The sequence below is a fragment of the Ambystoma mexicanum genome, chromosome 6p (assembly GCF_040938575.1).
Source record: "Ambystoma mexicanum isolate Mex_15411 chromosome 6p, UKY_AmexF1_1, whole genome shotgun sequence".
Lineage (NCBI taxonomy): Eukaryota > Metazoa > Chordata > Amphibia > Caudata > Ambystomatidae > Ambystoma > Ambystoma mexicanum.
The window spans coordinates 84,296,267-84,575,797 of NC_090935.1; the positions used below are offsets into that span (position 1 = coordinate 84,296,267).

Sequence of the window (279,531 nt, forward strand, 5' to 3'; positions counted from 1 at the left end):
CGCTCCAGCTATCATGTTTTCCTCTGCTCCCCCTTCTAAGGGTTTGGACACTTCTAAATGTTATAGTCAAGAAAAATAAAACCTACTTGGCTGTGTGTCTGGCTAACACAGCACTTTCCTAACGTTTTTAATTGAAGAATCATCATTCAGCAGCAGTCAGCAGCATTCCCGGCTCTCAGATACCTCACAGCAATGAAGAAGATTTAGAAAAAAGATAATGGCACTGTTGTCAACATAGAGAAAAGGGAGTGCTTTCTTTTAATATGATTTCATTTCTGGGAACGTACCCACCACATAGCGCCAACTCAGGTATGTTTATGAAGTCGTGCTTGTTTAACATATGCAGCTGCATGATTCCTCCCAGCAGGATGTCGCCCTCCTTGCAATAGATCGGCTTATTGCTACGTTGCAAGACACAGCCAGGTGCACTGTTTGCAGCATCCCAGGCAGTGCATTGGAAGGTCATAAAGAGCAATGTAAGACAATGCCACATCTTTAGAATACAGGATTTTTACTTTGTAACATTGAAGTCTTGCAGCTGTTTCTCGGCTGTTTCACTCAGCAAAGTAAAATGTAGCCCTGCAGGAAATGAAGAAAAGATAGATAAGATGATTTCTCTTGCATGTAAACAAATGTTCAAATGATATTACTGTAATATGTAGATATTACTCCATCCATCCTAAAATGGCTTCCCTGCCCCTTCGCCTGAGAACCAAAAGCATCTCCAACAATGAGGACGAACTAAACAGGGGCACAACATCTAAATGTCTCCTATATCCTACTCCAGCATGTCAGGTACACATATGTGATTGAATTGGGCCCACATCCACAGCTCCTCCCTGGGGCATTAGAGGGATGTCATGTCTTGGAATTGGACCCTTATCTCAGTGTAAATTCTCACAGGTCAAAAGAGATGGTTAAAAACAACTCACAAAACCCATTACCATTCCAAGCACCTTTGGAAAGAAACATTTTATTCAAATCTCCCATAAAGAGTGCTTATGCGTGTTTCCACTTCAGATTGGATTTTAAAGAATACCTGTGTATGGGTGTCATTGTGCTTAGTTCCAGAAATGACTGACAATTGACAAGCATGAGGAAAAGTTAGTCACCTAGAAAACGACAAAGGACAGCATTTTCTGAGAGTTTTTGCTAAACTTCACTTTCCACAGTGTCTTCAGTGGTGTCATGATTGGTAATGGATCCGCCTCTTCTCGCTTCACATGCGCAATATTAGGCACTGGGTGACCCAGGCAGAGGGCCTGCCAAGCACTAATGTGAAGAGCACTGGGAAGGAATGAGTCCTTCTCTAGCAGTGCTCAGCAACAAATATGCACAATAGTTACAAGATGCTTGATATTATTATTTTTTTCTACTGTCAATTTCTCAACAAATCTTACTTTTAACAATTTAATGAGCATTTCTCCTACACAAGTTTCCCTTGAATTTAGGAAACAGGAAGAGAGAAAGGTCAGCCAGGCCAGGGCCTGATCAGTGATATCAAGGTAAGCACAAAGCCAGTTGAGCCGACTGAGCAGGATGGCATGGTTGATAGTATCAAAAGCAGAAGAGAGATTGAGTAGGATGAGGACAGAAGGATGGTTGGTATCCAGGTTTGAGAGTAGGTCTTCATGGATGTTCAGGAGAGCAGTTTCCATGCTTCTGGCTGCTCTGAAGCCAGACTGATGGTCGTTGGGACAACTAATAGATTCAGTGTGATGGTTAAGCTGGGTGATGGCCAGCTTTTCCAAGAGTTTGCACAGAAAAGGAGTAATGGAGATGCACAGAGAGGTGGCTGGAGGAGGAGGCAACACATGAGAGACTCAACACCATACCAGGATGAAACACAAGACAGTAAGTTCAACATGATGCTTGGCATTGCATGTGGGCTCTGGCTTCTCATTCGCATTCAGGTTGCATTTGTCCATTTAAAAAATATAATTTTTTCAATGCTAAAGACTGATCTAGTAGGCTCAGTCCCTGATCAGCAAAACTATGCCAATGAAAGTGATTTTGAAGCAATCCTGACGTCTCAGGGACAGAAGTAGTTTTGTCATGGTCAGCCACTTTTATTTCAGAAAATATTTGATGTATGAATATAGTTCACCTTTACCGGTTTTATGCCAGTTTGTAATTCTGCTAAGGAGTTTTGCATTGGAGCCTGATGTGTGATCTGCATCTCCCAAAAGACAGACTATGTTGATTTGCATGGCAGAGCATACATAGAAGGCATCAAGATTCCAACATAAATACATGTGTCAAAACCAGCCCTGAGCACCAATTTCAGCTCAGAATTTCAACAGGAGCTTGGCCAAACTGTTTATCATTGAACTTTGCATAATGCATGTGTACGTGGACACACTACGTAAATGGGGAAATGTTTATTTGTTTAAAGGGAATACAAATATATATAAGTAAAGGAGAACCTGAATGTTAGCCCGGCTTCCTCCATCCTGGCTCCAACTGAAACTTCTCACCCACTCTCCTCCTCGTCACCCTCTTCTAGAATTCCATTGTGTCACTGCATTCTGCTGGCACGACACCACACATCCCCCTTATTTTCTTACACAAGCTCTCTGCTTCAGACTTCCACAACTGTGTATATTTATCCAGATATCTAGGTCTTCTGTAGCTTCTTCTGAATCTTGATGTTTCTGATGAAATGCATCACACATCTTATAAGGAAAATCCACCACAGTCTCCTTTGATCCCCCTCACAACCTTCCTTCCACTCATTACTTCATCATGCCTCAGCTTCTCACCCATCACCCTCTCCAGGTGCCATACCCTTCCATCCTTCGTCCTCACAGCATGTTTGAAAACTTATATCACTTCAATTGGTCTGGACCACCGACAACCATCTCCTCTTAAAACTACAGGCAATGTCATCCTGACCGGTCTCCCACTTGCAGGAACTTGAATTCTTTGAAGTGTCTATTATCTTGCAATGTTTTGTTTTCTATTTATTTTCTTTGATGTTACCCTTCACGTCATCTAATACCACTTCCATAACAGTCACAGCACCCATCCAACCTGGAAATAGTTTAGAACAGCCTTTCTCCCTCTGCTATGCTCAAAAGGATAAACTCCAGTTGTGCTGTGCAGTGTGAATCTATGGGCCATGACCATTCTCTTCACAGCCTCCTTCCAATCTCTTCCATTATAGAACGCCCATCTAATGGCCTCTTTGATCACCCTGCTATATCTCTCCACAGACCCATTTGTTTGGGGATGATGTATGGCACTGATCTTGAGAACAATGCCTCTCTCCTTAAGGTATTCTCGCATTTGCTTAGACTCAAATTGAGAAGCATTGTCAGTCAAAATTACTTCAGGATACCCCTCACACTCATACAATTCATCCAAAAACTCAATTACTTTCCTGGTCATAAAATGTGGAATCATCATCAGGTCCGCCCATCTAGTCAACACATCCACAACTACAATACAATATGTCTTACATGCACCACTCCATATCGGTCCAATCACATCAATCGTTTGTTTCTCCTATGGCCTCCCTGGTATACATCGGTTAGAGCCATTGGACATTTCTCACTCACACACACATTGCTACTGTTCATTCAAAGGATACAATTCCTGATGATCCTCTCAATTTGGGTGAAACACCCCAACCACCAAGAGTTGTTCCTTATTCTGAGCTTAGTCTTCACTATTCCCTGATGTCCTTCATGCCCATGATGTATCACTTTCCCTCTTATTCCCTCTGTCTGCACCAGCTTATCTCCTCTCATAAGATTGTCATCATGAACGCAGAGTTTATCTCTAATGTTCCAAAATCCTTCCATCCCTAATCTTTGTACAGTCTCTTGAATTCATCCGCCCCCATTAAATCCTTGATGATGATCCTCATATTATCATCTTTCTCCATTTCTTCACACCATTCCTGCTTAGAAATGGAAGGTTCTGATATTTCACATATCACATCCGGATTCTCATCAACATCTTTTGCCTCCACATTTGTTGTCATTCATAATTTCTAACTGCAGGAATGTTTGTCACTGTAAAATCAAATTCCTGTAAACTGAATCCCCATTTTCTTATGTTAGCAGACACTTTGTCCAAGCCCTTCATGGAAAACACTTCAACCAGAGGTTTGTGATAGTGTGCAACTCAAATCTGGCTCCCCAGACAAAGCTCCTGTATTTGTCTGCCACCCATCTGATAGCCAGAGCGTCCTTCTCTATGGTTGAATACACCTTCTCCAGACCCTACAGTAATCGTCATGTAAATGCTATTACATACTCCTTTCCTTCATCACTTTGTGTTAAGACTGTGCCCAAACCAACGTTACTTGCATCCGTCGTAATTATTGTACGTCTAACCTTCTTGTAGTTTTGTAAAACTAGTGCTGCTGCGCATGACCTTTTTATATATTGAAATTCATTTTCACAGCTGTCATTCCATTCAGACTTCCACAACTGTGTATATTTATCCAGATATCTAGGTCTTCTGTAGCTTCTTCTGAATCTTGATGTTTCTGATGAAATGCATCACACATCTTATAAGGAAAATCCACCACAGTCTCCTTTGATCCCCCTCACAACCTTCCTTCCACTCATTACTTCATCATGCCTCAGCTTCTCACCCATCACCCTCTCCAGGTGCCATACCCTTCCATCCTTCGTCCTCACAGCATGTTTGAAAACTTATATCACTTCAATTGGTCTGGACCACCGACAACCATCTCCTCTTAAAACTACAGGCAAGGTCATCCTGACCGGTCTCCCACTTGCAGGAACTTGAATTCTTTGAAGTGTCTATTATCTTGCAATGTTTTGTTTTCTATTTATTTTCTTTGATGTTACCCTTCACGTCATCTAATACCACTTCCATAACAGTCACAGCACCCATCCAACCTGGAAATAGTTTAGAACAGCCTTTCTCCCTCTGCTATGCTCAAAAGGATAAACTCCAGTTGTGCTGTGCAGTGTGAATCTATGGGCCATGACCATTCTCTTCACAGCCTCCTTCCAATCTCTTCCATTATAGAACGCCCATCTAATGGCCTCTTTGATCACCCTGCTATATCTCTCCACAGACCCATTTGTTTGGGGATGATGTATGGCACTGATCTTGAGAACAATGCCTCTCTCCTTAAGGTATTCTCGCATTTGCTTAGACTCAAATTGAGAAGCATTGTCAGTCAAAATTACTTCAGGATACCCCTCACACTCATACAATTCATCCAAAAACTCAATTACTTTCCTGGTCATAAAATGTGGAATCATCATCAGGTCCGCCCATCTAGTCAACACATCCACAACTACAATACAATATGTCTTACATGCACCACTCCATATCGGTCCAATCACATCAATCGTTTGTTTCTCCTATGGCCTCCCTGGTATACATCGGTTAGAGCCATTGGACATTTCTCACTCACACACACATTGCTACTGTTCATTCAAAGGATACAATTCCTGATGATCCTCTCAATTTGGGTGAAACACCCCAACCACCAAGAGTTGTTCCTAATTCTGAGCTTAGTCTTCACTATTCCCTGATGTCCTTCATGCCCATGATGTATCACTTTCCCTCTTATTCCCTCTGTCTGCACCAGCTTATCTCCTCTCATAAGATTGTCATCATGAACGCAGAGTTTATCTCTAATGTTCCAAAATCCTTCCATCCCTAATCTTTGTACAGTCTCTTGAATTCATCCGCCCCCCATTAAATCCTTGATGATGATCCTCATATTATCATCTTTCTCCATTTCTTCACACCATTCCTGCTTAGAAATGGAAGGTTCTGATATTTCACATATCACATCCGGATTCTCATCAACATCTTTTGTCTCCACATTTGTTGTCATTCATAATTTCTAACTGCAGGAATGTTTGTCACTGTAAAATCAAATTCCTGTAAACTGAACCCCCATTTTCTTATGTTAGCAGACACTTTGTCCAAGCCCTTCATGGAAAACACTTCAACCAGAGGTTTGTGATAGTGTGCAACTCAAATCTGGCTCCCCAGACAAAGCTCCTGTATTTGTCTGCCACCCATCTGATAGCCAGAGCGTCCTTCTCTATGGTTGAATACACCTTCTCCAGACCCTACAGTAATCGTCATGTAAATGCTATTACATACTCCTTTCCTTCATCACTTTGTGTTAAGACTGCGCCCAAACCAACGTTACTTGCATCCATCGTAATTATTGTACGTCTAACCTTCTTGTAGTTTTGTAAAACTAGTGCTGCTGCGCATGACCTTTTTATGTATTGAAATTCATTTTCACAGCTGTCATTCCATGCAAATTTCTTGTTCATCTTCATCATTCCTCTCAGGGAAACCATGTGGTTAGAAAATCCCCTAATAAACTTTGAATGTATTCTGACATACCTAAAACTTTCCTCATCTGTTCCTTGCAATTAGGTGTAACCATCTGTTCTATTACACCAATCAAATCCTTCTTAGGTGAAATGCCTTCCTTGCAAATCACATGTCCCAAGTAATCAATTTCCTTCCTGCTTATTTTTTATTTCTCCTTACTGAAATTCATTCTTACATCATTCAACTTCTTCAATACTTTCTCCAATATTCTGTCATCTTCTTCTTTATTTTCAGCATACAATAAAATATAATCTTGAAAAAAGATGACACCCTCATCTCCATTAAATATTCTGTATATGATCTTCTGAAACACCGAAGCCGCTGATATAAGGCCAAACGGCATCCTGTGATATTGGAATAATCCTTCTGCCATAATAAAAGCAGTGAGCAGCCTCGATGCCTTATGTAACTTTACTTGATGGTAGGCTGATGCAAGGTTGAGTGTCAAACACTTTAGCTTGACCCATTGAAGAAATCAATTATTGTATGTTTGGTAGAGGATGCCTTTCAGGAATCACACATTTGTTGAGTTCTCTTATGTCAATACAGACTCTGACTTTTCCTGAGCTTTTCCTCGCTACAACTAGAGGTGACACGCATTCAGATGCATCAATGCGTTCTATGAATACCTTCTCTTCCAGCCTTTTTAATTCCAGTTTTACTTCATCTCTCATTGATATTGGAATAGTGATTCATTTCTGCACTACCGGTTTACAGTCTTGTTTCATCATTATACGATGTGTGAATCCCTTCAAACAACCAAATTCATCTTTAAATACCTCTGTTTGTATTCATTCTTTACTGGATTCTCAATCATAAAAACTGCATTTGGATCCAGCCATACCTTCAGAAACCTCTGACGTGTCCAGTTCATGAGAGAATATGCCCCTTTCTTTGAGACATAGACATGTCCTTCAGCCTGGCTTTTTTTTAAACCAAAAGTTTCTTTGAACCAGCCAACAAGGTCAATATTTGTTCTGCCATAAGCTCTTGGATTAATGTCCACTTCATGTAAATCTTTTGGCTCAACTTTCTTCCATTCCTGGCTCCTGAATCCACCATCATCATCAGTGGTACTCCATTGACATAAATGATTGTTTTTGGGCTATCTAGATCTCCTTCTTCACTTCCTACTGCTGAAAGACACTCTACACCTTCATTGCTGTCTTAATTTCCAATCCAATTCCTGAATTTATTTTTGTTCCTACAACACCTAGCCAGATGCCCTCTTCCATTGCAAATCCTGCAAATTATCCTAAGGTAAAATACGGATAAATTACGCAAAGCCCAGGATATAATTAAGCAGGAAACCCTGACCTCTTCACTTCCTACAGTCAAGTCTGATGCAATCTGACACAAAATTGACGGACACGAAACAAGACTTCATGTCCAATACCGCCATTAAAACTGGATCCACCTCCGGCTTTATTTTTAAGGAAACCACTGGAGTGGAAATGATAAATATACTGAAATCTATGCATCCTACTAATTGTCCTGGTGAACCTGGTTATATATTTCAGGGTTACACTTTCTCCAGGCTTCAACATTATGTATAGGGTTCTTGCCTATAGGTGGGGTGTTGTGTTTGTGATGTTGTTCTGTCAGCCCTTCCACTGGCTTCCTGTATTAGTGATGTACTGTTGAAGAGTGTTTGAGTGACAGCTCAGGAGAATGTTGTGGCGTGACTGGGTATGAGAGTTCCATGGGTTGACTATTGGAGCCTGAGATGGAATGCATGTGGATGCTGGTGGTTGTGTTCCCTTCCCCCTATCTGTCCTGTCCTATTGTCCATATCCACAGGTTACTGTATATATGTACATATGTCAATAAAGGCAACCCTCTGAGTGTACAGCTGGTCTGTGACCCACCTCAACACCTTGGCCACACATCCTCATTACAACATGGGTTATGAACAAAAACTCCTCAAAATTAACTTTTAATGACATAATGCAGTGCAGCAAGGCCAAAGACTGGCAAGAGGTGTGTGACACGTGATGGTTAAACCAAGAGGTTGACGAGGAAAAGCCACAGAAGTGTAAAACTGCTCATAAAGCCAAGAGACCAACAACAAGGAATTTAGTGAAGGTGACTTGGTACACAGGGGCAAGTGCGGAAGAACCTGTGTGAGCTGTATAAAGGAAGAGAGAGCTGTATGAAGGAAGAGAGAAGGACAAGCAGTCAGTGTCAGTGCTAGCTCATCAATGACCCTCTGTCACAAAGGAAGAGATAAGGACAAGCAATCAGAGTCAGTGCTAGCCCATCAATGAACCGCTGTCACAAAGGAAGAGAGAAGGACAAGCAGTCAGAGTCAGAGTCAGTGCAAGCCCATCAATGACCTGCTGTCATAAAGGAAGAGAGAAGGGCAAGCAGTCAGAGTCAGTGCAATCCCATCAATGACCCGTTGTCACAAAGGAAGAGAGAAGGACAAGCAGTCAAAGTCAGTGCAAGCCCATCAATGACCTGCTGTCACGAAGGAAGAGAGAAGGACAAGCGGTAAGAGTCAGTGCTAGCCCATCAGTGACCTGCTGTCACAAAGGAAGAGAGAAGGACAAGCGGTCAGAGTCAGTGCAAGCCCATCAGTGACCTGCTGTCACAAAGGAAGAGAGAAGGACAAGCAATCAGAGTCAGTGCAAGCCCATCAATGACCTGCTGTCACAAAGGAAGAGAGAAGGACAAGCAGTCAGAGTCAGTGCACGCCCATCAATGACCCGCTGTCATAAAGGAAGAGAGAAGGACAAGCAGTCAGACCTGCTGTCATAAAGGAAGAGAGAAGGACAAGCAGTCAGAGTCAGTGCAAGCCCATCAATGACCCGCTGTCACAAAGGAAGAGAGAAGGACAAGCAATCAGAGTCAGTGCTAGCCCATCAATGACCTGCTCTCATGAAGGAAGAGAGAAGGACAAGCGGTCAGAGTCAGTGCAAGCCCATCAGTGACCTGCTGTCACAAAGGAAGAGAGAAGGACAAGCAATCAGAGTCAGTGCAAGCCCATCAGTGACCTGCTGTCACGAAGGAAGAGAGAAGGACAAGCAATCAGAGTCAGTGCTAGCCCATCAATGACCTGCTGTCATAAAGGAAGAGAGAAGGACAGGCAGTCAGTGCTAGCCCATAAATGACCTGCTGTCATAAAGGAAGAGAGAAGGACAAGCAGTCAGAGTCAGTGCAAGCCCATCAATGACCCGCTGTCACAAAGGAAGAGAGAAGGACAAGCAGTCAGAGTCAGTGCACGCCCATCAATGACCTGCTGTCATAAACGAAGAGAGAAGGACAAGCAGTCAGTGCTAGCCCATCAATGACCCGCTGTCATAAAGGAAGGGAGAAGGACAAGCAGTCAGAGTCAGTGCAAGCCCATCAATGACCCGCTGTCACAAAGGAAGAGAGAAGGACAAGCAGTCAGAGTCAGTGCACGCCCATCAATGACCTGCTGTCATAAAGGAAGAGAGAAGGACAAGCAGTCAGTGCTAGCCCATCAATGACCCGCTGTCATAAAGGAAGAGAGAAGGACAAGCAGTCAGAGTCAGTGCAAGCCCATCAATGACCCGCTGTCACAAAGGAAGAGAGAAGGACAAGCAGTCAGAGTCAGTGCACGCCCATCAATGACCTGCTGTCATAAAGGAAGAGAGAAGGACAAGCAGTCAGTGCTAGCCCATCAATGACCCGCTGTCATAAAGGAAGAGAGAAGGACAAGCAGTCAGAGTCAGTGCAAGCCCATCAATGACCTGCTGTCATGAAGGAAGAGAGAAAGACAAGCGGTCAGAGTCAGTGCAAGCCCATCAATGACCTGCTGTCATAAAGGAAGATAGAAGAACAAGTAGTCAGAGTCAGTGCTAGCCCATCAATGACCCGCTGTCACAAAGGAAGAGAGAAGCACAAGCAGTCAGAGTCAGTGCTAGCCCATCAATGACCTGCTGTCACAAAGGAAGAGAGAAGGACAAGCAATCAGAGTCAGTGCAAGCCCATCAATGACCTGCTGTCATAAAGGAAGAGAGAAGGACAAGCAGTCAGAGTCAGTGCTAGCCCATGTGCGGAACTCAGTATCACTGGAAATCTGCTGTCCAGAAAGAAAAGGTGGAGTGGCGGAAGGAGAAGAGATTTGCCTGTGTTCCTTGACTGCAGAGCCCAACTGGGAGGGTGTGGACTATTTATAAACAAATGCAACCTAATTATGCCATCTACTTTCCTCCCACTGTGCCCTAGATGCAGTCAAGGCTCTAATATAAAGAAAGACAATACTCAGAAATATAATCCCACACCCCATATTTAAAACAGACTAGTGACTCTGAAACCAACTCAGTGATCTCCAGCATTCCACAGACTGTGACTGTTAACTATACACAAGACCTGCACTGAGGGCTCTAATACCAGCAGCAGAGGAAGACCTGCAATTCCATAATATATAGGCCAGTGCTTTGAAGAGGGTTGAATTCTCCCCTGCATTCAGGTTTGTGTGTAGACCAGAGACTCCAAGCAGTAACAATAGGCCCATAGTCAGAAGACAATCCAAGAAAAGTAATGATGTGGATTTTGAGAGCGTTCAGCAGTCCACACCTGAGCCAGCCTGCTATACATATAGAACAACAAAAGAAGGAAGCAAAAGTGCAGCCTCAAAAGCCTGATTATGTCTACAGCACCTGCAGCTCCCCATGGAAGAAGCCATCATCTGGAAGTTGCATAACCCAGCTCCACTGGTTTTGTGAGCCCTGTTAAAGTAAATACGATAAATAGCATGACTGAATAATGCTTAAAATACTATATATGCAGGGGCAGAACATTAAGGTCCACATGGGACCACGGAATGCTGAGCCTAGGGAAACACTTGAAAGCAATGGAACAGAATAAAGAGAAAATAGAATATATGTAAATACAGTTAGGAAGCATAAACGTAGCGGACTGTGAAAATCCACAAAATGTTATATTCTCTCATTAACACTGACCATGTAGTTGTAATTGGCAGAGCAGCATTGCAGCCATGATGAGTGATAGGATTAGTAGAGCTGTAAATCAATGTGATTAGTTGTCAGGAAACCTTGACGCTAACCTCTGCCTGGGCCAACAGGCTGCCCACTGATGTTTAACACATCATACATGAGGGCTAGTACTTTTGCCCGTCAACATGAGAGATGGGTTACATCGATACCAGTCACCAGAGCATGGCTCACTATGTATGATGATTTGATCCGCTGCAGGCAGGGTTTATGTCAAGTGGATGAGATGAGCAGAATTGCATAGCATAGCATAGCATGCTGCTGTTAAGTCCATGCCTCAGGAATACTCTACAGCTGTTCCCCTTTCTTTCACTGCAGATGCATAGAAATCCATCGGTCTCTGTTGCTGCTGCTGCCGTGGTTTTATCATTGGATTCATTTGGCAATTTTCCACTATATGATCTCACTCTCCTCCTTAAATCAGGCTTCACTACTCCACAGGAATTCCTAAGCACGCCTGGAGCCCTTCACGCAAACATAAAGACCAGTACAAAGACTCCGTAATGAAGAAGACAATATATCAAATAACACTGGCCTATATTTGTTCCCCGCACCACCCTGCATAGAATCCTTCCCTCACTTCCAGCTGGTTTCCCCCATGTACCAATGCTTATTCCATCAATCCCTCCCGCTTACCGCTCCAGCTATCATGTTTTCCTCTGCTCCCCCTTCTAAGGGTTTGGACACTTCTAAATGTTATAGTCAAGAAAAATAAAACCTACTTGGCTGTGTGTCTGGCTAACACAGCACTTTCCTAACGTTTTTAATTGAAGAATCATCATTCAGCAGCAGTCAGCAGCATTCCCGGCTCTCAGATACCTCACAGCAATGAAGAAGATTTAGAAAAAAGATAATGGCACTGTTGTCAACATAGAGAAAAGGGGGTGCTTTCTTTTAATATGATTTCATTTCTGGGAACGTACCCACCACATAGCGCCAACTCAGGTATGTTTATGAAGTCGTGCTTGTTTAACATATCCAGCTGCATGATTCCTCCCAGCAGGATGTCGCCCTCCTTGCAATAGATCGGCTTATTGCTACGTTGCAAGACACAGCCAGGTGCACTGTTTGAAACATCCCAGGCGGTGCATTGGAAGGTCATAAAGAGCAATGTAAGACAATGCCACATCTTTAGAATACAGGATTTTTACTTTGTAACATTGAAGTCTTGCAGCTGTTTCTCAGCTGTTTCACTCAGCAAAGTAAAATGTAGCCCTGCAAGAAATGAAGAAAAGATAGATAAGATGATTTCTCTTGCATGTAAACAAATGTTCAAATGATATTACTGTAATATGTAGATATTACTCCATCCATCCTAAAATGGCTTCCCTGCCCCTTCGCCTGAGAACCAAAAGCATCTCCAACAATGAGGACGAACTAAACAGGGGCACAACATCTAAATGTCTCCTATATCCTACTCCAGCATGTCAGGTACACATATGTGATTGAATTGGGCCCACATCCACAGCTCCTCCCTGGGGCATTAGAGGGATGTCATGTCTTGGAATTGGACCCTTATCTCAGTGTAAATTCTCACAGGTCAAAAGAGATGGTTAAAAACAACTCACAAAACCCATTACCGTTCCAAGCACCTTTGGAAAGAAACATTTTATTCAAATCTCCCATAAAGAGTGCTTATACGTGTTTCCACTTCAGATTGGATTTTAAAGAATACCTGTGTATGGGTGTCATTGTGCTTAGTTCCAGAAATGACTGACAATTGACAAGCATGAGGAAAAGTTAGTCACCTAGAAAACGACAAAGGACAGCATTTTCTGAGAGTTTTTGCTAAACTTCACTTTCCACAGTGTCTTCAGTGGTGTCATGATTGGTAATGGATCCGCCTCTTCTCGCTTCACATGCGCAATATTAGGCACTGGGTGACCCAGGCAGAGGGCCTGCCAAGCACTAATGTGAAGAGCACTGGGAAGGAATGAGTCCTTCTCTAGCAGTGCTCAGCAACAAATATGCACAATAGTTACAAGATGCTTGATATTATTAGTTTTTTCTACTGTCAATTTCTCAACAAATCTTACTTTTAACAATTTAATGAGCATTTCTCCTACACAAGTTTCCCTTGAATTTAGGAAACAGGAAGAGAGAAAGGTCAGCCAGGCCAGGGCCTGATCAGTGATATCAAGGTAAGCACAAAGCCAGTTGAGCCGACTGAGCAGGATGGCATGGTTGATAGTATCAAAAGCAGAAGAGAGATTGAGTAGGATGAGGACAGAAGGATGGTTGGTATCCAGGTTTGAGAGTAGGTCTTCATGGATGTTCAGGAGAGCAGTTTCCATGCTTCTGGCTGCTCTGAAGCCAGACTGATGGTCGTTGGGACAACTAATTGATTCAGTGTGATGGTTAAGCTGGGTGATGGCCAGCTTTTCCAAGAGTTTGCACAGAAAAGGAGTAATGGAGATGCACAGAGAGGTGGCTGGAGGAGGAGGCAACACATGAGAGACTCAACACCATACCAGGATGAAACACAAGACAGTAAGTTCAACATGATGCTTGGCATTGCATGTGGGCTCTGGCTTCTCATTCGCATTCAGGTTGCATTTGTCCATTTAAAAAATATAATTTTTTCAATGCTAAAGACTGATCTAGTAGGCTCAGTCCCTGATCAGCAAAACTATGCCAATGAAAGTGATTTTGAAACAATCCTGACGTCTCAGGGACAGAAGTAGTTTTGTCATGGTCAGCCACTTTTATTTCAGAAAATATTTGATGTATGAATATAGTTCACCTTTACCGGTTTTTTGCCAGTTTGTAATTCTGCTAAGGAGTTTTGCATTGGAGCCTGATGTGTGATCTGCATCTCCCAAAAGACAGACTATGTTGATTTGCATGGCAGAGCATACATAGAAGGCATCAAGATTCCAACATAAATACATGTGTCAAAACCAGCCCTGAGCACCAATTTCAGCTCAGAATTTCAACAGGAGCTTGGCCAAACTGTTTATCATTGAACTTTGCATAATGCATGTGTACGTGGACACACTACGTAAATGGGGAAATGTTTATTTGTTTAAAGGGAATACAAATATATATAAGTAAAGGAGAACCTGAATGTTAGCCCGGCTTCCTCCATCCTGGCTCCAACTGAAACTTCTCACCCACTCTCCTCCTCGTCACCCTCTTCTAGAGTTCCATTGTGTCACTGCATTCTGCTGGCACGACACCACACATCCCCCTTATTTTGTTACACAAGCTCTCTGCTTCAGACTTCCACAACTGTGTATATTTATCCAGATATCTAGGTCTTCTGTAGCTTCTTCTGAATCTTGATGTTTCTGATGAAATGCATCACACATCTTATAAGGAAAATCCACCACAGTCTCCTTTGATCCCCCTCACAACCTTCCTTCCACTCATTACTTCATCATGCCTCAGCTTCTCACCCATCACCCTCTCCAGGTGCCATACCCTTCCATCCTTCGTCCTCACAGCATGTTTGAAAACTTATATCACTTCAATTGGTCTGGACCACCGACAACCATCTCCTCTTAAAACTACAGGCAAGGTCATCCTGACCGGTCTCCCACTTGCAGGAACTTGAATTCTTTGAAGTGTCTATTATCTTGCAATGTTTTGTTTTCTATTTATTTTCTTTGATGTTACCCTTCACGTCATCTAATACCACTTCCATAACAGTCACAGCACCCATCCAACCTGGAAATAGTTTAGAACAGCCTTTCTCCCTCTGCTATGCTCAAAAGGATAAACTCCAGTTGTGCTGTGCAGTGTGAATCTATGGGCCATGACCATTCTCTTCACAGCCTCCTTCCAATCTCTTCCATTATAGAACGCCCATCTAATGGCCTCTTTGATCACCCTGCTATATCTCTCCACAGACCCATTTGTTTGGGGATGATGTATGGCACTGATCTTGAGAACAATGCCTCTCTCCTTAAGGTATTCTCGCATTTGCTTAGACTCAAATTGAGAAGCATTGTCAGTCAAAATTACTTCAGGATACCCCTCACACTCATACAATTCATCCAAAAACTCAATTACTTTCCTGGTCATAAAATGTGGAATCATCATCAGGTCCGCCCATCTAGTCAACACATCCACAACTACAATACAATATGTCTTACATGCACCACTCCATATCGGTCCAATCACATCAATCGTTTGTTTCTCCTATGGCCTCCCTGGTATACATCGGTTAGAGCCATTGGACATTTCTCACTCACACACACATTGCTACTGTTCATTCAAAGGATACAATTGCTGATGATCCTCTCAATTTGGGTGAAACACCCCAACCACCAAGAGTTGTTCCTTATTCTGAGCTTAGTCTTCACTATTCCCTGATGTCCTTCATGCCCATGATGTATCACTTTCCCTCTTATTCCCTCTGTCTGCACCAGCTTATCTCCTCTCATAAGATTGTCATCATGAACGCAGAGTTTATCTCTAATGTTCCAAAATCCTTCCATCCCTAATCTTTGTACAGTCTCTTGAATTCATCCGCCCCCCATTAAATCCTTGATGATGATCCTCATATTATCATCTTTCTCCATTTCTTCACACCATTCCTGCTTAGAAATGGAAGGTTCTGATATTTCACATATCACATCCGGATTCTCATCAACATCTTTTGTCTCCACATTTGTTGTCATTCATAATTTCTAACTGCAGGAATGTTTGTCACTGTAAAATCAAATTCCTGTAAACTGAACCCCCATTTTCTTATGTTAGCAGACACTTTGTCCAAGCCTTTCATGGAAAACACTTCAACCAGAGGTTTGTGATAGTGTGCAACTCAAATCTGGCTCCCCAGACAAAGCTCCTGTATTTGTCTGCCACCCATCTGATAGCCAGAGTGTCCTTCTCTATGGTTGAATACACCTTCTCCAGACCCTACAGTAATCGTCATGTAAATGCTATTACATACTCCTTTCCTTCATCACTTTGTGTTAAGACTGCGCCCAAACCAACGTTACTTGCATCCGTCGTAATTATTGTACGTCTAACCTTCTTGTAGTTTTGTAAAACTAGTGCTGCTGCGCATGACCTTTTTATGTATTGAAATTCATTTTCACAGCTGTCATTCCATGCAAATTTCTTGTTCATATTCATCATTCCTCTCAGGGAAACCATGTGGTTAGAAAATCCCCTAATAAACTTTGAATATATTCTGACATACCTAAAACTTTCCTCATCTGTTCCTTGCAATTAGGTGTAACCATCTGTTCTATTACACCAATCAAATCCTTCTTAGGTGAAATGCCTTCCTTGCAAATCACATGTCCCAAGTAATCAATTTCCTTCCTGCTTATTTTTTATTTCTCCTTACTGAAATTCATTCTTACATCATTCAACTTCTTCAATACTTTCTCCAATATTCTGTCATCTTCTTCTTTATTTTCAGCATACAATAAAATATAATCTTGAAAAAAGATGACACCCTCATCTCCATTAAATATTCTGTATATGATCTTCTGAAACACAGAAGCCGCTGATATAAGGCCAAACGGCATCCTGTGATATTGGAATAATCCTTCTGCCATAATAAAAGCAGTGAGCAGCCTAGATGCCTTATGTAACTTTACTTGATGGTAGGCTGATGCAAGGTTGAGTGTCAAACACTTTAGCTTGACCCATTGAAGAAATCATTTATTGTATGTTTGGTAGAGGATGCCTTTCAGGAATCACACATTTGTTGAGTTCTCTTATGTCAATACAGACTCTGACTTTTCCTGAGCTTTTCCTCGCTACAACTAGAGGTGACACGCATTCAGATGCATCAATGCGTTCTATGAATACCTTCTCTTCCAGCCTTTTTAATTCCAGTTTTACTTCATCTCTCATTGATATTGGAATAGTGATTCATTTCTGCACTACCGGTTTACAGTCTTGTTTCATCATTATACGATGTGTGAATCCCTTCAAACAACCAAATTCATCTTTAAATACCTCTGTTTGTATTCATTCTTTACTGGATTCTCAATCATAAAAACTGCATTTGGATCCAGCCATACCTTCAGAAACCTCTGACGTGTCCAGTTCATGAGCGAATATGCCCCTTTCTTTGAGACATAGACATGTCCTTCAGCCTGGCTTTTTTTTAAACCAAAAGTTTCTTTGAACCAGCCAACAAGGTCAATATTTGTTCTGCCATAAGCTCTTGGATTAATGTCCAATACCGCCATTAAAACTGGATCCGCCTCCGGCTTTATTTTTAACGAAACCACTGGAGTGGAAATGATAAATATACTGAAATCTATGCATCCTACTAATTGTCCTGGTGAACCTCTCCCATCCAAAATTATTTTGGAGCACAAAGAGCTGTTTGCGCCTTTCCTATGTAGATTCGCCAATGCCTCTTTTCAGTTAGACAAAATTCCCCCGCCACTAAAAAATGTTGCGGTTTCGCCATTATTAAAAAAAGTCGGATTAGATACTTCTGATGCTGCAAACCTCAGGCCAATTACAAATACTTTGTTTCTACTCAAACTTATAGATAAGATAGCAATCATTCAACTGCAAGACCATGTACAAACGGCTGATATACTTCATACTAAGCATTCAGGTTTTAGAAGTTACCACGGCACTGAGAGTGCCCTTCTAGACCTACAGACCTTTATGCTTTCTAAGCTGGAAGAAAGTAGGTCGGGGCTGCTGATGTTGCTGGTTTTATCAGCAGCCTTCGACCTGCTTGATCATAACATCCTTCTTGTCAGGATGCAGTCGGTCGGAGGGCCTCTCTGCAAATGCCATAGCTTGGTTGAGATCTTTTCTAGAGGGTCGATGATCCAAGGTATATTGGGGGGACTGTGACTCTGAACCACAGATACTGACTTGTGGAGTCCCAGAGGGGGCATGTCTCTCCCCTTTATTGTTTAGTATTTATATCCCCCCCTGTAATGATTTGGAACTCTTTCAGATTTTCTTCTGTAACTATGCAGATGATGTTCAATTGGTCCTTGACATCACTGGCAATCATGATACTGACCAGAATTTGGTGGACATTGTGTATCAATTAATAAAAAAAGTGGATGTCTACCAATTGGCTCTGCCTAAAAGCATCAAAGACTGAGCTTATGCTTTTTGGACCCCGCCCCCCGCAAGCATTAACTAAACTGGACCAGGCGTACTCAGGCTTTAGGATTGATGGCAGTGATATAAAAGTCGTGCAGAAAGTTAAAACGCTAGGTACGTACATTGAGAGTAGTTTAGATTGTGATGCCCACGTTACAGCCATTTCAAAGAGCACCAATTACCATCTCAAAGTGCTCAGACAGGTTGCCACACTTGTTTCCATTGAAAACCTCACTAAACTCGTGAGAGCTGTCATTTTGCCACGTGTGGATTATTGTAATGCACTCTTATGTGGGGCAAGTAAAGCTGATCTTCATGAACTCCAGAAAGTACAAAATAAAGCCATCCGCATCATCTTTCAGATGAAAAGTTCTGAACCGATTACTGCCGCCAGAATAAAACTACACTGGCTCCCTGTTGAGGCTCGCATTCGGTTTATGTTACTTACCATCTGCCATAACTGTATTTATGGGACTGCATCAAGCTATCTGAAAGATGTTATAAATGTCTACCAACCCACAAGAAGACTCAGATCAACAGAAGATCTCTTATTAGCCCATCACCGCGTGAAACGAACCCGCGGGCTTGGCAGAGCGTTTCATATCCAAGGCGCCAAGGCCTAGAATGCCCTGCCAGCTACTCTGCGTAAAACCGAGGACTTGTTTGTGTTTCGGAAACTTTTGAAGACTTACCTCTTCTATTAGTACTTTTCTCTTCACTGGTAGCTCCCGTCTTCTGTCTCTCGGCGCCTAGATGCCTACGGGCTTTGGCGCGGTATAGGAAAAATAACATAACATAACATAAGAGAAGAACTGATTGGATTGTTAGCCCCATGGGAAGAGCTAACACACCTATAGGACGTTCTATAGCATATTCTCAATGAAGTTTGCCCCCTTCCTCTTTATCCGCCTTGTCCTTGTTGAAATTCCATAGTAGAACCCGTTCTGTTGTCTCTATTTGTTGTATCTCTGTTTTCACTGTTATATCTGGACTCCCTGTTATCACTTTTCCATCTCCTTCCATCTCGTTCTTGCACTCTGATTCAATACTACTGCAATTATTTCCCCACGGGGTAGTTTTAACTGTGATTTCCTTAACTCTGCCCTCTAGTGTCTTCACACATTTCTTGGTATGTTCAACCTCCTTAGCCATTCATAGGTCCATCTCCAGAGCTGGATCATTCTCTGTCCAAAGTTTTTCTCGCACCTTGCTGCTGCTGCATTCTAACATAAATTGATCTGTTAGTATCTTCTGCAGCTGTTGAATGTACTTACATGTCCTGTCCAACTTCCGCAGAGCTGTAATGTCCTGTTCTACACTTTCTCTTTCTTCCTGAATTTGTTTCCAAAACTTATATCGTTCTAGGATAGTGCTCAGTTTCTTTTCATAGTGTTTACTCATTTTCTTCATGGACTTCTCATATTCATTCATATCCCCACTTTCATCGGCCGTCAAGTCGGACAGGTCTTCAGATTTTTACTGGCCTGCTGGCCCCAGACAAGGTAAGAATAGATAATTCTTTCTCTGCACACTATAATTTGTGCCACACAATACATTGGCATAATTTTCAAATGGTTTAAGCCATCTTTTCCTGGGCAAAACGGGTTCACCAACTTCTGGTAGAAACATTGCTGGTGGGGGCACACTGTGAATAGCCATGTCTCCAGCACCCCTGTGGGTATCCATGGTGAGTGTATCCTAATACATTGGTTGCACTGTGCTTATACATTTTCACTGTGTAGATAGAATATATTATCAATTCTAAGAAAAAAAATGTTCCAATATTAATAGTGATAGTGATGGAACAACCTTGCCCTGGTAAATCTGTTAAAACTCGACGCTCTAAACAAGAAATATCAATTATTCATGGCATTTATCGACTTACAGCAAGCGTTCGACTCAATTCATCGAAATAAATTATGGGAGAAGTTGGAAAACCAAAACTGCCCAAACGCTCTGCTACAACCAATAAAGGCGCTACACTCTAATACAACAATCAGAGTAAGACTAAATGCAAGTGGAGACCTGTCTAAATCCATTATTACCACCAGAGGGGTGAAACAAGGATGCCCACTTGCTGCCACCTTGTTCAAATTATATATTGTTGACATCTCTATAGCATTGGCAAGCGTCAACTGTTTCCCCCCAAAAATCAATGGACAGCCTATAAGTTATGTGATATATGCAGATGATATAGTACTGTTTGACAGGACCCAGATAGGGCTGCAGCGCCTTTTGTCAAAGCTCGAAACCTACATGATTGATAACGATTTATCAATCAATGTGAAAAAAACAAAAATTATGAGATTTGGCAGCGACCGGGTCGCAAAAAAAAAGTCCTTCAAATGGCGAATTGACAACAATTTCCTTGAGGAAGTCACGGAAATTCGCTATTTAGGAATCCTAATGAACACCTCGATTCGTGAATGGAGCTGGACTCAAGATCTATTCCAGCGTACCAGAATCCTTGCCTTACAAGGAGCGCATTTGCATACCTTATATGGAAAATTTTCTGTACTACCAATACGCACGTTCTATATCCAAAAAGTCGTCCCTACATTATCATTTGGGGCAGAAGCAGGTTGGAACATAGACCTAAAAATCTGGTCTAATATAGAAGGCTTATTCTGGCGCCAAGTCCTGAGATTACCAAAATACCTATCAATGACCATATTACGTCACGAATTGGCACTAGAAAGCCTATACGGAACAGTTCTATGGAAATCCTTGTCACTGCTACGAAAGATGGAAATATCGAACCCTGAACCGGCCTACCAAATACTAACATCAGGAGAAAATCATCTTCACAAAGACCTGCTCTTAAGATGGTCAGAGAAAGTGAAAGCCATCATGTCGGGTGCAAATATTTCAATGGAAACATTGATTAATCGGCCTCAGATCGCTAGAACAAAATTGAAAGAATGGCTATGGATCGACAACCTGGACAAACTCGAAATAATGTCGACAGCATTAAATCTTGGGCCAACAAAGAATAAAGTAGACAAAATGCCAAATTATCTGTGCCAATTTCCGTCGAGGTATCATAGAGACAAATTCCTTAGACTCAGATTGAACCTTCTGAAAACTAACCAAATGTTGGTGACGAGAAAAATGAAGCCGGTTACCGAAGAAGCTTGTCGGCACTGTAAAATGTATGCTGAGTCATTAAAACACCTGATAATTGAATGTGTGGCAATAAACGAGCTGAGATCTACCCATCTGAACAAATTTAAACCAGCAAAGGATGAGATGGAAGATCTGTGGTTTCGGATACTGAGTGGAAGTTCAATACACCTAACCTGCTCAGTGATAAACTTTTTGGACATAGTCTTAAATTAAAAGGACACAAGTGTAAATCGACAAGGAAAAATGTCATTAATGACCAGAAGAAGAGTTGTAATAAAAGTTTGTAAAAACTAGATGTTACAAATAAAAAAAAAAAAAATAGTGATATTGCTCACTATGACATCTAATGACATGTACTGTGATGAGGAAGATGTCCTAGATCCAATGCAGATGCAGTGAAGGTGTATAAATGCTGAACGAACGCATGGGATTGTTCTATTGTGTACATTATGGCGAGCAGGCCTCTGACTTGGGAGGTAGGAGTGGCCACCTTACTGTGCTTGACTGCAGCAGCCATTCTGACTATTTGTTCTTATAATGGCATAATATATACAGTTACATGCTCTTTTTATTGGGCATAAAGCAAACAACATTTTTAATCCATTGCAATACTGGTTTACATTGCTACAGTCAATGTGGGTATTCCCTCTTACTGTGTGTGGCATGGCATTGTTTCTGGGAATCAATGGTAAATGTTATTATGTGGCTTGATCTTACCTGAATTGTTGCTGCCAGTCTAGTTAGTTACTTTTATGGTACCATTGCATTTGGTATTGAGCCTAAATGGATAAAGCAAGCATAAGTATTCTTACATTTCTAGACTGGTCTTCGTTGGCTCAGCCAGTCTGGTTATGGTTTCTTGCTGTGGCATGAAATATTTTAGTGGGCATCAATGGCAAAGCAAAGATACGTGTTGCAATGTGGCTAGTCAGGCCTACAATGGTGCAGTGAAAACTGTTAATTAAGTGTCTGAAAGTGATCTGAAGCCGGCACAAGGAGCTATAATGGACCTGCATGCTTGCTTACCATTCTCCTATCAGCAACTAGAGCTGCAGCATTGCACATTTCTAAACCAGTTCTTCACCACAAGGACTTTCACATTCTTTCCAGGAGATAAGTTAGGAAGATGGGATCATCAGAGACAAGTTTCCTGGGGGAGAGAACAGCACAACAGTTGGGGCTTGACATACACTAGGGCCAGACACTGCTTACCGGTCCGTGCCGTCTTCCCATAGGGCAGCAGTACAGTGCCTTATTTTGAGAATCCAGATGAAGATGGCTGTAAATCCTGCTCATGTCATATATACAGAAGCACACATCATGTCATTTAGGAGATTCTGATAACATGCTTCATTCCAACCTAGCACTGCTCAGCAAGATTGCAAAAAACACTACACAGGAGCATTAATGGTCGAATTGAATATCAGACACACTCAAAGGTAATTCTGCCAATAGGAATGGCTGTGAGATCAGTTAGATGGGGTACTAAAAGACATGTTGTTACAGTGCTTTGAACCAACAGATACCCAGCATTAAGCGTTGCTTAAGAACACCAGATGATATTATTATTATAACCATTTGAAGATCTTTTTTCCCCTGCATACACTTTCTAAATATTTTTCTTGCTACGAGATGTTGGAGAAGGCAACCTCCAGTCGGCCAATGCGTACACCAATCAGCCAGCTCTACAAAAGAACTTCAAACAGGTCTACCATGGCCTCATGCTTGCCTGGCTCACGTTGACGTTGACAAAAGACACATGTATGTATTATGAGATTTATAAAGCGATAAAGCGCAAGCCTGGATAGGAAACAAATGAACACTGTATGAGGGCAGCACACTCAGATGTTCCAAGTTTGGGGCCAATGTAGCAGATGAGCTTGGTTGTGTGGCGGGCAGAGAATCGGGGACACCAGAGAGGTATAGTGGGTTGAGTGGAGCGATCAGTGACTGTGAAATGTTCTTTGAAGAGTAAGGGCTTCAGGTCCCGCCTGAAGTTTGAATGTTAATGCCACCTATGTTTTTAATTAGTGTGCTTTTTTACTTGCCTGTAGGATAGTTAAATGTGCCCACCTGCTAATTCCACCTGTGTTTTTAAAAAGTGTACTCTCATACTTTCCTGTAGGATAGTTGAATCTGCCTACCTGTTAGTTCTGCTTTTGCAAAAAGTTGTCCCTTCAATCTTCTATGTGACTGTCAAATTGTCTCTTCCTGAAGTTGCATTGCCTTGCTGCTATCCTATTGTTGCTCTGCAGTGCCCGCCTTTCTCCACTCCCACCTTCTCCCCAGTCTCCACAATGGTTTTCTCAATCTCCCCATCTTCTCTAACTGCTTCTATATCACCTATCCTACCCCTCTGTCTAAGACTGGAATGAAAAAGGTTCAAGAAGTATCTCCTGGTTTCCAAACTTGGGCTGCCCATTGCTGACACCTATGTCAATGCTTCCTCTTTGGCAGACCCTCACTGATATCCTCTTTTTCATTCCATCCCTAGCCCTTTGGGTTGCTCACATATTCTATGTACTCTCCCCTTTGTCTTTGTCTTCCTCTCCCATTGATGATGTCACCCATTGGGAGGTACTCTTGGCATCCTTCCTCTCCTCCAGAGTCCTCATTAATGTCTATTAGAATGGCACTGTTATGGCCCAGGGCCCTCAGACCAACCTGCTCCTTCCTGATTGGTTGCCTCCTGTCTCTCACCAACTTCCTCCTCCTTCTCCCTCCTCTCATCTCTCTGTCATCCCTGTGGGTCCTCTGCCATCTCCAACGGGTGTTTACACTCCTGTGCCCCTCCTCGGAAGACCTTCAAAAGTGGCAACCTGCTCTACTTAGCTAGCCTCAATTTCGCTATGCAGTCAAACATTCCTTTGACATCTGCCATCTCCTTGAGGACCTTGACCTTGATGTCCTCGCTGTCACTGAGATACGGTTCAATGACGGCTCTGTCAAAAGTTTTGACAATCTCCTCTCTGAGGGTTACAAGATCCTCTCCAAACCCAGGTTTAACAGGCCTGGAGGTGGAGTGGCCCTCATTTTCCCTGAGTGGGTCCCTGCTACTATCATACCCACGCAGTCCTACTCATCTTTTGAATCCCTTATCTACAGGACTTTGTCTCCCCTGGCTGGTCTCTTATTCTAGCCATCATCTAGAGGCACCCTGGCCAGGCCCCCACTTCTTCTCTGAATGGGCTGACCTCACCTCCTCTTTTGTGACCTCCTCCTCCAAGCTTCTCTTCCTTGGTGACTTCACTGTTCACCTCGACTCCCACATTGTGGCCTCTGGATCTTTATGCAACCTTTATGATTCTCTCTCCCTCTCCAGTCTTCCCTCTGGTCTGCCTCACTCTGCTGGCCACACACTGGATTCTCTCATCTCCTCAGTCCTCCACATCCCAACTCTCTCTTTACCCGTCCTTCCTGGTCTTATCATTCTCTCCTTTCCTCTCACCATGAGATCCTTGGTCCACCGACTAAGCCTTTGCCTCCACTGCTAGCCTCCTCCTTGATTTGACCGGTGATGCGAAGTTTCAGCTGTCGCTTTAACAGCCCCCTCCGACTCCCACCACTGACTTTCACTCTGACTCAGTCCTCTCTAACCTTCAACTTTCCATCTCCAACACTATGGATATCTGTGCTCCTGTCATGAGGATTCACATGAAGCCTGCCGCCAAGTGCGATTCCTGGTACGACTCCGATCTGGTCGCAGCAGGCTTCGAGTACATCTCTGACAAACTGGCCTGCCTCACTCTCCTCATCACCTCGCCCTTCTCCCTCCCTCTCTCTCCCTCTTGCCCCATTCTCCCCTCATACACTCCTCCTTTGAGACTCGCTTGCAGGTTAAGATGAAGGGGCCGTGAATTGTTCCCACTATTCAAATGGGTCATGGTGCCTTTAAAGACCTCCTGGTGCGATCAAATGCAAAGGGGTCCTGCGGGACGTCAGTGGGCTCAGGGTGCCAAAACTTCCAGCGGGTCACCAGCGGTTCCTCGATTCGGCTTCTTAGTTTCAGGATACTTGAATCCTAGCCTAGGTACCGTGAGAACTCAAAAGATCAACCTGGTATGGGTAATTGGAGCCTTCTCTTATCTGGAATCTCCCCTGCGCCTAAACAAAGAGGACCCAATGTGAGATCTGCTCACATACAGGCACACCAGACGTGGACCAATCACGGACCACAGTGGTCCCAGTCATTCCCAGAAAACCAGACTCTCTGGCACCCAGGATGTGTATTGGAACTAGACAGTCCAGCCCACACCCTGGAGGCACACATACAAGGCGTGCAGAAGCCCGCGAAAGCTTGGCATTTCGCAGGATAATGCATGACAAAATAAGGACTGAAACAGGTCTGCCAGAGATGGGGAAGGCAAAGGTCATCTTCCTGTGCTAACCGTGGTAAATGCAGTTTGCATGGCGAGAAAGGGTTAAAATATGTGAAAGTAAAAGCTGCCACCAGCCCTGTCCAAGGCACATCTGCACCTCTACCAAAATATTCTTTGAGGGAGTCTAGGGCCTTTAGAAACGAAAAGAAGGCCCAAGTGCACTGTACTGTAAGGTATATTGTGCACTTGCTATATGTTGCAAAGAAATTGCAACATTGGAAAGGACTAAGGGAAACAAAGTCTCCCAGGTCTGACTGTCTTTAAGGGCATGTCAGTTTCCCCATGAAAAGTGAGCGAAAGCCCAGTGGAGTCCAGCAGAAGGATGTCCTCCACTTGAAAAAGTTACACTAGGCTTGTCAGACAACAGCAAAAAGTTGGGGGTACACAACTGGAAGGACATTACGCATAATTGGCAAACTTTCCTAACAAGGAGTGATGGAAACAAATAATATATTAGAAGGATGATAAATGATTGCTGGGAAAGTCTTCCACTGATGTCTAAAGGGAGTGGGGTCTTACTACGTGATGTATATAATTTGGCATTTGTATAGTGCCTTTTTCAATTGGTATGGCCTGAAAGCGCTGTAGGTAAATGCCCTTAGCGGACCAAAGACTGTGGTATGGGGTGATTTGTCAGAGGAGTTTAGAATGAGTGTGCACATTTTAGCCAATATGAAGGTAGGTAGAGGTGGCCAAGTCCCGGCTAGCGACCCATGTCAAGCTGGCTTGTGGATGGGTTCTGTGAGGTTGTCGGGAGAGTATGTGAGTGCAGGAGACTGATTATGTGTCCAGCTAGACCGCGTTTCTGTCATGGGACATAGCTGCATTCTAATGGCAGAGGTGTTGTGCAATGTGTCTTCAAGTATAGTATGATTGCAGATGTACGCGAGTGGATGACTGTGCCTGCAGCTATTTTTCATCGACATGGCGTGGGATACGTACCAGTGTGCCCTGGCTGGTTTCTTGTTTCGTTGACTTGGCGCATATCCTGTCCTGCTGTCTGCTGGAGTCTATTCTCTGCGTCGCTCAGTACGTTCATTGAGAGGCTCATTGCTCCCTTGGCCTATCTGAGAGGGGGTTAAAATAACCTGAGGGTGGCAGTGGGTTTGTCAGGATGCGGGGGGAAAACCCGGAAGGAAATGTGATAATCCTTGCGGCAGATGCTAAGGGGAATTGCATTCCATATTCTGGGAACTTGACGGAGAAGGAGGATACCTCTATTCTGGTTGATTTGAAGGGAGGGATGACAAGGAGGAATGTGGTACCTTATTGCAGGTTTCTGTAGCTTTTGTAAGGTGTGTGTTTGTTTTGTAGTTATTCTCGGCCTCACTTGTGCATGGCATGGTGGGTGATTCACATGATATCATATGATATGATATGATTATTTATTTATATAGCACCTATCCTTATATAGCACAATGGGCCTCATTACGAGTTTGGAGGTAGCCATACCCTTAATAAGTGAATGACTACCCCCAAACCCGGGTCCCGCAAAAGGGGATTTACCGGGCCATTCTGACCTTGGAGGGCTCGGTAAATCCCTTTAGCTCATAGGGCTTAATGGGAATGGGGATGACTACTGTACTAGGCCTGAAAACATTTCTGGTAGAGCCGGAGATTACAAGATGTGTAGGAGAGGGGAGGATACAGGAGAGAGAGAAACAAAACAAGCTACTCTCATACTAGGCCTGACGACATTTCAGATAGTGCAAGAGTTAAGACACAGATGGGTAGAAGATGGAAAACAGACAGGCGACTACTGTACTATGAGATTACAAGAGGTGATGAAGAAAGGGGAGGAGAAAGGAGGGAGAGGAACAAAACAAGCAACTATCATACCAGGCCTGACGACATTTCATATAGTGCTGAATGGGAGGGGTAGGAAAACAAGTTAGGGAGGGGGGTGGAGACAAACATTTGTTGCTATCATACTAGGTCCAGGGACAATTCTGATAGAGTAAGTGCATAAAGAAAAGTAAGGGAGGGTGGTAGGAAGAGGGAGAAGGGAGAGGAGGCGAGAACAGAGAATAAAACAGTGAAAAAGAGCAGAGAAGGAGAGGAGAGAGCGAATAGGGGAGGTCAATAAAACACAATGTTGCAGGGAACAGAAGATGTAGGCAAGGATTCAAGTTGAATGATGGGCATAGCATGAATCAGGGCCACCCTGGGTACGAGATCATGGGGAGGTCCAGCATGAGAGTTGAGAAGGTGAAGCATGAAGAATCAATGTGTCCGTAAAGTCAAATCAAAGCATTGGCAACATTTTGGTGATGATGAACCCATAGTGAAACAAGATAGGAGAATCTTCGACAAGCATTTGATGCCATCAACCGCAGCAAACAATGGGCAAAACTACACTCATGGCATTGTCCGGATCACCTGTTAGAACCCATTATCGCCCTGCACTCTAATACTTCCATTCAAATTAGAGTCAATTCACAAGGCGACCTTACTGATCCAATAAGAACATTCAAAGGCGTTAAACAATGGTGCCCTCTTGCAGCAGATCTCTTTAAACTCTTTATTGCTGATCTACCGGAGTGGCTAAAGTCTGTCCACTGTTTTCCTCCTAAGCTTAATGGATCCTTTGTTAACCACCTGGTTTATGCTGACGACATAGTGTTGGTTGACCAAACACAAATTTGCCTCCAACATCACCTTTCTCGCCTGCATGAGTTTTTAACTACTAACGAGTTACGTTTAAATGCAGAGAAAACTAAAATCATGTGCATCGGACAAACTATGTCAAAGAAAGACAAGTCCTTCCGATGGTACATAGAAAAAAAGGCTCTAAATGTTGTCAAGTCAATCCGTTATCTAGGTATAATGGTTAACGACTCCATTTGCGAAGCTCCCTGGATTAGCGACTTGATGGACAAAACAAAAATTCTGAGTATCCAAGCTGCTAAAATCAACATTGACTACGGGACATTTTCCATCACTCCCGTAGTAATGTTTTACCTTCAAAAAGTAATCCCAACACTCACCTTTGGTGGCGAAGCAGCCTTGAATGTCAATCATACCCTATGGCGCAGATTGGAGGGAAAGTTTTGGAGGCGTGTCTGGGCCTCCCTAATTATATCTCTATGTCAGCTTTGAGATATGAGCTAGCGCTGAACTCAATTTACATGACAATTGCCTGGAAATCTTTATCCATCTTACGTAAGATGCAACTTGGCTCTTCCATCCCGGCATATAACTTCTTCAAGAAGGGGAAAGAATCTGTCGACAATGCCCTCATTCATGTATGGAAGCTCAAACTAAATTCAATTATGGATGAAGCAGACATGTTGGAAGAAGAGCTCATCCAGCGCCCGCAACACGCTAAAAAGAAGCTAGCAATATGGAACTGGATTACAACTTATAACAGTCGTCTAGCTCTTAAATCTACCTTGCCCACTTCCAGAAGTTTTGTTAAACTACACTGTCAACCAAAATATCTCACGAATTGTCCATCTCGTCACCATAGGGCTCAATTTCTAAGGTTCCTGGTGGGAATATGCTGTAGCAGGTCATAACATTAAGCTTTCCTGTAACTTAGTCAATTTCTTTGATGAAGTCTTAAAGTCAGTTCCTAACTGAACCTTGTGAGTAACTGAAGGACATGTCATAACAGTCTAAGTTTTTCCATGTGACTTTGCATCATTATAGTCTAACCTTCTCTGTTGAATTTGACTTTGGCTATCTTACGGAGGAGATGAAATAATTTATTCTTTGAAATGTAACAAAAGCTTGATATAATATTTCAAGTTGAAGTTTTACAATAAAAAAAAAAAGAAACAAGATAATTCCAGCTGCAATTAGATGTTTGTGGGGCACAGAGACACATCACAGGGGGGCCAAGGGTGTGTGGGGGGCACAGAGAGACATCACAGGGTACAAAGGGTGGAGGGGTTGGAGGCACAGAGTGGCACGCCTCAGAGAACCTGGCGGCTTTGGAAGAAGTGGAAGCTGCGCCCGCCATAGCGGGTTCCATCACGTTTTTTGGGAAGCGCGCTGTGCAGGTCTAGCTGTCGTTGCGACGTTCCTTATTCTGTTGATTCTTGCTTCCTTCCTGTATTGTGCTTACCTCTCTGGGTCCTCTTCTTTTGCCCTCCTCTGTTCCTAATCTGCTTACATCTCCGTGTACCGACCATTGCCTGTCTTGTGGATTGCCTCGCCCAGCCCTCATCTGTTTATCCTGTATCGGAACTATTTCCTGTTGATATCCCGGTGTACCGACCTCAGCCTGTCTTGTGGATTGCCTCGCCAAGCCCTCTACTGTCTATCTGTACTGGAACTTTTCCCATTATCTGGTCTCATACCAGACTCTCATTGGAAATTCTTCTATTTCTGGACCGTGTTCACCAGATTCCTCTCCCTCTGCTGCTGCCTCCGGAGTGTGTTTACTACTACCTCTCTGCGTTTGAAGATCCAAATCTTCCAGGGTTTTTTGTGCCACTGGCTTTTTCCCCATTGACCAGCGACCGAGGAGGGTTGCCACAGATCACCCAAAGGGTGTCACTGTGGCATCCTACCTTGGTCATCCCTATCTTCAAAAAAAAGAGACTTCAAGGTGAGGAGGAAGGGGAGGAAAGCGAGTCTGGAGCATCTGAGGAGGAAGACGAGATTACAGACCTTCCTGACACAGAGAGACATCACAGGTGTAGAGACTGGAGGCGGGTATCTGCACTCCTGCTCTCTATATGGCAGAGTCGAAGCACAGAGTACCCGAGCCAAGATTCTCTATTCGGTAGCTATGGTCGAGCAATCAAGGCTTAAGCTCTCTGGAGGTGATGCAGGCTGTTTCTTAAGTGCAGTGTAATCCCCAAGCACCCACTAAGGAATGTCCACACACTAGGTTAGTGAAAATACAGTCTTTATATAAATAAGGTTCACGTTATGTACACAATCACAATAACACTTTGTGCTCTGACAATTCTAAAATAGTAAATATATACATTCTCTACGTGGTACCACTATTACTCAGATTCCATTAAAATGCATCAACTGTAGACAGTTCAAATAGCATACAAATCAATATCGCGAAAGCTATCAACCATAGACTTAGGAGGAAAACAGGTTGTTAGACAATTGGTAGAATGCTCTGTCCCGTTTACCTAGACACAGTTCTGTGTGACGTTCCCCCCACCTGGGCAACCTATAAATAAAGTTATAACACATGCCCAGTCCATATATTGTCTATTAGAGTCTTATCTCCTCCTATAAAAGTTCTACTGCCCCAAGGTACCTGGTGTATCAGAGTTTGAGGTTGGGTCGTTGATGGATCCTTCTTGAGCGACCCCCTTTAAAGCAGGAGTCACAGATCGTTGAAATCCCACCTAGAAAAGGTGAACAAAAGCGTTGAGGCAGCAGCTTTGGTCCTGGCGGTGCTTGTTAACGATCAGTAGTGGACGTCCTGCAGTGGGGCACCTCAACAGTGATAGATTGTTGGCGCAAAGAGTTACTGAAGAACTTTGGCCCAGCAAGTTTGTCGGGTCGCCGGCGTCTTTACAGTCTTCGGGTGGCAGGAAACCCACTGGCAGACTCTCCTCGGCACATCAGCGGCCTTTACTTTCTCCAGGGGGGACAAAGCGGTCATAGGTGATGAGCGAGGGAGTACTTTGTTCAAAGTGTTCTTAGGCAAAGGAGCACTGCGGCTCCGATCAGCAACGGCGGTCAGCGACAGTGATGTCCGGGCGCTTCACTTCGTGTTTCTGCGGCAGTCTCCATCTCCGGTCGGCAGCCTTTTGAAGGACTGACTTCGAGGACATTTTGGCAAAGGTTAGCTGGTGCACGATGGTCCCTCGTAGCTCGGGGAGAGGTCTCCTAGCAAGGTCCTCTCTTGGATCAGTTCCTTGAAGGCACAGCAGCTTTCAGATTGGCGAAGGACAGCAGCAGCAATTCTTCTTCTTCCAGTGGGCTTCAAGGTTAATCATCAAGTATCAACTTCAGCTTCTGAAAGGCAACCAATCATTCAGAAGGGCATTCGGGCAGTCAGGCAGCCAATCAGGCTCACAGGCCATTCTCCTCCCACAAGACACTCACACCAAGTAATGTGTATTGGGACACATACCCAGCCATTCAGCACTCGACACTGCATTCATACCAGTTTCGGGCAGGGCTGTCTCATTCATTGTATTACATACCAGAAACCAGACACCCATACCATGAAGTGCATATTGGTCACACACTCCATTCACCCAGGTCCCACCCACAGGGTGTAACCACATCATACAGTCACTGGGAAGGCTCCAGCCAGTCTGGCCTAGTCTTCCCCACAATACCATATATCGAACTTCCACCCAACAGCCAGTCAAGGCGAAGGGACAGAGTCAGGGTTTCCCAAGACTTTGGTAAAAATAAGGTAACGGACAATAGAAAGCAAGAGGCCACAGGGGCCTTCTCATCTCCTATCAGGAATCAACTGATTCCAATGGAAGAGCCTGGGTATCCCAAAATGGAGGATACTCAGAACACCTGTCAAATTCAGCATGGAGCTGCCACAAGCCTATACCCTGCTCTTTGGGTACCACACACAGGTGCCCAAATACATACACTAGGGGTACAGGATCGTACCCCCCCCACGGATATCTCAGGGGTCTGTACACCAAACCAAAAAGAGGAAGAGCTGCACTGCCAGGAGTCCCACATGGACTCCTGCGCAAAAAACAAGACAGAACATGCATGATAAGGCACAACGAACAAGGACAGGGAGACCCTGTCCCTCCAATGCATTCCCAGCATCACAACGGGGGACTAAGTGGGGGGCACAAAGAGACATCACGGGGCCCAAGGTGGGGTGGGTGCACAGAGAGACATCACGGTAGACCAAGGTGGGAAACAGAGAGACATCATGGGGGACCTTGTGAAAAATGATCAACGCAGAGTTTGCTTTAGCATCCACTGCCCATGTTAAAAGAGGGTATGCACTAGATTCACAGGGCCACAACTATACTACAGTTCAGATACCTTTAAATCTGCCTCTCCCTCCTCCCCCAACCCACTTTCCACCTTAACCTGGCTAGTCTGTAGTGCAACACCGGCTAGAAGCAGTTACACTGCACACAACCATCCAAAAGCTACATCATAGACCAGCAATACCCAACCCATTTCTGCTACAGACCAAGCCATCTGTACTTGCCTCTCCTACAACACCCCCACATTAGATACGTGAAATGCCCCGATAGTAAAATTTACTGTCAGAAACAAACTTTCCAAAACACACAAAGGACTTCAACAATGACTAAATAAATCCATTTAGACAATGTTTAACCATTTTTATTTTCTGGTATAACAGGTTATGTTGGGGTAGCACCAGGAACAGCAGCTGCCTGGGTGTTCTGCACAGACACTCTGGTGTGGGTCTTAGCCAAGTGTTCAGTGTACTCCTTGTATGGAGACTTGGTGAAAACTTCCAAAGATCCAGGGTCAGGTAGCTGTAAGCCTTTGAGATGGCATCAAAAGTAGCCTTTGCACAATTGCCCTGCGTGGCCGTGCAGCCCCTTGCTGAAGTGTAACAGTTGTCAATACCAGCCATCATCAAAGGTTTCTTGGGAACAGGTGCCGACACAATGCCAGTACCACAGGGTGCAGGAATCAGATGCACAAGAACTGAACCACAGCGACCATTCACCTTGCAAGGCACAGTGTGGGGCTTGCCAATTTTGTTACCCCAGTAACCTCACCTTACTGGCACAATGGACAACTTTGCCAGAATGATGGTGCCACGAATAGCGGTCCCACCCAGACCGTGAGCCCAACATGGCCGTTATAGTCCCCAATGGCAACAAAAGCCTTAAACCTTATACGTTATGGTCTGTTTCCGGGCAGGCATTATCTTCATCCTTTAGAAAGGAGGACAGGAAGAATTCAATTATCTCTGACTCCTTGATAGGAAGGGAAAAGAGAGAGATCTCCTCGAGAGACTTTATCTTCATGTCCTTGACAAGTCAACCAAGCTTTGCTACAGGAACCCACTCCTTCTCATCTTTTTTTTTTGCGGCCCCCACGGCCTCTTCTGTGGCCCTTTCCTCTCCCACGGCTGCCTCAGAAGCCTCCTCTGTTTTCACTGGCATTGTCCGCCATTTGGTGATCTTAATAATAAGATTTGGCTTTGAAGGTGGACCGTCACCCGACAGGGAGCCAGTGGAGGACACGGAGGGTGGTTGTGATGTGCTCTATTGGGCCAAGGGCTAGCATGAGACTAGCTGCAGTGTTTTGGACCCGTTGGAGCGTTCTGAGTTGAGATGCAGGGGCAACCAGGTACAAGGGGTTTACGTAGTCTAAGCGGGAGAGGACTATAGTCATGATAGCTCTGACTCTGTGAGAGTAGGAGAGGAAAGGGGAGATAAATCAGAGAATGCAAAGCTGTAGATAGCATGATTCAAACACAGAGTTTGGGCCTCATCACGTGTTGGGTGGTAACGCTGGCACTAAAAGCACTGGCGCTATCTGCCCTACCGCCAAACCCACCGGCGCTATTAGCGCCAGATCACGGGTTTGGCGGATTTGGAAATCCCCATTGCCGGAGGGATGAGCGTAATTTTTTGGTGGATTTCCCCCCAGCTCAGAGCTGGGGAGAAATCCACCGAAGCCCTGATTTGGCAGACCCTTAAATCCGGCAGCAATAGAGCTACCGCCGGATTTAAGGGTTACTGCCAAACTCGTGATGAGGCCCTTTGTGTTTTGAAAGTGTCAGATCTGCGTCCATGGTACATCCCAGGTTCTTTACTAAGTTGGATGTGGCAGGATGATGAACAAGGGAGGGCAGCCATGGGTTGGGTTGGGGAAAGAGGGAAACAGTTTTACCGCAGATCATGATTACAATTTTTCCAGGGTTGAGGAGGAAGTAATCAGCCATCATCCAGTGGTTGATTTCTGTGGGGCAAGAGGCCAGGGCCGGAGGGTTGCAAGAGGTCTTCAGGATTTTGAAGATGATCTGGGTGTCATCTGTGTAGCAGGTTAGGCCATGTGAGCTAATGGAAGCAGGCAGGGGGCTCAGGTAGAGCTTAAAGAGCAGGGGGGCAAGGAGACACCCTGTGGTACTCTGTTGATGACAGGGCATGGGGTTGAGGAGAAAGGAGGCACATGGATAATTTATGACTGGTTGGTGAGGAAGGAGGATATCAACATCAAAATTGTATCCCTGATGCTGAGTTTGTCAGCGATGGTGCAGTGGTCTATAGTGTCAAAGGCTGCCGAGAGGTCGAGGAGGATAAATGCTGTGCAGACATCTGAGTCTCTGGTTCTTTTGAGGTTATCCCAGATGGAAGGGATGATTCAGTTTCACATAGGGGTCTGAAACCAGACTGGATGGGGTTGAGGAGGAAGTAGGATTGTAATTGTCATTGGTTATTTATAATACCCAGAGGTTTCCAAGCGCGGACCCGAGGATCGAACCTGTGTTGCTGCACATCGTCTTGCTTCCAAGGGGAGTGCGTTGCCCCTGAGCTATGCTCCTGACTATTCCCGGGATTCGCTGAAAAGACAAAGCTGGGAGTAATCTGTTTGGGCAATTAGTATGGCTATGAAACATTTGTTAGAGATAAGTCTGTAGTTGGCTGGTAGGAAGTGGCCGATAGGAAGGAGTCTAGGGAGGTTTTTTTTCACAGTGGTTTGGTGTGGGATGTCTTGTGCCTGAAGTGAGAGAAGAGTTAATGATAGATCTTGTGATGCGACCTGCACAGGTTGAGCCCGACGGACGGATGCAGGATAGTCGCTTCTGGAATTCAGGTGTCGAGATGGGATAGAAGGAGGAGAAGAGAGGGTGTGTGGGGAAGGTCTGTGAGGTTGGATGTGTGAAAGGGATTGGGGTAGGAGTGCTGCTACTTTGGTGTTGATGGTGTTGTGTATTTCCACTGCTATGTTGTGGAAGTGGTCTGAGAGGGCGTTGCAGAGTGCTTGGGTGAGGGGGTAGGGGAGGAAGTGCATGGAGGGCCCTCAAATTATGAGATGTTCTTGTGGAGATCCCTGCTGTTGTTATGGGTGTTATATTGTGTTCCAGTGGAAGGATTGGCCTCTGGTTTTCTGCCTTGTAGGCTTGCATCCGACAGGTGTATGCAGCACTATTCTGGGGTGATGGGTTGGCCTGCCATCTGCATTCCAGGGTGTGGTTTTGTGATTTAAGTCATTTCAGAGATGCAGTGAACCATCTGGGGAAGGGCATTGTTTCTGGGAGGAGAATCTGAAAGGGGAGAGAGGTATGAGGGCCACTGGACAAAATGGCGGATGGAGGGCAAACCTCCCTGGAGAAGGAGATTGGGTACAGAGGCAAGCAGGGAGTTAGCCAAGTCTGGAGTTACTATGACCTAGTTAATCAAGAAGGAGAATTTGCAGTCGAAAACGTGAAGAAGATGGCTGTGTGCTCCGTCCTGATTAGTGGATGGGGGAGTGTGGAAATCAGATTGTATGAGCTGAATATTGCATCTAGAGTATGTGCTGCAGTAGTGTGTGGCACCAGATACTAGTTGAGCCATGTGGCAGGGTTCCAGGTGGACCAGGAGTGGTTGTGTCATGGGGTTATGTGGATCTTTGGTACATATGTTGAGATCTCCAAGTATGGTGAGGGAGAGCTGGGCAACTAGGATTAATGCTTGGGTTTGTTGTGGGTATCAGTGAAGGTTCTGTTGTAGTCGGGGGTTGCATATGAGTAAGAAGCTGTGAGTAAAAGAGGGGGTGATGAGAAGTTTCACTAGAAGTGATTTGCATTCTACATTGCAGGCCTGTACCTTGGAAAATGAGAGGGTGAGGTGTGATTTGTGGAGGATGGCGATCCCATCTGCGATGCTGTTTCTGTTGTGCACGATGAGAGTGCAGCCTGGGGAAAAGGCATTGTGTGCAATCGGTCCTTGGAGAAACAGGTTTCTGTGATGAAAATGATGCCAGAGACTTCAGAGGATATTAAGCTGTGTATGCTGTGGTGGTTTTTAGCAGCATATCTGGCATTGATAAGGATGCATGATAGTCTGGTTCTAGAAAGGTGATTTGCAGCGGGGAGGGGGTTAGATGGAGTCAGTGGTTGGGCAGGTGAGTGAGGGCAGAGGCAGAGGACACTGGGGGACCCAGCAGGAGGGGTCAGTTTGAATCAGAATCAGGATGGTTATGGAGGGCGGTGAGGGGATGTGAGGGGTAGAAGATGGAAAGAGTTGGTTAGTTAATGGAATGTGATGTGTATCTGTAGTGGGAGGAGGGGGATGATTCTGGGAGCATTACTGGTGTGTGTGAGAAGAGTGCTTGCAAGGTGTGAGCTATTGATGGGGTTGAGAGGGGATTGGGAATGGAGGGCAGGGAGGGGGTAGAGGGGGATGGGAGGGAGCTAGGAAAGGTTCAGGCTGGCTGGGATGGTTTGGATGGATGTCTGTGTAGGAAATGTCTAGAGAAGTGGGTGGGGGTGTTACTGGGGCTGTGACAATGTTAAAGGGGCGTGGGAAGGTGGAGTAGCAGGCTGTGGGAGGAGTTGTCCCGGTTTCTGGTGCAGCATAGTACCCCTCTAACCATGAAGCTGTGAGGCATATTGGCCCAATACCAGAGGCTAGATTCAGGGCCTATCCAGATTCTGAAGTGGGGTTAGGATCCAAACTTGTGGCTATAATCAAACCTGTAGGTAGATAAAAAAAATCTAGGTTCAAAACAGTGTCTAGGTTCAAGAACGCAACTAGATTTAAAACACTGCTAGATTCAAATTGTAGCTAGATTTAAAACTATGGCTATATCCAAAGCGCTGCTATATTCAAACAGTAGCTAGAGACAAAAGCAAAGCAAGATTTAAAAAGCAGCTAGTTGGAAAGCAGTGGTTAGATTCAAAAGTACAACTAGTTTCAAAATCCAGCAAGATGCAAACAATCAATAAAAGCTTTATTTCGGTTAAAAAACCATAAAAAATACAGAGCGATATACAATATTAATTAATACTAAAAACAATTAAAAAAACACTATTATGCAGGTATTATCTGCATATTATAAGGAGAGCATAGCGCAGTCTTAACAATCAGAGGAACTGAATTGGTCATACCTTGCGCCACCAGAAGAATATGACACAGTCTTGATTGTTTTCACCTATTATATACAGGAAGTGCTTTACACAACTAACTTTAACAACTAAACTCTGCATATATATATAAATATATATATATATATTCAGTAAAAAAATGTTGTTAAAGGGACCTTATAGTTCCAAGTAAAACCGAAAAAACCCTAATATTCGCCAGTTATGTTAAGCTAAGCAACCATAACTCATGCCACCAGTGGGCACTGCTAAGTCTAACACCCAGGACATTCGCAGCCAAGATGGACGTGTTCTTAGAACACACCCGGTGTCCGGGATGTCCGTAAATGAACAAAATGGGGGTGTCCTAAGGACACTATACCTGTCTGTACCGTTCGCAACCAAGATGGAACTGTTCTTGGAACACATCTGGTATCTGAGATGTCCATAAGTGAACACAATGGAGGACTCCTAAGGACACTATACCTGTCCGTACTGTCCACAACCAAGTTGAAACTGTCCTAAGAAGACGCACAGTGTCCGGGATGTCCATAGTCAAACAAAATAGAGGTATCCTAAGGACACATCGTGCCTGTCCGTAACTGTCCTTCTCACTTGTGTTGCCCTTTTAATTTGTTTGCGGACCCGAACACTATCCTTAGAACACACGCGCGCATGCGCACGACCGTTCCCGTGGATTTGGTGTCCATCATATGAATGCACCTATGCTGAGCATGTGTCCTAATTTGCGGACACTGTCCGGTTCCCCAGCATTTTAAAAGAATTTATTCAGACAATCCAAATTGTTTTACAGTAAAAATTCATCATTGTACATGTCCCAGACAATGACCCTGGCTTTCCACATATTTTTTGTAATTTTTTTTAACCTTTTTGGGTGTTCGATCTGTTCGCAAAGCACCCCCCTCCACCATTATAAAAGGCCATGCCCCAGAGATGATCTTCATTGTACTTCTGGCTATTGCAGATTGACTTTTGCTGCCTTTGCTGCTCTTACTGCGATTATCTCATCAACCCTGCTGGCATCCATACCTGCTGTTGCTACATCTGCCTCAGCACCACCCTCAAACCCTCCACCAGGACCACCTGCCCAAGGGCCTGCAGAGGCAAACATGCGTGAGGATGTAGAGAATGAGGATGAAGAAGAGGAAGAGAATGGGGTCGAGGAATTCCCTACTACCAGCACTCACCAGGAGACTTGGGTGTGGCGGTTGTTTACCGTTCATGGTAACATACCAAAAGCACGTGCGAACAAGGTCACCTGCAACCAGTGCAAAATGGTGCTGAGTTGTGGGAGACATGGTTCGTACAGCTTTGGTACAACATCCATGAAGCGACACCTGACGTTGTTCCACAGTGCGGACATTCGCAAGGTTGTGCCTTGTGATAAACGTGGCAGGTTGAGTTCCTCTACAGCATCCTCCGTTTCCGCTTCTCTCACCACAAGAGACACTCCTGTGGGAGAGCGCATCTCTCAGACTGCTTCACAGGCCATTCGCAATGCTGTTGACCCTTATCTTTCGAAGGTCACACTATTTTGTATGTACTGCAATGCAGTACTCTGCAGGGGGGAGGGTCTTCGAAGTGCTTTCGAGACTACGGTCACGGAGCACCAGAAGACCTGCTACCTACCTAAGTAAGGCCCACCCTACATCTTCCTCTCTTCCCCTGTCCTTTCTTATCCCCGTGATTGGTGTCCCTTCCTTACACTCCTTTCTACTCCTCTCCTAGTGTGTTGTGTGTAAAAAACCACAAATAATATAAAACAACAAAAATAAAAAAAGCTCTTTTCAGAACCGCCTTTCACAGTTTAAAAATAGAAGTGGCAAATAAACATTACGGGGCCCTGTACATTTTTTGGAAGTCCGCACACAGTCCTAGGACATGTAAAATTTTAGGGTGCTGCCCTAACAAAACCAATGCACTTTTCTCTGGTAGGAAGTAGTGGCTCTGAAAATAGCCTTTTTGTAGTGTTTTTGTGAGTTTGAAAAACTTGAAATCGTCAACATCTACTGCAAAATAGATGACTATAATTCCAGAAAAGGTTACAATGCATTTTGCACATTTCTCAGAAAAATCTGATTGCCAGCATATGTAAGATGGACTCTATCTCTGCAAAAAATGTATGTGGTATGAAACATAATATTTTCATTGTGAAAGAGGACTTGCCGACATATCTTAGAAAGGCACAAACAACCCTATTGACATTTCGCCTCGCTTTCTCCATTTGTGGACCGAATAAAGAAGAATGCAGCCACATTTGTCTATACGAGAAAAAAATACTTGGGAATTTGGAAACATGTCCATGACCTTCTTAAGTCCTTCTTTCATTGCAAATTGCAAAGAAATTCCAGACACATGTCCTAAACTGTTCCCTCCACAATGAATTATAATTATGTCTGGATGATGCTCTGTCTCTAAAGTAGCACAGAGAGGTACCAATTCCACGCACTCCATGCCAGTGCACTTCCACATGAGGAAATCCAAGATCTGCAGCTACTCCACAGTGTTCTGCATGCACCTCCAACCAATGTATCCATGAGTCTCCCAAAATCCAGATAATATGTTTTCGGAAACACACAGCCATAGCTATCTGTTCTTCTCTCAGGAAAAAGACGTTCTGACAAAATCTCTCCTTACACAACACACCCAGTAAACTTTACTGACCAATCAGTACCTCTGCTCATTCTCATTTGCATGCCTCTCCACCCCAGAATCCATGTGTGTAATACATGCTGTCCGCAGACTACCGCCATGTCCGCGGACATCTGGAAAATCTGAGCGTGGTGAATGTACATTTAAATAGTGTGCCCCATTTCCCCTTTGAGGTGGGCTCTGAAAAGAGCCATTTTTTTTGCAGATGCCTGACAGACACCTGTTATTTTGTATTTTTTGGGGTTTATTTTACAACTAAAATCTTCACATAACCTTCTCCAAAGCAACCCTTACATTCCAAAACAGCATGGCATTTCCCAAAAAAGATAAAGAAATGCATCTTCTTCTGAATAAACAGAATTACTCGAATCAATATTCTCATTATTACAGAAAAACATACCAGCTCTAAGCATGAAAGCACACATGCCTCAATTGATTGCACACCTAGCAATGTTTTGCTGAGGACAAAAAACAGAACTATTGTCCCATATTGCCCTAGTTCATTCCAAGTAATGAATTTGGAAGGATGTTCATTACTGCTTGAACCACCTGTTCCAAATCTGCCAACAAAGTAGGGGCACTAACGTAGCCCAAATGGAAAGCACCATAGTGCAATACTACCAAATCGGGACTGTTCATCCTGCGCAAATCTTCACAAACTTGCAGAATTCCCTCTACATTGCAAAACAGCGCTCCACACCACCTCCACTCCTTTAAAATCGAAATTGTTTGCCACATGCCTGCATTGAGCATACTGCTGTAAACCATAGACAAACATATCTCCGAGCACCAACACCCTGACTTTCTCCACCTTTGCCGTCTTCACTACACACACTCTCTTTCTACACAAATCCACAACGTCAACATCTGATTGGCTGATTCCTACAGTCCCCTTTCCATACTGGATTTGCTGGAAAACCCCCGATGTGGCACGCCCTACCCACGGACAGCTGCGGTTTCAGCACGGCACGTGACTCTTAGTCAGCCTTCTACCATTTCCACATCACTCTCGGTGCCATTCCCTCATTGGATACAGCTAAGCAGTCACACAACCATCTACCAATTACATCCAAGACCTCTACATCTAACTCCATCATCAGAGTTCCGCACTTCAAATGTACTGTAGATCACTCTGAGTACAAGTCTCATATCATTGGAAAGCACCTACTACAAAAACTACTCTACAAGTCTCCAAGATTTCTACTTACAGCTGCATTCATGTCCACATGCATGAATACAAAGTACAGGTATGCATATTTTGTTCACAGTACATGTGCAACTGTTATGAATCCATATAAACAGAGTAATGCCACTAAACCTGCATAGCCTATACATACAGGCCAACACTCCCGGTTTAAGCGCGAGACTCCTGATTTTTCATTGAAAAATCGCACTATTTTTTACTGTCTCCTGCATAACCTATACATACACTTCAACCCTCCCGATTTAGGCACAAGACTCCCTATTTTTCATTGAAAAATCACACCATTTTTTACAGTCCTCCGCCTAAATTAATGCTAATCCCAATGCAATCCTATGAGAAAAATAAATGTTCCCGATTGCTGTGGTGAAATCTTCCTCTCAGGTGCTCCCGATTGTTGGCATTTCTACCTACAAAATGATCTTATTGAAATGTTTCCCATCTACTATAATTAACTGTCACTTCCAAACCTGCCTGCTATCTACAACACACCTTTAGAAAACCAAGTGAATTTCATGCACTTATAATTCTAATCATTTGCAAAGCATGTTGCACTAACATATTGTAAATAAAATATAAAGGCTGCACATAGTCAATTGAAATGCATGCATACACTATGTTCAGATATCAAACAAGAATACTACCACAAAAACATAAAAATCAACGTCTACATTTACATCAGTGCTATAACACACGAAATTACTCACTTCTTTCTTTTACAATTGCAGTGAAGACCACTCTCCTGAAAATCAGCAGCATCTGAACTACAAAGAACATATCCGAAGAAACCTGCTCATTCCACAAAAAAAAGAGTAAGTACAATACTACCTTAATATTCTTACTGTTCCTCAAACATGCTGTGTGGTTCAGTCATGTAATTTGCGTACCAAAAAAATAACAGCGATTTCTGAACCATTCTGCCCACAAATCCCCATTTATTAAACAGAGATTAGCAGGCAGAATGGCACAAACATCCCTGTTTTTTTGGAACACAAATAACATACTCAACCCTTAGAATGTTAGTACTACAAAACAAAAACTCTTTTAATTTTATACCATTAGATTTACTATTAATGCTTCTGCTCACCACTAGCTCACTTTCTACTCTCATCTGAACCGCAGTTTAGTAACACACAAATAGAAGAATAGCCTTCCCAACGAATTGGAACTGCCCAATGCACAATCACCCACCACCACATACATTTTTCCCATCATACTCAGACACTCATTCACACAGCACACATACATTGCAGATCGGCCCATACCTTCTTTTTTTTTTTCAACAGACCCCAAAGAATGCCTACCAAAAAGCAAGTCCGTAGAAAGCAACGCAGAAATAGAGCAAATGAAAATAAAAGTGTCCAAAATAAGCATCCATCTCTACCAGAGTTTGTACAAAACATTCAAACAAAACAGCTAATACAGTCATTTTGCGAATCAAAACAAGGTTCCAGTACATAAACTTTGCCTCCTCTATCAAAATGTAAAACGAAACAAAAAATGCTTTACAAGAATTCGGCTACCACTACTGCTAAAACTGCTCCTATAAATCTTGATATACTAGCAAGTAACCATACCAAATCATGAACAACCGTTCAAACATACCGTAGAAAATGAATCTTAGAAGCTTTAATGGTATTACCCAAATTGTTCGAACACAATTGTTCGAATTACCTAATTGACTGAAAGTCGAGGGTCCGAATTGACCTTTGCACAATTGACCGTATATATATATATATATATATGGCCATGTAGTTATGGTTAAATTGCTGTTTCAATAGGAAGATCACTTTTTGGGTGGCTTATATCTTCGCTCTCCCTGGACGAATCCTCACCAAACTTTGCAAAAAAAGTATTTGGGTCACTGTGAATTTTGGTGAGGATTGGTCCAGGGGGGGCAAAGTTATAGGGGGTCCCAAAACTTTTTTTTTCCCATAGACTGAATGGGAAAAATGTTTTGCTCAAGTCTACAGCCCAAACCGCTGGATGGATTTTCACCAAATTTGAACCAGGAGCAGCGGCTTGGACCCAAAAGCGTGCTTTTGCAAATTTGGTGAAAATCCGTCCAGTAGTTTTTTTTAAAATGACCAAAAAGTAGGTCAAAAAAAAATTGTGATATCTGTTTTTCACTGACAGTGTCCTGATTGGCCAATCGGCTTGCGTGATGTTTGCGGACATGCAAGTGTTCGCTGATTGGACGGCGTGGAGCGTGAAGCGCGTCAGATTTTCAGTAGCGCCCGCCATCTTGGATTTGTGGTCGTCCGCGGACAGCGCGGTGAACCTTTGTTCAAAATTTGTATTTAGTAAAGTGTGTTGGTGTGTAGGAGTGTTTGGGGAGGGTGGGAGTGTATGAGATAGGATGAAAGTTGTGTTTTTTTATGTGTTAGATGTTCTTTTTGTGTTCGATTTGTCTGCGGACATCACGGGTGTTCTGAAATGTTCTAAATAAACTGGATGGGGGGTGTTCTGAGGACTCAATATGTGTCAGTTTAGTTCGCAAGCAAACAGAAACTGTTCTAAAAACACTCGCAGTGTCCTGAGATGTTTGCAAATAAACAAAATGGCAGTGTCCTGAGGACGCTGTCCGTATTGTTCGTTGTCAAGTTGAATATGTTCTAAGAACACTCGCGGTGTCCTGAAATGTTCCCAAATAAACAAGATGGTGGTGTTCTGAAGACGCTTCTAAGAACACTCGCGGTGTCTGGGGAATGTTCGTAGGGGGTGTCCTAAGGACGTTGTCCATATTGTTCGTTGTCAAGTTGAATGTGTTCTATGAACACTCGCAGTGTCCTGAAATGTTCGCAAATACACAAAAAGGGGGTGTTCTGAAGACCTTGTTGAACACTCGCTGTGTCCTGAAATGTTCGCAAATATGAATGGGGGGTTATGGCTGGCAAGTTGAATGTGTTCTAAAAACACTTGCGGTGTCCAAAAATGTTCGCAAATAAACAAAATGGGGGTGTCCTGAGGACGCTGTCCGTATTGTTCTATGTCAAGTTGAATGTGTTCTAAGAACACTCGCGGTGTCCTGAAATGTTCGCAAATAAACAAGATGGTGGTGTTCTGAAGACACTTCTAAGAACACTTGCGGTGTCCGGGGAATGTTCGTAGGGGGTATCCTGCGGACGCTGTCCGTATGGCCATTTGGCCATGCAACCAAGACTCTATGCCCTGGCAACAACCACCGCAGCATATCACATTCATATTTGCTTATAACTTTGGGTGAAAAACAAATGTATAAGGAACAAAGATATTAGACACTATGGATGTGATAAGCTGCCATGGTTCTCCTTATTTTTGTATACTTACTGTTTGGTCTAGTAACTGGAGTACATGTATTTCTTGTTAATTTCTGTGATAAAAGAAAATAGCATGTTAGTATTAGTATTTTGTAATGACTTATTACATTGTATAATCAATATAAATTTTTTTTTGGACCCTCATATTTAGTAGTTTACAAATCAGAGTACTGTGCAATTTGCTCAGTTTCTGTATTTGTTGCTAAAATCATTGGATTTATGGGAGAGAAAAAAAAAATCCATGTTGGATTAAAGAAAACCCTTTTTCTGTTATGCTACAGTTTATTTGTGTGTTTGTTTTCAGTGTTCACTTATTGTTTCTGGCTTGCCGTATTCTAACTGTCTATTTTGTTTGATATATTTTAGTGGTATTGATTTATCTATTTGGATATTGTTAAATTTTGGGACAGTTAGATACCAATTGGCGTACTCTAACTGTGTATTTTTTGGTCTAATTTAGTGGTAGTATCTGATTAGTTGTTGTAGAATCTTTGAGCAGTTAGATAGCTTTTGGAGTATTCTAACAGTTTATATTTGTTTAACACAAGTTTACTTAGGGTTTAAATACAGTTTAGTCATCAAATTTTGGTTTTAAGAACATTACATAAGCGTTTGTAAGATTTCCGGGTAATCTCTGCTTTAGTGTAATGGTACTATCATTACATTCAAACCATCCACATTTCTTTTTTATATATGCAGTGTAGTGCCCTCAATTGGATGTGGCTCCTGCGTGGTAGATTATACCTATTGTTGTGAAGGTTTTCTTACCAAGTGATATTTGACCATGTGTGAATCCAGTCAGCTTGCAGTTGTTTTTGGTACCATCTGCATTGTAACGTAGAAGCATTAGTATTATGTATTTACTATGTGTTTGTATTACTAACGTGGAGCGATTATGTGAATTGCAGGTAGAGCATAATCTACCATGGTTTGCATTTTGTACAAGTCGCTGAAATGGAATGGATTCACAATTTGGTATTGATATATATACGAAGCGTTCATTGGGGATTTCTTCTTGTGTCACATTGTTGCAGAGAGTGCATGTATGTTTCCACATGTATGAAATCTGAAAGATTTCATTTATTGGTATGTTTTTGTTTTCCAGTACTTACTAGTAAGTACATTAGACATTCTTGTGGATCTTCCTGTGAGTTTATAGTGAATTTCACCATTCCAGCACAGTAGTCCAATTGTTGTCTTATTCCATAAACACTATACGTGTTATCAGGATTGTTTGCTGCATTTCTGTGAAGTACTAACATTTGCAAACACAATGGGTGTGTACTGTGTAAGTAAATGTTGTCAACAATTGGTGGTAATTGAAATAGAATATTCATTGCTACATTTGCGTAGCAATTTACAGCAACTATATTTGAGAATTTAAATGGTCCAGGTAGTTCTGTATCTAACTGCTTTTTTTGGAATTTGACTTCCTTCTTTAAAGAAGTACCAGGTTTACTTTCCCTAATTGATTCTTTTTTGCTTGTGGTACTTGGTGAAGTATTAGTTTCTTTTACTCTCTTTGGAGGATTTGCAGTGACATCCTGTTGCATTTCTGTTTGATTTATTTTTCTTTTATAACGTTTTACTTTTTGTGGAACATAATATGTGTTTAGGTGGGGGGTGTATAGTGAGCAAAGTCTATTGTATTCTAAAATGCAAGGAATATCAGTGTTTATTTTACTTGCATCAGAGTTGATTAGAAATATACTGTCAAGTGTACGTAAGCGTGATAGTGCTACATAGCTCATGCCGTCTTTAAAGACTGTGTTACCAATATCTATCATTGCTTTGTCTAGGGTAAGACCTTGTGATTTATGAATCGTGACTGCGTATGCAAAAGTTAGAGAAAATTGTTCTCTGCGTACATACATATCTTTGAAGAGAAGGAATCTAGCTGTTGAGCGTCCTATCCTTTTTACTTCTGAAAGTTTGTCAAAGAGTATATTGACAAACTGAATTTTGTTGTTGCATGGGTATGTTTGAAAGCCAACAACTGTACCCAGTGCTCCATTAACTAGTCCTTGGTCCACGTCAAGGTTACGTTTAAGCATTACTCTGCAATTTAAGGATAATATTAATATCTTTTCTAAGCTTGCTGTGTTTCAGATTGATTTTTCTAAACTATTTAGTCTTGTTGTGGCTTGGTCAAACATGGGTAGTGTCATACCATGTACATCTAGTTTGTCTGTGGCGCTAATTTCCATGATTGGTTGCATTTCTTTAGTTAGCATGATTTCATTGAATTTGAAACAGCTTGGAAGAGTTGGCATTAAGGCCATACAATTGACATTTTTGTGGGCTAATTGTTCCATAACATCTGTAGCACATGCATTATCGCCATAAAGTGCATTAATGTGCCGGGTTTTCAATATTGCTTCTGCTCCTTTAGAAAGTATACCAACTCTGATATTTTTTAAAATGTTGGCATAAGTGAGATCTGCAGATTGCCGCATGTTTTCTGTTAATTCTCTGTATTGGAAATGTTGCCAAAGGTTGACATTTCCAATGCTGCCAACAGTTTTACGGCAGAATTTGTGTCCTAATGTTTTAAAAATAGACTCACCTTTTACTGGTGTTAATTGAAGCAGATCTCCAAAAACAATAATGTGTTTTTCTGCAAAGAGCTCTTCATAGTCTGTTTTGAGTACTTCTTGTAATCTTAGGTGAATCAAAGCTAAGATCAGGTTGGAGACCATGCTCACTTCATCTATTAGTAGCATTTTCATTTGTTTCAATACTCTGCGTAATTCCATTGCAGCTTCTGCAGAAAGTTTGTAATAGTCTAATTTGTTCTGGTGTTCTACTGGTAATAGTAGTAATCGGTGTAATGTAACACCACCTATGTTGTAGGCAGCTAATCCTCTGGGAGCAGTGACAACAGCTGACAGTTTGTTGTTTGTCAATTGTTGAAGGAACTTATTAATGATTTTGATTAGGAATGTTTTGCCAGAACCAGCTTCACCACTGACGTGCAGTAGTATAGGTTTATAATTATGGCAGGAACATTCTTTATTTTCATGTTTTACACAATGTGCAATTTGTTTTGCTACTTCTTGAAAAATGCTACTTTGCTCATTGTTTAATGTTGATTGTAGTATAGTTAAGTCTTCTTTATCTTCATCATAGTGATACATGGTGTTTTCTACTTCTATCATAGCTAATTCTGCCTCATTTATTATTAGTGGTTCTCCCAGTGGTTCTTGGCTTCCTGTTACAGAAGGTTGACTACTGTCAGGAGTGTCCTTATCTAGTTGGGCTTGGAGTTCTTCTTCGTGTTGCTGTTCATTGTGCAACATTGTTTTGTACTGTGTAAAGTTTACATCAGTTATAGTGCTTTCATTTGCTTTGAAAGCATCCTCATATGAGTCATAGTTATCTAGTAATTGTTCTTCTTTTCTCCATGGTTTGAAGAGTTGTAGCAGGGACATGTAATATACTTCTTTATGTTGAGGAGTCTTTAATGACAATTTGATATGATTAATTAAATTTGGTTTAGTGAGTTTAACTAAGCTGCCTTCCCAGTTTTTCAGTCTATATTTACCTTTTTTTTCATCAGGTTTCATATTATTTTTGTATGTGTAGTTTTGGGCTATGTGGTATAGACATATGTTTTCCAAAGTATTACTTCTGTTTGGGTAGTATGTGTCCAATACATTGTTTTTTAACCTGTCCTGGCTGTTGGGATCATGTTTGGCTATTGTTTCTATATCTTCATATGATTTTAGAACTCTTTTTCTAGATTTAGCTGGACCAAGATTTAGCCATACTATATTTTCATATTTACCATACAATGCAGTACCAGTTAAACAATCAGCTGCTTCATATGAACCACATTCTCTATGGGTGAGCATTTTTATGCCCAAGCTGTATAATTTCTGAGACACTGTTTTATCTGATGACAGGTCATTCCAGAGGTCTTGGAGCTCTGTCTTTTCTGCTTTAGTTAAGTATGCTGTGACATATCGTGCAACTGCAGTAGAATTGTCTGCAATGTACTGCACATCTATGTTTGCATTCCATAAGTGGGAAATGATTGCATTATAATCATTGATATATTTTTCTTCTTCTTTTCTTTTTATGTAATATGTATTTTTAGGTGACTTACCTTTAACACTATGTCTAACTGAAGACTTGAGGTTGTTCACTTGACCTGTATTTGAAACTGGTCTAGGGAAACCAAATCGGCATTTGGTGTAGTATTTCCCTTTTTTTTGTATTTGCGACGACAATATTTTCCACATTTGTTTCTTTGAAATTGTAAAATTTGTGCATGAACATCACTATTTGTGGCTTCTGATGGAATTTCACAAGTGACATATTTTTCAATAAACTGTAAAAAAGTGGCATCACTGTCTTGACCAAATTTAGGAGCATATTTAATCCATAAAAGCATGTGGATATGTGGTGCTCCTCTGGCTTGGTATTCTTTTCTCCAAAAGAAGTGTTGCACTTCTCCAAGGGGAGGAACAGTTTTATTACAAATAAAATGTAGCATAGCAATGAAGCGATGGTGAAAATATCTTGAAACATTAACAGGATCCAAAGAACAAAGTTTTCCAGGTGTTAGTATATCTATGTTTGTTTTGTTTTTATTTGGTATGCGTAGGAAATCATGTAAATCTTCCCATGCATATTCTGCACAACTTAATGTAACAAACCAAGTGGGTGGGCCAAGGTTTCTGATCATACAACGTACATCTCGATGACGTCGAAACCAGTACTCTTTAGTACCAAGCATATTTGCTAATAGATTTGTAATATATGATTGTAAAACCTCATCCTTTTGTTGCACTTTTTCTAATAATTGTGTAGCTGTCATATTTTGAAAGTGTGATCCTGATTTTAATATGTGTGCAACTCTGTAACATAAAGTTGCTAGTTCACTTTCAAAGAGTAGGTGGAATATGTATTCCACATTTTGTCTAAATCTTCAGAATACATCCGTAATGAGTGGTATTCTGAAGCTGATATTTGAATAGATCTATCATCATACCTTCCTCCTTTGCCAGTAGGAAAGAGTAGAGGAAAAGCACGTGCGTCTATACTTTTTTCCCATATGCTGATTGGCGATCCTTTTGTTTGACGCATTTGGTAAGTTTCCAGTACATCTTCTACGGTGTCATTACAGTGCAAAGGATGAATTGTATAATGGTCTAAAGTATTTGATATTGTAGCAGGATCTAGTAGCTCAAATTGACCAGCTTCTTGTGTTTCTTGAATTATTTCAGTTGTATCTTTCAAGTTTTCTTCAATATTTATTTCTTTGTAATATTCATTATTCTCTTTAAGATATTGGAAGGCTCGTCTAACTTTATATAAATCTACCAGCTGTTGGCATATTTTTTTGTCTTTTATAGGTACTCCATTTACTAAGATAATTAAAGATTGCTGCATTGGACGTTGCACTCCTAGAGTATGCACATTTTCTTTTAGATCTAATGGTAAATAAACTACTTTTCCACAAATGCCTTTTACCAATTCAGAGGGAGGTAATTTTGCTGTTTTTGGTTGAAGGCGTATTATTGCTCTAAATGGGTGTACTGTTTGAATTATGATGCTCTCATATAAATTAAGTTGTTGTAGGGGTTTTGGTACTGGGTATAGGGCTCAGTTATTTCGTATTTATTTTCTGCTACAAGGTAGACAGCCAATTCAAACCATTTAGAATCTTCATTGTCTTCTATTTTGTATGATAGGTCTACAGTTTTTGTGTTACTTTTATAAAAAGTTCTACAGCAAAATACACATACATGGTTTGGTACCTCAGCTGATGTACTTTTAAATTTTAGTATTTCTTTTTTGTATGTGTTAAGCAAAAGGTTGCCATGTGTAGAATTGTTGCTTAATTGGTTTAAAGCTATTTCATTCTGTAAATGGCTTTCACTTCCAAAAAGATTTTTTCTGGATATAGTGCATTTCTTCAAGTAGGTCTTTTGCTGTACCATGTAGAAGGATGTTATTTAACTTTGCTAGTGCTAAAGCAGGACTTTTAGCATAGTACAGTTTATAGACTAGATTTCTTATAGTTGAATGATGTGTTGATATCCTTTTGATATCATGGAAAGATGTTTTACAAGTAGGTCCTGTAATGCAGGCCAATGAATGTCCTTGTAGTGCTGTGTACTTGCGCACTGGACAGGTATCCATATTTTGCAGTAATTTAATTTTGATTTTGTCTTTGCCTTTCACATACTGTATGGCCATTTGTATACTGGACGTTCTGGTTCAGTCGAATGGAAAGTTTTCTGGGGATATTTTTGTAAGCAATATTTCTTGTTCCATTATGGTATTAGCAATGTTTTCATAACCGTGTCCACTGCTATGGATGGCAACTGTGTTTGTTTGGTTTTGTTTGTATGCTTCTTCATTAAAATATGGTTCTGTGCTCGTGGTGTGACTACATTCACCTCCACAGATATTTAAAAGGTTATTTTTGTTGACATTCCGTTTATTGAGAAGTTTATTTTGTAATTTAGTAGTTAGTTTTGTTTGTGCTTTCATTCTGTTTAACACTAAAATGAATAACTTTCTTTTGTGAAGGATTGCACTGTCTATTAAAGCGGTTGTATACGAATTGTTCGAACTACAATTGTTCGAATTACAATTGACCTTTGCACAATTGACCGAATTGTGAAGGTCAATTGTTACAAATTTGCAGGGGGAAACCCCCTGCAGCCCCCCATTATATATATAAATGTTCGCTGCATGTTGGTTTTAGTACTGTATTACCCTCCATGATAATTAGCTTACTGTCATCCATGCACTCGCATTTTAGCATTATGTTTCCTTTTTATAACAAAGGTTTTATTGTGGTTGTTGGCACCCGTCATATATTTTGTACAACTCTATGATTATGGATATGCCTTGCATGAGATGGGATGTTTTTTTAGTATCTAACATGTGCTTTTCCTCTACTCTTTCCTACTGGCAAAGGAGGAATGTACGATGATAGACCCAGTCAGATAACAGCATCAGAATACCGCTCATTACAAATGTATTCTGAAGATCCCAGATTTAGACAAAATGTGGAATACATATTCCACCTACTCTTTGAAAGTGAACTAGCAACTCTATGTTATGGAGTTGCACACATATTGAAATAAGGAACCCACTTTCAAAATATGTCAGCCACGCAATTAATACAAAAAGTGCAAGAAAAAGATGAGGTTTTACAATTAAGCATTACAAATCTGTTAGCAAACATGCGTGGTACGAAAGAGTACTGGTTCTGACGTCACAGAGATGTATGTTGTATGATAAGAAACCTTGGCCCACCCACTTGGTTTGTTACATTAAGTTGTGCAGAATATGCATGGGAAGATTTCCATGAATTCCTACATAAATCAAACAAAAACAAAACAAACATATATATACTAACACCTGGAGAACTTTGCTCTCTAGATCCTGTTAATGTTTCAAGATATTTCCATCATTGTTTCATTGCTATGCTACATTTGTAATAAAACTGTAATAAAACTGTTCCTCCCCTCTGAGAAGTGCAACACTTCTTTTCTTTTGGAGAAAAGAATACCAAGCCAGAGGAGCACCATATATCCACATGTTTTTTATGGATTAAAGATGCTCCTCAATTTGGTAAAGACAGTGATGACACTGTTTTACAGTTTGTCGAAAAATATGTCACTTGTGAAATTCCATCGAAAGCAACAGATAGCGATCTTCATGCACAAATTGTACAATTTCAAAGAGACAAATGTGGCAAATACTGTCATCACAAATACAAAAACAAAGGGAAATACTACACCAAATGCTGCTTTGGTTTGCCTAGACCAGTTACAGAAACATGTGAAGTGAACAACTTCATGTCTTCAGTGAGACATAGTGTTAAAGGTAAATCACCTAAGAACACGTGTTACATACAAAGAACAGAAGAATCAAAATATATCATTGCCCTCTTATGGAATGCAAACATAGATGTGCAGTATATTGCAAACAATTCTCATGCAGTTGCACGATATGTTACAGCCTACTTAACCAAAGCAGAAAAAACAGAGCTTCAAGACCTCTGGAATGACATATCATCAGACAAAACACTATCTCAGAAATTGTTCAGCTTAGGCATAAAAATGCTCTCTCATAGAGAATGTGGTTCCTATGAATCTGCAGATCGTTTAATCGGTACTTCATTGTATGGTAAATCTGAAAATATAGTATGGCTAAGTCTTGGTCCAGCTAAATCTAGAAAAAGCGTTCTAAAATCATATCAAGATATAGAAACAATAGCCAAACATGATCACAACAGCCAAGACATTTTAAAAAACAATGTATTGGACACATACTACCCAAACAGAAGTAATACTTTGGAAAACATGTGTCTATACCAAATAGCCCAAAACTACACATACAAAAATAATATGAAACCCGATGAAAAAAAAGGTAAATATAGAGTGACAGACTGTGAAGGCAGCTTAGTTAAACTCACTAAACCAAATTTAATTAATCATATCAAATTGTCATTGAAGACTCCTCAACATAAAGAAGTATACTACATGTCCCTGCTACAACTCTATAAACCATGAAGAAAAGAAGAAGAAATACTAGATAACTATGACTCATATGACGACACTTTCAAATCAAATGAAAACATTATAACTGATGTAAAATGTACACAGTACAAACCAATGTTGCACAATGAACAGCAACACCAAGAAGAACTCCAGCCCAACTAGATAAGGACACTTCCGACAGTAGTCAACCTTCTGTAACAGAAACACAAGAACCACTGGGACAGCCACTAATAGCAAATAAGGCAGAATTAGCTATGACAGAAGTAGAGAACACCATGTGTCACTATGAAGAAGATACAGAAGACTTAACTGTACTACAATCAAAACTGAACCAAGAGCAGCGCACCATTTTTCAAGAAGTAACAAAAGAAATTGCACATGGTGTACAACATGAAAAGAAAGAATGTACCTGCCAAAATTACAAACCTATACTACTTATACGTCAGTGGTGAAGCTGGTTCAGGCAAAACATTCTTAATCAAACTCATCAGCCAGTTCCTTCAACAACTGACAAACAACAAACTGTCAGCTGTTGTAACTGCCCCACAGGTTTAGCTGCCTACAACATAGGCGGTGTCACTTTACACCGATTACTACTCCTTCCAGTAGAACACCAAAACAAATTAGAATATTACAAATGTTCTACGGAAGCTACAATGGAACTACACAGAGTGTTAAAACAAATGAAAATGCTGCTAATAGATGAAGTGAGCATGGTCTCCAACCTAATGTTGGCTTTGATTCACCTCAGATTGCAAGAAGTAATTAAAACAAACTACGAAGAGCTCTTTGGAGGAAAACACATTATTGTTTTCGGAGATCTTCTTCAATTGACACCAGTGAAAGGTGAACCTATTTTTCATACCTTAGGACACAAACTCTGCCGTAAAACTGTTGGCAGCATTTCCAATACAGAGAATTAACAGAAAACATGCGCCAATCTGCAGACCTCACTTACGCCAACATTGTAAAAAGTATTAGAGTTTGTGTACTATCTTAAGAAGCACAATCAATATTAACAACCCGGCGCATCCATGCACTTCATGGCCATAACTCATGTGCTATTGATGTTATGGAACAATTAGCGCACAAAAATGTCAATTGTATGTATTTAATGCCAACTCTTGCAAGCTGTTCCAAATTCAATTAAACAATGTTGAAAAAAGAAATGCAACCAATAATTGAAATTTGCTCCATGGACAAACTGGACGTACATGGTATGACTACCCATGTGTCAACAAGCCACAACAAGACTAGGGGGGTAATTCATAGAATTCAGCGCACAAGTGGCGCACGCGGCTGGCGCACAGTGTGCGAATCCCTGCGCCAGCCGCGTGCGCTAAAATCCATTTCCGCGCACAGCGTATTCATGGATTCCAGCCACCAAAACCAGCCGTGGCGCACAGTGGCGCAGCGACCCTGCAGCAGCGCCAGTTACGCCTCCAAGAACGCCTCTCGCGCAGGGAAAAGCCATCAAAATCCCCAACCCAGCGCAAAGGGCAGCAGCAAACGCAGAGCTGGGAGCGTGTATTCCAGGGGTGTGCGGGTGTTTCCACACGCGATTGGCCTGGGTACGTGTATTTCAGGGGTGCGCGAGAAAGTCTACACGCGATTGGCCTGGGAACATGGATTTCAGGGGTGCGCGAGAAAGTCTACAAGCGATTGGCCTGGGTACGTGGATTTCAGGGGTGCGCGAGAAAGTCTCCACGCGATTGGCCTGGGTACGTGGATTCCAGAGGTGCGCGAGAAAGTCTACACACGATTGGCCTGGGTACGTGGATTTCAGGGGTGCGCGAGAAAGTCTACACGCGATTGGCCTGGGTACGTGGATTTCAGGGGTGCGCGAGAAAGTCAACACGCGATTGGCCTGGGTACGTGGATTTCAGGGGTGTGCGAGAAAGTCTACACGCGATTGGCCTGGGTACGTGGATTTTAGGGGTGCGCAAGAAAGTCTCCACGCGATTGGCCTGGGTACGTGGATTCCAGGGGTGCGCGAGAAAGTCTACACACGATTGGCCTGGGTACGTGGATTTCAGGGGTGCGCGAGAAAGTCTACACGCGATTGGCCTGGGTACGTGGATTTTAGGGGTGCGTGAGAAAGTCTACACGCGATTGGCCTGGGTACGTGGATTCCAGGGGTGCGCGAGAAAGTCTACACGCGATTGGCCTGGGTACGTGGATTTCAGGGGTGCGGGAGAAAGTCTACACGCGATTGGCCTGGGTACGTGGATTTTAGGGGTGCGCGAGAAAGTCTACACGCGATTGGTCTGGGTACGTGGATTTCAGGGGTGCGCGAGAAAGTCTACACGTGATTGGCCTGGGTACGTGGATTTCAGGGGTGCGCGAGAAAGTCTACACGCGATTGGCCTGGGTACGTGGATTTCAGGGGTGCGCGAGAAAGTCTACACGCGATTGGCCTGGGTACGTGGTTTTCAGGGGTGCGCGGGTAGTTCCACACGCGATCGGGCCTGGGGGAGCGGGGTGCGTGGATTTCAGGGGCTCGCGGGTGGTTCCACACGCGAAAGGGCCTGTGCGAGTGGGGTAGTGTATTACGTGGGTGTGCGGGAAGTTCAAGACGTGAATTGGCAGTGTGGGTCTCCCAGGTCTCCCCTCTACCCCCTCCATGACCTCTGCAGGCCTCCCACACCACAGGGGACTACCCTGCACCCCTGGTCATGTCCCGCAGGCAGCCCATCCACCATGGCCATGCCCCCCAGCCAAGCCACATGTCCCCTTGCACCCCCACCCCCCAGCACTGTGGGGCACCTGCCAGCAGGCCCCCACCCATGTCCAACTCATGTTCCCCACCACCCCCACCCCCCAGCAGTGCAGGGGCAGCCTCCACCAGGCCCCCACCCATGTCTCCCACCACCCCCACCCCCCAGCCACCAGGGGCAGCCTCCACCAGGCCCCCACCCATGTCTCCCAGCACCCCCACCCCACCAGTCACCAGGGGCAGCCTCCACAAGGCCCCCACCCATGTCTCCCACCACCCCACCCCCCAGCCATCAGGGGCAGCCTCCACAAGGCCCCCACCCATGTCTCCCACCACCCCCACCCCCCAGCCACCAGGGGCAGCCTCCACAAGGCCCCCACCCATGTCTCCCACCACCCCCACCCCCCAGCCACCAGGGGCACCCTCCACCAGGCCCCCACCCATGTCCAACGCATGTCTCCCACCACCCCCACCCCCCAGCAGTGCAGGGGCAGCCTCCACCAGGCCCCCACCCATGTCTCCCACCACCCCCACCCCCCAGTCACCAGGGGCAGCCTCCACCAGGCCCCCACCCATGTCTCCCACCACCCCCCCCCCAGCCACCAAAGGCAGCCTCCACAAGGCCCCCACCCATGTCTCCCACCACCCCCACCCCCCAGCCACCAGGGGCAGCCTCCACCAGGCCCCCACCCATGTCTCCCAGCACCCCCACCCCCCAGTCACCAGGGGCAGCCTCCACCAGGCCCCCACCCATGTCTCCCACCACCCCCACCCCCCAGCCACCAGGGGCAGCCTCCACCAGGCCCCCACCCATGTCTCCCACCACCCCCACCCCCCAGTCACCAGGGGCAGCCTCCACCAGGCCCCCACCCATGTCTCCCACCACCCCCACCCCCCAGCCACCAGGGGCAGCCTCCACAAGGCCCCCACCCATGTCTCCCACCACCCCCACCCCCCAGCCACCAGGGGCACCCTCCACCAGGCCCCCACCCATGTCCAACTCATGTCTCCCATCACCCCCACCCCCCAGCAGTGCAGGGGCACCCTCCACAAGGCCCCCATCCATGTCTCCCACCACCCCCACCCCCCAGCCACCAGGGGCAGCCTCCACAAGGCCCCACCCATGTCTCCCAGCACCCCCACCCCCCAGCCACCAGGGGCACCCTCCACCAGGCCCCCACCCATGTCTCCCACCACCCCCACCCCCAGCCACCAGGGGCAGCCTCCACAAGGCCCCCACCCATGTCTCCCACCACCCCCACCCCCCAGCCACCAGGGGCAGCCTCCACCAGGCCCCCACCCATGTCTCCCAGCACCCCCACCCCCCCAGTCACCAGGGGCAGCCTCCACAAGGCCCCCACCCATGTCTCCCAGCACCCCCACCCCCAGCAGTGCAGGGGCAGCCTCCACCAGGCCCCACCCATGTCTCCCAGCACCCCCACCCCCCCAGTCACCAGGGGCAGCCTCCACAAGGCCCCCACCCATGTCTCCCACCACCCCCACCCCCCAGCAGTGCAGGGGCAGCCTCCACCAGGCCCCCACCCATGTCTCCCACCACCCCCACTCCCCCAGTCACCAGGGGCAGCCTCCACCAGGCCCCCACCAATGTCTCCCAGCACCCCCACCCCCCCAGTCACCAGGGGCAGCCTCCACAAGGCCCCCACCCATGTCTCCCACCACCCCCACCCCCCCAGCCACCAGGGGCACCCTCCACCAGGCCCCCACCCATGTCCAACTCATGTCTCCCACCACCCCCACCCCCCAGCAGTGCAGGGGCACCCTCCACCAGGCCCCCACCCATGTGTCCCACCACCCCCACCCCCCAGCCACCAGGGGCAGCCTCCACAAGGCCCCCACCCATGTCTCCCAGCACCCCCACCCCCCAGCCACCAGGGGCACCCTCCACAAGGCCCCCACCCATGTCTCCCACCACCCCCACCCCCCAGCCACCAGGGGCAGCCTCCACCAGGCCCCAACCCATGTCTCCCAGCACCCCCACCCCCCCCAGTCACCAGGGGCAGCCTTCACAAGGCCCCCACCCATGTCTCCCACCACCCCCACCCCCCAGCAGTGCAGTGGCAGCCTCTACCAGGCCCCCACCCATGTCTCCCACCACCCCCACCCCCCCAGTCACCAGGGGCAGCCTCCACCAGGCCCCCACCCATGTCTCCCAGCACCACCACCCCCCCAGTCACCAGGGACAGCCTCCACAAGGCCCCCACCCATGTCTCCCACCACCCCCACACCCCAGCACTGTGGGGCACCTGCCAGCATGCCCCCACCCATGTCCAACTCATGTCTCCCAGCACCCCCACCCCCCAGCACTGTGGGGCACCTGCCAGCAGGCATGGGCCATTGGACGACGGAATTCCTGACCCGTTTGTTGGTGCCCACATGCACATGTGTGCACGAGCAGAGCCACAGTGATTGCAGACCCACATCCTAGAACTGCTGACATGTTCCAAGGAACTCCAGGCAAGGTGAGCATCACAGGGGGGCCACGAGACAGCAAAGCTTGCACCAGGCGAGTTGCACATGCAGGCTTAGTCACAGCACTGAGGGTGGGCTTAGACAAATATTGGTGTTGAAGCACACAATGCAGCTCAGATGTGTTTGTGGACTGATGGCTGTTGATAGTAGGGTTGTCTGGGACACATGCGGGGGCAGTGGCACATACCCTGCGGTACACCAAGGTTCATTGAGGCACTTGTATCAACCATGTAGCCTTCCAAGACATGGAAAGGGGCAGCTCACAGGGACATACAGCAAGGGACATACTCGAGTGCAGTGCATGTCTATTCCACGTACTTCATGATAAATGCACTGGCAACTTTGTTTTGGTCATGGTGGTACGCAACTTGCTCTGTAGTCATGGCTTGCCATATGGGTCTGTCTGCTTACCCAGGGAACATTGCATGTTGTGTGAATTGTGACACATTGGTGTTCCATTTGCCACGCACCCACCAGCGGCTGACTTACTGCATTGACTGTGAATGACCCGTCACAGGGGTGATGTTATATATGGGTACGAAGCATGGAGCACAGATTGTCTGTTTGTAGAGTAGTTTGTTGTTATGGGGCATGTTTTGTGTTGTGTTTTTGTGTAATTGGCACGTACAGGTTGTTGACTGTGTCTCTCTTTGCAGCATTGCAGTGCTCCTGTAACCGGACCTGAGAGTGCGCAGGCAGGAGGCCAGCACTCAAAACCAGAGCTAAGTGTCTTGTTGTTTTTCTTACAAACTGCCCTGCATAGGCTTGCTGGGGAGTGTACTGATGCATGGATGTATGTGTGGTCCTATTTGGTATGTTTTGTACCCTAATCACCCGTGATCCTATGCAATTTTGAAACCTGTACCCTCTACCCGGTGTTCCTGCTTCCTGTGCCTATCCAAGCAACGTTCCCTGACCCTCTTTCCCCACTGGGGTTGCGGATGCCTGTGTAAGCCCCGAACTTGCAGGCGCCAAAACCCTAGAGGGGGTGGTTGGTTCGTACCACTCCTGAGCCTGGACTACAGAAGGCCATGACAATGATGTCCAAGTTTGTTTGGATTGTGCATGTGTTCATGCAGGTTGTACATTTTCGTGCATTCCCTAGTTTCATGTGTCATTCCTACTCCCAACACCTGCCACGCATTCCAGTCATCCAGTGTGTCTACACCTGTCCCGACTGCATATCCCTGAACCTCATTCCCCACCAGGATCTCAGGGGCCTGTGTGAGTTTGACCTTGCAGGCACCCGGGACATGGTGTGGGTGGTTGTTTCATGAGACTCCGGCGCCTGTACAGGGGACCTGTGACAGTACACATCCATTCATGGTGCATCATCCTATGTCATGTACCACACATTTCTCACATCCTGTCGTGACATTGTTTTGCTGTGCTACCTTGGTTGTTGCATCATTGTGGTAGTACTTGGCCTTTGAGACGTACTGCTACGTCAAGTCATCTACTGGAGGGTGTTTGGGTTCCTTTTCATGCCTTGGATTATGTGATTTTGGAAATGAGTGTGGATTCTGAGGGTTCAGGCATCTCTTTACACACAAGGTGGGAGATGGACACGAAGGGTAAAGGTGATCCTGTGGCCAGGTGGGAATGAGGGTTGGAGGCTCCATGACCCAGGTGCAGTTGTTCAGTGGGTCATGGTCATTTGCGAGGGGCGGGGGTTGTTGTTGATAGTTGCGTTGCCCGGCAGTGTGATGGGAACTCTGACATTGTAATGTTGTTGTCCTATGTACATGTTGTGTTCTGCTGATCAATGCCTGTTCATGTGTTGTGTTTTCCTTTCAGGTGCGAGGGGATAGTAGTGGTTTGACATGCTGGGGTGTACACGTGGTGGATGTTCACATGTGATGTGTAGGGAACACTGATGGTCACTTGAGTGCACATGCATATGTGGAGTGCATGTCCTTGCAGAACCACACACTTGCACTCAGATGCACTCCATGTACTCCCACCCTTGCATATCCACGTGTACACTGTTTGCCTTCTGGTGCCCACTATGTCCCGGCAGCACATGTTCTGTGACCGATTATGGTTCCAGTACATGCCTAATTTGATGTTTGATGTAGGCTGTTCACTGTGCTGTGCGCTGAGCAGTGTGATGCAGGAGTAGGACACTGCACACATGAGCTGCAGTGTTGATTTTGCAATGCATAATGTGCATATAGACAGGCATTCATTGTGATGTTACGTCTACGACTGTTGTAATGCATTTGGAATCGACTTATTTTGGGTGGGACATTTTGTTGGTCTGTCATTTCATCGGATTCCGGGTCAGGCATCATTGTCCGATGCCACTGTACATTTAGGACATGGCAATGTGTACCTTATCGTTACTGGGTCGGTGTATGGGTATTGCTTGCCATGTCATGTTGATGTTTTGGAGGGTTTGACTGACATGACAGTGATGGCCATGGCCTGTTTTGCAGGTGTGTGTGATGCACACCTTGCATGTCCAGGTCATCCGCTTCTCAGAGCAACTAGCTGGGGGTAGGTTTCTCTCCGCAGCAGGGCCCTCCCCCTCGAACAGACTTCCTGCCTGACTTGAACTTGAGGGGAACCATCTCCAGTTCTGGAAGCACCTCAAGACCTTCCTCTTTGCTTCTGCTTACTCTCTGCCTCTCCCTTGCAGAATTCTTCACTGGAACTGCACAGGAGCTGCAACTGGGACACTCTCACCAACCTCGGTCCCTGGGCCAGCCACTGTCCACTTGCACTGCCACCCTGGCAACCCCTGCACTGCAGTACTGTCTCTCTATCCCTACAGCCCTCCCTTCCCAGCACTTGTCTGCACTTACCTTTGCAGTTGCCACCAGGTGACCTATGTATTATTTTTTTAGCCTACTTCCCCTGTACTGGACTCCCCCCCACCCTTCCCCTTGCACTTTTCCCTTCCCCCTATCCCTGCACTTGCACAATCTCAATGACACCTGGCCTAGTAGTACCGTTCTCTGTGTTCCCTTGATCCCCCCCCCTGCCTCATTGTGCCTTGGAATACTTGTGTATGGCTCATGTCATGTCACATGTCATATGTGTGCATTTTGGTTGCACAGGATAGCTTGTGTTTAAGTAGCTAGGGATGCAGACGATGTGGCACTTCCATGGCAACTATCTCAGGGTGGTAGGGTTGTGACAGTTGACTGTCACTTTGTCATCATCGATTGTCACCTGGTATGTGCCAGGCCTGTGTGCACTCCGCAGGGGTGGGAGTTTAGGTGAAAAATGTGGCCACAAGCTGGGTCCGGGCTTCCTCGCCATGTGTCCTGTCCCCTCCCATGGGCAGCGCCTGTGCCTGTGGTTGGGGATGTGGGGGCACCACCATGTCCACCGGGACGCCCTGCCGTGTTGCAACATTGTGCAGGACACATGCTGCCACAATGATCCTGCACACAACTGGTGGTGCATAGAGTAGTTGCCCACCAGAGCGGTCAAGGGAGCGGAAACGTGACTTGAGCACTCCGAATGTGCGCTCCACTATGCCCCTGATTGCAATATGGGCAGCGTTGTATCTTACCTGGGGTGGTGTGGTGGGGTTCCGGATTGGCGTCATCATGTGGTTGCTCAGAGGGTAGGCACTGTCCCCTGGGGAGGTGATAATTATTGAGATTATTAGGGTTGGTATATTTGTCTGTGTGTGACTTGCATGCATGTGCAAGGGCATTTGTACTGACCTAGGAGCCATGTGTCGCCATGCTGCCCAGCTTCCAGGGCCCGGCTCAGGGCGGACATTCTGTATATGAAACTGTCATGGGTGGAGCCAGGGTAGTTTGCATAGACAGAGGTGATGATTCCCTTTGCATCGCATACCACCTGTACATTGATGGAATGGCAGTGCTTGCGGCTTCGGTAGATGTGCTCAGTGGCCCTAGGTGGACGTAGGGCCACATGGGTGCAATCTATGGCACCGAGCACTTTGGGGAAGTGTGCCACCCTGAAAAAATCCAGGACAACGGCCTGCCTTTCTGCGGGTGTTCTGGGCATGTATATGTGCCTGCGGACTGAGGGGCGCGCTGTCATGATTGCCAGTACCTGGTGTAGGCAGCGTGACTGCGTGGCCTGTGAGACCCCCCCCACTATGGCAGTGGTCCGCTGAAACGACCCAGTGGCCAAAAAATGCAAGACATTGAGCAGCTTCTCCAAGGGGCTCAATGCTTGGGAGCAAAGGGTGGGGGATGTGAGGTCATCTTCCCACTCCCTGACCAGGTCTAGGATGATATGGGGTGGAAACCTATACCTGCCGTAGACCTGGTCGTCAGGCATCCCAAAAAGGCTTGTCCGTGGTGCAAAAATGCGTGCCCTGGCTATTCTCCTCCTCCTGCGGTGTCCCACAATCAGTGCAGCAACAAATGGGGCATTCATCGTCGCTGTATATACGCGTTTGTTGTTTGCGCGCACTTTTATGCTGTGCGCGGGCGCGGGACGCCTCCGTGTGGGCGGACTCGTTGGTTTCCCGTATTCGGGTGTCATCGCGTGTGATCGGAGGGGAGCGAGCGTACACGCGATTGGCCTGGGTACGTGTGTTTCGGGGTGCGCGGGTAGTTCCACACGCCATTGGCCTGGGTACGTGTGTTTCGCCATTGGCCTGGGTACGTGTGTTTCGGGGTGCGCGGGTAGTTCCACACGCCATTGGCCTGGGTACGTGTGTTTCGGGGTGCGCGGGTAGTTCCACACGCCATTGGCCTGGGTACGTGTGTTTCGGGGTGCACGGGTAGTTCCACACGCCATTGGCCTGGGTACGTGTGTTCCGGGGTGCCGTGAACTTTCACACGCGATTGGTTGAAATCCACGTGTGTTCTGTCATCACGTGCAATGAGGGATACTCCCTGCACGTCACGTCACAGACACGCTCACGCGCTTAGGGCCTTTGGTCCAATGAAAATGCGTATGCGTGCAGACGCGCTTACGTGCTAAGGGCCTTTCCTCGAATTACACGCTGACGTGCAGAATTTTCACGTGCCAAATCACTCCGTATCAAGCTGGCCACGCGTAAGCACACGGAAGACCACGCTCCTGCCCAGAAGGCCGAACTACTGCCCCCCAGAGCCCCGAGCACGCTCCCACCTGCCATCTGCTGCTGCCTGACTGCCTGCTGCCCACGTGCCCTGCCATTTGCTGCCTGCACATCAGCCAGGGGTGCTGTTGGAATGACCACCCCTGCTGGAACCAAAGACTCCCGACTGGGATTCCATCGCTCCACAGCCCAGCCCCAGGACCCAGTTGCCCACCCACTCCTGCCTCTGGGGTTGTCATGTCGGGGAAAACTCCATCTGTGACCACTGACAACCCCCGGCCAGAGAGGCAGAGGGGCACCAGCTTCAGTGCCACCGAAGTTGGTGTCCTGGTGGAGCAAGTCCTGGGGCAGTATGATGCCCTCTTCGGAAGTTCCCGCGCCGACAAGGAAGGACGGAATCGGATCTGGACTGACATCGTGACTGCCATCAACGCGGAGGGGGTGCGCAAGAAGCGCTGGGAGGACTTCAGGTCCAGGACCCTGAACAAGGCCCGGCGCCTCTTGAAGGCAGCGGATGCCAAGGGGCGCCGGGGCAACTTGTCGGAGGAACAGATGAGGGTCCTGGAACACATATCCCCAGCACTCCACGTCCAGGTCCTTGAGAGGCAGACCCGTCTGGAGTCGAGCGGTGAGTGTACATGCATCCTGATTGTGAGCAGTGTGTGTGGTGATTGTTCAGTAGTGTGCAGGTTGCACATCTGTTTGTATGGGGTCGAGTATGGGTGCGGGTGTACAGGGCCGTGGGGCTGACACATGCGAGGGCTGTAATGTGTGAGACATGGATGGTGCCTGTGTGTGTGGGCTTGCATGCCAAATGCAGTTGTGTGGGCACACAAGTTTGTATGAATGTGTATGTGAGTAGACATGTCCGTGATGTCACGCATGTATGTTGTTTTCAGCTGCATGTATCAGCGCTGTGTACATGTGCATGTGTGTGTATTTGACAAGGGTGCAACAGTGATGCAACATGGATGCATGTGACAGCGGTATGTGGAAGCCTGATGGGCAGATGTGACATGGATGCCCGTCTGAACACTGCGACACTTGCCAGAGGTGTACACATGCATGCAAGTGTGGTGGTGTGTGTACATGTGTGGTGCACTTCCTGTGTTGCATGTGATTTCTGGCTCACCTTTGGCTGCTCATGCTGTTGTATGTGTATGGATGGTGTTGGCAGTTGCGATATGGCTGTGGTATGGCTCGTGTGTGCGAGTTGTAATGACATGTGTGTTGGGGATCGTGATGACATGTCTGAGGTTTGCCAATGCCACTCATGTACAACTGTCATGTGTGTATGTGTCCATTGTACATTGCCCTGATGCGTGTGTTTTGTTTCTCCCTGTCTGCAGCGTCAACTGATGAAGAGGGCGGAGAAGGTGCTGTGGAGCACAGCAGCTGGGATCCCACCGCCAGCCGGAGACGCAAGGCCCGGCTCCCCTCCCATGTTGTCATCTCGTCGGGGAGTGAGGAGTCCGGTGCCGCGTCCCAGGCCGCAGCTGCCGGGGGGAGGTCCAAGAGGCGGAGGTTGCAGTTGGACTCCTCGGCAGCAGAAGGGGCAGCTGGGACCCCACAGGGCCCAACGGGGGAAGATGGCACAGAGTCATCCAGGTTGGTGGGGGGTTTGGTGGAGGAGGAGGCCATGCAAGCATCAGAGACGGGGTCTGGGGGTGGGGATCCCACTGGTGCTAGTGGTGCAGTGCAGGACCAGGGACAGGAGGCAGCACAGGCCGCCGCGGAGGTGCCTGTGTGCAATCCTGTCCCTGATCCTGTCCCTGCATCATCTTGCACCAGCAGGGATGCCTATGTCCAGACCAGTTTTCAGGCAGGGGATGAGCTGACGTCAACTGGCCTTCCTCTGCCTGCGGACGTGGCTATCCAGGCCCGGGTTGAGCCTGTCCTGGCTGGTGTGGCGTTGCGTCAACGGGCCATGCGAGGTGACCTGCAGTCTTTTCATGAAGAGACTGCACGTCATCTCGAATGGCTCGTTGACCAGGTCAGCCTGCTGGGACAGGTCACCCAGGCCGGATTCCTCCGTCTGATGGGGCTTGCCACGACCCCCTCCTCAGCTGGACCCCCTACGCGCCAGTCGTACTCTGTGCCATCTTCCCACCCATCAGTCACCTGGGTGCCCTGTGGAGCTGCCTCTGACGGTGCGGCCAGGCTGGTGGAGGAGGCATCCCTGCCACAGTCGGGAGTCGGACGTCCAGCAGGGGTGGCCACGTCAACGACTGCACCCCAGCCGGCGGAGGATGTGCAGGCAGCAGGAGGCAGTGCAGGGGCAGAGGCACAGCAGCAGCAGCACCATGGTGGGAGCCATGAAGGCTTGTGGCCTTCGACATCGGAGGGGCAGGCATCGGCCGGAGGGCAGGAGGACCCAGGACAAAAAGTGTCTTCCGTGTGGCAGCGGTTGGGCCACGCCATAGATGCGGAGCGGCAGCGGGCGGAAGAGGCACGGCTCTCAATGGTCAGGGCGGAGAACTCCATGCAGAGGGCCCTGAGGCGGGCCGAGTGCCTCGAGGCAATCCGCAGGGGTTTGGAGGTGGACACGTCGACGGCTCTGCGGACCCTCGGGGCCATGGAGGAGGACCGCCTCCGGGACATTGAGGAGGAGTTCGATGATGCCCTGGCCCGGCACATCCAGAAGTGAGCCGTGGAACTAGCCCGCTGCCCTTGTACATAGTTATGTAGGTAGTGTTAGGTTTCATTTTTGTTTTTGTTTCATTTGGACCTTTTGGACATTGGCCACATTTTTGTATATATTTTTTTTATTAGTTAGTGTAGTTAGATAGGTTTCCTTTATTTTGTTGGGATAATGGACCCTGGCTTCTTGCATTGTACATAGTTGTAGACTTGTACATACTTTCTTTTTTAACATTCTCCATGGATCAATGGCTTTTATTTTTATTTCCCATTGGATTTTGTTTTGTGGACATTGACTTTGTACAACATTACTTTGGATTTCAATATTCTTTTTTTTTTTTAATTTTGAACGGACATGCTTCTTTTCATTTTTTTACATTCACATTTCTGTTTCTTCATTTTTGATTCTATTCATGTTTCCTTTAATACATTATTTTTTTGTTGAACTTCAATGTGTGGTATCTCATTGTTTTCATGCATTTCATGTTATGTGTTTTGAGATTCACTGACACCCATTGGGTGTATGTGAGGGACATGTGTTTGTTTCGGAACTTGCAATTGGTGTTCTGTGATGTAATTGCAAATTATGAGTGGGTGGATGCAATACTCGGGTGGGTGTTTTGCATTTGGGGGCTGACCATAGAGACCAGGGTTCTGGATTGTGATGACATGTTGGGTGGGGAACATGAGTTAGACATGGGTGGGGGCCTGGTGGAGTCTGCCCCTGGTGGCTGGGGGGTGGGGGTGGTGGGAGACATGGGTGGGGGCCTTGTGGAGGCTGCCCCTGGTGGCTGGGGGGTGGGGGTGGTGGGAGACATGGGTGGGGGCCTGGTGGAGACTGCCCCTGGTGGCTGGGGGGTGGGGGTGCTGGGAGACATGAGTTGGGCATGGGTGGGGGCCTCCTGGCAGGTGCCCCACAGTGCTGGGGGGTGGGGGTGCTGGGAGACATGAGTTGGACATGGGTGGGGGCCTGCTGGCAGGTGCCCCACAGTGCTGGGGGGTGGGGGTGCTGGGAGACATGAGTTGGACATGGGTGGGGGCCTTGTGGAGGCTGCCCCTGGTGACTGGGGGAGGGTTGGGGGTGGTGGGAGACATGGGTGGGGGCCTGGTGGAGGGTGCCCCACAGTGCTGGGGGGTGGGGGTGGTGGGAGACATGAGTTGGACATGGGTGGGGGCCTTGTGGAGGCTGCCCCTGGTGACTGGGGGGGTGGGGGTGCTGGGAGACATGGGTGGGGGCCTGGTGGAGGCTGCCCCTGGTGACTGGGGGGTGGGGGTGGTGGGAGACATGGGTGGGGGCCTGGTGGAGGCTGCCCCTGCACTGCTGGGGGGTGGGGGTGCTGGGAGACATGGGTGGGGGCCTGGTGGAGGCTGCCCCTGCACTTACTGGGGGGTGGGGGTGCTGGGAGACATGGGTGGGGGCCTGGTGGAGGCTGCCCCTGCACTGCTGGGGGGTGGGGGTGGTGGGAGACATGGGTGGGGGCCTGGTGGAGGCTGCCCCTGCACTGCTGGGGGGTGGGGGTGGTGGGAGACATGGGTGGGGGCCTGGTGGAGGGTGCCCCTGGTGGCTGGGGGGTGGGGGTGCTGGGAGACATGAGTTGGACATGGGTGGGCGCCTGCTGGCAGGTGCCCCACAGTGCTGGGGGGTGGGGGTGCTGGGAGACATGAGTTGGACATGGGTGGGGGCCTTGTGGAGGCTGCCCCTGGTGACTGGGGGTGTGGGGGTGGTGGGAGACATGGGTGGGGGCCTGGTGGAGGCTGCCCCTGGTGACTGGGGGGTGGGGGTGGTTGGAGACATGGGTGGGGGCCTGGTGGAAGCTGCCCCTGGTGACTGGGGGGTGGGGGTGCTGGGAGACATGGGTGGGGGCCTGGTGGAGGCTGCCCCTGGTGACTGGGGGGTGGGGGTGGTGGGAGACATGGGTGGGGGCCTGGTGGAGGCTGCCCCTGCACTGCTGGGGGGTGGGGGTGCTGGGAGACATGGGTGGGGGCCTGGTGGAGGCTGCCCCTGCACTGCTGGGGGGTGGGGTGGTGGGAGACATGGGTGGGGGCCTGGTGGAGGCTGCCCCTGCACTGCTGGGGGGTGGGGGTGGTGGGAGACATGGGTGGGGGCCTGGTGGAGGCGGACCCTGCACTGCTGGGTGGTGGGGGTGGTGGGAGACATGGGTGGGGGCCTGGTGGAGGGTGCCCCTGGTGGCTGGGGGGTGGGGGTGCTGGGAGACATGAGTTGGACATGGGTGGGGGCCTGCTGGCAGGTGCCCCACAGTGCTGGGGGGTGGGGGTGCTGGGAGACATGAGTTGGACATGGGTGGGGGCCTTGTGGAGGCTGCCCCTGGTGACTGGGGGGGTGGGGGTGGTGGGAGACATGGGTGGGGGCCTGGTGGAGGCTGCCCCTGCACTGCTGGGGGGTGGGGGTGCTGGGAGACATGGGTTGGACATGGGTGGGGGCCTGCTGGCAGGTGCCCCACAGTGCTGGGGGGTGGGGGTGGTGGGAGACATGGGTGGGGGCCTGGTGGAGGCTGCCCCTGCACTGCTGGGGGGTGGGGGTGGTGGGAGACATGGGTGGGGGCCTGGTGGAGGCTGCCCCTGGTGGCTGGGGGGTGGGGGTGGTGGGAGACATGGGTGGGGGCCTGGTGGAGGCTGCCCCTGCACTGCTGGGGGGTGGGGGTGGTGGGAGACATGGGTGGGGGCCTGGTGGAGGCTGCCCCTGGTGACTGGGGGGTGGGGGTGGTGGGAGACATGGGTGGGGGCCTGGTGGAGGCTGCCCCTGCACTGCTGGGGGGTGGGGGTGCTGGGAGACATGGGTGGGGGCCTGGTGGAGGCTGCCCCTGGTGACTGGGGGGTGGGGGTGGTGGGAGACATGGGTGGGGGCCTGGTGGAGGCTGCCCCTGCACTGCTGGGGGGTGGGGGTGGTGGGAGACATGAGTTGGACATGGGTGGGGGCCTGGTGGAGGGTGCCCCTGGTGGCTGGGGGGTGGTGTTGGTGGGAGACATGGGTGGGGGCATTGTGGAGGCTGCCCCTGGTGGCTGGGGGGTGGGGGTGGTGGGAGACATGGGTGGGGGCATGGTGGAGGCTGCCCCTGGTGGCTGGGGGGTGGGGGTGGTGGGAGACATGAGTTGGACATGGGTGGGGGCCTGCTGGCAGGTGCCCCACAGTGCTGGGGGGTGGGGGTGCTGGGAGACATGAGTTGGACATGGGTGGGGGCCTTGTGGAGGCTGCCCCTGGTGACTGGTGGGGTGGGGGTGGTGGGAGACATGGGTGGGGGCCTGGTGGAGGCTGCCCCTGGTGACTGGGGGGTGGGAGTGGTGGGAGACATGGGTGGGGGCCTGGTGGAGGCTGCCCCTGCACTGCTGGGGGGTGGGGGTGCTGGGAGACATGGGTGGGGGCCTGGTGGAGGCTGCCCCTGGTGACTGGGGGGTGGGAGTGGTGGGAGACATGGGTGGGGGCCTGGTGGAGGCTGCCCCTGCACTGCTGGGGGGTGGGGGTGGTGGGAGACATGAGTTGGACATGGGTGGGGGCCTGGTGGAGGGTGCCCCTGGTGGCTGGGGGGTGGGGGTGGTGGGAGACATGGGTGGGGGCCTTGTGGAGGCTGCCCCTGGTGGCTGGGGGGTGGGGGTGGTGGGAGACATGAGTTGGACATGGGTGGGGGCCTGCTGGCAGGTGCCCCACAGTGCTGGGGGGTGGGGGTGCTGGGAAACATGAGTTGGACATGGGTGGGGGCCTGCTGGCAGGAGCCCCACAGTGCTGGGGGGTGGGGGTGCTGGGAGACATGAGTTGGACATGGGTGGGGGCCTTGTGGAGGCTGCCCCTGGTGACTGGGGGGGTGGGGGTGGTGCGAGACATAGGTGGGGGCCTGGTGGAGGGTGCCCCACAGTGCTGGGGGGTGGGGGTGGTGGGAGATATGAGTTGGACATGGGTGGGGGCCTTGTGGAGGCTGCCCCTGGTGACTTGGGGGGTGGGGGTGCTGGGAGACATGGGTGGGGGCCTGGTGGAGGCTGCCCCTGGTGACTGGGGGGTGGGGGTGGTGGGAGACATGGGTGGGGGCCTGGTGGAGGCTGCCCCTGCACTGCTGGGGGGTGGGGGTGCTGGGAGACATGGGTGGGGGCCTGGTGGAGGCTGCCCCTGCACTGCTGGGGGGTGGGGGTGGTGGGAGACATGGGTGGGGGCCTGGTGGAGGCTGTCCCTGCACTGCTGGGGAGTGGGGGTGGTGGGAGACATGGGTGGGGGCCTTGTGGAGGCTGCCCCTGGTGGCTGGGGGGTGGGGGTGGTGGGAGACATGGGTGGGGGCCTGGTGGAGGCTGCCCCTGGTGACTGGGGGGTGGGGGTGGTGGGAGACATGAGTTGGACATGGGTGGGGGCCTGCTGGCAGGTGCCCCACAGTGCTGGGGGGTGGGGGTGCTGGGAGACATGAGTTGGACATGGGTGGGGGCCTGCTGGCAGGTGCCCCACAGTGCTGTGGGGTGGGGGTGCTGGGAGACATGAGTTGGACATGGGTGGGGGCCTTGTGGAGGCTGCCCCTGGTGACTGGGGGGGTGGGGGTGGTGGGAGACATGGGTTGGGGCCTGGTGGAGGCTGTCCCTGGTGAATGGGGGGTGGGGGTGGTGGGAGACATGGGTGGGGGCCTGGTGGAGGCTGCCCCTGCACTGCTGGGGGGTGGGGGTGCTGGGAGACATGGGTGGGGGCCTGGTGGAGGCTGCCCCTGGTGACTGGGGGGTGGGGGTGGTGGGAGACATGGGTGGGGGCCTGGTGGAGGCTGCCCCTGCACTGCTGGGGGGTGGGGGTGCTGGGAGACATAGGTGGGGGCCTGGTGGAGGCTGCCCCTGCACTGCTAGGGGGTGGGGGTGCTGGGAGACATGGGTTGGACATGGGTGGGGGCCTGCTGGCAGGTGCCCCACAGTGCTGGGGGGTGGGGGTGGTGGGAGACATGGGTGGGGGCCTGGTGGAGGCTGCCCCTGCACTGCTGGGGGGTGGGGGTGGTGGGAGACATGGGTGGGGGCCTGGTGGAGGCTGCCCCTGGTGGCTGGGGGGTGGGGGTGGTGGGAGACATGGGTGGGGTCCTGGTGGAGGCTGCCCCTGCACTGCTGGGGGGTGGGGGTGGTGGGAGACATGGGTGGGGGCCTGGTGGAGGCTGCCCCTGGTGACTGGGGGGTGGGGGTGGTGGGAGACATGGGTGGGGGCCTGGTGGAGGCTGCCCCTGCACTGCTGGGGGGTGGGGGTGCTGGGAGACATGGGTGGGGGCCTGGTGGAGGCTGCCCCTGGTGACTGGGGGTGGGGGTGGTGGGAGACATGGGTGGGGGCCTGGTGGAGGCTGCCCCTGCACTGCTGGGGGGTGGGGGTGGTGGGAGACATGAGTTGGACATGGGTGGGGGACTGGTGGAGGGTGCCCCTGGTGGCTGGGGGGTGGGGGTGGTGGGAGACATGGGTGGGGGCCTTGTGGAGGCTGCCCCTGGTGGCTGGGGGGTGGGAGTGGTGGGAGACATGGGTGGGGGCCTGGTGGAGGCTGCCCCTGGTGGCTGGGGGGTGGGGGTGGTGGGAGACATGAGTTGGACATGGGTGGGGGCCTGCTGGCAGGTGCCCCACAGTGCTGGGGGGTGGGGGTGCTGGGAGACATGAGTTGGACATGGGTGGGGGCCTGCTGGCAGGTGCCCCACAGTGCTGGGGGGTGGGGGTGCTGGGAGACATGAGTTGGAAATGGGTGGGGGCCTTGTGGAGGCTGCCCCTGGTGACTGGGGGGGTGGGGGTGGTGGGAGACATGGGTGGGGGCCTGGTGGAGGGTGCCCCACAGTGCTGGGGGGTGGGGGTGGTGGGAGACATGAGTTGGACATGGGTGGGGGCCTTGTGGAGGCTGCCCCTGGTGACTGGGGGGGTGGGGGTGCTGGGAGACATGGGTTGGACATGGGTGGGGGCCTGCTGGCAGGTGCCCCACAGTGCTGGGGGGTGGGGGTGGTGGGAGACATGGGTGGGGGCCTGGTGGAGGCTGCCCCTGCACTGCTGGGGGGTGGGGGTGGTGGGAGACATGGGTGGGGGCCTGGTGGAGGCTGCCCCTGGTGGCTGGGGGGTGGGGGTGGTGGGAGACATGGGTGGGGGCCTGGTGGAGGCTGCCCCTGCACTGCTGGGGGGTGGGGTGGTGGGAGACATGGGTGGGGGCCTGGTGGAGGCTGCCCCTGGTGACTGGGGGGTGGGGGTGGTGGGAGACATGGGTGGGGGCCTGGTGGAGGCTGCCCCTGCACTGCTGGGGGGTGGGGGTGCTGGGAGACATGGGTGGGGGCCTGGTGGAGGCTGCCCCTGGTGACTGGGGGGTGGGGGTGGTGGGAGACATGGGTGGGGGCCTGTTTGAGGCTGCCCCTGCACTGCTGGGGGGTGGGGGTGGTGGGAGACATGAGTTGGACATGGGTGGGGGCCTGGTGGAGGGTGCCCCTGGTGGCTGGGGGGTGGGGGTGGTGGGAGACATGGGTGGGGGCCTTGTGGAGGCTGCCCCTGGTGGCTGGGGGGTGGGGGTGGTGGGAGACATGGGTGGGGGCCTGGTGGAGGCTGCCCCTGGTGGCTGGGGGGTGGGGGTGGTGGGAGACATGAGTTGGACATGGGTGGGGGCCTGCTGGCAGGTGCCCCACAGTGCTGGGGGGTGGGGGTGCTGGGAGACATGAGTTGGACATGGGTGGGGGCCTGCTGGCAGGTGCCCCACAGTGCTGGGGGGTGGGGGTGCTGGGAGACATGAGTTGGACATGGGTGGGGGCCTTGTGGAGGCTGCCCCTGGTGACTGGGGGGGTGGGGGTGGTGGGAGACATGGGTGGGGGCCTGGTGGAGGGTGCCCCACAGTGCTGGGGGGTGGGGGTGGTGGGAGACATGAGTTGGACATGGGTGGGGGCCTTGTGGAGGCTGCCCCTGGTGACTGGGGGGGTGGGGGTGCTGGGAGACTTGGGTGGGGACCTGGTGGAGGCTGCCCCTGCACTGCTGGGGGTGGGGGTGCTGGGAGACATGGGTTGGACATGGGTGGGGGCCTGCTGGCAGGTGCCCCACAGTGCTGGGGGGTGGGGGTGGTGGGAGACATGGGTGGGGGCCTGGTGGAGGCTGCCCCTGGTGGCTGGGGGCGCAAGGGGACATGCGTTGGTGGGCAGTAGTGCTAGTTGATATGTGGGTTGGCTGGTGGGCATGGCCAAGGTGGATGGGGTGCCTGCAGGACATGTGCTGGGTAGGCCCCTGTGGTGTGAGCCACCTGCAGGGGCCGTGGAGGGTGTAGAGGGTACACCTGGGAGGACCCACACGTGCAATTCACGTGTGCTGCTCCCCGCGCACCCCTGTAATACACATACCCTGATAATATCGCGTGTGTAACTTCCCGCGCACCCCCGAAATACACGTACCCCGCTCAATCGCATATTTGACTTCCCGCGCACCCCCGAAATACACTTACCCCGCTCAATCGCGTGTGGAACTTCCCGCGCACCCCTGAAATCCACGTACCCGGCCAAATCGTGTGTGGAACTTCCCGCGCACCCCTGAAATCCAGGTACCCGGCCAAATCGCGTGTGGAACTTCCCGCGCACCCCCGAAATACACGTACCCCGCTCATTCGCGTGTGTAACTTCCCGCGCACCCCCGGAATACACGTACCTCGCTCAATCGCATATTTGACTTCCCGCGCACCCCCGAAATACACGTACCCCGCTCAATCGCGTGTGTAACTTCCCGCGCACCCCCGGAATACACGTACCTCGCTCAATCGCGTGTGTAACTTCCCGCGCACTCCCGGAATACACGTACCCCGCTCAATCGCGTGTGGAACTTCCCGCGCACCCCTGAAATCCACGTACCCGGCCAAATCGCGTGTGGAACATCCCGCGCACCCCCGAAATACACGTACCCCGCTCATTTGCGTGTGTAACTTCCCGCGCACCCCCGGAATACACGTACCTCGCTCAATCGCATATTTGACTTCCCGCGCACCCCCGAAATACATGTACCCCGCTCAATCGCGTGTGTAACTTCCCGCGAACCCCCGGAATACACGTACCTCGCTCAATCGCGTGTGTAACTTCCCGCGCACTCCCGGAATACACGTACCCCGCTCAATCGCGTGTGGAACTTCCCGCGCACCCCTGAAATCCACGTACGCGGCCAAATCGCGTGTGGAACTTCCCGCGCACCCCTGAAATCCACGTACCCGGCCAAATCGCGTGTGGAACTTCCTGCGCACCCCCGAAATACACGTACCCCGCTCATTTGCGTGTGTAACTTCCCGCGCACCCCCGGAATACACGTACCTCGCTCAATCGCATATTTGACTTCCCGCGCACCCTCGAAATACACGTACCCCGCTCAATCGCGTGTGTAACTTCCCGCGCACTCCCGGAATACACGTACCCCGCTCAATTGCGTGTGGAACTTCCCGCGCACCCCTGAAATCCACGTACCCGGCCAAATCGCGTGTGGAACTTCCCGCGCACCCCTGAAATCCACGTACCCGGCCAAATCGCATATTTGACTTCCCGCGCACCCCCGAAATACACGTACCCCGCTCAATCGCGTGTGTAACTTCCCGCGCACCCCCGGAATACACGTACCTCGCTCAATCGCGTGTGTAACTTCCCGCGCACCCCCGGAATACACGTACCCCGCTCAATCGCGTGTGTAACTTCCCGCGCACCCCCGGAATACACGTACCCCACTCAATCGCGTATTTAACTTCATGCGGCGCCATTTTTTTGATGCGCTGGGACTCTACCGCCTGCCTTCGTGTGGCGGCCGTGTTTTAGCTTGTGCGTGGCTTTGGCTGTGCGTGGCTTTGCCCTATTCCATTCCATGAATACGTGTGGTTCGAGTGCGTGTGGGCGTTCCCTCTGCTTCCGTGCAGTACATCCCCAGTTACGCCCTTATTTTCGCGTGTTGTTCCCCATTCCGCGCGTTACGCCCCATGTCCCGCCCACTTTCTGGTGTGTGCGCTGAGGTTGTGCGCTTTCACTGTGCGCGTCGCGCACGCCTTTCGCGATGTTGCAGTGACTTGTGCGCCATGCTGCTCCCCGCGCACCCCTGTAATACACATACCCTGATAATATCGCGTGTGTAACTTCCCGCGCACCCCCGAAATACACGTACCCCGCTCAATCGCATATTTGACTTCCCGCGCACCCCCGAAATACACTTACCCCGCTCAATCGCGTGTGGAACTTCCCGCGCACCCCCGGAATACACGTACCTCGCTCAATCGCGTGTGTAACTTCCCGCGCACCCCCGGAATACACGTACCCCGCTCAATCGCGTGTGTAACTTCCCGCGCACCCCCGGAATACACGTACCCCACTCAATCGCGTATTTAACTTCATGCGGCGCCATTTTTTTGATGCGCTGGGACTCTACCGCCTGCCTTCGTGTGGCGGCCGTGTTTTAGCTTGTGCGTGGCTTTGGCTGTGCGTGGCTTTGCCCTATTCCATTCCATGAATACGTGTGGTTCGAGTGCGTGTGGGCGTTCCCTCTGCTTCCGTGCAGTACATCCCCAGTTACGCCCTTATTTTCGCGTGTTGTTCCCCATTCCGCGCGTTACGCCCCATGTCCCGCCCACTTTCTGGTGTGTGCGCTGAGGTTGTGCGCTTTCACTGTGCGCGTCGCGCACGCCTTTCGCGATGTTGCAGTGACTTGTGCGCCATGCACGGGTTTGGCGCACATCCCGCGGTGAACACGCGCAGGGACTTCCATGAATCGCACGCGTGCGTGTGCGCCTGTTTTTTTCCGCTTGCGCATGCTTGCGCATGCTTGCGCCTAGATTTTCGGCGCACGTTTGTTCCATGAATCGGCCCCTAAATAACTTAGAAAATTCTATCTCCAACAAAACTGGTTTGGAGAAAATATTAAAATTATCCTTAAACTGTAGAGTAATGCCTAAATGTACCCTTGACGTGGAGCAAGGACTAGTTAATGGAGCACTGTGTACAGTTGTTGGCTTTCAAACGTACCCACGTGACAACAACATTCAGTTTGTCAATATTCTCTTTGATAAACATTCAGAAGTAAAAAGGATAGGGCGCTCAACAGCTCGATTCCTTATCTTCAAATACATGTATGTATGCAGCGAAAAATTTTCTCTAACTCTAGCATATGCAGTCACCATTCATAAATCACAAGGTTTTACAAGGTCTTACCCTAGACAAAGCATTGATAGATATCGGTAACACAGTCTTTAAAGAAGGCATGAGCTACGTAGCACTATCACGCTTACGTACACTTGACGATCTAATCAACTTTGATGAAAGTAAAGTAAATGCTGATATTTCTTGAATTTTAGACTATGTTCACTATACACCCCCCATCTAAAAACATATCCTGTTCCACAAAAGAAAAACGTTGTAAAAGAAAGCTAATTCAAACAGAAATGCAACAGGATCTGACTGCAAATCCCCAAAGAGAGTAAAAGAAGCTAATACTTCATAAATTACCACAACCAAAGAAGAACCTATCAATCAAAGTAACTAAGGTACTTCTTCAAAGAAGCAACACACACTCCGAAAAAATGACTTGGACAACGAACTATCTGGTCCATTCAAATATTCAAATATAACTGGTGTAAATTGCTACGCAAATGTAGCAATGAATATTCTATTTCAATTGCCACCAATTGTTGACAACATTTACTTACACAGCACAGACCAATTGTGTTTGCAAATGTTAGTACATCATAGAAACGAAACAAACAATCCTGACAACACGTATAGTGTTCATGGAAAAAGACACAAATTGAACTACTGTGCTGGAATGGTGAAATTCACTATAAACTCACAAGAAGATCCACAATAATTTCTAATGTACTTACTACAAGTACTGGAAAACAAAAACATACCTACAAATGAAATCTTCCAGATTTCATACATGTGGAAACATACATGCAATCTCTGCAACATTGTGACACAGGAACAAATCCCTAATGAGCGCTTCGTGTATGTATCCATACCTAATTGTGAATCTGTTCCATTTCAGCAACTTGTACAAAATGCAAACCATGGTAGATTATGTACTACCTGTAATTCAGATAATCGCTCCACCTTACTAATACAAACACATAGTAAATACGTAATACTAATGCTTCTACGTTACAATGCAGATGGTACCAAAAACAACTGCAAGTTGACTGGATTCACACATGGTCAAGTATCACTTGGTAAGAAAACCTTCACAACAATAGGTATAATCTACCATGCAGGAGCCACAACCAATGCAGGTCACTACACTGCACATATAAAAAAGAAATGTGGATAGTATAGTTCAAATGCAATGATAGTACCAGTAGTATAAAGCAGAGATTACCAGCAAATCTTACAAATGCGTATTTAATCTTCTTAAAACCAAAATTTAATAAATAATCTGTACTTAAACATTTACAAAACTTCAATTAAAAATCTATAAACTGTTAGAATACGCCAACAGGTATCTAACTGCCCCAAGATTTTGCAACAACCAAACAGATAAATCAATACCACTAAATTATAACAAAAAATACACAGTTAGAGTACGCCAACAGGTATCTAACTGCTCCAAAAATCTGCAACAAGCCAACAGATAGAACATTAGCCAGAAACAACGAGGGAACACTGAAAACAAACAAACAGACTGTAGCATAACAAAAAAAGTTTTCTTTAATCCGACATGGATTTTTTCCCCCACAGACCCAATGATTTGAAAAAAACATACACAGTATCTGACCAAATTGCACAGTACACTGGTTTGTAAACTACTAAATATAAGGGTCGATAAAAAGCTGAAATGTCTATCATGCAATGTAATAAGTCTTTATAAAATACATACACTAACATGCTCTTTTCTTTTATCACAGAAATTGAAAAAGAATATGTGCTACAGTTACCCAACTCATGAAAAAAATATATCCAATCTCAAAAAATCAAACAGTAAGTATATTCTAATAGAACGCATAAATACTGCTGCATAACAGAACCATTGAAGCAAACATCTAACCATACACTACAATACACCAAAATACAAAATGTTCACTTCCATTGATATGTTATACTACAGTGCTCGTTACCAAACTCTGTGTCTTAATGACATGACGTAGCCAAAACTTCACATACAAACTATACAAATCAAACAGTACACAAACTGTAGATTTGCAAACATTTGATAGATATTCAATTCTATGGGTTTGATCTATGGGTGCGATATGCCTTGTTGATTGTGGCCAGGGCCTAGAGTCTTGGGTGGATGGCCGCAACCACATCAGCATATCACACCCACAACCACCACAGCATATCACACCCATGGTGGCTTATAACTTCCGTACTTATAACTTCGGTCTTGGGTGCATGGCCTTTGGCCTTTGGCCATGCAACCAAGACTCTAGGCGCTGCCCACAACCACCGCAGCATATAACACCCATGGTGACTTATAACTTTGGTGCTTATAACTTCGGTCTTGGGTGCATGCCCCTAGGCCCTGGCCACACCCACCGCAGCATATCACACCCATAGAATCAAACATTTTAACTGAGGCATATGGTCAATTTTTATGTCCGCTGATACCGCGCGTGTCCTTAGAACAGTTTCAACATGCCTGCGGACAGCACGGAAGGGAATACTATCCTTAGGACATCCCTCATTTTCACTAATTACGAAAATCCCGGAAAGCGCGAGCATGGTGATTACATCAGTAGCACCTGCCACCTAAACAATTATTAATAACAATAATAATAATAATAATAATAATAATAATAATAATAATAATAATAATAATAATAATATTACAGTATTTGACCCTTCTCTTACTCCCCAAACCTCCCCAAGCACTCTTGCACACCAAAACACTCCCCAAAACTGCATTTCGTCTGTTCGCCGCCGCGTTGTCGGCGGATCCAAGATGGCGGGCGCATTGGAACAATCTGACGCACATCACACCTCACTCCAGCCAATCGGCGGACACGTTGCATGTTCGCGGACATGATGCGAGCCAATTAGCAAATCGGTGTCCTGTCCGCGGAGTGAACAGGGAAGTTTGTCCACGGAGCGGACATAGATATCACTCATTTTTTGAGACCTACTTTTTGATTGTTAGGGAGAATTCTCTGTAAAGTCTAATTTCCCAAACCTAGTGAGTCCCCCAGCAGCTTTGCTGGATTTTTGGGGTTTTTTATTTTCTCCTGCTAGGAGTGAGACTCTTTTTCTCCCACTCTTAGACATGATTTGAGGTGTTCCTTTGACTTTGTATGTGTTTTATGGGCTGTGGGGTCCTTTACCTCATATGGCTTCATGTGTTTTTGGTATGTGGGTTACACAGCACCCTCCGTGCAGTAACCCAGGGGTGTTGTAGCGACCCCCAAACAGGGCGTGTAAAGTCACCATTGGCTTTACTAGTCTTAAATTGTGAACAGAACCAGTGCAAACCATCATATTGTGGACGTACTGGTCAGGGCAATTCGATTGCCCCGGGGTCTGTTGTTCGAGGGGGCACTGTCCAGTCCCCCGACCGAGTTTTGGCTGGTGGCAGTGGATACTATCTTTTATATTTGACCGCGAATATATTCCTATGGGATTTTCCCATTGTTCGAGGCTACCACTTTTTAATATAGCCTCGAACATACCGCCGGTTTATTAAATTAATATAAATTCACCGGTTGGTATTTTTTGCCACAACTCGGTTCCAAAATGACATTTGTGTTCACTTCTTTGACTCCAACCCAAGTCAGGGCTTTGTTCCACTTTTTGGCGGGCTTCTCCACAGAAGCCTCCAAAAGTGGTGCCACTCTGTTTGGGTACCACAGGGAGTGTGGGAGGGAGTCTAGGCACCCTGTACTGAGTTGCCTCAGCAACTCAAGTCGCACTCTTGTGTGATTGGCCTGGTGGTGAGCCGCCCGGCTCACCACTTAGCATGTTTGAGTGACAGCTAGGACTGATGAATGTGGGTTTTCTGCATAAAAGCAGGGCTTTGGGGACAGGAACTTCAGAAGTCGCCACAGGACCAAAGAATCCGAAGAGGGAGAAGCTGAGCCGACCTGCAACGACGACACCACCGGTGGAGCCCTGCTGAACCGTCTCACCACTTCTTCCGATGACAGAGGAGATCTTCATCCCGAAGAGTCTTCTTCCTTTGAGATAACCAGTTTGTCCGCCTTTTCGCCTTCCCAGATCATCTCGTTGCTGCCTTGCCTGTGCTAAGCACCCCGGCAACCGGGATACCACGTTTTCTCCACTACCGCAAATAAAAGGGTAGTACCTTTTAACCGGAGAACTCTGTGGCTCGTTTCTTCCCTGGCAGTGCAACAACCTTCAGCTTCCCTCCACATCGAGATCTACTCTTCCTCTGGACGACGCCGTCACTTGCACCCGCTGCCAGGAACAACTGCCCCTGCTGGAGGATCCTCTCCACTTTAAAGGTACTCTGTCCGCCTGGCCTCCCTCACAATGGTCTGTGTGGGGTGACTCTTAAAGCCTCAACTTACCTCTTGGGTTGGCCCTAGGCTGGCTAACTGAACTTTTCTAAAGCTGAACTAATTCCTTTCTGAAACTCCCTGCAAGACTTTTCAAGACTTTTAAACTTTGTGATCTTGGGCACAGTGGTGTTCTACCCTCTCCAAGAGGGAGCCTGGCCTCTGAACTTTTTGCTCATTAGTAGACTTTGACTTTCCTGCCTTGCTGGATGCTTCTAAAGTATTGGGTTGTGTGCTTTTCCTAATTTCTGCCTTTTCCCTCCCTTTTTCTTAAACTTAATGGAGTGCCATCTTTAGTTAAGCGCTCACCTCTGCCTGGAAATAAGTGGTGTTAACTAGGACTTGTCTAATAAGGAAATAGGGATGAATATATACTAATAGTGACTGTGTGTTTCAACTTGCTTATAATAATAGTGCTGGAGTGTTTCTAAGTGTGTCTTTAAATAAATAATTATATACTTTGTTACCAAAGCTCTGGTCAGTGTTTGCTTGTGCTACTGTGTTTTGGGTACCTATCTTGAATACTCTATATACTGACTAACTCTTCTTGAGAGAAGTCTGGCTCCTCAGCCACAGCTACCAGGTAAATCTGGGTGGTACAGACTGCTACCAATTGGGTTTACTGCCAACACCTGTAGTCATAAGCCTTTTGCAGTGGTCCCTAAGGGAACTGCACAAGTTTCTGCCTAACATTGATCATTTAAAAAGAACTACTGGACAGATTTTCACAAAATTTACAAAAGCACGCTTTCGGGACTTAGCCGCTGCTCCTGCCGCAAATGTGGTGAAAATCCATGCAGCAGTTTGGGCTGTAGGCGTGTGCAAAGTTTCTTCCCCATTCACTCTATGGGAAAAAAAAAATAATTTGGATCCCTTATAACTTTGCCCCCCCCGGACCAAACCTCACCAAACTTTGCAAGAAAATTCAGAGTGGGCCAAGTTTGGTGTGGATTCGTCCAGGAGGGGTCAAAGTTATAAGCCGCCCTACAAGTGCTCTTCCTATGGGTTTAGCAACTTAACAATAACTATTATATTCACACAAAAAAAAATTGTTAAGAGAGAATTAAGATATAACGAATCGCAACAAAACCCATGAAATTTGGTGGGTGTGGGAAGTCAGCACAATCTTAACTCAGAGTTACTGCTGTCAATGATAGCCATGATTGCATTTAAGATGGCATTGATGGTCCCTGCTGTGTTGCAGACTGGCTTAGCCTTAATAGTGTATGTTTGCTACTGCGGTGGCCCATATTTCCTTGCCTAGTAACTTACCACATCCCACTGGCCTTTGCCATCTACAGATGGATGGATGGGAAGCAATTGGCTGGAATCGACAGGAGAGAAGACAGAGGTCTTGGTGTTTGGTTCTTCTTCCGTTCCTTCTTCTCTGTCTCATTCTGGCCTCTGGAACTGGGCACACTACGCTCGCCTGTTTCAGTGGTGAAAAATCTTGGGTTTAAGTTTTCTTCCTTTCTATCTAACGAGGCTCAGGTCAGAGCAGTCTTTCTAACTGTCAACCCTCAATTAAGAATCGAGAGAAAGTAATCCTGTTTCTTCTTCGGGTGCCGGTAATTGCAGCTCTAGTTCTGAGCCGCTGTGACTACAGTAACTCCCTCTACTTAACCCAACCACTTGAAGTGGGAGAATGGGAGAACAAGCTCCCCCCAATCTCCTCGCGGCCATGGCCTAGAGGATCGAAGCCAGGCATCCACCACGAGATGAGTTCGCCTATCTACCAGATGACAAAATACCCTGGTTCAAGAACATAAGGATATGCCCACCAGCCTGACCCACTCAAGCCAACACCTGCGGCATGGATGAACTCGACTAAGACATTAACAACGAGCACCCACATCGTTAGAGATGCCACAACGACCTAGCCAACTGCCAAGAACACACGTGCCACCATGTACACTGGTCACTCACGCACCAGCCTACACAAAAAAATATTCAGTGCTATGACGTAGGTGACGGATACACCCAATGACGCGCATCTTTATTATTTTTCACATAGGCCCCTTTATAGTAATGCAGAAACGCAAGACACCTGAAGCACTCGCGTATACGCTTGCTGACGCTTCTCCCACCTCTCGCATCCTGATGAGAATATAATGAAGACATAATATTGCTTATGAGGCCATGTCAAACCGCACATAGGTGCCGTGCATTATGCATCCCCACCCATGAACTAGGCCCAAGTAGGCCGCAAGCAAGAACCGCCATGAACTCTGCATGAGCAAGAGTACAAGTGCTGATCACGCAGAACGAGCCCAACGAGAGCTCATAGCCAAGGGCGTGATGTTGCAACTCGTATGCTACCAGCCGGCGGCAAGGTCACACCTGTAAGCAAATCCAAGCACACAGAAGCAAAATACAACTTTAAATGTGCAGAATTCCGCCCCAGCTACGGTCTCTCCACACGTGACCAAGCCGACCTGGCAAGGTGCCAGACCCACGAGAAAGAAGTCACCTGGGTCCTACGTCTGAGACACAGGCTGCAACAGTGAAATGACAAGATGGACACCTACAGCGATGGGAATGGCCTGCTCTCAGGCCTATGAGCAAACCCGCACATTGTCTGCACAAACACATAGTTACACATTGTTGCTAGTGACAGGTACACCGCGAGCTGGGAACGACGATGGTCCCAGACTTGGGGGCTCGCGGGAGGACCAATCAGAACATGATTTCACTCATCACTGACGCCACTAAAATTAGCCAATCATTAGGGGTCTTCATGTAACAATTGTCAAGTATCTAATAGAAGGGACAGCCCAAGTATACCACCTGACTTATCCTTAACCACTAATATGGTTCTTTACTTGTATACTATACTAACCCTACCACTCGAGGAACCAATCCGAAGTGGCAATAGGTTTTTTCGCTAACTTTCCCAGGTGACGCAAGTAGCGCGTCATACTGCGGTAAAAGGGCCTGCGAGCCCCACGAATTTTGAGAGTCTGGACGGACGCATACAATCCTAGACCCATCTCTGCCGTTGTTATAATAAACAGCAGAACCGCCTTGCTCCTTGTGTGGGTCTCATACTCATTTTTGGGAAGCATGGGAGGAGTTGGGGCCTCCCAGCCCGGAGGTCCGCGAATGGCTCAGCCGACCCCGGGATAACCACCCCGACACACACCACCTCACCAAGTGTCTCCAGCTCCTGCAGAACCTGGCAGATAGGGCAGCTACTGGTACCCCTTATGGGTCTCATACCTCGCCCATCCTCTGTTCACTTCACCCGGTGACAGTATCCAAGCGTATCTCCTTCAAATCTCTCTGCATCGTGCACCTGGCCTTCTATGGAGTAGGTGCAGAGTTCCTTTGGGACAGGTTTCCACCTTACCACCCCACTCATGCTCTGTGTTCCCAGAACGCCCGGTTTGGTCTTTGATTTCCGTACGCTTCATAAATTTACTTAACATAGCATATAGTACTGCACAGAGGTTTTGGGGCTGTGTGTGCTCAATGGAAGCAACTTTTTGTCTATAGGAAAATGAAAGGTTGGTGTCTGTGCCTGAGCCCTTGCGTATATGTGTTGCTCATACATTGCAGTTTGGCTTAGATGTAACCTTTTTTTGTGATTCTAAAGAGATACAAGCACTAGAAGGAATATTACTGGGAAGTGATGCTTGTCTTCTGGAACGTCTGAATGCAGAGACTACTGAGCAATGTCATTATTGTGGCTGTTGGTGTCAATGAGATGCTTGGTCTGAGGTGCTGAGGTTCACTCCATGGGGTTCTATATACTCTTCATTAACTATTGTGTACACCCCATAATGCTCCATGTACACACCCTGGAGTCCTATGTACTCACCATGTGGTTCTATGTACATCACATGGGGTTCTATGTACACCCCATAATGTTCCATGCACACACTATGTGTTTCTATGAACATGGGTTTCTGCTCATAGTGTTTCTGCTAAAATAACACGTATGTTGTAATTTAAGATTAAATAGCTCCAGGTGGCTGCTAAACCTGGTAATTGGTGTTGCCACAATTCATTTTTTCTTTCTCGGTTTCTTTCATGTTCTTAGGTGGGTCTGATAATCCGTACTTCATTTCCCAGCATGCAACGGTTCTCTTATCAGCCTCTTTATCAACTGTAGTGGGAATTTGGACATTCAGTCCAAGCACTTAGTGTTTTCCCTGCACTATTCATATTAGTGTTGTCCAGGAATGTCAGGGTTCTTTGCTCAGCATACAATGATTCTACCACATCTCACCACTCACCACTCGTACCAGAAAGGTGCACACAAATTCACAAAAGACATCTTAGTGTGGGCATATTAGATGCGCCACATTCATATTCACCTTTTCACTCCCTTTGCGGGTTTGGCATTTCTTTATTCACAATGGGACGTGTCCTGAAGTGCGCAGACATCTTCCCCAGCGCCTGTTGGAACTAGTGGCGTGGGGAGGTGCAATGCATGGGGAGGTGCAGTGCATGGGAAGTGTATTCCTGAACCCTTCATTCATTGTTTCTGAAGAGGGAGAGTAGATGTGTGCACCACTGCTCTTCTACTTGCATGTCATCCTTAACACGTGGATAGAAAGACATGTTTCATTAATTACCGCATTTCACAGTAACATACCCTTTAAGAACATGCCACCGTGAAGTGTGCTACCAGCACCCATCTGTAGGGAGCATACTCATTATTTAAGGGGGCTGGGCAGAGCCCTACTGTTCAGCAGCCACCACCCCCTAAAATACGCAGGTCAACTTTGAGAATAAGGCGGCTTGTGCATTTCTAAAAGTAGCGCAAATGAAACGAGTGCCTCCTCTGCATTACTTCTGTGAATCCTATGTACGGACCCAATAATCGTAGGCGCATACATGCAAGCATGCAATGGTGACCACTCTCTCTTTCTCTTTCTTTCTTTTTTTATTTTTTTTATTTACTTGTTTATAATCAAAAAAATTTGATTTTTACAAGATGTTGATACGCAAAGCAGAGAAAAGCACGTTTTGTAAAAAATAGATATCATGGATGCAGATAAAAAAGATAAAGATAGAACAAAAAGTGGATAACAAGAAACAGAGGAATAATTGGAACCAGAAAACTAGGCACTTCACTGCATAAACTTTGTGTCTCAACATAAAAGAAAGTCACTTGCGGTCATTACGACCCAGACGGTAAGTACACCAACTTTACCACTATGTTTACACCATGGTGGATGGCGGATTTACCACCCCATTCCAAGGTGAATGGGGCGGTAAATCCCCATTTCCCATTTACCCTTCCCCATTCCCATTTTTGCCCCATAGGGCATAATGGGAGTGGGGAAGGCGCTAATTACGGCACCGTAAATTACGGTGCCGTAATTAGCACCAAGGCGGTTTAGCGCCATGGATTTTAACGGCTGCTAAAAGCAGCCGTTAAAATTGGAATCAGGCGTTAAGGGTTAACGACGGCGTTAACCCTTAACGCCTGAGTTGTAATGAGGCCCATTGTTCTTTAAATTGCACTTGACTAGTTTGTAGGTTCTGGTTTAGACTCAATGCCGCTTCTAAAATCTTTACTGTCGCTGTCGACCACTTAGTTCTGTCTCCAGCAATCAGACGACACCACCATGTGTTTTCGTCTCGGAGTGGTATGTCATACATCAAAGGGAGCAGATAGGCTTCCCGCAAAAATAAGGTTCTAGTGCAAGTCATAAGTAAGTGTCTCAGAGTTTCCACTTTTCCTGGGTCCAGACAGAATCTGCAAGTACGAGCGTCGGTGTTCGTACGGATTGCTATGATTTCCTGCGTTGGTAATTGATTGAATCTTATTTTCCTAAAAGGTTTCTGCATTTTTTTGTTGGGAATTTTATGCAGTAGCTCATAGGTTGGTTGAGTTTATTTGTTGTTGCTGGTAAATGAGCCAGGAGTTTGTTTCCTATTGTTTTTTCACCGGTTTGGATCCCATCTGCTTGCGCTATTTTTGTCTTGATTCTATTGGGGTTCGTGATCAGATCGTCTGCCGAACAGGCCAAATCTGCTAGTTGTTTTGTAAGTTTTTGAACCCAGTTATTTAGTGCTCTGCAACGTCCTTGGTTAAGCTCTATCTGGACCAACTTGTAAATTGGAATGGTATCTGGAAGAATAATTTTCTGAAAAAGACGCATCTTGCTTTGGTTTACTGATGCTTGTAATGATAGTAAGCCCAGTTCACGTCTTACAGCAGCAATTGCAGAGGATTTAGGCAGCCCTAACACGGCTTTCCATAGGTAGCCTTCCAGTTTGGTCCATATGGTGTTATCGATGTTCAACGCAGCATCCATGCCGTGGATTATAGACGGAACTACCTTTTGTTTGTAGCATTGGATCGCTGGAAGAAGCGAGAATTTACCAAATTTCCGATCTACTAATTTCATTTGGATTGTCAGAGTTTTGGTCTTTGTCCATAGCGCTGAAATGGTCGCACTTTCTGACCTTTTTGAATCTATCATGATTCCCAAGTATTTTATAGTAGACACGGATTCACGTTTTGTGTTGTTTAAATACCAGTGGTCTTGATGGATCGTTACTGGATGACTTTTCCCCATCGTCAAAATGTTTGACTTATGGATGTTTATCTCTAAGTCATTGTCGCTGATGTAACTTGCCAGGTTCGTAAATTGGCGTTGGAGACCTATTTGGGTTTGATCTATCAGGATCAAGTCGTCAGCATAGAACAATCTTGAGATTTCAGTATTGCCCAATTTAGGTGGAAAGGCTCTGACCGCTGGTTGTGTATGCTGGAAGTCTCCCATGAAGGCGATGAATAGGGCCGGAGCGAGCGGGCAGCCCTGTTTAACACCACGCTCTGATGAAAATTATTAAAATGCCACTGGAATTGCTGCTGTGAAAAACGCTGTTTCCTTATGCCCAGGGGTGCACCTCACTGATTCCCTGCAGGAATCCTGTAAGGTGCCATTGGGAGTGCTGCTGTGGAAAATGCTCAGTTTCCTTATGCCAAGGGGTGCACCTCATAAGTTGGCAGGAATCCTGTGTGGTGCCACTGGAAGTGCCGCTGTGGAAAATGCTCAGTCTCCTTATGCCAAGTGGTGCACCTCATAAGCCTGCAGGAATCCTGTGCCACTGGAAGTGCTGCTGTGGAAAATGCTCAGTTTCCTTTTTCAAGGGGTGCACCTCATAAGCCTACAGGAATTATGTGAGGTGCCACTGGAAGCGCTGCTGTGTAAAATACACAGTTTCCTTATGCCAAGGGATGCACCTCATAAGCCTGCAGGAATCCTGTGCCACTGGAAGTGCTGTTGTGGAAAATGCTCAGTTTCCTTATGCCAAGATGTGCACCTCACAAGCCTGCAGGAATCCTGTAAGGTGCCACTGGGAGTGCTCCTGTGGAAAATGCTCAGTTTCCTTATGCCAAGGGGTGCACCTCATAGGTCTGCAGGAATCCTGTGAGGTGCCACTGGAAGTGACACTCTGGAAAATGTTCAGTCTCCTTATGCCAAAGGGTGCACCTCATAAGCCTGCAGGAATCCTGTGCCACTGGAAGTGCTGCTGTGGCAAATGCTCAGTTTCCTTTGCCAAGGGGTGCACCTCATAAGCCTACAGGAATTCTGTGAGCTGCCACTGGAAGTGCTGCTGTGTAAAATACACAGTTTCCTTATGCCAAGGGATGCACCTCATAAGCCTGCAGGAATCCTGTGCCACTGGAAGTGCTGTTGTGGAAAATGCTCAGTTTCCTTATGCCAAGGGGTGCACCTCATAAACCTGCATGAATCCTGTGAGGAGATAGCTTCCATTGAGCTAATAGTTGTAATTCTGTAAAGCTACTTAATATCAAACACACTAAAAGTCTCAAAACCATAAAATAGTGCCTTTCATTGAGTGATTTATCAGTTGTTAGGCATTTAAGTGTAAAGAGCAGTAGGCCAGGGGCACCAATAGGAATGCTAGGAGTAGAAGCCGCTACCTCTGGTTAGCCCCAAATGACATCCATGGGTCACATTGCTGGGGGCACAGAACAAAGAAGCACTCCTATCACCAGTCCATGGGACATTTTTGCACACAACCTACTTCCCCTATGATGTCCGCCCCGGCTCAAAGTGCTCCAGCAAGGTTGCAGTAGGCAGGTCCAAATGGACCTCTCTCACCAGAAAGCAGGCTTGTTTGCCTCAGCCCTTTCCTATGCACCCATCTGAGCACCTGGGACCAGTGCATGGCTGTGAGTGACAAGTCGGGTGCACAGGTTGCAGTTCAATCATCAGTGGTGGTACAAAAGCGAGTTAAACCTGTGCAAGATTGCATATGCAATACTGGTGTTGGGGGAGAAGTGGTAATTTTGCACCCCCTCGCCATTCCTACAGTGAATATGAACTAATATCAGCAATCAAATGAATAAATAACTGAGTGTTCACCGATGCCAAGCGACTCCATCTTGTGACACACCAGACGCCATCTTTTAAAATGACTGAGAAATGATTTTTAATCATGGCTCTCCCATCAGAAGCGCCTCAAACAGACAGCCTAAGCCACCTCCACCTCCTGCCAGCTCCACACGAGCCTTGTTCTCACGGAAGTCCAGCCATTTATTGTTGCAACGTTTAGTATCCCTCTATGACTGATGAGCTCATTGCCCTGTGTGAGACCGGAGCAGGCCCCAGCTTAAGTGCCCATCCATCTCCACTAACCTGCCCATGCTCTCTCGACCCCCACAAAGCCAGACCATGATCCACCAGTCCCTCGCCCCCAGACTCTCTTAGATGAAGATAAACTTTTGACACCCTCTCAGTGACCATTCCAGGACACCCACCCTAACCCAAATCCTATGTGCCAATATATCCTCTCCAAGACTAACAGATGTCCATCTGTATCATGAGGCATCAGGTAGATCAAAACGACACCTGCATCTGGGATACTGTGTTTAGTGGATCCCTGAGTGCAAGGGTTGGAATGCCAATATATCTGTCACTGCTTTCTGAAAGTACCCCTATTCATGCAATGACTTTCATGTTTGCCATTTGTCTCACGCAACTAGTTCCTGTTGTTTTAGCCTAGATAGATAGCATTGTAAGGCCTCTCTCGCCTGGCCTTCACACAGAAGAGATGAGCCCAGCAGACCCACGTGTGCCTGGAGTGACTGGAATCAACGACCAATCAGAATCTCGCCTCCCGTATAGTTTCCATTATGCCTCTCCCCAATACAATGCTAATATTTGAACCCTACATGAAACGTCATCACTGACGCTGTGTATCTTCTTATTGTGCTGCCTGTTTATTGTTTGGCAGGGTTCTTTGCTTGCATGTATCTTATATACATTTGTTTCATCTCCTGGTCTCATTCCCTGGTGGGGTGTGTCCATTATTTGGTCAACTGGATATTGCATGTTTGAAAAGGTGTATGCCTTCCAGTTGACCAAATAATGGGTGTGTCCATTATTTGGTCAACTGGATATTGCATGTTTGACAAGGTGTATGCCTTCACTGTACAAGTACGTACAAAAGCGAGCAATGGCAAACATGAAATAAAAGAAGGACAGTAACCTAAATGTTTGCCTGTGCAATGTTTCAAGCAGGCAGCACATCTTCATTGTAGTCCCTTGCTCAAGGACCAGCGATGCCAGTGGTCTCCTCCTCTGCAGATAATGGCAAGCATGAGTGGTTAAATAAATGAAAGAGCAGTTCCTATAGGTAGGTGCAATACTATATGTACAAGGAAAGAACATCAGAAAAACAAATAAAAAAGTGCAAAGGAAAATGTGCTGGCAGGTACCTTTTGTACACAATAACTGCAGTAAGGAAAAATTGACAGCTTTGGAAGACCTGTCCCATAACAACAAGATTACCATAAAACCAGCCAATAAGGGTGGAGCTACAGTCCTAATGGACACAACAGACTATACCAATATGGTACATCAGCTGATTGATGATACCAACAGCTACAGGCAATTACCTACAGACCCCACACCATCGATCAGATATATGATTGCACCCATTATTGAAGAAGCTCTTGCTGAAGGGTATATCAGTGAGAGTGAAGGAGCTTTTTTGACACCAAACACACCAAGACTACCAGCCTTCTATGCACTCCCTAAGGTGCATAAAGGAGTAGTGCCCCCTTACTCCCCGGGAAGGCCAACAGTTTCAGTCATCAACTCAATCCTAGAGCCTTTGTCCCAATATGTGGATTGTTTTTTACCGGATGAAGTACCAAAAATGAAATCTAATGTGAAAGACTCCACGTCTATCCTGAACCTCCTGAGGACCCTACCCTTCAATACAGAAACACAGTGGCTGGTCACTATGGATGTGAAAGCTTTATATACCAGCATCCCAAAACCAGAGACAGTGCAGATGGTGCGACGACGCCTGGACAATGACACAAGACTGACAAGAGGACATGCTGCCTGCATCACTCAACTAGCTGAAATCGCATTAACTTGAAACTACTTTCTGTGTGACAACTACTATCAACACATCTCGGGAACTGCAATGGGAGCCATCTAAAATACAGCATTGATGCAAATAAGAAAGAGACTCCTTTCTTGGACCTGTTGATAACAGCTCAAGATGGGACACTGCTCTCTAAGGTGTACAAGAAGGAAACAGATCGCAATTCCCTCCGGAAATACCCCAGTTACCACCCACGAGCCCTAAGGGATAATTTACCATTTGGATAGTTCTTTAGGTACAGACGGACATGCACATTGACCCAAGATTACAATACACAAGCAGGTCGCCTTAAAAAACAACTGACCCAGAGAGGTTACCCAAAGAAAATCATCAATAACACCTACAAAAGAGTGAGGAATATACCAAGAGACATAACGCTGCAACAACATCAGAAATCCAATACACAGGAAAATATTACAGCAGTTCAAAACTACTCGGCCATTTTCAACTCTCTAAAGAAAAGGGTCAAAAAGCTGTGGCTGATCCTCAATGCATGCCCAAGGAATCTCGAAGTACTGGCTTTCACGATCAAAAGGAGACACAATCTCTGAGACCACTTGGTACATACCCTTAAGGAAACCGATGAGGAAGATATGGAACCAACAATCTGGGGAATGAGCAAATCTACACGTCATACGCCCTGTGGGGGATGCACAATGTGTGTACAGACAGCATGAAGCACAAGCATTAACATCGGGTGGAAAACCCCCCAGGAACAAAGTAAACTGACAAATTGCAATAGTAAAGGAATGGTCTACCTTATTACATGGCCCTGTGGGCTCGATATGTAGGGATGACAGCCAGAGAAACTCATAGAACATAAGTCCTGTATCATAACACAGGACTGGGAATTGGTAATCAATGTTAACACATTACAACAGAAGAAGAAATATCAGGATTTAGCCTGACAATGTGGGCAAAGATATAAGCCTTTTAGTTATTTGATAAAGTTTCCAACCTTTGTCGCCAATGAAGAATAGTCCTTCACAGTTTCCAGTGAGAGAAAATAACCTTTATTACAGGTCATGAAGCACAGACCCCCAGCTCAACCTTACACCTGGCTGGCTAGTGCAAACAGTAATAGAAGCAACATTAAGAGTAAACATTCTCTGGCCCCAGACAGGCTATGACACCCTGCTCGGAACTATATTACACTGTGACATTCCAAATAGAACTATACTACATCATACACAATCAGGCAAGCTGATTGCACCCTACTCAGAACTATATTACACTGTGGCATTCCACATAGAACTATACTACATCATACACAATGAAAACACTGCTCTCTATGAATAGCCAGCACGGCCATAACTAGTTACATAGGGAGACAACTTCATAACAACCAGCATGGAGCATAAGTGCTTCATTTTACATCTGAGAATGAACATATTGCAGACAAGCGAATTTACAGGAGAGTGGATGGATGTACCATATATAGAAAGGCTATGCAGACATTGTAATGTAGCGGTAGAAACTTGACACATCTTGACCCAATGTAAATCCTTGCAATCTAGGTATGTTAGGGGTTATGGGAGACTCTTGAGTCGGCCGGAACATTGAGCAGGGGATCAATTCCGGTCAACTGTATATGGGGCCACTTCAGTGGTCGTAACCTCAACAACATATGACATATGGAAAAAGATCAAAATCGAGTAATAAAAGTATTACGTCAGTGAGAATGATGCAGAAAATGTACTTAACTTTATTTTACAAGTAAGGGAATTTAATGATTTCATATTTGGACTGTAATTAGGGGACATTTTATATAAGTTGTATTAATTCTGTTGAAGATGACATATTTGATTTTTTTATATGAAATTTGCTTTAAGTTTTAATGAATTAAACTAATTGCACAATAAAAATAAAATAAGTCCTGTATCAGAACAAAAAGACCCACAGCCCCCCTCGTAGTCCATTTTCAAGCTTGTGGACACACCTCGGAACAATTCAGATGGACCATACTGGAAAAGATCAGACCGCCACGAAAAGGTGGCAACTTTGCAAACTTGCTTCTGCGATGGGAACAACATTGGATCTTCCGAATCAATACCGTCAAGAATGGCCTGAACGAAGAAATCCAATGGCATGAACTGACCATAAGGAAATAATGGTAGAATCCTCTCCAGCAATCGCAACAACGACCGCATGTCCCAGTAAGTCATGACCACAGGTCCTAGTGCAATCATATGTAATTGAGTATGGTCCCTTTAATTCTGAGTCTATAATATCTAGACACTGAATTCCTTGTACCTATTAGTGGAAGTGTTGTGAATTGAAAAGATGCAATTCTGGCCTGGACAGAGAGAGTGAACGGAACTGTCTACATAGCGCAACCCCGTGGACAATATATAATATATATTAATAAGCAGTTATCCAGCAAGCAAAGGGTATAATTGACCCCAAAATAATACGTTTGAATATCACGAGAGTGGTTAGAGAGTGATGCGCATTCAAAAAAGAAGAACAGATGTTGTTAAGATCTTGTCCTATACCAGGTCCTGGTTCAGAACCAGGACTGAATGCATAGCTCTCAACCATTTATGTTGCAAAGGCGGGTGAAAACACCCGATTTTATTTTGGGCGGGTGAGAGGCCCATTGAAACGAATGGGCGTGCATGAGGCTTGGAGGGTGAGTCAGCTGTTTACAAGGCGGGTGACACCCGCCAAAAGCGTGTGAGTTGAGAGCTATGTGAATGTAATATGGTCTAGACACACTGACACTTAACCTACATACAAAGCCAAACTGCCCCAGTGCCCAATAGCCAAATCGCTGTTGCACCTGGTGGCAGAATCATAAGCGACTATTGCCTTCTAATACGATACATGACAGACATGCCAGACATCGCTTACACATGATAGAATGATCAGGACTCGACTATCCTTGCATGCAACAGTAATTGTGCAAAGGATACGAAGAAAAAAGAAAAAAGTACTTAAGAAAATAGAATAATAGTGCACATTCACACATGATGTAATCAAATGTGGTTACTTCTGTTACGTGGGACCCGCCTGGGTGTGTTGCCCCTTTAAGGGGATGTGTTTGTCCTCACGTGTATTGCCCCTTTAAGATGGGCCATGACTGCGTCATGGCCCAAGCTAATAAAAGGAGCCCCTGCAGGCACGTGAGACAGAACGGCTGCAGACTCCGTGGAAGGATGGTCTGAGTCCGTGTCTCATTAATGCTGTAGGCGGTACAGGCCTGCAGGCCCTGGTGCCATGGGACCCTCGTGCCAGGATGGCGGCCGGGGTCCGCATGGTCAGGACCCTGGCAGGCTGTGCCCCTACCCCGATGGCGCTGGTGTCCCATAGCGCCACGGGGCCTGCCGGATGGACATGGCAGGCCCCAAACTCCCACAGGCGCTGGGCCTGTTTGGTGCTGTGTGGAAGCAGCACCCCCGGGGCGCCTGCCGGATGGACATGGCAGGCGACCCCCAACAATGTGCTGTGAGGAAGCAGCACCCCTGTGTCGCCTGCCATATGGACCTGGCAGGCGACCCCCAACAATGGCGACGAAGAGAGGGGCCCTGCGTGCCCGAAGGAATTATCGTGCGGGCCCATCTCCACCTGGGCCCGCAAAGGAGGTAGCGTGTCTGCATCTACTGGGGGCCGCCGAACAGCTGAGGCGGCCCCGACTCGTGGGCGGCGTCGGCCGCATGAAGAGGAGCAGCAGGAAAACAAAGGATGGCGGGCCCGACTCCAACGGGGCCCGCGAAGGAGTTGCCGGCTGCTGCCCCACCCATGTGGGGGAGGTGAGATCTGCGGCGCGGCCGCGTGCATGCCCCCCCACCTGAGGGGAGAAAGCTGTCCCCGCGGGGAGCAGAAGTGCCCGCGGCGTCGGCCGCGATGGGGAGGCGCTGCCCCTCCCCCGTCCGGGATCGGGAGAGGTGCGGCTCCCAAGAGGAAGAGCAGCATCCGCCGCAATGGGTGGATGTGCCCTGCATGCGTCAGCCCGGCCGCGGCCCACAGCAAGACGAACGGGTGTCGGAGCTCGCGATGGGGAGGAGGTGCGCCCCCCCCCCCAATGTTCGAAAAAAAAAAAAAGAAGGAAAAAAAAAAGTGCAAAACGGAACTTTTGCCGGTGGCGGCCCATCCAGAATCTGGGCCGGCCGCGGCGAAGTGGTGGAAAAAAAAAAAAAAAAAAAAAAAAAAAAGGCGGGGCCCAGCAACAACGGGGCCCGCAAGGACAAAGGACGGCGAGCTGCCGGCCCGTCTCCCGAGGGAGACGGGGAGACGCAACGCTGTCCCGTAACCGTGAGAGGTGGCCCTGGGAGGAGGAGCTGCCGCCTTCACCCCATGTGGAGGGGGGTGTGCGGCGGTGGCCGCGTGAGCTGCCCCACCTCACAGTCCCGAAAAAGAGAAGAGGCGGCCCCGAACCGCGAGCGGCGTCAGCCGCATTAAGATGCCGGGCGGACCCCCTGGCCGTGGCAGGGAGACGCTGCCCCCCCCGCACAAAGCTGCGGCATCTCCCGCGTACAAAACAGCTGAGGCGGGCCCAACATCAACCGGGCCCAGAGGAAAAAAAAAGTCGGCAACAAAGGAAAGTGGCATCAGCCGCACGAGCTGATGCTGGGCCCGCCGTAAGGGGGAAGAAGATCCCTGATGGTGGGTCCTCCCTGGCTGCGGCCCTCTGTATGGGGGTCCTCGTGTGGCCAGGGGGCAGCCTGCCCGCAAACCCTGCTGTGGAAATAGTGCAGCTGCGGGCAGGGAACAAACATCCGCCCGTGAGGAGAGACGCATTGCCCCGCCAAAGGCCGCGGCGCTCTGAAAGGAGGGTGCTCGTGCGGTCAAAAAGGGGGGGGATCTAGCCCATGCCCCGTCCTGCGGCGCTATGCCAAGAGAAAAAGAAGGGAAAGAAATAAGAACGCCCAGTGGGAAATATAGACTGCCCCCAGCCGAAGCAGTGAGACCGAGTGCCGCTGTGGAGCGCCCACCTGTCCCACCTCAGCCAGCCTGACGCGAGGTGCCCTGGGCAGAGTAGCCGCCCCCAACAGTTCCAGGCAGTGAGACATAAAAAAGAAGCAAACACTGGCGGTTCACTAAACGTTCAGGCTGCTGGCAGGGCGATTCCACGCCGCCCAGAGGTACAGTTTGATGCGCTCTATGTCAGAACTGAAAGGTGCCTGATACTCCGTGTCAGCCCGGGTCAGTCTGGAGGGGAGAAAGCTCTGGATCCGAGCGGCACAAGAAAGAACCCGCTCCCGTCAAGATCCGGGGCCACAGATAGATGTAAATCCCAGCAGCTCTACAGGGTCGGGGAGGCGAAAGTGCGAACATGGCCCCCGCAGTGATTGGCGAGGAGAACAACCAAGCAATCGTGTGTTGGAGCTGTGCCATCAGAGGCCCCCAGTGGGATCCCAGGCCCGGAGGCAGTGACATGCTGTGAGATTAGTAGCCCAGAGTTATCCTCTCCACGTCAGCAATGTTCCTGCGCTGCCCAGGCGGGGGTGTGTGCCTCCCTTATGGTCGGAGCACACCTACAAAGATCGGCTACAGCAGTACCCGTGCCTCTGTCCACTGCCAGACACACACGAGAGGCAATACCCGGAAAGGGCCACGTTGCCCAACGTGCCTCAATGAAGATTCTGGGCTGCTGCTGTCGAGAAGCCACGGTGCTCTGGAAGGAGCAGGAGAGAAGAGAATGCATGCTTCCCGTTGGAGCTCTTTGCATCGAAAGGGCGCTCCATTGGAAAAAAATCCCAGGCGGTGAGTGCACCAGACACAAAGCAGAGCGACAGCACCAGCCCCCATGGGGTCCACACCACCGTCATAGCGGGGCGTCCACCCTTGTATACTAAGGCCCCAGCCACGACGTTGGACATTGTGTGCACTGTACACCGCACTGACGGCACCGTCCATGAGGTGCTGCAGGGGATGCAGCGTTGGCAGCAGAACAAGACCCGGTACCCTGCTACATCGGTCGGAAGGGATGCCCGACAACATGGAGGTGATCATACCCCCCGAACAGTGCCGTCGGAACATAATCCACCCTGCCGATCATATTAGTGGCACTGACTGACTGCCACGGAGGACAATCTGGCTGCCTGTCATTAATGACACCCTGCATGCTATGCCATCGAAGGGACAAGCTCGACAGGCTGTGGGGAGGATACCTGCTGGACCCCTGAGTTCAGTCGACACCTTGGGTGTGACCAAGTGACCAGGCAGCCTTGGACCATAAAACTAAGAATCAGGGCATTAGTCGAGAAATGGGTTGCAGCTCATGACGAGTGCTTGTGCGCCCTTCTGTGCCCCTGGAGGAAAGAGGTGTGCCAGATCGGGGGAGCATCGCCGACAAAAAAGGGGTGAGTGATGCCATGTCGCTCCGTAACAAATCAACAGCACACGGAGCAGCCTGGATGCCCTGTGACCCGCGGCGCGCTACTCTGCTCTGAACATCAAGTGACTATGCCGATGTGGCCCCTGGTACCCGCTAGGTGCGGCTTTGCCGGCTGTGAACTACACCATCGATGGACCTGAACTTGGGAAGTGACTCCTGAACGGACACTGATGGGAGAGGACTCAGTAATCTTGTGTTTGATGCTGTGAACCTGCATAGTAACTTCATGCTTTAAGGGGTCTCAGGCGAGAATAATCGGGTGAGGCTGTGCTCCCACAGTTGCGAGGTGTGCATGCAATACCGGTAGACAACCATGGTGTTTGTTTGTGTAGGTTATCGTTTCGAGCCCCAGGTTAATAAAGGGTTTTGTAAACTGTGGTAGAACTGCCGATGTTCCTCTAGCAGCTTACCTGCAACGAATGTCACCTGTGGAGTGTGTTTAGAAATGGGTTAATATGTTAGGTCTTTAGTGGTGTGAGCAAGCTGAGTATGTGGCGGTGGCAAATCTCATCATTTGCCCACTCCCCAAGTTCTAAACCAACCCGCATGTTAGTGTTATAACAGGCGGGATGCCTGGATGTTTCAGCACTGTTTGTTTGTTCATTATGAAAAAGGAGGAGTGTTACGTGGGACCCGCCTGGGTGTGTTGCCCCTTTAAGGGGATGTGTTTGTCCTCACGTGTATTGCCCCTTTAAGATGGGCCATGACTGCGTCATGGCCCAAGCTAATAAAAGGAGCCCCTGCAGGCACGTGAGACAGAACGGCTGCAGACTCCGTGGAAGGATGGTCTGAGTCCGTGTCTCATTAATGCTGTAGGCGGTACAGGCCTGCAGGCCCTGGTGCCATGGGACCCTCGTGCCAGGATGGCGGCCGGGGTCCGCATGGTCAGGACCCTGGCAGGCTGTGCCCCTACCCCGATGGCGCTGGTGTCCCATAGCGCCACGGGGCCTGCCGGATGGACATGGCAGGCCCCAAACTCCCACAGGCGCTGGGCCTGTTTGGTGCTGTGTGGAAGCAGCACCCCCGGGGCGCCTGCCGGATGGACATGGCAGGCGACCCCCAACAATGTGCTGTGAGGAAGCAGCACCCCTGTGTCGCCTGCCATATGGACCTGGCAGGCGACCCCCAACAACTTCTGGGGCCGTCTCGTATGCCCATTTGGCAAAAAAGCCCATGGTTTGGGCAGTAGAAAAACATTACAAAATGGCCGACTGCATATCCCGGGAGTTTCTTCCACCTAGAGAGGTCATGACAAGTGAAGACGCCACGCAAGAACACGTCACTTAGCAACTATTCTGTTGTGCCTGCAGCGCGATTCGAACCACAGTAGGAATCCTTGTTGGACCACCACCCCGTTTTTACAGGTGGGAAGGCGTCTGCAGATACTCGCTGAATTAGTGCATGGTGACTAACAAGAGGCTGCACTGTGCCGGTAATATTAAGGAAGTGTATACCATGAAGTGCTGCTCCTGGTATAACACTGTTTGGCCACGTACGCAGTTAATTCTTAAGTCTTTTAAAGTCCTATATTTCAAATATGCCAATACCTAGCTCCGCTAATCATGTACTGATGGTGGCAGCAATATATGGATGTATAAATACATATATACAAAAAGAAATAAAAAACAGAGAATACATGCTAAGTGATTTTTTCGAACTGTGCCGTAGTATTCCGAACAAACAATGAAGCACGGCTCAGTGAAGTCATACTGACAGATGCACACTGAGCTGCTCGTTTAATAATATATATTATATAATATTTGGTATAATATCATGGAAACAGTGATAGGAATACAGCATGGCTTTACAAATGTGAAGTGAATACATGATATTATGCTCCTTGAATGACGATAGAACACTTGCAAGTTTTTAGGGAATCCCATCTAGTTACACCGCACCTGAAGCCTATTACAGGGAGAGGAAAATAAGACGAGAAATAAGAACAAATAAGACAAGGGACTGTGGCCAGATGGAGTTGCATCACATTTGGGCTTGAGGTAAAAACCCTAATACATAATATTGTTATCATTAATTTGAATGTGAGAACGATTTGTTGTGGAGAATATTAAGGAGAATAGACAGAAAATAAGCCCTTTAGTATCTGTGGGTGTGGGGGCCTCTGTGGCAGTAGAGAGATCATTACCAGATCCACATGATCTTACATAATTGTTGTGGCATTCACATGAAAAGAAATGGATGCTCAGTGCACCGAGGTCAAAAATGTTTTTTTGAAACTTTCCCCTAGGTCGTATGTGGAGGCACCACCATATCTGATGAACAAGGCGATCTTACAGACGCATCTAAATGACAGGTCCTGAAGAAGATGACTATAATCACCATGTCATCGAAACCGGTCAACCATGCACAATACGGGATACAGGATTTAATCAAAACCTAATTGGCGGGAGCACCAACTTTTTCCTCTTGTTTGGTTTCATTTACCAGACTTATATGGTGTAAATTAAAGAAAAATACCGATATTAGAATAAATCACCTGTCCCGTAATACCAATATCCACTCATTTTTATTTTCATTGATTTTTACTAGATATTTTTATAAACCTGAGTTGGACCATACATTACCGTGTTGCAAAGTGGGCCTCCCTCTGTCAGGGTCACTACGGCCTTCTTTAACACATGCAATTTCAACATAGTTCATGATTTGCTCATTTTAATCAGAAAGTGTAGGTACACTTCTCCTAGCTTTCTTTCGGCATCCCTCTGTTGGGTTCACACTTGCCTTTTACCACAGTTCACAATCTTTTCAGAAAGCAGGGTTCCCCTTCCCCCAGCTTTCTCTCCGCCGTGAGTCAGAGACTTTTTATTGTACAAAGGATTTGATGTGACCTTTGTAGTAAGACTCTGACATCTCACGTCGCCCTTTCCAAGGGCTTTCTGGTACTTGCAGTTTTTAACACAAAAGGGGACAGCACTCCTACGGCGCCTGACCACTTTGCAGCTAGGTCTTCTCTAGGCTTTCACATAAAGTTCAAACACACGCATGTTCTTTGTTCAGGTTCTTTTGTTCATCTAATGTTGCCACCTACAACATTGTGCTCAACACACAGCGGTTTGCTATCAGCTTTCTCCGACTCACTGGCTGTGTTGAACCCATTGGCTTATCTTGTCTCTGGAGTCAAGGACCATACCACAGTAGCCAGCATTCCTCCCTGCCTGTGCTATCAATGTGGCAGGCCACCGTGCACCATTGCTATCTGTTACTGCGCATGCCAACTCTCTGTCTTATGATTTCCCTTTTGGAGGCTTAACGGGTCTAAGTTGAAAAGGGCAAGGACAGTTCCCCCTGTGTCGCCCTTCCATGTCTCACTGCCTTTCTCCTCCGTTTGAACTGCTGCTTCGGTAATACTAACATGATGAAACTAAGTGAAAAACGTATTAAATCACACAACATTTTCTGGGTTTTAGAAATTAAATAAATGTAGTGAAAAGCTGTAGTCACATATGCACTGCCTCTTCCAGGGGGGAGTGGGGTGGCAGGGAGGTTTGGAAACATCATTCATTATAGGGATAATGAGGGCAGAAAAACAAGGCAACATGTTCCAACTATCACAAACAGAAACATCTGGTAACCAGCATCTGGAGGATGGACTGGGCAGCAAAGTTAGAGCACTGGACCATTCCAGCCCATGGAAGATAATGCAGCTATAGAACAGAATGAAGGCCCATAGGAGATATGGCTGTCTTCAGGGAATCAGTGCAATTTAAAAGTTAATTTTACACAAAAGGTTTCATTTCAAATCAAAGCAGTTCTATGGTGCCTATTGGATACGTCATTTATGTTAAGAGACTCTACATGTCCATGGGAAAGTCTTTGTCTATCTAGATGTTACATAGTGCAAATGGGCGACAGATGAAAAATCCACTTTCACAGAGCCTGTCTGCACTGAGCCTTGGAGCAGGGACATGGAAAGGTTAAAAATAAACCCTTGGAGGCACTTAAAATAGGGCTAGTTCCTAGAGTCACCCAGCTAGAGGGACCTCCTCTGAGCCCTCTGCAACTGTGATAAATACTCAGGCCTGTTACTGATGGAAGAAGAGGTGAATTCCTAGAGTCACCCTGCTTGAGGGACCTCCTCTGAGGCCCCTGCTACTGTGATAAGCACTCAGGCCTGTTACTGATGGAAGAGGAGGTGAGTTCCTAGAGTCGCCCAACTTGAGGGACCTCCTCTGAGGTATCTGGTACTGTGATAAACACTCAGGCATGTTACTGATGGAAGAGGAGGCGAGTTCCTATTGTCTTCCTGCTTGAGGGATCTCCTCTGAGGCATCTCATACTGCAATAAACACCTAGGCCTGTTTTGATGGAAGTGGAGGTGAATTTCTGGAGTCGCCCTGCTTGAGGGACCTCCTCTGAGGCCTCTGCTATTGTGATAAGCACTCAGGCCTGTTATTGATGGAAGAGGAGGTGAGTTGCTACTGTCCTCCTGCTTGAGGGATCTCCTCTGAGGCATCTGCTACTGCGATAAACCCTCAAGCCTGTTATTGATGGAAGAGGAGCTGAGTTCCTAGAGTCCTCCTGCTTGAGGGTGGCGCTGCTTTGGCTTCCAGGCGCAGGAGTGGCACGAACCAACCACCCCATCTGCGGTCTGGGTGCTTGCAAGTCAAAGCTTACAAAAGCCTCCGAGATCCCAACGGGGAAAGAGGGTTAGGGACTTGTTGGTTGGATAGGTACTGGTACTGAGGGTAACCAGAGAGAGGGTTAGGAAAGGGATGGTAGATGTTAAGAGGGACAAAGGGTAAACACAGTTAAACAACAGTATAAATCACACTGATCCGTATATCCATAGATTGTACATGCACACCATACACACAACAAGGCTTAATAGCCAGAAAGAGACTTATCTCTGGGGTGAGTGCTGGCCTCCTGCCTGCGCACTCTCAGGTCCGGTGTCTGGAGCAGTTCAAATGCTGAAAAGGAGTGGGAATTACTATCCTGCGTGTTTCTTCACACACATAGTTTCACAGGAAAGCATGCTCATGCAGCTTGGTTAGTGACACTCGTCCAGAATGAACTATGGGCTCATGCAAGCCTAAAGGTCTATGCGGTCTCTGTGTTATTTTCATGGAGCCGTCAGCGGCTAAATACTACCATTGCATTCCACCTATTGTATCGCCCACCTGGATCCTCCAACGACTTCCAGGAAGCCCTCATCCACTCACTCTCAGACAACCTGAAAAAAACCTCGAAAGTAATACTGCTGGGTGACATGAACCTAGGGCTCAACGACACCAAGGACTTCAACGCCCAATCCCTACAAAAGGCATTAGCCAACCTAGGCTTTGACCAAGCTATCACCAAGCCTACACACATCAAAGGACGCACTCTAGATTGGGTGACTCAACATAACTGCCCCATTCTCCGCCACACCATATCTCCCATTCCCTGGTCTGACCATTTCTGCGTCAACTTCCACATTGACACTTCACCAGGACCTGCAAGACCCTCCATCCCCCTTCCTGGAGGGCTCTCAAGGAGCTCTAAAAAACTGACAAAGGAGGCACTCCTCCCGCATTTGCTCATCCCAGCTCTGCTACCCCCTTTCCCCAATGATCCCACCATCCTAGCCAACACATTCAGCCAAGCTATAACCACAGTAGTAGATGCCATTGCACCCCTCACCGCAAAAAAAGCAAAAAAACTAAACACTCCAATGCATGGTTCTCACAAGAACTTGCTGATCTCCGCGCCAAAAAAAGAGCGCTTCTGGCAATATGGAAAAAACACCCCTCCGAGTCCAACAAAACTGCCTTCAAATCTTTATCCAGAGACTACAAAACAGCCATCACACAGGCTATGGCAGACTCCTACAACACCAGGATCAGCAATGGGAACTCTGATACTAAGGAAATCTTTGCCATTTTCAGGGAACTTGAGACACCCTCCACTCCCCCATCCACCATTACCCAGGATGAGACCTGGTGCAACCAAATTCAAGCAGCCATGATACACAAATTAGATACCCTACACTCTAAAATTCTATCCCACCAAAAAGCACTATCCGCTCTCCTTGAGCGCACAACGGCTCCTCCAGCCCAACCGCCTAACGCTCCCAGTCAAATTCCAAAATTTGAATTCTCGAACATGACGGAATCTGAGGTCATTGGCCTCATGAAATCTATTAAACCATCCAACTGCAAGGGAGACACATGCCCTTCCCACATTATCAGAGACTATGCCCCTGCCCTGGCACCCATTATTACAGCCTTCATCAACTCTTCATTTCAATAATCACATGTACCAACTTCCTTAAAAGAAGCCTGGGTCAAACCTCTCCTAAAAAAAACATCTCTCAACACTTCTATCCCAGGGAACTACCGTCCCATCACAACAGTCCCCTTTCTGTTAAAGATTCTGGACAAAGCAGCCTACCTGCAGGTTCAAAAATGTATTGAAGACAACCATCTCCTTGGCCTTCGCCAGGCTGGCTTCTGCCCTCGACACGGCACCGAGACGGCACTACTGGACCTAAAAAATCAAATAGATGACCTTAGAGATGAGGGCAAACCAGCTCTCCTCCTGCTCCTAGACCTCTCTGCGGCCTTCGACCTGGTCGAGCACAAAACGCTATGCCACCATCTAACGACCTCGCCCCACTTCTCTACCAAGGCTTGTGACTGGATCTCCTTGTTCCTTCAGGAGAGGGTAATGAAGGTCTTCTCTGACACCGCCAACGCAACATCCAGCCCTATCAAAGAGTCCCACAGGGCTCCTGCATAGCCCCTACATTCTACAACCTTTTCACGAGACCTCTCTTCAGAATACTTGATGCCCTAGGCATATCATATACAATCTATGCAGATGATACACAGGTTCTCATCCCCCTGTCAGGTGACTACACCAAGGACCTGGACACACTCAACAGCATCAACGCCACCATTCAATCTTGGATGGCTGAGAACTGGCTTTGTCTAAACAGTGATAAGACTGAACTCCTGCTTGTTGGCTCTCCATCCACATTGGGCAAACTTCATACCAAATACCAATCCTTCACCGTAGACAGTATTCCCATCAAAGTCTCTCAAACTATCAAGACACTGGGTGTGTATCTCGAGTCCAGCCTCACTATGGACAGACAGGTAAATGCCATCGCCTCTTCCGCAGCATATCACTCCAAACTCATCAATGCCATCAGGCCCTTCTTATCACGCCAAAACTGCATCTCAATTGCAAGAGCCATCATCGTCTCCAGACTGGACGATTGCAATGCTCTGTTCATTGGAACCTCCCAAAAAAACCTCACCAAGCTCCAGATTGCCCAAAATAATGCCTTAAGAGCTGCTACAGGCACCTCTCGCAAGGAACACATCTCAGGGATCAGAAGGCAGGTACACTGGCGTCCCATCAAGGAAAGGGTGGTTTTGAAAACCCTGGCCCTTACACATAGGTGTCTTCACAACCTAGCCCCTCCCTATCTGACTCAAAGGAAATCTAGACAAACAGTCACCAGACCTTCAAGGGCAGCCTATGCCAACACGCAGAGTGCGCGCATGAGGCACCAGCTTCCCTACTATGGCAGCAACCTTATGGAATAGTCTCCCAGCTCAGATCAGGTCAATCGACTCACACTCGACCTTCCGCAAGGCCTTAAAAACGAACCTCTTCACCTAAAGCCCCCGTCTTTCTAGGTATGCATGTCTATTGTATCACCCTGTGTAGGGGAAGATCTGCCTTGCCACTTGTTACCTATACTAGAGTATTAGTAACCAACTGTAACAACCTATGTGCATTCTCTGTAACATGCTAATGCACCTAAGCGAATGTATTTAAATACACCTTTTAGGGCCGCTTACTGTAACCCTCAAGCAAGCCTTCTTAAATTTCTTTATAGCGCCTCGTTGCCTGTGGGCTGTAGTGCGCTCTACAAATGCAAAAATAAAATAAAATGAAAAAATAAATAAGGCACATGCAGAATTCTGGCCGCACGGGGCTCCGCAGGGCAGCAGGTACTGTTCGCCACACGTGGTTGCAGGTAGGTGTGTCCCAAGCTGCCCGCTGCACGTGGCAAAATGATTTGTGCAATATGCCGCACATGGCTTTGTTGCGGCTTCCCTTTGAGCCGCAAGTGGCTAATTAGCATGCAAAATGTATTCACTGCTCTTGCGAGCCTACAATGCCCCCAAATAGTTTGGCACGTGAGATAAGGTCACTGCTATTGAGTGCTGCGGCGCAGTCACTTAGCTTCTCTGGAGCATGGGGGCGTAAGGACCTTAGGCTGTGTCCCCTGCATGTTCCCCTTGCTTTGTTGCAAGCCCTCTGCGTGCTTGCCCTTCCCCGTTGCTCTACTGCGTTGCACGTGGTTCCCCTGCACATGCTTGGGCTCCCCAATGGTGGCTGTACTTTGCTTTTGCAGGCGAGGGGCCTGGAAGGAGGTTCTCTGGGGCGTGGCCCCTCATGCTGATCCCCTTGCTCGGAGCTCTGGAAAACATGTCTGCCTCAGTCAGACGTTTGAGCCCAAGCCCCGTGCTTGTGTTCTTGAGCGCATGTGTGCACATGCCCCACCCAACGTGGGTGTAGTTAAGTAGTTCTTGGCCAGGTGGTTGCTGGGAAGTGTAGTTTGTAGGCCTTTTCTCCTGCAGAAGACATAAAAGCCTTTTATAAGGCAGGAATCTTTCTTCTTGCTTTGGTTTGCCTTTTTGTTTATGGTCTTGTGCTTGTGGCCCATTGGAGGGTCCTTCATGCTGAGTACCAGGCCCTGCAACAGGTCCTGCACGCTGACAGAGGGGCCTCCTCTTAGGCCTCTGATACTGTAATAAACACTCAGGCCTGTAATTGATGGAAGAGGAGGTGAGTTCCTAGAGTCCTCCTGCTTGAGGGACCTCCTCTGAGGCCTATCATACTGCGATAATCACTCAGGCCTATTATTGACAGAAGAGAAGGTGAGTTCCTAGAGTCCTCCTGCTTGAGGGATTTCCTCTGAGGCCTCTTCTACCACAATAAACACTCAGACCTGTTATTGATGGAAGAGGAGGTGAGTTCCTAGAGTCCTCCTGCTTGAGGGACCTCCTCTGAGGCCTCTTCTACCACAATAAACACTCAGGCCTGTTATTGATGGAAGAGGAGTTGAGTTCCTAGAGTCCTCCTGCTTCAGGGACCTCCTCTGAGGCCTCTTCTACTGCAATAAACACTCAGGCCTGATATTGATGGAAGAGGACGTGAGTTCCCAGAGTTCCCCTGCCTGAGAAATTTCCTCTGAGGCCTTCTGCTACTGCAATACACACTCAGACCTGTTATTGATGGAAGAGGAGATGGGCTCCTAGAGTCCTCCTGCTTGAGGGGCCTCCTCTGAGGCCTCTTCTACCCTGATAAACACTCAGGCCTGTTATTGATGAAAGAGCAGGTGAGTTTCCCAGAAGCCTCCTGTTTGAGGGGTATCCGCTGATTCCTTCTTGTTCTACGATAAACACTCAGGCCTGCTATTGATGGAAGACGCTTTCAGGCTTGAAAGTATGGTGGCTTTCTCTGACCTGGGAGATTCTAAGAGCTGTTACTGTGCACAAATTGGGGACAGAGAACAAATACAGTTTAAAAATTGCATTGTAGATGGCAGTTAATAGTTTGAAAATGTAGGGAAAGATTTGAAAAAAGCCCACAGCAGCAAAGGTAAGATTAGTGGGACACTCTAACGCCTGTTGCAGCTGTGAGTGTTTCTGCTGCCACTGTGAAGTGCTTGCAGCCTTCTCCTGTAGTCTGAGAAAGGGCTGCTGCATGACTGCCCTGGACACAAGCTGTGCGCAGAGTGGTAGGCTGAGAGCGGCTGCATTATGTGCAGAGCATGCACTACATTGCTCCGCTCTCAATCCTCTCACAGGAACCACCTATCGGAGGCGTACACCTTCAAAACCTTTTGACGAAAAGGTACAAATCCCTGTGGTAAACAGCTGCTATTGATCTTGCTGATAGGGGCCAGGTAAACATCGGGAGGCCTGCTTGATTCACGTTTTAAGCTACTGATAGGGTGCCATTCCTGTCTGTCGTGAAGCAAAATAATTGGAAAGTGTGTATGGGTTTGCAAATATATCTTTAAAAGGGATGATAACAATAATATGTTGTTTTCTGAAACAGCAGTTCATGCCAGATTTCTGATGTTTCTAAGCACTGTAACAATATATGTTTTAGCACCCAGTCTAGTCGTTCCCATTGCAATGTCCACTTGCAGCATCATGTGTATGTGAGTATTGCAAGCTTACCATGAATGCCCCTGTCCTGTTTTTATAACTATGGTTTAAAGACACTGAACTGGAATGCCCCAGAATACTTGCTTTTGGCAGCTTCAGAGCATGTTCAGACACTGTAGGTATGCAGGTACAGTTTTCAATAAGATCAAATTACAGAAAAGCCATCACTGCCACCTGCAGAATGTTCAGTTCCAGGTGGCAAAGACATAGGTTTTAGATGCTGCACCCCTAATGCGCTCCAAAAAAGCACATATAACCCACACTGGGCTAAATCCAAAGGGACTTCAGCACTGCACCTATTCTTGTACATGAGTCCACGGATGGATAGCTGCTGTAGGCACCCACCTTGATTCTGAGAAAGGTCCGGACCGGATGTGCCAGGTCCCTCTTCTCAGTCACTATGCATTTCAAACCTTGCTGTTGCGATAAGTCTCACTTATATATTTCTCAAGTGAATTACATGCAGCACTGCCAGCCCAGCTCAGCTGACCCCTCCCACCGCTTGTAATTTTCTTCTATTGAGAGTAGGAAAGGACACATGCTGGCAGAGCAAGGAGTAGGCTTGGCTATGTGTGTAGAACATCCATGCTCTCTGTTTTTCCGCTCTGGCTGCCGTGGTAACAGGTGGACACAATATTATCACAACATTGCTTGCCTCCAGGCTGCACAGATCTTATTATCGCAGTCCTTAGGCATCAAACCTAGACCTCTGCAAGATTGCTTCATTTCCATAGCATTTATTCTTAATCACAGTATTTTCATAGCAGTGTGATTTTAATCTTATCTCTGGCTCCTTGATCTTTCTGGGAGTAGCAAGGAATGGTCTATACCAGGGGTCTCCAACCTTTAGATTAGCAAGAGCTACTTGTAGTTAATGTCCAGTAGGCAGGAGCTACTTGGTGATGTCGATAAGTATGGAAATTTGTACTGAGATGTTCTTGGGTGGTTAATCTACTCTTTATATAGAAATGCAATTACAATGATAATATTAACTTAAAAAAAAAATTGTCATTAGCATCTATCTCTAAAAATGTCAAACATTTCAGAATGTAGGGCTCCAATGAGGACATTCAGCATAAAGGCTGACATTGCATGCTATCCCCCAGTGTTTGTAATTTGGTGGGTATCTTGAAAAAGCAAAAGTTAAGGTGTTGATTTCTAGATGTTTGTCTGAAAAAGGTAGATTCACTGAGGTATGTAATCACATCTACCTTGCTATATTGTTTGCACCTAACTGCACACCTGGCAGGGCAGACATAGTTTCAGGAAAGTTTTTAAAATCTCTTGCAACAGACTTAGCCATGAGAGTCACTGCTCCCTTCACAATTGCATCATCTGTAAAAGTACATTTGTTTTTCATGTAATAATTAGCAACTTTGAAGGATACCCCTGCTGCAGCTTTTGCTTTCTGTGCTAAATGGACTAAAAAAAATGGTTTCACCTGCAGTGCAGTGTTTATTTTAACTATTTTTTAGGATCACAGATAGCTTTATTTGACAACATTATTTTCATAATTTGTGTGCATTTTTGTAAAATGCCTCTCAACGTTACTAAAAAAAATTCCACTGTAACTTTGACACTTTAGAATAAAGACGCACACTTTCCATTTGCGCTTGAAGAAACAAATTGGTCTCCTACTCTGGATGCAAATGGGTCATATTTTCCCATTTGTTTGATTGTGTGCCTGATTCTGCATCCATGAATTTCAACAAGGGTAGTTTATACATTTCCTCTGGGACTGCACATGCAAAAACAATCTGAGGAGGAGTTCAACCAATATGTTATGATTTTAAAAACATTCTTTGATTTTAGTGCACTATCCAAGAAAGTTAAACATAGAAAGATCCAAGCCCTACTCAGGGAGATCTTTTGTGACTTTATGATATGGTATGATATTTTAAATGTATTGCGCCGATACACAAGTGTTTCAGAGCGCTGCAAGGCAAGGGATGGGAACAAGGGAAGACAAAACAACGATATTACTAGGCCCAGTGACATTGAGAACCTGCAAGTGCAGGGGAGAGGCAAGGGGGAAAGTGTGAGGGACAAGGGGGGAGTGGAAAGTGCTGAACATGTGATAGAACAACAACAGGCAGTGCGTCCAGTAAGTGGTAAGTGCGAGAATAAGGTTTAGACAACAGGTGTCTGATACGTGCTGGAGGGGACTGTAGGGTTGAAGATACAGACCCATGTGCAGGGGTTGCCAGGAGACAGCGCAGGTGTGTGGCTGGGAGGGCAGGGATCTGGGCCTGAAATCAGAGGGTAACCAGGTGCCCGGTGCCAAAGCAGACAGATTAGCAGGGGAGAGGAAGAACGATGGCAGAAGCAAAGAGGAAGGTCTTGAGGTGTTTCTGAAACGAAGATGATTCTCCTCAATTTTCAGAGAGGCAGTGAGGCTGTTCCAAAGGGAGGCCCAGGCTGAGGAAAGTGATCTACCCCCAACTCGTTGCTTGGAGAAGCGACTGACCCCGAGGGAGTTGTAGGTGAAGGAGCTAATAAGTCGAGTAGGAAAGTATTTACAGAGAGAGAGTTGAAGATATTGTGGACCCAGGCCGCAGAAAGCTTTGTGGACAATGCAACAGGTCTTGAATTTAATCCTTGCAGACAATGGGAGCCAATGATGAGATTTCAGGGCTGGAAAGATACGATCCCAGGGCTTGAGGCCAAGGACAAGTCTTGCAGTCCTGTTCTAGATGAGCTGCAGATGACAGAGAGTGGTTGCAGGCAGATTGCAGTAGTCCTGCATAGAGAGAATCAGAGCTCTGGAGACAGTGAGCTTCTGGGGGAAGGAGAGGAAAGGAAGAATACGTCTGAGGAGGTGCAGTTGATAGTTATACTTTTTTTTTTGAGACGTCAGAGATGTGAGGAGAAAAGGAAAGCATGGAGTCAAAGATGACCCTGAGGTGCTTAGCCTCACAAGTGGGAACAGAGAGAGGACCAAGGGAGGCCGGCCAGAGAGTGACAGGAAAGCAATGTGCAGGTGTGCCGATGGGGAGGATCTATGTCTTATGTCAAGGCAGAGGTTGTCAGTGGCGCACCACTCCTGGATGCAGTCAAACAGTTGGAGATGAGAGAGGGAGAAGAGGTGGCAGAGGGGAGCCTGAAAAGAAGTTGGGTGTCATCCGCATACCATTGGAAGTTTGAGCAGAGTGCAGCAATGCAGTGGGTGAGTGGTGCCAGGTATTGGTTGAAGAGCCAGGAAGAGAGGTTAGACACCTGGGGGACACCACAGGTAGAAAGTGAGATAGAGGAAAGGAAGGACTCAAGTTGGACCTGGGAGGGTCAGTTGGAGAGGAAGGAGGTCAGCCAGGCCAGGGCCTGATCGGTGATACCAAGATTATCACAGAGGTGATTGAGCAGAATGACATGGTTGACCGTGTCAAAGACATAAGATGGATCAAGTAGGATGAGGACAGATGGGATATTAGAATTAAGGTTGGAGAGCAGGTCTTCACGGATGTTCAGGAGAGCAGTTGCCATGCTTCTACCAGCTCTGAAGCCTGACTGATGGTCAAGGAGACAACCAACAGAATTATTGTAAAGATTAAGCTAGAGATGGCCAGCTTTTCCAGGAGATTGCCCAGGAAAGGAGTGATGGAGATCGGTTGATAGTAAGCCGGGCAAGAGGTGACAGCTGTGGGCTTTTTAAGAAGAGAGTGCTTCAGAGAGGAGGGGAAGACTCTGGAGGTGAATGAGTGGTTGCAGAAGCCGTCCAGAGCTGGAGCAATGGTGTCAATGTGGTCCTTGATGGTTTTGGAGAAAGATGGAAGAACCTGTTTTGACGAGACTTTCATAGATCGGACTTGTCTGGAAATCTCATCAGGGGAGAGCAGAGGAAAAGATGAGAAAGAGGGAGGAGAGGCAGCTGCAGGGGGGCCAGAGGTATCAGTGAGAGAAGGGGGATGAGAGGGGGAGGACGAGATGTTGGACAGGATGTTCTGTGTTTTTGAGATGAAATGAGAGGCAAGGGCCCTCTTTAAACTTTAAGTTTAAAGAGGATTGTGAGAAACCCAAAGGTGTCTCACCCACTAGTACCCAGAGTTCTGTCGTCCAGGGGGCCAGTACACGGGCATCAATATTGGATCCAGTTCCTGGGGGTGGACCAGTGGGGGAGGATCACCTGGGCGAGGGGTCTTCGGGGAGTGGAAGTGGGACACCTATGGGGGAGACTCGGCCCCACACCCTGCAACACCTTTTCCCCATACTACCATGTATGATATTTAGAAGCTCTACACTCTTCCCCCTTTCCCACACAAACACTTTCTTACACCGTAAAAGAGAACAAACTAACACCAGAGACGTTTACCTGACATATCACAACACACAGGTCAAGCAGAGTCAGGCAATTGACAATAATCACGCACACCTCATGGCCCTTTACCTTCCTCACAGGGATAAAAGGCAGAGCACACAATGAGCAAAGCTGAACGCATGAGGACACCGATATATACTGGACCGGCAGTTCAAACGGAGGAGAAAGGCGGTGAGACCTGGAAGGACAACAAAGGGGAAACTGCTCTTGCCCTTTTCAACTCAGACACTTGACTCCAGATGCAAGACCAGCCAACGGGTTCAACACAGCTGGTGAGTCGGAGGAAGCTGATAGCAAACCGACGTGTATTGAGCCCAAGTTTGCAAGTGGCAACATTAGATGAATGCAGGAACCTGAAACAAAGAACTTGTGTGTATTTAAACTTTTGTGAACGCCCAGCGATGGGCCTGCTGCAGAGTGGTGAGGCGCTGTCAGAGTGCTCAGTTAAATGACTCTCGCTGGCCCCTTTTGCGTTGAAAACTGCAAATACCAGAAAGCCCTAGGAAAGGGCGACATGAGATGTCAGAGTAGTCCTACAAAGGTCACGTCAAATCCATTGTACCATGGAAAGTCTCTGACTCATGGTTGAGAGAAAGCTACGGGAAGGGAACCCTGCTTTCTGAAAAGATTGTGAACTGTGAAACAAGGCAAGATTGAATTATTTGATGGTCATATCTTGCTCCCATTTTAGCTTTATGTTTAGATTAGGCATTTTTCTCACACCTGCATACAGTTTTATAAACACCCTTGAACTGTGATCATTTGTGTCTGTCTTTACTGTTGCCAGTTCCTGGACATCTCTCATCCCTGTTCTCTTCCCGGTCTTAACAACGGAAGGCCTGGGCAAAGAACAGGCATATCCACCTCGAATAGGGGAAGACATGTGAGAAACCTGAAGGTGTCTCACCCACTAGTCCCCAGAGATCTGTCATCCAGGTGGCCACAACAAGGCCATTGCTATTGGATTCAGCTTCTGGGAGTGGTCCCGTGGGGGAGGATAACCCGGGAGAGGCGTCTTCGGGGAGTTGAAGTGGGACACCGACGGGCGAGACACAGTACCCCATGCCATGTAACACCTTTTCCCCTTCCTGCCCTGTAGGATATTTAGAAGCTCTAACCCCCTTTTCTGACACAAACACTTTCTTACACTGTAACAGACAATGAACTAACACCAGAGCTGCTTACCTGACATGTCCGAACACACAGGTCAGGCAGAGTCAGGCAATTGACAATAACCATGCACACCTGACAGTCCTTTTCCTTCCCCACAAGGATAAAATGCGGAGCACGAAAGCACACAATGATCAAGGACAAACTCATGAGGACACAGCCATACTGGACCGGCAGTTCAAACTGAAGAGAAAGGCAGCGAGACCTGGAAGGACGACGAAGGGGGAACTGCCCTTGCCCTTTTCAACTCAGACCCGTGAAGCCTCTGAGAGTGAAATCTAAAGACTGGGAGTTACAGCTGGCGTGAGGAGGAGCAGATGTCAATGATGCACAGGGGCTGCCCGCATTGATAGCATGGGCGGGGAAGCCTGCTGGCTACCGTCGTAATGTCCTTGACTCCAGAGGCAAGACCAGCCAACAGCAACATTAGATGAACACAGGAACTTGAAAAAAATAACTTTTGTGTATTTAAACATTTGTGAATGCCCAGAGAAAGGCCAGCTGCAGAGTGGTCAGGCGCTGTCGGAGTATCAGTCTAAGGACTCTCACTTGCCCCTTTTGTGTTGGAAACTGCAAATACCAGAAGGCCCTAGGAAAGGGTGACGTGAGATGTCAGAGTGGTCCTACAAAGGTCACGTCAAATCCTTTGTACAATCAAAAGTCTCTGACTCATGGTTGAGAGAAAACTAGGGGAAGGGAACACCACTTTCTGATAAGATTGTGAACTGAGAAATAAGGCAAGTGTGAACCCAACAGAGGGATGGCGAAAGAAAGCTAAGAAAGGAACCCACACTTTCTGATGAAATTGAGCAAATCATGGACTGTGTGAAAGATGGCTATGTGAACCCGACGGTCGGATGCCAAGGGGTAAAACTACTGAGAGTGAATTCTCCATTGAGGTTAAAGTGAACTGTTTATTGGGCAAACATGAATGCAACAGAGGGATGCCTGCGAGTTGGGGTGAAGCGTAATATACACCCGGGAACATTGTATCAACAAGAGTGAACCCAGTTAAGCATTGTCCACAGTGGTGTTTGTTCAAAAAGACATTAAAGCTCCTGAATATTACGAACTGTATTTGAAAGGTCGTGGTGATCCTGATGGAGGGAGGCCTATTTTGCAAGGATCTGAAACCAGCAGAGTGAGATTTTAGGGACGGAGAACAATTGCTAAGGTGCAAGACCATCCAAAGAAACTTATCTTTGTTTGATGTTTTCATACAGCTGCCCTTCTAAGGCAAGAGACTTTGAGGACAGAGACTTAGCCCCTGAAGGTTCTGGTATCGTTGAACTGGAATTGTAAACTTCATGCTGGAGATGCCCAGGAGTGTGCTGTGCTCAGGAGTTTCGCCCTGTCCCGTGCTTGAAACGTGGGGAAGGAAGACCTAGCCATAGCATCCTGACTTATCATTTTGAGAACACTTCTTTCTTTTCAGGTGAACATTATCCCACATTCTTTTTGTAACTTAGTGGTAAGGATTAGCAATGTTTTTTTTAGTATAGGCCCATTTTTATTTGACAAGATGCTACTAGGACTGCCTTATTATTATTTCATGGTTGTAGCTTGCTCCCATCTTAGATTTAGCTTTAGATTAGGCAATTTTCTCACCACTGCATAAAGTTTAATAAACACCCTTGAACTGCGATCAATTGTGTCTGTCTTTACTGTTGCCACCATGAGTTCCTTACAGGAGTCTGAGACCGATCGAGGGAGATCTATTACGAAGTTGAGTAAGAAGAGGGTCCAACCTCGGCAGAATGAGACCCTGAAATTGAGTGAAAGCAAAGTCTTGAAGAATCCTGAAGAAAGAGAACTAAGTATTGTAGACTAGACTTTATTGTTGGATGATTTCTGAACTGCCTCCTTGTGCTCAGAGAAGCTAGAGTGTGTTCCAAGCTCAAGTGTGCTGCCTTGTCCCATGCTGAAAACGTGGGGAAGGGGAGCTTAACACTCATCTGTCCTGACATATTGTTACTTGAACACTATTTATTTTGCGTACACCATTTGTATTTAGAAGTAAGGATTGGCAATAGGTTTATTAGTATAGGCTCTTTTTATTTTGATAAGACACCACTGCTCAAATGCCCCTTTAGACAGAAGATTGGCTTGGGATCCAGTGTCCACTCGTGCGGGGCATAGAACCTCCCTTCTTTCTCCTCCAGGAGGCAAAGGAAATGGGCATTTTGGGGAAGCTGGTCAGTGAGTTTCTTTATTTTGGACTCCGACACAGTGGGGTTTTGGACAGCTTTCTGCGTCGTAGTCCGGGAATCTGTAAAGAAAATGTGCCATCCTGAAATAGGTGGGATTTCAGAATCACCTTTTTTGCTTAGCTCTCTGCTGTCCCCCCTTACCCAGAGAAAGTCACTAGAACCGGTTGGTGGGGAGGATCCCTCAGTTTCTGTTACATTCACAGGATGACATTTCTGGGGTTCGGGGATGGGCGATTCTCAATCAGTCCCCACCTCTACCCAATTAGGGTTATGTTCTCTTGGGACACACTTTTCTTTGTGAGGAATTCCCCCATCCATGAAGGAGAAGACTTTCTTCCCAGAACCCTCCAAGGATTCTTCCCTTTCAAACTGGAGGACACTGACTTCCTCCACAAAATGGGCCTTTTTAGTCTCTTTGTTTCTCCTACCCACCCTCTGTTCCCTGGGTTTCAGATTTTTGGGGGCAGGAGATTTTAGTTCCAGTTCCTGGTTGTCTAGTGGCTTTTCACAGGTGAGGACGGAAGCTTCCTCTAGGGCTTAGCATCCCCCTTCCTCCTGTGCCTCCTCCTCTAGAATCGGTGAGTTATCGGGGTTCTCCCCCTGTCATTGTTCCGGAGTGCCAGACCCTTGGTTGGAGTTATTCTGAGCCGTCATGTTCATCTGAGGGTTCTGCTGAGCCCTCAACATGTGACTCAGATCTTGTGTCAGGCTCCAGTTGGGACACCCTCTCTGGCTGGTACTGGGGTGTTATATCCACTCTGGGTTGCTCTCGGGAAGGGTAACTACCCCTTCTCCCGCAGTAGCCTGAGTACTGGGGGTGCCCCTGGTAACCCTCCACTTTTGGCCTCCCCTCCTGGATTTGGTGATCTGGACTCCTGAAAGCAGGTAGAGTAAGGAGGGTTGTCCTGTCCTGCATGTTGGGGTTTGGAGGGTACCTGGGCAAGAAATTTAAACCAGGATTTAGAGGATTACTGCCCATCTGAGGGAAGTTTGGAGGGAAGTTTCCTGGGGCCGCACTCACCTGATTGGATCCCCACCTGGGCTGGGGAAGTCTATACATACCCCAAGATGGGTCTGTTGCCCCTATATGCTGATGTAATTAGCAGGGTTAGGGGGAACATTTGTGGGTTACCGTACCTGATTACCACCTGCTTGGGATTGATCAGAGGGTCTTCTTTGCCTCTGATTTGGTTGGTTTTGGGAAGGCAGATTTCAGCCCCCCCATTTTCTAAGTCCAAAATGGGGGCAACCTTCACCTCTGCCACCTAGGCAGCAGCGTGGGTGTTGATTGGTTTGGGGTTTTTGGTTGGATTTTTGTTTTCTACAGGCTTTTGGAACTCACAGATCTGGGTAGCTTGCACTATTACCCAGTCCTGGGCTCTGTCATCATCGGAATCTCTTACCAGCTGTGTCATGATATATTTTGGGAATGCATGAAAATAGGTATTTATGGATTCCCTACTATTCATGCGCACCCGCCTAGTAGTTTGCACAATTGCCCACTTTAGCCCCTGAACTACAGATTTTAGGCCACCTTGCCAGCATCCTGGGGGTTTCTGTGTGTGGAGAAGTGCTTCAAGATGGCCACCTTGTAGGTGGACCACCTTGAATGGTCCTGGTCTTCCAGCCCAGCAAAGAAGCTGGAGTACTCTGGAGATCTGGAGAGAACGTCCATTTTGATAATTCTATGCAATTCTGATTATGTTTAATGTCAAAAGATGTCATCATTTGTTCATATAGCTCCAGATGCTCCCAGATAGAATATTTGGCATTCTTGTGGTACAAAGTCATGAAACTCCTAATAGCTTTAATTTGTTTAATGCGGTCTTTCACCAGAGCTCTATTTTGTTTATTAGCCTTCTTTTGCCGCTGCACCTGAGTCCATTCGCCCTCAGACTCAGAGCTGCCCTCGCTAAGCTCTAGGCGCTCCCTAATTCTTTGAGCTTGGGAGTTTCTCCCAGAATGATGGGCCCAGTCTCATCTCCCCTGTTTTGCCTTGGGCTCTCTGGGTCACTCCCCTTGGACTCCCTCTTTCGCACAGGAGAGTATTCTTCTGACTCCTCCCTGCTTCCAGGGTTGGTGGAGAATCCCCCCCCCCACTGCTCTGATTGAGTGGAGGTTTTTAGAATACTCTTTTGAGGCCTCAACTCACACTCCTTTTTCTCTTCATAGTGAACCAAGTTTTTCCTTTGTAGGTGATGTTTCTGCAGGTCTAGCTCCCTGATTTTCTCCTCATAGGAGCTTTCCTAGTCAGATCCCTCAGCCATAATATTTTTGTACCTGTACGGGGACGCCCGTCCATGAGTCTCTGATGGACGCTGGCCCGTCAGCTCAATCATGCTAGGCCTATATATGTCTAGCTGCCTCATGGTTTCTGGTTCACGTGAACCTGGGGACATGAAGTCAGCAGTGCCTTCTGCATACAGAGTGGTAAATGGGTTTGAGTCCCTTGGTACAGAGGGCATCATGCTGTGATCAGGGGTTGCCCTGCCACTCTCTACTTGTTCGGGGTCCCTCAAGTTTTGATTCAGCCTAGCACTCTTTTTCTAACTTTCCCATGTTTCTTCTTCTCAGCCCCTACCTCTTGATTGTAGGCAAAGGTCTGAGCCTTTTGCTCTGCTATCAGGGCTTGACTTACCTCTATTACCTTCCCTTGGGCTGCTACCTGGCTCTGGAGACCCCTGTTCTCATCACAGAGGGCCTCTTTGTGCTGCCTGTATAGCCTGGAAACACTGAGACCATTTTTGTTGCAGGAGAGACATCTCCTGACTTTGCACATTATTGGCTTGGGTGGTCTCTTCTAGATCACCTTCTATTTGTCTTGTGTGCCCAAATACAATTTCATATTCTACTTTTATTTCATTCAGTTCCTGGAGGTCTAACTCTCTTTTCTGCTGGTCTGCTTTTTATTTGTACACTTCCTGGTATAGGGCATCTTTTTTCCTTATACAGGGTGCTAACCTGTTCAGTCAGTTCATCCCGTTGTTGTTTTATAGCGCCTAACTTCTGGTGCTCTTGCTCAAATTCTGTTTGGGAATGGAGTTCCTTAATAATTAATGTATTATTCTACTCTTCCAATTTCTTGATTTGATTTAATAAAGCAGTGATATGCTCTGGGAAGGCGCTATTATATGTCACTTGTTTTAATTTTAGTTGACTCTCTTTCAGAGAATCAACCCTTTCCTGACACTCCTCTTTTAATGTAGGTAATTAGGCATCTTGCTCTAAATTGTTTTGTCGTTGTACAGCCAACTCCTCTTTTAACTGTTTGATGTGGTTTTCAAATCCTACCTCAGAATTCTGTCTCTTTTGTAATTTTTCTTCTACTTGTTTTAATTCATTCTGGGTTTGGTTTAAGAGATCAAACTGGTTTTGCGCAAGGGTTATACTTTCCTGATATTATTTCTTCATAACTACCATGTGAAGGTATATGTAGGCAGTGAGTCGGACCATTTTAAGCTGCTCTTCTTTAATATTCGGAGTCATATACAGCTCAGTCAAGGATTGATGTAACAGGCTGCTGTCCTGCCACACATCCATGTTCATGGCAGTGACATGTTGCATCATGTTTGCTGGCCAGGCTCCCTGCTCCTGTTCCGCCCATTCTCATCTAATGAATAGTTTGGACAGAAGGTGCTGCCTAGCTATATTCATCCCTACAGTGCTCAATATGAAGAGTGTTCTTCCAATATTTAATGATCTATGCAAGGACAATTCCGTACTCTACATTTGTCTAGTTTACTGTTAAGTTTACTTTATTTTTACACACTGGCCTTATACTTAGGGTATAGGTTTCGGGGGCTAGCGCTTGTACAGTGTAACACAGTTTTCTAACCACCAAAAGTATCACTACCTTCAATGAGTTAGCCTACTGTGTTAAGCTGTCACAGGTGGTAACACTTACTTCAATCACGGCACAAGCCCCCAACGAGTAATGGTTTTTATGGCATGGCACCCTCCAGCCAGAGACCTCTTCCACTGACACTGAAGGTGATGCACAATAAAACACCATCCTACTCAAGGAGGCTGAAGGGAAAAAGAAACCACAAAGTGACCCCATCAAAAAGGTAAACAACCTTGAATCTACAAACATAAAGCGCTTTGTGGTGTAGGGAGGTTCATTATAGCGGGAAGATATTCACATTTACTGCCTTACTGTGGCATTAAATCCACATTGAAAAATCAATTTTTAGAAAAATACATATTTTAATGGTTAAACAACATAGTTAAAATCATGACAATAATCAACATTACTATAGCAATACCTAAGGAGTGGTTCCAAACAAAACACATTAGCGAATCGGGAAATTAATTATTCCATATTAAAGTGACTTGTGCTGTGTGATTTCACACTGGTCATACCTCGCTCGACAACCACTCATCAACTCTCCAACCTTTCATACCATTCTCAACATACCAGAATTCATAAACAACATATACATAAAAAGCACAGTTGTATGCCCAACATGTTTCTTTCCTTAATGTTTTTTGGTGTCAAAACTTTTTGGGGAAATTCATCAGGGGTTTGTGGTTCTGTATATCACAACTCCTAAGTATTTTAGGGGGAACCTAAACATTAGTTGTGGTTCCTGCTCTAGTTTTAATTGGAGCCCAAGTCCTCAGTCCTCGAGCAAATTTGCTCTTTATGCAAATGTGGAGATCTTCCCCTACAACAAAAAAAAACGTAGGATCTGTTCGGAGTATGATTCTCAAAAAACTAACAGTATCCATATTGATTAATTCAATCTGGGTCATGTGCAAGAATAATCGTTTATCTCGAACCTCTCATCTTTTCATATTCTCTCCTGTCCACTACTCTATATTTACCGGGTTGATGTTATTAGAATAGTTGTCAGCGGGCTAAGTTGTTATTTCGTTCCTCACACTGGAGGCCCACGGTAAAAAACTGGAGTGTCACCACCTAAGTGATATGTACACTAGTGCCCAGAGCAGAATAGGGCCATGTATATTAGTACAGATTCTATTCAATTTCCTACTAATAACAGACACTGGCGGGCTAGCAGCACAGTTCCTTATCATCTTAGCATACGTATCCAGATGTCTGTCCTGGGATGGATTTTAGGTCATTCCTTCGTGGATCATTAGGTCTGAAGTGTCTCCTTGTTACTCAAAGTGTTGTAACAAACTGGCGAGCTTTAAGTCAGGAAACATAAAAGCCACAACATACTATAAATGAACTTCATTATTTGTTATGGTCGAGTCATTCTCAAATTTCACTAAGGTACGCAGTGGTTTCATCGTCTTAATGGCCTTACCGATATATCGAATTAGTGAGGTCTTGCCATCATTATTCAATGTTTGCTTCTTGTGGTGCTGGCTAACCCTTAGTCACGATGCTGCGCTTTACTGCAACCAAGCCGAATACACGTGTCTCAGGGTCTAATGTGCGTCATCTCTTTTTGCATCGGGTTACTGATTCCTGCTTCTTTGTTGCCTAAGGGGACATAAAGGCATAATGTGCACATTTCTAATCTACCCCCTTTGTATTATTACGTCCCTAATCCAAAAAACTGCTGTTACTGTAAGCGAATCAGCCGTGCATTTTCTACGGGGGCTTACCTAACTAATTTACTACTAATTATTGCCCCCTGCCATTCAGAGTTGCTGGGAGCTTGATAGGGGGTTGTTGTAGACGGCAGACCTTCTCACAGGAACTATAACGTTCCAATCATCTTACTAATGCTCGAGTGCGGAAAGTGGAAATGACCAGCACAACAAATTACTGTCAGTCTAGTGGGCGGGGTTGCTGCACGCCTTTTTATTTGTATTTGAACCCTGGTTACTTCCTAGAAGAGGCACCCAACTCGCCTCACAACCACCTAAACAAATACCCTTTGTCGCAGTGGACCATGTACCAGTTTTGGTGTGTAGCAGAGAAATATGTATTTCTTTTATAGAATTTAAATGAAAATCAGAGCAAAACAAAATTTAGGGCAGCAATCAGCAGTGTCATGACAATACAATGCAAAAAGTTAATAATGACTAATTCAACTTTCTGAAATCTACATAAACCTTAAATAGAAAAGGAAACAAATTGCTTTTTTATTTTACACTCATAGATGGCACATATGTTAGGCACTCTCCTTGCAACACTCCCCCAAACACCTGCTAACTAAATTCTGCATGGATAGAGAGCAGTGGCAGAGAGTCAGCAAGAAGAATTAAAAAATCGTTTTTTAAATTCGACCCACCACCCCAGAATGGGAGGGCAAAAACGAAAAATGAAAACCTTCAAATTGAGTAAAATAGCATACTCGGATTTCAATTGATCAGTTTTCATTTGCGGTTGGATAGATAGGAATTAATTTTGTGTGGCTGCGCTAAAGAGACAAGCAAGCTTACCGGTTACTGAGCAGGACACTAAAGCAACGTGAACACCGGTGAGAAGATCGACATTTAGAAGGAAAACAACTAAATCACACGCGGCAGAATTGCAATTACTTATTTCACACATGCTTTAAACTTGCAAACAGCTAAGAAAATGGTGCTTGCCAATCAAAATCGGAAATCGCTTTTTGGGATGGGAAACAAAGATACAAAACAGATAGGATACTGAGGGGAAGGGATGACTCTTTATATGGGAAATACAAGTCAGATTTTTGAAGGAAAATAAAAATACACAGATTACATTGGTTTGGTTAGCACAATGATTAGTTCTACAGAAACTATATTTTAAGGCTATAATTAGTAAAAACACTCAACAAAATTGTTACTTTTGAAATGCAACAATAATGAACATGAGTTTTCAACGGGGAATTTAATTTATTCCAAATGATACTAGGGACTTACACAGGTAACTGAAGGAAATAGAACAGAAATATGCTAACAGATATAGACTAAACAGCTTCTTCTAGGGAAAGGGTGAACAGAGGATACTGGCAATTTGGAAAATGACTAGGGGTTATATGGGATTTTAATAGGATTTGACCAAGATGCAATGTTAAAGAGTGGGATTTGTAGTTTTTGGACTGGGTGATGTGATACTTACAAGGTACACTTGAGTTGGGCAATCTGGACAGCCAGCAAGATCTCTGGACAGTTGGGCCTAGGATCTGGTCATGGGCCGCAGGGTCAAGCAATCTGGTTGGTGGGTCCGCTGGGCTCTCCTGGATGGGAACAGCTGGGCAAGGGTTGGTCACTGTAGACAGCGGGATAGATCAGCTGGGCAAACAATCTGGTCACTGGATTCTCCTAAAGGGGATCAGTTGCCTTTCCTTCTTTCTCCCTGGATTATTGGGTAAGCCTGGGTCTGGACAGGTGGTTATGCCTGGATATGGATCTGTAGTCTAGGAATCTTGAAGGGTGTATTTGGAATGTTGAATCGCCCTGTGTCTCCCTGTCTACACCTCATATAGCCAGAACAAGAACAGATCATTTTACAATATGGACAGAAGTATCCTGGACTTACCCCCTGAATGGGATAGGCCAGGCTATTGGGGTCTCCTCCTCACTCCAGGCTGATTGGTCCAAGGGAAGTGACCTCACCTTAGGTGTGTGCATTTTTATGACTCCCTTTGTCTCACAAGCCTATTTTTCACAAATGTGGGTTATGGAACAAAACTTCATATTTACAATAGACACCATTATAAAAATCAGATAATGTGAAATGTTGCCTCGTCCTTGGCCAGAATTTTGCCATTTTCAGGAGCAACATCTTATCCTAAAATTCAGCAAAAGGCTAGACATATGCATAATAGTATTTGGCATAGTTTCCCCAAGTTTAATATCTGTGCCATTTATGCTTCCCCCAGAATTTCATTTTTATTGCCATTTCAATACACCACGTGCAGGAAGATGTACCTAGTCTTATCGTGCTTGCCCAAAAATCACATTAAAACTGTCATCATATCACATTACTGTTTATTCATATTGCGGGGAAAAATGTCTTCAAGTATAAATGTCCTGCATTGTCAATGAGGTGGATTTGCCAAAGATGTGGGCGGTGCTGCCACCCCCACAATCCAAATTGTCTCCCCAAGTCAACTTACACAAGGGTTTCCATGACTCCCCTTTGAAGTCCTCCAGTTTAAATATAGAGGAAATCACCCCTGAGGCAAAACTCCAGACTTCACCCCCATCCTTTGTCCTTGGCATCAGTTCTGCCTGGTAGTCTGGGAGAACCTGTAATTAACACACTTGTAGGTCCATAAGAACAGGGCCCCTGCCCTTGCAGTATCAGTTCATAGGGAGGTGCGTCATTGGCCTTGCTGCCAAACTGATTTGACAAAAATTCCTGGGCCTCAGCCAGGATGATCTGTCTTTTGGGGAGGGCACAGATCACAATACATACCTTTGCAGCCCCTCTCCCCACAAGTGCAATTGTGTTTCTGTGTGAGATACAGTATTAATTCACATTTAGCTTTCCCAATGTCATTTTCTGCTTCGCAAAAACAGATTTATCCATGTTCTTTTTCTCTCACGTATATATTTCACAAAATGTGTTTTTTTTCCACACATAGCTTCCTCTGCATTTACTTTCTGAAAGGCTTTTTATAGATCTGGTCAGTTTCTGGATACAGAGATATGCATTTTTTGTTGTTTGGGGGTTCTACCTTAGGCCTTAAATGTTCCCCACATTAGAAAACAGTAAAAATAATAATACCAGACCCATATCACTTTCCTATTTCTCTTTTAAACGGCAAAACTTTCAGGTTTGTCCTATTTGAATATACAATTTTATAAAAGTCAAAGCCCACAACGACCACCACCACTTAGGTGGGGGAGCCACCCAGTAACCAGGACCAGACATTCTCACTGTCAATTATCTTAAGTCGGACAACAGTTTTCTCAAAGTACACAATTCTCTGAATAATTAACGTTTTACAAAATAGATACATGTGCTGCAATGTCTCAATTTCAGTCTTCTCATTAAACAATCTGCAGTAGGGGTACTCCCTTGAAATGACGCCTCTTTGGGTCAGAATCTGTCTGGTCAGATGTATATTGAATCAGAATCGCATTAATCGTTAGCAGAGGGACATACATTCAAATAATCCTCTGCAGAATTCAGATTGACAATTGGTGCCTTACTGATAATACTGATTGAATCATTGGGCCTCATTACAACCCAGGCGGTAAGTTCCCTACTTTACCACCATGGTGTAAAGTATGTTTACACCATGGTGGATGGCGGATTTACAGCCCCATTCCAAGGTGAGTGGGGCGGTAAATCCCCATTCCCCATTTACCCTTCCCCATTCCCATGTTTGCCCCATAGAGCATAATGGGAGTGGGGAAGGCGCTAATTACGGCACCGTAAATTACGGTGCCGCAATTAGCACCAAGGCGGGTTAGCGCCTTGCATTTTAACGCCTGCTAAAAGCAGGCATTAAAATGGTAATCAGGCATTAAGGGTTAACGGCGCCGACGGCGCCGTTAAACCCTTAACGCCTGGGTTGTAATGAGGCCCATTGTGTGATGTGGGTCCAGTAGCTTACACTTATACCTGAACAGAATTTCAAATTTGCAGCACATGTCCTCGTCCACCAATCATAGAATTGTTTTGAACTGATCTGCTTATGTTTTAGTTTTCTTATAACAGTTTTTGTTATTCTCTTGCTTTGACGCTGCTCATTTTTCTTACATTTTGTAGTTTTTTGCTCATTGTCTCTACTTGCTCTTCGATGTTGTTAATTTGCTTGCTTTGATTGCTCTTGTGCTCAGCTTCTGGGCCTGTGTTTTTTTTGTATCTGCTTGTTTGTCGGCACCCTCATGCCTTTGGGTCAATGGTGCGCAGCAAAAATCAAATCAAATAAGTAGCCACTGCCCTCATTAGCTTATTCTTGTGATGTAAGTGTTCAAGCGAGGGGTGACCGTGCATGGATGTATCCAGTCCTGCCGATACAGTCGATGGTTTACGTTAGACTGATTAACCAGTAGCTTTTCCTTCGTAAAGCAATTTATTGGTAGTATCCACCAGAAGAGTTACGCTGTACACACTTTTACCCAACAGAAGGGAATTTAAGTCCTCGTATAAGGAACCTTTTGGGGATGTTAGGATTTTACAATATAGAGCCAGAATACTCCATTCAAATCATTAGGGAATGCAAGCCCAGTTCGTTAATACATGATTAAGGATATCATAGTACAGTTTGTTGGGCACAATACTTTCGTGCATATCAGTGCTTCCACCCATTCCAAAAAGCTACCTACCTAGATGTGCAAAGCCTCCAGTCCATGAAGCAATTTGGGCACTAGTTTGCCCTTGTAAAATCCTATAACTGCTCTCAGGGAGAAATTGTCATACTTATTATCAATTTTATACATTTGGCCTATTAATGACAGAGCTTCACTCTTCACAAAATCCTTGACAAAGCATTTATTAGACTTATCTAGGACTAGAAAACCCAAATAGATCATGTTACAACAGATCTCCATGCTGGAATTATCAGCGAACCAGATAGATTTCATCTGTCTACTATATGTAGTCAATCTTAAAATCTTTGTTTTATTAGGATTTATACTGAGGCTATTCTCTCTTGCATACACTGCAAAACAAGGCATCAGTTTTTGTAGGCCCAGTGGGATGTGGTCAAACACGATGAAATCATCGGCGTACACCGTACAGGTATATGTTATGTCTGCCAGTTGGGGTGGTGTGAAGGCCTCCATGCACAAAAAATCATGTGCATCAGAAACATACAGATTGAAGAGACAAGAGGCCAAAATGCACCCTTGTCTCAAACCTGTTGTGGGCTTGATCTTTCTAGATTATTAGAATTATTGTGCAGTATTTTTAACAGGTATTGTGGTATTCCCCATGAACTAAGTTTGGTCCACATCCTTTGACAACTGACCATGTCAAAAGCCGCTGTTAGATCAATTGACGCTATAAAGATAGAATCATTTGTACCTAACCAGACCAGATCCTGTAGACCTCTCTTTAAGAACCTGTTTAGTGCTGTTCCCTGATCCTTTCAAAAGACTGTTTGAAACATTTGGAGCCTTCTCACACTCTTGGCCCAATCTTTTAATTGTGTCATGATGATGGACGCGAAGATCTTACTATCCGCATCAATCACCATGATGGGGCAATTATTTTTAGGATCCGTTACTAGACTATGCTTAAAGATTGGCACCATGTGAGAAGCCATGTGAGGCATCAAGTGAGGAAGGGGGTATTGCCCCGTCATTAGGACGCCATTAAATCATTAAATAGATGGTAAAGAATATTAGCCACCCTCTGGATCTGATTTTATTACCAGGTTTGTTAATCTTTTGCCCCCTCCCCACTGTCACAGGAACCACTTGCTTTCTTAATGCAGGCCATCACATCATCTTGCTTGACTGCACAATAACAGACCTCCAAATCTGGGGGTCCCATCATCAGTTTGTGGTTTTCTGTACTGTCCCCCTCCATACATACATAAATCGAGTTGAAGTGGTGAACCCATTCTTCCTCGAGATTGGGTTGAGTTGTCTAAGTTCTAAAGAGTTGCCTACTGATTTCATAAGGGGCCAGAATCTCATTGCATCTTTTGAGACCAAAGTGTTCAGAATCAATTCACCCTTCCTTTGAGTTTGTAATGCTCTATGGTTCCTGTAAAGACTGGAGGGGGGTTTCTGTACTCATGCCCTCTATATGGCAGAGTAGAAGCACAGAGCACCCCAGCCAAGATTCTCTATCTACATGGTAGCTATGAACGAGCAATCAAAGCTTAAGCTGTCAGGAGATGATGCAGGCTGGTTCTTAAGTACAGTGTAGTCCCCAAGCCCCCAACAAAGGAATGTCCACACACTATGTGAGTGGTTACACAGTTCTTTAAATAAATAAGGTGCAAGTTATATAAACCACACACAATAACACACTTTGTGCTCAGGAAATACTATAATAATAAATGTACAATTTCTATGTGGAACAACAATTACTCTTTGACTCCTTTAAAATGCACCAACTGCTTACAGTTTCAAAAGGCATACAAATCAATAGTAAAAGGTATCAACCATAGTCTTGGGAGGGAAACACGGTGGTTAAACAAATGACACAATACTGGGTCCCCTACTGCTAGACACAGTTCTGTGTGAGGAACCCCCCACCTGGGCAACCTGCAAATGAAATATATTGAAAAGCCCAGTCCATATATAGTTTAGCAGAGTCTTTTTTCCTTCTCTAAATGTTCTTCTACCCCAATGTACCTGGTTTAGCAGAGTTAGTTGACAGGTCATCGACGGATCCTTCTTGAGTGAACTCCCTTTAAGGTAGGAGCCACGATCGTCGAGATTCCTCGAAGAAAGAGGTGAACAAAGTTGTCAAGGCAGCGACTTTGATGCTCTTCAACGATCGGTCGTGGACGTCCTGCGAAAATTAGGCGAGTGGTGCACCTCAGTGGCGATAGTTTGTTGCCACAAAGCAGACCAATGAAGAACCAAGGGCGTTGGGTCGTCTGCGTTTGGCGGTGGCGATCGGGACTCGGGACCACAGCTGGCTTTTGGATCTTCGTCTGTGTCTTTGAGGACTTTGGGTGGTGGGAAGCCCACCAGTGGATTCTCCTTGGCGCATCAGCGGCCTCGACTTTCTCCGGTGGGACAAAGCGGTCAACGGTGCTGGCAAGGGAGTCCTTGATTTCAAAGTGCCTTAGGAAATGCAGCGTTCTGGCCCCGGTCGACAAGGTTACAGCATTATCTCCAAACCCCTGTCGACGGCGATGGACTTCAATATCCGGGTGCTTTACTTCAGATTGCTCGGCGGTTCCTGTTTCCGGTCAGCAGCCTTTTCAGGACTGTCTGCCAGGGAGCCTTGGTGAAGGTTAGCTGGTGCACAATGTTTCCTCGTAGCTCGGGAAGAGGTCTCCTAGCAAGGGCCTCTCTTGGATCAGTCCTTGACAGACATGACAGCTTTCAGATAGGTGAAGGAAAGCAGCAGCAATGCTTCTTATTCCAGCGGCCTTCAAGGATAAGCATCAAGTTTAGACTTCTGCTTCTGAATGATTTCCATCAGTGAGAGGTCCCCAGATATATTGTTGGTCTCTCATTCACTCTGCTGGGTCACACTCAGGCAACCAATCATTCAGAAGAGCATACAGCAAGGCAGGCAGTCAATCAGGCTCACAATGCATTCAGGCAATTCTTTTCCATCCAGACACTCACAACACCGAATGTGGATTGGGACAAGCACCCAGCCATTCAGCACTCCACACTGCATTCATACCAGTATCGGGCAACGCTGTATCAGTCATTGTGTCACTCACACAGAAACCAGATACCCATAACATGAACTGCATATTGGTCACACACTACATTCAGCCAGGTCTCACCCTAAGGGTGAACCCACAACATGCAGTCATTGAGAAGGCTCCAGCCAGTCTGGTCTGGACTTCCCCACAGTACCATATATGGAACTTCCACCCAACAGCCAGTCAGGGGAAAGGACAGAGTCAGGGTTTCCTGGGAGCTCGGGAAAATAAGGTGACAGGCAATGGAAAGCAATAGTCCATGGGGGCCATCTTGTCTCCCATAAGGAATCCATTGATTCCTATGGCAGAGCCAGGGTATCCCAAAATGAGGATACTCAGTGCGCCTGTCAAATTCAGCATGGAGCTGCCACAACTCATACCCTGTTCTGTGGGCCACACACGGGTGCCCAAAAACATACACTAGGGGTACAGGGTCGTACCCCCACCCATGGGTGCCAAAAGGGTATCCCAAGGGACTGTCCCCCAAACCAAAAAGAGGAAGAGCTGCACTGCCAGGAGTCCCACATAGACTCCTGTGCAGAAAATAACAAAGAACACACATGAAAAAGGATTACAGGACAAGGACAGTGAGGCCCTGTCCCTCCAATGGATTTCCAGCATCACAGTTCCTTATCCAATTCTTGTATGACTGCTTCACTCTACGTAATTCTGAATCCTGCCTGCAAGGAGAGGTATGGGCCCCTTTCCTGATTATCTTTATTTGCGACTTCAACAAATCGTTTCTGTCCTTCATGTTTGAATAAAAAGGATGGAGATGTAATTTCATATTATTTTTTCGTCCCATCCAACAATGCCCTTGTGGGCAATTCTGTCAATAATTTTACTGGAGACATTTTGAGAATCTGGGATGAGAGAGGAAGAGGAGGCGGCAGAGGGGAGCCTGAAGGGGAGCTGAGTGTCAACCACATAGCACTGGAAATTGGAGCAGAGAGCAGAAATGCTGTGGGCTAGAGGTGCCTTGTATTGGTTGACCAACCAGGGAGAGAGGTTAGACCCCTGGGGAACGCCACAAGTGGAGAGAGAGATGAGAGGAAGGACCCAAGTTCGACCTGGGTGGGTCAGTCAGAGAGGAAAGTAGTCAGCCAGGCCAGAGCCTGATATGATATGATATTATAGGCTATTTATAACACGCTTAATACCCAGAGGTTTCTAAGTGCGGACCCGAGGATCGAACCTGTGTTACTCTGTGTTGGCTTGCTTCCAAGGCAAGCATATTGCCCATGAGCTCTCCTCCCAATACCCAGGTTATCACATAGTCGGTTGAGCAGGATGGCATGGCTGACCGTATCAAAGGCAGAAGAGAGATCAAGTAGGATGAGGACAGAGGGGAAATTAGAATCAAGGTTAGAGAGCAGGTCTTCACAGAAGTTCAAGGAAGCAGTCTTTCCGTGCTTCTGGCTGCTCTGAAGCCAGACGGATGGTCATGGAGACAAACCAACAGATTCAGTGTGAAGATTTAGCTTGGAGATGGCCAGCTGGTCCACAAGTTTGCCCAGGAAGGGAGTGATAGAGATCGGGCGGTAGTTAGCCAGAAGGGAGGCGTCAGCTGAGGGTCTCGTGAGAAGAGGGTGCACAAGAGAGTGCTTCAGGGGAAGGTCCTGGAGGCAAACGAGTGGCTGCAGAAGTCGGCCAAGGCTGGAGCAAGGGTGTCAATGTGGTTCTTGATGGTTTTGGAAGAACAGGGAAGGGCCTTTTTAGAAGAGGTTTTCATAGATCGGACTTGTCTTGAAACCTTGGCAGGGGAGAAGAGGGGCAAGGCAGAGAAGGGGTGTGGCCGCATGGGGGGCCAGAGGAAGGGAAGAGAGAGGGGAGAGAGGCAGGAGATACCAAAAGGGTGGACAGGATGTCCTGAGCTATAGAGATGAAGTGAGAGGCCAGGGCCGTACAGAGGGCCTGGGAAGGGAGAGGAGAGGTAGAGACTGTGGCAGGATCGGCCAGCTCCTTGCCGATTTTAAAGAGTTTCCCCGAGTTGTTAGATGCCGCAGAGATGCAGGTTTGGATGTGAGCTCTCTTCTTGGTGAGGACAGAGAGTCGGTATTGTCTTTGGAGCAGGCAGCAGGCCAGTTTGTCAGAGGATGGTGAAGATGCCAACCATTTCCTCTCAGCTACCCTACACTTGCATTTGAGGGTGACGGGATCTGAGACGCACCAGGAGTTGCACTTGGCTTTAGGCTTCATGCGGATCCTCATGACAGGGGCAAGTAGATTGAGAGTGTCAGAGATAGCAGAGTGGAGCATAGAAAGGCCTGTTTCAGGTTGTGAGTCAGCCCCGGCTGTGGGCTTGGGGGAGAGAAAGATGCATAAAAAGCCTCAACTGACACACGCTTCATGGGTCGAATGACTGAGAATGTGGGTGGTAGTGTCGGGGTAGGCTTGGACTGTGGGTTGGCGAGAGAGAGATGAGAGGCAAGGAGAAAGTGGTCACTCCAGGAGTGAGGAGTGGTGAGAGGGTTGGAGAGGGGGATGTCAGAGGAGATCAGAACATCCTGAGTGTGCCTTGCAGAGTAGGGTGGACCAGAGGGAAGAATAGAGAGAGAGTCGCAAAGGTTGCGAAAGAGTCCCTTGGCGGGAAAAGAGGCATCCAGGTGGATGTTGAAATCTCAAAGGAGAAGGATTTGAGTGGTAGAGGCCAGTAGGGAGGGGAAGTGGTGTGCCCACTCGGAGATGAAGGATGTGATCTGACCAGGTGGCCAGTAGATAGTAGCCCCTGTGAGAGAATGGCCAGGATACAGAGCAAGCTGACAGACCAGGCGTTCAAAGGAGGAGTATGCCTGCGTAGGAATGATAGAGGCAGGAATCCACTCCAGGAACATCAAGGCTACACCCCCACAAGACCGGTTGGATCTGGGCACAGAGAGGATCTTGAAGGCATCAGGGAGGAGAGTGTCAAAGCGTGTGACAGAGCTGGCCGTGAAACATGCCTCAGTGAGGTCACAAGGTTGTGTTCTTCAAGGAGATGGCAGAAATAATATGAGTGTTTGACAGCAGAGCGAGAGTTAAGAGTGGCGAGGTGGAGAAGGTTGCCATCCATGTAAGACTTCCGGGGAGGGGTACAGATCAGAGGAACTCCCTCTGGAGGTGAAAAGGGAGCCTGAGGGAGGGCAGAAGAGGAAGGAGGAGAAGGCACGATAGCCGAAGAAGGGAGAGAAGGGACAACAGGAGAGGAAAGGAATTTGATAAGGTGTTGGAAATGCCTGTCGAAGAATAGGAGGTTGGCATCAGGGTCTTGGACCAAGACAGTGCCACTGAGGTAAATGACCTTAGAGGAGTGGAAGGAAGAACGGAGCACCTAGCATCGGGTGCCATCATTAATGGCAGAGAAAGAGAAAGGGGAGAGCATAGAGACCATATGAAGAGTCCATAGGTCTAGCGAAGGGACGACAAAGAGGATGACAGTGAGTGCCTGCCTGGAGGAAGCGCTGGTGTATTATCAGCTATAGGGAGGCCTGTGTTAGAGACCAGGATATCCATTTTGAACTTCTTCCTACCAGACTTATTGAGAATGGAAGGGTAGTCGATAATGAAACAGTTGGAGGATAGGAGAAATAGAGACCACCATAAGTGAAGAGGAGGGTTGGGAGGTGGGAAAAAGAGAGGAGAGCAGAGAGGGTGTGGAGACACAGGGGATGAACGGAGGGGGGTGCAAGTAGACAAGGTGAACTTGCTGGAAAAACACAGAAGATAAAAGACAGTTGTCACCGGGCCCAGCTAAATATAAAGTAAAGCTGGCAGGTAAACACAGTGGTCACTGGGTGTAGCTAAATGCAATGAAGACGGAGTGATGGAGGGAAAGTCAGCAGGGTGGGAGGTGTTAATGCGACTAACCCACACGGAGGAGAAATGTCATGAAAATTTCAGCAAACATTGTGGGTATTGAGGAGTGCAGAATCAGTTTGCTTTCCAGGTCATCAGGTGGGACAGCCCTCCCAGGCCGCCCAGATAGCGGACAGGAAGCAGACAGGGGCCTTAGGAAGTGAGCCTTTGATGAGAGGGCCTGCTAAAGCTTGCCGGTCCCAGATAGAATAGTTTGTAGGATGCAAAGACCAATAGGTGAGCACTCAGGCAGGATGCCCAACGTGGTTGAATGTGACGTCCATCTTTACATTGCTATGAGACCCCGTACCCTAGCACAGTGTAGGTCAATCACCGTCAGGGCCCCCAAGAGGTATTAGGGAACAGGAGGCACTGCGGGAAGAGTGGCGAGCATGCAAGAATTAAAAGGTGCTTGGGGCACAAATTGTGAGAAAAAAAAAATTCACAGAAGGAGAAAGAGATGATGCAGTAAATCTTCAGGATTGGCTCCTACCTCTGGACATTAATGGTGCTACCAGCAGCAATGCCTCCAGGTGTGCACACAAGCTGGTGGAGGAGCAGATGATCACAGCTCCGATGTTAAGTGATCAATCATTATGGCAGCACCTACCTTGAAACTCCATCACCGTGAATAAAGCAGGGCATCAACGTACATATAGTCATAGATGGGTTGTTATCACCTCTTCCCACGGTAGGACTCAATTGTTCATCCCCCCTAAAAGCTGCAATTGACTATAAATAATCTAAGGGAGCCAAGGGCAATGGCCCACTGTTCCCCATGTCTAACCTTTATGGAAGATCCATAGGAGGAATCCGGGGTAGCAAAGTCATTGTCTAGGTCCGCTGATGCAGGACAGGAGGAGTTAAGTCTGAGTCAGCAACTTTTTTCCAATTTACTCTGTATTCAAAGAGTATCTCCAGAAACGTATTAAGTGGCCCATGCCCTTGTTCCAATATACATTGACCACTAGCACTGGAAAGTCTTTTTGGAGTCCAAGACAGAAGCCAAGGCCCCTGTTTGGATTTCATGACTGCTACACAATTTTAATTGTGGTTCCAATTTAAATTTAAAGCCTGTTGTGAGCCCACCATAAGCAAACCCTTGGTCTTCTTTGTTGCCAGTTGATAAACCATTTTTTATTTTTTTATTTTTATTTCTATGATTTAGTTTATTACAAACGTTTTCATTAAGACAATTCATTTTACAGTGTGTAGGTTAAGCCAAACAGTAACAAACACTAAGAACGAACACAAAACGTAAACAAAAAGAAAAAAAAAAAAGGACAAAGAAAGGAAAAACAGGGTAAAGGTAAGAAAAAAGGGTGGCAAGTCCTCACGGAATTAAGGAGCCAGAGTAGGAAACAAAATCATCCATCCATCAAAAGTACCTAACCAGTAACTGCTAGCCGTCAGTCAAAACATTAGAAAAGTTCTGGTGTAGACATACGTCTTATCACTGTCAAGGCTTCACATTCCATCACAATGTGGTATAAAGATTCCAACTGCAGTTTATTTTTACAGAAGCGAAAGGAACTATCCTCGTCTCCCAGTTGTTTCATTTGCCCTAAATTTTCTCGTGTAGGCAGCAAGTTAAGTCTAAAATGCAAGAAGAGATCTTTGTGGCAAGGAAATAGCTGCAGTTAGGCAGGTAGTTGGTTTAGCGATCTTGCCTCAATCGGACAGTTAATGGACATTTTATATTGTGATTATACATCCAGAGTCTCTATCCAATCCTTCCTCTGTATTATTTTCTTAATGGCAAGAGGATTATGTATCAGAGTTTCAGTTGAGGCATCTAGTGTCTCAATCCAATCCAAGCAGTTTTCTTTCCATTTATTCTGGAGCAAAACGTGACAATCCGAGGATCTAGTGCTCAGGATGTCAATAGGAGGCACGTTCTCATCTGCCAGTGATTTACGATACAGATCCAGCGATTTCCATAGCACTTGAGAGTGCATAAATTGTAAAGCTATTCCGTAGAGTATTTTTTTATTGGAAACAAGGAGGCAGTGTTACAAATATGGCATGATACATTTAAGATCGATTCAGCTCCGTGGCATAAAATTGGAACCACTTTTTGAAGATAAAAGGTTTGAAATGAGAGTAAAGAGAGTATTTGCCATATTTTCTGTTGAGAATCAAGCCCTGTCGAGCAAGAGATTCAGTTATCGCACAAAGCATTTTCACCCATCTTTGTTCACATATACTCAAGTTAAGCCATATCCCAAGATATTTATATGAGTAGACCTGAATGAGTTTAGTCGAGTACAGAAACAGGGCAGCAGTTTTCCTTCTAGGGCCTTGCATAGATAAGAATGTCATGACTTGGGTCTTGGCTGTGTTTATCACTAACTTATTGGTTGCCACATGTGTTGCCAGTCTGATGAGTCTTCATTGAAGGCCAATCAGGGTTTTATCCATCAGGACCATATCATCCGCATACATCAACCATGGCACATCTGTGATGTTCAATATTGGGGGGTGCCCTCTAATCTCTTCTTGGGATATGCCCATATCAGATATATAAAGGTTGAACAATGTTGCCGCGAGTGGGCTACCCTGTTTTAACCCTTTCCAAGTGTCAATTATCTTCGTAACTATTCCTATGGCTGATAGTGGCGACTATACAGAGGTACAACACGCTTAATGAATCCTGTCTCTCTTGGATCCATTCTGTTGGTCATTTTTATCTGTTCAGTTAGACTTCATAGCAGCATAGTAGCAAACAGCTTCCTCAAAGGATCTAGTAATGCAAGTGGTCGATAGTTTGTCGGCTGAGATCTGACTCTGTGTTTATAGATAGTAATCAGTGTGGCATTCTTTCACCTATCAGGGAGCTGTTTGGATTCTAGGATCACCTTAAAAAGGGACTGACAAAACTCATCCCATCCCTCCGAATTGGATTTCAAGAAATGATTGGAACGCCTGTCTGGACCTGGAGCTTGGTAGGAATTTAGTTTGTTGATTTGCATCAAAATCTTGTCACAGGCCCACTTTAGGTTCCAAGCAGACTGAGACGTGGCTTCCATGTGATTCATGGCTTCCATATGCTTTTGAGCAGATGTATTTAGTCCAACTTCGCCATGGTCAGGTTTGCAAATAGGGAAGTAAAATGGTTGACCCAAGTTGTTTCCAATACATCTGGAATAAATGAAGCTGCTTCATATGGTACAGGTATTGCGGTTTGTTAGCACAGAAAGCATACATTTCATATCCCATTGAATGCAACATTCTGTAGACATTAGCAACCAGTTGTTATATTTTTGTTTGATCTTTTTCTGTTGTATCTGGCATTCCTCAGGTAGTAGCACCTTAGTTTTCCTTAGATCAATGCGTTTCTGTTTTGGCTTGTCCACAATGTCACGATGATAGGCATGATTGAAATAACAGGTAGGTTTAGAGGGTCTTGAAGACGCAACTCTAAAGGGCGCGAAGCCAGTTGTGAAATATTGAGAGATTTTGTGGTAAGGTAGAAACTCTACTGGATTGATCCACATGCTGGCCTGATGATGAAAGGGCTTCTCTCCTGTTCTGATTTCCATAACAGGGACAACATCCTATGGTCACTCTTGGTGGAAATGATCATCTGTAGGGAATCAAGTTCCGGAATTATAGGGGTTGAAATGAAAATATAGTCTAGATAGGCTTGTGATTTTTCCATGCCCCGCCAAGGCATCAGGGGACGACGATGTCAGCACTAGGTCTGACGATGGTGAACAATGAATGTCTCTTTGTGGATTGACTTATGGGATGTCTCTTCATTTCATTGGATCTCTCCTCAGATTTTTATATGCTTGATCACTCAGTGATGATCATTCCAACAGCGAGAGACCAGAAGAGGTGTTGAAATATTGTGTAATAGTAAGCTTATTATTGGTGTGCATTCTTCAAGCAAAAATAAATGAATGTATTGCTTCTGACCCTATTTTATTTTTATTTTAATAATTATTTTTAGTAAAGTAAGTCATTGTAATCCAAAACATAATACACTAAACCATTACATGAACTAAGGATAAACGATAGTAAGATGAAAGTGATCCATAAGAGCAATTAATAGAGTGCACTATATACAATTTGAGATTGATCATTTGTAGAACAAATTACTGTTATAATTGAAAACTAAACGAAACGAATATAGCACAGTGTTGTGCACAGCTTAGTGTAGAACGATTTCTGCATTATGATGTATTAAGTAGGGGGAAGACAAACACAAGACTAACATGTGACAAACACGAAATTTACAGGGAGGGAGGGAGCGGGGGGAGGTAGGTATAGGAGTGAGGCACATTAGCATATAATAAAATAAATATTCAATAAAGTGTCAGGATTAAAATTAATACATAAAAAAACCTTGGGAGCATCAAAGGAGTGTGAGATATTAAAAGAAGTCACATTCCGTGCGTGGTTACATTAAAGTGATCCAGAAAGCGAATGAAAAATGACCACTTAACATTGAATTTAGGTATAGAATTAAGATTATTTGCCATACACATTTCCATCTTTTGTGTAAGACAGTAAGACAAATGTTATTCCACCAGCTTCTTATGCACAAGGAACGAGAGTCTTTCCAATTGGCAGTTATAATCTTCATAGCCAAACAGATAAAGAGATCATAGAGTTTAGAGGCTCCAGATGGTAAGTGGGTGGTAAGAGCAAGGCTTCCCAAAACAATATTCATGAATGAGAGTGGGATATCAGTGAAAAAAATTAGTTAAGGAGTTAAGGAATTTCCACACTTGTTGCCAAAACCTGAGAGGATAGGGACATAAGAAGAACATATGCTCATATGATGCAGAGGCGGCTCCGCATGTCCAACAATTATCATTGTTATTAATATTAGATAAAAAATAGTTTAGCTGGTGTGATGGAAGCTCTGTGTATAAAGAAGAGAAAATGCTGGTAGATATTTGCTGATGCAGAGATATACTTGATTCTAGAGAAAAGCTTGGACCATGTATAATCATTTAAAATGTGGCCAAAATCATCTTCCCATTTCTGACGTATCGTGCAAATCTTAAGAGATGATATGAGAATGTCGTAGACTTTTAAAGCCTTAGTGTCAGGAGGCATTCTAAGGTGTAGCAGTCTAGAGGCATCAGGAGTCAGAATATAATTGGAGGAGCTGTGGAGAGCATCAAATCAAGAATTAACTAATTTATTATAAAAATTGTAATCTGAATTGGGAATTGAGAATTGATTTTTGAGCTGCTGAAAAGAAAGGATAGAGGATTTATTTATGATTTGTTGTATAAATCTAATACCCTTTTTCTTCCAGGATTTTCTTTTTAGGGTTTTATTATTAATCATTATCTTAACGTTATGCCATAAGAAAGGTGAAAGGCATTTTTTTGGAGAGTCTGTGTGAATAAAAATAGTTGGAGGGCTGATATTGTGGCTCTAATAGGGTCTGATATAGCCGAAGAGGAATGCTTAAATACATAAATGAGGTCGGTGATTTCTACAGGAAATGCTAACTGCTTCTCTATGGTACACCATGTGGCAATATCTGAAAATTATGGGCCAGGCATACCAACATCTAGCTTGTTTCAAGAGAAAGGCAGTATGGTATGCTTTGAAATCAGGAAACCTAACCCCTCCCTTGTCATAGGGTGCTTCAATTTAGTTAGAGCTATTCTTTTGTTTTTGCCCTCGCCCCAAAGGAAATTTAGTAGAATAGAGTAAATTGATTTGTAAAAGGAGGGAGATATCGGAACACATAGGAGTTGCAGATAATATAAGATTACTGGTGATAGCATCATCTTGATCATATCTAGTCGTCCCCACCAAGAAAGATATAAGGGGGACCATTTGGATGTTAGTTCCATTAATCTATCTAATAACGATTGTGTATTAAGCTTAATGGTGTCCTGGATAGTAGGGGCAAATCTAAGGCCTAGATATTAAATAGAAGAACTGCACCTTTTAAAACCAAAGGGGTCAATGTCATGTTTAAGGCAGTAGGGATTGAGGGGCATGATTTCTGATTTATCTTTATTAAGTTTGTAACCTGAAACTGAGCTGAATTGGGATAGTACTTTGAGTAAAAGTGGGAGGTGTGTTTTAGGGTTTTTAATGAAAATAAGGATGTCATCCGCATAAGCAGCTATTTTAATATGGGATGAACCGCTTGCTATACTTGGAATGTTTTTCTTAGATCTGATTAATTCTAATAACGGTTCTAAGGAGAGAATGTATAAAATACATGAGAGAGGGCAACCCTGTCTAGTGCCTCTGCTGAGGGAAAAAAATGGGGAGGTAAGATCTTTAATACAAATTGAAGATTTTGGGGAGGAGTAAAGTAATCTGACTAGAGAAATGAACTTGTCGCTACAACCATGCCAGCGGAGGTATTGAAACATGAAGTCCCAGTTGACACGATCAAGGGCTTTTTCTGCATTTAGTGCTATAACCGCTACGCCCTGCTTATCTTTTTAATTTTTGCTAGATATGTGGATAGCATTTAGAAGAAGTCTGGCATTGGAAGAGATGTTGCGTCATTTAACATAGCCAACTTGATCAGGTTTGACAAGAGAAGGAAGAGAGGATTCAATCCTATTGGCTAAGATTTTTGTAAAGATTTTGCTTTCAACGTTTATTAGAGAGATAGGCCAATAGTTTCATGGTAATGACGGATCCTTACCGGGCTTGGGGAAGAGAATAAGTAAGGCTTCTGAGAAGGAACCAGAGGACGCTTTTTGGGAAGTAAAGTATGAAAATAGATTTTGAAGCTTGGGAATGAGGGATCGAGATAAGCTATCAAAGAATTCTGTGGAGAGGCCATCAGGGCCAGGAGCCTTGTTTTTACCTAATCCTTTAATTGCTTTGAAAATTTCTGGAGGAGTAATTTCATTGTCTAAATGAGATAAATCCAATTAGGGGTAGGAGGATCTGTCAATATTATCAAAAAAGGATGTGATGTTGCTATGGGGAATAGAATTCTCGGGAGTGTATAATTTGGTATAGAAGTCTCTGAAGCAATTTAGTATATCTTTGGGATGGTGATTAACAGTGCCGGATGGGTCTTTAATGTGGGAGATGAAAAACTTCTCTTTTTTAGTTTTTAATTAAGAGGCGAGTGCTTTCCCTGCCTTATTGGATGTTTGATAGATTTTCGTTTTGTATTTTAGAATTGTCCCTGCAGCAAGATCTGTGATCTCCTTATTGATTAAGAAGCGTATAGTCAGTACTTTATGGAGATTGATAGGGTTGGAGACACTGGGCCTCATTACGACCCAGGCGGTAAGTTACCGCCTGGGCCGTGACTTTACCACCATGGCGTAAACTACGTTTACGCCATGGTGGTTGGCGGATTTACCGCCCCATTCCAACCTTGGCGGGGCGGTAAATCCCCATTTTCCCATTTTCCCTTCCCCATTCCCATTTTGCCCCATAGGGCATAATGGGAGTGGGGAAGGCGTTAATTACGCCACCGTAAATTACGGTGGCGTAATTAACTCCATGGTCCCTTAGCGCCATGGATTTTAACACCTGCTAAAAGCAGGTGTTAAAACCTCCATGGCGCTAAGGGACCTCGTACTCAGGCGGTAAGGGTCGGCGCTGTTTACGCCGCCGTAAAACCCTTACCGCCTGAGTCGTAATGAGGCCCACTGTAATAATGCTGTTCAGCTATAGTAAGCTGAGAGTATAGGTCATCCAAGTGCTTTTTGTGTACAGCTTTCATTTTACCTGAGTAAGCCATAATGTGACCTCTCAAGGCAGCTTTAAAAGTATCCCTATTGTTCACTACCGAAGTGTCACAGTCTAGATTATCTGCATAGAATTGTTGAACAAAAGACTCAACGGATAGGATGAATTGAGTGTCTTGTAAGAGAAAATTGTTAAGCTTCCACCGAGATGACGGTTTATGAACATCAGAAAGACAAAAAGAGGTACAAACAGGGGCATGATCGGAAATAATGATGTTTTCTATTTTGGAATCTATAATGGCACCTGTAAGGTTTTTAGTAGAGAGAGTGTTATGTGGGGAGGAGTGGAAAGTGTAGTCAAGTTGAGTAGGGTGAGATATTTTCCATGTATCAATTAGGCTAGTTTTGGCTAAACATCCTAAAAAGGATTTGTGTGATTTGTTGTTTTTGAACAAACAGCTAGATTTTCTGTCAAGAAAAGGATCAAGGACTTGATTCATATCCCCGCACATAATTAAATTGGTAAAGTCTTTTTGAAATATCAATTGTTTAATTGAGATCCAAAACTTGGGGTCTGGATTAGTGGGACCATAAATGTTCAAAATGGTAACATAAGTAGATTCTATTTTTAGTTTATCCCAAACCCATCTGCCCTCCGTATCAGCACCCTGATCGAGAACTTTATATGATAATTTCTTGCTGATTAAAATAGCTACCCCATTTTTCTTAGCAACAGCAGGACTGGAAATGATTTCATTGATCCAACGGGACTTCATTTTCAATGTTTTTCTAATAGATAAATGTGTTTCTTGTATACATGCTATGGAAGGGTTGAGTTTGTTAAGATGAGATATGACCTTACATCTCTTTATTGCAACCTTTGATGTTCCATGTGACACATTTAAAAATCATAATAACAATTCAAACATTATGATAGCATAGCTGTAACATAAAACCATATACATGCAAATATTAGGGGCCCACGAACAGTATCTTAAGTAGCTTTTCATGAGAGTAGGACACATAAGGAAGATGCATAAGGTAATGGGTAATGGGGAAAGGGTTGGGGAGTCTAATCATAGACAATCTGTAAGGGGTTGAAACGTAAAAGATAGGACACAGATTAGACAGGAAAAGGGAGAGCCAGGGGAGAGTAAAATTGAAGAGAAGGGTGACACCCGCTGAGTCGTCTACTGAGAAAAGAGCAACTCAGGATGGAAGATGGACGCAGCGAGGCTACCCATCCCACATTTTATACATAAGGTATATTCAAGGCATTATATATTGAAATAGTAAGGAGAATAAGAAGTTAACACATTCAAGTAATTAAGTAAGTGGAGGTACTAGCAGGAGAGGAGTTGTCCATGCCATCAGATTTGATGGACCGTAAAAAAGTTCTTAGGTCAGTTGGTGCTTCAAACATTATGGTACGGCCTTCATATGTTATTTTAAAAGAACATGGATGGTATAGACCATAGCGTTTAACTGTTTCAAGGCTGGACGGAAGGATAAAAAAACTTTCCTGCGCTGAGCCGTACTTTTGGCAACATCTTGTGAGATGTAGATCTTACTGCCATTCCATATAAGAGATTTACGTTCCTTTGCAGCAGATATGATGAGCTGAAGTTGGGAGTATTCCAGAAGATAGAAAATCAGGGTTCTAGACGTAGGTTGAGGAGTAGTGGAGGAAGATGCTTGGCCAATTCTATGAGCTCGGTGTATGTTGAATATTAAGTCTGAAGGTAGGTGAAGCAGAGCTGTTAGAAATTTTTGCAAGAAGGCAAAGGTATCAGTTCCTTTTAAGCTCTCTGGCAGACCTGAAATTCGGAGGTTGTTACGTCTGCTGCGATTTTCTAAATCTTCATTGTGTTTTTGAAGATCCTTTATTGATTTTTCAAGTTGTGCTACTTTAGGGGTAATATCTTCTACTAGACCAACTCTTTTCTCAACCTCTGTTTTCAAGCCTTTCCATCTATCATCCAACTGTTGTAGTTTTAGGTTTGTAGTCTCTATAAAAGGTTTGAGTGATCTAATTTCTGATAAAATGGCATCAATAGCAGGGTCGGAAATCCTTAACGGAGGAGGTGAGTCACTTTTGGGTCTCTTGAGGTTGGAAGCGGGGGTGTTAGCTTCTTTAGTATTAGAGGTATTGTTTTTTTGTTTGCTGCCATGTTGTTAGTTGATATATATGAAAATATTTGAAATTGCGTAATGCTCTGCCAGATATATTGATGGTGGAGGGCAGAGAGATGTTGAAGATTGCAATAGGTAATGTAATAGGTTCTTCTTTAGATGGAAACTGTTTTCAAGAGGTGTTATGGTAGTAGGCTATGGTAGTTGGCTATGATCCGTAGAAACACTCAGCGAGTGTTATGTGAAGCTCTATAACCCCAAGCTTACAATTCTTATATCCATATTATACATGTAGTGCTGCTCCCAAAAGTGGTTGCTAATAAAGCACAATTGAATAATAAGGCGTAAACCAACTGATATAGGTATTTATTAACAAAAGGGTTCAGCAAAGAGTTATTATGACATACAGTTCCCAGTGTATTCCACCGTGTTGAATTCAAAGTTCAAATATATTTAAAGATATGAAGTGAACACATTTTTATCAGCCGTACCAGTAAAAAGAAGACCAAAAATAGAGAGTATTGTGTCACTCTTGTAGCAATATTTAGCAAATATCCTGTGGGATGATGCTGTGTTCCTCTCTATTGATTAACTTATAATAGTACTGAAGATTGTAGAAGGGAGAAGGCAGCAGTGCAAGGAGGGATATTGTAGAGATGGAATATACAGCTAATGTCTGTTTCTGTCTTTACAAACATGGTGGCAGTTAAAATAAAAGCACATTTCCTTTTTTTATTTGTTTTTCTCCCTGTGTGTTATAGTTCAACTTCACCAAATGTGGTGATATGCTGTGAGGGGGAGGGCCGACCAGGCCAAGGCCAGCACGTCACTGTAGACGTGACGCCAGCACTTACTTCGTGTGATGGCGGCTGCAGCGGTCGCGGAAGCAGGGATTCCGGAGCTCGCAGCGCCGCGAGGGAAACCACGGAACAGCTCTGAATTTTGGATAGCAGCCTCAGGATGCGGTCCGGTCCTCGACGCTGTGAGAAGCAGCTAAGTAAAATATGCGGAGATGTGTTTAATGCCTTATTTGTTTCATGTAGTGGGACGGAGCAACCGGGCTAAGCGGCCATCTTCGTTGGCGCCAAGCCACACCCCTGCGTCTGACCCTATTGATGAACCTTCTGTCCTGTCGGCCGGCCTCCGACGAAGGCCCGCACGAAGGCCCCTGTTTGCCCCCTGTTCGCGACATGGAGCATCAAGGAGCAAAATAGGAGTCCCCCCTCGCCTGCTAGTGCCACTTCTGCCTTCCTGCCTACGAGCCCGGCAGTGCCACGGACTACTAGTAAGAGGCTGCATAATTGCAAATATCCGTGCTTAAACTTGTACTACTGTATGTGCGCTCCTCTATAAGTAGTTTAAACGCACCCTTGGCTGTTTCAATCTACTTTCGGCACATGCATCAGCTCCCTGAAACTGCACCACGCAATATTAGGCAGTCATCCATTACCTACCACGACCTTGGTCAATGTTCTATTGCTATATTTTGATCAAATGATATTTTGATGCATGTCTTGTATACACGTGTGGCACCATTTTTACTCACAATATAGGCTGTTTTACTCCCTCCAGCCCAACCCCGAAATCTAGTGGCTCACACCAGGATACTGTACTTCATCGACACTTAAGCCCAGTTCTCTAACCTGTCAGCCTATGCCTAAAAGAATTTGCGTTCCGACACACCACCACTATCTATACACATGACATATGAGCTCTGTAGCTCTAGTTATTCAGTTGCTGCCCTTCAGTTAATTGGCTTAAGTGCCCCACCCAAACCTAGGCGTTACCCAATGCAGCCAACACACTTTTCTTGACTTAGATGCGACCACACTGCATCATGTGCTACACTTGATTTGTGTTGTGCCTGTTGTGGTCGCCTATAGACCTCATTTGATTTGTGTTGTGCCCTATGGTCGCCTATAGACCTCATTTGATTTGTGTTGTGCCCTATGGTCGCTGATAGACCTCATTTAATTTGTGTTGTGCCCTATGGTCGCCTATAGACCTCATTTGATTTGTGTTGTGCCCTATGGTCGCCTATAGACCTCATTTGATTTGTGTTGTGCCCCATGGTCGCCTATAGACCTCATTTGATTTGTGTTCTGCCCTATGGTCGCTAATAGTCTGTACTTGATTTGTATTGCGCCCTACCTGTAGCTACTACTACACTCTTGCTAATAACCTATTAACTTCACTGCCACCATCATCAGAGCCAAGCCACCTACAATGGCCACACTTAGAGGCGCCACTTTAACTATGGCTACCCTCCTCCCGTTGCTCCGTGCCCACACAACCACACCACTTTACCCAGACTTACTATCTCCAATAGAATGGATAAACAGATTTGCCCGCCCACCTTCACCTTGCATACCCTGTCCTACACACCTTAGAAATACTAGACTAGGTTCTCGCCTTATTGCACCCACTACCACATGCCTGAACGCAGCCCCACCGACCATGACCAGAAATGAGAGACTAAGCTATCGTACCAATCCTGCTACAAAGCTCACCAGAATGCTCACCAATCAGACTAAGAACCACACGCAGCATACCTCACTTACTGAACTTCCCCCTAATCACAACCTCACTACACTTTACTCACCACCACACTCGAAAACTAACCCTCCACAGACCTCTATCAAGGGAGCCCTCATCAACGCTCGCTCACTGGTTGCCCACGCTACTGATGTCGCCGACATTATTTCCACCAACCACCTAGACTTCATCGCCATCACGGAGACATGGCTCCAACCAGCAGCCGGTCCCTCAATAGCTCTAGACACTCCAGACAATTATAACATCATCCGAGCTGATAGGAAAAATGGAATAGGAGGAGGAATAGCAATTATTGCGAAATCCACCCTAAACATTAGAGAAGTAACTAGTACGCCGCTGCCTACAGCCAAACTCTTATCCGTCAAACTCCCATTATCTGACACACAAACCATCCTGCTCCACATTATATACAGACCCCCCTCCACCTTCGAAGAGGATATCTCTCTCTTACTCACCACCAATTTGAAACCGAAATCCCAAATCATCATTCTGGGAGATTTCAACTTGGGACTCAATGACCCCAATGACAACCAAGCCACCTCCCTTAATGACACGATTACTCATCTAGGTTTCACCCAACACATTAATCAACCTACACATACAAAAGGAAGATCCTTGGATTGGCTTGCAGATGCCAATTGCAACCTCTCACTGGCTGATATCTCTCCTTGTGCTTGGACCGACCATCATCTTATTACCTTCTCTTTACCTAGATCCTTACCATCTACCACACAACCCACAAAGCTACATCAAATAATCTCCAGAAATAACCGCAACATCACTATAGAGAACCTCAAACCTCTTCTCGCGCCCATCAGTAAAGCTAATCTACCCACGCAAAAAAACAACCCTGCAGCCATAGTAGACTTATATAACAATACTTTAGAACTAGCCCTCAACCAGATAGCTCCTCTCAAACAACGTAAAGCCAAACCTATTGACTACTCCAACAAATGGTTCTCAGCAGAACTAAAAGCTCTCCGTAATATTAAAAGAACTGCAGAAACTAGCTGGAGAAAAGCCCCCTCTCTCTCCACTAAAGACAAATTTGCCTCAGCTGCCTCCACCTACAAATCCGCCATCCTAAGTGCTAAGAAAGAGACCTATAACCTGAGAATACAAAATGCCAAATCTGGCACCAAAGAACTCTTCTCTATACTAAGAGAACTTGAATCACCACTGCCCCCTACAGAGGACTGCATCAAAGACAAGGCCTGGTGTAACAATATCCAGATCGCCCTTGCCAACAAAATCTCCCTCCTACAAACCAAGATAGAAGCAAAGAAAGCTAGCCTTGCCTCCAAGCAGAATCCCAGCAGCAGAATTAGCCACACCACCCCTATCTGCCCATCTTTCCACTTCTCTCCAGTCACGGAAGAGGAAGTAATCAAGATAATCGCCAGCCTCAAACCTTCCAATTGCAAAGGTGACATTTGCCCAGCTGCCGTCATCAAAGATGGTGCTAATGAGCTAGCCCCTCTCATCACCTCTCTGATCAACACCTCCTTCAAAAACTCAGTGGTCCCCAACAACCTTAAAGAAGCATGGGTCCTACCCCTGCTCAAAAAACCCAACCTAGATCCCAATATCCCCACAAATTATAGACCCATCACCACAGTCCCATTCCTTCTCAAAATCTTGGACAGGGTAGCCTATCTCCAAATACAACAGCATCTGGAAGACAACAACCTCCTAGGCCTGCGACAATCCGGCTTCAGACCTAGCCATGGGACTGAAACTGCCCTCTTGGATCTAAAAATCCAAATGGATGATGCTAAAGAGAAGGGCAAACTAGCCACCTTGCTCCTGTTGGATCTCTCTGCTGCCTTTGATCTGGTCGACCACCAAATCCTCACTCAACACCTCTCCTCAGCTGCTGCATTCTCACAGAATGCCACTAAGTGGATCAAGTCATTTCTGTCGGACAGGTCGACTAGAGTCTTCGCCCCCACTGCAGCTGCGGACCCTATCCCAATCACATGTGGAGTGCCGCAAGGCTCTTGCATTTCTCCCACTCTTTACAACATTTTCACGAAGCTCCTATTTGACCGTCTTGACGATCTGGGTGTCAGCTACACCAATTATGCAGACGACACCCAGGTCCTCATCACGCTCACTGGTAGCTATGAAGAAGATGTGGCAAAGCTTAATGATATCTATTCAGAAATCCAAGCCTGGATGGCCACACACAGTCTTTGCCTCAACGACGATAAGACAGAATTACTTATCGTAGGCTCCCAGGCTCGCCTCAAGAAACTAGACCAAAGATACCAATCCTTTACCATTGATGGCAACATCATAAAAGTCTCCAAAGAGGTTAAAACATTAGGTGTATACCTCAACTCTACCTTATCACTAAAGAAACAAATAAACTCGACCATTTCAGCTACCTCATACACCAATAAATTGATCAATGCCTGTAGGCCTTTCCTCTCCACCTCCAGCTGCCTCACCCTATCGAGAGCGCTGATATTGTCTAAATTAGACTATTGCAACACACTCTACCTAGGCACAACCTCTAACAACTTGAACAAACTCCAGATCCTGCAAAATAATGCATTAAGAGGTGCCCTCAACCTCCCGCGCAAGGCACACATATCCACGGTTAGAAAAGAAGTCCACTGGCTCCCGATCCGTGATAGAATCAAGCTAAGAACACTGGTCATCACCCACAAGTGCACTGCCCCACGCTATCTTTCTGACAAATTCTCTAGAAACTGCCCCATAAGACCCAGAACACCTTACCTGCACCAACTAAAGATCCCTAAGTATAACCTAAAAACAGCAGGAGGCTCCAGTTTTCCAGTGCTCGCAGCACAATGTTGGAACACCCTCCCCATTACAATTAGATCGGAAACCGCATTCTGGCCATTCAGAACCATGGTAAAATCATGGCGACTAGCCTAAACATCCAGAATTTCACCGACATGACTGGTTAGCTGCCGCGCTCGACTTATAGCAATGTTTACTCTATCCATAGCATATTTAGGACCAACCTGTAACATGGTCCGCATCTGCCACTGTAACTTGCCCTCTGTACATTCTGTTCTCTGTATATTCTACTCCTGTATGTAAACTTTCAGATCCTAAACTAATGTACGCTCTGTCTGTTGTATTTATGATGTTCGTGTAACGACATGTAACTCTGCTGTACACATGATTATGCGCCCAGTTACCTGAGGGTTCGGATGTGCTTTATAAATAAACAAACTAAACTAAACTAACTAAACTAAAGTAAACTGTCTTGTTGATTGCTAGTGCCAGGGTTGTATCTGCCATTGAAAGGTTTTTTGGATTCAGTCTGTGCAGTGACTTATGCCTAAGCATTGCTAGTTCTGGTGTCCTTTTTGTTATTACAGTTGTATATTGTTATTGTGTACATAAACATCTATCACAATAACCAATTCATTTACAACCAATAATATCTTAGCAACGTTGTACAAAAGGATTGAAAACACAAATTAAAATATCAATTCCTTACTAATGATTGTACACTCCGCACACAACAAGGATCACAACTAATCACTTAGGCTTAATCTACTCAATGCCAACTCAATGCCAGTGTGGCAATGTATCACAAAAGAACCATCATTTCTGTTCAAAAGGCAAAAAGTGCACTGGAGTACGTCAGCTGCCAAATACACATTAAATGAGACCACATTTCTGGAAGCATAGAAGCACTCAAATCAAGTAAAAATAAAATGTTCTTCCAAGCTGAAGTGCTTTACAATATAAAATCAAATGTGGCAACTTTTCAATTTCTCCAGTTTTGCAGAGTCAACATGAACGGTTCACCAAGCCAATGCGAGGGCCAAAAACCTCAAGTGTTGGAACAGTTTAGTCTAAATCTCAGCTGGCTACCTCTGTACGATTGTGACGGAGACTTAAGTAAATACGGATGCGGATGTAATGAAAAAAAAACCAGCTTTTCCATATAAACAACATATACTTTAAATAGGATCAGCTTCTTTAAATGATCCAGAGCTTCACTTCTATCCTGAGCATGCAGTATTTCTATCACTGCATGGGCTTTGGTATCGGGCAACACTTTAATCTTCCCTTTAAAATCTACCACACTCCCTAAAACAGTGAGAGGCTTATAAATTTTAACTGTAGTTTATTCTCTTATCTTTGACAGCATTGTGGTCCCTTCCTCAATTTATAATAGAGAGTTAATATTTTCCATTTGTAATACAACCACCATGATAGTAGGCCCAAATATAAACAAATTGTTTCTATCGGGACACAGGAGTGCAAATTCCAAACAGAGCCCCACATTTTCCCTTCACAAACCCCCAGCTCATGTTTAATTGACAAAGTCAACAATTCACATCCATACAGTGCAATAGGAGTCACTTTCGCTTTACAAAATTGAATAAAGTGTAACACACAATAAAAGCAGAAGCTCTGATGGATTAATTTCATCTGGGCAGGCAAGGTCTCCATTTTTGTCTAAGTCCCAACTCCCACCACCCTTTTTTCACAAACACTGGGCCGAGGAAGATGGTTACTGAGAGCAACCAAACTAACTCTCTCACATCGTACTGAACATGTCCCGTTAAATTGGTCAAGCAAAGTCAGGCACTTTACGCTAAGTGCATACACCTGATACCAGTTAGCTCGAATAAAAGGCAACACCTAAAGACACACTCTGAGCAAGGCAGAACATGAGCAAGAGCTGAACGTCTGGGACAAGGGCACACTTACTGGAGGAAAGGGACGAGAGCAGTGGGCTGAAAACCCCATGCGTTTCCTACTGGAGGTCATTGCCTCCAACAGACCACGAAAACACGTGGAAGAGGCCAGATCCCACAAGTGAAAATTGCATTGTGTTCTAAGGATGCCAGTGACCCTCCGGGGTCATCGGCAGAGGTGGGGAGGCGAGACAAAGCCTGTGGTACTAACCTTGACTCATGAATTGAAAATAGCAAAACAAGAAAGAAGCACACACAGCCGGTGAGTTGGCAAGTGACCTGAGAGACCAGTGTGTGTTAAAGCGAATGAAGTATCAACATTATATCACAAGTGATGCTGCATGCATGTGGATGAGATGCCAAGAAAGGCAAAACTGTGAATGAACTTTGAAGTAAAAAGCAGCTGTGAGATCAGTGATACTAAGTCACAGAGTGGTCCAGCAAAAGAAAGTAGCCCATTCGAAAGTCTCAGTGAAAAGGTACGTTGTTTGAAGTTATAAAGCAAACAGACAGCAAAAGCAAATTAAGTGAAAGTAACTGTGAACTTTGAGTCAATTGATCCTGCAGTGGTCTGGTAAAAGAGCCATGCACATTTGAAAGTCTTCGACATCCAAAAGGGGACCGGACCAATTTGAGGGAGACCCGAAGTACAATAAGCTTGGGGAAAGAAGCCCCCTTATAAGTTTGTGTGGGACTGTGTGCTGTATGGTCTGAGCCTGGCACTGGGGGACCTTTGTGAACTGTGTGCTGTAAGGGCTGACCCTGGCAGAGGGGGCCCTTCGTGAACTGTGTGCTGTAAGGTCTGAACCCGGCAGAAGGGGACCTTTGTGAACTTTACATTGGAAATACAATTTTGGAAAGTAGAAAAAGAGACTGTAATGCAGAAGTTCATGGGGGCCTCTATCCACGGTCTGGAACTGCTAAGAGTGTTAGAAACCCAGCGAGAGTGTGTCATCCTGCCTACAGAGACAGCCTTACTCCCTCAGGTGTAACACGAGGAGGAGAGCTAGTTCAACTACCTTTATTCTTTAGAACACTGATTTTTTCTTTTGCATGCATTTCTCCTTTTACACTTTTTGTACAACATATAGGGTAGGCATTAGGTTTTGTTAGCATATGCCATTTTGGTTTGACTGACGCAACTAGGACTGTTTTGTGAAGTATCTGGGTTACTGAATGAACATGTGGCAGGAGCCAGACTAGACCCAGGTAAGTGTAAAAGAACAGGATGCTTTATTGCTCTTAGTTACAGCACCACAGGAGGTTAGTATTGAGAGAGTAAGGCTCATGCATCCATCATGTTTCCTATCTATACTCCAAGACACTTACCTGTCATTCATGGAACCTCACATTCCCCTTAATTCCAGCATGCATCATAACATTCTATGAGGACTACCTCAGCATTCATCCATACACATGCTCTCAGATATATGTTGTTTATCGTTTGATGATCGAGACTACTCCCATCTTAGTTATAGGGCAAAATATGAGTTGTCTGACCCCAACATTTTTAGGAAACAGTTTTACAAATTGTATCCTTTGTGGCAGTGTCATACCTGTGATATAATGCCTTCCCTACAGTCCCCAAACACTTCCTGAATTCATTCTGATATATACTCAGTATGCATGTTTCCTAATCCCAATTAATCAATTCCCTCGAAACAACACTTGCCAATACTTTATATGAATAATCAATGAGGGAGATTGGCCTATAATTAGATGGAGTGGATCCATCTCCTTTAAAAGAAATTGGAACGACAATTGAAACCACCCAAGACTAAGGGATCTCTGTGTGTACAAGCGCGATATCAATAAAATATCATATCATATCATGAATACATAGATAAAACGAACACCAAAAAATGTTTGCCCATCAGCTTGGATCAAAATGAAGGTTTTAGAAGGCTTTAATTTGGAAAAGGCGAGTTCTAAGTCATTCTGGACAAAATTCAGTCTCCATATTGCCAATTGCGCCCCAAAAGTCCCTGCAATGGAGTTTTGTGAAACTTATTGTGATAGTATTCCAACCAGTCAGCTTCTGGGATTGACTGGACATTTCTCTGATGATTATCCATTCTGTTAAGTAATCCCCAGATACTTTTAGAATCGTGCGTGAGCAATTTACGTAACACAGACTGATTTTGTTCACAATTTTTTAAACTTTTGTGAGCTTTCAAGCAATTTTAAGTGCTTGTGTCTACTTCCGACAGGCCAGACTTTTCAATTCCAAGCAACCCCTTGAAGAGGCCATAAAAGATTGACGGGTCAGTCTCTTATGCGCTCTAATCTGTTATCCAGTAGAGGTTCCCCAACTCTACAAAAGGTTTCTGCCTCCAGACCACAGAGGTAATTGATTCAGCCACTAGGGGCACAGATTAGCCATGTGTCCCTAAACGACCAACAATCCCATTCCGGGATTACTTTACTCATAAGATTAAACAGGAATTTACAATCCTTTCTGAGTGCTGTTCTCGCTTTTTTAGCCATCCAGTTTTCCCTGAGGGAAGGGAGGCTAGCCCTTGCATATCTTGGCAGCCCAAGGAAAAGTACTAAACTTGCATGATCACTAGACACTAAAGTAAATTGTGGAGGATGAAAAGGCACCCAGCTATGTATACTGCAAGCGTATGTCCCCCTTTATGTTCCCATTTATCCAAACAAACACCAATGTCTGCATAAACCGAGACCAGCCAGCTCCTCTAACCAACTGTAGTTTGGACGGGAACTCTTACCCAAAGGCATACTTACTGGGGAAAAATATTCTTCCCTGTCTCCCAATTCTACATCCTCGCAAAAACAGTTAAAATACCCTGTACAAGCTATTCCCTGATGCGGATAGAAGTTGAGCAATGCCAAGAAAACTTATCTAAATCATTCTAAATGTGATCATCCTCTACTAAAACAGGATCACAGTATAAATTGACCAGCAGCAGATTTCTAATTTTCAATTCTACAGGCAAACACACTTTTAGAACTAGTACAGCATTAGACTTGGAAGATATATCTTCATGAGTTACACAGAAATTGTTTTTACTGGCTATAAGTAAGCCTGTTGAGGGTCGACCCTTACCACCTTTCCATGCTTTCTTAAAACAAACCTTAAAACTCTCCATACATAGGGCTTCTAGCAGCCAAGTTTCTTGAAATTAAATCAAATAATTTGTCTGATACCTCTCAAACGTTCTAACATTTAAAAAACTGTTAAAGCCTTGCGTGTTCCAGCTTAGCAGAGAGATTGCATATGGTTTAAAAATCTGGTTTTGACTCACTAAAATTGGAGAGGGTTGACAGAAGCCACGCCCAGTTCTGTTTTAAGTATGAGGGGATAGACGGGATCAACACCTGCCACCATCCCTGACTATTCAGTGTGCACCAAATATTATGAAGGTTGTTCCTTCTATCTGTGCATTAAATACAGAGGGACCGAATAGACCCTCTTCTTTCTGTAAATACAAATGTATAATTGAAGTGTCATACCCTCTCCTTATGAAGTCCTCATCACCAAACCCCATGCCAGTTCAGAATGAAAATTAACAAAATATGCGTATTATATAGCATCTTCCAGCAATTGCACCCATTTCATATCAGCAGATGATAACCCATACAATGAGGAAATATAACTAAGATCACAAAAATGCGGCCCATATTTATAGGAAGGTTTACCTCATCTCAAAAAATGGTAGAGCATTTTATGGACAATTACATATTTACCCTTCTCGGAGCCCATCGAGATTTGGAGAGGACTTTGCGTATTTGTAATTGAATCCCTAGTCGAATGGGATTCACTGCACACGTAAACCCCTCCTTTAACAAGGTCACCCAAAGTCGGGGCTGTTGCAGGAAACCTCAACGACTCAACCCCATTAGTCTAGGCAGCCGTCACCACCCCCAAGTCTATGGGAGCTGAGACGAGAGCTATGGGGTCCATTACTGGAGAAAGCTCAAAGTTTGTCAGGATACATCATCTTCTTGGAGGTTTTTTTGGCTCCACGTGACAGTTTTTTTGGAAGGTCAATGGGAGCCCTTCACAAATCTGCTTAAATTGTGACAAATTGGTTGATTGGCCCTTATTCATTGCAGTCAAATCTGCTCTTTCCATTTGCCCCAACGGACATTTTATGGAACCCAAAACAGTGTGGACAGTCACCGGAGCTGCCGAAAGCCCAGCAAGGTCTATGAGTTCCGTATTGGCTGCTGTAATACTTTTCTACGAATCAATTATAACAATCGGCGAGTGTGCTTTATTAAAACTTTCATCTGTTTGTGGCTACAATACAAGAGTTTAGTGCATGCCCCAAGTTTCTCAAACATTTCAAGATTCAGTGTTTTTGTTTTGATGGATAATGCTTCAGGTGCTTAGAAGTGTTCGCATTAGGAGACTGGGCGTGCATTGCCTTAGACTATATGTCCTCACATAACCCTTGGCTGGTGCTAGAAACATCTTGTGATGTTACCTTAGACACCTCTTTAAGGACTGGAATGAGAACACTTTCAGAAGATTGTTGACTCGATAGTATAACTTTTAGGAGACATTGTTTGATTACTAATGCTAAAGAATGAGATTCTACCTCATTACTAATTATGTCATATAGGCTGCCTACGCCCGTTCCCCCAAAAGTTGAGGAATACATTTCATGAGCATCACCACCTCTATCATAAAACGATTGATGAAAGTTGCTTCTCTGAGCAACTGGAGAAGATGATTGAGAGTTAGGATGGTTTTGTATATCCAAATTTGAATTTCTGAATAAGCACATAGAGGCACCTAGTTTGGTGTCAGGAATATTCAGTTTTCTAATCTCCTCATACAAACTGCTACAAGCATTTAATAATGAAGTATTAAGGTTGGCCATCCACAAGTTCGCTGACAAGTTAGCCAGCTGAAAATCTCTTGGCAAACGAGGCGGCTGTGGGGGAAGCACCATAGAGTCTTTATTTAGGACTTGAGCCAATACCGGTAGCGGCTGACCCCTCTGTTCCAAGTTATGCTGTACTGCGTGGCTATAAAGCTTTACCACATCAAGAGGCTGAGGTAATTGCCTCCATCGCGTTCACTGCCTCCAACACTGTGGTGATTTATTTATCCAAAGGTGTAGGCTCCATACTTCTTAAGTTATATTGGTTCCCATTACGGAGCATGCGGAGCTTGCGCAGTACTAATTCTGACTATTTGACGTAACTTGTATACTGTATGAAGCTGCTACATCACCATTTCTGCTGTCATGGATTTGCTGTGCACGTTTACTGTTATACTCCTCTCACTGCATTTTTCTATTTATATCCTGTCACTACGTGGCATCGTGACTCTCTGTCATGTCGCGTATCCTTTACAACATCTGTATTTTTTGTCACTAAATATAAATTGTATTAGAGAACTTGTGTTGCTGTGACAAACTTATCCTCCCTGCCAATGATCATAAACACCTTGTTTTCTACTGTACTACACCTGTAATAGCAATTATCCTAGGCACTTGAACCACTGCTTTCCCACCTTATCTCGCGCTCAGGCACGACTGAGTCAGCGTATTTCAGAATGTTTGGCTCCTTGTATCTCGACATTGTGTATAACTACCGATAGTAACAGTGACTGTGATTCACTGCTGCGCCCTTATAGGCCTGCTTAGAACTAACCAGCCCACAGTGCATCCGCGACTCACTATGTTGCTGCACCTCGTCGCCTGCCTCCTCCTTGCACACTTGGTCATGGCCGCCCATCCGGCACGCAGTTCATCACGTATCATTATATCTGAGACCTACTCCCACTATCCTACTACCTTGTACCCAACCATGAACCCTCTCATCAAACCTCTGGTTCACCATACTTCTACGTCCATCCTGCCTACCTACAGCAACACCCAAAACTCCAACCTTTTTTACACATCCAATCCTTATCTCAACTCGCCTGCCCTCTGGTTACAACACTTTGCAACCAAACCCACCCCTAATCAACCCTGCTTGCTCCACTTGAGAAACCACAGATTGCGATCCAGATTCCTTCATATACCTCGATCCCATCATAATGTTCACCGTTGCCTAACCATCATCCCGACTCCGACTACGAAGGCACAGCCCGACCACCTCAAGACCCCACCTAAAAAAGAGGTAAAGGGAGCTCTCATTAACTCTAGAACCCTTCCGGCCCACTCTCTTGACATCGCGGATCTCATTACTTCACAAAACCTCGACTTCATCGCCATCACTGAAACATGGCTACATGCAGCCTCTGGTCCTCTATTGGCATTAGCTATCCCATTCAGATACTCCATTATCAGAAGCGACTGTAACTCCAACCTCTCTAAAGGAGGCGGCGTTACATTTATTCACAAAGACGACATCAACATGAGATTAATTCCTAACACAAAACTTAGTTCGGCTGAGTCCCTATCAGTCAAACTCTCTCTATCTCACAATAACACAGCCACATTGCACCTCATATATAGACATCCAGGCCCTTTCTGATCATTCTCTGATGAAGTCATGTCCATCCTCACTGACAATACTAAACATAACTCCCAAGTCTTATTACTTGGTGACTTCAATCTCTACTGGAGCCTAAGGACCTACATGCCATCGAAATCGCCAGTAATATTTCCAACCTAGGTTTCTCTCATCGCATTCACGAACCTACCCACTCGAAGGGAAGAACGCTTGACTGGATTGCCGACCTAAATTGCAACACGCTCATCAGCTCCAACTCCCCGTGCGCTTTGTCTGACCATCACTTCATCTTCTTTAACATACCCGCCAATGACCCACGTGCCAAACCTAACATTGCACCGTCCATACCCACAAGAAACAAAAAGGACATCACCAAGGACAAACTGCTCCCTCTTATCTTGCCTGTACTCAACAATTGTGCCTCGGTACATGACGACCCGACAGCCCTAGTGGACACCTTTAACCAAACCCTACTCAAAGCTATTAACACCATAGCACCTCTCAAATTAAGGAATCCCAAACAGCACGCCCACCTGAACTTGTGGTTCACTCCACATCTTAGATTATTACGCAAAGAAAAATGCAATGCAGAAGCACTCTGGAAAAGTCTCCCATGTGAGACTAATAAAGACAACCTCTGTATAGCATCTCTTAACTACAAGGAAGCAATTGTACAAGCAAAAAAACAGGCATACAACCAACGTATCTCACAAGCAGAATCTATTTCGAAGAAGTTATTCAAAATTCTTAAAGAATTAGAATCCCCTTCCTCCATCCCCAATACATGCAGCAAAGACAGCCCGTGGTGCAATAATATTCAAAAGGCCTCCTCACCAAAATATCTACCCTACAGTCTAAAATCAATGCAAAGCAAAGCTGTCTACAAACCAATTCCCAAACGAAATTCTCGACTACTCATACACCATTTAGCTTCACTGCTCTCACCATCCCAGAGGTAGAAAGCATCATTAGTAAATTGAAACCTTCCAATTGTCAGGGTGATTCCTGTCCTGCCCCTATCATCAAGGAATCCGCGCATGAACTTGCCCCTTTCATCACCACCTTTATCAATTCCTCATTTCATTCGGGAACAGTCCCTGACAACCTCAAGGATGCCTGGGTCATCCCTTTGCTGAAAAAACCTACCCCTGACCCTTGTATATCTACCAACTAAAGACCCATCACTACAGTCCCTTTCCTTCTAAAAATCCTGGATAGAGCAGCATATCTACAGATCCAGAAGTACCTAGAGACCAATAATCTACTCAGCACACGACAATCTGGTTTCTGACCTAAGCACGGGACGGAAACAGCACTATTAGATCTCAAATCTCAAATTGAGGACTTAAAAGACAATGGCAAATTGGCCTTATTATTACTCTTTGATTTATCGGCAGCCTTTGACTTGGTCAATCACCAAATCCTCTGTTGTCACTTGAAATCAGCCGCCCACTTCTTTGAGAAAGCCATCAAATGGATTAGTTCCTTCCTGGACAATAGACACATGAGGGTTTTCTCAGCCACTGCATCTGCGGATCCGACACCAGTGCCGTGTGGGGTGCCTCAAGGCTCCTGCGTCTCTCCAACGCTTTATAATGTATTCACCAAACCTCTGTTCGATGTACTCGATTATCTGCGTGTCACTTATACCAACTATGCCAACGACACCCAGATACCCATCCCCATCACTGGTGATTACAAGGTGGACACTAAAGCATTGAACGACATCTATCAAGTCATTCAAGTCTGGATGGCCGAACATGAGCTCTGTCTCAATGATGTTCTTAGAAGTAGATTCCCAGAAAAAGAGTTATATGTACGGTTAGGAGTGAACAAAACCCCAAAGTTGGGAAAGTTTGACAAGCTTTCACTGCGGCAGAAAGGATTTCCTGACCGCATGTGCACAGTACCTTATGGATGAAGAAAATCTGCAGCTGAGGCAGTTGTTCCTGGCAGTTCCTGCAGATCTCGCTGTTCCTGAGCTTCAGTCATGGGGACAAGAAGGGGGACATCGGGAGGGTCCTGCACTGCCCTGGGAAGAAGCCACAAGCTTGGCTAAACATCAGTTTTAAGGTGTGAGTGCTTTAAAGTCCACAAACTGGTATCCTTCTCACTGGCAATCCGGTTTTCAACAATTCGACCAGTATGGAGACAGTATCCAGGTGGCTTGCGAGTTGGTTGTTCCCACCAGCTCAAGGGAAGAAGTTGTTCTTGAAGGGGCTTCTATGTCGAGAGAGTTTCAAGCAATTCAGACCTGCATCAGGGCTTCACCGGGCAAACCAACGGTCCAGGAGTTGCAGCAGTCGTCTTCCTTCAGCTCGTCTTCGGTTCTTTCATTCCAGTGGTCAACTCTGCCTTCCAAGTCCCAGAGACCTGCATTTAAACAGTTTTATCCCATTCATTCCAGCTTAGCTGTCACTCACCCAGCAGGGAGACTGTCCTTGCCGGACAGTCAGCCAGCCAATCACAACAGAGTGCATTCAGGTCACCAAGGAGACTAAGCACAGGGAGTTTTGGGCACCTCCCTCACATCCTGTCCACCTCAGACACTCAGGTGCCAGAGGAGGGCTTCAGTACTGAAGCCCGCCAAAGTCCAAAAAACAAAGGGACCAAACCTGGTTTGGCACGCAGAAGCAAACACTAGAAGGACCTTTCCTAAAAGAAACGGTGGAAAAAGATGACCAGAGTCTGTTTTTTACAGTAGGGTCTTGGGTGGCATATTGACAAACATGCCTGACCTGATTTTTAGCTACCGGTGTTCGCAGTTGGGAAAAATCATGGTAGTTTGTTCTTAAACCACTGCCACCAGCCATTTCAAGAGGAAAGGGTTACACTTGACTGTTACATGAGTGGTTAGACATAGGGGATGCTAGCCAGCCCCTCCAGCACTCTATAGGAAGATAGTGTATGCTGGGTCTATGAATTTAAAAAGACTAGCAAAGTCAATTTAACTTTACATGCTCTGGGAGACAGTAGTCAGTCCCAGAGAAGGTATTTAAACCTTGGGAAGTCTGAAAGACATCCCTGTGCCACTGCACTGAAGGTGCTGTGTGACACACAAGAAAAAGATGATGCCTATGGAGTTGTTTAAAACCGCATATCCAAGAAACACAAAAGTAAAACACACATCAAAATACATGAAAGAGTGGGAAAAAAGACTCACACTCTTTCCAGGTAAAAATTAAAATACTACAAATCCAGCAAAGTTGCTGGGGGTCTCAAAAGGCAAGGGAAATTAGCACATTCTTGAGAATTCTCCCTAACACCGACATGGGGAGGAAGGGAATTCCCCAAAGTTTCAGCGTAAACTTGAAAGCAAATGCCACCAAAGATATGTCAGCTTGCTTCTGGGTGGATATAGTTTATTGGTTCCAGTGGAGCAAAGGGTGCAACTAGTAGGGGCCTTAAAGAGCCGCTTTGCATGGTACCAAGGAGCCCTGTCAGCCATGCATGTGTATGTGAGAGTGAGTATTTTATGAGAAACGTGATGGCAGACCTTGAAGCCAATGTAATGATCTTCTTGACTCAGAGACGTGATCTCGTGGGCCTAGATTACAAACATCTCTTACTGCCCCATTCTGGGATGTTTGGATGTTTTTCAGCTTATGTTTGGATGTGCCTGCAAGAAGACTGTTAGTTATCGAGCCAGGAGTTCACAAGCACTGTGACCATGGAGTTAAGATGATGGGATGATAAGTATGGTTTGATTTGTCTGAGCAGCTTATTAACGTAAGCAAAGGCCGATTTAACAAGGGTAAGGTATTGTTTCATGGTAAGCCCGGAAGTGACACCAAGTGTTTTGATAGGGGAGCTTAGTGGAATGACACAACCGGAGATAGTGAAGTGACTGTATCCAGAGTCTAATTGTGTTATTCTCTGACTGGAGCCAGCAAATATGACCTCTTTTTTTCCTTGCTCAATGCCATAGATTTTACTGACATCCAGTCTTTGATCAAATTGTAGGTGTCATTGAGGAGAGCAGAATTGTTGTTAAAATCTCCAGAGAGTTTGCAGACCAGCTGGGTGTTGTCAGCACAGTTGGTATATGTGATGCCGACACTGTCCAGCGGGTCAAAGAGTGGGCGCATAAACAGTAAAGTCGAGAGGCAGGTGCCCTGTGGAACACGTCAGGATAATAGCTCTGGATAGGCTTGAAATCCACTCATGACAATTCTTGCCCAACTTGGACCATGAAATGAAGCAAATCATGCAATGGTGGAGTCTGAGCAATTAATAAGATTACGTAGTCTCTCCATCAGTAAGATGTAGTCGACCCAGTGAAACGCGGCAGCGAGGTCTAGCAACATGAGAAGTGTGACCCTGCCGTGATCGACAATTGCTGAGAGTTTGGCTCACAAATCGAACATTGCTGTGTCCGTGCCATGTATGATGCGGTATCCGGACTAACGTACACTAAGCAGGTTGTTTTTTTCAATGTGTTCATGGAGCTGTAGGTGCACAGACTTATCAAGGATTTTCAGTAAATATGGGACATTGGTTATAGGTCTATAGTTGCCAACATCCTTTGGATCCAAGATATCTTTTTTTTCAAAACCGGGGTAATCCAGAGCTCCTTGAGGTTTTCTGGGGTGAACAAACAAGTTCAGGATGAGTTGACGATACTAGTAACTAATGGAGATAGGCAGGAGATAGAGTCCCTGATAATTATTGGAGGGCATTTATCACCAGCACATACGGTGGGTTTGAGCCCATTCACAATATCAGTCAAAGACTCTTGAGTAATGGGGCTCAAAATAAATTCTGGAGATGAGTTAATCCGATTAGTCGTTAGTATCTTCTTCTTGGAAGTACAACCAGTACTGTCAGCTTTAGAAAATCTGAACTTGGTAATAGCAGATTGATGGTTCTTTATTTTTTCGTAGAAACCATTTTGAATTTTTTGACACCAAGTATCACTAGGATTGGTTGTGTTGACAATATTTGTTCTGCCTTCCAATCCTCATGGAATGGAAAACAATTATTTTTCATCAGACCTGGTCTTACTGTTTCTATTTTCTTCAATTTTTTTTTGCTTTTAAAATTGGCTTTTTCTAATATGCAGCAGCCGAGCAATAGGTCGAAAGAGCGGTGGGACATGGATTGTTCCACCATTGTCTTTTGGTACAACGTTTCAGTTTTCTATGCTTTATTATTATATGCTGGTGACATTCCACTAACCCCCTCTTGCTAACCCCCTCTATTGCACAGTGTTCTGCAGGGGACACCCCTGCAAGCCCCGATCGCTCAACTGGCCCACTCCCCTTCCCTTCCACCATACCTGCATCCTTAACCTTCACCCCCCCATGCCACACCTCTACTGTTCCCTCTCCCCAAGCTTGCTTGTGACCCGTATGGCTACCACTTCCTTGATCCTTCCACTGTATGTGTCATAAGTGCATGCACTCACATACTTGCCAACCCTACCGATGTTTGCGGTAGGATACCGCTTTTTAAGCAGTCCTACCGCCTACCGATTTTTTGACACCAAATACCGATTTTTTTTTGCGGCATGCAGGCTTTTAATGTCAAAGGCACCCACGGCGGTGGGCTAAAGCGTCCCTCTGCCGCGGGTACCTTTGGCAAAAGGCACCATTAGCCCCCCACCACGCCAACTCGGGGGAGTCTTTCAAGGACTTCCCTGAGCTGGCGTAGCGGGAGAAGGCGCGGCATGCAGGCTGTTAATGTCAAAGGCACCCACGGCGGTGGGCTAAAATGCGCCCTCCGCCGCGGGTGCCTTTGGCAAAAGGTGCCATTAGCCCCCCACCACGCCAACTCGGGGGAGTCTTTCAAGGACTGTCCCGAGCTGGCGTAGTGGGAGAAGGCACAGCATGCAGGCTGTTAATGTCAAAGGCACCCACGGCGGTGGGCTAAAAGCGCCCCTTCACCGCGGGTGCCTTTGGCAAAAGGCGCCATTAGTCCCCCACCACGCCAGCTCGGGGGAGTCTTTCAAGGACTTCCCTGAGCTGGCGTAGCGGGAGAAGGCGCGACATGCAGGCTGTTAATGTCAAAGGCACCCACGGCGGTGGGCTAAAAGCGCCCCTCCGCCGCGGGTGCCTTTGGCAAAAGGTGCCATTAGCCCCCCACCACGCCAACTCGGGGGAGTCTTTCAAGGACTTCCCGAGCTGGCGTAGCGGGAGAAGGCGCAGCATGCAGGCTTTTAATGTCAAAGGCACCCACGGCGGTGGGCTAAAAGCGCCCCTCCACCGCAGGTGCCTTTGGCAAAAGGTGCCATTAGCCCCCCACCACGCCAGCTCGGGAGAGTCTTTCAAGGACTTCCCCGAGCTGGCGTAGCGGGAGAAGGCATGGCATGCAGGCTGTTAATGTCAAATGCACCCACGGCGGTGGGCTAAAAGTGCCTCTCCGCCGCGGGTGCCTTTGGCAAAAGGCGCCATTAGCCCCCCACCACGCAAACTCGGGGGAGTCTTTCAAGGACTTCCCCGAGCTGGCGTAGCGGGAGAAGGCGCAGCATGCAGACTTTTAATGTCAAAGGCACCCACTGCGGTGGGCTAAAAGCGCCCCTCCACCGCGGGTGCCTTTGGCAAAAGACGCCATTAGCCCCCATCACGCCAGCTCGGGGGAGTCTTTCAAGGACTTCCCCGAGCTGGTGTAGCGGGAGAATGCGTGGCATGCAGGCTTTTAATGTCAAAGGCACCCACGGCGGTGGGCTAAAAGTGCCCCTCCGCCCGTGTGCCTTTGGCAAAAGGCGCCATTAGTCCCCCACCATGCCAGCTCGGGGGAGTCTTTCAAGGACTTCCCTGAGCTGGCGTAGCAGGAGAAGGCGCGGCATGCAGGCTGTTAATCTCAAAGGCACCCACAGCGGTGGGCTAAAAGCGCCCCTCTGCCGCGGGTGCCTTTGGCAAAAGGCGCCATTAGCCCCCCACCACGCCAACTCGGGGGAGTCTTTCAAGGACTTCCCCGAGCTGGTGTAGCGGGAGAAGGCGCAGCATGTAGGCTTTTAATGTCAAAGGCACCCACGCCAGTGGGCTAAAAGCGCCCCTCCACCGTAGGTGTCTTTGGCAAAAGGCGCCATTAGCCGCCCACCATGCCAACTCGGGGGAGTCTTTCAAGGACTGGCGTAGCAGGAGAAGGCGCAGCATGCAGGCGTTTAATGTCAAAGGCACCCACGGCGGTGGGCTAAAAGTGCCTCTCCACCGCGGCTGCCTTTGGACAAAGGCGCCATTAGCCCCCCACCATGCCAGCTCGGGGTGTCTTTCAAGGACTTCCCTGAGCTGACGCAGCGGGAGAAGGCCCTGCATGCAGGCCTTTGATGTAAAAGGCGCCCACGGCGGTGGGCTAAGGGCACCACTCCGCCGCGAGTGCCTTTCACAAAAGGCGCCATTAGCCCCCCACCACGTCAACTCCGGCGAGTCCAACAAGGGCTCCCCCTAGCTGGCGTGATGGCAGAAGGCGTGGCAGGCGCCTCATTGTCATTGAATGCACCCGCGGCGGCGGGCTCATTCAATGACAATGGGCTGCTGACGCGCCCTATTCCTATCATTACCTCCTTGCCTGACTATTTTTGAAACTTTAAGATTCCTACATATTTTTGGTCACAGAATGTTGGCATGTATGCGCTCACTCCCGACAGGCCACCATTCTGAGCTGACTTCACAAACTCCTGAACGCTCAATTCCCAGAGCAAACATCAGGGGAGTGAATGCACCAAATGGATATCAATGCACCAACTACATCCCATGGCTCATACACCAAGTAGATATCAATGCACTGACTGCATCCCATGGTTCATACTCCGAACTGATATCAATGCACCAACAGCATCCCATGACTCATACACCAAATGGATATCAATGCACCAACAGCATCCCATGGTTCATACACCGAATGAGAATCAGTGCATCAATTGCATCCCAGGGGTCATACAGCCAATCGATATCAATGCACCAATGGCCTCCCATGGTTTCTGCACCAAATGAATATCAGTACACCAGCTGCATCCCAAGGGTCATAAACAAAATGGCTGCCAGTGCACAACAGCCCACGCCTCACATTCTGCAGCAGATATTAAGAAATAAAGTCTATGAGTGTTTATAAGGTTAAAGCGGTTGTGAGCTGCCGATGATATTCATATTTTTCACATCAGTCTCTCTCTAAAAATAACTGCAATTAAAATATTTCGACGTAAACATGTTTATCATGTTCATGCATTTCTCCCTTCAGAGATGTACAATTAAATGTAATGGCTTTGTTATTCCATCAAAATAAATATTGGAGAATTATGACTTTGAAATCTATTCTTTTTTCTATCCATAGGTTTAGCCCCAAGTTTATAATTATAACGTGACATATTGGACACCAAATAGATTTCTCTATAAGTACAGGGCCCCGGCAGTGACTAGCCCAGTCCTCTGCCTGCGCCCCTAATTCACAGAGTCAGACTCTGCTTCTGGTGGCATAAAATTGGCATTCAATCTGCAAGAATGTAATACATGGGACAGGAGAATCAGAGTGGAAGGTAACAGAAATGCTTTTATCATGTAGCAACATACATGTAAAATGGGTGTCCAGTCATTTGGTCGACTGAAAACTGGTCGAATGACATTTGGTCGACGCAATTTGGTTGGACCAATTTTTTTCGACCAAATGTCTGAGTACTACATGTGGAATTTGACAGCAATGTGTGGTAGAGGGTGTTGCAGTCTATTTTGATCAAATTCATATTTGTATTTCTCTACTGTAATTTCCAGTTGGTGATGCACTCACCGCACAGGAAGAAGAGGGGCAAAATCAGCAGGTGGCAGGGAAACATACACTGCAAACTGTACTGTGCACTGAATAACGTGTAGACTTGGCACTTAGAGAAGGTATGGATTGCAGGGCTAGCACTTGGATCCCAATGGCAGTGTGGACTGCCTGACGCAGTCCATGCACCCCTATTTTGACCCAGTGAATCAGCGCCTGAGTGACGTGTATGAATGCCTGATGTACATCAATCACTAACATGAGCTTCTCGGCAGCGCAGTGTGGCAGTATGCAGCATGGAGGTCTAGACGTTCCGATTGTGATGAGGTTAGGCCAAGTTCATAAGGAGAACACTGGCCGTGTGTCACACCAAGCTACTGCCATTACTCTGAGGAAGCTTTGCTTTTTGGCGGGCTACAATAGCCACACAGATCTGCACTTTCTGGTGCATTCCACTACTTCCAGGTCTCTCCCTTCCTCCACAGCAACCTCCACTAATCACAAGGACTTCCACCTGGTTGTGCATGCATTCCATTCCTTCCAGCCCTCTGTCTTTACTCCTTTGCAGGCTCCACTACTCACACTGACTTTCTGTTTGTGGTGTATTCCACTATTCCCAGCACTCTTTTCTCCCTACTTGACAGGGTGAAGGATTCACCTTAGCTATCACTCAGTGGACACCTACACTACTCTCAGGGTTTGTTCTTCATTCTTTGGTGGGCTCCGCTACTCACATGAACAGTCACTCTGTGGCTGCCTCTGCTACTATCAGGGCGCTGCTTTCACTCTTTGTAATGTTCACTACTTATATTGACTTGCACTCTGTGGCCACCTCTACAGTTCACAAGGGTCGTCTTTCAGTCTCTATCCAACTCCGCTACTTGCGTTGAACTCTGTGGCTCCCTCACTGCTCATGTGTGCCAGGCTCCACTATTTACAGGGACCTTGACTCTTTTAGCTGCCTCCACTCCTTCCTGGGGGTTCTTTAATTCTTTGACTGGCTCCACTATCTACATGGAACTTCACTGTGTGTCCACCACCACCACTCCCAGGGGTATTCCTTCACTCTTTGGAAGACTACACTACTCCCAATGATTTCTACTCTGCTCTGGAGCTTCCTTTACTACTCACATGGGGCATTGTTTCACTGTTCAAAGACACTTCTACTCACAATGAGTTCTACACTGCTCTGTGGCTTCCTTTACTGCTCACAGGGGTATTGTTTCACTGTTTTGCAGACCTCACTACTCACAATGAGTTCTACGCTGCAGCTGCCTTCACTACCCACAGTGGTCTGCATACGCTCTCTGTCAGTCTCCACGGCATATGGCCACTGTCATCACTATTCAATGAAGCTCTTGCTAAACCTGCACTATTAATGGTAAAACACTGAGCTCTTGGTATGGCAGTGGATTTATAAAAGTGTTTTTTTTTTACATTAAATATAAAGGAACAATGCCCCTTATTCCAAGTATCACTTTCATGGGACCTTTTCATGGCCTGCTAGAGTTGCAGAGCTCCAGCAACCAGTCTGAACGCGTGGGCTGAGCGAGAGGCATTACGGAGAGTGCTGGGAGCCAATCCAGTAATCAAGGAACTTGGCATGACATGGCAGCTGTGTGGCCTGCACCAGGCTAGGCATAGATGTACTGGCACCGCTGAGCCTGGAAGACTTGGCTCCCCTCCCTTCTCTACTCTCTCCTCTACCATAACACTTTCCTCGCAGGCTCAGCCTTTCTGACACTTATACAGAACTAGCAGGTAAGAGCTGCGACTGCATTATTGCCAGACATTACATGTTTCAAACTAGCTGCAGCAGCGGGGATTTGAGAATGAGCTACAACATTAGAATAAAGAGCACTTATAATGAACACAAGGAAGCACAATTTCAACCTGAAATCTTCTTGGGAATGGCGTCATTGCACTTGCTGTGATTGTGATACGTGTTAACAGTGAATATTAGTGCAGACGCTGAGACCGTGATAAGTGTGGCAATCATACAGAGATAGCTCTGTGGATTAATGCGCTGGAATCTATGTGTAACTTACAGGTCGCAAGGTCCAAGCCCGGTGTGTCAGGATGCTGGGCTCTGTACCTGCAGCAAAGATCTGCTAATGGGGTAAAAACAGAACATCTTGCAGTGAAATTGCACAAAACTATTCCTTCTTCGTGGAACTGCTATACCGTAATGGAACAGTACTGATGCCAGTGGGGCTGTGAGAATGGAGGGGGCTGGTAAGCCCATCGTGGCTCCCTTCGGTGCCTGGTGTTTCCATCCTCTGCTACCCGTTTGGCTGTGCATTGCAGTGTGTCACAAGGTGGGGATCCAGACCCTCAGAATGAATGGGGCATGCAATGCTGATGTGAGGTGTTAGATGGCCATGTCTGTGAAGTGTGCTGTTTCCTGATCTGCAGTGCTTTTCATGATTGCTGAAATAAAGTTAATTAACTGCCTAATATTACGCTGTGCCCTTCTCTTACTATATTTCCGGATAAAATAAATAAATGCCCAGTTCTCACTGCTTTGCATAAATAAGCACAACAAAGGTAAATATTATGGAGTTAAATTCTCTAAGATTGATCTGGAAACACGCCCATTGCTCTTGTGTACTCGTCTCCCCTCCTATTACTGACATCATGGCTATTGTGAGTTACTCCATTGATCAGATACATGGGGTCGGTGTAGTCTATATTCTGGCTATGTGAGTTATTCCACTGCTCATATACATGAGTTGGTGTAGTCTATATTCTGGCTATTGTGAGTTATTCCACTGCTCAGATACATGGGTCAGTGTAGTCTATATTCTGGTTATGTGAGTTACTCCATTGATCAGATACATGGGATCGGTGTAGTCTATTTTTTGGCCTTGGTCAGTTATTCTGCTGCTCAGAAACATGAGGTTGGTGTAGTCCTTATTCTGGCAATTGTGAGTTATTCCACTGGCCCGAAACATGGGATCGATGGACTCTATATTCTGGAATATGCTGCTGCTCAGATACAAGAAGCCAGTGTGGTCTATACTCTGGGTAGTGTGCGTTATTCCTCTGGTCATATACATGGGTTGGTGTAGTCTATAATCTGGCTAATGTGAGTTATTCCTCCGCTCGGATAGATGGGGTCGGTGAAGTCTATAGTCTGGCTATTATTTTAAAATGATCATTATTTATTTATTTATTAATTTATTTGTTATACGCCCAGACCCTGAGGTATCACGGCATAGGTTTACAGAATGCTTACTATATGGTTACAAAGCAAAGTCAATACAAGTGTTACAAAAATGAATGAGATTTTACCTCACAGTCAATACGAGAATTATAATTATACATGGGAAGTCTTGTAGTTCTTACGTTTCTGATTACAGGTTGCAAATTAATACAAGAATTATAGTATACAAGAGAGATATTGTCATTCTGAACAGGGCATGGGTGCACGAGTGAGACATATGAAACAGGACGAGAAGGTTGTTATGGCTCATTCTTATAAGTTAAAAAGCCAGGTTTTTAATATTTTCTTAAATATCTGGTGAGAGGGTTTGCCTCTGATGTTTGGGGAGAGGGAATTCCATAATTTTGGGGCTAAAACTGAAAAGCTATTACCCCCACTCTGGGTCTTTGGTAATGGTGAATGCAGAGAAGTGAATTGTTGCTGGATCTTATGACTCTGATACTCTTTTTATAGGTAATGGTATTGTTGAGGTAGGTGGGAGGTGTGTTGTTGATGCACGTGCGTGTGATGCAGTGGTTTGAAGAAGATTCTAGCTTTGATAGGGAGCCAACGGACCTCCCTTCAGATCTTGTAGATATGGTCAGAATTTTTTATTCCTAGTGCTGCTCACAGTGCTTTATTTTGTAGGAGTTGGAGTTTGGCAATGTTGGCTTTGGAGGCACCTAGCATTAATATGTTGCAGTAGTCTAACTTGGACAGGATAAGAGCCCTGGCCAGAGTAATGCAGTTTTGAGTGGTCAAGAATTTTCGACTCAATGCGATGATCTTTGACGTGTAAGAGGTGACTGAGGGGAGAGCATTGCCATGTTTGGTCAGCGTGAGGTTTGTGTCAAGATGGACCCGTAGCGTTTTGGCTTGGTGGAGAATTGGGATTGCTGTGCCATCGATAGTTATGTATTCATAATCTTTGTTGAGGGCTTTGATTTTTGCTGGAGACCCCACAATGAGGTTCTCAGTGTTTTCGTTGTTTAGGTAAAGACTGGTGTTGGCCATCCAGATTTTAATAATGGCATATATTTTACTCACTGTGATGGTGTCTAGCTCATGGTTACCCATGATCGGGATAAGAATCTGTGTGTCATCTGCGAAATTCGTATAAATCACGCCCATGGCATCAAGTGCTGCGAAGAGTAGCTTGGTATAAGCATTATAGAGAGTTGGTGATAGGCAATATCTTGTGGCATTCCTATCGAGACTCGGATAGGGTCAGCTGCTTTTTTATCAATGCTGACACTCGTGGTGCGATCAGATATAAATGATTTGACCCAGAGAGTGGCTTCTTGGGAGAAGTTGAAATTGGTGATCAAGGTGTTGCATAGTTTGACGTGGTTCACCAGATTGAATGCAGCGGATAGGTCTAATAGTAATAGCATGCTAATGTTTCCAGTGTCCCTTATAATATCCATTTGGATTCTTAGGTCTAGAAGAGCTGTTTCCGTGCTATGGTTTGGCCAAAAGCCTGATTGTCTAGCACCTAGGAGGTGGTTCTACTCCAGCTAGTTTTGAATTTGTGAGTAGGCTATGTTATCAATTATTTTGAGCAGAAAGGGGACAGTAATTATTGGGTGATAGTTTGTGGATATCGCCGGGTCCAGGGATGTTTTTTAAGAAAAGGGGTGACCCAAGCTTCTTTGATGCTGGCAGGGACGTACATAGTGGCAAAAGTGGCGTTGACACATTTTGTGATGATGGGAGCTAGTCTCGGAGCGCATATTTTGATGAGTTTGGCTGGGAAGCTGTCTCCTTTACAGGTAGAGGTTTTGAGTTTGGAGATAGTATCAATGACTTGCTTTTAGCTGACATGAGAGAATATAAATTCTCTAGGCCCAGTGATGAGCTAAGGGGTTCTTTGCTGCCCAGTAAAGATTTTTTTTTTGCTGTCATTTTGATTTGCAGTGTATTGATTTTAGATGCCAATGCATTTTGTATAGTGGTATACCAAGCTTTACTGGTATTTATGGGTGAGGAAGTGGGTAGTGGGTTTTCCAGTTCTTTCAATATAGCAAGTAGTTCTTTGGTGTCCGATGCTGCGCTGTTTATGCGCATATTGAAGGCATTAGCTTTTTGTTCTATGAAGGTGGATTTTTAAGTTTAGTTGGCTATGGCAAACGACCTTCGCAGAATCTATATTTCCGGTTTTTGTGTGGATGTGTTCCAGTGCCCTTTTGTTGTGCCTTAGCGCTACTAGTTTTTTGTCAAACCAAAAGTTGGAACGTTTAGCTAGCCGTGGTACTTTAGTTTTCATAGGTGCTAGTGCGTTAATGGTGTTCGTGAGGCAGGTATGGTAGATATTGGTGAGGTTATTTGGGTCTGTATCTATGCTGGTTTGTGCACAGAGTGCTTCTAGCAGGACAGGGGAGATGGTGTCGGCTGACAGGTTTTTAGTATTTCTTATTTCATTGGGGCTGAGGGGTGTCATGTCCCTAGAAGCAATGTTTTTCTTGTGTGAGAATTTGGAAGAAGATAAGGTGGTGGTCGGACCAGTTGAGATGGAGTCGATGGACAGGTTTGTGTTCAGGGTAAGGGTCCAATCTAGCGTTCTGACTTTAGTATGAGTGGGCGCATTAACAAGTTGTGTGTTATTCTGATATTGTGAGTTATGCGCTGCTCAGATACATGGGATCGGTATAGTCTATTTTTTGGCTATTGTGTGTTATTCCACTGCTGAGATACATGGGCATGGTGTGGTCTATATTTTGGCCTTTGTGAGTTATTCTGCTGCTCAGAACATTGGGATCGGTGTAGTCTATATTCTGACTATTATGAGATATTCAGTTGCTCAGATACAAGGAGTCAGTGTAGTCTATACTCTGGCTAGTGTGAGTTATTCCTCTGCTCAGAAAGATAGGGACAGTGTAGTCTGTATTCTGGCTATTGTGAGTTATTCCACTGCTCTCAGATAAGGAGTTAGTGTAGTCTATGCTCGGGCTAGTATGGTTTATTCCTCTGCTTAGATGCATGGGGTCGGTGTAGTCTATATTCTGGCTGTTGAGTTATTCCGCAGCTCAGATTTATGGGTTCGGTGTAGTCTATATTCTGGCTAGTATGAGTTATTCCTCTGCTTAGATGCATGGGGTCGGTGTAGTCTATATTCTGGCTGTTGAGTTATTCCGCAGCTCAGATTTATGGGTTCGGTGTAGTCTATATTCTAGCTATTGTGAGTTACTCTGCTGCTCAGATTCATGGGGTTGGTGTAGTCTATATTCTGGCTATTGTGAGTTATTCTGCTGCTCAGCTGCATGGGATCTGTCCAGTCTATATTCTGGCTATTGAAAGTTATTCCGCTGCTCAGATGCATGAGGTCAGTGCAGTCTATATTCTGGCTATTGTGAGTTATTCCGCTGCTTGGATACATGGTTGGTGTAGTCTATATTCTGGCTATTGTGAGTTATTCTGCTGCTCAGCTGCATGGGATCGGTCCAGTCTATATTCTGGCTATTGAAAGTTATTCCGTTGCTCAGATGCATGAGGTCAGTGCAGTCTATATGCTGGCTATTGAGAGTTATTACGCTGCTCAGATGCATGAGGTCGGTGCAGTCTATATTCTGCCTATTGTGAGTTATTCCACTGCTCTGAGATAAGGTGTTAGTGTAGTCTATTCTTGGGCTAGTATGAGTTATTCCACTGCTCAGATGTATGGGGTCGGTGTAGTCTACATTCTGGCTATTGTGAGTTATGCGCTGCTCAGATGCATAGGGTCGATGTAGTCTATATTCTGGCTATTGTAAATAATTCCGCTGCTCAGATGCATGGAATCGGTATAGTCTATATTCTGGCTACTGTGAGTTATTGCGCTGCTCAGATGCACGGGGTAGGTGTACTCTATATTCTGGCTATTGAGAGTTAATCCCCTGCTCAGATGCATGGGATTGGTGTTGTCTATATTCTGGCTGTTGTGAGTTACTCCGCTGTTCAGATACATGGAGTCGGTGTAGTCTATATTCTGGCTATTGTGAGTTATTCTGCTGCTCAGATGAATGGGGTCGGTGTAGTCTATATTCTGGCTGTTGTGCGTTATTCTGCTGCTCAGATGCATGGAGTCGATGTAGTCTATATTCTGACTATTGTGAGTTATTGCGCTGCTCAGATGCATGGGGTCGGTGTAGTCTATATTCTGGCTATAGAGAGTTAATCTGCTGCTCAGATGCATGGGGTCGGTGTAGTCTATATTCTGGCTATTGTGAGTTATTCTGCTGCTCAGATGCATGGAGTCGATGTAGTCTATATTCTGACTATTGTGAGTTATTGCACTGCTCAGATGCATGGGGTCGGTGTATTCTATATTCTGGCTATTGTGAGTGATTCCGCTGCTCAGATGCACGGGGTCGTTGTAGTCTATATTCTGGCTATTTTGAGTTATTCCGCTGCTCAGATGCATGGAGTCGATGTAGTCTATATTCTGGCTATTGAGAGCTAATCCGCTGCTCAGATGCATGTGGTTGGTGTAGTCTATATTCTGGCTATTGTGTGTTATTGCGCTGTTCAGATGCACGGGGTAGGTGTAGTCTATATTCTGCTATTGAGAGTTATTGCGCAGCTCAGATGCATTGGGTCGTTGTAGTCTATATTCTGGCTATTGAGAGTTAATCCGCTGCTCAGATGCATGGGGTCTGTGTAGTCTATATTCTGGCTATTGTGAGTTATTCCGCTGCTCAGATGCATGTGGTTGGTGTAGTCTATATTCTGGCTAATGTGAGATATTCTGCTGCTCAGATGCATGGAGTCGATGTAGTCTATATTCTGGCTATTGAGAGTTATTGCGCTGCTCAGATGCATGGGGTCAGTGTAATCTATATTCTGGCTATTGAGGGTTAATCCGCTGCTCAGATGCATGGGGTCAGTGTAGTCTATATTCTGGCTTTTGTGAAATATTCCACTGTTCAGATGCATGGGGTCAATGTAGTCTATATTCTGGCTATTGTGAGTTATTGCACTGCTCAAATTCACGGGGTAGGTGTAGTCTATATTCTGCTATTGAGAGTTATTGCGCTGCTCAGATGCATGGGGTCGGTGTAGTCTATATTCTGGCTATTGAGCGTTAATCCGCTGCTCAGATGCATGGGGTCAGTGTAGTCTATATTCTGGCTATTGAGAGTTAATCCGCTGCTCAGATGCATGGGGTCGGTGTAGTCTATATTCTGGCTATTGTGAGTTATTCCGCTGCTCAGATGCATGTGGTTGGTGTAGTCTATATTCTGGCTAATGTGAGATATTCTGCTGCTCCGATGCATGGAGTCGATGTAGTCTATATTCTGGCTATTCAGAGTTATTGCGCTGCTCAGATGCATGGGGTCGGTGTAATCTATATTCTGGCTATTGAGGGTTAATCCGCTGCTCAGATGCATGGGGTCAGTGTAGTCTATATTCTGGCTTTTGTGAATTATTCCACTGTTCAGATGCATGGGGTCAATGTAGTCTATATTCTGGCTATTGTGAGTTATTGCACTGCTCAAATGCACGGGGTAGGTGTAGTCTATATTCTGCTATTGAGAGTTATTCCGCTGCTCAGATGCACGGGCTTGGTGTAGTTTATATTCTGGCTATTGTGAGTTATTCTGCTGCTCAGATGCATGCGTTCGGTGTAGTCTATATTCTGGCTGTTGTGAGTTATTGCGCTGCTGAGATACACGGAGTAGGTGTAGTCGATATTCTGCTATTGAGAGTTATTGCGCTGCTCAGATGCATGGGGTTGGTGTAGTCTATATTCTGGCTTTTGAGAGTTAATCCGCTGCTCAGATGCATGGGGTCGGTGTAGTCTATATTCTGCTTATTGTGAGTTATTCTGCTTCTCTGATTCATGGGGTCGGTGAAGTCTATATTCTGGCTAATGTGAGTTATTCCGCTGCTCCGATGCATGGAGTCGATGTTGTCTATATTCTGGCTATTGTGAGTTATTGCGCTGCTCAGATGCATGGGGTCGGTGTAGTCTATATTCTGGCTATTGTGAGTAGTTCCGCTGCCAGATGCCTACAGTCGATGTAGTCTAAATTCTGTCATTTGAGAGTTAATCCGCTGCTCAGATGCATGGGGTCGGTGTAGTCTATATTCTGACTAGTGTGACTTATTAAGCTGCTCAGATGCATGGGGTCGATGTAGTCTATATTTTGGCTATTGTGACTTACTCCACTGCTCAGATACATGGGGACAGTGTGGTCGATATTCTGGCTATTGTGAGTTATTCCGCTGCTCAGATACATGGGGTCGGAGTAGTCTATATTCTGGCTATTGTGAGTTATTCCACTGATCAGATGCATGGGGTTGGTGTAGTCTATTGTATGGCTAATGTGAGCTATTCCACTGCTCAGATACACATGGGCTGTGTAGTCTATATTCTGGCTGTTGTGAGTTATTCCACTGCTCAGATACACGGGGTTGTTGTAGTCTATATTCTGGCCATTGTGAGTTATTCTGCTGCTCAGATGCCTGGGGTTGGTGTAGTCTGCATTCTGGCTATTGTGAGTTATTCCGCTATTCAGCTGCATGGGGTCGGTGTAGTATATATTCTGGCTATTGTGAGTTATTCCGCTGCTCAGATACATGGGGTCAGTGTAGTCTATAATCTGTGCACTGTGGTAGCATGAGATGTGCAAACTAATCAGGGCTTCCTGTTTGATCAATTTGATCCTGCACCAACCAGGTTTTGCTTCATCATGCTTTATTCTAATGACATTCATAAGGAGATAGTTCTAAAGACATAGACCACCCCCCCCTGCTTATCAGTCATGGACACAATTTGCACTGAAAGATAGACAGAAAATGACAAGGGCATGGTATGAAGTTTTGGTTTCTGGGTTCAAGGAATTACACCTCCACAAGACTGCACCTGTATCAGACATCAGAGACTGACTCTGTCCCAGCCCCACAGGCCTCTCAAAGGTAACCTGCTGGTGCAATCGCATCCAATGTCCCTACTGTCAAGTCTGCCTTTTAGTGAACCCTAACATCCATTAAACATATATAGCAAACTCGTGGACAGCTTCACTCCCGGGGATACATGGAAAGTTTCCAAAAAAAAAAGGAAAGCCTTGTGGAAGCACACAATGGATACTGTGCTGAAAAACATGTCATCTGTATTGTGCCGCTGCGGATCCCAAGTGGCTTTAAACTGTTCCCAGCAGGTGATTTGGATTTCCCTCTTCATTATTTGAAGCCACTTGACATGCATTCTGCGCCCAACATCTGTTGCATAAGTGCTGCTTCTGATTGTACAAAAAGCAAATGCATGCAAAGTTTTTACAAGTGTGTGTGTGTGTGTGTGTGTGTGTGTGTGTGTGTGTGTTTGTGTCTTTAGGGCAATTAAGAAATTTGCTGATACTGTACATTTCCTAATATGCATCCTGTCGCCACAAGCCTGTATTTCATCATGATTGGATTATTCTCTTAATGTCCCGTTGATGTCCTCAAATAGAATATGTCCTGAGTATCTGCTTGATATCCTTGAGACGTGTTTCCCCGTCTGTTTGTCTGACGGTTCTTCAAGAGGATTATTTTGCAATGTGTTGTGCTTCGAATTTATTGGTTTTGCTTCGTTGTTTATCCTTATTCCTTTTTTAATTAAATGTTGGATTGCTGTAAGTATTTTATCCTTATATGGGTATTTGATTAGGTAGATTCTTCTATGCGTCGGAAATCACTGTAACACGTGTTCTGTTGCATCTGTGTGTAGTGTGTCTGAAAAAGAAAAGCCTGCGTCACTATTGTATTTACTTTAAAAATGCTCTGTAGTTAGAGCTGTTGCCAGGCAAATAGTTCAAAACAACTTGGTATTTGTCCTAGAATCATTTGACATTAGGTTTTTAAACTGACATAGTTACAAAAATTGTCTCGTTTCTTGAGTAAACCTTCCTACCTCACTGTTATCCTTATACGTTTGCTATGCTCTTATAAATTTATCACTCCATTATGTATTTGCTCTGGTGTTTACCTCATTGCTTCTATTCTATTTGAGGACATCAAGGGGACATTAAGAGAATAATCCAATCCTAAAGCTAACATTTAAGATTCAATTACTTTAAAATCAAGGACAAATATAAAGAAAGAAGACGCAAACAATTTGCATACAATACACTGTAAGACAATCATTGCAGTGAAAAATTCTCTGCACAACTGCAAGAGAATTATTGCAGCAACTAACAATATGAATGTTAAACAATAAAGGCGCCATTTCAAGGAACACAGCACTGTTTTTTCATTTTTTCAACTATTTAACCCTTGGACAGCCTAAGGGTAACTGTAACTTTGATTTAGAGCAGCCGTCTAATCATAAAAAGCCAGAATTCTTACAAATTTCTTCAATTACTACCATATATATTAACATCATTGGGCGCCAGTAGCTGCCTAAAGGCTCATTTTTTATAACTGTATTTCATCATGCATTGATATCTTTTAATTATAGCTGATGCATGTGCACTTTACAAGTTCCCCACAACATCAACAAATACAAAACTCTAAACATGCTTTAATAGAGTAATAAAGGTTGCAACATGTCAGGGGGATCTGAGTTTCTATTTGAAAGACAATATTTCAGGCAATCTTAGAAGTAGCAGAACTAGATCTGTTGAGCCTTGTGCAAAAATTGGTTAAAAACAGTGATCGTTTTTTCCTTCAATGAAAATTACATTACATAGAAATGTATAGCCCGGTGGGGGGGAGGGAAGGTGTGAGGGGACAGCGGTTCACCACACTGCCACACACCTGCAGGCTACTAAAATGCTTATAATGGTCTGGATGTTCATGTCATAAATATTTCAACAGACAATGGCAATTTTTGAGCAATTATGTCTGCAGTGTGTGCAGTCTTGCATTTGAGAGGACAATGGGAGACACAATGCTGAGATAATCTGCATTTATGTTTGATTTATCATCACAGATGCTGGAGGTTAGCACATCAAAGGGGGTGGGAATGAGGCAAAGGAGCGGATAAGGAAGCTACTAGTCTACCGCAAGTCCTGTCTTGCTCTCTGTGTCTCGCGCTGCTCAAGCTCTTATTAGCAGAGTACATGGCCGAGCGTCATGTCATTACACACTGGTGGAGGATCTCGGGAAAGTGCTCGAGGAGTGAGGCAAGGGAGCAGGGGAGAAAGCCCCTGCTCTGCAGAATGCCATGTCTTGCTCTCTGTATCTTGCACTGCCCAAACTCTTATTAGCAGAGTGCCTGGCTTAGTGTGATGTCATTATGCACTGGTAGAGGGGCTTTGGTAAGTGCTTGAGGAGTGAGGCAGGGGAGCGCAGATTGAAGCACCTGCTCTGCAGAATGCCCTGTCTTGCTCTCTGTATCTCGCACTGCCCACGCTCTTATTAGCAGAGTGCCTGGCTTAGTGTGATGTCATTATACACTGGTATAGGAGCTTTGGTAAGTACTTGTGGAGTGAGGCAGGGGAGCGCAGATCGAAGCTCCTGCTCTGCAGAATGTCCGTTCTTGCTCTCTGTATCTCGCGCTGTGTGCCAAGCTCTTATTAGCAGAGCGAATGCCCGAGCGTGATGTCATTATGCCCTAGTGGAGGAGTTTCAGAAAGCACTCAAGGAGTGAGGCAAGGGAGCAGGGGAGAAAGCTCCTGCTCTGCAGAATGCCCTGTCTTGCCCTCCGCGTCTTGCACTGTGTGCTAGTTTCTTATTAGCAGAGGCATGGCTGAGCATGATGTCGTTATGCTCTGCTAGAGGAGCTCGGGAAAGCACTTCAGAAGTGGGGCAAGGGAGCGAGGAAGCAAGCTTCAGCTCTGCCACATGTCCTGTCTCGTGCTTCCCATGCTCTTATTAGCAGAGTGCATGGCCGAGCGTAATATCATTGAACACTGGTAGAGGAGCTCGGTAAAGCGATTCAGAAGTGGGTCAAGGAAGCGGGGAAGCAAGCTCCTGCTCTGCAGAATGTCCATTCTTGCTCTCCGTATCTCACGCTTCCCAAGCTCTTATTTGCAGAGTGCATGGCCAAGCGTAATGTCATTGAACACTGGTAGAGGAGCTCGGAAAGCGATTCAGGAGTGGGGCAAGGGAGCGGGGAAGTATGCTCCTGCACTGCAGAATGTCCAGTCTTGCTCTCCGTATCTCGCGCTTCCCAAGCTCTTATTTGCAGAGTGCATGGCCAAGCGTAATGTCATTGAACACTGGTAGAGGAGCTCGGGAAAGCGATTCAGGAGTGGGGCAAGGGAGAGGGGAAGCAAGCTCCAGTTCTGCCGCCCGACTCTTGCCCTCTGTAACTCACACTGCCCAAGCTCTTATTAGCAGAGTGCCTGGCTTAGCGCGATGTCATTATGCACCAGTAGAGGAGCTTGTGTAAGTGCTTGAGAAGTGAGGCAAGAGAGTGCAGATGGAAGCTCCTGCTCTGCAGAATGTCCGTTCTTGCTCTCTGTATCTCCTGCTGTGTGCTAAGCTCTTATTAGCAGAGCGAATGGCCGAGCGTGATGTCATTATGCCCTAGTGGAGAAGTTTCGGAAAGTGCTTGAGGAGTGAGGGAAGGAAGCAGGGGAGAACGCACCTGCTCTGCAGAATGCCCTGTCTTGCCTTCTGTGTCTTGCACTGTTTGCTAGATTCTTATTAGCAGAGACATGGCTGAGCTTGATATAATTACGCACTGGCAGAGGAGCTCGGGAAAGTGCTTCAGGAGTGAGGCAAGGAAGCAGGGAAGAATTCTACAACACAGTCGCATCTCACTGAGCCTGATCTCATTACACAAAAGGAGGAGAAAGTAGCTGTAACATAACACTTGTTTATTCTAAAGTAAATGTTTTCCTAAATAACAGAAAACACATTAAACTGTGTTCATGGGTTTTTTATTTTAGAAAAAGAGAGAGGGAAAGGGGTTGGGGAAATAAATTATATGATGAGTCTTAGGAGGAGCAAAGTTAGTTGAATAGCCAGGTCTTGAAGTTTCTGTGTAAGGTCCAGTAGGCTGGTTCTTTTATCAGTGAGGAGGGAAAGATTGTTTGAGAGTTTGGTGCCACGACTGGAAAGCGTTTACCCCCCCACCGAGAGGAGATTGAAATTGGGGCTCTTCAGGAAGTGAGAGTTTGCAGATCGAAGAGTTTGTGCGGGGGAGTATTTATCCATGTAGCATGCGAGGTAGGTCGGGCACTGTTGGAGGGACATCGATGGACCAGGGACAGTGTTTTGAAGTAAATCCTATCCTGGATGGGTACCCAGTGTGCATCTCTCCTGGCTTTCGAAATGTGGCCATATTTGGAGGGATCAATGGGCGCTCGGACAGTATTGTTCTGAATCGTCTGAAGATTATTAAGGTTGCATTTAGAAGTACCAGTAAATAAGGCATTGCAGAAGTCGAGCTTAGCTCCTGTGATAGCTCTTGCAATCAGGGATCAATGGCTGCTCTGACAGCATTATTCTGAATCATCTGAAGTTTGTTAAGGTTGCGTTCGGACATACCAGTAAATAAGGCATTGCAGATGTCGAGCTTAGCTCCTGTGATAGCTCATGCAACAGAAAGGCAGTTGGGAATAGAGAGGAAGGGCCTGCTGGCATGAAGCAGTTTGTCTGTGTAGGCCACAGATGAGGCGATAGAGTTCACTTGTTGCGAGTGGTCAAGGTTGCCGTCCAGGTAAACGCTTAGGGTTTTGGCAGTAGCAGAGGTGGGATTTGGTTCCCCCTAAACTCCTTGGAGGCTGGGTTAATGTTGCATAGTGCGAGCCGACAATGAGGATTGCGGTTTTATCATCATTGAGGCAGATTTGGTGAGAAGCCATCCAGTTTTGTATGACTTCATATACTGAGTTTATGCTGGCTGAGCCCTGAGCATAAGGACCGGAAAGGGGCATAAGGTTACCAGACACAGTATGTGCAAAGCTCCATGATTTTATGGAAGACCCTTCATGCCTTCAATCAACTATTATAAAGTATTGTGGGCGCCATTGGGAAAGAGGAGCAGGATGCTCACGAGAGGTTCAAGATGGTGCAGTCTATTTGAGTGGGTGGCAGGTGTGGAAAGAGCGTTCAGAGACAGTGCATGGGAGAATGATCTCAGTTAAGTAGGGAGCGGGGAGTGAGTGCAAATTAGGAAGTAATGCAAGCAAGAAGATGCAGTGGGAGAGGCAAGCAGAAGAGAATGGTGTGTGGTCGAGCGAAGAAGAGAGCTATGGGGATATGTGAGGTGCAGAGAGATGCCGCGACAGAGAATCATTCAAACTGGAGTACTCTAGCACCTGCAGAGTTTAGGAAAGGCTGGCGAGCAAGTGAGGGATAGGTGTAGTGGAGAGTCCAGAGGTGTAGGCGACAGAGGCTGCCATATTTCGCAGTCGAGCCTGCTCTCAGGGTGCCTAGAAACCCTCTACTTTAACGCAACAGCGCCATCACTTTCTGGAAGGGGCTAATGGGTATGCTTATGGAGGCTAGTTTTGCAGATGAGAACAGGTTGTTCGCGTAAAGAGCATTATAAGGGGAGAGGTGGTGTCGGGGAGAGTGGTGGATAGTGAGATTGGTACGTAAGAATAGAGTAGTGTATTGGGAGAGGCTTCTGGGGGAGTGAGGCACAGAGAAATATGGGGATATATGGGTAAATGAGACAGGTGGAGAGGAGACACGCCTGAGTGGGAGAGGGGAGGTGTATGGTAGTAAGTGAGAGACAGAAAGGAGAAGGGAAAAGATGTAGATGAAAATGAAGTGCTGTGGTGAGAGAAGCACGTGAAGAAGATATTTTAGGAGTAGAGAGGTGCCGGGTGATGCAGAGGGAGCGAAGAGGTGCAGAAGGAGAAGACTCAGGAGAAGAGAGTCGCGGGGAGATGCAGAGGGGGAGAAGAGATGCAGAAGGAGAAGACTCAGGAGTAAAGAGGTGCTGGGAGATGCAGAGAGAGAGAAGAGGTGCAGAAGGAGAAGGCTCCAGTGTAGAGAGGTGCTGGGCAATGCAGGGGGAGAGAAGAGGTGCAGAAGGAGAAGGTTCAGGAGTAGAGAGGTGCCGGGAGATGCAGGGGGAGAGAAGAGGTACAGAAGGAGAACGGTCAGGAGTAGAGAGTTGCTAGGAGATGCAGAGGAAGAGAGGAGGTGCAGAAGGAGAAGGGTCAGGAGTAGAGAGATGCTGGGAGAGAAGAGGTGCAGAAGGAAAAGGCTCAAGAGTAGAGAGGTGCTGGGAGATGCAGAGGAGAGAAGAGGTACAGAAGGAGAATGCTCAAGAGTAGAGAGGTGTCGGGAGATGCAGAGGGAGATAAGATGTGCAAAAGGAGAAGTCTCAGGAGTAGAGAGGTGCTGGGAGAAGCAAAGGGAGAGAAGAGGTGCATAAGCAGAACGGTCAGGAGTAGAGATGTGCCGGGAGATCTAGAGGGAGAGAAGAGGTGCAGAAGGTGAAGTCTTAAGAGTAGAGAGGTGCTGGGAGATGGATAGGGAGAGAAGAGGTGCAGAAGGAGAACGGTCAGGAGTAGAGAGGTGCCGGGAGATGCAGAGGGAGAGAAGAGGTATAGAAGGATAAGAGGCAGGAGTAGAGAGGTGCTGAGAGATGCAGAGGGAAAGAAGAGGTGCAAAAGGAGAAGGATCAGGAGTAGAGGGGTGCTGGGAGATTGAGAGGGAGAAAAGAGGTGCAGAAGGAGAAGGGTCCGGAGTAGAGAGTTGCCGGGAGATGCAGAGGGAGAGAAGAGGTGCAGAAGGAGAATGGTCAGGAGTAGAGAGTTGCCAGGAGATGCAGAGGAAGAGAGGAGGTGCAGAAGAAGGCTCAGGAGTAGAGAGTTGCCGTGAGATGCAGAGGGAGAGAAGAGGTGCAGAAGGAGAAGACTCAGGAGTAAAGAAGTGCTGGAAAATGCAGAGAGAGAGAACAGGTGCAGAAGGAGAAGGGTCAGGAGGGGTGCCAGGAGATACAAGGGAGAGAAGAGGTGCAGAAGGAGGAGACCCAGGAGAAGAGAGTTGTGGGGAGATGCAGATGGGGAGAAGAGGTGAAGAAGGAGAAGGCTCGGGAGTAGAGAGGCACCGGTAGATGCAGAGGGAGAGAAGCGGTGCAGAAGGATAAGACTTAGGAGTAAAGAGGTGCTGGGAGATGCAGAGGGAGAGAGGAGGTGCAGAAGAAGGCTCAGGAGTAGAGAGTTGCCTGAGATGCAGAGGGAGAGAAAAGGTGCAGAAGGAGAAGACTCAAGAGTAAAGATGCACCAGGAGATACAGAGGGAGATAAGAGGTGCAGAAAGAGAAGACTCAGGAGAAGAGAGTCGCGGGACGATGCAGGGGGAGAGAAGCGGTGTTGAAGGAGAAGGGTCAGGAGTAGAGAGGTGCCGGGAGATGCAGGGGGAGAGAAGAGGTGTTGAAGGAGAAGGGTCAGGAGTAGAGAGGTGCCGGGAGATGCAGGGGGAGAGAAGAGGTGTTGAAGGAGAAGGGTCAGGAGTAGAGAGGTGCCGGGAGATGCAGGGGGAGAGAAGAGGTACAGAAGGAGAATGGTCAGGAGTAGAGAGTTGCTAGGAGATGCAGAGGAAGAGAGGAGGTGCAGAAGGAGAAGGCTCAGAAGTAGAGAGTTGCAGGGATATGCAGAGGGAGAGAGGAGGTACATAAGGAGAAGGGTCAGGAGTAGAGAGATGCTGGGAGAGAAGAGGTGCAGAAGGAAAAGTCTCAAGAGTGAAGAGGTGCTGGGAGATGCAGAGGAGAGAAGAGGTGCAGAAGGCAAAGTGTTCAGAGTAGAGAGGTGCTGGGAGAAGCAGAGGGAGAGAAGAGGTGCATAAGGAGAACGGTCAGGAGTAGAGAGGTGCCGGGAGATCTAGAGGGAGATAAGAGATGCAGAAGGTGAAGTCTTAAGAGTAGAGAGGTGGTGGGAGATGAAGAGGGGGAGAAGAGGTGCAGAAGGAGAACGGTCAGGAGTAGAGAGGTGCTGGGAGATGCAGAGGAGAGAAGAGGTATAGAAGGATAAGAGGCAGGAGTAGAGAGGTGCTGAGAGATGCAGAGGGAAAGAAGAGGTGCAAAAGGAGAAGGATCAGGAGTAGAGGGGTGCTGGGAGATTGAGAGGGAGAGAAGAGGTGCAGAAGGAGAAGGCTCAAGAGTAGAGAGGTGCTGGGAGATGCAGAGTGAGAGAAGAGGTGCAGAAGGAGAAGGGTCAAGTGTAGAGAGGTGCCAGGAGATGCAGAGGGAGAGAAGACGTGCAGAAGGAGAAGGCTCAGGAGTAGAGTGGTGCCTGCAGATGCAGAGGGAGAGAAGCAGTGTTGAAGGAGAAGGCTCAGGAGTAGAGTGGTGCCGGGAGATGCCGTGGGAGAGCAGAGGTGCCAAAGGAGAAGGCACAGGAGTAGGGGGGTAACGGGAGATGCAAAGAGATAGAAGAGGTGTAGAAGGAGACGGCTCAGAGTGGAGAGGTGCCGGGAGATGCAGCAGGAGTGCAGAGGTGGAGATGGAGAAGGCTCAGGAGTAGAGAGGTGCGGGTAGATGCAGAGGGAGAGAAGAGGAGCAGAAGGAGAAGGATTGAAGAAGTGACTCAGAAGAGAGACAGGCATGCCCCCCTGCTCTGGAGTTCAAATTAAAAAAGAAATTAATATACATAAATCAACAGTCACTAATATGTGTCACTGAAGCAGTGAAATGGCACTGTGCGGTGCCCAATGAGGAGCCTTTTGGGCCCCCTAACTCGGGTCCAAAACCTTTCTGTGCCCCTTACAAGGATGCTTCAGTGAGGGAAACATAGTAGTGGGAGTTCTCAGCATGCCTAGAAACTCTGAATTGAACAGTGCCATCACTTCTTGAAAGGGCTTTTAGGCACTAGACCACGCCAGGTATTGCACTTTTATGACACAGTGTTAGCACTTCTCAGGGGGGCTGATGTTCTTGATTCTGAGTCACTATGTGCACTTCTCAGATGGCTGCCATATTTTTGTTGGAATGGTCCGTTCAGCACTTTTTATATGCTGGTCTTTTTAACTTGACCTGTAGAGAAAGCCCTTTCCACAGGGCCATTGCATTTATAATTAAACAGCAAGTCTGCTATAGTTTAATATGACACTTCTCAGCAATGCTGCAACATTATTCAAAGACACAATACTGTTGTATCTCAGAAGTGCTGTAATATCTTTCATAGATGTGCACTACAACGTATTAATAGCCCGTTATCCATTCAATACAAAATGGAATAGTACACACAGGTTTGAGTGATTTCTCCAACAAAACACTGCTCCCTTTCATGTTAGAACATTTCAGTGATATGTACAGCATCATGGAACTTCATTTAGCAGAGAAGGCGGGATTAGAGTCAACATCTCCTGGTTCTATATTGGAACACACTGCAAAGAGCAAATAGTGAGAGCTAGATGTTTCTGGCATATCATCACCAATATAGCACCCCCACTGCCCCCCCTCTCTCTCCCATTCTCTTTCTCTCTTGCTTAATCACACTTTCTATTATTGCACTCTGTATGTTGAGCTCACTGTATCTCTCTTTCCCACTGTATGGGGCTCAGGTTCAAAGGGAGCAAGGGGCATAATGTTAATGGAAGCATAAAAGCCTTCCATAATGCTTTTACGCTACACCCATTTTCAATCATTTGTATAGAGGAGAGGAGGGGCGGAACAAAATTTGCATTTCCACCACCTCCATCCTCTCCACCATACAAATGCTCCAGCATTTGCACCAAGAACAGCACAAGCAGGCGGACGCCATCGGGATCCATTGTAAACCCCTCCTGCCATGCCAGCGTTTACAAATACAAATATTGTCCGACATGATTGCATGTCGAACACTGTTTATTTTTAATTGTAAACAGTGCTTACCACGTGCCTATGGAAAGCACAGTACGGAATGAACATTATACAGTGTCTGACATGCAAGCATGTTGGACAGCATTTAATTGCAATTGTAAGCACTGCTTGCTATGCGAGCATGGCAGGCAGTGCTCACAATTAAAAGAAAATCCTGCATGGCATCATGCCAGACAGTGTTTACTAATTCTATATCATGCTGTTTCCTGTAGCTTAGTCTTATTTGGCCCTGCCAGCCTCCTCATGTGACCCTGTAGTTCCATAGGGTTAGTTGTCATAAGCATCTGCAAGCTTGCTCTGCATCTCTTTGTTGCCTTGCATTCAGAGTTTCTGTACTTGGCTAATGAGAAAAATAATAAAAGCTCTTGACAGTATGTATATGTATCTGTCCTTTATCTACATAACTGTGTAAGCATGTTCTTCATGTATATGTGTTTGTGTAAAGTTTTGCATGGCTATGAGTGTTCTTCATGACTAATGTGGCTATATCGTGGTGTCACTAATGACATCAGCACAGTGGTTTGTCAACATTAGTCAAAGTCATCCATTGAGGCATTTGGTTCTATGACCACTGTCGCAGCAACTGTATCCATAAAGGCATTTGCTGGATATGGTTTGAAAGGTATTACCCAAATTGCCTTTTACAATTGACCTTTTGCACAATTGACCTAATTATAGTGGTCCTAATTGACCTTCTGCACAATTGACCTTTATATTATTTTAGTTATTTTATATATGTATTGGTTTGGTTTTGGATTATAAATAATATAAGGGTATTGGGTGGGGGTTGCAGGGGTTTTTGGATCGGGTGGGGAGAGTGGGGGGTTTCCCCCCTGCATATATGTCCTAATTGACCTTCTAAATTAGGTCAATTATCCCAAGGTGAATAAGTATACAACCGTTTGAAAGGCTGTCTGAGAGAATATCTCTCTGTATATGTGTCCATCACTGGTGCTCCTGGTTGCTGTCCTAATAGTGAGTGACTTTGTTTTTGACACTTCAGTACGTCATGTTCATGGGGATGAGGGGGCATTCCAGGGAACCCTCTTCAATCTCACAGAAGTAACTCTATTTTTATTGACAACATGTAATGCCTCGTTCATACTCGAATTTATAAACACCTAAGCTATAAAACTTTGAAGCTTGCTTACAACTGAGGACCAAGCAACTAGGACATCTAGGTACTCAGATAGAAAATGTGTGTGCAGAGGTGGCGAAGTATACATCGTCCTGAGAGGGCAGTTGCTAAATCGCGGTCCAGCTCAGTACAGTGTTCTGGCGATGACCTTCAGCTCCCTAAAGGCACAAGCCATTAACTCTATCTGCTATTCAGAAGATCGAGAAACGACTTTGAGCTTGTTTTGAGTGAAGCATAGCAAAACATCCACATACACTGCTGATTTCTATGGTGCTACCAGTATTACTCAGCAGAAAGATGTATCCTTTGCTATAATTCCTTGCACATAAAAGTTATTTGAGTCAGTCTACATGAACGGGTTTGATCCTGTTTAGGCGCACGTATATATTCGGGTATGGTCGCCTACATGGAGCAAACTAATTGCAAAATCTCTGATTAAATAAGTATAAGTCTTCCCAGTCCGGTTCGAGGAGTGCCTCCACAGGTCGTCTGCCTACTAGGTGAAGGGCTCTCCTTGTCTGAGGGGGTTTGTTGGTCTGAGCCAGAAAATCTTGGTCTTAGTCTAGGAACGGGGCCCATATGTTCATGAAACGATGGAGGAGGCCTGATTTGGCTGCGGTCACTTTTTCCACAATAAGTATGTGCCATATTTTTATCCACCAAAGAGTCACATTGGGGCCTTCAGTGGTTTTCCACATGCGGGAAACTGTGATGTTTGCGGCCAAAATGAGTTGCGTCAGCAGTTTGGCTTGTTTTTCTGACCTTGGGTATACTTCGGTGCTGGGGCTCCTAATAGGATGAGATCCAGTTCCATGGGGAATGGCCACCTGAGTGATGTCCTTTATAGTGGAGATGGATTGTACACAGAAGGCTTTTATGAGTGGGCATGACCACCACATATGGAAGTACCATCCCTGCTGGCCACATAGGTGCCAGCAGCGGGGTCCAGTGCCCGGTCTATGTGGTGTAACCTAAGGAGAAGGTAATACCAGCGCAGGAGTAGCTTGTGGGCGCACTCTCTATTGGTGATGCAGAAGGATGAGGAGTGTGTCCTCGCCCAAATATCCACCCATGTCTGGTCTTCCACGTGGTTCCCAGGTCTGCCTCCTATTGCAACATGTATGGTGCTCTTGAGGCCAAAAAGTCTTCTTGTTGAAGTTTATAGGGGTTGGACATTTTCCTATACTGCGGGAGATCTTTTAAGGTAAGTTTGAGGGGGTTCGGGGTACGTACCGGGTAAAATGGTGAGAACACCAATGTCACAATTGAATGTAAGGGAACCTATGCGCTTCAGTTAATTGGAATGCAGTCTTGCATTGTTCGAATGAGTGACGTTGGTTCCCCTCAAAAAGTTGCCCTAGAGATTCGAGACCCCCCCCGCAATCCAATTTTGGAAGTTCAGCAGCTGGGAACCTGGCGAGAAGGCCGGATTGTGGAATGCTGGAGAGGAAGAACCCAGCCCTCTTGGGGTGCCCCTATGCCTTAAAGCCCAGTACCATGTTTTGAGAGTGTGTTTAGTGGAAAACAGCATCTTTTTCCAGTACCGTCGCATTGGGGGCAGAATGTACGGGAGAAAGCGCAGGGGGAGCGACAGGCGGGATTGCTCTACTTCCACCCATCTCGGGCATTCCAAGGACACGGACACAACCCATGCCTGTATATGTACCAGCTGTGCTGCCACCTGGTATTTCTGAAGTCAGGTGCCCCCAACCCTCCTACTTTGGTGCTGACCATCATCGCCCATTGGGGTATCCTCGCCTTTCTTCCCTTCCAAATTAACCAAAACATATTCCTTTGTAGGCGGAGAAGAGGGGGTAGCGGGATCATAGTGGGTAGAGAGGAGCAGGCGTACAACCTCGGGAAGAGGTTCATTTTAAAGGCGGTGAGGCGCCATATAAGTGAGATCTCTTGAGACTGCCATCGATCGAGATCACTCTCCAGTTCCTTGAAGAGCGGGGGACAAATTCACCCGATATACCTCTCCTGGGCAGGCGATAATCTGGACTCCCATGTAGGGAATTACTTTTTTGCTCCACCGGACCAGACAGAGGATTTCAAGGGCTTCCCGTTCCTCCATCTCTAAGCCTATCCCCAGGGCCGCTGATTTACCAAAATTGACAGTGAAGCCTGCCACATTCACAAATGTATTGATCACAGCGAGAGCGGGTCTTAACGAGGAGCTAATATTCGTGATAGACAACAGCACATCGTCCGCATAGAGTGGTATCTTGTTCTGAGAGGCACCTGGTGGAGACCCCTGATCTCGGGGTTTAGACAAACCCGTTGGGCAAAGGGCTCCATAACTAGTCCAAATAGGACTGGGTATAGGGGGCATCCCTGTATGGTTCTGCAAGTTAAGGGGATCGGGTTTGATAGGGCAGCATTAACTCTGAGTAGGGTTCTCAGGGATTGGTAGTTAGCTATGACCAGTTTTTGGAAGGTTGGACCGAAGCAGAAGGCTTCTAGGGTAACACGCATCAAGGCCCAATCCACTTTGTCAAACGCTTTAGTTGCGTCCAGGGCTAAGAGTGCTAGCTTCCGTGAGTCTTGGGTCACCATATCAATTAGGTTAAGGGATCTCCAGATGTTATCGCCTGTTGATCTGTTTTTTATAAAGCCTGTCTGGCGGGGCTCCTGCCAGGCGGTTTGCCAGAATTTTTTAGTAGATGTTAGCGTCTATGTTTAGGAGGGAGATGGGCCTGTATGCACTGTTGTCTCTGGGGTCTTTGCCTGGCTTAAGGAGGAGGATAGTGATGGATTGCTGCATAGAGGGGATACCCGAACCCGACTCACCAAATGAATTAAAATGGTTGACCAAAGGGGCTATCAGTTGAGGGCAGAAAACTTTATAGAACTTTGTTGAGAATCCACCTGGGCCTGGGGCTCTGTATTTGAGGGACTTAATAGCTGCGTCAGTCTCCACACCTGAGATGGGGGCGTCTAGGCTCTCTTAAGAGTTGTTAAGGGGAAGCGCCACATTTCGCAGGTATTCTCATTGTTCTTCCTGTTCCTGTGGTGATGCAGACATTACCTTGGTAAGGTGGGCAGCTACCAGCTGTAATTTATCTTGGTCCCTATATTGGACCTTGCCTTGTTGGTCGCCAAGGCCAATTATTGTGTTTGTCCTCCTCGCCTTGGCTAATTTCTCCACCAGTAGTTTGTTCGCCTTATTGTTCTTGGCGTTATAGCTTTGTTTGGTATTGGCTAGTAGGTGTGCTGTATTTTCCGCGTAGTGGGCTTCCAGTTTATTTCGGAAAGTCCGTAGGGTCAGTTGGGATTTTGGGGACCAGCCTTTATGCTTATGTTCTGCTTCGGCCCTCTGAACCTCCTCTTCAAGGTTCAGTCGGATTTGACTTTTGCGTCTCTGTGATGCTGCCCCATGTGCGATTAATTCTCCTCGCACCACCGCATTCATGGCAACCCACGTGTTGGCTGGGGATGTGTCTGAGTTAGGGTTTTCCATGAAGAAGTTTTTGATCGATTTAGTTATTGAGTCTCTCAGTGGCATCTCATTGAGGATGGGATTGTATAAATTCCACCGGCGTCATGCGATAGGGTCTGGGTCATGAGCCGCCACAACCCTTTTTATCTCTTCGCTAATCTTATCTCTTCGTTAATTTTCTCTTGACTATTTTATTGTTCTGTCACGTTCTTTGGTCTTCCCTGTTCACGTCTTGCTCCTCTTAAATCAATCTAGCATTCTTCTATTTGCTCACTCTTTCTTCTTTCTTATCAGGACTCAATCTCTTCTTCTCTTGCCTCACTTGGCTGGCTGTCTTTCTATTCCCAGCTTAAATTTAACTTTCTTTGCTTAGTCTTTAAATCTCTTTATGGACTTGCCCCTGACTATCTTGCATCTTTCATCTAATTTTATAATCCTTCTCATTCTCTCTGTATTTCTGGTCTTTTCAGGCTGAATGTTCCTCATCCCCCTTGAGCTCAATCCCGCTCTCATTCTTTTCAGCTCTTTGCTCCTCTTCATTGGAATATGCTCCCTCTGTCTCTACATTTAATTACTTCTTGCTCTTTGTTTCGTTCCTCCCTAAAAGCTCACCTGCTCCAGTCCTCTGATTGTTACCAGCAGTATTTGAATGCTGATTTACACTGCTGATTTTATGTACTGTTGATTTTCTTATGTAAAGCGTTTTGGACAAAGGAGATATATAAAGCACACTAAAAATACAAATAAAAATACAAAATTCTCTTGCTATGCTCCTATCTCCTGGAACACCAGCCTGCTGGCAATCCAGATCAAACGCTCTTGAGCTTTAAGAAGGGGTTCAAGAGCTTGCTCTTCTGCCAATACTTAGATGCCACCTACACTTCTTGTATTTCCACATCACATGCCACCACCTTGTCTGAACATCCCCATACCATATAAACTCCACTTCTGGCCATAAACACTGCCCTTAATGGTATGTACATCACTCTATTGCTTCCTAGGTAGGTGAGAAAAGTGCACTCTCTTACAGTGGTATTAGCGAGACACCACACATTACTTTACACCCGATGTTTCCAATCAGTCACAGGAACTAGCATTCCTTTTGCTCCATATTTGCAGTGCTTTTACTTAAATCCAGTATTTACTCTAAGTCACCTACTGTGGTTGGGTGTTTAGTGCTACTGGTAACCGGCTATTCTCTAACTCTCAGAGAGTAGGGACTGGACTAAGGAAGGGCAGGTACATATTGATTAGAGTGAATGGGGTCTCAGCAAAACAGTTCTTCAGCATTCAGCTACCTTCCTCATCCTGAACATTACAAAATAACTGAGCTTCTATATTTACCTCATTAGGGGAAGCAGCTGTGTGATTCTAGAGAGGTATTCTGTCCTATGTCTGGTGTTGGAGTGTCATAGTCCCTGATAAGCATTCTGAGAACCCAGAAAAGCATGTAGGCCCTCAAAGGGGAACGTAGACGTCTAACAAGCACTACGCCTAGAAAGCTGAAGCACTAAGCCTAGAAAGCTGAACCACTAAGCCTAGAAGGCTGAAGCACTAAGTCTAAAAAGCACTCAGAGGGAAACTGCTGACACTAAAAAGCATCTTTGTCAATTGACCTTATGTTTATGCTTAATTCCAGAAGATGAAGGACACCTGATAGCTGCTGGAAATGAGATGGCAGTACTCCTGGGAGGCATTTCCAAGATTGAAGACACGTTTAAATGTAGACGTTCTGCAAATCTGATGTTATTCAAATTGGAAACAGGCCTCATGTTTATGACTAACAATTGAACCCACTGAATAAATGAACGAAACCGACTAGTAAGGATTGGCAAGCAAATATACAAGAGCGGTCCATATGATCCTGAAGTGGTGGGCTATCCGTACATTCTAAGAGGGAGACTGAGAACCCTGACATGCACCTAGAATGATGAAAAGTAGTGACATCCCAGAAGAGATAACATGACACTGATGCTACTGGATAGAACGACTTTGATACAAACAAGCAAGCGAGATATTTTAGATTTCAATAAAGTTATAGAAAGATATCTCTTATCTTGGAATCCTTTATGACCATGTATCCACGTGACCATGAGATGTTCTTTTCATAATAATCGGTTATTTTAAATGTTTAACATGAATGGTTTTAGTTTGATACTGTGTGTGATCACAAATAATGATGTGAAGAAAATCTAGTAAAATTAACAAACTAAACTGTTGGGGAAGAACAAAGGAAGGGGAACATTAAAGATTATTTCCTAACGTTAAATTCTACCTCCACTATATAAACATGAAAAAGTTTACATTTCAGATGTAAACTACCTCTACCAGAGCTTCCCAAATGAACAACTATCTAGTCTCTTTTACGAATGAAAAAAGTGCAGGGGTAATGGTTTGTCTGCACTTGTGTTCACATGATAGTGTTTTGTAAAGAATATTTAAAAACAAGAACATAGTGCACTGAAGCCCAGAACTCAAGCCCAAATAGATCATTTGTTTCTAAATAAGTGCGAGTCCTAGGTAAATGAGTGCCGCATATGTGTAAGTGGAGGTGTATGGCAAGCAGGCATCACACTGTGGCAGCCATCTGTCTTCACATCTTCATACTTTTCTCTCTTTCCATAGTCCTGAGATCCAGCACTAGCACATGCTGTCTGGAGGGTGCAGTGTCATCAATGCACTACACATACTTGTCAAATGATGAAATGCATGACGCTTTCTTAGTAATGCCACCTGAGATGTGGACCCCCTGCATTCCCTCAGCTGCACGTTTCCTTTCTTTATGCGCAGATATGAACATGCATGTTTCTACTGCGGTATGTTTGATTATGATGCAGATGCTTACCGTAAAGCGTGTCTCTAGACCATCCTGAGTGAGCACCATCTCACAGAATTGGTTATTTGACTCTCACATTTTTGGCAAGTGAATTTTCTTTTGCACTACACTTTATATGCCAAAAACACCATGGACACAAAAGCACACACATGCATTTTTTGCACCATCTCTCTAGCTCAACTATAAAAGACTGGGACTGACAACTCCTCCTGTTGTGGAGTAATTTGTGAATGTCATCCCTCGTGCTGGTGAATATCTATTTTATCAGTTAGAGAAAATCCCCAAATTGCACATATTTCTGCCTCTGTTTCTTGCAAATCACATGACACAATACCGGGCTGTAACCACATGGAGCCCCTGGCAGATGGAGCGCAGAATGCCATAGTCTGTACCAGCAGTTAGGTGGTGCCTGTACAAGTGCAGACACAGACTCCAGTGTGGGGGATGAGGAGGGAATAGGAAATCAAATACAGCTGGATCAAGTTACAGAAATGAGGCATGCAGCTGTGCTGTGTGCAGAGCTGTGTTTTTCCTGGTAATTAGATTTGTAAAGAAACGACTCAACACTAATGTTTATTACAGGCATTACAGGGCTGGCACATATGTTCTTTCTTGCGCTTTCAAAGAGCAAAACAGTAACTCACACCGACTTTGCAAAGAACCTTTTATTCAAGACAAGGAATAGTTATTTTTGGAACCAGAGTCGCATAATATCAGACACCAGTTCTTTTTAATATATTTTGTACAAGTACCTGTTGGCGAGTGGCATGTAGGGGGGGGGAGGGGGGGAGGAGAGAGAGAGAGAGAGAGAGAGAGAGAGAGAGAGAGAGAGAGAGAGAGAGAGAGAGAGAGAGAGAGAGAGAGAGAGAGAGAGAGAGAGAGAGAGAGAGAGAGAGAGAGAGAGAGAGAGAGAGAGAGAGAGAGAGAGAGAGAGAGAGAGAGAGAGAGAGAGAGAGAGAGAGAGAGAGATATATATCACATCACATCACCATTGCATGATTGCATAGGATTATTGAGTCCATAACGCACAGAAGTAATGCAGAGGAGGCACTCGTTTCATTTGCGCTACTTTTAGAAATGCACAAGCCGTCTTATTCTCAAAGTTGACCTGCATATTTTAGGGGGTGGTGGCTGCTGAACAGTAGGGCTCTGTCCAGCCCCCTTAAATAATGAGCATGCTCCCTACAGATGGGTGCTGGTAGCACACTTCACGGTGGCATGTTCTTAAAGGGTATGTTACTGTGAAATGCGGTAATTAATGAAACATGTCTTTCTATCCACGTGGATGAAATGCGAGTAGAAGAGCAGTGGTGCACACATCTACTCTCCCTCTTCAGAAACAATGCATGAAGGGTTCAGGAATACACTTCCCATGCACTGCACCTCCCCATGCATTGCACCTCCCCACGCCACTAGTTCCAACAGGCGCTGGGGAAGATGTCTGCGCACTTCAGGACACGTCCCATTGTGAATAAAGAAATGCACAGAAATGCCAAACCCGCAAAGGGAGTGGAAAGGTGAACATGAATGTGGCGCATCTAATATGCCCACACTCAGATGTCTTTTGTCAATTTGTGTGCACATTTCTGGTACGAGTGGTGAGATGTGGTAGATTGCAAGTAGAATCATTGTATGCTGAGCAAAGAACCCTCACATTCCTAGACACCACTAATAAGAATAGTGCAGGGAAAACACTAAGTGCTTGGAATGAATGTCCAAATTCCCACCACAGTTGATAAAGAGGCTGATAAGAGAACCGTTGCATGCTGGGAAATGAAGATTGGATTATCAGACCCACCTAAGAACATGAAAGAAGCCGAGAAAGAAAAAATGAATTGTGGCAACACCAATTACCAGGTTTAGCAGCCACCTGGAGCTATTTAATCTTAAATTACAGCATACGTGTTATTTTAGCAGAAACACTATGAGCATAAACCCATGTTCATAGAAACACATAGTGTGTGCACCGAACATTATGGGGTGTACATAGAACCCCATGTGATGTACATAGAACCACATGGTGAGTACATAGGACCCCAGGGTGTGTACATGGAGCATTATGGGGTGTACACAATAGTTAATGAAGAGTATATAGAACCCCATGGAGTGAACCTCAGCACCTCAGACCAAGCATCTCATTGACACCAACAGCCAAAATAATGACATTGCTCAGTAGTCTCTGCATTCAGACGTTCCAGAAGACAAACATCCCTTCCCAGTAATATTCCTTATGGTGCTTGTATCTCTTTAGAATCACAAAAAAAGGTTACATCTAAGCCAAACTGCAATGTATGAGGAACACATATACGCAAGGGCCCAGGCACAGACACCAACCTTTCATTTTCCTATAGACAAAAAGTTGCTTCCATTGAGCACACAAAGCCCCAAAACCTCTGTGCAGTACTATATGCTATGTTAAGTAAATTTATGAAGCGTACGGAAATCAAAGACGAAACCGGGCGTTCTGGGAACACAGAGCATGAGTGGGGTGGTAAGGAGGAAACCTGTCCCAAAGGAACTCTGCACCTACTCCATAGAATGCCCGGTGCACGATGCAGAGAGATTTTAAGGCGATGCGCTTGGATACTGTCACCCGGTGAAGTGAACAGCGCATGGGCGAGGTATGAGACCCATAATGGGTACCAGTAGCTGCCCTATCTGCCAGGTTCTGCAGGAGCTGGAGACACTTGGTGAGGTGGAGTGGTTGGGTTAAGTAGAGGGAGTTACTGTAGTCAAGCGGCTCAGAACTAGAGCCGCAATTACTGGCACCCGAAGAAGAAACAGGATTACTTTCTCTAGATCCTTAATTGAGGGTTGACAGTTTGAAAGACTGCTCTGACCTGAGCCTCGTTAGATAGAAAGGAAGAAAACTTAAACCCAGGATTTTTCACCACCGAAACAGGCGAGCGTAGTGTGCCCAGTTCCAGAGACCAGAATGAGGAAGTCCAAAAGTGAGACAGAGAAGAAGGAACAGAAGAAGAACCAAACACCAAGACCTCTGTCTTCTCTCCTGTCGATTTCAGCCAATTGCTTCCCATCCATCCATCAGTAGATGTGCATTTTGTTAGTTTGGAGAAGGTGGTGCTTACAGTCCCAAGCGACTCTTGTATATCTCCCATGGTGCATTGCAGCTTTTCAAAAATTCAAATCTGTCATTTTATGTCAATCCTGATTGAAGCTGAAAAAGAAAACCGCTCAGAATTATATTTGGAGGAGGGTAGGGGTGGTTTCATTTAATACTGATGGGGAGGGGTAAGGAGGACCACATGTGTAGTGAGAGAGTTAGTGGTGGGATGGAGAGCCTATATGTGCCAGACTATTTGCATTTTTTTGGGAGAATCTGAAAAAGAAAATGCAGCACACAAACCGGCTGTGCAAAAGGGAATAATAGGGAGGAACGTGGAGGATTCACACAAAAGCAGGGCCGAGAAAGGAGGAGGGGACCACATGGGGAGATCCAGTGCTGTTGAGGACTTTTAATTACTGCTCCAGTGTTTTACCATTCCCGCGTTAAAAGGCCATTCTGCTGTAAAATGGTGGTAATCTCTCATTAGATTTGAGTAGTAACAAAGAGAATGTCAGAAAGGACTCTCATCAAAATAGTATAACAAACAGGGCATGACCAGCACCCCTGGCCAATGGGATCTGCTCATTTAATTTGTGAGGGGGATATGGGCCTGCACTGTAGGCCTGGCCTACCTGCCATAACCACAGTCTTTTTGCCTATTTGGTGCAACGTGGACAATGAAAAAGACAGTGGCTTGTGTCTAATTTGTACATGATGTGGTCAGTGTCACGGCCAAAGGCCCTATCAGATGTTCATGCCCAAAACCAAAGGCCAGTGGGATGTGGTAAGTTACTAGGCAAGGAAATATGGGCCACAACAGTAGCAAACATACAATATTAAGGCTAAGCCAGTCTGCAACACAGCAGGGACCATCAACGCCATCTTAAATGCAATCATGGCTATCATTGACAGCAGTAACTCTGAGTTAAGATTGTGCTTACTTCCCACACCCACCAAATTTCATGGGTTTTGTTGCAATTCGGTTTATCTTAATTCTCTCTTAACTATTTTTTTTGTGTGAATATACTAGTTATGGTTAAATTGCTAAACCCATAGGATGAGCACTTCTTGGGCGGCTTAAACCTTCGCTCCCTCTGGACGAATCCACACCAAACTTGGCCCACTCTGAATTTTCTTGCAAAGTTTGGTGAGGTTTAGTCCAGGGGGGGGGCAAAGTTATAGCGGGGATCCAAAAATGTCTTTTTTTTCCCCATAGAGTGAATGGGGAGAATAACTTTGCACACGCCTACAGCCCAAACCGCTGCATGGATTTTCACCACAGTTGCGGCAGGAGCAGCAGCTTGGTCTCAAAAGCATGCTTTTGTAAATTTGGTGAAAATCTGTCCAGTAGTTTTTTTTAAATGATCAATGTTAGGCAGAAAACGGTGCAGTTCCCTTAGGGACCACTGCAAAAGGCTTAAGGCTACAGGTGTTGGCAGTAAACCCATTTGGTAGCAGTCTGTACCACCCAGATTCACCTGGTAGCTGTGGCTGAGCAGCCAGACTTCTCTCAAGAAGAGTTAGACAGTATATAGAGTATACAAGATAGGTACCCAAAACACAGTAGCACAAACAAACACTGACCAGAGCTTTGGTAACAAAGTATATCATTATTTATATAAAGAAATACTTAGAAACACCCCAGCACCATTATTATAAGCAAGTTCGAAAACACAGTCAGTATTAGTATATATACATCCCTATTTCCTTATTAGACAAGTCTTAGTTAACACCACTTATTTCCAGACAGAGGTGAGCGCTTAACTAAAGAAGGCACTCCATTAAGATTAAGAAAAAGGGAGGGAAACGGCAGAAATTAGGAAAAGCAGACAACACAATACTTTAGAAGCACCCAGCAAGGCAGGAAAGTCAAAGTCTACTAATGAGCAAAAAGTTCAGAGGCCAGGCTCCCTCTTGGAGAGAGTAGAACACCACTGTGCCCAAGATCACAAAGTTTAAAAGTCTTGAAATGTCTTGCAGGGAGTTTCAGAAAGGAATTAGTTCAGCTTTAGAAAAGTTCAGTTAGCCAGCCTAGGGCCAACCCAAGTGGTAAATTGAGGCTTGAAGAGTCACCCCACACAGACCGTTGCGAGGAAGGCCAGGCGGACACAGTACCTTTAAAGTGGAGAGGATCCTTCAGCGGGGGCAGTTGTTCCTGGCAGCGGGTGCAAGTCATCCAGAGGAAGAGAAGATCTCGACGTGGAGGGAAGCTGAAGGACATTGCACTGCCAGGGAAGAAACCAGCCGCGGAGTTCTCCGGTTAAACGGTACTACCCTTTTATTCGCGGTAGTGGAGAAAACGTGGTATCCCGGTTTCCGGGGTGTTTGGCACAGGCAAGGTGGCCACGAGATGATCCGGGAAGGTGAAAAGGCGGGCAAACTGGTTATCCCCACCAGTCAAAGGAAGAAGACACTTCGGGATGAAGATCTCCTCTGTCGTCGGAAGAAGTGGCGAGACAGTTCAGCAGGGCTCCACCGGTGGTGTCGTCGTTGCAGGTCGGCTCAGCTTTTCCCTCTCCGGATTCTTTGGTCCTGTGGCGACTTCTGAAGTTCCAGTCCCCAAGCCCTGCTTTTATGCAGAAAACCCCCATTCATCAGTCACTCAAACATGCTAATCACACAAGAGTGTGACTTGAGTTGCCGAGGAAACTCAGACCAGGGTGCCTAAACCCACTCCCACACCCCCTGTGGTACCCAGACAGAGTGGCACCACTTTTGGAGGCTTCTGTGGAGAAGCCCGCCAAAAAGTGGAACAAAGGGCTCGACTTGGGTTGGAGTCACAGAAGCGAACACAAACGCCATTTTGGAACCGAGTTCTGGCAAAAAATACCAACCAGTGAATTTATATTAATTTAATAAACCGGCAGTATGTTTGTGGCTATATTAAAAAAGTGGTAGCCTCGAACAATGGTAAAATCCCATAAGAATATATTTGCGGTCGAATACAAAAAGTAGTATCCACTGCCACCAGCCAAAACTCAGTCGGGGGGGACTGGACAGAGCCCCCTCGAACAACAGACCCTGCAGCAATCGAATTGGGTGTGATATGCTGCGGTGGTTGTGGGCAGCACCTAGAGTCTTTGGTGCATGGCCAAAGACCTAAGGTCATGCACCCAAGACCGAAGTTATAAGTACGGAAGTTATAAGCCACCATGGGTGTGATATGCTGTGGTGGTTGTGGGTGTGATATGCTGATGTGGTTGTGGCCATGTACCCAAGACTCTAGGCCCTGGCCACAATCAACGCAGCATATCACACCCATAGATCAAACCCATAGAATTGAATATCTATCAAATGTTTGCAAATCTACAGTTTGTGTACTGTTTGATTTGTATAGTTTGTATGTGAAGTTTTGGCTACGTCAGGTCATTAAGACGTAGAGTTTGGTAACAAGCACTGTAGTATAACATATCAATGGAAGTGAACATTTTGTATTGTGGTGTATGGTCAGATGTTTGCGTCAATTATTCTGTCATGCAGCAGTATTTATGTGTTCTATCAGAATATACTTACTGTTTGATTTTTTGAGATTGGATATATTTTTTTCACGAGTTGGGTAACTGGAGCACATATTCTTTTTCAATTTCTGTGATAAAAGAAAAGAGCATGTTAGTGTATGTATTTTATAAAGACTTATTACATTGCATAATAGACATTTCAGCTTTTTTTCAACCCTTATATTTAGTAGTTCACAAACCGGTGAACTGTGCAATTTGCTCAGATACTGTGTTTGTTTTTTCGAATCATTGGGTTGTGGGGAAAAAAAAGTCCATGTCGGATTAAAAAAAACGTTTTTGTTCTGCTACAGTCTGTTTGTTTTCAGTGTTCACTCGTTGTTTCTGGCTAATGTTCTATCTGTGGCGTGTTGCAGATTTTTGGAGCAGTTAGATACCTGTTGGTGTATTCTAACTGTCTATTTTTTGTTATAATTTAGTGGTATTGATTTATCTGTTTGGTTGTTGCAAAATCTTGGGGCAGTTAGATACCTGTTGGCGTATTCTAACTGTTTATTTCTTGTTATAATTTAGTGGTAATCATTTATCTGTTTGGTTGTTATAGAATCTGAGGGCAGTTAGATACCTGTTGGCGTATTCTAACAGTTTATAGTTTTTTAATTGAAGTTTTGTAAATGTTTAAGTACAGATTAGTTATTAAATTTTGGTTTTAAAAAGATTAAATACGCGTTTGTAAGATTTGCTGGTAATCTCTGCTTTAGACTAATGGTACTATCATTGCATTTGAACTATCCACATTTCTTTTTTATATCTGCAGTGTAGTGACCTGCATTGGTTGTGGCTCCTGCGTGGTAGATTATACCTATTGTTGTGAAGTGATACTTGACCATGTGTGAATCAAGTCAACTTGCAGTTGTTTTTGGTAACATCTGCATTGTAACGTAGAAGCATTAGTATTACATATCTACTATGTGTTTGTATTAGTAAGGTGGAGCGATTATCTGAATTGCAGGTAGTACATAATCTACCATGGTTTGCATTGTGTACAAGTTGCTGAAATGGAACAGATTCACAATTAGGTATGGATACATACACAAAGCGCTCATTAGGGATGTGTTCCTGTGTCACAGTGTTGCAGAGATTGCATGTATATTTCCACATGTAGGAAATCTGGAAGATTTCATTTATAGGCATGTTTTTGTTTTCCAGTACTTGTAGTAAGTACATTAGAAATTATTGTGGATCTTCTTGTGAGCTTATAGTGAATTTCACCATTCCAGCACAGTAGTCCAATTCTTGTCTTTTTCCATGAACACTATACGTGTTGTAAGGATTGTTTGTTGCGTTTCTATGAAGTACTAACATTTGCAAACACAATTGGTCTGTACTGTGTAAGTAAATGTTGTCAACAATTGGTGGCAATTGAAATAGAATATTGATTACTACATTTTGCAATTTACACCAGTTACATTTGAATATTTGAATGGACCAGATAGTTCTGTGTCCAAGTCATTTTTTCGGAGTGTGTGTTGCTTCTTTGAAGAAGTACCTTAGTTACTTTGAGTGATAGGTTCTTCTTTGGTTGTGGTAATTGATGAAGTATTAGCAGTTTTTACTCTCTTTGGAGGATATGCAGCCGGATCCTGTTGCATTTCTGTTTGAATTAATTTTCTTTTACAACGTTTTCCTTTTTGTGGAAAAGGATATGTTTTTAGATGGGGGGTGTATAGTGAACATAGTCTATTGTATTCTAAAATTCAAGGAATATCAGCATTTACTTTACTTTCATCAAAGTTGATTAGACCGTCAAGTGTACATAAGCGTGATAGTGCTATGTAGCTCATGCCTTCTTTAAAGACTGTGTTACCGATATCTATCAATGCTTTGTCTAGTGTAAGACCTTGTAAGACCTTGTGATTTATGAATGGTGACTGTGTATGCTAGAGTTAGAGAAAATTGTTCGCTGCATACATACATGTCTTTGAAGATAAGGAATCGAGCTGTTGAGCACCCTATCCTTTTTACTTCTGAATGTTTATCAAAGAGAATATTGACAAACTGAATGTTGTTGTCACGTGGGTAAGTTTGAAAGCCAACAACTGTACCCAGTGCTCCATTAACTAGTCCTTGCTCCATGTCAAGGTTACATTTAGGCATTACTCTACAGTTTAAGGATAATTTTAATATTTTCTTCAAACCAGCTTTGTTGGAGATAGAATTTTCTAAGGTATTTAGTCTTGTTGTGGCTTGTTGATACATGGGTAGTGTCATACCATGTACGTCCAGTTTGTCCATGGAGCAAATTTCAATTATTGGTTGCATTTCTTTTTTCAACATTGTTTAATTGAATTTGGAACAGCTTGCACAAGTTGGCATTAAGGACATACAAATGATATTTGTGTGCACTAATTGTTCCATAACATCAATAGCACATGAGTTATGGCCATGAAGTGCATGGATGCGCCAGGTTTTTAATATTGATTGTGCTTCTTGAGATAGTACACAAACTCTAATGCTTTTTAAAATGTTGGTGTAAGTGAGGTCTGCAGATTGGTGCATGTTTCTGTTAATTCTCTGTATTGCAAATGTTGCCAAAGGTTGACATTTCCTATGCTGCCAACAGTTTTACGGCAGAGTTTGTGTCCTAAGGTTTTAAAAATAGGTTCACATTTCACTGGTGTCAATTGAAGAAGATCTCCGAAAACAATAATGTGTTTTCCTCCAAAGAGCTCTTCGTAGTTTGTTTTAAGTACTTCTTGCAATCTGAGGTGAATCAAAGCCAACATTAGGATGGAGACCATGCTCACTTCATCTATTAGTAGCATTTTCATTTGTTTTAACACTCTGTGTAGTTCCATTGCAGCTTCTGTAGAAAGATTGTAATATTCTAATTTGTTTTGGTGTTCTACTGGAAGGAGTAGTAATCGATGTAAAGTGACACAGCCTATGATGTAGGCAGGTAAACCTGTGGGGGCAGTTACAACAGCTGACAGTTTGTTGTTTGTCAGTTGTTGAAGGAACTTGCTGATGATTTTGATTAAGAATGTTTTGCCTGAACCAGCTTCACCACTGACGTATAAGTAGTATAGGTTTGTAATTTTGGCAGGTACATTCTTTATTTTCATGTTGTACACCATGTGCAATTTCTTTTGTTACTTCTTGAAAAATGGTGTGCTGCTCTTTGTTCAGTTTTGATTGTAGTACAGTTAAGTCTTCTGTATCTTCTTCATAGTGACACATGGTGTTCTCTACTTCTGTCATAACTAATTCTGCCTTATTTGCTATTAGTGGCTGTCCCAGTGGTTCTTGGCTTCCTGTTACAGAAGGTTGACTACTGTCGGAAGTGTCCTTATCTAGTTGGGCCTGGAGTTCTCCGTGGTGTTGCTGTTCATTGTGCAACATTGGTTTGTACTGTGTACATTTTACATCAGTTATAGTGCTTTCATTTGCTTTGAAAGCGTCGTCATAGGAGTCATAGTTATCTAGTATTTCTTCTTCTTTTCTTCATGATTTATAGAGTTGTAGCAGGGACATGTAATATAGTTCTTTCTGTTGAGGAGTTTTTAATGACAATTTGATATGATTAATTAAGCTTCGTTTGGTAGGTTTCACTAAGATGCCTTCACAATCTGTCACTCTATATCAACCTTTTTTCATCTGGTTTTATATTATTTTTGTATTCAAAGTTTTGGGCTATGTGGTATAGACACAGGGTTTCGTGTGCCTAGTAAATTGTTTTTCAAAATGTCTTGGCTGTTGGCATCATTTTTGGATATTGTTTCTACTTCCTCATATGATTTGAGAACTATTTTTCTAGATTTAGCAGGATCAAGACTTCGGATAGTGTGTGCCTAGTAAATTGTTTTTCAAAATGTCTTGGCTGTTGGCATCATTTTTGGATATTGTTTCTACTTCCTCATATGATTTGAGAACTATTTTTCTAGATTTAGCAGGATCAAGACTTAGCCATACTATATTTTCAGATTTTCCATACAAAGCAGTACCGGTTAAACGATCTGCAGATTCAGAGGAGCCACATTCTCTATGAGAGAGCATTTTATGCCTAAGCTGTACAATTTCTGATATAGTGTTTTGTCTGATGATATGTCATTCCAGAGGTCTTGAAGCTCTGTTTTTTTCTGCTTTTGTTAAGTATGCTGTAACATATCGTGCAACTGCAGTGGAATTGTTTGCAATATACTGCACATCTATGTTTGCATTCCATAAGAGGGCAATGATTGCATTGTAATCATTGATATATTTTGATTCTTCTGTTCTTTTTATGTAACACGTGTTCTTAGGTGATTTACCTTTAACACTATGTCTAACTGAAGACATGAAGTTGTTCACCACACCTGTTTTTGTAACTGGTCTAGGGAAACCAAAGCAGCATTTGCTGTAGTATTTCCCTTTGTTTTTGTATTTGCGATGACAATATTTGCCACATTTGTCTCTTTGAAATTGTACAATTTGTGCATGAAGATCACTATTTGTTGCTTTCGATGTTATTTCACAAGCGACATATTTTTCTATAAACTGTAAAACAGTGGCATCACTGTCTTGACCAAATTGAGGAGCATCTTTAATCCATAAAAAACATGTGGATATATGGTGCTCCTCTGGCTTGGTATTCTTTTCTCCAAAAGAAGTGTTGCACTTCTCAGAGGGGAGGAACAATTTTATTACAAATAAAGTGTAGCATAGCAATGAAACAATGATGGAAATATCTTGAAACATTAACAGGATCTAGAGAGCAAAGTTCTCCAGGTGTTAGTATATCTATGTTTGTTTTGTTTTTGTTTGATATGCTTAGGAAATCATGTAAATCTTCCCATGCATATTCTACACAGCTTAATGTAACAAACCAAGTGGGTGGGCCAAGGTTTCTTATCATACAACGTACATCTCTGTGACGTCAGAACCAGTACTCTTTCGTACCACGCATGTTTGCTAACAGATTTGTAATGCTTAATTGTAAAACCTCATCTTTTTCTTGCACTTTTTGTATTAATTGCATAGGTGACATATTTTGAAAGTGGGTTCCTGATTTCAATATGTGTGCAACTCCATAACATAGAGTTCACTTTCAAAGAGTAGGTGGAATATGTATTCCACATTTTTTCTAAATCTGGGATCTTCAGAATACATTTGTAATGAGCGGTATTCTGATGCTGTTATCTGACTGTGTCTATCCTCATGCATTCCTCCTTTGCCAGTAGGAAATAGTAGAGGAAAAGCACATGCTTCTATACTTTTTTCCCATATGCTTATTGGTGATCCCTTGGTTTGTCGCATTTGGTACGTTTCTAGTGCATCATCTATGGTGTCATTAGAGTGTAATGGATGAATTGTATAATGGTCTAAAATTTTGGATACTGTAGCAGGATCTAGAAGTTCAAATTGACCAATTTCTGGTGACTCTTGAATTATCTCAGTCGTTTCCCTTAAGTTTTCTTCAATATTTATTTCTTTGTAGTATTCATTATTGTCTTTTAGATATTGCAAGGCTTGTCTAACTTTATGTAAGTCTACGAGTCGTTGTCAATTTGTCTTGTCTTTTGTTGGTACACCATTTACTAGGACAATTAAAGATTGCTCTATTGGACGTTGCACTCCCAGAGTGTGCACATTTTCTTTCAGATCTAATGGTAAATAAACTACTTTGCCACAAGTGCCTTTCACCAATTCAGAGGGAGGTAATTTTGCTGTTTTTGGTTGAGGGCGTATTATTGCTTGAAATGGGTGCACTATTTGACTTATGATGCTCTCATATAAATTGAGTTGTTGCAGGGGTTTTGGTAGTGGGAATAATTCCAAGTTATTTGTGAAAGCATGTGAAGGATTTTGGTTGTTGTCAAGTTTTGTAGTGCAGTAACTGCAAAGTATTAAGGGGTCAGTTATTTTGTATTTGGTTTCTGCTATAAGGTAGAAAGCTAATTCAAACCATTTGGGATCTTCATTGTCTTCATTGTCAATTTTGTATGTAACGTCTATAGTTTTTGTTACTTTTATAAAAAGTTCTGCGGCAACACACAAACACATGGTTTGGTACTTCAGCGGATGTACTTTTAAATTTTAGTATTTCTTTTTTGTATGTGTGTAGTAGAAGGTTGCCATGTGCAGAATTGTTGCTAGTCTGTTGTACAGCTATTGCATTTTGTAAGTGGCTTTCACTTTCAAAATATTTTCTCTGGATATGGTCGATTTCTTTGAGTAGGTCTTTGGGTGTACCATGTAGAAGAGTGTTATTTAAATTGGCTAGTGATTAGGCAGGACTTTTAGCATAGTACAGTTTATAGACTAGATTTCTTATAGTTGAATGATGTGTTGATATCATTTTGATATGATGGAAGGTGCTTTTGCAAATAAGTCCTGAAATACAGTCTAATGAATGTCCTTGTAGTCCTGTGTATTTGCACACTGGACAGGTATCCATATTTTGCAGCAAGTTCATTTTGATTTTGTCTTTGCCTTTCACATACTGTATGGCCATTTGTATACTGGACGTTCTGGTTCAGTCGAATGGAGAGGTAATTCTGAGTTTTCTGGGGATATTTTTGTAAGCAGTATTTCTTGTTCCATTATGGTATTATCAATGTTTTCATAACCTAGTCCACTGCTATGGATGGCAACTGTGTTTTTTTTGTTTGTATGCTTCTTCATTAAAATATGGTTCTGCGCTCGTGGTGTGACTCCATTCACCTCCACAGATATTTAACAGGTTATTTTTGTTGACATTCCGTTTATTGAGAAGTGTTTTTTGTTATTTAGTAGTTTTGTTTGTGCTTTCATTCTGTTTAACACTAAAATGAATAACTTTCTTTTGAGATGGATTGCACTGTCTATTAAAGCTTCTAAGATTCATTTTCTACGGTATGTTTGAACGGTTGTTCATGATTTGGTATGGTTACTTACTAGTATATCAAGATTTATAGGAGCAGTTTTAGAAGTAGTAGTAGCCGAATTCTTGTTAAGCATTTTTTGTTTCGTTTTACATTTTGATAGAGGAGGCAAAGTTTCTGTACTGGAAGCTTTTTTTGATTCGCTAAATGACTGTATTAGCTGTTTTGTTTGAACGTTTTGTACAAACTCTAGTAGAGATGGATGCTTATTTTGTACACTTTTATTTTCATTTGCTCTATTTCTGCGTTGCTTTCTACGGACTTGCGTTTTGGTAGGCATTTGTTGGGGTCTATTGAAAAAAAAAAGAAGGTATGGGCCGATCTGCAATATATGTGTGCTGTGTGAATGAGTGTCTGAGTATGATGGGAAAAATGTATGTGATGGTGGGTGATTGTGCATTGGGCAGTTACAATTAGTTGGGAAGACTATTCTTCTATTTGTGTGTTACTAAACTGCGGTTCAGATGAGAGTAGAAAGTGAGCTAGTGGTGAGCAGAAGCATTAATAGTAAATCTAATGGTATACTATTAAAACAGTTCTTTGTTTTGTAGTACTAACATTCTAGGATTGAGTGTGTTATTTGTGTTCCAAAAAAAAAACAGGGATTTGTGTGCCATTCTGCCTGCTAATCTCTGTTTGATAAATGGGGATTTGTGGGCAGAATGGTTCAGAAATTGCTGTTTTTTGGTGCACAAATTATATGACTGAACCACACAGCATGTTTGATGAACAGTAAAAATATTAAGGTAGTATTGTACTTACTCTTTTTTTTGTGGAATGAGCAGGTTTCTTCGGATATGTTGTTTGTAGTTCAGATGCTGCTGATTTTCAGGAGAGTGGTCTTCACTGCAATTGTAAAAGAAAGAAGTGAGTAATTTTGTGTGTTATAGCACTGATGTAAATGTAGACGTTGATTTTTATGTTTTTGTGGTAGTATTCTTGTTTGATATCTGAACATAGTTTATGCATGCATTTCATTTGACTATGTGCAGCCTTTATATTTTATTTACAATATGTTAGTGCAACATGCTTTGCAAATGAGTAGAATTATAAGTGCATGAAATTCACTTGGTTTTTTAAAGGTGTGTTGTAGATAGCAGGCAGGTTTGGAAGAGACAGTTAATTATAGTAGATGGAAAACATTTCAATAAGTTAATTTTATAGGTAGACATGGCAACAATCGGGAGCACCTGAGAGGAAGATTTCACCACAGCAATCAGGAACATTTATTTTTCTCATAGGATTGCATTGGGATTAGCATTAATTTAGGCGGGGGACTGTAAAAAATGGTGTGATTTTTCAATGAAAAATCGGGAGGGTTAGCGTGTTTTTATAGGTTATGCGGGAGACAGTAAAAAATAGTGCGATTTTTCAATGAAAAATCAGGAGTCTCGCGCTTAAATCTGGAGTGTTGGCATGTATGTATAGGCTATGCAGGTTTAGTGGCATTACTCTGTTTATATGGATCCATAACAGTTGTACATGTACTGTGAATAAAATATGCATACCTGTACTTTGTATTCATGCATGTGGATATGAATGCAGCCGTAAGTAGAAATCTTGGAGACCTGTAGAGTAGTTTTTGTAGTAGGTGCTTTCCAATGAAATGAGACTTGTACTCAGAGTGATCAACAGTACACTTGAAGTGTGGAACTCTGATAATGGAGTTAGATGTAGAGGTCTTGGATGTGATTGGTAGATGGTGTGTGACTGCTTAGCTGTATCCAATGAGGGAATGGCACCGAGAGTGATGTGGAAATGGTAGAAGGCTGGGTAAGAGTTACGTGCCGTGCTGAAACCACGGCTGTCTGTGGTTAGGGCGTGCCACACCCGGGGTTTTTCCAGCAAATCCAGTATGGAAAGGGGACTGTAGGAATCAGCCAATGAGATGTTGACGTTGTGGATTTGTGTAGAAAGAGAGTGTGTGTAGTGAAGACGGCAGAGGTGGAGAAAGTCAGGGCATGAACAGCCCCCATTTGGTAGTATTGCACTATGGTGTTTTCCATTTGGGCTATGTCAGTGCCCCTACTTTGTTGGCAGATTTGGAACAGGTGGTTTAAGCAGTAATGAACATCCTTCCAAATGCGAAAGTCATTTTTTGTGGATTACTAACGAGGGCAATATGGGACAATAGTTCTGTTTTTTGTCCTCAGCAAAACATTGCTAGGTGTGCAATCAATCGAGGCATGTGTGCTTTCATGCTTAGAGCTGGTATGTTTTTCTGTAATAATGAGAATATTGATTCGAGTAATGCTGTTTATTTAGAAGAAGATGCATTTCTTTATCTTTTTTGGGAAATAGCATGCTGTTTTGGAATGTAAGGGTTGCTTTGGAGAAGGTTATGTGAAGAATTTAGTTGTAAAATAACCCCAAAAAATACAAAATAACAGGTGTCTGTCAAGCACCTGCAAAAATAAACGGCTCTTTTCAGTGCCTACCTCAAAGGGGAAATGGGGCACACTATTTAAATGTACATTCACCACGCTCAGATTTTCCATAAGTCCGTGGACATGGCGGTAGTCTGTGGACAGCGTGTATTACAATTGAGGATTCTGGGGTGGAGAGGCATGCAAATGAGAATGAGCGGAGGTACGGATTTGTCAGTAAAGTTTACTGGGTGTGTTGTGTAAGGAGAGATTTTGTCAGAATGTCTTTTTCCTGAGAGAAGAACAGATAGCTATGTGTGTTTCCGAAAACAGATTATCTGGATTATGGGAGACTCATAGATACATTGGTTGGATGAGCATGCAGAACGCTGTGAAGTAGCTGCAGATCTTGGATTTCCTCATGTGGAAGTGCACTGGCATGGAGTGCGTGGAATGAAGTGGCTGGGCTTGGTACCTCTCTGTGCTACTTTAGAGACAGAGCATCATCCAGACATAATTATAATTCATGGTGGAGGGAACAGTTTAGGACATGTGTCTGGAATTTCTTTGCAATTTGCAATGAAAGAAGGACTTGAGAAGGTCATGGACATGTTTCCAAATTCCCAAGTAATTTTTTCTCGTATTGCACAAATGTGGCTGCATTCTTCTTTATTCGGTCCACAAATGGAGAAAGCGAGGCGCAATGTCAATAGGGCTGTTTGTGCCTTTCTAAGAGATGTTGGCATGTCCTCTTTCACAATGAAAATATTATGTTTCATAGCACATACATTTTTCGCAGAGATAGAGTCCATCTTACTTATGCTGGCAATCAGATTTTTCTGAGAAATGTGCAAAATGCATTGCAACCTTTTCTGGAATTATAGTCATCTATTTTGCAGTAGATGTTGATGATTTCAAGTTTTTCAAACACACAAAAACACCACCAAAAGGCTCTTTTCAGAGCCACTACTTCCTGCCAGAGAAAAGTGTATTGGTTTGTTAGGGCAGCACTCTAAAATTTTACATGTCCTAGGTCTGTCTGCGGACTTCCAAAAAATGCACAGGGCCCCGTAATATTTATTTGCCACTTCTATTTTTAAACTGTGAAAGGTGGCTCTGAAAAGAGCCTTTTTTTATTTTTGTTGTTTTATATTATTTGTGATTTTTTACACACAACACACTAGGAGAGGAGTAGAAAGGAGGGTAAGGAAGGGACACCAACCACGGGGATAAGAAAGGGCAGGGGAAGAGAGGAAGATGTAGGGTGGGCCTTACTTAGGTAGGGATCAGGTCTTTTGGTGCACTGTGACCGTAGTCTCGAAAGCACTTCGAAGACTCTCCCCCCTGCAGAGTACTGAATCGCAGTACATACACAATAGTGTGACCCTCGAAAGGTAAGGGTCAACAGCATTGCAAATGGCCTGTGAAGCAGTCGGAATGATGCGCTCTCCCACAGGAGTGTCTCTTGTGGTGAGAGGAGCGGAAACGGAGGATGCTGTAGAGGAACTCAACCTACTACGTTTATCACAAGGTACAACCTTGCGAATGTCTGCACTGTGGAACGACGTTAGATGTTGCTTCATGGATGTCATACCAAAGCTGTACGAACCACGTCTCCCACAACTCAGCACCATTTTGCACTGGTTGTAGGTGACCTTGTTCACACGTGCTATTGGTATTTTACCATGAACGGTAAACAACCGCCACACCCAAGTCTCCCGGCGAGTGCTGGTAGTAGGGAGTTCCTCGACCCCATTCTCTTCATCTTCTTCATCCTCATTCTCTACATCCTCACGCATGTTCCTCTCTGCAGGCCCTCGGGGAGGTGGTTGTGGTGAAGGGTTTGAGGGTGGTGCTGAGGCAGATGTAGCAACAGCAGCCATGGATGCCAGCAGGGTTGATAAAATAATCTCAGCAAGCGCAGCAAAGGCAGCAAAAGTCAATCTGCAATCGCCAGAAGTACAATGAAGATCAGCTCTGAGGCGTGGCCTTTTATAATGGTGGAGGGGTGCGCTTTGCGAACAGATCGAACACCCAAAAGGTTCAAAAAGTTACAAAAATATCTGGAAAGCCAGGGTCATTCTTTTAAAATGTTGGGGAACCGGACAGTGTCCGTAAATTAGGACACACGCTCAGCGTGGGTGCGGTCACATGATTTATTTATTTATTTTATTTATTTATTTGCATTTATAAAGCGCACAGAACTGCCCTGGGGCATCGTGGCGCTGTTACAGCAGACTTAGTCATGAACACAAGCATAGGAATGTGTTTACAGATGTAAACCGAGTTACCGAGTACATTTCACATTGGTAATAAACATTGAGCTTAGAGGTTATGCTATGCTGTGGTTACAATGCAAGCATGAGAGTGCATGTGGAAGACTTTAGCGGAATAGGAGGGTTTTGAGGTTTTTACGGAAGGTATGGTATGATTTTTCGTTCCTTAGTGAGGTAGGTAAGGAGTTCCAGTTTTTAGGTGCGAGGTGTTGGAAGCTGGTTCCTCCCGCCCTGGATCTTTGAAACGTGGGGACATCAATCATGTTGGTGCGGTGAGCTCTGGTGGGTCTGATGGAGGCTTTCGGTGTGATTCTTTCTGCGAGATAGGGTGGGGCATCCAGGGATAGGCATCTATGTGTGATGGTCATGGCTTTGAAAAGTATGCGTTCCTTCACGGGTAGCCAGTGGGCATCTTTCCTTGCTTGCGAGATGTGTTCTCTTTTTGGAATGGACAGTGCTGCCCGGAGCGCATTGTTTTGCGTGATTTGGAGTTTTTTTAGGTTGTGGGCGGAGGTGCCTAGGAACAGGGCATTACAGTAGTCTAGTTTTGTACCTATAGTGGCTCTGGCGATGGACAGGCAGTTTTTGGCGGAGAGAAAAGGCTTGACAGCATTTATCATCTTGGTGGTAAGTGCCGAGGAAGAGGCTATGGCGTTGACCTGGCGAGACATAGATAGTGAGGCATCTAGGTGAACGCCTAAGGTTTTAACAGTCTTGGAGACTGAGATGGTGGAGTTGTCGATGTTGAAGGATTTGTATTGGGGGGGGAGTTTGTTGAGAATTTCATTGGTCCCTACTATGAGGATTTCGGTTTTGTCCCCGTTTAGGCAGAGGCCGTTGGCCGCCATCCAGGTTTGGATGGCTGTGTAGATTTTGGTTAATGCTGTCGCATCTTCTTCGTAGGTCCCAGTTAGAGGGAGTAGTACCTGCGTATCGTCTGCGTAGTTGGTATACGCTATGTTACGACAGTCGAGGTCATTGAAGAGAGGAAGGGTGAATATATTGTAGAGAGTGGGGGCGGTGCAGGAGCCTTGTGGGACGCCGCAGTGGATGGTGGTAGGGGTTGCCGAGGCAGTGTCTGAGAAGACTTTCATGAGTCTGCCATTTAGGAATGAGGCCACCCATGCAATGGCTTCCGGGGAGAAGTGTGCTTCATTTTTTAGGTGCATGCCTAGGATATCGTGGTTGACAAGGTCAAAGGCGGCAGATAGATCCAGTAGGAGAAGGAGTGCCGGTTTGCCTTTATCCATAGTGTCAGCAAGCTGTATTTTCAGATCAAGTAGGGCTGACTCAGTTCCGTGACCTGGTCGGAAGCCTGACTGTCTTTTTCCTAGGATATGGTTGGTTTCGAGATAATCCTGGATTTGTGTGTAGGCCATTTTATCCAGTATCTTGAGCAGGAAAGGCACAGTGGTGATGGGCCTGTAGTTGGTAGCTACTTCAGGGTCGAGGGTGGTTTTTTTTAGAAGCGGGCGCACCCAAGCTTCTTTTAGACTGTCAGGGACAGTGTTGGTTTTGAAAGAGGCATTAATGAATGATTTAAGGAAAGGGGCGAGTGTTTCAGTGCAGTCTTTGATCAGGCTGGCGGGGCAGGGGTCTCCTTTACAATTGGATGGTTTGATCTTGTTCATTATCTCAATAACTTCGTGTTCTGTGACTTCCCTGAATTTGAACGGGGTAGTGGGGGCTTTGGTGGATGTGGTTCCCGAACTAGGGGTGGGCATGTGGCTCGTGGTGGTGGGAGATTTGAGGTGCAGTGATAGGTTTTTGTGGTGCTCCTTAATTTTTGTTTGTAGGAGTTCAATTTTATTTAACAAGGCAGATTGTATGGAGTTGCACCAGATTTGGTCTTTAACAATGTCTTGTGATTTGGTGGCCGGTGTGGTGAGTTCGTTGAAAATGGCGAAGAGTTCTTTGGATTCGGAGCTTGCATTAGCAATTCTATCATTATAAGAGACTGATTTAGCTGTGATTATGGCTTTTTTGTATTGGGCAGTGATTTTTTTGTAGGAGGATAGGGTGGCTGGGGAAGGCGATTTCTGCCAGGAGTTTAGAGCTTTTCTTTTCTGTGAGCGGAGTTCTTTGAGTTCAGTGGAGAACCAGGTATTTGAGTGTTTGATAGTTTTGGCTTTTTTGGTCTGCAAGGGGGCAATGGCGTCAATGGCGGTGCTTATGGTGCTCTTGTAGATATCTGCTAATTCTGACGGGTCAGATGACTTGAGGTCTGTGGAGAGGATGTGAAGGTGGGGTGTAATTTTATCTTTAGTGAGATTTTTTACACATCTTGCCAGTGCTGGGGGGATGGGGTTAGGTTTGTTTGTGTTAGATACAGCGGGAATAAAGAAGTGAATGAGGTGGTGATCTGACCAAGGAGTCGGGGTGATGGAGCTAATGTCGACGTGACAGTTGTGGTCAGCTATCCAGTCCAGGATACGGCCTTTGTTGTGTGTGGGTGAGGTTATTTTTTGGTCGAAGCCTAGTTCTTTTAAGGCTAGTGCAAGAGATTTAGCAGGCTTGTCCTTTTTATCGTTATACCCCAGGTTAAGGTCACCTAGAAGGATGCTTTTGGAGGTGAGTTTTAGGTTTTCTGTTAGGCGGTGTACAAGGTTCTCATGGAACTCTGTTAGGGGGCCGGGCGGGCGGTAGACTAGGTTGAAGGTGATGGTGGAGTTAGGGGAGAGGGCAATTTTTATAGCTAGAGAGTCTATGTTGTCACCTAGATTGGAGGTGATTTGTCTGGCCTCGAGGTGGTCTTTCAGGATGAATGCTACCCCACCACCTACTGAGGAGAGGCGGTCTTGCCGGATAATGGCGTACCCCTGTGGGATAGTAAGGTTGAGGGCTGGCCCTGCAGCGCTGTGCAGCCATGTCTCGGTGATGGCTAAGATGTCGAGGTCCAAGCTAATTAGGAGTTCGTGAATTTCAATGGCATGGGCAGGGATGGATCTGGCGTTTATGAGGGCACACTGTAGGTTGTGTGTGTGTTGGGCCGAGGTAGGGGTGGTGTTGAGTGGTGTCGCCGGGATGGGGTGCGGCATGGTGGGTTTAGGTAAGGGTGTTTTGACTGTAAGGGATGGCGTGTTAGGCGTGTTAAGAGTGGTGGGAGGTGCTTGGTGGGTGAGTCTAGGGTATCTAGAACGGAGACCTAGGAGTTGGTTCCTGGTGTGGATGGGTCTGGTGTAGGAAGTTATGCTGGGTGGAGGATGACGTGCTGTGGGGATGCTTTCAGTGAAGAATGATGGTAGGAAGTAGGTGGGAGGAATGTTGGAGAGGAATGCCAGTGGGGCAGCTGGTGAGCTGGTGGATTGTTGAGGCATGGCGAGGGTATCGTTCAACATGGCACAACTAGAAACAGAATGCAATGTGGGCAGCAAAATCAGGGCACAGTATGCAACCATAAGGCACAACACAATAGTGTGGTCTAGATACGACCATAAGGCACAACACAATAGTGTGGTCTAGATATGACCATAAGGCACAACACAGTAGTGTGGTCACTATGCGACCATAAGGCACAACACAGTAGTGTGGTCTAGATACGACCATAAGGCACAACACAATAGTGTGGTCTAGATATGACCATAAGGCACAACACAGTAGTGTGGTCACTATGCGACCATAAGGCACAACACAGTAGTGTGGTCACTATGCGACCATAAGGCACAACACAGTAGTGTGGTCTAGATACGACCATAAGGCACAACACAATAGTGTGGTCTAGATATGACCATAAGGCACAACACAGTAGTGTGGTCACTATGCGACCATAAGGCACAACACAGTAGTGTGGTCACTATGCGACCATAAGGCACAACACAGTAGTGTGGTCTAGATACGACCATAAGGCACAACACAATAGTGTGGTCTAGATACGACCATAAGGCACAACACAGTAGTGTGGTCTAGATACGACCATAAGGCACAACACAGTAGTGTGGTCACTATGCGACCATAAGGCACAACACAGTAGTGTGGTCTAGATACGACCATAAGGCACAACACAATAGTGTGGTCTAGATACGACCATAAGGCACAACACAGTAGTGTGGTCACTATGCGACCATAAGGCACAACACAGTAGTGTGGTCACTATGCGACCATAAGGCACAACACAGTAGTGTGGTCTAGATACGACCATAAGGCACAACACAGTAGTGTGGTCTAGATACGACCATAAGGCACAACACAGTAGTGTGGTCACTATGCGACCATAAGGCACAACACAGTAGTGTGGTCTAGATACGACCATAAGGCACAACACAGTAGTGTGGTCTAGATACGACCATAAGGCACAACACAGTAGTGTGGTCACTATGCGACCATAAGGCACAACACAGTAGTGTGGTCTAGATACGACCATAAGGCACAACACAGTAGTGTGGTCTAGATACGACCATAAGGCACAACACAGAGACTACACAGTATTACAGTGGTCGCTGGGCGACCGTGGTAACGGTGCTATTGTCAGATGACATCAGGAACACGTCCGTGAAGGGAACGGGTGTCCGCAGGACACCAAATCCACGGGAACGGTCGTGCGCATGCGCACGTGTATTCTAAGGACAGTGTTCGGGTGCAAACAAATTAAAAGTGCGACACAAGTGAGATGGACAGCTACGGACAGGCACGATGTATCCTTAGGACACCTCCATTTTGTTTGACTATGGACATCCCGGACACCGTGCGTCTTCTTAAGACAGTTTCAACTTGGCTGCGGACAATACGGACAGGGATAGTGTCCTTAGGATTCCTCCATTTTGTTCACTTATGGACATCTCATATACCAGATGTGTTCCAAGAACACTTCCATCTTGGTTGCTAACGGTACGGAGAGGTCTAGTGTCCTTAGGACACCCCCATTTTGTTCATTTACGGACATCCCGGACACCGGCTGTGTTCTAAGAACAGTTCCATCTTGGCTGCAAATGGTACGGACAGGTATAGTGTCCTTAGGACATCCTCATTTTGTTAATTACGGACATTCCGGACAGGTGTGCTATCCGCGGACATTCTAGCTACTTTTAAAAAAAAATAAGACACAAAGAATTTCATTAAAAGAAACATATATACAATTTATGAAAGAGAAGGGGAATCAGAAACTGATACAAATACAGGGGAATAAGGGGTTTGGGGAGGATGGATGGGAGGGGATGAAGGGGTGAAGGGATGGAAGTCTCATCAAAACGTTTTTCTTGGTGTTGAGGGTTTGGGGATAGTTGACTGGGACATGGAGAGGGGGAACTGGTACATGTGGGACAATGGTATTTTTTTTTTCTTTTATGTGGTCCTCCACTAACTGTTTCAAAACATTAAAATTTTCATTGAGCATGTGCATTTTCTGTTCCATCCGTTGCAGAGTCTTTTCCAATGGGTCTTTAGGTGTATTATTTTCAATGTTAACTACACATAAAGTAATGATTATTAATCTGGTTATATAAAGAAGTGTCTACCATTATTATCACTGTCTTCAGACATTTCCTCACGTGGAAAATTCTCCTCTAGCCATTCCAAAGTACTGCACATTTCTGTGTGAAAAACAAAAATATTTTAATTGTAGTGTACCTAATACAAAAAGTTTAGAAATATATAAGAAAAATGAAGTTTAGTTTCTGGTAGGTTGTATTCGTATTGTTGTGTAGGTCTACTGTTGCTTCTAGCTCTGCAGTTTCTGTGAGGTAATTATGTTGGAGGCAAATGATTTTTGTTTTGGTATATTCCATTTTACTACATATGGTATTTAAATGGATGGTTGATGTGTTAGATATATAGGTTTCACTGTTTATTTATTATTAAATATAATGTGTTTATGTGCTGCTTTTTTAACTTGTGCAGTGTTTATATAGTATGATAGAACAATTTAAGATACCCCCTGAGTGTGTGGGTAGTGTTGTCTTCTGAACCGTTCGTGGGCATAAGCACAGTCCACGGACATCAAAATCATTAGCAGGGGGTTTAGTATATTCTATGTTACATGTATATAAAGTAAGGGAATCCTAGTAAACATCTATCAAATTCACACTATGAAAATATATATTCATTAAAAACCTTTGTTAAAGGGACGTTATGGTTAAGTTGCGCTACTAAAAAGCTATGAAATTCAGTCAAAATACTTTCTTAAAGGGACGTTATGGTTCCAAGTAAAACCGAAAACCCCTAAAATTTGCCAGTTATGGTAAGCTAAGCATCCATAACTCGTGCCACCACCGTGCACTGCTAAGACTAACACCCAGGACATCAAATATGACATCACAAATGTCATTGATGACCTCACTGATGACATCACATGTCTGACTCCCCCTTTTTCCCTTTATTGACATATCTAGGCAACATTGTTTTGTTCAGTAACAGTCAGGAACAAAGAATTTAAAAGGTACAATATTTGGAGACAGCCCCAGTAACACCCCCCACCCACTTCTCTACACATTTCCTACACAGACATCCATCCGAACTATCCCAGACAGCTCCCTCCCATCCCCATCTAGCCCCACCCTGCCCTCCATTCCCAATCCCCCTCACAACCCCATCAATAGCTCCATATTGCTAAATGCTGCTCGGGCTACCCTTGCCAATACCCCTCCCTCGGATGCCCCACCAACCCTCACATAAACACACCAATGGCACCTCAAAACCCTTTAAAAACACACACACTGCTCCACCTTAACCCTTTGATCTTTGCACACTTCACCCTATCTCCACCCAGATCCATGACAACATCTTCCACTTACACCCTTATGCCTTCCACAATTTACCCAACCCAGCGAAAAATCACTCTTCAACCAATATTACAAAACTCCAGGCACCAACCTCACCCCTCCTTGCATCCTGTAGAAATCTGCAACTCAATTCCATCTCTGACCTCACTCCCCCCTCCTGTCTGCCTCCTTTTGACATAATCTCCTCTCGATGGACCCAGTCAATGCCCTATACTTCTTTGGTCCCCTCTTCCCATCACTGACACTGCTCCTCAAATGAGGGACACCTCTGCAATTCCCTCTCACAAACACCCTCTTCCTACTACCTCTAAACCAGACCACTCCCTAAGGAACCACACCTTGCAAGCACTCTTCTCACACACACCAATAATGCTCCCAGAATCATCCTCCTCCTCCCACTACAGATACACGTCACATTCCATTAACTAACCAACTCTTTCCATCTTCTACCCCTCACATCCCCTCACTGCCCTCCATAACCATCCTGATTCTGATTCAAACGGACCCCTCCGGCTGGGTCCCCCAGTGTCCTCTGTCTCTGCCCTCACTCACCTGCCCAACCACTGACTCCATCTATTCCCATCTATCCCCCTCCCCGCTGCAAATCACCTTTTTAGAAGCAGACTATCATGCATCCTTATCAATGCAGATATGCTGCTAAAAACCACCACAGCATACACAGCCTAATATCCTCTGAAGGCTATGGCATAATTTTCATCACAGAAACCTGTTTCTCCAAGGACCGATTGCACACAATGACTTTTCCCCAGGCTGCACTCTCATCGTGCACAACAGAAACAGCATTGCAGATGGGATCGCCATCCTCCACAAATCACACCTCACCCTCTCATTTTCCAAGGTACAAGCCTGCAATGTAGAATGCAAATCACTTCTAGTGAAACTTCTCATCACCCCATCTTTTACTCACAGCTTCTTACTCATATGCAAACCCCGACTACAACAGACACTTCACTGATACCCACAACAAATCCCAAGCATTAATCTCAGTTGCCCAGCTCTCCCTCACCATGCTTGGAGATCTCAACATATGTAGCAAAGATCCACATAACCCCATGACACAACCACTCCTGGTCCACCTGGAACCCCCGCCACATGACTCAACTAGTATCTGGTGCCACACACTCCACAGCACATACTCTAGATGTAATATTCAGCTCATACAATCTGATTTCCACACTCCCCCCATCCACTAATCAGGACGGAGCATGCAGCCATCTTCTTCACGTTTCCGACTGCAAATTCTCCTACTTGATTAACTAGGTCATAGTAACTCCAGGCTTGGCTAACTCCCTGCTTGCCTCTGTACCCAATCTCCTTCTCCAGGGAGGTTTGCCCTCCATCCGCCATTTTGTCCAGTGGCCCTCATACCTCTCTCCCCTTTCAGATTCTCCTCCCAGATGGTTCACTGCATCTCTGAAATGACTTAAATCACAAAGCCACACCCTGGAATGCAGATGGCAGCCCAACCCATCACCCCAGAATAGTGCTGCATACACCTGTCAGATACAAGCCTACAAGGCAGAAAACCAGAGGCCAAAAAAATCCTTCCACTGGAACACAATATAACACCCATAACAACAGCAGGGATCTCCACAAGAACATCTCATAATTTGAGGGCCCTCCATGCACTTCCTCCCCTATCCCCTCTCCCAAGCACTCTGCAACGCCCTCTCAGACCACTTCCACAACATAGCAGTGGAAAGACACAACACCATCAACACCAAAGTAGCAGCACTCCTGACCCAATCCCTTTCACACATCCAACCTCACAGACCTTCCCCGCACACCCTCTCTTCTCCTCCTTCTATCCCATCTCAACACCTGAATTCCAAAAGCGACTATCCTGCAGCCGTCCGTCGGGCTCAACCTGTGCAGGTCGCATCAAAAGATCTATCATTAACTCTTCTCTCACTTCAAGCACTTTATGGGAGCTTACAAGACATCCCACACCAAACCACTGTGAAGAAAAACGGTTGTAGGTCATATGGTCGAAAACAAAAGGATTGAATGCCTTTTGATCTATAGTAAAATGATCGAAAAAAAGGATTGATTTTTTTTTATTTTTTATGGAGGGTTCCCCCCCAACCCCCCTTTGTCTTTATTAAAAACATTGTTTTACTAACTCAAACTAAAAAATATATATAAATAAATAAATAAAAAAAATTGACCTTTTTTTTCTCGACCATTTGACTGTCGATCAAATGGTAATTAGGTCCTTTGGTTTTGACCATTTGACTGGACACCAAAAAAAAAACTCCCTAGACTCCTTCCTACCGGCCACTTCCTACTGGACAACTACAGACTTATCTCTAACAAATGTTTCATAGCCATACTAATTGCCCAAACAGACTACTCCCAGCTTTGTCTTTTCAGTGAATCCCGGGAAAAGCCAGGAGCTTGGAAGCAAGACGATGTGCAGCAACACAGGTTCGATCTTCGGGTCCGCGCTTGGAAACCTCTGAGTATTATAAATAACCAATGACAATTACAATCCTACTTTCTCCTCAACCCCATCCAGTCTGGTTTCAGACCCCTATGTGAAACTGAATCATCCCTTCCATCTGGGATAACCTCAAAAGAACCAGAGACTTAGATGTCTGCACAGCACTTATCCTCCTCGACCTCTCGGCAGCCTTTGACACTATAGACCACTGCACCATCACTGACAGACTCAGCATCAGGGATACAATTTTGATGTTGATATCCTCCTTCCTCACCAACCAGTCATAAATTATCCATGTGTCTCCTTGCCCCCCTGCTCTTTAAGCTCTACCTGAGCCCCCTGCCTGCTTCCATTAGCTCACATGGCCTAACCTGCTACAACTACACAGATGACACCCAGATCATCTTCAAAATCCTGAAGACCTCTTGCAACCCTCCCGCCCTTGCCTTTGCCTCACAGAAATCAACCACTGGATGATTGGCTGATTACCTCCTCCTCAACCCTGGAAAAATTGTTGATCTGCGGTAAAACTGTTTCCTTCTTTCCCAACCCACCCCATAGCTGCCCTCCCTGGTTCATCATCCTGCCACATCCAACTTAGTAAAGAACCTGGGATGTACCACGGACGCAGATCTGACACTTTCAAAACACAAAAGGCCTCAAAACGAGTTTGGCGGTAACCCTTAAATCCGGTGGTAGCTCTGTTACTGCTGGATTTAAGGGTCCGCCAAATCAGGGCTTCGGTGGATTTCTCCCCAGCTCTGAGTTGGGGGAAATCCACCCAAAATTCGTGCTCATACCTCCGGATGGAAATCCGCCGGCGGTATGAGCGCGGAATTTCCCCATTGAGCCCAATGGGGAATGGGGCATTCCCGAATGGGCTAAATGGGGAATGGGGATTTCCAAATCCACCAAACCCGTGATCCGGCGCTAATAGCGCCGGTGGGTTTGGCGGTAGGGCATATAGCGCCAGCGCTATTAGCGTCAGCGTTACCGCCCAACACGTGATGAGGCCCAAACTCTGTGTTTGAATCATGCCATCTACAGCTTTGCATTCTCTGATGCATCTCCCCTTTCCTCTCCTACCCTCACTGCGTCAGAGCTATCATGACTATAGTCCTCTCCTGCTTAGACTTCGTAAACTCCTTGTACCTGGTTGCCCCTGCATCTCAAATCAGAACGCTCCAACGGGTCCAAAACACTGCAGCTAGTCTCCTGCTAGCCCTTGGCCCCATAGAGCACATCACAACCACCCTGCGTGTCCTCCACTGGCTCCCTGTCGGGTGACGGTCCACCTTCAAAGCCAAATCTTATTATTAAGATCACCAAATGGCGGACAATGCCAGTGAAAACAGGGGAGGCTTCTGCGGCAGCCGTGGGAGAGGAAAGGGCCACAGAAGAGGCCGTGGGGGCCGCAAAAAAGGCAGATGAGAAGGAGTGGGTTCCTGTAACAAAGCTTGGTTGACTTGTCAAGGACATGAAGATAAAGTCTCTCGAGGAGATCTATCTCTATTCCCTCCCTATCAAGGAGTCAGAGATAATTGAATTTTCCTGTCCTCCTTTCTAAAGGATAAGGCGCTGAAGATCATGCCTGTATGGAAACAGACCAGGGCAGGGCAACGTATCAGGTTTAAGGCTTTTGTACCCATTGGGGACTATAACGGCCATGTTGGGCTCAGGGTAAAAAGCTCCAAGGAGGTTGCGACCACTATTCGTGGCACCATCATTCTGGAAAAGTCGTCCATTGTGCCAGTAAGGCGAGGTTACTGGGGTAACAAAATTGGCAAGCCCCACACTGTGCCTTGCAAGGTGAATGGTCGCTGTGGTTCAGTTCTTGTGCATCTGATTCCTGCACCATGTGGTACTGGCATTGTGTCAGCACCTGTTCCCAAGAAACCTTTGATGATGGCTGGTATTGACAACTGTTACACTTCAGCAAGGGGCTGCACAGCCACGCAGGGCAATTGTGCAAAGGCTAATTTTGATGCCATCTCAAAGACTTACAGCTACCTGACCCTGGATCTTTGGAAGGAGACTGTTTTCACCAAGTCTCCATACAAGGAGTACACTGAACACTTGGCTAAGACCCACACCAGAGTGTCTGTGCAGAACACCCAGGCAGCAGCTGTTCCTGGTGCTACCCCAACATAACCTGTTATACCAGAAAATAAAAATGGTCAAACATTGTCTAAATGGATTTATTTAGTCATCGTGTGTTTTGGAAAGTACGTTTCTGACAGCAAATTTTACTATCGGGGCATTTCACGTATTTAATGTGGGGGTGTTGTAGGAGAGGCAAGTGCAGATGGCTTGGGCTGTATCAGAAATGGGTTGGGTATTGCTTGTCTATGATGTAGCTTTTGGATGGTTTTGTGCAGTGTAACTGCTTCTAGCCGGTGTTGCACTACAAACTAGCCAGGTTAAGGTGGAAAGTGGGTTGGGGGAGGAGGGAGAGGCAGATTTAAAGGTATCTGAACTGTAGTATAGATGTGGCCCTGTGAATCTAGTGCATACCCTCTTTTGACATGTGTAGTGGATGCTAAAGCCAACTCTGCGTTGATCATTTTTCACAAGGTCCCCCATGATGTCTCTCTGTTTCCCACCTTGGTCCCCCGTGATGTCTCTCTGTGCACCCACCCCACCTTGGGCCCCGTGATGTCTCTTTGTGCCCCCCACTTAGTCCCCCGTTGTGATGCTGGGAATGCATTGGAGGGACAGGTTCTCCCTGTCCTTGTTCGTTGTGCCTTATCATGTATGTTCTGTCTTGTTTTTTGCACAGGAGTCCATGTGGGACTCCTGTCAGTGCAGCTCTTCCTCTTTTTGGTTTGGTGTGCAGACCCCTGAGATATCCTTATGGCACCCATGGGTGGGGGGGTACGATCCTGTATCCCGAGTGTATGTTTTTGGGCACCTGCGTGTGGCGCCCAAAGAGCAGGGTATAGGCTGGTGGCAGCCCCATGCTGAATTTGACAGGTGTTCTGAGTATCCTCCATTTTGGGATACCCAGGCCCTTCAATTGCAATTAGTTGATTCCTGATAGGAGATGAGAAGGCCACTGTGGCCTCTTGCTTTCTATTGCCCGTTACCTTATTTTTCCCAAAGTCGTGTGTGACCAATATGCACTTCATGGTATGGGTGTCTGGTTCCTGGTATGTAATACAATGAATGAGACAGCCCTGCCTGAAACTGGTATAAATGCAGTGTCGAGTGCTGAATGGCTGGGTATGTGTCCCAATACACATTACTTGGTGTGAGTGTCTGGTGGGAGGAGAATGGCCTGAATGCACTGTGAGCCTGATTGGCTGCCTGACTTCCTGAATGCCCTTCTGAATGATTGGTTGCCTTTCAGAAGCTGAAGTTGATACTTGATGCTTAACCTTGAAGCCCACTGGAAGAAGAGGAATTGCTGCTGCTGTCCTTTGCGAATCTGAAAGCTGCTGTGCCTTCAAGGAACTGATCCAAGAGAGGACCTTGCTAGGAGACCTCTCTCCGAGCTACGAGGGACCATCGTGCACCAGCTAACCTTTGCCAAAATGTCCTCGAAGTCAGTCCTTCAAAAGGCTGCCGACCGGCGATGGAGACTGCAGCGGACACACGAAGTGAAGCGCCCGGAAGTCCATTGAAGTCCATCACCGCCGCTGGCCGCCGTCGCTGATCAGAGCCGCAGTGCTCCTTTGCCTAAGAACACTTTGAATGAAGTACTCCCTCGCTCATCACCTATGACCACTTTGTCCTCCCTGGAGAAAGTAAAGGCAGCTGATGTACCGAGGAGAGTCTGCCAGTGTGTTTCCTGCCACCCAAAGACTGTAAAGACGCCGGCGACCCGACAAACTTGCTGGGCCAAAGTTCTTCAGTAACTCTTTGCAGCAACAAACTAGCACTGTTGAGGTGCCCCGCATGCCTCTTCTTCGCAGGACGTCCACTACTGATCATTGTCAGGACCAAAGCTGCTGCCTCAAAGCTTTTGTTGACCTTTTCTTCGTGGGATCTCAACACTCCGTGACTCCTGCTTTAAAGGGGGTCGCTCAAGAAGGATCCCTCAACGACCCAACCTCGAACTCTGCTAAAGCAGGTACCTTGGGGCAGTAGAACTTTTATAGATAAGGAGATAAGACTCTAATAGACAATATATGGACTGGGCATGTGTTATATCTTTATTTACAGGTTTCCCAGGTGAGGGGAACGTCACACAGAACTGTGTCTAGGTTAACTGGACAGAGCATTTTACCAATTGTCTAACAACCTGTTTTCCTCCTAAGTCTATGGTTGATAGCTTTCGCGATATTGATTTGTATGCTATCTGAACTGTCTACAGTTGATGCATTTTAATGGAATCTGAGTAATAATGTTACCACGTAGAGAATGTATATATTTACTATTTTAGAATTGTCAGAGCACAAAGTGTTATTGTGATTGTGTACATAACGTGAACCTTATTTATATAAAGACTGTGTTTTCACTAACCTAGTGTGTGGACATTCCTTAGTGGGTGCTTGGGGCTTCCACTGCACTTAAGAAACAGCCCGCATCACCTCCAGAGAGCTTAAGCCTTGATTGCTCGACCATAGCTACCAAATAGAAAATCTTGGCTCGGGTACTCTGTGCTTCGACTCTGCCATATAGATAGCAGGAGTGCAGATACCCGCCTCCAGTCTTTACACCTGTGATGACTCTCTGTGCCTCCAACCCATCCACCCTTTGTCCCCTGTGATGTCTCTCTGTGCCCCCGACCTTCCCAGGTCCCCTGTGATGTCTCTCTGTGCCCCCCACACACCCTTGGCCCCCCGTGATGTCTCTCTGTGCCCCACAAACATCTAATTGCAGCTGGAATTATCTTGTTTCACTGTGGGTTCACCATCATCAAACTGTTGCCAATGCTTTGATTTGACTTTACGGACACATTGACTCTTGATGCTTCACCTTCTCAACTCTCATGCTGGACCTCCCCATGATCTCGTAACCAGGGTGGCCCTGATTCATGCTGTGCCCATCGTTCAACTTGAATCCTTGCCTACATCTTCTGTTCCCTGCAACATTGTGTTTTACTTACCTCCGCTATTCGCTCTCTCCTCTGCTTCTCTGCTCTTTTTCACTGTTTTATTCTCTGTTCCCACCTCCTCTCCCTTCTCCCTCTTCCTACCACCCTCCCTTACTTTTCTTTATGCACTTACTCTCTCAGAATTGTCCCTGGACCTAGTATGATAGCAACAAATGTTTGTCTCCACCCCCCTCCCTAACTTGTTTTCCTACCCCTCCCATTCAGCACTATATGAAATGTCATCAGGCCTGGTATGATAGTTGCTTGTTTTGTTCCTCTCCCTCCTTTCTCCTCCCCTCTTCCTCACCTCTTGTAATCTCCGGCTCTACCAGAAATGTTGTCAGGCCTAGTACAGTAGTCCTCCCAATTCCCATTACCCCTATGAGCCAAAGGGATTTACCGGGCCCTCCAAGGTCAGAATGGCCCGGTAAGTCCCCTTTTGCGGGATCCGGACCCGGGTTTGGGGGTAGTCATTCACTTATTAAGGGAATGGCTACCTCCAAACTCGTAATGAGGACCATTGTGTATAGGTGCTATATAAATAAACAATCATATCATATCATATCATGTGAATCACCCACCATGCCATGCACAAGTGAGGCCGAGAATAACTACAAAACAAAAACACACCTTACAAAAGCTACAGAAACCTGCAATAAGGTATCACATTCCTCCTTGTCATCCCTCCCTTCAAATCAACCAGAATAGAGGTATCCTTCTTCTCCGTCAAGCTCCCAGAATATGGAATGCATTTCCCCTTAGCATCCGCCGCAAAGAGTATCACATTTCCTTCCGGCTTTTCCCCCCGCATCCTGATAAACCCACTGCCACCCTCAGGTTATTTTAACCCCCTCTCAGATAGGCCAAGGGAGCAATGAGCCTCTCAAAGAACGTAGTGAGCGACGCAGAGAATAGACTCCAGCAGACCGCAGGACAGGATATGAGCCAAGTCAACGAAACAAGAAACCAGCCAGGACACACTGGTACGTATCCCACGCCATATCGATGAAAAATAGCTGCAGGCACAGTCATCCACTCGCGTACATCTGCAATCATACTATACTTGAAGACACATTGCACAACACCTCTGCCATTAGAATGCAGCTATGTCCTATGACGGAAATGCGGTCTAGCTGGACACATAATCAGTCTCCTGCACTCACATACTCTCCCGACAACCTCACAGAACCCATCCACAAGCCAGCTTGACATGGATCGCTAGCCAGGACTTGGCTACCTCTACCTACCTTCATATTGGCTAAAATGTGGACACTAATTCTAAACTCCTCTGACAAATCACCCCATACCACAGTCTTTGGTCCACTAAGGCCGTTTACCTACAGCGCTTTGAAAAAGGCACTAGTAAGACCCACACTCCCTTTAGACATCAGTGGAAGACCTTCCCAGCAATCATTTATCACCCTTCTAATATATTATTTGTTTCCATCACTCCTTGTTAGGAAAGTTTGCCAATTATGCGTAATTGTCCTTCCAGTTGTGTACCCCCAACCTTTTGCTGTTGTCTGACAAGCCTAGTCTAACTTTTTCAAGTGGAGCACATCCTTCTGCTGGACTCCAGTGGGCTTTCGCTCACTTTTCATGGGGAAACTGACATGCCCTTAAAGACAGTCAGACCTGGGAGACTTTGTTTCCCTTACTCCTTTCCAATGTTGCAATTTCTTTGCAACATATAGCAAGTGCACAATGCACCTTACAGTACAGTGCACGTGGGCCTTCTTTTCGTTTCTAAAGGACCTAGACTCCCTCAAAGAATATTTTGGTAGAGGTGCAGATGTGCCTTGGACAGGGCTGGTGGCAGCTTTTACTTTCACATATTTTAACCCTTTCTCGCCATGCAAACTGCATTTACCACGGTTAGCACAGGAAGATGACCTTTGCCTTCCCCATCTCTTGCAGACCATTTTCAGTCCTTATTTTGTCATGCATTATCCTGCGAAAAGCCAAGCTTTCGCAGGCTTCTGCACGCCTTGCATGTGTGCCTCCAGGATGTGGGCTGGACTGTCTAGTTTCAATACACATCCTGGGTGCCAGAGAGTCTGGTTTTCTGGGAATGACTGGGACCACTGTGGTCCGTGATTGGTCCATGTCTGGTGTGCCTGTATGTGAGCAGATCTCACATTGGGTCCTCTTTGTTTAGGCGCAGGGGAGATTCCAGATAAGAGAAGGCTCCAATTACCCATGCCAGGTTGATCTTTTGAGTTCTCACGGTACCTAGGCTAGGATTCAAGTATCCTGAAACTAAGAAGCCAAATCGAGGAACCGCTGGTGACCCGCTGGAAGTTTTGGCACCCTGAGCCCACTGACGTCCCGCAGGACCCCTCTGCATTTGATCGCACCAGGAGGTCTGCAAAGGCACCATGACCCATTTGAATAGTGGGAACAATTCACAGCACCTTCATCTTAACCTGCAAGCGAGCCTCAAAGGAAGAGTGTATGAGGGGAGAGTGGGGCAAGAGGGAGAGAGAGGGAGGGAGAAGGGCGAGGTGATGAGGAGAGTGAGGCAGGCCAGTTTGTCAGAGGATGTACTCAAAGCCTCCTGCGAACAGATCGGAGTCGTTCCAGGAATCGCACTTGGAGGCAGGCTTCATGTGAATCCTCATGACAGGGGCACAGATATCCAGAGTGTTGGAGATGGAAAGTTGAAGGTTAGAGAGGACTGAGTCAGAGTGAAAGTCAATGGCGGGAGTCGGAGGAGGAGTGAAGGAGGTTGTTAAAGCAGCAGCTGAAACTTCGCATCATTGGTCAAATAAAGGAGGAGGCTGGCAGTGGAGGCAAAGGCTTAGTCGGTGGACCAAGGATCTCATGGTGAGAGGAAAGGAGAGAATGATAAGACCAGGAAGGAGGGGTAAAGAGAGAGTTAGGATGTGGAGGACTGAGGAGATGAGAGCATCCAGGGTGTGGCCGGCAGAGTGAGGCAGACCAGAGGGTTGCATAAAGATCCAGAGGCCACAATGTGGGAGTCGAGGTGAACAGTGAAGTCACCAAGGAAGAGAAGCTTGGAGCTTGGAAGCTTGGAGGAGGAGGTCACAAAAGAGGAGGTGAGGTCAGCCCATTCAGAGAAGAAGTTGGGGGCCTGGCCAGAATAAGAGACCAGCCAGGGGAGACAGATTCCGGTAGATAAGGGATTCAAAAGATGAGTAGGACTGAGTGGGTATGATAGTAGCAGGGACCCACTCAGGGAAAATGAGGGCCACTCCACCTCCAGGCCTGTTAAACCTGGGTTTGGAGAGGATCTTGTAACCCTCAGAGAGGAGATTGTCAAAACTTGTGACAGAGCCGTCATTGAACCATGTCTCAGTGACAGCGAGGACATCAAGGTCAAGGTCCTCAAGGCGATGGCAGATGTCAAAGGAATGTCTGACTGCAGAGCGGAAATTGAGGCTAGCTAAGTAGAGCAGGTTGCCACTTTTGAAGTTCTTCCAAGGAGGGGCACAGGAGTGTAGACACCCGTTGGAGATGGCAGAGGAGCCACAGGGATGACAGAGAGATGAGAGGAGGGAGAAGGAGGAGGAAGTTGGTGAGAGACAGGAGGCAACCTATCAAGAAGGAGCAGGTTGGTCTGAGGGCCCTGGGCCATAACAGTGCCATTCTAATAGACATTAATGATGACTCTGGAGGAGAGGAAGGATGCCAAGAGTACCTCCCAATGGGTGACACCATTAATGGGAAAGGAAGACAAAGACAAAGTGGAGAGTACATAGAATATTTGAGCAACCCAAAGGGCTAGGGATGGAATGAAAAAGAGGATATCAGTGAGGGTCTGCCAAAGAGGAAGCATTGACATAGGTGTCAGCACTGGGCAGCCCAAGTTTGGAAACCAGGAGATACTTCTTGAACCTTTTTCATTCCAGTCTTAGACAGAGGGGTAGGATAGGTGATATAGAAGCAGTTAGAGAAGATGGGGAGATTAAGAAAACCATTGTGGAGACTGGGGAGAAGGTGGGAGTGGAGAAAGGCGGGCACTGCAGAGCAACAATAGGATAGCAGCAAGGCAATGCAACTTCAGGAAGAGACAATTTGACAGTCACATAGAAGATTGAAGGGACAACTTTTTAGATTCAACTATCCTACAGGAAAGTATGAAAGTACACTTTTTAAAAACACAGGTGGAATTAGCAGGTGGGCACATTCAACTATCCTACAGGCAAGTAAAAAAGCACACTAATTAAAAACATAGGTGGCATTCACATTCAAACTTCAGGAGGGACCTGAAGCCCTTACTCTTCAAAGAACATTTCACAGTCACTGATCGCTCCACTCAACCCACTCTACCTCTCTGGTGTCCCCGATTCTCTGCCCGCCACACAACCAAGCTCATCTGCTACATTGGCACCAAACTTGGAACATCTGAGTGTGCCGCCCTTATGCAGTGTTCATTTGTTTCCTATCCAGGCTTGCGCTTTATCGCTTTATAAATCTCATAATACATGCATGTGTCTTTTGTCAACGTGAACCAGGCAAGCATGAGGCCATGGTAGACCTGCTTGAAGTTCTTTTGTAGAGCTGGCTGATTGGTTACGCATTGGCCGACTGGAGGTTGCCTTCTCCCACATCTCGCAGCAAGAAAAATATTTAGAAAGTGTATTTAGGGGAAAAAAGATCTTCAAATGGTTATTATAATAATATCATCTGGTGTTCTTGAGCAACACTTAATGCTGGGTATCTATTGGTTCAAAGCACTGTAACATCATGTGTTTTGGTACCCCATCTAATTGATCTCACAGCCACTCCTATTGGCAGAATTACCTTTGAGTGTGTCTGATATTCAATTTGACCGTTAATGCTCCTGTCTAGTGTTTTTTGCAATCTTGTTGAGCAGTGCTTGGTTGGAATGAAGCATGTTATCAGCATCTCCTAAATGACATGATGTGTGCTTATGTATGTATGACATGAGCAGGATTTACAGCTGCAGCCATCTTCATCTGGATTCTCAAAATAAGGTACTGTACTGCTGCCCTATGGGAAGACTGCACGGACCAGGAAGCAGTGTCTGGCCCTAGTGTATGTCAATCCCCAACTGTTGTGCTGTACTCTCCCCCAGGAAATTGGTCTCTGATGATCCCATCTTCCTAACTTATCTCCTGGAAAGAATGTGAAAGTCCTTGTGGTGAAGAACTGGTTTATAAATGTGCAATGCTGCAGCTCTAGTTGCTGATATGAGAATGGTAAGCATGCATACAGGTCCAGGACCTAGTCCTGAATGTAGTCATGTTATAGAGATCTCCTGCTTCCTGCATACAGTGCCCTGCTGTAGGATGCCACCTCTCATGACGGCAAGCGATAGATTTGGATGTTGTGTGTAGGGACAAAACATCTTTAAAGGGATAATACAAATGATAATAATAATACTATGTTTCTTATAAAGCAATTCAGGACAGCTTTCAACTGCTTCTAAGATCATAGCAACAGGTGTTTTTAATACCAAATATAATTGATCCCACATACAATCCCTTTGGGAGCATTAGTTTTCAGCGAGCAGGACATTCCATTTGTACCATGGATGCCCCTGTACTGTATATTAACTGTGCTTTAATGCCAGTTATGTGTAATGCCCCATTATAGCTCCTTGTGCCGGCTTCAGATCACTTTCAGACACTTAATTATTCGATAACAGTTTTCACTGCACCATTGTAGGCCTGACTAGCCACATAGCAACACTTATCTTTGCTTTGCCATTGATGCCCACTGAAATATTTCATGCCACAGCAAGAAACCATAACCAGACTGGCTGAGCCAATGAAGACCAGTCTAGAAATGTAAGAATACTTATGCTTGCTTTACCCATTTAGGCCCAATACCAAATGCAATGGTAACTAACTAGACTGGCAGCAACAATGCAGGTAAGATCAAGCCCATAATAACATTTACCATTGATTCCCAGAAACAATGCCATGCCACACACAGTAAGAGGGAATACCCACATTGACTGTGGCAATGTAAGCCAGTATTGCAATGGATTAAAAATGTTGTTTGCTTTATGCCCAATAAAAGAGCATGTAACTGTATATATTATGCCATTATAAGAACAAATTGTCAGAATGGCTGCTGCAGTCCAACACAGAAAGGTGGCCACTCCTACCCCCCCAAGTCAGAGGCCTGCTCGCCATAATGTACACAATAGAACAATCCCATGCATTCGTTCAGCATTTATACTCCTTCACTGCATCTGCATTGGATCTAGGACATCTTCCTCATCACAGTCCATGTCATTAGGTGTCATAGTGAGCAATATCACTATTAATATTGGAAAACATGTTTTCTTAGAATTGATAATATATTCTATCTACACAGTGAAAATGTATAAGCACAGTGCAACAAATGTATTAGGATACGCTCACCATGGCTACCCACAGCGGTGCTGGAGACATGGCTATTCACAGTGTGCCCCCACCGGCAATGTTTCTACCAGAGGTTGGTGAACCCGTTTTGTCCAGGAAAAGATGGCTCAAACCATTTGAAAATTATGCCAATGTATTGTGTGGCACAAATTATAGTGTGCAGAGAAAGAATTCTCTATTCTTACATTGTCTGGGGCCAGCAGGCCAGGAAAAATTTGAAGACCTGTCCGACTTGATGGCCGATGAAAGTGGGGATATGAATGAATATGAGAAGTCCATGAAGAAAATGAGTAAACACTATGAAAAGAAACTGAGCACTATCCTAGAACGATATACATTTTGGAAACAAATACAGGAAAAAGGAGAAAGTGTAGAACAGGACATTACAGCTCTGCGGAAGTTGGACAGGACATGTAAGTACATTCAACAGCTGGAGAAGATACTAACAGATCAATTTATGTTAGAATGCAGCAGCAGCAAGGTGCGAGAAAAACTTTGAATGGAGAATGATCCACCTCTGGAGATGGACCTATGAATGGCTAAGGAGGTTGAACATACCAAGAAATGTGTGAAGACACTAGAGGGCAGAGTTAAGGATATCACAGTTAAAACTACCCCGTGGGGAAACAATTGCAGTAGTATTGAATCAGAGTGCAAGAACGAAATGGAAGGAGATGGAAAAGTGATAACAGGGAGTCCAGATATAACAGTGAAAACAGAGATACAACAAATAGAGACAACAGAACGGGTTCTACTATGGAATTTCAACAAGGACAAGGCGGATAAAGAGGAAGGGGCCACATTTCTTTGAGAATATGCTATAGAACGTCCTATAGGTGTGTTAGCCCTTCCCATTTGGCTAACAATCCAATCAGTTCTTCTCTTATGTTATGTTTTTTTTCTTATACCACGCCAAGGCCCGTAGACATCTAGGCGCCGAGAGACAGAAGACAGCGGCTACCAGTGAAGAGAAAAGTACTAAAGGAAGAGGTAAGTCTTCAAAAGTTTCCGAAACACAAACAAGTCCTCGGTTTTACGCAGAGTAGCTGGCAGGGCATTCTAGGCCTTGGCGCCTTGGATATGAAACGCTCTGCCAAGCCCGCGGGTTCGTTTCATGCGGTGATGGGCTAGTAAGAGATCTTCTGTTGATCTGAGTCTTCTTGTGGGTTGGTAGACATTTATAACATCTTTCAGTTAGCTTGATGCAGTCCCATAAATACAGTTATGGCAGATGGTAAGTAACATAAACCGAATGCGATCCTCAACAGGGAACCAGTGTAGTTTTATTCTGGCGGCAGTAATCGGTTCAGAACTTTTCATCTGAAAGATGATGCGGATGGCTTTATTTTGTACTTTCTGGAGTTCATGAAGATCATCTTTACTTGCCCCACATAAGAGTGCATTACAATAATCCACACGTGGCAAAATGACAGCTCTCACGAGTTTAGTGCGGTTTTCAATGGAAACAAGTGGGGCAACCTGTCTGAGCACTTTGAGATGGTAATTGGTGCTCTTTGAGATAGCTGTAACGTGGGCATCACAATCTAAACTACTCTCCATGTACGTACCTAGCGTTTTAACTTTCTGCACGACTTTTATATCACTGCCATCAATCCTAAAGCCTGAGTACGCCTGGTCCAGTTGAGTTAATGCCTGGTGGGGTCCAAAAAGCATAAGCTCAGTCTTTGATGCATTTAGGCAGAGCCAATTGGTAGACATCCACTTTTTTATTAATTGATACACCATGTCCACCACATTTTGGTCAGTATCATGATTGCCAGTGATGTCAAGGACCAATTGAACATCATCCACATAGTTACAGAAGAAAATCTGAAAGAGTTCCAAATCATTACAGTGGTGGGGGGTATAAATACTAAACAATAAAGGGGAGAGACATGCCCCCTCCGGGACTCTACAAGTCAGTATATGTGGTTCAGAGTCACAGTCCCCCCAATATACCTGGGATCATCGACCCTCTAGAAAAGATCTCAACCAAGCTATGGCATTTGCAGAGAGGCCCCTGACCGACTGCATCCTGACAAGAAGGATCTTATGATCAAGCACGTCGAAGGCTGCTGATAAGTCCAGCAACATCAGCAGCCCCGACCTACTTTCTTCCAGCTTAGAAAGCATAAAGGTCTGTAGGTCTAGAAGGGCACTCTCAGTGCCATGGTAACTTCTAAAACCTGACTGCTTAGTATGAAGTATATCAGCCGTTTGTACATGGTCCTGCAGTTGAATGGTTGCTATCTTATCTATACGTTTGAGTAGAAACAAAGTATTTGTAATTGGCCTGAGGTTTGCAGCATCAGAAGGATCTAATCCGACTTTTTTTAATAATGGTGAAACCGCAACATTTTTTAGTGGTGGGCGAATTTTTACTAACCGAAAAGAGGCATTGGCGAATCTACATAGGAAAAGCGCAAAAAAACCTCTTTGTGCTCCAAAATAATTTTGGATGGGAGAAGTTCACCAGGACAATTAGTAGGATGCATAGATTTCAGTATATTTATCATTTCCACTACAGTGGCTTCCTTAAAAATAAAGCCGGAGGCGGATTCAGTTTTAATGGCAGTATTGGACATGAAGCCTTGTTTCGTATCCGTCAATTTTATGTCAGATGATTGCATCTTATTAGGTAGCAATGTGGACTTGACTGTAGGAAGTGAAGAGGTCAGGGTTTCCTGCTTAATTTTATCCTGCGCTTTGCGTAATTTATCCGTATTTTATCTTAGGATAATTTGTAGGATTTGCAATGGAAGAGGACATCTGGCTAGGTGTTGTAGGAAAAAAAAAACAGGAATTGGATTGGAAATGAAGACAGCAATGAAGGTGAAGAGTATCTTTCAGCAGTAGGAAGTGAAGAAGGAGATCTAGATAGCCCAAAAATGATCATTTATGTCAATGGAGTACCGGTGATGTTGATGGTGGATTCAGGAGCAGAAATGGTAGGAATTTGAGCCAAAAGATTTACATGAAGTGGACATTAATCCAAGAGCTTATGGCAGAGCAAATATTGACCTTGTTGGCTGGTTCAAAGCAACATTTGGTTTAAAAAAAAAAGACAGGCTGAAGGACATGTCTATTGGGGTCATTACGACCCAGGCGGTAAGTACACCAACTTTACCACTATGGTGTAAACTATGTTTACACCATGGTGGATGGCGGATTTACTGCCCCATTCCAAGGTGAGTGGGGCGGTAAATCCCCATTTCCCATTTACCCTTCCCCATTCCCATTTTTGCCCCAGAGGGCATAATGGGAGTGGGGAAGGCGCTAATTACGGCACCGTAAATTACGGTGCCGTAATTAGCACCAAGGCGGTTAAGCGCCATGGATTTTAATGCCTGCTAAAAGCAGCCGTTAAAATTGGAATCAGGCGTTAAGGGTTAACGCCTGAGTTGTAATGAGGCCCTATGTCTCAAAGAAATGGGCATGTTCTCTCCTGAACTGGACACGTCAGAGGTTTCTGAAGGTATGGCTGGATCCAAATGCAGTTTTTATGATTGAGAGTCCAGTAAAGAATTAATACAAACAGAGGTATTTAAAGATGAATTTGGTTGTTTGAAGGGATTCACACATCGTATAATGATGAAACAAGACTGTAAACCGGTAGTGCAGAAATGAATCACTATTCCAATATCAATGAGAGATTAAGTAAAACTGGAATTAAAGGGGCTGGAAGAGCAGGTAATCATAGAGCGCATTGATGCATCTGAATGCGTGTCACGTCTAGTTGTAACGAGGAAAAGCTCAGGAAAGGTCAGAGTATGCATTGACATAAGAGAACTCAACAAATGTGTGATTCCTGAAAGGCATCCTCTACCAAACATACAATAATTGATTTCTACAATGGGTCAAGCTAAAGTGTTTGACACTCAACCTTGCATCAGCCTACCATCAAGTAAAGTTACATAAGGAATCTAGGCCGCTCACTGCTTTTATTATGGCAGAAGGATTATTCCAATATCACACGATGCCGTTTGGCCTTATATCAGCGGCTTCTGTGTTTCAGACGATCATATACAGAATATTTAATGGAGATGAGGGTGTCATCTTTTTTCAAGATTATATTTTATTGTATGCTGAGAATAAAGAAGAACATGACAGAATATAGGAGAAAGTATTGAAGAAGTTGAATGATGTAAGAATGACTTTCAGTAAGGAGAAATAAAAAATCAACAGGAAGGAAATTGATTACTTGGGACATGTGATTTGCAAGGAAGGCATTTCACCTAAGAAGGATTTGATTGGTGCAATAGAACAAATGGTTACACCTAATTGCAAGGAACAGGTGAGGAAAGTTTTAGGTACGTCAGAATATTATTCAAAGTTTATTAAGGGATTTTCTAACCACATGGTTTCCCTGAGAGGAATGATGAAGATGAACATGAAATGTGCATGGGATGACAGCTGTGAAAATGAATTTCAATACATAAAAAGGTCATGCGCAGCAGCACTAGTTTTACAAAACTACAAGAGGGTTAGATGTACAGTAATTACGACGGATGCAAGTAACGTTGGTTTGGGCGCAGTCTTAACACAAAGTGATGAAGGAAAGGAGTATGTAATAGCGTTTACATGACGATTACTGTAGGGTCCGGAGAAGGTGTATTCAGCCATAGAGAAGGACGCTCTGGCTATCAGATGGGCGGGAGACAAATACAGGAGCTTTGTCTGTGGAGCCAGATTTGAGTTGCACACTATCACAAACCTCTGGTTGAAGTGTTTTCCATGAAGGGCTTGGACAAAGTTGCCGCTAACATAAGAAAATGGGTGTTCAGTTTACAGGAATTTGATTTTACAGTGACAAACATTCCTGCAGTTAGAAATTATGAATGACAACAAATGTGGAGACAAAAGATGTTGAGGAGAATCCGGATGTGATATGTGAAATATCAGAACCTTCCATTTCTAAGCAGGAATGGTGTGAAGAAATGGAGAAAGATGATAATATGAGGATCATCATCAAGGATTTAATGGAGGACGGATTAATTCATGAGACTGTACAAAGATTAGGGATGGAAGGTTTTTGGAACATTAGAGATAAACTCTGCGTTCAGGATGACAATCTTATGAGAGGAGATAAGCAGGTGCCGACAGAGGGAATAAGAGGGAAAGTGATACATCATGGGCATGAAGGACATCAGGGAATAGTGAAGACTAAGCTCAGAATAAGGAACAACTCTTGGTGGTTGGGGTGTTTCACCCAAATTGAGAGGATCATCAGGAATTGTATCCTTTTTATCAACAGTGGCAATGTGTGTGTGAGTGAGCAATGCCCAATGGCTCTAACCGATGTATACCAGGGAGGCCATAGGAGAAACAAACGATTGATGTGATTGGACCGATATGGAGTGGTGCATGTAAGACATATTGTATTGTAGTTATGGATGTGTTGACTAGATGGGCGGACCTGATGATTATTCCACATGTTACGACCAGGAGAGTAATTGAGTTTTTGGATGAATTGTATGAGTGTGAGGGTTATCCTGAAGTAATTTTGACTGACAATGCTTCTCAATTCGAGTCTAAGCAAATGCGAGAATAGCTTAAGGAGAGAGGCATTGTTCTCAAGAACAGTGCCATACATCATCCCTAAACAAATGGGTCTGTGGAGAGATATAGAAGGGTGATCAAAGAGGCCTTTAGATGGGCGTGATATAATGGAAGAGATTGGAAGGAGGCTCTGAAGAGAATGGTCATGGCCCATAGATACACACTGCACAGCACAACTGGAGTTTATCCTTTTGAGCATAGCAGAGGGAGAAAGGCCAGTACTAAACTATTTCCAGGTTGGATGGGTGCTGTGACTGTTATGGAAGTGGGATTAGATGATGTGAAGGGTAACATCAGAGAAAAATAAATAGAAAACAAAACATTGCAAGATAATAGACACTTCAAGGAATTCAAGTTCCTGCAAGTGGGAGACCGGTCAGGATGACCTTGCCTGTGGTGTTAAGAGGAGATGGTTGTCAGTGGTCCAGACCAATTGAAGTGATAGAAGTTTTCAAACATGCTGTGAGGACGAAGGATGGAAGGGTATGGCACCTGGAGAGGGTGATGGGTGAGAAGCTGAGGCATGATGAAGTAATGACTGGAAGGAAGGTTGTGAGGGGGATCAAAGGAGACTGTGGTGGATTTTCCTTATCAGATGTGTGATGCATTGCATCAGAAACATCAAGATTCAGAAGAAGCTACAGAAGACCTAGATATCTGGATAAATACACACAGTTGTGGAAGTCTGAAGCAGAGAGCTTGTGCAACAAAATAAGGGGGATGTGTGGTGTTGTGCCAGCAGAATGCAGTGACACAATGGAACTCTAGAAGAGGGTGACGAGGAGGAGAGTGGGCGAGAAGTTTCAGTTGGAGCCAGGACGGAGGAAGCAGGGCTAACATTCAGGTTCTCCTTTACTTATATATATTTGTATTCCCTTTAAACAAATAAACATTTCCCCATTTACGTAGTGTGTCCACGTACACATGCATTATGCAAAGTTCAATGATAAACAGCTTGGCCAAGCTCCTGTTGAAATTCTGAGCTGAAAATGGTGCTCAGGGCTGGTTTTGACACATGTATTTATGTTGGAATCTTGATGCCTTCTATATATGCTCTGCCATGCAAATCAACATAGTCTGTCTTTTGGGAGACGCAGATCACACATCAGGCTCCAATGCAAAACTCCTTAGCAGAATAACAAACTGGCAAAAAACCGGTAAAGTTGAACTATATTCATACATCAAATATTTTCTGAAATAAAAGTGTCTGACCATGACAAAACTACTTCTGTCCCTGAGACGTCAGGATTGTTTCAAAATCTCTTTCATTGGAATAGTTTTGCTGATCAGGGCCTGAGCCTACTAGATCAGTCTTTATCAATGAAAATATTATATTTTTTAAATAGACAAATGCAACCTGAATTCAAATGAGAAGCCAGAGCCCACATGCAATGCCAAGCATCATGTTGAACTTACTGTCTTGTGTTTCATCCTGGTATGGTGTTGAGTCTCTCATGTGTTGCCTCCTCCTCCAGCCACCTCTCTGTGCATCTCCATCACTCCTTTTCTGGGCAAACTCTTGGAAAAGCTGGCCATCTCCCAGCTTAACCATCACACTGAATCTATTAGTTGTCCCAACGACTATCAGTCTGGCTTCAGAGCAGCCAGAAGCATGGAAACTGCTCTCCTGAACATCCATGAAGACCTACTCTCAAACCTGGATACCAACCATCCTTCTGTCCTCTTCCTACTCGATCTCTCTTCTGCTTTTGATACTATCAACAATGCCATCCTGCTCAGTCGGCTCAACTGGCTCTGTGCTTACCTTGATATCACTGATCAGGCCCTGGCCTGGCTGAAGTTTCTCTCTGACCGACCCTCCCAGGACCAACCCAGGTCCTTCCTCTCCTCTGTCTCCCTCTCTCTACCTATGGTGTTCCCCAGAGGTCTAATCGTTCTCCCTGGCTGTTCAACCAATACCTGGCACCTCTCTCCCACCGCATAGCTACTCTCTGCTCCAACTTTCAGTGCTATGCAGATTACACTCAGCTCACTTTCAGGCTCCCCTCATCCACCTCTTCTTCCTCTCTCATCCCGGATTGTCTGTCCACAATCCACTAGTGGTGTGCCACCAATGATCTCTGCCTTATTGCCAGTAAGACAGATCCTCCCCAAAGGCTCACCAGCACCTTACTTTCTTGTCACTCTCTGGCTGCCCACTCTCGGCCCTCATCCTGCTCCCACCTGTGAGGCTAAGAACCTCAAGGTCATCTTCGACTCCACAGTCTCCTTCTCTCCTCAGATCTCTAACGTCTCTAAGACATGAAACTACCAGATGCACCTCCTCAGAGATATTCTTCCTTTCCTCACCTTCCCTCAGAAGCTCACTGTCTCTAGAGCTCTTGCTCTCTCTAGGCTGCATTACTGCAACAGCCTCTTTCTAAATCATCCTGCCTCTATCTCCGTCCTCTACAACTCATCCAGAACAGGACTGTGAGACTTGTCCTTGGCCTCAAGCCCAGAGATCATATCTCTCCAGCTCTGAAATCTCTCCATTGGCTCCCAGTGACAGCAAGGATCAAGTTCAAGACCCTCTGCATTGGGTCTGGTACCACAATACCTTCAACTCTCTCTACCTTCCTACTCAAGCTCTTCGCTCCTCTACCTCCAACTCCTTGAGGGTCAGTTGCTTCTCCAAGCAACAAGTAGGGGGCAGGTCTCTTTCTTTGACTGGTGCCTCACTCTGGAACAGCCTCCCTGTCACTCTAAAACTTGAACAGAACCATCTCCAGTTCCGGAAGCACCTCAAGACCTTTCTCTTTGCTTCTGCCTCTTTCTTCCTCTACCCTGCTGATCTCCTGTCTGACACTTGCACTGGTCACCGGGCTACCCTCTGAATTCAGGCTCAGGTCCCTGGCCATCCAACTGCATACCCGCACTGCCTCCTGGCTCCCCCTGCACTTGTGGTCTGTATCTGTAACCCTACAGTCCCCTTTCCTGCACTTATTAGACACCTGTTGTTAGGACATCTAACACTCACACTTGCCACCTGTTAGCTGCACTACTTGTTATGTTGATTCCTTCTCCTGCACTTGTCCATCCTCCCACCCCCCCACTAGTACTTCTCCCCTGCACTTGCATGATCTCAAAGTCACTAGGCCTAGTAAGGTCATTGTTTTTTTCCCTCTCTCTGTTCCCCTCCCTTGCCTTGTGGCGCCTTGAAACTCTTGTGTATAGACACATTATAAATGCCATATCATATCATTATCATATCATATCTCTAAATATCCTTCTATGCAAAGAATGGAGATGACAGACAGAAGACTGATATAACAGACAGGGAGCATTGCTGCTCTACACAAACATCCAAGCATACTCTCTTCCTCTGCCTGCAAGTATCCCTTCCTACACCCTGTAGAAGAACATGATAGGGTGAAAGAGGATTCAGATTATAAAGGTTTTCAATTGCCATGATAACTGGGAAGATGGCCCGGGCCTGGCTAGCACTAGTGCAATGCTGCACCAGTGCTAGTCCCTAACTTCAACAAGAAACAGCAAGAAGGATCCTCTTTTTCAGTTCTATCCACAGAACTGTGGAACACCCTACCCAAACCTCAAAGCCAGAGAGGAGAACCAACTGACTTTTAAGATACAGCTCAAGACATGGTGTTCTAACCAAACAAAAATAATAGCAACCAACTAAACACTGTGCACCAGAAAATGTTGTGCACCAGAAAATGCACCAGAAAATGTTGTGCTAATTTACGACAAGCATTTTTTTAAACTCTCCTCTCTGCACTACAGTCTGCAGCAAACCCTCATGGAACCTCTCCTGCAGGGAATTGGTTTGCACCTTTAATCTCAGTGAAATCTATCATGAAGAGCATGGAAGTGACAACAACCATGCCCCCACTCTCCACCCCTCTTATCCCTCAACTAACTCCTCACTACTAAAATCTTGCATCCTTACACCCCCCACACACCTACAGATGACCCCCTAGGTCTAGTGTACTTAACGGATTCAGATACTAACTAACTTCTATCAACAACCATGCTGTTAATATCTGCACTCCACAGTCTGGGTGATGCCTGTATGGCTAACCTGGGAAGTTGGTACCAACCACAAACAACTTAGAGATGTTCATATCCACACACAGGTAATGTGTACTTATGTCCTGCATCCATCAACACCAAAGGTTTCTGCATCTGACTTCCTGCTACCTGACTAACCCACCCTACCCTGCTTTCTTACAGAGCCATGCACAGTGAGGCCAACATTATTGGCAATAGAGCACTATCAAAGGCCATTTTACATTATATTACATGCATCCCTGCTATATAGTGCTGGCAGTAGAAGAAGTAGTTATTACGGTAATAGTATCACTGGCCCTATTAGTATAACTACTACTGGCAGCACTAGAAACATGGCCTCCCTGCCAGTAATACAGTTGGCAGAGTAGAATTAGTGATGGTAGCACTAGCATCACTTTTACTACTAGTGTTACTACTGGCAGCACTAGAAACATGCCATCCTTGCTAATAACAATGCTGTCACTAACAGAAGGAGTGATAGTAATAGTAGGACTGGCATTACTAGCGTTACTACTATTGGCTGTACTAGAAACATGCCTTCGATGTTAGTAATAAGGTTGGCAGGGTAGAATTAATCATGGTAGTACGAGTATGACTAGAGTTACTATTACTGGCAATGCTAGAAACGTGCCATCCCTGCTAGTAATACTGCTGGCAGTAGTAGAAGTAGTGATGGCAGTACAAGTATCAATGGAACTACTAGGCTTACTAATACTTGCAGCAATAGAAGCATGCCATCTTCTATTGTGCATGTTTCCAGCTACAGCGCATCAGGACACTGCACGTTCTCTCCTACTCTGATGTCACTTCTTGTTTAATAAATTCAAGGGAAACTTGTGTAGGAGAAATGCTCATTAAATTCTTAAAAGTAAGATTTGTTGAGAAATTGAAAGTAGAAAAAATAATAATATGAAGCATCTTGTAACTATTGTGCATATTTGTTGCTGAGCACTGCTAGAGAAGGACTCATTCCTCCCCGGCGCTCTTCACATTAGTGTTTGGCAGGCCCACTGCCTGGGTCACCCAGTGCCTAATATTGCGCCTGTGAAGCGAGAAGAGGCGGATCCATTACCAATCATGACACCACTGAAGACACTGTGGAAAGTGAAGTTTAGCAAAAACTCTCAGAAAATGTTGCCCTTTGTCCTTTTCTAGGTGACTAACTTTTCCTCAGGCTTGTCAATTGTCAGTCATTTCTGGAAATAAGCACAATGACACCCATACACAGGCATTCTTTAAAATCCAATCTGAAGTGGAAACACGCATTAGCACTCTTTATGGGAGATTTGTATAAAATGTTTCTGTCCAAAAGTGCTTGGAACGGAAATGGGTTTTGTGAGTTTTTTTACCCATCTCTTTTGACCTGTGAGAACTTACACTGAGATAAGGGTCCAATTCCAAAACATGACATTTCTCTAATGCACCAGGGAGGAGCTGTGGATGTGGGCCCAATTCAATCACATTTGTGTACCAGACATGCTGGAGTAGGATATAGGAGACATTTAGATGCTGTGCCCCTGTTTAGTTCGTCCTCATTGTTGGAGATGCTTTTGGTTCTCAGGCGAAGGTGCAGGGAAGCCATTTTAGGATGGATGGAGCAATATCTACATATTACAGTAATATCATTTGAACATTTGTTTACATGCAAGAGAAATCATCTTATCTCTCCTTTCTTTATTTATTGCAGGGCTACATTTTATTTTGCTGAGTGAAACAGCCGAGAAACAGCTGCAAGACTTCAATGTTACAAAGTAAAAATCCTGTATTCTAAAGATGTGGCATTGTCTTACATTGCTCTTTATGACCTTCCAATGCACCGCCTGGGATGCTGTAAACAGTGCACCAGGCTGCATCTTGCAACGTAGCAATAAGCCGATCTACTCCAAGGAGGGCGACATCATGCTGGGAGGAATCATGCAACTGCATATGTTAAACATGCCTGAGAAGCACGACTTCATAAACATAGCTGAGTTGGCGCTATGTGGTGGGTACGTTCCCAGAAATGAAATCATATTAAAAGAAAGCACCCCCTTTTGTCTATGTTGACAACAGTGCCATTGTCTTTTTTCTAAATCTTCTTCATTGCTGTGAGGTATCTGAGAGCCGGGAATGCTGCTGACTGCTGCTGAATGATGATTCTTCAATTAAAAATGTTAGGAAAGTGCTGTGTTAGCCAGACACACAGCCAAGTAGGTTTTATTTTTCTTGACTATAACATTTAGAAGTGTCCAAACCCTTGGGTTAAGGCGTGAATAGTATCACATCTATGAAGATTGATATTCAATGCTCAGAAGTGTCTCTGATTTGGAATTTTTCTAGAATGAGGTATATGTTATTAGTAGAACTATTTATTCAGGATAGCATGATCTCCTTTAGAAGTTTGGACACTTCTACATTGTATATTCAAAATGTTGTGTACATGATGTTTTATCGAATTGTGATGACTTGTACATGATATATATTTTTTCATCTGACTAAAATTACTTTTTGTATTTTGTATATGTGTGTTTGAGTAGGCACTACTGGATGACTAATTGCCTTTTTGTTTATATTGTGTAAATGACCCCAAGAGTGGGCATTGTCACCACACCTTGTTGGATGTGGGTATAACGTACAAATTAATAATTGTATTGTTCATACTACTTATTTGCCAATTGTCACATTGACTAAATACCAGTATACATGCAGAGACATATGCTAAACACTCTTCCTCTAACATCTTATCACAACAAGCAACTCTTTCTATAATGGCCGCAACAGATCTTGATCATTTCAAAGACATAAACCTAGAGTTAAGAATTCCTCATAGGATAACAAGAGCAAATATCAACTCACTTGCTCAAGGGACAGCACCCACCAAGCTGAAAAGAGACATTATACATCCAATTCTTTAAAATAAAGACTCTGACCATTGAACCCAGGCAACTATTGTTCCCGTCTGGCTGTCACTTTCCTCCCAAAATGTCCCTTCTATCTAAGAAAGAGGCACCTGACATCTACAGGGATATAATTTCTCACTCATGGTAACGACTTTCAGTCTGCAAAGAACTCAGTTGTAATGTATAGTGCCCGTATAGTGCTCTAGGTAGCTAGGTAATAAGGCCATCTCTTGGGACATCCAGGTTTGAATGGGTAATAGCAGAAAGGAAATGGTAGGTGAAGAGTAAAGGTAGAAGTGGGAGCAGAGGAAACCATGATAGCTGGAGCTGTAAGCCAGGAGGGATTGATAGAATAAGCATTGGTACATGGGGGAAACCAGCTGGAAGTGAGGGAAGGATTCTATGCAGGGTGGTGCGGGGAACAAATATAGGCCAGTGTTATTTGATATATTGTCTTCTTCATTACGGAGTCTTTGTACTGGTCTTTATGTTTGCGTGAAGGGCTCCAGGCGTGCTTAGGAATTCCTGTGGAGTAGTGAAGCCTGATTTAAGGAGGAGAGTGAGATCATATAGTGGAAAATTGCCCAATGAATCCAATGATAAAACCACGGCAGCAGCAGCAACAGAGACCGATGGATTTCTATGCATCTGCAGAGAAAGAAAGGGGAACAGCGGTAGAGTATTCCTGAGGCATGGACTTAACAGCAGCATGCTATGCTATGCTATGCAATTCTGCTCATCTCATCCACTTGACATAAACCCTGCCTGCAGCGGATCAAATCATCATACATAGTGAGCCATGCTCTGGTGACTGGTATCTATGTGACCCATCTCTCATGTTGTCGGGCAAAAGTACTAGCCCTCATGTATGATGTGTTAAACATCAGTGGGCAGCCTGTTGGCCCAGGCAGAGGTTAGCGTCAAGGTTTCCTGACAACTAATCACATTGATTTACAGCTCTACTAATCCTATCACTCATCATGGCTGCAATGCTGCTCTGCCAATTACAACTACATGGTCAGTGTTTATGAGAGAATATAACATTTTGTGGATTTTCACAGTCGGCCACGTTTATGCTTCCTAACTGTATTTACATATATTCTATGTTCTCTTTATTCTGTTCCATTGCTTTCAAGTGTTTCCCTAGCCTCAGCATTCCGGGGTCCCATGTGGACCTTAATGTTCTGCCCCTGCATATATAGTATTCTAAGCATTATTCAGTCATGCTATTTATCGTATTTACTTTAACAGGGCTCACAAAACCAGTGGAGCTGAGTTATGCAACCTCCAGGTGATGGCTTTATCATGGGGTTCTGCAGGTGCTGTAGACATACTGAAGCTTTTGAGGCTGTACTTTTGGTTCCTTCTTTTGTTGTTCTATATGTCTAGCAGGCTGGCTCAGGTGTGGACTGCTGAATGCTCTCAAAATGCACATCATTACTTTTCTTGGATTGTCTTCTGACTATGGGCCTATTGTTACTGCTTGGAGTCTCTGGTCTGCACACAGACCTGAATGCAGGGGAGAATTCCACCCTCTTCAAAGCACTGGCCTATATATTATGGAATTGCAGGTCTTCCTCTGCTGCAGGTATCAGAGCCCTCAGTGCAGGTCTTGTGTATAGTTAACAGTCACAGTCTGTGGAATGCTGGAGATAACTGAGTTGGTTTCAGAGCCACTAGTCTGTTTTAAATATGGGGTGTGGGATTATATTTCTGAGTATTGTCTTTCTTTATATTAGAGCCTTGACTGCATCTAGGGCACCGTGGGAGGAGAGTAGATGGCATAATTAGGTTGCATTTGTTTATAAATAGTCCACACCCTCCCAGTTGGGCTCTGCAGTCAAGGAACACAGGCAAATCTCTTCTCTTTCAGCCACTCCACCTTTTCTTTCTGGACAGCAGATTTCCAGTGATACTGAGTTCCGCACATGGGCTAGCACTGACTCTGACTGCTTGTCCTTCTCTCTTCCTTTGTGACAGCAGCTCATTGATGGGCTAGCACTGACTCTGACTGCTTGTCCTTCTCTCTTCCTTTGTGACAGCGGGTCATTGATGGGCTAGCACTGACTCTGACTGCTTGTCCTTCTCTCTTCCTTTGTGACAGCGGGTCATTGATGGGCTAGCACTGACTCTGACCGTTTGTCCTTCTCTCTTCCTTCATGACAGCAGGTCATTGATGGGCTTGCACTGACTCTGACTGCTTGTCCTTCTCTCTTCCTTTATGACAGCAGGTCATTGATGGGCTAGCACTGACTGCTTGTCCTTCTCTCTTCCTTTATGACAGCAGGTCATTGATGGGCGTGCACTGACTCTGACTGCTTGTCCTTCTCTCTTCCTTTGTGACAGCGGGTCATTGATGGGTTTGCACTGATTCTGACTGCTTGTCCTTCTCTCTTCCTTTGTGACAGCGGGTCATTGATGGGCTAGCACTGACTCTGACTGCTTGTCCTTCTCTCTTCCTTTGTGACAGCGGGTCATTGATGGGCTAGCACTGACTCTGACCGTTTGTCCTTCTCTCTTCCTTCATGACAGCAGGTCATTGATGGGCTTGCACTGACTCTGACTGCTTGTCCTTCTCTCTTCCTTTATGACAGCAGGTCATTGATGGGCTAGCACTGACTGCTTGTCCTTCTCTCTTCCTTTATGACAGCAGGTCATTGATGGGCGTGCACTGACTCTGACTGCTTGTCCTTCTCTCTTCCTTTGTGACAGCGGGTCATTGATGGGTTTGCACTGATTCTGACTGCTTGTTCTTCTCTCTTCCTTTATGACAGCAGGTCATTGATGGGCATGCACTGACTCTAACTGCTTGTCCTTCTCTCTTCCTTTGTGACAGCAGGTCATTGATGGGCTTGCACTGACTCTAACTGCTTGTCCTTCTCTCTTCCTTTGTGACAGCGGGTCATTGATGGGCTAGCACTGACTCTGACCGCTTGTCCTTCTCTCTTCCTTCATGACAGCAGGTCATTGATGGGCTAGCACTGACTCTGACCGCTTGTCCTTCTCTCTTCCTTCATGACAGCAGGTCATTGATGGGCTAGCACTGACTCCGACCGCTTGTCCTTCTGTCGTCCTTCATGACAGCAGGTCATTGATGGGCGTGCACTGACTCTGACTGCTTGTCCTTCTCTCTTCCTTTGTGACAGCGGGTCATTGATGGGCTTGCACTGACTCTGACCGCTTGTCCTTCTCTCTTCCTTTATGACAGCAGGTCACTGATGGGCTAGCACTGACTCTGACCGCTTGTCCTTCTCTCTTCCTTCATGACAGCAGGTCATTGATGGGCTTGCACTGACTCTGACCGCTTGTCCTTCTCTCTTCCTTTGTGACAGCGGGTCATTGATGGGCTTGCACTGACTCTGACTGTTTGTCCTTCTCTCTTCCTTTATGACAGCAGGTCATTGATGGGCTTGCACTGACTCTGACTGCTTGTCCTTCTCTCTTACTTTCTGACAGCGGTTCATTGATGGGCTAGCACTGACTCTGATTGCTTGTCCTATCTCTTCCTTTGTGACAGCTGGTCATTGATGGGCTAGCACTGACTCTGACTGCTTGTCCTTCTCTCTTCCTTTATACAGTTCTCTCTTCCTTTATCCAGCTCACACAGGTTCTTCAGCACTTGCCCCTGTGTACCAAGTCACCTTCACTAAATTCCTTGTTGTTGGTCTCTTGGCTTTATGAGCAGTTTTACACTTCTTTGGCTTTCCCTCGTCAACCTCTCGGTTTAACCATCACGTGTCACACACCTCTTGCCAGTCTTTGGCCTTGCTGCACTGCATTATGTATTTAAAAGTTAATTTTGGGGAGTTTTTGTTCATAACCCATGTTGTAATGAGGATGTGTGGCCAAGGTGTTGAGGTGGGTCACAGACCGGCTGTACACTCAGAGAGTTGCCAGGTAATCTTCTTTATTGACATATGTACATATATACAGTAACCTGTGGATATGCACAATAGGACAGGACAGATAGGGGGAAGGGAACACAACCACCAGCATCCACATGCATCCCATCTCAGGCTCCAATAGTCAACCCATGGAACTCTCATACCCAGTCACGCCACAACATTCTCCTGAGCTGTCACTCAAAAACTCTTCAACAGTACATCACTCATACAGGAAACCAGTGGAAGGACAGACAAAACAACATCACAAACACAACACCCCACCTTTCTATCGCACTCTGTCATACTTGTGCCTTTTCCGAAGTTTCTTATTACATTGGCACTTTGGTTGTCCTTTGATATTTGCTTTGCCCATAAGGTTTTAATGCATTCAGTATTTAATATATCTAACTCCAAGGTTCCGTTCAGTTCGATATTCAATATGCATCCGTTAGGTTCCATTTCATATCTTCCTTCAGTTCAGTATTGCTTAATTTCAGCTTTCCATTCAGTTTGGTATTTAAGATGAATTTGCTACGCTTAATTTCATATTTCTGTTGAGTTTGGTATTCAATATGCATTCATTGTGTTTGTTTTCAAGAACCGTTACTTATTTACGGTCCGCTAGGAGCGCCCTGGTGCCCGAGTCTTTTCTCTGACACACACCGACTTTCTGCATCGCCTTCTGACAGCCTCCGTTGCCAGGGTTGGGATACAAGAGCAAGTCTTTTCCCTGGCCACCTGACCAGAGGATCCAGGGGGTTTAGGAGTGAGAATACCCTAGGTCTCTCACACAGACAAATACAACACACCGCTTCTCTTTCCCAAGAACCCTCTTACGAAAGGGATTTAAACCATCTCACACAATGACTACATACCATATCATCCATCACTATAATTACATTCCATTGCATCATTACCATCAACTGGTGATTCGTTAAACCCACAAATCTTCACCAAACCTCATCCCACTCCACAAACACACAGTTGCCTGTTATCAGCACACTGTGTACATCGCCTCAATGTATCATAACTATGGCATATAAACATTCAACATCCAATTCCACCATATCTTGGCCTGCCCAGGGACAACATACACCATACGCACTCATTCACCTTTTTACCAAAAGGCAGTTGTGATGAATCACAGGTTTTATCCCATCTACCCTCGAGGGGGACTCCCCCTTTGAGTCTAGGGACATGACCCAAGGGTCAAGGCAAGTGGGACCTCACCAGGAGAGACTCCCCACTTTGGGGACAAAGACTCCCATTCCTGTAAGGAACTACATAAGGCAACTATCCTAGCCACATATATGGGACTGTCTATGAAGAATATTATGGCTACTTCATGCTTGGCTGAAGGCAATTTAAAAAGAAAATCATGTGGAGAGAATAATGACAGTGTCGCTTTAATGAGGGACACGTATTTAACTGAGAGGAGTCAGAGCTGATGCAGAGAAGGAGAGTGCTATGCACAGGGGAAGCCTTTTGACCTCATCACACCTTGTGGAGGTGGTGTAAAGATAGATTGCGGAGCACGTGACATTTGAACAGCCAGAGTAGCGGAGTTTGAGACACTGTACCCAAAGTGTTTAGAACCGCAAAGGAAGCAGTACAAACAGGAAGAAAAGAAAGAGACCTGGTAGTGGCGCAACAACACGTACACAGTGGTAGGTTGGATGCCCGAAGAACAGTGCTGAGACTAACGCGACCGGAAGTTGAACACCTTATGAGCACCAGAATCTGCAGACAGCAGACATCCGATGAGGAACTGAGAACAGGCAACCGAGCAGCGAAGAGAGCAAGAAGTTCCCAGGCAAGAATTGAGTCCTGCAAACATTTCCCGTATAACGAGAGTTACTGGCGGATTTGGGAACTGATGTAAGCTGTGAGGGAATCATTATCTATGTAAAGGAACTTGTCCCAGTCCTAAGGATGAGAAAGTAACCAGAAAGTTAAATGCTTGGAACTGTGAAAATATAAGAGAACTAATAACAAATAACCTGATAGGGAAAGACCAGGAGTATATGAAGAGAGAAATTCAACGCAGTCATGAGGACAACGTATTATTGAAGAGCCCACTTAAGAATGGAAGTGAACAAGAAATAAGAGTGAGATATAAATAAACCAGGTGGGGAGCCAACAGAGACTGGGGACTGTACCCCTGAAAGGAAGGGCAAGAACCCTATACATTCAATGTGCCCCTGGGAGGAAGGGCAAGAACCCTATACATTCAATGTTGAAGCCTGGAGAAAGTGTAACCCTGAAATATATAACCAGAAAAAGGAGATAAGGAAAGCCTAAAGGGAAATCAAGGCAAACATAATTTGGAAAAGGCTAAGAGAATGGACTGTGAAGAGTATATATCGTTTTGTTTTCAAAGCTTTATTCGGATTTGTCCTTTAGCTCAGCACAACACACAATCATAATCACAATTGATAAAGTCACGACCAATTAGCTTAAAATAAATGCAATAAGGCCACAGACAATAATTCCAAGGCAGATAAGGCCACACTCATTGTGGAGGAGAAAAAAATAAATAAAAGAAAAAGAAAATAGAGAAAATTTAACACAGCATCTTTAAAATGTAGCTCAGTCCTTCAGAGGAGAGCCATGCTCGCAGATTCAAAAGATGCATTAAAAAAGTTAATTGAACTGTAGGGGGCAGGCAAGGCTTGCAGCCTCAAGGGTAGCCTATGGTTGAGATAAGCCGATGCCCAACAACTTTCTTCTTAGAAGCCAGGCACGATGAACATACCTGGCAGAGGCAAATACCACTTTCCACTCCATCGTATTAATGAGAGCTGCATTGATTCCCTCGTGCTTCTACAATGTAGCTCCATTAACCCCTTAACTGCCATACTTTTATGCAAGTCTATGCAAAAAGGACGAGCATACTTGTGGATCAGGGTCTCATCAGCTTGTTTACAGAGTGGGAAACAAGCAGTATCGCTAGTGGACCAATCGCGTGTAAACCATGGCAGTTTGCAGTAGACCCAGTCTAAAGCAGACATATTTAGCACAGCTCATAGAGTGGGTGAATGCTATCCAAAAAGGGTTTACTACTGCCCAGCAAACTTGGCAAGAGGAATGCATGTCCATTTTTCAATGCCTGCATTTGGGACTGCAGGATCCCAAAGGCATTGCATTTGGTGATCATCTTAAGCTATGCCTTAAGAGAAGGACGACACTCATTGGGATTTTCCCAAAAGTGTCTAAGGCCTAACCCACACAGCATCTTTTTCACACGGAGGACCCAGCCCTGGCTTTTTGCACCTTCCAATTGCAAGAAGTCACTCATGGCATCTTTATAGGGAGCCAGGCTCGGGGAACACCAAACTGTCACCCAGTACAGGGCTGGCTTGAGGGCAACTAAGTCAGCCAGAAGCAGTACTTGCAATCCTAGATGTGTCAATGCAGTTGAGGCATTCTTTAGGAAGATGTTCATGACGGGGGACAACACTTTTCTGTTTTCAAAGCCCCAGATCTCTGCACCATGAAGGGCCACAGGCAGAGCTTGCTTGTCTAATAATGCTAGGGCTGGGGAAATTGCTGCACTACCATGTCCCGAAAGAAAGGACCGAATGGCCCTGCTATACTTAGTTAGGCTTACCTTGGATTTAAGGAGTTGGTTAGTCCACCCCCACACCTCATTGAATCTAATCCCTAGGTAGTCAAAATGGCCTACTTGGTCCAGTGTATGACCATCTACCTGCATCTTCACCTGGCAAGATTTAGAGAAAGAGGTGTTTAAAGATGGTCATTTTGGGCTTAGAGCTGTTAAACTCAAGTCCAAGCCCCTTACATTTTGCCGAGAAGATGTTAAAGACCACTTTCAGCCAGGCTGGAGTGGTGGCGAGAATGGCTGCATCATTGGCATAGAATAGGGTGGGCCATTTCTTTGACCCAATTTTTGGGGCATCCAAGGTGCCCCCTTCTATAGCATCCACACTTCCCTTAGTATATAACAGGGAAATGAGTAGGGCCAAGACACATTCCTGACACACACCCTTCAGTACGTCAAAGTTATCTGTCAGGTCCCCTCTCAGACCATATCGCACAGAGGCCTGGTTGTGCACATGTAGCAATTTCAAAGCATTGAGCACCTCAATTGGGATTTTTCACTTCTTCAGGATTTGCTATTGTAATGCTCTTGGCACAGAGTTGAATGCTGTTTTCATGTCCAGATAGATTGCGTACAAATTAATTTTGAGTAATTTTGTGTATTTCTGTATTAATAAAGGGAATAAAAAACAATGATCCACCCTGCCCCAGCCAGTTCAGAACCCGGCTAGGGCGTTGCTAATCAAGAGTATATGTAGTGACAGGAGTGTGAGGAACTATTGTAAGGAAAAGTACTATAAAGAGAGGACCACAGAAACACAAGAACTACTTGTCTTGAAGAACTGCAAGCCTTGATAAGAAAGACAATTAAAGTAGATTACGCTAAGAAATGTATCATCCGAAAAGAAACACGAGTATAAAAAGACTATCCAAAAAGAGGAGACATTTTCTTGGCCTATTTACGTTAGCAATATTCAGTGATAGTGTCAGACAGGGTTAGTTTGGAAGGAGGGCATTTTTACTTGGGCTTCCTGATATCTGACAAGCACCTTTAGTTTCTTTAGATATGTAGGGTATTCCCTTTTCCCATAGGGAAAAATATACCTTATCCTTTAATTTTAATAAAGAGAGTACACAATGTTCTGAAAGTGTCTGACTGCTTCTACACCACACAGTTCATAAAGCTACAATACCATTGCAATACATCTGACGTGAACTAACACAACGCTCTACCTAATTCCAAATCACAGGGCATGTTTGCTCACTATGTCCACCATGTCTAATCTGTCCATCATAGTACACACATATATCATAGTACACACATATATCATCACCAAACGAAACAGGACATGTTCACGTACCTTGCCACACATTCTCGTCTGTACTCTTGCAACACTCCTGACATCACCATGTCACTTACACCATGCATCATGACATTGCATTGATTAGGACTGTAAAAGAAACACGATGCATTCTGGGACTGCATTCATCGTCACTGTATCACCAGCATGTGGCTTGTAAAGCACCACATGACATTCCACCGCAGTGGCTGTTCCATCATATCTCCAAAGATTCCACTTCCCTTCACACCCAATGACAGCCATCATTGCAATTCTTATATTGTGCTCTACAATGTCCTTAGCTCACAAGGTCAATGTTCTTCCACACGACCCTTTGGGTACCCATATTTTTATTTGCTCATAACTCTTTATCAAACACTCACTTCTGCACCACAATTTCCCCATATATCTCCCTCAGGCATTAACTCTTCAAAATGTGTCAATAGAGCAGCGGGCTGTGTGACTTGCAGGCATCTGGCACTCAGCCAATCAGGGATGTTCAACGTTTCAAATATAGTGTCAAACATTATAATACACTGGCTAATTACTGCAACTATTTCATTCATCTCAACCACAGGCAGGATTACTGGCCAGAGGTTATTTCTTCATCTGGTGGATCACTTCCCATCTACAGCTTTTACCATGACCATGATTTATCAATGAAAAGTCTATCATTGAAGCAGACCCACCAGAATAACATGTATAACAGACCGTGATATCTACCTGAATATAAATATCAGTAAGTTAAATAGAGGGATTCTACCATGCTCCCTAACAAAATGATTCATAATTTCCTTTTAAGGAACTCTGGCTCAGTGATCCCCTCTATGTATTTTACTTTCTGCAAAAGAAGGTGCTAGATCTGTGAATTACAATCACCTCCTGAATCACCTGTGCTTCGAGCTATTCAGTGTGAAATGTCAGGATCTCTTTTAGTAACAGCCATATAAACTGAGCAGTCTAATCAAAATATGATACGCAAGCTTTCCCGCAACAGAATTAAGCATCATTAAAGACGCCCTTGCAGGATCTAATCACATGTCCAGTACAGGCATTTTGCTTTCCTCTTTATTGGATGCCATGATGCTTAGCCCTTCCGCGGGTAAGCCATGAAAAATTTCTAGCCAGCAGATTCTAAAATATTTATCAATGTCATGCTGGATTAATTAATTATTGGTCTCTGGAATTTTCAGCTGACAGTTTACAACCTGTGGAAATAACTGGCCAGAATTTTGCTTTGAAGAGCCATCAAGGGCTGCTGCAAGCTAGCACCCTTTACTTGGACTTCCTCCCCCTGCTTGTTTCCCATAATAGTCCCTTATCTGATGGGCAACCAATAGATTGCCCAGCTGCAGTAATTGCTTCTTTGTGACAGGTAACAACTGCAAGCTAGCACCATTCATCCAGGAAAGATTGAGGACACATCCTTTCCACTGCCTTCTTTATGTTGCAATGTAAGGGCTTATGGCATGAGAGAATTTTAAAACGAATTATATGCTTAGGCTGGTATAGTGAACATCCTGGCCTAAACTTGTTTCCAAATCAATTAATGTTACCAGTAATATTTACTGTCTAAAGATTAGTGATTGGATGATACCTTAACACGTTGATTCCATTTAATGGCAACACATTTATTTCTAGAAGGATTTCATTAAATAGCCTATAGTTCCCAGCTGAGCTCATGCAAGCAATTCATGGTAAACGGTCTAGAAGTTAAGGAAAGTAAGGCTCCGAATTAACCAGTTATCAACTCATCAAGGTCCTCAATTCCTTACATAACAGTACATTATACGATGTTTTACGTATGTTGGATCCAAGTAGTATATTTTCTTTGGTCCCTATGTCTTTGTAATCCTTATAATTCCACGAAGGAGGTATTATCGCACCTCTGCCGAGTGTTTTCAACATTTGAAGCCTTTTTTGTTAATTAATTTGCATTACAAACTTTTGCAAAATTACAACTATCCAAGTGATTACTTCCATAACCCAAGATGATAAAGGGAGAAAAGAAAAAGAAAAGACAGGTAAAAAAGCTATCAAACATCAAAGAAAGATACAAATGTTCTCTTAGAAAATAGGAAAACCACAACTTCTAGAAAGGTAGGCAGGAAGGAGTCCAGAGTTAACACAGTTAGACCTTGCATCCTTGATATGTCAAGATCTCATTCATAAATGCCACTGCCGACAATAACATTGTCGCCTTTTCCCCGCTTATAAGAAGGCTCCACCAGCCTTCAGGGGCCAGAGATGTAACATTTTTTATCAACTGGCCAAAGTGAATCGTTCTTTCATTGGTCAGCCTTGGGCAGAACAATAGTAGATGCTTTGGATTTTCCACTAATCCTTTCTTCAAATAAAAACTGCATTGAATGACATTCAGAACAGCAATCTTGATGTAATTGTCCTTTTAGTTAATAACAAGTTCATCCTGATCCGGAAGAATTGGACCCTATGATGTTTACTCTGGAATTTCACGAGGTACTGGAAGATCGCCCAGTGCCCTAACCTTGTTGTCCAAGTGATGGTACAGTTTATGGGAACATGCTACGTCAAGGTTGGTAATCCAATCAAGCTTCCCTAACTTGGTTTTAACGTTGCATTGGTTTGTTTTTAACTCTGCTTCTTTCAATGTGAGTTCATTCAGCTTACTTCGGTTAGCATCAACTCAGTCCTTCAGTTCCCCGTTGGTCCCCTTCACAATGTCCTTACAAATAAGGTCAATGGTTGTTATGTTAGAACCCAACAAGCATTTCCTAAATAGGGCCCACCTCTTCCATTCTACTATTGTCTTTAATGATGAAAGGCCCAACTCTCTGTGCAGAATCTGAACTGGAATAGACATCGAGACACACAAGAGAGTTTTCTAGAAGATTCCTTCCAGGGTTGACCAGACTTCGATAGGTAGCATCAACATTGCTTCTGAGTCAGAGTGGAACGGCTTTCATTTTTATAAAAATCCACTACCTGAATCATTGAAAGTGGCCACATTTCCTGTCCAAGATTTTCACTAGCTTTGCCAGTGCTTTCGCTTTTTGGCGTAGTGAGGCTTGGATCGGTACATCAGTGCTGCTGTTGTTAATCAGCACTCCCAGGTACTTGAATGAGTTAACCTGCACAATTTGTGTTTCGCCCAACCGCCACAGAGGTTTTTCTTTTAGTATTTTTGTATTTTTGTACGTTCTTTGCGTCCATGTATTTTTCAAACTGTCCAATTGGTGCTGCGGGCCGACAGGCATCTGATCTATTAAAACCAAGTCAGCTGCATACAGGATGTTGCTTTGATGGACTCTGCCTATACATGGAGGGAAACTACTTACTGAATCCATTGTCAAGTTTAGGTCAGCCAAGGAAAGGTTGAAATTGGCCAGAGCCAGTGCGCACCGTTGTTTTAGGCCTCTGGTTGTTTTTATTTCCTGTGACAAGAGGCCCGTCTTGTTCAGTCGTACCCTCATTCTGATGTTAGAGTGCAGCGAGACCACAGGATCTAAGAAGGATCTTGGGCAGTTCCAGTTTAACATTTTATTCCATTGTCTAGATCGGCCCACCTGGATTGAAAGCCTGGACAATGTCAACAAAAGCAAAATAGATCCTTGAGTTGTTGCCCCATACTCCCACTTTCAGGATACTTTTGAATTTGTGCGTGTGTGTTTTTAACATCTTGCCTCCACTGCCGATTTGCATTCTGTGCCCCCTTTTGATTTTCAAATTTGGCTGTGTGTGCTTTTAACATCTTACACCTGACTGCTACATTGCACTCAGTGCCCATTGTATGATTTTAAAATGTGTGTGTGAAATTAACATCTTCCACCCCACTGCTGCATTGCATTCTGTCTCCCTCTTGTAACTACTAGGCTACTTGGTGAGTTTGTGCTAGGACTGCACAGTGCAATGACTCCTCTATCCTCATCTATCTTCTGCCACCCTGATGTCACTAACCATCGCTCCTATCTTCTCTAACCACTACACTATCACCTACCATCCTCTCCTCCAAGGTCTGCATGAAAACGCACAAAAAAGATATCCTTACCACTAACCCTGGCCTACCCATTGCAGACTCCTATGTCAATGCAACTTCCAGACAAGTCTTCACCGATAGCCTCTTCTCTGTACCCTCCCCAGATCTATGGACTCCTCATCTCTACTCTCTCTCTCCTTTTACATGCTCTCCCATTAATGATGACACCAAGTGGGAAGTCCTCTTGGCAGGCTTCTCATCGTCACGGTGTATCAATGTTGACCACACTGGCACTATCTTGGTTTCCTGGTCCTCAACCCAACTTCCTCCTATTTGACCAGCACCTGCTGGCCCTCATCACCTTCCTTCCCACATCTGCTTCTCCACTGCCCACTCTCTCTGTCCCTCCCCCTCCTACTGGTGTAAAACAGCCCTGTACCGCTCCTTGGAAAACCTTCAAAGGCGGAGACTTCCTTCATCTAGCCACATTTAATGCTCATTTTGGAAACAAAATCTCTGCCAACATCTGCCACCTTCTTGAAGACTTGGACCTTGCCTTCCTCGCTCTTTCTGAGACCTGGTTCAATGCCAGCTCAGTGACTCTCTTCCTTTGAAAGCCTAGTCTAGAAGTCGGTCGTCTCTCCCTCCTTCTCTCTGACCCATTGCCACGATCTACAGGCCCCCTGGTTATACCACCCTGTTCCTCTCTGAATGGGCTGACTTATGCTCCTCTCTCCTCTCAACCACCTCTAAACTTAATATCCATCTGGACTCCTCTATCACAGCATCCACGGTCTTTACTTGACCTTTGCACTTTGCTATCCCTCTCCATTCTCCCTTCTGGTCCAACCCACTGAGCTGGACACACCTTGGACGCCCTCATCCAATCTGATCCCGATCTCTTCCCCCCACTGGTCACTCCCCTCTTCTGGTCAGACCATTCTCTCCTCTCCTCCTACCTGGTACCCCTTGGACCTCTGACCGTACCTCCTCAAGCCCTGTCAACCTCGTTCAGGAACATCTATCTGATGAAACGAGTGTCAGCTGCTGCCTTCACATCCACCTTCATCCCCACTCTACTCCCACCCCTGACTCTACCACTGACTCTGCTCTCAGAAACCTCCATCTGGCCATTGCCAACACCCTGGACATTCTTGCCCCAGTCATGAGGATCTGCATAAAATCTGCCTCCAAGCGTAACACCTGGTATGACTCTGAACTAGAAGCCCTGAAACGCAAGTGCAGAGCTGCAGAACGAAAGTGGCAGACCTCTGGCTCACCCTCTGACGAACTGGCCTGTCGCCTGCTCCAAAGACAATATATAATTTCCATCCGCACCAAGAAAAAGGCCCACATCCAGGTGTGGGTCTCTGGTGCATCCAACAACATGGCTGAAATCTTTAAAATATTCAGGGAACTAGCCAACCCTTCCGCAATCTCCTCTTCGCTCCTGCCCTCCCAAGCCTTCTGCAATGCATTGGCCACTCTCTTCACTACTAAAACTCAGGACATCCTGAGCACCCTTGCTTCCGATTTCCCCGACTCCTCTTCAACCCCCTTGCCTCCTATGGCCTCCCACTCTCTCTCCTCATCTCTCTCCTCCTTCCCTGTCACACATGATGAGGTCACCAAAGTTGTCCACTCCATGAAGGCCACTTCTAAACAGATTTCCTCCAGAGCCATTAAGGACAACATATGGCTCTTTTGCCCCTGCACTTGCCGATTTCTGCAAGCACTGCTTTGCCACGGGATCTTTCTCCTCCTCCCTCAAGCACTCCCGTGTGCTCCCTCTCCTGAAAAAAACTTCAGCTGACGCCACCTGCCCAGCCAACTACTGCCCTATCTCCATCACCCCCTTCCTTGGGAACCTCCTGGAGAAACTGGCCTTGCCCCAAGTTACTTCTCAAACTGAACTTGTTGGCGGTCTCCACGACCATCAATCTGGACTCTGAGCATCCAGAGGCACGGGAACTGCTTTTCTAAACACCCATGAATAACTGCTTGCATCTCTAGACTTTCCAGCTGATCTCAGCTATGCCTTTGAAAAGGTCAACCACTCCATCCTCATAAAACGACTCCACGATACCTTGGGCATCTCGGAGCAGGCACTAGACTGGCTGACCTCCTTTCTAAGTGACCATCCATCCCGGGTTATTCTGAGCACCTTCTCCCCCCCCACCTCTTTCTCCACCTTCCTCACTCACATTCAGTACATTGCCAAGAAGTCCCACTTTCAACGTTTCCTTCTCAAAGGAATTCTCCCTTTTCTCAGTTTCCCCCAGAAGCTTAATGTTACCCGATCCCTGGTTCTCTCTAGGCTTGGCTACTGCAATATCCTTCTCCTGAATCTACCATCTTCCTCACTACTACCCCTCCAGTTAATCCAGGATACGGCAGCAAGACTTATCCTTGGTCTCAAGCCCAGGGACCACATCACCCCTGCCCTAAAAACTCTTCACTGGCCCCCGGTTGCTGCACAGATTAAATCCAAATCCCTGTGAATCATCCACAAGACTGTCTTGGGCCGGTGCCACATTATTTGCAACTTGCTCCTACTAAATGCTCTCTCTCTAGAGCTCTATGTTCCTCTGGGACCAACTCTCTTTGTGCAAAGCGTTTCACTAAACAGAGGGACAGAGGCCGATCTCTTTCTTCAGCTGGCTCCCTCTTATGGAACAGCCTCTCCCTTCCTCTTCATCTTGAACCGGACAACCTCCTCAAATTCCAGAAGCTCCTCAATACTTTTCTTTTCACCGCCTCCTTCCCTTCCTCCCTCCTCTGCTAATCTCAAAGTCGCTGTGATTGGGGTTCAGTGCCCTTATGTATCTTTCAGGTCCTGCACTCCCACACTCAATCGCTTCAGCCTCTGCCTACACACAGCACTTGCCTCTGCACCTCTGGCCACTGTAGGCCTGCATGTACCTAATTATGGCAGCTCAACGCTCCCTAGCACTTAGTATAATGGGCACTTACATATGCTGCTCACCCACGAGCACAGATATTCCAGCACTTAGTAACTCCCTCTTCCCCTCTTCTCCCTCTGCACTTGCACGTTCTGAATGCTCACAAGGCCTAGTAGGTTTGTTTTTACTCCCCAGTGTACACATTCTTTTTAATCCCATGTTCCCTTTCTGATTTCTAGTGGGTGCTTTGAAACACAATTTACTTGTTGTGTAAGTGCCTAAAAATTGCCAATAAAATAAAAAAGAAATAAAACATACTTAGGATCAGGATGTTCACCCAATCTCGATCCCACAGACAAAGCTGATTTGGAATGGGTTGTTACATCCTACTTGGCCAGACTATCCGTTTAGTCTCATCAAGAGTGCACAGCCAAAGATCTTACTGATTGTGTCAAGAAGCACGATTGGGCGATAGTTCTTAGGGTCATGTCGCCCTTCTTGAAAATTGGGATCACAACAGCTTTTCTCCAAGGCTCTGGAAAAGAACGGTTCTGGGCTAGTCACTGGAACTAGAGATGAATGAAGGAAACCCATGAGTCTGGATTTTCTTTTAACATGGCATGAGTTAGGCCGTCAGGTCCTGGAGCACGAGAGCCATTCAACTTCGCCAACTTTCCCATTATGTCCTCGATGGTGTGTGGGATGTCCATAGCTCAGTTTCCTTACTCATTTAAAAAGAGCTAGGGTCTCTCTTCTCTCATAGAGATCTCGAAAGAGGACAGCCCATGTTTCATCCGGGACACTATTGATCTGCGGTTCTCCTCCCACAAATTGTTTTCAACATAGTTTCGGAGTCCAGCTGGCACAATTGCCCGCCTGTGAGCAAGCAGCCAGTTTTTTAAATTCCTTGATGCATTTTTTGTTTGGAGGAGGTCATCCGAGTTGTTGGTGATCCTGGCTCTTCGGTGTATCCTCCTTATTTCTTTTCTCTTTGCAACCAGGACTTCATCAATCAGGACTACATCATAGGAGTGCAAAGGACCTCTGCCGCCCTGGCCTTCCCCCGGTTACTAGAGTAGAAACAGTTGCGGAGGGGCATGTTGTCTACCGAGTCACTTTCTGTCATCGACCCTATTGATGGATGGCCATGCAAAAATCGAAGGGGCAAAAGATTGATTGAATCCTTTGAGATTCTCAAGCGAGTCCCCCCATTGCAGTCAATGAAAGAGCCAGCCATTTGGTGTCTTTCTATGACACCTTCAGAGGCCCACGACATTGTCAACAAGTCATGATCGCTGTGAATTGTTTTGATGATTTGAAATGAGACAGATGGTAAAAACTCATGGAGACAAATATGTAATATGCGTGGCAGTCTTTTGCACAGGTCGCACGAGGGGGCATATCCTCCAACATTATTCCGTTCAGTATGTGCATGTCCCAAGAAGCCATAAGCGATTGCCAAGCTTCTCCTCTCAGCATTGCAGGGATTTGCTGTGAGGGGACCTTTCACGCTATATCCTGTATCAGACACCAGGCATTCAGATCACCACCTAAGTCGATGTCCGACACATTGTGAATTGCATATGCATCATCAATCAGAGATGCCACTAAATCCAAGAAAGCAGCATTTGTAAGAGTGCTCTGATTGCAGTAAAGGTTTAGGATGCCAAGCAACGAGCATCTGCCTGATTGGGCTCTCCAAGAGGAGGAGGCCAACTAACTATAATCTCCTGTGCAAATAGATTGCCGAAGGCCACCTCAATCAGGTTGAAGCCACTCCCAGATTTAATTGCAGTTAGAAGGGCGACCTTTGTGGCCTTTTGTGGTCGGGCTAAGGATTACCCGATATCCATCTAAACAGGGCTTTTGGCGAAGCAAAGTCTCCTGAAAACACAGTAAGTCGTAAACTCCCAAGTTCACATCACTTTTGGTTGTGAGGTGCGTGAACACTCTGGTGTTCCATGATGCCATCCTTAATTGTCGTAAATGGCGCCTCTTGGGCAGCTATGATCTATTGTTACTGGCCAGTCCCCCCTACAGCTATATCCAAGCAAACCTGTCTAGGGCACCGGGCTCATTCTCAAGTACCAACTTTATCTCCCTTTCAGTCCGCCGTTGTTGTTAATTGGTACTATGATGTTCAGGTTGGTTCTTCCTGAGCAGTGAAGTGGTTGCCTTGTCGTTGGCTGGTCTTGTGTAGTATTGCTATTGATTGGTTTACATGGGGCTTCTTCCCCGTGGTATTCTACATTCGCCTTCCCCGAATGGACTATGTGCTGCTTGTCATTTTGCGTTTTCTCCCTGGTTTGGTTTGACGATTGGTTGTACATAATCAGATTCTCTCACAGAAGTAAGGTCAAAACCCAGCATTTGTAAACTTCAGCAGCTTCCAACAGCATACCTTTCACAATAGGGGAAGTTGGGAGAATGAAGACACTATCTGTACGGGTCTCGTCTGCAAATTTGATGATTCTCAAGTAGTCAGATATAATTTGGTGGAGGTTTGGAATGCATTGCGACAGATCCATCACACATTTCAGTTTAATATCAGTTTGTCTTCATTGTCGACAATTTTCTCCAATGTCATTGTGCAGGCAGTTTTGCCCCTTGATAAATGATCTTGGGCCATAGGGCTGGGTTGTTGGGCCGTCCTATCCAGCTGTTTTGTTTTCCAGATGAAGGCTTGTCGGTGGTGAGGGTGGGGTGGTGTATAGTGGGATCCCTACTATTTCCTTGGATACTGCCACCTTCATGAACCTGCTCTCGTGAAGTAGTTGTACATGACAGAGCAGCTATCTTCTTAAGACTGGTCCCCTCTCCCACAAGGACAGGACTGCAGTAAGAGGTCCGTTGACCGTTATTGAATGGGTAGTCTTGCCCCTTGGACTGCCCTACACATTTGTATTTTTCCACGGCTCTATACCATCCAGAGTAAAAAATTCAGGTGAGTCTTCCATCCTCACAGTATGTGGCCCTTCTTCAAAGGGTTGGCCATAGGTCTGGCAGACTTTTAAGACTGGCAACGTTTTGCGTAGTTTGAACTGTGAAACATGCTCCTCTATTGAATATACTGAGATATTCATCAAAACATCAGAGGTGATGGAACCTTCCTCCATCCTTACCTGGCTCATGGACTCAACTGGGCCAGATACAATCATCAAGGGGCCTGTGATTTTTGCCACTTGGGCAGTAGTTGCATCACCATCTTGCTTCACTGGGACATTTCTCAGGTATCTACGAAAGTCCTTAGATTTGACCCAGCAATACACTTTCTGTGGTGGCTGACTTGTCAGCAACCCATCTTTTTTTTTTCTATTCCTGCCTCGGGTCAAAGATAGGGCATTCCTTGTTTGTGGTGCAGGTGCTTGATTTTACTGGCAACTGGACGTGGACTTCAAAGTCTACGTTGGTCCGTCCTTCGCGCAAGGTCTTTCTCTTCCTGAAGGGTGGTGGCACAGCAAGCAGATTCATGGTTAAGATTCATTGGTAGAATAATTTCTTGAAGGGCAGGCTTCTGACATTCATGACTGGCCACAGATGAGGCATGTGTTGCTTGGGGCCTCAAATTCTGCAGATTTAAAGTGGTTATGAAACCTTCCATGAATAGTAGTTTGGACTATACCATGGCCAACAATGTGGTGTGGTCCTTCAAGGTGTCATTAAGGGTGTCATTTAATTTGGTGAAGGGCACCAAAGCAATAGTTATTGAGAACATTATGGTTAGTAAGACCGGCTTGGCTGGTTGGAGTGGGGGGAGTCTGTGGGGCATTCGGTCTCTTGCTCTACCATAGGTTGAGATCTCTGTGGTAGATTCTGAACTGGATGAGGAATTTACAATGTCTGTGTGAGGGTGGAGTGAGGGACTGATTCCAGAGGTCTGCACATTAGATCCTATCTGAACTGTGTTCCTCTGTAAACCAGAGTTGTTTATGTTCCCTTCTGGTACATGTCCTTTCCCCATCATTTTGGGTGCTGACACCTGTCTTTCGGGTACGGGCCAGGGAGATCGCTCAAATTTACACCCGCTACACGTCTGGCCTAGAAAGGGCTTGTCAAGGTTTTTTCTACTAACAGTGTTGTTAGTCCCTATCATCCCTATAGCTGTGGCCTCGGGCTGGACCAAGGTTTATTTAGTTGTCCGAGCCATCTGGTTTGTATGGTTAGTACTTGCCTTTTCATGCCTCGTTGATGGCCCGTCGTACGTTGTCTGCCACTGCTTGTTGGCAGTGACCTATTGTCAGGGTCACTCACCTCCTTTGGGCATCTGGGGCGTGAGGGAGAGGTTGAGGCCATCGCGTGCTCCTTTGAAAAGTTCAGCGTCAGACATTTTAAAGAAATGTCGCCCTGTTTTTTTGGTTTAGGATGGTAAAAGATTATCTTTGGATTAAGAAAAACCAAGCTCGCCACCTTATTTTTTCTTGGACGAGAAATTACTACATTTCGTTCCTGAAATAGCTGGTGTTTTGTGAGGAATCTCAAGCATCGGAATAGTGTCTTTGACAGGATCTACAACAGAATCTGGAGCATCTACCCAGACCGGCAGAACCCCAATTGGAGTCATTTTTAAATTATCAGTTTGATTATGTGGAGTTTCAAAGGGTTCAAATAAAGGTTCAAATAAATGGCGACATGTACCCTCGACAGCCAGCATTTCCAAGGTCTCTCCACTCGTCAATTCTAATGCAGGTAATGAGCTCCACTGTGCGGAGGCAATGAACATACCTCAGACAAACAAGGGTTTTGCTGGACACTCAATGTTGTGTACCTGGTCTGTGATTTGCTTCTGCCGCTTGGGGGGGTTGATCCAAGGCAAGCTGCAAGTCACTTTGACCTTTCAAATCAGAAGGCCTTGACTGTGCCCCAAACTCTGGGAATGTTAGGCTAGCAGTACTGTGTGAAAGGAAACCAAAATAATTTGCCAGAGACTCTTCACACATGCTGACAGCATTCTGTGTGCTGACCAGGGAGATGTTATAGGTTGCTGAGGGTACATGTAATGTCAACGGTGGATCCCCCACATCAGAGTTCAAAACAGTCTCCAGCGCAGCTTCCAGTATAGCCTGCTCTTCGGTGGCTAAACTGGAGGAAGCTAGAGTAGAAGACGCTGTTGGGGCCGCAGGCTTCAGAAGCCTGGGATTGGTACCAAGAGTTGCTGGAGGCTGTGGGCGTTGCGTCTCCTGGAGCGGTGAGGCAATGGTTGAGCATGCACCTCCAGTACGTTCAGCTAAGTGATCAAGATTAGGGGTTAAAGAAATGTTAAAAGAAGCAACCTTCACATTGCGCTTATCAAACTGCAGCCTTGACTTTGTCGGACACTCGCTCTGGACTGGTGTGTTGGAAGGACAGACTCTCCATGCCCCCACTGCTTAGTACCTTGGGGAGTCCAGCCCTTGTCCATCTGAGCAGCTTCTGTATTCCTTTCGCCTCCTGTGGGTTGCACACAGGGTTTGGCTCCTGCGCCTGCTCATGGAACCACAGCCCAAAAGCAGATGAGAAGGTGTAGGAGGCAGATGTGACATGTGCCATATTCGGCTCTTACCCATACTGAGGCAGAAAGCCAAAGAACCGAAACCCAAGTCCACAAAACAGCAGTGTAAAGAGAAAAAAAACACACAAACAAATCACAGTAATGACACTCGCAATGTAACAGCCTGTTCCCTGTGCCCCCTTCCCCGCTCCCCGTCCCCTGCTCACAGAGTTGAGGAAGGCTAGAGGAATGGACCTCTCAGCATGCTCTCAGCGTCGACAAGCCACACCGCATGGGACAAGAACAGAAGAACTGAGACCCTCTTTAGCGGCCTCTTCTGACAAGCACAAATTACTTTGTGGTTAATCTTGCAACTTTTACCATCAACTTCCTCAATAATGGTATGATATGACATTTCTTGTACCTCATGAAGGGCATCTCTTTTTTTTATTTTTGCATCTGGCATGTTAATACAAACATAATGCATTTGGTACCGTCATCCTCCTTTTGTCATCCTCCTTTTGGTTATCAATTATAAACTAAGAGACAGAAGGATCATCAATGGAAGACTTGCACACTTCCTTTTTCTGTGTAATAGCCTCATTCTTTATAAAGTCTCCCTTTGGGTCCAGCAATTTAGTGATGTGATTTTGTATTTTCATTTTATTTATTTGTAAAGCGCACCAGGCCCAAGGAAATCCAGGCGCATCATTTAGGTTACAAGCAGAAAATACAGGGTACATAAAACAGGATACATTAGGGAGGGGGATATAGGTAGTGAACAAAATGGTAAATTAGGATAATATTCAAGTACTACACATATTAACAATCAGAACGGGCAACTGGCAGGTGTAGTAGGTCAAAGATGACAATAGGAGCTAAAAATCAAAGCTGGTCTTGAGCAGACAGCCAGGCTTTAGCTTTGCTCTTGAAGGCCAAGAAGGGCAGTTCTGCTCTGAGTGGATTGGGTAAGGAGTTCCATGATTTCACCGCCATGACTGGGAAGCTACTCCCGCCTGATCTCTTGAGGTTGAAGCGGGGGATGGGGAGACAGTTGGTTCGAGCACTTCTGAGAGGTCTAGAAGAAGTGTGCAAAGAAAATCTACTAGCCAGATAACTAGGTGCTTGGTTCATGATGCTTTTATGTGTTAGTGAGAGCGCTTTGAGTGAGACTCTTTGGGAAACTGATAACCAACGGAGGCTCCGTATGGAGTCTGAGATGGGGAGGTTCCTGGGGATGTTTAGTGCCGCTCTGATGGCATTGTTTTGTATAATCTGTAATTTGTTGATATTGCATTGGTTGGTGCCGAGATAGAGGGTGTTGCAATAGTCGATCTTGGATAGGACTAGAGTCATGGTGAATGTAGTGCAATTGGCTGGTGATAGGAATGGTCGACATGCCTTAATAAAGCTTGCATGTATAAGATGCAACAGAGGAGACAGCGTTGATTTGTCTAGAAGGTGATAGAGTGGCATTGATATAGATTCCAAGCGTTTTTGTATCTTTGGCCACCTTGATGGTATTGCCATCAATTGTGAAGGATCTAACTTACTAAGTCTTTGGTGAGAGCCCAAGATGAGAATCTCCATCTTTTCATTGTTCAAACACAGTTTGTGCGCCGCCATCCAAGCCTGGATGACTTGGTAAATGGCATTGATGGCTAAAGTGTCAATTTTGTCATCACCTGTGATGGGGATGAGTATCTGGGTGTCATCAGCGTAGTTAGTATATGTGACACCCAGATATTCCAATATGTCAAAGAGTGGTTTCGTAAACACATTATAAAGTGTAGGGGAAACACACAATCCTTGTAGAACCCCGCAGGTGACCGGCGCAGGATCGGCGGTGGCAGAAGGGGAAAAGACTCTCATGGATCTATTTTCCAAAAAGGACGTGATCCAGGCAGTGGCTTTGTCTGAGAAGTGGGCGGCAGTTTAAAGGTGGCGGCAGAGGATTTGGTGATTAACTAAATCGAAGGCTGCCGAGAAATCTAAAAGGAGTAATAGGACAAGCTTGCCCTCGTCTTTTAAGTCTTCGATCTGTGTTTTAAGATCTATGAGGGCAGTTTCCATACCGTACCGTGGGCGGAAACCTGATTGTCTCCGTCCCAGGAGATTATTTGTTTTCAAGATAGTTTTGGATCTGCAGTTATGCTGCGCGATCAAGAATTTTTTGGGAGGAAAGGGACCGTGGTGATGGGCCTGTAGTTAGTGCGTATGTTAGCATCAGGGTGTTTTTTTTGAGGAGGGGAATGTCCCAGGCATCCTTTAGGTTGTCAGGGACAATCCCAGAACTGAATGATGAATTTATGAGCGTGGTAATGAAAGGGGCTAGACTATGCAAGGTCTCCTTAATAATAGGGGCAGGACCTAGGTCGCCCTGACAGTTAGAGGGTTTAAGGTGATTAATAATATGCTCAAATTCAGTGGTGGATAAAGGTGGTAAGCAGAATGGTTTTAGGGTATCACAATTAGTGATAGTGCTGACCTGATGGGTTTTTTGCTTCAGACTGGTCTGTAGGCTGTTTTTTTGTCATTGATTTTAGTTTGGAGAGTGGTGATTTTGCCGAGGAGAGCCTTTTGAATGTTAGTACACCAGGTACTGTGTTTGGAGCAAGTGTCAGGGGAGTGGCAGGAGACTCCATTTCCTTTATCATTCTAAATAACTCCTTGGTGTTTGATTGAGCTTGTTCAATACGTTTGTTATACTCAATTTTTTGGCCTGGAAAGTGGCCTCTTTATAATTTAGAGTAGCTAGAGTCATGCAAGCTTTGTTTGTTTCAGTTTGGTTGCTTTTCCAGTGTGATTCGAGACACATTTTTTCTTTGCTGAGGGTTCTCAACTGTGGTGTGAACCATGAGTTGAGGTGTGCCTGTGGTTTAGGTTTTCTAAGTTTGGTGGGCGCAATGAGGTCGGGGGCTTTCAGCATGGTCTGATTGTATGTGTCTACCAGGACAGTAGAGTCAGAGCATGAGCGGGAGAGATCATTAAGGGTAGGGAGGATAAGTGGGAGTAATTTGAAAAAGGTTATGTTGCGCTTGTTTCTTGTGGCAGTGGCAGGTGCAATATCAGAAGTGGTATGGAAGATTTTAATAGGGATCTGAAGGTGATGAGGTGGTGGTCGGTCCATGCAAATGGTTGGTTGGATACAATGTTAGTGTCACAATTTAGGGTGGCTATCCAGTCGAGAGTCCTACCCTTGGAGTGTGATGGCATACTATCTGTTGCGTGAAGCCTAAGTTAAGTAGTAGGTTGTTGATGTCGTGCGCAGGGCATCATTGGGGTCCTGGTAACCTAAGCTGAGGTCGCCAAGTATGATGATTTGGGACTTTGTTTTGGTATTATCAGCCAGGATGTGGGAGAGATCTTCAGCAAACGTGGATGGAGTTCCAAGGGGTCTGTAGATGAGGTGGAGAGTAATAGTCTGATTGGGAGTGATGGCTAGATTCACTGTGAGCAAATCAGCTGAAATGATTTGGAGACCGGGGGAAAGGCAAAGTTTGATGGTATTTTTGTGTATAAACTCAACGCTGCCTCCTTTGGATTGTCCGGAGTTGTGGTCGCATCTTATGATAGTGTAGCCTTCAGGGATCGATGCAAGGTTGGTTAGGCGTTGGCTTAGATGCAAAGTGTTCAAGCCAGGGGGAGTTGAGGTATGGGTTGATGGGACTGGCAGCAGTGGCGGTAGCCAGGGCGGGGTTAAGCTGCCGTGTGAAGGCCAAGATGCCACAAGGACGAGAAGCATGTGGGATAGTAGGCATGGTGGTTGGACGTTGTAATGCACAAGAGAGCGGGTGCCCGTGTATGTGGGTCAGCGCAAGGGCTGCCAGTGGGGTGTTACTGCTAATTAGGAAGCGTCCTAACAGAGTTAGTAAGATGAGGGTGCGGCACAAGGCGGTGGTGCAGACAATAGGTGCATACTGGTCAACCATAGTAGCAAATGTGACCAGGTTAAGGGTTGCCAAGTACTGTGTGTTAGGGAGAATTCTCTTATAAGGCTAATTTCCGAAACCTAGTGAGTCCCCAAGCAGCTTTGCTGGATTTTTGGGGTTTGTTTTTTTCTCCTGCTAAGAGTGAGACTCTTTTCCTCCCACTCTTAGGCATGATTTGGGGTATGTCTTTGACTTTTTGTGTGCTTATGGGCTATGGGGTCTTTTACTCCATAGGGTAACATCTGTTTTTGTGTATGTGTTACACAGCTCCCTCAGTGCAGTAACACAGGGGTGTCATAGTGACCCCCAAACATAGACTCCATACCCTGGTACTGATAAACTGTCTCCCAGGGCATGTAAAGTCACCATTGACTTTACTAGTCCAAAATTGTGAACAGAGCCAGTACAAACCATCATATTGTCGAAGTACTGAAGGGGCTAATTCGATTGCCCCTGGGTCTGTTTTCAAGTGGGCACTGTCCAGTCCCCCCTTGTCGAGTTTCTGGCTGGTGGCAGTGGTTACCACGCAAAATATTCCACCAGAATATTTCCCATGGGATTTTCCCATTGATTTTAAACGCACCACTTTTTGGTGCAATGTTAAAGATAACGCTGATTTATTTATTTAATATTAAATCCCCGGTTGGGTCTTTTTGCCAGAACTCTTCTAAAATGGCGTTTGTGTCCGTCTCTGTAACTCCAACCAAAATCGGGCCCTTTGTTCCACTTTTTGGCGGGCTTCTTCTCTGGGTTCCACAGGATGTGTGGGTGGCGGAATTGGCACCCTGGATTGCGTTGCCTTAGCAACCTAAATCGCACTCTGTTCTGATTGGCCCAGCATGTATGAGTGACAGCTAGGCTGTTGAATGGGGGTTTTTCTGCATAAAAGCAGGGCTTTTGGGACTGGAACTTCAGAAGTCGTCACAGGACCTAAGAAATCTGAACAGGGGAGAAGCAGAGCCATCTGCAACGACGACACCACCGGTGGAGCCCTGCTGCAACAACCTCACCACTTTCCCGACGACAAGAGAAGATCTTCTGCTGAAAGAGTCTTCTTCTTGTGAGCTGGTGGGATCAACCAGTTTGCAATTTCACCTTCCAGGACGCCTCTTGGTTGAATAGCCCGTGACAAGTACTCCGGCAGCCAGATAGCCGGATAGCCAAGCTGCACCACTGTGACCGAGAATACCAGGAATGCACCTTTTCATCGACGAACTCCGTGGCTTGTTTCTTCCCTGGGCAGTGCAACTTGATTTTTGTCTCTTAAAAGTGTTGGGAACTGTTTTATTTTTATGACCTGTCTTTTTCTCTCCCTTTAACCTAATTATTGGAGTGCCATCTGAGTTACGTGCTCACCTCTGTTTTGACAAAAAGTGGTGTTTTAACTTAGACTTGTCTAGTAATTGCTAAGGGAGGTGTAAATACTTTTCTGATTGTCTTGAAACTTGCTTTTGATTAATAGTGCTAGTGTATTTTGTAAAGTGGGTGTTAAATAATTGTATACTTTTGATACAAAGCTCTGGTCAGTGTTTGCTTGTCCTACTGTGTTTTTAGCCCTATTGTGTATCCTCTGTATACTGCCTAACTCTTCTTGAGAGAAGTCTGACTGCTCAGCCACAACTACCAGGTAAATCTGGGTGGTACAGACTGCTACCAATGGGGTTTACTGCTTACTCCTGTAGTTTTCTGCACAGGATTCTGCCTAACACTGTGTAAAAGGTAGACTATGCTGGCCGTTAACTGGGCTGGCAGTTAGGCAGATGGGCAATTAACAAAGGCGCGGGATAGCACGTGGGAGAGTACAAGCAGGCATTAATGCGTGAGCGGTAATGTACTACAGGTGGGAGGGTGTTCTAAAGCGCGGCTGGTGACAAGTGGTTAGCCATGTGCCAGCGGCGCTAGTGCGGAGTGGGTAAGTAGTCACAGATACAATGACATAGAAGTGGCAGTGTGCAGGGAAACTGCAATAATGAGGCAATATAAGGCAATGGCTGCCCAGCAATACACAAGATTGATTGTAGGGCTAACTCGTTTTTCACTACCTTTATGATTCACAGGGGTTTTGGTGGCATTTAGTATGGAATAATCATTGGAAATAACAACATCAATATTCAGAAGATCTTTTACTTCCTGTGTTGTCTTAAATTACTTAGGCATTTTGCTTAGCTCCAACCCCATGCTAACTTTCTGGCTAGCCAGCCATAGAAAAACTCCTACTTGTGCCTTCTTTTCTAGGCTGGCAATTTATAATGATTTTCACAATGATTGTGTTTAACAACGACTTATCCAAAAGCTCCTCAGGTCAGCCATGTAGGAGATCCACTGACAGATCCATATTTGGGGAATTATTTCGGAGCCATCAGGCCAGCTAGTCTCCTATACTCTGAGCCCCGAGGGTGCTCCCGAATATCATTCAATATATACTCCTCATTGGCCGTATTTCATATTAAACTGAATTATGTGCCAACATTTAGTTTGAGCACTTTCACAAAAACAGAAGTTCTCCTGCTACAACAATTTGAATTTACTACTGAGACTGAGCTAGTGTGTGCTTGTGAGGGAACATCATTGGAGTGAATTAATAAGGCTAGACCATTAATTACATTATTCTGCAATTTGTATTAATGTAGATGGGTGGACGCAGGTTAAGTGGCATAGACAATGTGGGAGCCAATGTTATGGCACTAGCCCCCTCCTTCCTTAACAGAATGCTCTGTGCAGTAGAGTCCATCTCAAGAGCAAGTCCATTACTTTTGTCGGGTTTTGTTGTATCAGGCAGTTTTGAATGTTTAGCAATGGGGGAGAATTATAATGTGTTCATACTTGGTCAATAATGTTCAGTGAGGAGCACTTAGCCAAAGTGACTTTCAAAGAGTAGCCCAAGTTTATGCTGGCTATACGTTTCAGTATTATATAGCATGTAGTGTCCAAACACAATAAGGTGCAATCTAACATGAAACAGTGTTTTGCAAGGTCATAAGCCCCTTCCTCTACCTCCGGCCACTGCAAGACAATCCAACACACATCATTCAAGCAACTAGAAATGCAAATTGCCTGTGCACATTATGGCTCAAAGGTTAAACCTGGTCGCTGCAGTTCTCAGTATAGGAATCACAAAGAATAACATAGCTAGGGTTTCCTGTTTTAGGGGTTTATTATTTTTTACTTACGGGGGTGTTTTTTCTGTGTCATCAAAAAGATTCAGAATCTGTTTTTATCTGTGTTTTCACGTTTGCCGACTTCAAAAAATCGTGGACAACTGTTTGTTCCTGTGTACAGACACAAATATTATTATATTGTTTCATTGCGTGCATAAGAAGGGTAACATCTTTCCAAGCAAGATGCTATGAACACTTTCCGGAGAATAAAGATGAACATGCAAATCCAGTATTATCTACCATTTCTAAAAGTCAAAATTTTTGTAGTAAATTATGCAATACTTTTGCTGGGACTCTTTTCCTCATTTTAGACACTTCTAATTTTAGCAGATAAGGCATAGTGTGATAAAAGGATTATACCCGGGAACATTCACTTTGGTGGAGATATGTATTATTTTGAGCGTCAAAGCAGATATTAACTGTTTATCGAGTGCTGCTCACTGCAAAATGAGAAGGGAGCCTCATTAATGTACCCCCTGGGGCTTGATTGGAGGTGGTGAGCAAGCCAAAACTGCTTGTCGGGTGTGGGAATATCAAGGATCCTACAGCAGAATGTTGCACAGGCAACTCAGCAGGTTAGATGATTGTTGCTGGGATGTTATATGTTTACACCTTCCTGTAAATCATATGGCTTTTTTCCGATTCCTGCTGCAACATGGGCTGTAAAATGTGTTGTTTTTTTCTGGGGATGAGCAAGGCTCTTTTGCTTCAATCTGTGTGGGAACCTTTGTCCCGACAGCGTGTTTTTGAATAAGGTCCGGGGACCGTAGGGAAGCAATGGGAGTAAGAAGACATGCATACATGAGGGTGTGGGACTATTGTCTGCCAAGTCCCCTCTCCAGCCACCACTTCAACTCCAAAAATCCTCCCATTCCTGCTCATACTAAGGCACCACTGGGATAGGGAGACAGTGTTTTTTCAGTTTAAACCTAGGAGGCACTTTTTCTTCTAGGGGTGTTTTTCCAGTGTTTGTCGGATTGCACTGAAAACAGGAAAGCCTAACATAGTTTACTGTTCAAAAACACTCTCCTGCTCCAAGTCCTAAGATGCTGCCATGCCCCAGACACTAAAAAGTGTTTGTTACCAAGAATGATGACATATGAACCAGTGATGCAAGCGAGGGAGAGGAGTCAGGAGGCATTGTGCCTCTACATTTTTTATGTTCCACTATTCTTGTATGTTTACCTATTGTCCCTGGATCATTGAAGAACTTGAATTCTATGTCTCAGGTTGAAATAAGTCTACCAGATACTAAAGAACAATTATATATTTGTGAAAATCTTTCACTAAAGAACATATATCGTTCACAGGATAAAGTAGCAACATGAATTGTCAGATTAGCATGGTGTTAAAGCACAATCACTCAGTATCATATCCTTCTTAGCAACTGATTGGTCAAGAAATAATGCTTCCCACTCTTTTTTGGGCTATTTTAATTAATGAAGAGATGGCCTCTCATATCCGTAAGGCACAGTACGTGAGGCACATTGCACCTATGAAAACTGGTGAAACAGGAAAGGTTATGGGTGAAATCTCCTGATTAGATGGTATAGAGACAATACCCAGTGAAGAGCACTTTTGTTGATGAACTTCTTGTGCATGCTTGCTAGGATGGTGTTTCCCGCCGCCTGCAACTAGTCAAACTGAACTGACTGTATATGTGTTTTCTTTACCTTATTCAACATATCTAATCTTGTAACTTTCAGAGCATCCCTTCGTTATCTTCGGCACCTCATGGCTTTTGTCTTTGCCACAAAGGAGATCAACCACAACCCTGAAGTCTTACCAAACATCACATTGGGTTACGAAATATATGACTCCTGCTTTAGTGTCACTAGTACTGTTCTGGGAACTCTGAACATACTCTCAAACAAAAGAGAACCTGTTCCAAACTACAGCTTTCACAGGAAAAGTATACTGGCTGGTTTCATTGGAGATATTTCATCAGTAACATCTTTCGAAATAGCTCAACTTGTGAAACTGTACAGGTATCCACAGGTAAGGTGCTTTGCAATAATGTGTTTGAGGAAGACAATAAAGTAAATTATTAACACAAACATCCAATCAATCCTAGCAGTGATTATAGCTACATGGGTATGAAGCTTAAACTTTATATCACATTTATTTTGAGAATTGGGCATGCCATAGTCAAATAATGCCATACCTGGAACTGTTCATTGAAAATTAATAGGCCTAAGCCTTTACCCTCAGAAGCCTATAGTATTTTAAATCATCACTCCTGCAAACTAAGGCTGTTAAACTCATCTCGTGTTGAAGCTTTGGGATCCCATCACACCTGCCTTGAAAGCACAGCAGTGACTTTCCTTAGAACAAAGCCTACTGTTCAGAAATCTTCAAGATGCTAGTGAACAAAAACCTGCCAAAATCTGGTCTCCATTACTTTGTACCAAGCACCATGAAACGCCCCTCATCAGGAACACGAGATCCAACTCACTATAGCTAATGATCACCCCAGACGCAGACCTAAACAAGGGGACAGCCAAGGAGATAGATGCTTGAGGCAGCAGCCTCTGCACCATGACACACCCTCACAGATTCAGCACCCCTACAACTCCCAAATCTCGATCAAAAACCGCTCTTCTTCACTGACCCACTCTGAGAAACATGGAAATGATAAACCTTGTGTCCAGGTTGAGAATGGCTCAGTCAGATCTGGCACCTGATATGGACAAACAGAACATAATCATTCAGGTTTAAATTGCAGTTTCAATTCACCATAATACACACAGACACACACATACAGTCAGATATGCAGAAACACTGGCATTCACATTTACACCAGACCCATGGGCAGACATCCATTCAGAAGCACACGTCTTATTCGCACCCACAAATCATCACACATGTCACATTCCCACACATGCATCACCTCACATAGAAGCATGCACACTGTTCACAACCACATTTCATACATATATACACACATCATCACACATTTACATGCGTGCACATGCCTGGTCACCAGATGCAGCTGACGGAATGGAAAGGAAGGGGATGCGTGGGAAGGATGGGTACATGGTTGGATGGGGTCCAAAGCAGCCACTTACACTACATCTGCTATTGTAATTTGAAAACATGTAAATATAGTAATTCAAAAAGCACACCCAGGCCCACCGATGCATATTTGGAGACTCTGTTGCTGTCTGGTGAAGGAAGTCCTGCTTTTCTGTCTATTGCCCTTCAGAAAGGGTCTGACACCGTGGAGCAGCCGCATAGTCGGGTAAAGAGTCTTCCTGTTTGAGAATCTGTTGAGACTCTTTTGCTGTCTGGTGAAGGAAGTCTGCTTTTCTGTCTTTTGCCCTTCAGAAAGGGTTGCATGCTGTGGAGCACCCGCAGAGTCGGGTGACGAGTCTTCCTGTGTCAGACTCTGTTGTGGCTCTGTTGCTGTCTGCTGAAGGAAGTCTTGCTTTTCTGTCTATTGCCCTTCAAAAAGGGTCAGACACCGCAGAGCAGCCGTGGAGTTGGGTGAAGAGTCTTCCTGTTTGAGACACTGTTGAGACTCTGTTGCTGTCTGGTGAAGGAAGTCCTGCTTTTCTGTCTATTGCCCTTCAAAAAGGGTCAGATGCCGCAGAGCGGCCGCAGAGTTGAGTGAAGAGTCTTCCTGTCTCCGTGCTCTGCGGGCTCAAGGGAAGTGGAAGGGAATTAAAGATCCATCTGAAGAAAGCCCAGCGAACACCCAGCGATGTGTGGGAGAGCTTGAAGTGGGAGCAAAAAAAGGAGGAGGAGGCGTGCTGGTGTGAGCGTTAAGTCAAGGTGGTTTTCGAGAAATTAGGGGGACTACAGGTGTGTTTTGGCCGCGTTCTGCCCGAGAGATCACACCATCACCAAGATCGAGTAAACAAGGCGTACCCGCCCGGCCCCAGTTGAGCTCAAGACTGACCTGTAACACCTGTACTACTGCCTCACAACCTCACAGACAGTCCAGACAGCCCATTTAGCCGGTCGTTTGAACCGGTTGTTGAACCTTTCTTTCACTTACTCGTGTATACGATTATGAATCTATTTTGGACCCTATCATAAGAGCCAGACAGAATTGTGCAGAGGAACGGCATAAGCCACAACATCTGTTACTAAGTTGATGCCCCTCATTATATCATACAGCCTACTGTGTGATTTGTTGGGACAAAAGAAGAGTTAGAAGCACACAGAGTCCAACAACATTCTATTACAGAATCTCTTGACTCAGTTGAAATCCATGTTGCCAGCAGCAAAGGGAGTGCAAGAGGGTGACAGGGCTGAGGAGCTAAATCTTCCTTTTGATGACATTCCCCTATCAGAGTCAACTCTAGAGGAATTTAGAAGATTGGCTAATGTGGCAGAGGGAGCTACAGAGGGGGAGACCGACCCAGAGTCGATTTCATCAGAGGGTCCCCCTCTAGAATTTGGAATCAGCCCTGCAAATTAGGTCAGAGACTGGACACCATCATGCTGAGGGTAGGAGGAGGGCAAGGAAGAGAGAAGCAAGGAGGAGGAGAAGGAATAAAGGCTCTCTATTGATTATGAAAGAGCTGAACAAAACGAAGAAGCAAAAAAAATGTGAAATACAAAAAAACAGAAACAAATGCCTTCCTTAAGTCAATGTTGAGATCCCTAACATCAGTTACCTCGGTGGGAGAAGACATCCTAATTTCTACAATCACTACCAGGAAGGAACGTAAGGGGAAAGCCTCAAAGGAAGGGAGCCCCGAGAAAAGATGGAAAATCAGAAAGCTAAGGGGTTGCCCTGTGAACGCGTCCCACTGGAAGGAATTGAAATCATGAACATAAGTTTGGGTCTCCAAACAGATTGGCAAGATTTGAGAAGTAAGAATAATACCCTACAACCCAATAAAAATTCAGTGAAGGGGTGATTTTGGCCCTGAACAATAAGAGAAAGGCCCAATCTTTAAATTAACCCTAGTGACTTAAATAATCCCAAACTGCTAGTGGTGCCGATCTTCCTTCTGAATAAACGCCCTGTAGTGATAGCAAGAATATCCACTAGCGCAGCGACGACTGAGGCACAAGGGGCAACTGTGAAAATTGCACCAATCTTTCTGAAACACCGAAACAGGGTGGCAGAGAAAACTTCTATGGTAGAGCAAGTGAGAACTAGGCAAGGCAAGAACTCCATGATCGATATGAAACATAACAGAGTTGGAAAGTCGGCAGAGGCTGGGGGGACCAAAATTCATACTTCCTCCAAACCAGCAAAGTCTGACCGGGCTGGTGGATCAAAACAGGAATCAAGAAGAAGAAATCTCAACATTTGCGATGCCAAAAATCTGGCTCTTATTGACAGACAAGAACAATAAACCCAAGTCCCTGTGCAGAGGTGTAATCCTGTTGTACTTTACAAGGATAGCAAACCTTTATCCCTTAAGCTCACAAGACATTGAAGTGTGGTTCCCTAATCTACAAAACCTTTATATGGTAGAAGTGGGCTTCACATCGCTAGAGGGCCGGATGCTATAATGGGGGCAACAAGAGAACTGATGGGCCAGGGCCTCTCAGTCTCCCGTACAGCTCCAGTAGGAACACCTAGTTTGAGCCCTTATGCTCCAAAGTGGCCATCTAGGTCCAGAATGGGATCCGGGGCATCTCTAAAAATTGAGGCTACATCCAGGAGGTGGAAGAATAATGGAGAAAGCTCTCAAGACAATGCCCTCTCCCTACTGCTGGAAATTCTAACACAGGTCTTACAGAAACTAGACGTGGGCACGCAGTCCCTTTAGGCAGTCAGGGTTGTGCCTGACTTGCTGGAACTGGCGGGGTCCTAATAGCTTCACCTAAAAGAAAATGAAAGATCACCTGTTTCGGAGCACTGATATTTTGCTTTTACAGGAAACATGGATGGTTAATCTGATTAAAATCGAAGGATATACACTATATTCCCAAACCGAAATCCAAAAAGCCGAAGGCAGGCCATCAGGTGGGTTGCTGATGGTGTTCAAAAATACCACGATTGGAGATTCTATAGTGATCTTTAAAAATAAAATGTGCATTCAAGCCAGTAAAGTCACTTTAAAATATCAGAGGCCAGTCTTTGAGGTGGTCTTCATAAATGTGTATTGGAACCCCGCCTGTTCCAGACTTCAGGATTTCTGGGACGCTCTCACTACATTGCTAGAAAAGATCAAAATGCTTTATGGGAGCGTCCAGGTGATACTTGCAAGGACTTTAAAGACTCAATGTGTCTCATCAGTATGGGAGTTAGTGAATCAAAGATCCTGGAGAATCTCGGAAAAGGGGAAAATCTGGGTGGAGTTTCTGGCTGGTTGACCCTAGATTACATCTTTATGACAGCAGATCTCTTTACATGCAATGTATCCTTGAGCATTAAGCCGGATGGGGGAGTGATTCTCAGTTAGAATTGACCTTCTCTGATATCGCCATCAGGTTACCAGACAAACAGGTTCAGGTCTATAAGAATAGGAATGGTAGAATCAATCTGCCCAAGTATAAAAGGGAAGTGGGGGGCTCAATAGTTGTTTAATTGATACCCCTGTGTACATCCAGCAAGAAAATTGTCAGCCTGAGGGTTTTGTAAAATTCATCTGGTAGATATATCCACCGAGTGTAGGAGGAGGGGGGAGAAATCAACTACATTAGCATTCATTTGACAAGGGAACAATGCAGGAAAATACAATTGTTACACCGGAATTTAAGACAACTAAAGAGACTGGACCTAAGTTGGGAGGACCATAAGAGGGAGGTTGTCGTAGTGATATAAACAATGGTCAATGGGTAGGAGGATGGTGAAATAATGCTGCAACTAGTAAGCAGCAAAGATTCCAGAAACTTCTGGTCGGTCATTCATCAACTAGAGGGTAAATCAGGCTCCTCACAGTGCAACCTGGGGCCAGAGAGGGGATGGATAGACTGTCTCTTAGCTTTAAAAATCCAATGGAGACTATATTTCAGCCAGTGAAAGATGTAACTTGGTGCCTCTCTTTTGATGAACAGGTCTTGGTTGAATTGAATGGTAAATCCTTAACCTCGAAAGCAGCCTTCCCAAATGGACTAACATATCACGCCCTGAAGAATAATCCATGTTTATGGGCCAAATTACTATTTTGGCTTTTTTGGAGAGATCCTCGGGAGACAAAGGTTTCCCTCTTTGTGGAAAACCACGATCATCATTCCACTGTTCAAGGGATCGATCGGTTGCTACCAATAAATTATCAACCTATCGCACTCCTTAACATCAAAAGTAAGCTTTTTATGAGGATCCTCATGGGGGAACTGGAGAAATGGGTGAAGGAGGCAAAAATCCTTTCAAAACATCAAATGGGATTTAGAGGTGGTCCTTTGTGAAAAACTGCGTTCATCATTCCACTGTTCAAGGGGGTTGATCGGTTGCTACCAATAAATTATCGCCCGACCACACTCCTGATCATCGAAAGTAAGCTTTTTATGAGGATCCTCATGGGGGAACTGGAGAAATTGGAGAAGGAGGTGGAAATCCTTTCCAAACATCAAATGGAATTTAGAGTCGTTCTCTCTACTGCTTTAAAAGGGCTGGTACTGAATGTGTTGAATGAAAAAACAAGGATCAAGGAAGAACAACAACTCTATGGGGCCTGCATGGATTTTTCTAAAGCTTTCGACAAAGTAAATAGAAATCGACTATGGTTGAATCTTAGAAGTTGGGACATCCTAGAGGTCATTTTGGCAATGCTAGTCGAACTCCACAAGGGCACCACCATCAGAGTGTGACTAGATGATGAAGGGCATCTTTCATCTTTCAGAATCGATCAGGATGGAAAGGGGCATCCGGCAGGGTTGCCTAGGAGCACCTCTATTTTTCATTCTGTAACTATCAGACATGGGGATGTTACGGAATCATCAGCATTGGCCAGTCCTCTGATGAATGGATCATAATGTCTTTAAATATAAGCATAGAAGGGTGATCTTTCCCCATTGGGAGTTGGAAAAACAGCATATCTCAAGAGTTGAAGATCTGATTTATCTTGATTATAAAGTGTATGCCTCTCCATCATTAGGCAAGGTGGAGCAGGAGCAGGATATACAGAGGAAGATCTTGCAATTAATACCCCAGATGAAAAAGGTACGGATAAAGTTCTGTACATATTCGATCGTGCCATTGATGAAGTATTATTCAGCAAAGGTAATACCCGTGATCATGTATGGATTGGAGGCCAAACTCTGCCTGTGGAATGTAGACTGGCAAAGCTAGAAGGCCTTGTATGGATGAGAGTCATTGGTCTTCCTACAAGTCTTTCTATGTCCAGTCTAAGATTCAAACTGGGTTTACGGTCAC

At 45.5% G+C, this 279,531-nt stretch overlaps 1 long non-coding RNA gene and 2 pseudogenes across 1 annotated transcript; 2 read left to right on the forward strand and 1 right to left on the reverse strand.

Moving 5' to 3' along the window:
• Positions 1-33,165: 33,165 nt before the first annotated feature.
• On the reverse strand, positions 33,166-39,339 carry LOC138510687 (small ribosomal subunit protein uS5 pseudogene; annotated as a pseudogene).
• A 59,489-nt stretch (positions 39,340-98,828) lies between these two features.
• LOC138510881 (uncharacterized) lies at positions 98,829-242,139 on the forward strand. The gene is made up of 3 exons (XR_011280441.1): positions 98,829-98,930; positions 143,022-143,242; positions 241,856-242,139. It is a non-coding gene; the product is annotated as an uncharacterized lncRNA (long non-coding RNA).
• LOC138510880 (small ribosomal subunit protein uS5 pseudogene) lies at positions 220,510-221,331 on the forward strand (annotated as a pseudogene).
• Positions 242,140-279,531: the final 37,392 nt, after the last annotated feature.